The sequence below is a fragment of the Amaranthus tricolor genome, chromosome 12 (assembly GCF_026212465.1).
Source record: "Amaranthus tricolor cultivar Red isolate AtriRed21 chromosome 12, ASM2621246v1, whole genome shotgun sequence".
NCBI lineage: Eukaryota > Viridiplantae > Streptophyta > Magnoliopsida > Caryophyllales > Amaranthaceae > Amaranthus > Amaranthus tricolor.
In genome coordinates, this window is record NC_080058.1 from 976735 (window position 1) to 1222072 (window position 245338).

At 32.6% G+C, this 245338-nt stretch overlaps 23 protein-coding genes and 1 pseudogene across 34 annotated transcripts; 14 read left to right on the forward strand and 10 right to left on the reverse strand.

Annotated features, from left to right (window-relative positions):
• Positions 1-1162: 1162 nt before the first annotated feature.
• LOC130797028 (AP2-like ethylene-responsive transcription factor AIL1) lies at positions 1163-10066 on the forward strand. The gene is made up of 9 exons (XM_057659497.1): positions 1163-1633; positions 2190-2784; positions 3095-3177; positions 3613-3621; positions 3929-4017; positions 5535-5608; positions 5747-5797; positions 7690-7766; positions 8831-10066. Exons 1-9 carry the CDS (start codon positions 1405-1407, stop codon positions 9643-9645), a joined length of 2022 nt encoding a protein of 673 aa, XP_057515480.1. The 5' UTR covers positions 1163-1404; the 3' UTR covers positions 9646-10066.
• A 905-nt stretch (positions 10067-10971) lies between these two features.
• On the forward strand, positions 10972-15413 carry LOC130797030 (receptor-like protein kinase). The gene is made up of 2 exons (XM_057659498.1): positions 10972-14404; positions 15022-15413. The coding sequence occupies exons 1-2, from the start codon at positions 11428-11430 to the stop codon at positions 15351-15353; spliced, it is 3309 nt and encodes a 1102-aa protein (XP_057515481.1). The 5' UTR covers positions 10972-11427; the 3' UTR covers positions 15354-15413.
• A 942-nt stretch (positions 15414-16355) lies between these two features.
• Positions 16356-21902, forward strand: LOC130797031 (putative metallophosphoesterase At3g03305). The gene is made up of 4 exons (XM_057659499.1): positions 16356-16636; positions 18462-18703; positions 19459-20973; positions 21398-21902. The coding sequence occupies exons 1-4, from the start codon at positions 16381-16383 to the stop codon at positions 21512-21514; spliced, it is 2130 nt and encodes a 709-aa protein (XP_057515482.1). The 5' UTR covers positions 16356-16380; the 3' UTR covers positions 21515-21902.
• A 7313-nt stretch (positions 21903-29215) lies between these two features.
• On the forward strand, positions 29216-35146 carry LOC130797032 (uncharacterized). The gene is made up of 2 exons (XM_057659500.1): positions 29216-29808; positions 34147-35146. Exons 1-2 carry the CDS (start codon positions 29327-29329, stop codon positions 34409-34411), a joined length of 747 nt encoding a protein of 248 aa, XP_057515483.1. The 5' UTR covers positions 29216-29326; the 3' UTR covers positions 34412-35146.
• Positions 35147-43695: 8549 nt separating this feature from the next.
• On the forward strand, positions 43696-46675 carry LOC130797033 (protein RETICULATA-RELATED 3, chloroplastic-like). 2 transcript variants are annotated; one of them, XM_057659502.1, is made up of 2 exons: positions 43696-45172; positions 46052-46675. In XM_057659502.1, the coding sequence occupies exon 1, from the start codon at positions 43939-43941 to the stop codon at positions 45163-45165; it is 1227 nt and encodes a 408-aa protein (XP_057515485.1). In that variant the 5' UTR covers positions 43696-43938; the 3' UTR covers positions 45166-45172; positions 46052-46675. The 2 variants fall into 2 exon arrangements, with proteins under 2 accessions (XP_057515485.1, XP_057515486.1); XM_057659503.1 differs by having other exon boundaries at positions 46169-46675.
• Positions 46676-53162: 6487 nt separating this feature from the next.
• Positions 53163-66544, forward strand: LOC130797035 (probable E3 ubiquitin-protein ligase ARI8). Of its 2 annotated transcripts, none has more exons than XM_057659506.1 (16): positions 53163-53319; positions 53490-53687; positions 56663-56787; positions 56950-57055; positions 57232-57322; positions 59121-59293; positions 60026-60130; positions 60581-60669; positions 61693-61800; positions 61986-62076; positions 62167-62256; positions 64634-64681; positions 65056-65127; positions 65197-65296; positions 65375-65501; positions 65771-66544. In XM_057659506.1, the coding sequence occupies exons 2-16, from the start codon at positions 53520-53522 to the stop codon at positions 66036-66038; spliced, it is 1761 nt and encodes a 586-aa protein (XP_057515489.1). In that variant the 5' UTR covers positions 53163-53319; positions 53490-53519; the 3' UTR covers positions 66039-66544. The 2 variants fall into 2 exon arrangements, with proteins under 2 accessions (XP_057515489.1, XP_057515490.1); XM_057659507.1 differs by having other exon boundaries at positions 53167-53285.
• A 1237-nt stretch (positions 66545-67781) lies between these two features.
• LOC130797034 (gamma-tubulin complex component 2) lies at positions 67782-80091 on the reverse strand. 2 transcript variants are annotated; one of them, XM_057659505.1, is made up of 21 exons: positions 79761-80091; positions 79611-79669; positions 79415-79460; positions 77291-77425; positions 76856-76987; positions 75466-75549; positions 75257-75355; positions 75020-75111; positions 74400-74472; positions 74161-74313; positions 73959-74078; positions 73711-73764; positions 72361-72444; positions 72137-72211; positions 71916-72044; positions 69871-69996; positions 69673-69780; positions 69365-69427; positions 68556-68630; positions 68253-68425; positions 67782-68168 (listed from the first exon to the last, which is right to left on the reverse strand). In XM_057659505.1, the coding sequence occupies exons 1-21, from the start codon at positions 79842-79844 to the stop codon at positions 68042-68044; spliced, it is 2091 nt and encodes a 696-aa protein (XP_057515488.1). In that variant the 5' UTR covers positions 79845-80091; the 3' UTR covers positions 67782-68041. The 2 variants fall into 2 exon arrangements, with proteins under 2 accessions (XP_057515488.1, XP_057515487.1); XM_057659504.1 differs by having other exon boundaries at positions 79415-79463; positions 79761-80083.
• Positions 80092-85229: 5138 nt separating this feature from the next.
• Positions 85230-90645, forward strand: LOC130797036 (phosphoglycolate phosphatase 1A, chloroplastic-like). Of its 3 annotated transcripts, none has more exons than XM_057659509.1 (12): positions 85230-85685; positions 85765-85832; positions 86667-86759; positions 86830-86901; positions 87695-87766; positions 88403-88462; positions 88566-88618; positions 89410-89507; positions 89672-89771; positions 89975-90078; positions 90162-90272; positions 90453-90645. In XM_057659509.1, exons 1-11 carry the CDS (start codon positions 85409-85411, stop codon positions 90266-90268), a joined length of 1104 nt encoding a protein of 367 aa, XP_057515492.1. In that variant the 5' UTR covers positions 85230-85408; the 3' UTR covers positions 90269-90272; positions 90453-90645. The 3 variants fall into 3 exon arrangements, with proteins under 3 accessions (XP_057515492.1, XP_057515494.1, XP_057515491.1); XM_057659511.1 differs by having other exon boundaries at positions 90471-90645; XM_057659508.1 differs by having other exon boundaries at positions 90162-90645.
• A 3120-nt stretch (positions 90646-93765) lies between these two features.
• LOC130797037 (acyltransferase GLAUCE) lies at positions 93766-100918 on the forward strand. The gene is made up of 2 exons (XM_057659512.1): positions 93766-94272; positions 99639-100918. Exons 1-2 carry the CDS (start codon positions 93814-93816, stop codon positions 100557-100559), a joined length of 1380 nt encoding a protein of 459 aa, XP_057515495.1. The 5' UTR covers positions 93766-93813; the 3' UTR covers positions 100560-100918.
• A 2158-nt stretch (positions 100919-103076) lies between these two features.
• LOC130797038 (protein FLOWERING LOCUS T-like) lies at positions 103077-108888 on the reverse strand. Its single transcript, XM_057659513.1, has 4 exons — positions 108583-108888; positions 107588-107649; positions 105769-105809; positions 103077-103746 (listed from the first exon to the last, which is right to left on the reverse strand). The coding sequence occupies exons 1-4, from the start codon at positions 108781-108783 to the stop codon at positions 103523-103525; spliced, it is 528 nt and encodes a 175-aa protein (XP_057515496.1). The 5' UTR covers positions 108784-108888; the 3' UTR covers positions 103077-103522.
• Positions 108889-127706: 18818 nt separating this feature from the next.
• LOC130797127 (chromatin assembly factor 1 subunit FAS1-like) lies at positions 127707-131446 on the forward strand (annotated as a pseudogene).
• A 3807-nt stretch (positions 131447-135253) lies between these two features.
• Positions 135254-140085, forward strand: LOC130797039 (stearoyl-[acyl-carrier-protein] 9-desaturase, chloroplastic-like). Its single transcript, XM_057659514.1, has 3 exons — positions 135254-135686; positions 137686-138190; positions 139183-140085. Exons 1-3 carry the CDS (start codon positions 135553-135555, stop codon positions 139741-139743), a joined length of 1200 nt encoding a protein of 399 aa, XP_057515497.1. The 5' UTR covers positions 135254-135552; the 3' UTR covers positions 139744-140085.
• Positions 140086-141421: 1336 nt separating this feature from the next.
• LOC130797040 (uncharacterized) lies at positions 141422-142262 on the reverse strand. The gene has a single exon (XM_057659515.1). The coding sequence runs from the start codon at positions 142117-142119 to the stop codon at positions 141553-141555; it is 567 nt and encodes a 188-aa protein (XP_057515498.1). The 5' UTR covers positions 142120-142262; the 3' UTR covers positions 141422-141552.
• A 6628-nt stretch (positions 142263-148890) lies between these two features.
• Positions 148891-157402, forward strand: LOC130797041 (uncharacterized). Of its 2 annotated transcripts, none has more exons than XM_057659517.1 (14): positions 148891-149125; positions 149889-149999; positions 151844-152061; positions 152126-152343; positions 153229-153426; positions 153902-153994; positions 154157-154195; positions 154914-155003; positions 155092-155194; positions 155347-155427; positions 155543-155619; positions 155989-156069; positions 156529-156620; positions 156970-157402. In XM_057659517.1, exons 3-14 carry the CDS (start codon positions 152019-152021, stop codon positions 157091-157093), a joined length of 1239 nt encoding a protein of 412 aa, XP_057515500.1. In that variant the 5' UTR covers positions 148891-149125; positions 149889-149999; positions 151844-152018; the 3' UTR covers positions 157094-157402. The 2 variants fall into 2 exon arrangements, with proteins under 2 accessions (XP_057515500.1, XP_057515499.1); XM_057659516.1 differs by having other exon boundaries at positions 151927-152061.
• A 359-nt stretch (positions 157403-157761) lies between these two features.
• On the reverse strand, positions 157762-163774 carry LOC130797042 (V-type proton ATPase subunit H-like). Its single transcript, XM_057659518.1, has 12 exons — positions 163628-163774; positions 163434-163499; positions 162632-162757; positions 161877-161979; positions 161730-161802; positions 160986-161051; positions 160777-160894; positions 160146-160343; positions 159857-159982; positions 159096-159221; positions 158768-158947; positions 157762-158326 (listed from the first exon to the last, which is right to left on the reverse strand). Exons 2-12 carry the CDS (start codon positions 163467-163469, stop codon positions 158078-158080), a joined length of 1401 nt encoding a protein of 466 aa, XP_057515501.1. The 5' UTR covers positions 163470-163499; positions 163628-163774; the 3' UTR covers positions 157762-158077.
• Positions 163775-164590: 816 nt separating this feature from the next.
• LOC130797044 (pentatricopeptide repeat-containing protein At3g02650, mitochondrial) lies at positions 164591-166807 on the forward strand. The gene has a single exon (XM_057659519.1). It carries the CDS (start codon positions 164759-164761, stop codon positions 166487-166489), a length of 1731 nt encoding a protein of 576 aa, XP_057515502.1. The 5' UTR covers positions 164591-164758; the 3' UTR covers positions 166490-166807.
• A 5109-nt stretch (positions 166808-171916) lies between these two features.
• On the forward strand, positions 171917-177952 carry LOC130797046 (beta-glucosidase 42). The gene is made up of 13 exons (XM_057659523.1): positions 171917-172279; positions 172410-172476; positions 172603-172661; positions 173487-173562; positions 174297-174371; positions 174452-174539; positions 174685-174910; positions 175566-175681; positions 175771-175985; positions 176056-176090; positions 176451-176553; positions 176734-176842; positions 177584-177952. Exons 1-13 carry the CDS (start codon positions 172157-172159, stop codon positions 177777-177779), a joined length of 1488 nt encoding a protein of 495 aa, XP_057515506.1. The 5' UTR covers positions 171917-172156; the 3' UTR covers positions 177780-177952.
• Positions 177953-178951: 999 nt separating this feature from the next.
• LOC130797045 (sister chromatid cohesion 1 protein 4) lies at positions 178952-194782 on the reverse strand. Of its 2 annotated transcripts, none has more exons than XM_057659521.1 (15): positions 194110-194782; positions 189336-189597; positions 188898-188995; positions 188723-188772; positions 187274-187332; positions 186344-186449; positions 185303-186071; positions 184790-185203; positions 184473-184617; positions 183144-183280; positions 181365-182449; positions 180749-180782; positions 180182-180290; positions 179901-180030; positions 178952-179423 (listed from the first exon to the last, which is right to left on the reverse strand). In XM_057659521.1, exons 1-15 carry the CDS (start codon positions 194231-194233, stop codon positions 179325-179327), a joined length of 3621 nt encoding a protein of 1206 aa, XP_057515504.1. In that variant the 5' UTR covers positions 194234-194782; the 3' UTR covers positions 178952-179324. The 2 variants fall into 2 exon arrangements, with proteins under 2 accessions (XP_057515504.1, XP_057515503.1); XM_057659520.1 differs by having other exon boundaries at positions 185282-186071; positions 194110-194780.
• Positions 194783-199316: 4534 nt separating this feature from the next.
• LOC130797048 (50S ribosomal protein L16, chloroplastic-like) lies at positions 199317-203549 on the reverse strand. 4 transcript variants are annotated; one of them, XM_057659527.1, is made up of 3 exons: positions 203293-203549; positions 200887-201044; positions 199317-200432 (listed from the first exon to the last, which is right to left on the reverse strand). In XM_057659527.1, exon 3 carries the CDS (start codon positions 200411-200413, stop codon positions 199706-199708), a length of 708 nt encoding a protein of 235 aa, XP_057515510.1. In that variant the 5' UTR covers positions 200414-200432; positions 200887-201044; positions 203293-203549; the 3' UTR covers positions 199317-199705. The 4 variants fall into 4 exon arrangements, with proteins under 4 accessions (XP_057515510.1, XP_057515511.1, XP_057515509.1 ...); XM_057659528.1 differs by having other exon boundaries at positions 200928-201044; positions 203293-203505; XM_057659526.1 differs by lacking the exon at positions 200887-201044.
• Positions 203550-203653: 104 nt separating this feature from the next.
• On the reverse strand, positions 203654-208802 carry LOC130797047 (COMPASS-like H3K4 histone methylase component WDR5A). The gene is made up of 2 exons (XM_057659524.1): positions 208050-208802; positions 203654-204632 (listed from the first exon to the last, which is right to left on the reverse strand). Exons 1-2 carry the CDS (start codon positions 208704-208706, stop codon positions 204339-204341), a joined length of 951 nt encoding a protein of 316 aa, XP_057515507.1. The 5' UTR covers positions 208707-208802; the 3' UTR covers positions 203654-204338.
• A 1151-nt stretch (positions 208803-209953) lies between these two features.
• On the forward strand, positions 209954-215519 carry LOC130797051 (acetolactate synthase small subunit 2, chloroplastic-like). Its single transcript, XM_057659530.1, has 12 exons — positions 209954-210318; positions 211193-211406; positions 211775-211858; positions 212092-212160; positions 212504-212587; positions 212758-212907; positions 213033-213119; positions 213719-213823; positions 213911-214033; positions 214596-214748; positions 214954-215019; positions 215208-215519. Exons 1-12 carry the CDS (start codon positions 210110-210112, stop codon positions 215295-215297), a joined length of 1434 nt encoding a protein of 477 aa, XP_057515513.1. The 5' UTR covers positions 209954-210109; the 3' UTR covers positions 215298-215519.
• A 180-nt stretch (positions 215520-215699) lies between these two features.
• Positions 215700-218882, reverse strand: LOC130797050 (probably inactive leucine-rich repeat receptor-like protein kinase At5g48380). The gene is made up of 2 exons (XM_057659529.1): positions 217410-218882; positions 215700-216967 (listed from the first exon to the last, which is right to left on the reverse strand). Exons 1-2 carry the CDS (start codon positions 218247-218249, stop codon positions 215966-215968), a joined length of 1842 nt encoding a protein of 613 aa, XP_057515512.1. The 5' UTR covers positions 218250-218882; the 3' UTR covers positions 215700-215965.
• A 3712-nt stretch (positions 218883-222594) lies between these two features.
• LOC130797053 (polygalacturonase-like) lies at positions 222595-227406 on the reverse strand. Its single transcript, XM_057659531.1, has 4 exons — positions 226711-227406; positions 224489-224778; positions 223095-223323; positions 222595-222857 (listed from the first exon to the last, which is right to left on the reverse strand). Exons 1-4 carry the CDS (start codon positions 227197-227199, stop codon positions 222636-222638), a joined length of 1230 nt encoding a protein of 409 aa, XP_057515514.1. The 5' UTR covers positions 227200-227406; the 3' UTR covers positions 222595-222635.
• A 1601-nt stretch (positions 227407-229007) lies between these two features.
• LOC130797054 (type II inositol polyphosphate 5-phosphatase 15) lies at positions 229008-241923 on the reverse strand. 2 transcript variants are annotated; one of them, XM_057659533.1, is made up of 11 exons: positions 240978-241922; positions 237524-237776; positions 235997-236804; positions 234304-234428; positions 234105-234189; positions 233453-233615; positions 233310-233350; positions 232946-233213; positions 232039-232162; positions 231579-231939; positions 229011-230598 (listed from the first exon to the last, which is right to left on the reverse strand). In XM_057659533.1, the coding sequence occupies exons 1-11, from the start codon at positions 241753-241755 to the stop codon at positions 230242-230244; spliced, it is 3363 nt and encodes a 1120-aa protein (XP_057515516.1). In that variant the 5' UTR covers positions 241756-241922; the 3' UTR covers positions 229011-230241. The 2 variants fall into 2 exon arrangements, with proteins under 2 accessions (XP_057515515.1, XP_057515516.1); XM_057659532.1 differs by having other exon boundaries at positions 229008-230598; positions 233310-233615; positions 240978-241923.
• Positions 241924-245338: the final 3415 nt, after the last annotated feature.

Sequence of the window (245338 nt, forward strand, 5' to 3'; positions counted from 1 at the left end):
TTATACTTTTTCACTTTGTGAAAGAAAAAATTTTTACCAAAATTTTTTATAAATATATTATATATAAAATATATTAATGAAATGCCACTTTAAAATCAAAGATGATCGTAAAATAATCAAACCAAGATAAAAGATGCACAACCTTAAATTCATGACTAGATATGAACTTAAAAATTACAAGGATAAAATGAAATTCTTGAATTTATTAAGGTGAAAAGAAGTTTTAAAGAACATATTAAAAGTAGTATTTAATTTTAAAATCTGAATATTTAAAAATAAAAACATAATAGAGAGAATACTAGTATATATGGCTAAAATCACCACTTTTCTTTCTCATGTGAAATTTAATTTAATTTAATAAAATACTTTTATAACATGTATTTTATTTAGTTTCAATTTTATGATTAAGGGTCAAATTCGTATATTAAGATATAATTATAAGCTGACAGATTTAATTTCACTCACTCTTCTTCATTGTAGAGACCTTACATTCTGATAATCAATCTCAAGCCGGACGACTTATTAGCCGCATTCTCGGTTTCCTTGTACCCTGATCATAATATTATTATAAACGAATATTATAACAATTACTCCCTTTGTCCCTCTTAATTTGCACTTCTTTTTATTTTGGTTTATCCCACTCATTTTGCACTCTTTTTTTTTTTTTGCAATGACCTCACTTTTATTTTTTAAATCTCATCCACAATTTCTTTTTCTCTTTTCATCTTAACCAATTATTTCTATTATCCATTTAATTTTTGTCTTATTCTCCAACTTAATTTTACTTTTCATTAAATTTCAACCAAAATATTTTAGTTGCAATTTCAAAGGATGGAGGAAGTATAACAAATTGCGTTATAGATAAGTTCTCCATTATTAGTTACTCAATTAACCAATAGACAATATAGCAAGTGATATAAGCCTATAACCTACATGCTACAACAGTAGGGCTAATTTTTGGCTACTTCTACATCTTTTGTGTACACCTTATTTCATCTATACACTTCTTCACTTGTAACCAAATTGCAATATACCTTAATTATTTATTTGAATTCATTTATTTATTTATTTTATTTATTCTTCTATTAGTAAAGAGAGAGAAATAGATTATATAAATGCTAGAATTGCTTCGTAAGTAACAAATTTGTCTACATAATTTTGACCATTCCAATTCTTCTTCTTCCCCTATCTCCACCTTTTTTTTTCTTTCTCTTTTTCCTTCTTCAAAATGAGTTCTTCCTTGTTATTTTTCACTTCTTCATGCATGAATTAGTTTTCCCCTAACAATCATCACCCTCTTTTTTTCTTCTAAATCTAAACCCTAAAAAAATATTCATCATTGTTCTTTATTTTTTAAATATCTTTTTGGTTTTTTTTTTTTTTTTAAATTTTTAAAAAACATATATGGCTTCAATGAATTGGTTAGGGTTCTCCTTGTCTTCTCAAGAACTAACTTCTCAAGCTTCTAGTCATGGAAGTCATGAAGATCATCAACAATTTACAAGCACTAATGGAGAATGCTTTGATCTTGGTTCATCCAATGAAACTTTGGCTAATCCTTCTCTTAATCACATCCCTCTTCCTTTTGGTATCCTTGAAGCCTTTCATAGATCAAACAATAACCAATCTCAAGGTATTTTTTTTTCTGAATTTTTTATAGAAATTATTTTTTTTTCTATTTAAATTAAGACCTACTTAATATGGCTTAGAAAATGCTTGGTTAATTGTTTGATAACTGTTTTTTTGTTTATTATTCAAAACCCTTAACCAACTAAAAATTTAAATATTTAAAAGGATTTAAATGATGAATAAAACTTCATTCTATTTTAGATTTTTTTTGTCCTTATTTACTTTAATTTTTGTTGAAAATCTATATGAAATGGATAAAGTGAAACATGAAGTTTAAAATTTAATTTTTTAAAAAAATTATTGGTGAATAAAACTTCATTTTTTTTGTAGATTATAGATAAGATTTTTGTTATTTAATTAAATTTTGTAAGAATAAACCCAAAAGAAATAGGTAAAGTGAAACATGAAGTTTAAAATTTTTAATTTTTTTAAAAAAATTTGTCGGGGAATAAAACTTAATTTTTTTTTGCGGATTATAGATTATCGATTTTTTTTTTTGTATGAAAAAACCCAAAAGAAATGGATAAATTGACACATGAAGTATATGAATATTTTTGCAGATTGGAACATGAAGGGAAACTCAGAGATTAGTATGTTAATGGGAAATCAAGAAGTTGTTGAAGAGCCAAAACTAGAAAACTTTCTAGGGAATAGTCATTCTCTTAGAGAAAATCATCAACAACAAAATCAAAATAATGGAGATAATTACATTTTTAATGCTAATAATAATACAACAACATTTAATTTATGTAACCCTAACGATAATAATAATAATACTATTGATGATAACAATAATAATGGACTAAATGTTTCAATGATCAAAACATGGTTGAGATCAAACAATCCTTCTCAAACAAATATCATCAACGGCAGCGGTGGCGGTAGTGGTGGTAGGGATGGTGTTACCACCCTATCGAATGTGCAAACTTTGTCGCTTTCGATGGGTACGAGTGGTGGGACCCATCACTCTAACTCCCCCTTGTCGCTAAATGCGGCAAGCGGAATTAGTGGTGGTAGTGAAATGGAGGGTAAACAACAACAACAAAATGATACAACGGCCACCCTTGATGCTCAAAGTGGTGCACTAGAAAGTGTTCCAAGGAAATCTATTGATACTTTTGGACAAAGAACGTCCATTTACCGTGGTGTAACAAGGTATAAAATTCTTTTACATTAATTTTTATGTAAATTTTTTTATGTATTTTTTCATATGATATAATAATTTAGTTATATTTTTATATATATTTTGAATTTTCTTAAACTTTGTAACTTTGGGTATCCAATGTACTCGAAATTCGATCTTTTATTTTTTTGATAGATAGTACTTGAATTTAATATTTTTCTTATCAATTTCTCTTTAGGGCTTTGTATTTCTTTTTTCTCAATTTTTTAATAATAATTTATTTTATTTTTCCTTTTATATTGTTTATTTAATTATAATAATGTGTAATATACATAACTATAGACATAGGTGGACTGGGAGATATGAAGCTCATTTGTGGGATAATAGTTGTAGGAGAGAAGGACAAACTCGTAAGGGTAGGCAAGGTATGTAAACACAATATATACTTTGATATTTTCGTTCGATTTTAATTATACTACATTCTATTTCTTATAAGAAACATAATGGAAATCGACCAATGGACGTCTTAATAGTGGCGGCAAGATATCCATCGGTTAAAAAATCAACTTTTATTTTTAAAATTGTCGAAATACAATTTAAATAAAACGATTAGCAAGAATTAGGTGATCTTATCAGTTGCAGTATGTAACACTTTATTCAAATTAGTTCTAAAATTTGATTCTCTATGCCTTCTCCCCTCACCCCTACATGTTCTAAAAATATGATTTAGCAAGAGTACAATTAAGTATTTATTAACAAAATTAATGCAAGTGTTTAATTAAATGAAACTAACATGTTTTCTTTTTTGGTGTCTTACAATGGTCTTTGATGGTGGGCTATCTACAAAATGTTGTTTGCAGTTTATTTGGGTAAGTACTCTAATATTTATGGTGGACAACAAAAAGTTCCTTTTTGAGCTCTTTTATTTCTTAATTATAGTATTTGGATTCTCTTACAAATTCTTATTTATTAATACGAATAGAATCTAAGATCTTATCTTATAAAATAAAAATAAATTAATTTGTTGATTTTATTCCCTCATATGTTTATGTTTTCTGTTTTTAATGGGTTTGATTTGTTTTATATATTTTTTTAAATTCTTGAATCTTCATCATAATTTTTATAAGCAGAACACATTAATTTGATAGATGATATTGTGTGTATGTTTATGTTTAGGTGGTTATGACAAAGAAGAAAAAGCGGCTAGAGCTTATGATTTGGCTGCAATTAAATACTGGGGTTCTACCACTACTACCAACTTTCCTGTAAGTTTTTTATTATTGTCCTTATTTTAATTAAATTATTTTCCATTTTATTTAATTTTAACGATTATTTTGCTAGCCTATATCTATCACCTTTTGAAAAAAATTTAAAATTTTAACTAGGTTCTTTAAGAAATTTTTTGATGTAATGTCCTCTTAATTATCAGTATTATATCTAATGAATTATCATAATCTTTATTAGCGATAATTTCTATATTATTTTGTTTTGATTTATATAATCAGTTAGTTTATTGTCAAGATTAAGATTTTAATATTATCGTATGAACTTGTGAATAACTTATGACTAAGATGTGCATGTTGAAAAATACGATAGCATCAAAATTTTAATTTTGGAAATGGTATACGAAAGTGTCAGCTATTATCTACAACGATCTTAGTTTTACTAATTAAATTTATTTGTCTTTTTTTTAACAGTGAATTAATTATGTTGATGTTTATAACCTTAATTCTCTCGAGTCGGAGACTCTTTTAACCGCGCTCTCCTCTATGGGTATGAGTTGTCGCCGTCCTTTCCTCTTAAGACCATGTCTATAATTTTTCTATAAGCGGGATACACTGAGTAGGATGCTGATGATGAACCTTATTTAGGTAGTTATTTTAAAAATTTTCTAAAGGGATTGAAATTCTTGCATGAATGAAAGATAAGGATTAATGGGGGAGGGGATCAATTAAGGAAATCTATTGATCATCAAATAAATTATTTCTTAAATATATTTATTTATAATTATATCCCGAATTTAGTCGACATAATAATCTTGTTGCTAGATAAATACAATGAGCAAGTTATACTGAAAGGCCTGCATTTCCCTATTTAAAGTACACCATAACCATAATTAAGGACTTTTGTCTGTATTAATTTATCTTAATTAAGTTTTTGATTTAATCAGGAGACATGCTCCGGTACAAATGGTGAAAGTTTTGCACTAAAAAACACATTATTGTTAGTGGAAACTTGTCTTAGTGATCTTTTTATTGCATGTCTTGTCTAATTGAAAAGGTTAATTATTGATTCATAATCGAATTTTGTTTGGTTAAAGAGTATGAAGTTTAATTTTGTGGAAAAAGGTTTTGAATTTGATTCTAGTATTTTTGTTATTTTTTTGTTCTATTTTATACTCAAAAAAAAAATTAATTAAATCAACTATTGTTACTTATTAAACTTTTTTCATGAATTTGTCATAATAGTGACCTCTACATTGTACTATTGATAAGTTAGTACTATGTCAAATGAATTTGCTTTATTTTTCATTTTAAATAGAGATTATATGATAAAGTACTTTTAATAACTATAGTAAATAATTGGGTCTTATGATCACGTATTAGTTTTTTCAAGTAAAAATGTCTTGAATTTATTTTTTATATAGTTCTCTTAACTATCATATTTATAAAAAAAAAATAGTGAATTTATGTAACAAATTCATCAGAAAAAGTGTTTTAATTACTAATTATAATTATTATATTATTTACAAAACTTGAACTCTTATTCTTAAATTGTTTAGATTAGTGATTACACGAAGGAAATTGAGGATATGAAGCCTATGACACGACAAGAATATGTTGCATCTTTACGAAGGTAAATCTAATTTTATTAATTTATTTTTTTGTATAATTTTGAAAGACTTTTTGATGAGGTGAAAATAATAATAATAATAATAATAATAATAATAATAATAATAATAATAATAATAAATTCTTAATTTTCCTAATGCAGGAAAAGTAGTGGATTTTCTCGTGGTGCATCAATATACCGAGGAGTAACAAGGTACGAGTAATGAGGACTATATTTTATAATTTAGGGCAATTATTAACGAATCTAATTAATCGTGAATATTAATTTTTTTTCTTTAGCATATAATTTTTCCTATTATTTACAATATAAATTTTTATCAGCACTGGGTTATTCAGTCAAATTTTTGTAAAAGGATAAAACACAAAATTTCATATATCCATACATATTCAATTATATTGATTCTTCGAATTTTAACAATTTGTAGTTACAAGAAATCAGCAACTTCCCATCAAATACTATTTTAAGTTCTTTGTTTATGAGTTTTTAAATTAGCGTTTTTGAAACAACATACTCCAAATGCGTTTTTCCAACACCATTACTCCATCTTATTTTTCTTTTTAGTCATTTTATTTTCTTACTTTTTTACTTATTTAATTTTTTTAAAAATAATTTTGTACCTATGCTTACATTTTTGAAACTCTAAAATTATTGTTTCTCCTTTCTATTTTTGTCTATTCTATCAAATCATATTCGTTTTAGATAACACTAATTTGAATACATTCCACAAATTGCAATCTTTAGTTAGATATACGCCTCTGTTATACTCATTTACGGGCAATCTTTAATTAGATATACGCCTCTGTTACATTCATTTACGGTGTGGGAATTTTTTTTTATAAATGTGCTTAAATGAGTGGGAGGGAGTAGGGGAATAAGAGAATGCCACAGATGATACAAATCTTAATTATTATACTATTTCATAAAAAAAAATAAATTCAAGTTATAAAACATAATGACAAATCTTCAAGTCTTATTATTTTAACAAATCTAATGCTACAATAATGATTTATGATTTTGATTGTATTGTACTCTACTGTACAATACGTGTGGATGTGACATAATTTATTCACTTACCCACAAGTATGTTTTTATTTTGCCTTAATTTTTTATTTTTAAATTTTCCATTTAATTTTACTTCATTTCAATATTTATTATGTAAAAGTAGATCATAGAACTCTTTTATTAATTCTTTTCATGTATTATTTTTTTTCATCCATATAAGTTAATTATTTTTACTTATAAGTTTTATCTTTTATTTTAATATTTTACTCATTTTTACTTAGACAAAAAAACCTATTACAAAATAATTCTAAATGAATGAGACTAATAATTAAATTATTATAATATAAAAATATTTTTAATATCATTAAATCTATTTGACTAGATAGACCAAGTTAAAAGGGTGCAGTATCATGTGCCCATGTGAACTCTGCCTGCAATTGTTGCAGAATTTTTTAGGCTAATGTGCTTACTTTTAGTATCAAATATGCACATATAAATGTAATTATACCACAATAAAATAATTTTTATATTTGTCTTTTAGAATGTATTAATACAATTGAATATCACTAATTATATATAATAAAAAATTTAAAATTATTAATATTAATATTTTTTACATTAATACGAAAATAAAATTTAACTTTATTATATCTTTATTTATAGATTAAAATTAATATAAAATTAAAACAAGTATTGTCAATTAAAGGTTTCTTAAAAGCTATGCTTCTATAAAAAGTTTCTTTATCAGTTTTAAATGTCGTTCCCTTAAGGAATGGGAGATCCAGAAAAAATTAAGTGATGGTAATTCAAGTAAAATAATCTATTGGGTTTTGATCTCGGTCACCTATTTGCAATGCAATATACTAACTAATTTATCTAGGGTATATTTACATGTAAAGTTTTTTCTTTTTAAATTGAAGTGATGTCAACTGAACTCTGTATCATCACACTAGATATGCCAATGCCCAGAAGTAATAGTATTTTTATATAGATCAATAAAAATAGATAATTAGCTAATCTTAAGGTTTTGTATGTGCTCAATAAGAAATAAATTAAACATTTGTATAAATTGGACTAAATAGGCATCACCAGCATGGTCGTTGGCAAGCAAGGATAGGCAGAGTTGCAGGCAACAAAGACCTCTACCTTGGCACTTTCAGTAAGTTGCTACATACTATTTCTTCTATTTTATACCACTTATCTTTGATAAATATTTGTGATTTTTGCGCCTCAACTTTTTAAGCTTATTAATTCTACTTTTTATTTATTGATTTGGGATATTTCTTTTTTTACCAAAAATTAAGAGAGGTGGGGAATCACTTAAAAATGGATGGACAACTTACTTTTTTTCATAAAAGATATTGGTATTTATGTGTAGTTGTGTTGCTGTATTAAGGGCAAAAGGATAAAAAAAATAACAAAAATAGAAATGGAACATAATCAATGAAGTGACCCAACAAGAAAATATTCCTAAATCAATGAATTGGAGGGAGTTATATAAAAAATTTCATATTTGTATATGTTTTTTTTATAATTTTGTAAATTTCAATTTTTTAGTTGTTTTTCACTCTTTTTGTTTATTTAACTTACCTTTTTATTTGACGGACTATCCATATTTGTACTCCCTTCACAGGGAAAATTAGAGGAAAGCGGTCGATTTTACCCCAAATAGAAGAAACCCTGCATAAGAGGACATAAGTGGCAACGTTGTCTCGAGATAACACCTACTTGCAGAAAAAAACTAAGTCTACATAAAATAACATAAAAATAAAATATAAATAAAAGATAGAAGATAGATAAAATAAAGCCACAATAATTTGTGATTAGCCTAAACTCCTAAAAGTTTTCGACTCCTCACCTAACATACACTTCAACTCGTCTTGTATGAGAACATCTCACCATACAACTAACCTATATAATTAGTCCATATCTCTAAATGAACAATTTAAGATTGTAAATGATCATTAAGGTTATAAATGATTACTTTAAAACTATATAAAGTGACTACATTAAATATTTACGCAATCATTTTAAAATTATAAATAATCACTTTAAGATTTTAAGTGTAAATTCAATTGGGCCAATATAAATAATCTCATCATAAAACCGTTTCATTTGAGAATTTATGAAAACAATTTTAAAATGTTGATATTTAAAGTCTTGGCCCACATTCACCTAAAGTTATAACTCACCAAATGATTCCATGCCACCAATGATGAACAGGCACTCAGGAAGAAGCAGCAGAAGCATATGACATAGCAGCAATAAAATTCAGAGGATTAAATGCAGTAACTAACTTTGAGATTAACAGATATGATGTGAAAGCCATACTTGATAGTGCCACTCTTCCCATTGGAGGTGCTGCTAAAAGATTGAAAGATGTTGAAGATTTAACACCTTCTTCTGATAAACAAATCATTAGCCCAATTAATACTCATGATCATTCCCATCTTTCTTCTTATGGTAATGGGATTCCCAACTTTCATTCCTGGCCTGGAATTGCATTCCCACAACCCCAACAAGCAATCACAATGCAGAATTACCCTTATGCTAATTCCCATCAACAAAGGGTATGGTGTAAGCAAGAAGTACAGGATTGTAACGATCATGATTATCAGAATCATTTTAATCAGATTCAGATGAATAGTGGGACCCATAACTTTTTTCAGATGCATAATTTGATGGGTTTGGAGAATTCTTCTTCTAGTATGGAGCAGAGTTCTGGGTCTAATTCTGTTCTTTATGGGAATGGGAATGGGAATGATGGTATTGGTGGGTATGGATTCCCTCCTGGGAATGGGATGTCTACAGTTGTAGCTGAAGATGGGAATGGGAATGGGAATGAGAATTATTATTATTACTCACAAGGGAATGGTAGTGTAAGAGGAAATGTTGGGACTTATGATCAAGGATCAGCTTGTAACAACTGGGTCCCAACTGCTATACCTGCACTCGGCCCTAGAACCACCCATCTGGCTGCTGTTGGTGGTCATGAAGGAGGAGGAATCCCTACTTTTACTGTTTGGAATGACGCATAAATTCTGAATACTTGATCTCTCACTATAAGCAGCAATTTCAAAACCACAGAGAAGTATAACTTAATTCTAAAGTATGAAGTTTTTTTAGTATTAATTTGTAGTATTGTTTAACAGATTTTAACTTATTAGGAGGATGAAGTTAGGCATCTTTTTCATTTTATTTTATAATATTAGGTGATATTATATGAAAATTGCACAGGGATCTAGCCTGGAGTTCGGTAATAGCAATGGGTTTTGAGTGATCGGAATTCTCACTATTGCTATGATTTTGGGAACTTTAGGTTATTTTGATTCTCGGAAAGTTTTTGTTTTTTTGGCTGTGTTAGCTACACCAGTCTTTGTAATTTTGAATTTTTTAACATTATGATGATACAAAGAATGGAAGTTCTCCTTTTTGTATACATTTTGCTTTCAACTGTTCAATGGTATTCTTTATCTTTACTTCTTATGTTCATTCATTTTCCACGAAATTGAGATTTCATAGTTTTTTAGTTTCGAATTAACAAGTATGTCTTACGGTTTAACACTAATTTGCTAAGGTGATAAATTAATCACTTATGAGCACATTGTGAAGTGTAATGCAAGTTATAGCTCAATTCATTTACATAAGTTTTTCTTATTGGGTAAACTTAGCTTACCGTTCAAAATTAAAGTATTATAAAGTGAATGTAATATGGGAATGAATCGGATTCCAGAAGACAACACCCTTACCTTAGTTCGTAGGATCTGAACCACTATAAAAGTAGTCTAAGTAAATAACGGTGATTTGTAATATTAACAAATTATTTTTATGTGCAAAAATTTGATAGGGTGGGACTTATAGGATATTTCTGCCTACTATATTATTTGGATGGGGCACACCACAAAGTCAAACTCATTTTTTAATTTTCTGTAGTTTATGTTACACTGTTTTTATTAATAGAATTATTTATCAAATAATAATCAGGACCTGAGTAGACTCAAACCGTAAAAATAGATAATGGAGCTTAGAGAATTATAATCAGGTGTCCTAATCACATTATCTACCCTCCCCATTATGCTAAAACAACAAACAAGAAATAATATATGAAAGTCATTATGATAAAGGTGGATGGAATAAAATTCTACAATTTGGAAAATATTACTATGGAATTCTAAAATGGCATTGAAGTGTTAGGAATTTTAGCATTAACAAAAAGGAAAGTTCCTAGCAAGAACGAGATCACAATCACTAAAATAATAAGTTATATACTTGCATATAATGTTTGGTGTGTAATTCTCCTACATTAAATGTGTACGTATGCAAGCAATGCTCATTACCCAGAACTTGTGGGTCCGAGCCCATGAGTGCCCTGTAGGTGTGTCCACACAGATGAGCCCACACAGATGAGCCCACACATAATTATACGATGAATTGTCACGACCTAACAGAAACAGTAGATACCACAACAACATTATTGAATTCCAACATGGCATTGAAGTGTTAGGAATTTTAGCATTAACTAAAAGGAATGTTCCCAGCAAGAATGAGACACTAGATACAACAACTTTAAATAGCTCTCACGTCTGAGGAGTTTGTAAGTTAAATGTCGACAACTCAAAATAAATAAGAAGATAACAGATACAACTCTAAACAAATAAGAAGTACACGTAGTTTACCAAGTCATTTCAACCAAACCTACATAATGTTTCTTAGTACCTTTCCTAGTTTCCTCTAAGAAATTGGCTTTAATTCTTATATTTGAGGTAAATTTCCTTCCTTGATCATCCTTTCTCTTTGCAACTACTAAATTTTAAGCTTCCATGGAAAACCATAAAACCGCCATTATCTTCTTATTTATTTGTTTTACCTTTGTTCATTTTTGTACATTATCTGCCTTAAACTCTGAAGGGAAAGCTTTAATTTCACTTCTAAACAAATGGGTAGTTCCAAAATCTGTAAAATATAGCTGGAATTCTTCCCAACTTACCCCTTGTTCATGGAAAGGTGTGAAATGTAGTAAAACCCAGAAAATATTTTCCCTTAACTTGTCCAATCTTGGCATTTCTGGTCCTGTGGGACCAGAAATTGGCCAATTATCTAACTTACAGCATCTTGAACTTTCCTCAAACACACTTTCTGGCCCCATCCCTATTGAAATCAACCAATTGACTCTCCTAAAAGTTCTAGATTTTTCTGGAAACAATCTCACTGGTTCCATCCCTATTGAAATCACCCATTGTAGTCTTCTAGAAGTTCTAAATCTTTCTAAAAACAATCTCACTGGTGCAATCCCAGGAAACATGGGAAACTTCCAAAACCTGCAGGAACTTTACCTTTACAGTAATTCACTGATGGGTATGATTCCTGAGTCCTTGTTTCATATCCCAAAACTTGTGTTCTTTTGGGTTCATAACAATCAAATTACTGGTGAAATACCTTTTTCTATTGGGAATTGTTCTGCCCTTGAAGATGTTTATCTGAATAACAATCTACTTACTGGTGTATTGCCCTCGAGTGTCATTAATCTCGAAAATTTAACACGATTAGGAGTAAGTTCAAACAGTCTAGAAGGTGAAATTCCTTCTTTTGGTTATGTTGGTTGTAGGAATTTGAAGATATTAGACTTATCAGTAAACCGTTTTAGTGGTGTGATCCCACAAACCCTAAGCAATTGCACCCGTATGTCAAATTTCTCGGTCATGACTAACGAACTAGTTGGGACGATCCCATCTTCGTTTGGTCTGCTTACTGAATTGACAATGCTTATCCTATCTGAAAACTCATTGTCGGGAAAAATCCCCCCAGAGCTCGGAAATTGTAAAAACTTGAAAATGTTGCAGTTGAATGACAATAAACTCGAGGGTGAAATTCCAAGCGAACTTGGAATGTTAACGAGTTTGGTTGTCCTTCGGTTGCATAATAATGGTCTGATAGGTGAAGTTCCTCTTGGAATTTGGAAGATAAGGACCCTAGAGGATATTCTTATATATAATAACAAATTGTCTGGGGAGCTTCCTGTAGAATTAACCGAGCTGAAACACCTCAAGGATCTTACTTTAGCTGATAACCAATTCTCGGGGATCATACCATATCGGTTGGGGATGAATAGTAGCTTGGTTTTGATTGATTTCACTAACAATAAGTTTACAGGGGGAATTCCGCCCAATCTGTGCTTCGAAAAACAGCTGCAGCTGCTAGATATGGGAAGCAATATGCTCAGTGGAAGCATACCTCCAAAGCTCGGTGGCTGTTCTAGTTTGATAAGGCTTAGGCTCGAACAAAATAATCTAACCGGAGTGATTCCCGAGTTTGAACGAGATCATAGCCTGAATTTCGTTGACTTGAGTGGGAATAAGATTCATGGGAATGTGCCATCAAGCCTTGGTAATTGTCGCAATCTCACTTGGATCAACTTCACTAGCAATGAACTTTCGGGCGCTTTACCAAAAGAACTCGGAAAATTGACCGAACTTAGTTATGTTTTCATTGCTCACAACAAATTGGAGGGATCTTTGCCACATGAACTAGGGGATTGGCATAAGGTGCTTAAATTGGACCTATCTTTCAACTCTTTGAATGGTTCAATACCCACAAGTTTTAAAAACTTGACATCCTTGTCGATCTTAGATTTGGGTGAGAACTGTCTTACCGGAGAAATCCCATCACATTTCTCCGAACTTCAAATGCTCCAAGAACTTCATCTTGGTGGGAATAGACTAGAAGGATCGATTCCATTCTCGATCACTGCATCAAAGAATTTGATCCTATCCGCCTTGAATCTTAGTAACAATCGTCTAACAGCTCACTTGCCGCCTGATTTCAAAAATTTGGCCAGTTTACAGTGGATTGATGTATCTCACAACCGACTGACAGGGTCATTGGAAACTCTTGTTAATATGTCGGGTTTAGATTCCATTAATGTATCATATAATCTCTTCTCCGGGCCAATACCCCCATCGTTGTTGAAGCTCTTCGACAAATCAGCATCATCTTTTCTCGGTAATCCCGAGCTTTGTGTAGACTGCACTCACTTCGTTGGCTTCGTATGCGCAGGAAGCTCGCAAATCAAACACTGCAGTACTATGAAGCAGAATCACAAAGGACTGCACAAATATCAAATTGCAATGATCGTCCTTGGATCATCGATCTTTGTGTTTTTTGCAGCGTTTTCTCTGTTTTGTGTATATGCTAACCAGCGAAAACCCATAAAGGATGTCGAACCTTGGTGCGTGGAGAGTTCCAACACTTTGCACAAAATCATGGAGTCTACGGAGCATCTTGACGACCAGCACATCATCGGAAGAGGAGCACATGGAACTGTCTACAAGGCGGTGTTAGGCCCAGACGAAGTTTATGCTGTCAAGAAGCTTGTATTTGACGAGCAGAGGGGTGCAAGCAAGAGCATGACTAGAGAAATCGAGACACTCGGGCAGATCAAGCATAGGAACTTAGTGAAATTGAAGAATTTTTGGTGGACAAAAAACTATGGTCTAATAATGTATGAATACATGGAAAATGGTAGCCTCGGTGATGTTCTTCATAAGACAAGACCATTGTCGATAATAACATGGGATGTACGCCTCAAGATAGCTCTCGGAACAGCCCATGGATTAGCTTACCTTCACTTCGATTGCGATCCTCCTATTGTACACCGTGACATTAAGCCTGAGAACATACTCCTCGACTCTGAAATGGTGCCTCACATCTCGGATTTTGGCATTGCTAAACTTCTAGATCAAACTTCTATGTCAACACGGTCATCTGCAGTTCATGGGACTATAGGCTACATTGCACCAGGTAACAATATTTAGCACTAGATATGAGAAAGCTTGTGCTGCATTCACAATTCTAGCCCAAATGATTTTTATGTCAAAAGACGTGATAGAGTAAATAACATATATTAGGACTACAACTAGAGGTGTTTAAGGGGCGGATCATATTTTAACGGGTCATTAGCGGGTCGGAACATTAATGGGTCTTACAGTAAAGGGTTGGGGCGGGCCGGATCGGATCGGATAATTATAGGAATTGGTGGGAAAAAAAAAATTATCTTTTTTTTTTAAAATATTTTTATATGATTTTACTATTATATACAAAGGTGGGTCGTTAACGTGACATAAAGTAGAATAAAAAAAAATATTATATGAACCTTTAAAAAATTAGTCAAAGGGAGTCGGGTTCAAACTAGCTTTGGCCCGTCCCGTTCCGTTTAGATTTGACATGACCCGTCCTGCCCCGGTCCATTGAACACCTTTAACTACAACCAAAAGCTTAAACTAACGACTAATATCGCAATATATGTTGTATAATCTATTAAATATTAGCCTCTATATGTTTGTTTTTGTTAAAAAAATCTTCCCATCTGTGATGAAAATCAAAAACCATTAACATATTTCACTTATTTCATGAGACAGAAACAGCCTATGCAACAACATGGAGTAAGGAGTCAGATGTGTACGGCTACGGAGTATTTTTGCTCGAAATGTTAACCAGAAAGCGAGCAGTGGATGCATCATTTCCTGAGGGAATCGACTTAGTCGTATGGGTGAGATCGGTGTGGAATAGTACCGAAGAGATTGATCAGATGATTGATACTACACTCCTAGAAGAGTTACAGGATTCAAGGGTCATGGAGCAAGTTCATGATGTTATTTTTATAGCTTTGAAATGTACTGAAAAGGAACCAAGAAGAAGGCCAACTATGAGAGACGTTGTGAAGCTGTTAGATGATGCAAATCTGTACTAACAACAAAGGGTGTTGTTCTAGCCGTTCTTGGCTAAGCTGTCACGCCCCTCCAATTTTGTAATTTTTCTTCACATGTCTATATATATACATATATATATGTATATACGATTACATACGAGTTTTATATATATATATATATATATATATATATATATATATATATATATATATATATACACATATATATATATACATATATATATATATATATACATATATATAACTACAAACCCATGAAATTACACGAGTTGGTCTTGTATAAACTTATTGCACACTATGAGTAAAAGAGTGTAATTAAGGGGTCACTTGGATTGAGGACAAATATTTAAGAGGTAAATAATAGTTAAACTAGAAAAATAAAGTTATTTAGATAGATGATTAAAAGATTTTTGATTGTTAGAGAGGTGGAAGAATTAATTTGAAGGTAATAAAAAATGAGAAAATAGCAATTAGTTCCCTTATTTTGGGTATAAATTTACTTTAGGGAAGGATAAGGTAATTCTTTACCTCCAAATGAGGAAAATCAATCTTTTTTTAATCATCTTTTTTAATTTATTCTCATTGTATATCTCTCACAATTATTTCAATAACTTCATTTGCATTTTTAATTACCTTTGTTATATTAATTTGACATTTTTTCTCCCCTTATATATTTACTCTCGATCCAAGCGGTCTAAATGAAATTAGACTCGACAAAACCAGCTTTTGTCATCAAGATGAATAAAACAATGGCAATTGGCAAGTCACCTAATTCATTAGATTATATTGATCCAATTTCCAACCCATTTAATATACTCATTTGTCACATCATTTTGCTAATTTTTTTATTAATTATTGTGTTTATTTATTTTAATAAACAACAACTTAAATCGGTTTTACCTCATTTAGAACACAATGTCCCAACTTCCATTCTCGTTGCGCCTCCCCTTCTCTGCGTCTACTACTAGAAAAAATAAACGACGACTTTGGCAATCGGCAATATATTGGAAAATCATCAAGTGATCGGCCAGCTAAAAAAAGAGAAAAAATGGCAGAAATTAGGTTAAAAATCCTGTTAATATTGATGTTAATGGCGGTAAATGTTTGTGGGCAATGGAAAGCAAGTAGAAGCAGAGTTATAGAAGTAAAAGGAGGGGATGATACAGTAGTTTGGGTGGTTCAACTCTCTGATCTTCATTTCAGTGTTCATCATCCTGATAGAGCTCTTAATTTCAGAAATTTTGTGGGTCGTTTTCTTTCCATTATAAACCCTTCTCTTGTTCTCATTACTGGTGATCTTACAGGTTTTTCTTCTCTATTTTTCTCTTCAATTTCTTATTTTGATTTTTTTTTTTTTACCCTTTTGTTTGTTAGTTTGTTTGTTTTATGGAGAATCTTGATGTATCTATGTTGGGGTAAGGCAGTAGAATCACTAGAGACTATGATGTTAATAACCCAATGGCCACTTGTATTCACTATCAGATCGCAATCCATAATTATCTCTTACAGTATGCAACACAAACATAGCAGTAGGTCCCCATCTTAAAATAAAGAGATGATTTTAGAAGTGGGTTTTGGACTTTGGTTATTTGACTTTCTTTCTTCGGGGAAATATTTGATCTTTAGGGCCTGCCTGATTTAGAGTATTATAGAAAAAATAATAGCACAATTGCCACAATAAATAGTTAAGGGTATTTAAATAGGCCGGATTAGAAGTAATTATTTGAGTTCGTTAAATTTACCTCAAATATGGGGTAAGTAGCACCTTGTTCCACTCCAAAGTAATTATTTCAACAAACTACTCTTTCAGCACGTGCATTCCTTCATCTTTTTCTTTCTTTTCGTTTCAAATATTCTTTCTCTTTCCTCTCTCATGTTCACTCCAATCTACATAAAAATTATAACTTTAAAAATTTTGTGTATTATATATTTTTCTTATTGTAGATAAAAATCATCAATTTCATTTCATCTTTTTTAGTTTCTCTAATTTTTTTTTTGTTGAATATTTTTGGGATTTGACATTCGAATTTGAAATATTTTATGGGCATTATAAAGACTTTATATAAAAAAAACTTATTTTTGTATCTAAAGAAAATTATTTTGGATTTTAACAACTTTTTATGGTTTTTAGGTTAAAATTTTGAGAGCTTATAAGGATTACCTTCAAAATTAATGAAGAGAGAGGAAAGAGATAAATACCAATTTATCTTCAAACTTCATCTTTCCAAGAATGAAATTGAAAATGATTCTTTGTGAATATTCCCACTAGTTTACCGGTTAATATGCCAAACTGCATATCTTGTCACCCCGAAAAAAAGTTTATCACCCTTATTTTGTTTTCTGTACTATTTATGGCATAAAATTTACTCTTCAAATGAGTCGGTTCATTCCAAGTATGGAATATATTCTTCGTGTAGCTGGTTAGAATCAAACTCTAATTATAAAGGAAATATACTCTGACTCAACCGCTACGTTAACCCACAATTCTCAAATTTAGATTAATTTAGGAGTCAATTTTGGTTTGATTATGTTAAATGTTAGAGCATCCTTGTTAATAAGAGTTTTCTAAATTTTCAATAAATTAATGAGGGTATAATCAAATTGGTGATATCAAATTGTAAGATCGTATAATTTTAAAAATAAATTCAAATATGCTAAATTCTCTAGTTCTTAGTCATAATTATTCATTTCAAAAAGTAATATACTATTATGATATGTAAAAAAATTTTAAATTCATTTTAGAAGTTATAAATAATTCAAATATATAACTTTTTGTAATGATAAATAAATTCAAATAAATCTAGGGCTAGGTTTGAGGAGGATATGTACTGCATTCATATTTCTAATTTAAGGGCTCTTGTGTAAGGGACATGATAGAATGTATAAGATATGATAGTATTTCAACCATCAGCTTAAGCTTAGGTCCTTAGGTTGAATACTTGAGTTGGTTTTTGATGTAGAAATGAGAAAGTGTTAGTCATGTATTGTGAATATTAGGAATCCTTGTCATTGTATGTGCTCTTTATGATTAATCATCATTGTTGAGTATCATTACTTTGGGTTAGCATGAACATCTTTCAGGTAATTAACCTTAAGTTTCTATATTGTTTTTGGTTGATCTATAACTAGATGGGAAGAGCAAAGATCTATTAACAATGAAACAAAATGAGCAAGAGTGGATGGAATACCGGGATGTGATGGAAGATGTGATCAAGAAGAGTGGGTTGGATAAGAGCATATTTTATGATCTTAGAGGCAATCATGATAATTATGGTGTACCTTCTGTTGGTGGCACCTTTGATTTTTTTTCAAATTACAGTCTCAATGCCCAAGCAGGAAGAAATGGCCGTGTAAATAGTGTCACACTTCAGGTAAATTTCCTTGCTCTTACTTCGCGTAATATTGTTCATCAACTCTAGATGACGAAGATTAGAAAATAGTTTCATTTTCATCACTAAATGATAGTGTATATAAAATATCATTGGGTTACAACCATCAACATAAGTCGATTTAGTTTTTTGACATGATATCAGAATTCAACATGACATTCAAATCTCATTTGCTCCTCATTTCAACTAGAAAATTTAGCATCATGTATTGAGGACTAGTGTGGCCACCACACTTATAGCATGTAGGGCTCTCGTTTGAAGGGGCTAGGACTTAAACTATCAGCTTAAAGTTTTTATTGATTTTGTTCCTTGACTCTTAATGGAGTAAGAGAACGGTTAGTGATCAGCGATAGGTTATGCCTGATTTTATGTCTCATCCAAGTTTGCTGACAAAGTGACATTTGAACTCATTTGAAGACAAGGCTACTTCAGTTTGATATATGTATGACAATCTTGCTTGATGTAGTTTCCGCTTGGTACCATTGAGATTTGTTGTCTATTGTAGTTTCTTTGAAGGGTCGAGATTCTAGTCTTAGCCCTGTCTAAGCCATGGTCCGAGTCATTTGATAAAAATTCTATGATAATAATGAATTGTGTAACATATAATAAAGAAATGGTTGCCAAATTGGTTCAACACACACAGAAAGACGTGAGTGTCTCCCCTATCCTATACTAAAATTTAGGACATGCCCTTGGTTTCTTAACTAGCATATAGCTAATAGTGACATATCATGCAGACAGGAATCAGAAAGCATCTATTTGTTGGGTTCGATAGCACCATGGCTGTTGGCCTCAGAGGCCCGACCAATGTTTTTGGGCATCCAACCGACCAACTATTAGCCGATTTGGAATCTGAACTATCGAAATGGGATTCTGAGCCAAACAACAAAATGATAAAGATCTTATTTGGGCATTATCCTCTCTCGTTCTCCACAGCCTCCGAATCTGGAAGGACCTTGAAAGATGTTTTTCTCAAACATTCAGTCTATGCTTACCTATGTGGACATCTGCACGCAAAGTCATGGCGAAATCTAAAACGACACCATCGATCAGGCAATGATCTTCTTCAGCTAAATATGCAACAAACATCGTCTAAAAATATGTCGTATGGTTCATCCCGAATCCAGGAATTCTGGGAGTGGGAAATGGGTGACTGGATGAAGAACAGATTTATGCGGGTTTTGGCTATTGATAGAGGTCATGCTTCTTTTGTTGATATTAATTTGAATTCGGGTTTTCAGAAAACTATTATCTTGCTGACTTTTCCACTGGACTCGCGGTTCATACCATCACCTCCACTCAATGAATACGAGAATCAATCAATAAGAGCGTTAGTCTTTTCGACATCTTTAATCATCTCAGTCGTGGCTCGAGTATATGACTCGCACCTAGAAAAACTTCTAGTTTTGGAGCAACCAATGATAATGATCAAGGATGATTCCTCAAGAGGAGCTCTATATGCTACACCTTGTACTTTCGAAACATTTGTAAACCCATCTCCAGACAGATATTGGATGCAGATCGAAGCAATCGATGTGGAAGGCGGATCAACCTTTACCGAGTTGAGACCATTTTCAGTAAACGGTCTTTCAAAATCTCCGTCTTGGACATGGAAAGAGTTTATGGTCATGGGTTGCCAATGGCCTGATTTATACATCCCAATACTCTTCTCTATTCTCGGGTTTTTCCTCTTTATTCTTCTCCTACCCGCAACCTTACAAATATGTACCCACAAACAGTACACATTGCAAAATTTCTGCACAGATAAAACTGTGACAAATGGTGTCGGATGGGTCTTGATCGAGCTATACAAGCTGCGTTCCATTTGGCTTGGTTTTCTAGCATACTTGTTGTACCTTGTTCTATTCCCTTGGTTTTCGGGACAGATTTTTACTGCTGGTAGTGAAAGGGGTTATATGACTTACAAAGGATGGGTTGTTAAACTTCATGAGACAAGCGAAAAATCGGAGTTTTTTGGATATCCTGATATAATGTTGTTAGTCATTCCTCATCTGGTATATGTAGTTTCCCCTTCTATCTTGGTGGCTATAGGATTAGCTGCAGAATATGACAAGTATAGAGTACAATTTTTAACATTTTCAAGGAAAAAGGAGGATGATCTTCATGAGACTCTTGATTGTAAACAGAATAACAGTCAAGCTCATAGATGTTTCAAGTTTCTTATACTTTCTAGATGGATCAGGAAATTTCTTTTGGTAGTTTGTCTCATGATCTTCTACAAGCATTTTAAGGTAAGCTTTCATCAAACTGCTTATCATAAGCTTGAACTTTAGATTGAGATTGTTTCTTGACATGGTATCAGAACCAGCGTAAAAAGAAATCTCAACCAAAAACTTAAAAGCATCTGGTTGAGGCCCCATGTTATATTATATACTCTAGCAATAACAACAAAAGTGTTGGGGTCTTAACGTCAACGCCATTTACAACTTCAGATAAATACGTATACATGATTTAATGAGTTAGTTTACTCTAATAAATTGCAATTTAAATTTTTGGCTCCAATGATAATGATTTTTTTCTAGAAAAGTTGGGTTTTGAAAAAATCGATTTGCATCTCAACTTCACTTTAGCTCTATGCATTAAACTGAATCAGGGTGTGTTTGGCAAATGGATTTTTGATTAAGTTTTTGTTTGGCTTTTGCCTTGTGATTACAGAATTGCAGAATGGTGGTGAAAGCTTATGAAATGAATCCATTGTTACATTTCCCAGTTTATACTTTTGCAATTCCTCTGCTGCTCACATTTTCTGTCTGCAAAACCTGTAGATGCTAACAGTATCAGGGTCAGCAAGCCATTCAGTATTACCAAAAAAAATAGGCTGTCATGAAGTTCAACATTATATGATGTCGTTAAAGTATATATATATATAACAGACTTAAATAAAAGCTTAAACTGATGGTTAAAGCTCCACCTCTATGATATGTTAGGTTGATTCTTAGAATACATGTGTATATTTTATGTAAAGGGTTGTTTGGTTAATGATTTTTTATTTGACTTTTAGCTTGTTAGTTGATCACAAAGTCAAAAGATGTTTGGTATATGTATATGACTTTTAAGTAAAAATGAAAAAGCTAACTATATTGGCTTTTTTCATTGACTTTTGGCTTGTTAGTCTATATTTTTCTTAATAAATAGTCAACTGTTAATATTTTACCAAATATCATTTTAAACTGTTTGCTTCATAGCCAACAAAAGTAACCAACTCTTTTAGTAGGTCAAACAAGCAAACTAAAAAAGCTAACCCGAGTTTGTCGGATAACCAACAAAATATGTACCCAAAAAAGTATCATATATAAATATATTCATAGGAAGATCGAAGAAGTTTAAGCGTGAACGAAACTTATAGAAGAACCGTGAGAATCATATTACTTGTTGGAAAAAAATTTGTTTTTATTAAGAAAAAAATTTAGGAAAAAAAATAAACAAAACTAATTGATAAAAAAAGCATTTCTTTTTACCTAAAAAACGTGTTACTTTTGACAAAAAAAGTGTTACACTTAAAGACAAAAAATTTTATTCCCCAAAACAAAAAATTCTAAAGAAAAAAATGACAAGCGTGTCAAAAAAAAGTGTTACTATTTATAAAAAAATGTGTTAATATTTGGCAAATAAATGTTACTTTCCACACAATATTTTTTCAAAAGAAAATTTTAAAAAACGACAAATTAACCAAAAGAAGTGTTTTTTTACATATTGTTACTTTTTGACAAAAAAATATTACATTTGAGAGATTTTAATTTTTCTATTTATTGTTTATTGACTTCCATTTGATTTCCCTCCGAGAGTCTTGTTTAACTCACCTCTAAAAACAAGTAATCAGTAAAATTCAGTTCAAACACTAAAAATCAGTTTTAATCACTAAAAATCAATTACAATAAATAAAAAACAGTTTTAACAATTAGTAAAAATCAATTTAATTACTAAAAATTTGTTATAATTAATAAAAATCAATTGAATTAACAAAATGATTTGAATCAATACAAATCAAGATGGTAAGCCATTAAACATTTAGATTATCTTAATTATTACAAAATTAAAGTTACCTTAAATAAATAACAAAAGTTTACTTATTAAAGTCGAAAAAAACAGGATCATTAAAAATTCTACGTTCCTTATGTTACAATTGATTTGACAAATCATGAATGCATTGAGTTGTGTGTGTTTCTATCCTCATTATTTGTAAATGAGTTGTTTTTACTTGTATATCTTGCACTATATATATGTGCATCTTCTTGTAATACTTCGCAATACAATAAAATAGGAGATAGATACATATAAGTTTATCAATCCATTATACTACTTTTCTCTTTATATTCTCCCTACCTTTTAACACGTTATTAGCACTTCGCTTTCAAAAATCCAAGAAGGTAATATATTTTTTTTCAAAGCATTATAACACATTTTTTTTAGCCACAATATGGACCAACAATTAAACGATATCAATATTATTATTCAAAGTGTTACTAACACCGTTCTATACTTTATCCTTGAAGAAAATTGTATATCTGTTACTACCAACCCAGCTAGTAGTGGTTCAAACCAACTGCGAAAACATAATCCAAGTATAATACCCACGTAAATGGAAACCTAATGCCAAGTCCCAATAATGCAACTAATCAGCCACCACAACCACCTACTAATCAGCCACCACAACCTACTGAGAACCCACCAGTCCAACCTACTAATGATCCTACAGTCCCACAAGAAAGTAATAAAAGAAAAAATGATGAAAGCGAAAGAACTAATAGTAAACGTTTTCAGACTTTTAACCCATAAAATAATTTATTTTAATAATGTCGTTTAATCTTTATGTTTATTTTTACTACTTCAACCGCCTATATGCACTGGCTAGTATTATTTTGTAATGACCGCCTTTATGGACTGGCTAATATAGCATTGTTATCGCGTTTATAGACGATTTTATCAATATTTATCTGATCATATCGTCATATTATGTGCATATATTTATACATCAAACTTTTATATATTTATACGTATATAATCGCTTAATAAACTCATAAAATTTAATTTCACCTTTAAATAAAAAAAAAAATCAAAAAAATATCTAAAAGAAAAATAAACATTATATATATATACACATATCATTAATAAACAAATTTCAAAAAAAAATTAAGTTATTTGATTCCATTTTGTTTAACATTGTAAACTCAATAATAATAAGTTGTCTTTAGTTACCAATAACACAGATTATTAGCACACATGATTACATTATCTCTACATAACATAAAATCCTTCTTAATTGTAAAAATATCACCTTGGGATGAATGCCAGAGTGATCTGAAAATTATAAGTTAAGTAAATCGTTAAGGGTTAAATTCTGAACCAAAAAAAAAATTAACCCACAAATTCTTTTTTCATCTTCTTCTTCCTTCAATCATCTATGGCAAACAATGCATCCACAAACACCCACATCAATCCAATTGCCGACAATATAAGTAAAATACTAGAAGCATTCATTATCATTATGAGTTTAATTGTATTACTCGTAGCGCTAATGCTCTACCTTATTATCCAAAAATAAATTATAAATCTTGTATTTTTTTTTGCAATTTGTATTTTGTTTTATCATCTATTAATACTATCTACTTTATTTTTATTTATGATTATATTATGCTTATTATATCTAGATATTAAATCAGGGAGAGATAATACTAAAATGCTTTAATATCTTTAATAATACAAAAAATCATTAAATAACCTTCTTATTTTCTCAATTGTAGAAAATAATGGCTAATCTCAAAAAGAGAGAATTCAATGCCTTGGAATTAACAGGAAACAATTTTATACAATGGGCTTCAGATGTCAATTTATATCTAAAAGGAAAAAGTTTATTATATACAATAATTGAACTTAATCCTATTGACAAAGGAAAGGGTATTGAAAGAAATCCCATAAAAATTGAGGAAGATAAAGGAAAAAACTGCATCAATTTTGAAACATCATTTAACCGACAGTCTCAAACATGAATACACCGATTATAAGGACCCAAAATTACTTTGGGAAGAGCTAAATGAAAGATTTGGCCATAATAAAAGTGTACTTCTCCCAAAGGCCATCGATGAATGGCGAGAGTTAAGATTTCAAGATTTCAAATCAATGAGTGATTATAATTTAGCCCTTCATCTGATAAAATCAAAATTAGCCTATCGTGGCCGCAGACGTAGTCACATATATGAAAGAAATATATTTGTCCCCCGAAATGATAATTTTAAACAAGTCTAGAAACAAAAAAGCACATGTAATAGGTGTGGCATGACTGGACATTGGGGCGAACTTGTCGTACCATCAAATATTTAGTGGATTTATATCAAGCTTCCCAGAAAAACAAAGGAAAAAGGGGCAGAAGCAAATTTTGTAAATGAAGCAAGTACATCTAGGCCCACCTTAGATGTCTCCGATTTCTTTAATAAGGATGTGAACATCTACAAACTTGATCCTCAAGAAGAGGATAATTACATCTTTTGGATGTCTAGATGCATTTTCTGTTTCTCTAACTTGTTTTTCCCCTTCTTTTTTTTTGTTAATTTGATAAGTTGTAATTCTCTACTTACGTTTTTGTATTGAGTATTCTAGTTTTATATTAATAATATAATTTTTTTTTTCTTCTCTTGTCTTAGAAAAGGAAATGTCAATAAATGGATCAACATTTCATTGCGTCTTGAACAGTGGAGCAACACATACGATATAGAAAAATCGTGAATATTTTTCAAACTTAAAATTGCTTCAAGCAAATGTCAATACCATATTAGGAACAAAAAAAATAATTTAAGGCACTGGACTCAAGCAAATGTCAATACCATATTTGGAACAACAAAATTAATTTAAGGCACTGGAAAAGCATGCATCATACTTCCTATGGGGACAAAATTATTAATAAATGATGCACTATACTCGAGTAAATATCGAAGAAATCTTATCAGTTTCAAGGAAATACGCCAAAATGGTTACCATATGGAAACAAAACTATAAATGAGAAAGAATTCTTATGTCTTACAACAGAAAGTAATGGCACAAAATTTATCCTTGAAAGGATGCCAACATATTCATCGGGGATGTATCTCACTCATATATGCCCGATTGAAATAAATATGATAAGACTCGATAATAAAGAGCTATTCACTCTATGGCATGACCGCTTAGCTCTTATGCACCTCTTATTCTCTTGGAAAATTTATTACTAGACCATCAGTAAATAAGATTGTTACTGAATCTAGTATATTTCTTGAAAGAATTCAAGGAGATATATGTGGACCAATTAATCCACCATGTGGACCTTTTAGGTACTTCATGGTTTTAATAGACGCTTCCACAAGATGGTCACATGTAAGCCTTCTATCAAGTAGAAATAATGCCTTTGCAAAACTACTTGCACAAATCATCCAATTGAAAAATCATTTTCCTGATTATACAATAAAAAGTATTAGTTTGGACAATGCTGGCGAATTCACATCTCAAACTTTTAATGATTATTGCATGTCCATTGGAATTAAAGTGGAACACCCTGTACCACATGTTCACACACACAATGGTCTATTAAGAGATTGCAATTAATTCCAAGACCACTTCTAATGAAATCAAATTTACCATCATCGGCCTGGGGTTATGCAATATTACATACAGCATCATTGATTAGGCTAAGACCTACAGCTTATCATAAATATTTGCCAATACAATTAGTAGCTGGTCATGAACCAAATATTTCACATTTGAAAATCTTTGGATGCGCTGTATATGTGCCCATTGCTCCCTCTCAACGTACAAAAATGGGTTCACAAAGAAGAATGGGAATATATGTCGATTTTGAATTTCCATCAATCATTCGAAATCTTGAACCATTAACTGATGATCGATTTCAAGCTAGATTTTCTGATTGCCACTTTAATGAGACAATATTCTCATCTTTAGGGAGAGAGAATGTGGACTTACATAAAAGAAATATGAAACTTATTTGGAAAGTAACGCATTTAGAATATTTAGACCCAAAAATAAAATCATGTGAACAAGAAGTACAACGAATTGTTCATCTACAAAGTATAGCCAACCAATTACCTGATGCATTCACAGATACTAAGAAAGTTACAAAATCACATATACCAACAACAAATACTCCTGCTCGAATAGATTTTCCTGATGAAAAGGCAAAAAAATGATGAAATTGTTATGCAAAGAAAGCGTGGAAGGCCACTTGGTTCAAAAGATTTAAAACCAAGAAAATTGAGAAAACAATAAGGTGCACCAAATGATACTCAAAATGAAAGCGAGAATAAAGGAGAAAATCAAGATATCTCCGATAATGAAAATTATGAAAATTATGAACCTCAATAAATTATATTTTCTCCAAGAAAAAATGGAATCGAAAAAAGATCATTCCAAATGAATTGTTTGCTTATTCCATAGCTATTGATATAATAAATGATGAAAATGATCTTGAATCAATGTCGATAAATGAATGCAGAAAAAGACCTGACTGGCCAAGATGGAAAGAAGCAATTGAGGCAAAGTTAAAATCATTAGCAAAAAGAGAAGTTTTTGGGCAAATTTTTTAAACCCCAAAAGGCATAAAACCCGTAGGCTTCAAATGAGTATTTGTAAGAAAAAGAAATGAGAAAAATGAAATTGTCAGATACAAGGCAAGACTTGTAGCCCGAGATTTTTCTCAAATGCCAGGAATTGATTATGAAGAAACATATTCCCTAGTAGTTGATGCAACCACACTCAGATTTTAAGTAAGTTTAACAGTTTCTCAATGCCTACACATAAGATTGATGAATGTTGTAACTGTAAATTTATATGGGTCACTTGACACAGACATCTATATGAAGGTCCCTGAAGGACTAAACTTACCAATAAAGAATGTACCTAGAGAAATGTTTTCTATAAGATTAAAGAGATCATTGTATGGGTTAAAGCAATCTAGACGAATGTGGTATAATCGTTTGAGTGAATACCTTATGAAAGCAGGATTCAAAAATAACCAAATTAGTCCATGTGTATTTAGCAAACGATTTCAATCAGGTTTCGTAATAATTGCTGTGTAGCCTGTGTATGTAGATGACTTAAATCTGATTGGAACTCCAAAAGAAATTGAAATAACAGCTCAATATTTGATGAGCGAATTTGAGATGAAGGATTTAGGAAAAACTAAATTTTGCCTTGTACTACAAATTGAACATTTAAAAAGTGGAATATTTGTCCATCTGAGCAATTATACTGAGAAAGTTTTAAAATAATTTTACATGGACAAAGCTCATCCACTAAGTTCCCCAATGATGATACGATCACTAAACATAAAGGATGACCCATTCGTCCACAAGAAGAAAACGAAGAAATTTTAGGCCCTGAAGTGCCATACTTGAATGTCATTGGTGCGTTAATGTACTTAGAAAATAATACAAGACCTAATATAGCATTTTATGTAAATTTGTTAGCTCGGTATAGTAATGCACCAACAAAAAGACATTGGAATGGGATAAAACATCTATTTCGATACCTAAAGGGAACTATAGACCTTGGATTATTTTTTCAGTTAGGAAATGATGCCATACTTACTGGATATGCTGATGCAGAATATCTATCTGATCCACGTATGGCCAAGTCACAAACTGGATATGTATATACATATGTAGGAACCGCAATATCTTGGAAATCAACAAAACAAACTCTAACAGCTACATCCTCAAATCATGCAGAACTTATAGCTTTATATAAAGCCAATCGAGAGTGTGTATGGTTGAAATCCATGATTGGCCAAGTCCAAGAAGATTGTGGCTTAAACGATACAACTAGGGTACCAACTACAATTTATGAAGATAATGATGCATGTATCAACCAAGTCAGAGAAGGATACATCAGAGGAGATAGAACAAAACACTTGTCACTAAAATTATTCTTTGCACATGATCTGCAAAAGATAAAAAGATAAAAGTCCAAGAAATTCAATCATGTGAAAATCCCGCTGATTTATTCACAAAGTCACTCCCGTCAAGGTAATTCAAGTATTTGGTAGCAAGATTGGAATGTGTCGATTGAGAGACATATGTTAAGTTCAGGGGAAGAATTATGCTCACTGTATTTTTTTCTCCTTTGATCGGGTTTTTATCCCACTGGGTTTTTCTTGATAAAGATTTTTAATGAGACAGTTTTTTTTAGGACCATGAATGTTATAATAAAATTTCCACATATATGTAATGCATTCAAGGGGAAGTGTTGCAATTGATTTGACAACTCATGAATGCATTGAGTTGTGTGTGTTTGTATCCTCTTTAATAGTAACTCACTTATTTTTACTTGTATATCTTGCACTATATATATATATGCATCTTCTTGTAATACTTCGCAGTACAATGAAATAGGAGACAAATATATATAAATTTATCGATCTATTATATACTTTTCTCCTTATATTCTTCCTTACTTTTTAACACCTTATAAATTACAATTATAATAAGGAAAAAACTGTCATCAATCTTTTCTATCATTAAAACCACCCGTTAAACCTCTAAAAATTCTCGGTTTTCACATATTTCAGTCAAAACCCCCAAACTCGAGCGAGCTAATTCAGCCATGGACAAACCTTCCAGTTCAAGACCACCTTTACCAGCCACCGACTACGACCAAGACGAAGACGCGATTTTATCGAATTCAGAATTCTTGACTCGGGATGAAGTTCTAAAACGGCGAGTGCGTCGACTGAGACGACTCTCCAAGTTTTACCGAGATTGTTACTGGTTGTTAATGGAGGATGTGAGGATAAAACATCGGGAGTATGTCTGGAAGTATGGAAAGAGTCCTTGCATAGAAGAAAATGGTGATGTTATTGTTGTAAAGAGAGAGAATGGCGATATTGGTGATGAAGTTCTTGATAATAATGTTGACAATGGTGATAAGTTAGGGTTAGGGTCGGATGTAAATTTCAAGAGGTGTGCGTTTTCGGCGTGTTCAGCGAAAGCTATGGCGTTAACGAACTATTGTGTTGCTCATATTGTGATGGATACCAAACAAGTGCTCTACAAACGCTGCAAATCTCCGCAGACGGTTTTGAAGAGGTTTTTCTCTTTCTCTCATCTTATTTTTGTCTCTATTTATTTTATTATACTGATATTGATTGATTGTGTTGTGAATTGTTCTTTGCATTGCATTTATATTTATTTGGTGTTTTTCTTGAAAAGAAGCAGGTTCATGATCCTTGGTTTAACGATTTTTGTTAATGGTGTATATAATATATTTACTATGGTTGATTATAATTGGAAAATTTGAGGCTAGTAACAAAAAATGTACTTATTGATTTGCAAATTAATAATTAGGCCTATAAAGGCTAAAGCTTTAGTGGTTTATTAGTCATTTATCCACCGGAGAATCCGACTACCATGTTGGTCAAATGAAGAGGGAAAAAGATAATAGAAGTTGTCTCTTGACTTGCTCTCAATACCTTTGAAACACTCAATTCGCAGGAATCAACTCAACTACTAGTTTCATTTGTTATATGTTTCGTACACAATTTAATATTAATAGGACTTTAATCGAATGACATGGGCCTTGGCGTAGGCAGGCCTATATCTAGATTTGCCCTTGCATACATCTATAATGCTTGTTGTAGGAATTAATAATAATGTGGAGCTATTTGGAGATAAAACGAGTAGAAGTTGTGATTGAAGATGTAGGCAGTCCCGGATCTAGATTCACCTAGCATACAACTATAATGCTTGTAGGATTAATAATAGTGTAGTGTAGCTTTGTAGTAGAGCTATGTGTAGACGGAACGAGAAGAAGTTGTGGTTGAAGATGATGGAAGGGAGGAATACTTATTGTTTAAACTTTAAATTCCCTATTGTTACTGAGAAGAACTTTTGGAGATAGAGTTGATCATGTTAAAATATGAATATGAATATAGATCAGGGCTCTGAAGTCAAGATTGAAAGGAATTAGTTGTTACTGAGAAGAACTTTTGGCAGCTGGTGCTCATTGAAAAGAGTTGATAAAATATGAATATAGATCAGGGAATATGAAGTCAAGATTGAAAGGAATTAGTTGTTACTGAGAAGAACTTTTGGCAGCTGGTGCTCATTGAAAAGAGTTGATAAAATATGAAGTCAAGATTGAAAGGAATTAGTTGTTACTGAGAAGAACTTTTGGCAGCTGGTGCTCATTGAAAAGAGTTGATAAAATATGAATATATATCTCAGAATATCTAATTTTATATGAAGAGGGTCTATGAGTTTGATCATGTTAAAATATGAATATAGATCAGGGCTCTGAAGTCAAGATTGAAAGGAATTAGTTGTTACTGAGAAGAACTTTTGGCAGCTGGTGCTCATTGAAAAGAGTTGATAAACTCTTGTGTTAGGGAAACCAGAACCTGTTCAGTTGAAGTTTGGAGTGTTAAACCAGAGTTATGTGCAGCTAGCATACAAAGTTTTACATCATTACTTTACCGTTTTTGGAGATAGAGTGTGATCGTGTATTGTGTTGTACTTTGGATATCAATTGGATGTGTATGATGGCTAAGAGATATATGAATAAAAATGCACAGCTTTGGAAATCTTTATGGTATGTGGTCAGGTGGAAGTTTTGTCCAACTCAATTGAAAATCTGGATTGTTAGCTCTTGGGTTCTTAACATTGGCTGAATATGAATGCATTGGAAAAGTGTTTTGGATATCATTCCTTGATGGCGGAGAGTGAATCCATTGTCGTCACGACAAAGCTTGCTTGTTGCCCGAGTATTTTGCGTTATAGACATTTTAACTAGCACATATGATTGAGACATTTTAACTTGCTTGATGGCTGAGAGTAAATCCACCAATTGAGTGTTTTTTTCTCACTTCTCGACCTCACTCTCTGTCATACCACCTCTACCATCTTAAGAATTACCCACCATCTATCATCTCCAAGTAAAAGAGGATGGAGGGTCTTTGGAAGCAGGAGCCAATGAGAATACCAATGCATAGGATTGGATATTTACACACACGAGTTTGATATGATAGAATTGAGGGAGAAGTTATTGGGGAGTATGTTTTTATTAATGCGTGTTACATTTATTTACATTTGCAGTTAATATTTTAGAATGCTATGATTGGATATTTTAGTTTAGAAAGGGATGCACTTTGTATTTTCTTTGACTTGGTTATTGATGTTTACAATCTCATACAACTGCGGTTATTAAAATTTGCAACTACCAAGTTTTTGGTGCCGTCTAGATATTAATGACAATCGATGAGGTAGTCTAAAATGCAAAGGTTGGAGAAGACAGTTGATTCCAAAAAAGTACTCCCTATGTCCTATTAGATTTGTTACATTTATTATAGGAGTTGTCCGAACCAATTTGCTATAGTTCCTTGTATGGACATAGGCCCATAGTCTCTTTTTGGATATCAAATTCATTTCTCTTTATTTTTCATTCACACACTCCTTATACTCATTTATTTTTAATTTTTTAATCTTTTTTCCCATTTACTCCGAACAAAATTTTCAAATAAGGGAAAAATTGTTAAGTAGCAGAATTTTGAGAACGAAGAATGATTGATAGTTGAAGTTAAAGGAGGATTTTAGATAAGGAACTTGGTGTTATGTTGATTGATTAGAAGGATGATCTGTCTTTGAAATGATTGATACTCTTTGTGTTGCTAAAAGATTACCCATTCCTCTCAAATAGGGGCAATTGGTTTTTTTGTTGACTTTTTATTTTTGGCTTCTTGGTTGGTCAAACAACCAAAAAATAGTGTTTGGTAAATGATTTTTAACAACTAGCTTTTAAGCAAAAACCGAAAATCTACTCTCTGTAGCTTTTTTCATTGGTTTTTGGCTTTTACCCTATGTTTTCTCTAATAAACAATGCTAACAAATAATTTTTATTAAACATTTCCATAACAACTTGTTTAAATTAACCAACAGCTTCAACCATATGCCATTTGCCCGACAAGCCCAAAATTTTTTGACTTTGAATGTTTGTGCGGTTGTGCCCACCTTTTGTAGATAGCTAAGAGAAAAAAAGCATGCCAAGGAGGGGGTTGAGGCAATCTTTGAAGGACTCCTAAATAGCATTTGGAATAAAAAATTGAGTATTGCATGTAATAATTAAATGATTGACAATGGAATCTCGAGATGTTAGCTATTTTTGAAATGTTAGTGAATGAATTGGACTTTGGTGTGGAAAGAAGAAAAGATTGGAACTTCTGTTGCTCTTTGTGGACTTTGCCACATTGGCTGAGAAGCGGGATGATTGAGTTCTGAGTGTGTTGCTTATTATGATTCCCTCTTTTTTCCCTTCAAAAACTATTCTTTATTTTGTATGTCAACACTGTTTGGATAACGACATTCAATATGTTCAGTAAGCTTTTTATGGGGTTTTTATTGCGAGTTGACTTACCCTGTAGTTGAGGTGTCATGTGAATTTATGGCATGCAAGGGATTTAGAAATATACTGCATTAGCCTATGAAATATTTTACGACTTTTAAGATTCAGATTGAACGATTGAACCAGTTTCTTAGAAAACTTTGGTAAAATGAAAGTCGTATCATCCACAGGATCTCTTGTTATCTATTGAATCCTTTAGAAGGACTATAATTCTATAAGAGATGTAATCTTGTAATTAATGCTGGAAACTCTTATGCATTGTTTTGATTTTTAAAAAAACACGGTTCTGGGATTGCATTTGAGTTGTACTGGATGTGTGTTTGTGCATAGTTACTATACTTCCACTTTGTCCTCTCACGATCTGATTTTCGCACGTTATTCCTTGATGATTAACATATCTTTGCTAACTTAACATTTAATGAATCATATGTATTTGTTTTTAGTTCCTTCTACGTAGATATTAATTGTAAATAGTTTTTATACTTTTATGCCTACTTATGCACCAGCTCTTTTTGTTTGGCTCTTAAGGAAAACTAAGAGCTCTCTAAAGTGAAGAAAAGTTGTGAATTTAACTGGTCTCTAGAATACTTTCTATGATACTTGTTTATGATAACGATTGTTTGTTTACCTTGATGGGATTAAGTGTGAGGTTATAAGCTAGTATGTGAGTGCACCTTATTTTCATGATTTCAATTACTTGGACAAAAGACTGGTTTTAAGGGTGATCTCTACGGGGAAGGGTTGATTTCTATGTTTACTTCTATCGCCCTCTTACATTTGGAATTTTTTCGAAAATCACCACATTACAAATTCTTAATTCCAAAACTGTAAAATGTTTCAGATCATAAACTATTGTCTTTGATGGTAATATATGCTGCCTTTTGGGGAAGATAAAAAACGTGTGCGATTGACCAATACCACAATTGTTTGAAGGGCTTTACATCTGTTTTAAGGACCAAACTTCATTAAAGTTTCTACCAATTGGTATTTTCTAGTGACTGATCATTTAATTTAGCTGTTTTTTTTCACAGCTACCGAGCACCAGTTAATGGGCAATTCAGTCCGCCTCTTATGTGTAGCAGCACGGTATTGAAATCCGACTCTCCATATCTCTGCAATAAACATGCGGAAGACACTAGGAAGCATATCTCCGCATCTTTGAAGAAGAGCGGTGCTCCTGCTACCATATCTGCAAGGCTTGCTTCCAAGTTCCAATTCCACCTTGTGATAAAAGAGTATGTCAACCATATTCAATCTAAAAGAAGAGCCAATGCAAATGGTAATGACCGTGTTTGAATACCTCTACATTTTATTCTTATCGACGTTTATATATCTAACCGAGCAAGACTTACATCGTGATCAAGTAAATATGAGGCTTTCCACAGCACCCGAAAGAAACTTTGCTGGCTTTTCGTGAATCTACCGTGTTGATCTAATGTGTATGATTCTTTCCCCCCTTCTTTTTTATCTTCTGTGTTCCGTTGTGGAAAAATGACCTACTGGCCAGTGACTGAACCTGATAACAGTCGAAGTACTGACTAATGATCTGTCTAAAAAAAATGGTGATGTTTTTGAGTACATAAAATTGTTGTACAGGACAACGATTTTGCACGTTCTCAGCTAAGGCTGAATGTTTTTATTCTTCGTTTATAATAATTGTTTGATATTTTTCGATATCGTTCTTGACTCGTGAGTTACATATTCAACTTTACAGAAGATCAGGGATGGTTCTGGGCACGTGTAAGGTGTCTGACTTTATTAGACTTCTAAAGTATTTCTTTTTCTACTTGCTTTATAGACCTCTAAATTTAAAAATATAAAGGAAAAGAATAAACGGAGCCTTAAAAGTTACTATTTTTGCTCCGGCCCGGCGGAAGATATACAGTGAAGTTTGATGGTGAGAGATCGTAAATGTGCAACATAAAAAACTAACTAAACCAGTCCCCAGAAAATAATAGAAAAGGCACAGGCAAGAAAAGGTTTTGTTAAGCATATTTTTATATATAAGCTTATCGGAGGAAAAATTTTACAATGCACTTTTTATTATAATTCTTTTCCTAAAATTCACTTAAACTTAGTTTTAAAAATTTGTCTTACATAATTTTTTTTTTCAAAGTATTGTTATTATTTTGAGAATATTTGTGAAGTTTAGTTTGATAATTATTTTATGATTCCAAAAATATAAAATATTTTTATTATAAAGAACAAACATCAATTGTCTCATAGTCCTTCTAAGGTCACTGGTTACTTTGTTAATATTTTAGTGTTAAGTGGTTTTTTTATTATTGAATTCTGATTGTTCGTTAATAGATTTTGTTGGGTATTATCTATATTATTAACACTAAGTTATTGATCAAATAGTGAATAATGTTCATTTGTATTTATTTCTTGTTAAGGAAAACTACATACAAAAGTCGAACCTTTTTCATGATTTTCCTTTAATAATTCTAAATATTAATTAATCATGAATAATCTCAACTTTAGAAGGTATTTGTAAAGAATAAATTCGAGTAACTCGATACCTGCTATAGTAGGTAATTCACCAAAAAAAGTAAACTGAAAATTAATATAAAATTAGAAAAAATTTTAAAAGTTTACATAAAAACAAATCAAAATTTTCTTCAACATTTTATTTTAATTTATTTTTATTTTTAAAATAAAAATTGCTATATAGCAAGTCATCATATTATTAGATTTACGCTAAGAAAATACCCTTCAAAGTTAGAATTATTCATAGTTAATCAATAGATGGAACTGTGGATTTATGGTAGGAAAATCATGAAAAGATTGAATTATTTTAGGTAATTTTTTCCATGTCAATCATGTTAATTGAGCAAATTAGTACATTGTCTAATTGATACTCCATTTTAATACGTCATTAAATTGTCAATTCTAAAATAATGAGACACTCATTTAGAGTATAACTTAAAAGTACATAATTGTATTTTCACTTAAGTATCCTAAATTTTTCGCTTGTCTTAGAATTAACAATTAATTTTCATAATTAGCATGAAAAGTAATATTGGAAATGAAATTGATAATATAAAATAGTCTTTTTAGAAAAATTATAACAGTAATTTTCAAAAACACATTAGGAAAAGTGATTTTGTGAAAATCTCTTATTAACAACTTACATGACATAATATTGCAACAAACGACAATATGGGAATGAATGTATTTCGTGTTATTTTTTAATTCTTAAATCTGTCAATTATTGGACATATTTTTCTCTACTAAAGTAAGTATAGTGAGTTAGTGATCACTTGGAATTGAATATGTTTGTTTGCACTAGAACAACTATTTCTTTTGTGGAATATTTTCGTGGAAGTAAAGTTCTTATTAAAAAGTGATGTTTATCCATTAACTCTTATTATCATCATTATATCTAGTATATCCTACTCATAGAAAAATCATAAGTAGGGTTTGAGAAAGGAAGGACAGTAATAACTCATATCCATAAGGGAGAGTAAGATAAAAAAAAACATGAGCAGGGTCTTATCCTTCAACTGTAATAAGACTTATTCTCTCCGTTCCATTGAATTTGCATCATTTTCTATTTTGGTCATTCTCGACTTCCACTTAATTTGTATCATTTTTATTTTTAGACAATGGTCCGCCACTTTCTATTAATCTCATCTATACATTTTAACTTTCTTTTAATTTCATCCACAATTCATCCTATCTTTTTATTTATTACCACTTTTTTAAAACTTATCCACTTTTTCTCTTTGTGTAATTCAAAGAAAATAGATGAGTAATTCATAAGACTAATATTAATAGGAGAGCAAAATTTTAGCCAAATGATTGAGTTATTTAAATAAGGAAAAGAAAAGAAAACATAATATTTTCACTTGCAAAAAGCTCTCTTGATCCCTATATGAAAGCGCTGTAATCTTTTATCGTAAAGATTATTTTGTAGTCGGAGAATAAGTTAAATAATAAATGAATGTTAAAAATAAAATGTTCACATAATGAGAAATAATTGTGAATGTAATTAAAAAAAATTAAAGTGAGATTATTGTAAAAAAATAATACTAATAATATGAGATTGTCCAAAATTAAAAGGTGAAGTTTTCTCATAGGAAGGGAGTGTCGATAAAAAAAAATGAGTATATAATTTATATGAACTAGTGTAAAACCCATGCAATGCACGGTTTTTAGTATCGACATATATAAACATATCATCATCATCATCCTACTTGATGTATCCCGCTCATAGAAAAAAACTATGAATAGGGTCTGGGGAGGGAAGGACGGCGACAACTCATACCCATACAGGAGAACGCGGCTAAAGGAGTCCCTCGGCTCGAGAAAGATAAGGAGACGTAGTTACACGGAAAAGATAAATTAAATGCATATAAATAAAATAAATAAGTAGAACCAACTACAAAAAAGAAAACAAAAACTAATAATAAAGAAACGAGAGAAGCAAGATGACAAGAACACCGAAAGGTAAACTAAGAGAACATCAGAAGTCTAAAACATGTATATGGCACCTCCAACTACCCTTATCCCTAGTCAGGCCCTCAGAGAGGTTTAACTCATGTAAGTCAATTTTTATTTGTTCATCCCAAGTTTTCCTGGGTCTTCCTCGACTCCTTTTACCCTCTATTATAATGCTTTCTACCCTTCTCACAGGGGTGACGAAAGTCTTTCTCTGCACATGTCCAAAACACCTCAATCTATTTTCGCGCATTTTTCCAGAAATAAGGTTACCCCTAGTTTGTCCTAAACTCTTGATTCCTAATTCGATCCATCAATGTATGTCCACACATCCACCTCAACATACGCATTTCTGTAGCTTCCATCTTATGTTCAAAAATCTTCTTTAGAGGCCACATTCGGTCTCATATAGCAGAGCAGGTCTAATTACCGCCCGGTAAAATTTTCCTTTTAACTTCTTGGAAATTTCCAATCACATAGCACTATGATGGCTGCTCGCCACTTGAGCCAACCCGCTTGTATACAAAGATTTACATCTCCGTCAATCTCCCCATCCCTTTGGATGATCGATCCCAAATACTTGTACTTAGTCGTACTCTTAACAACTGCTTCATCAATGGACACCTCGGATTCACCTACCGGTGTTGTCCCACTAAAGTCACACTGCAAATACTCGGTCTTCGTACGACTAATGCGCAACGCTTTACCTTCTAAAGCTTCCCTCCACTCATCCAATTTATTACTAACCTCCTCTCCAGTTTTTGTTACCAGCACTATGTCGTCAGCAAATAGCATGCACCACGGTACCGTCTATACCAGGAGCGGCAATCTAGATATATAATTAACATTTAATATTAATGTTTAATACAAGAATATTGTGGAAGTCTCAAAATGCCGAACTGTTAAAAACTTTAAATCATAAAAACTAAAACTATTTAAAACAGAAGTAAATATTATATCTGATAAGAAATATTGTTTGCTAAAAATGAAAAAAAATACATCATCATCAAGTCATCAATAAAGATACAAAAAGCATCTAAGTTCTCGATAAATAGTAATTGCTGCGGTCTGGATCGGAGCCTAAACTAAATCCTGCAAAATGCTGCCATCCATGATACGGATGACAGCCGATTGAATAGATCAGCGCTTAATGCCGAGCATAACTTCCTATCCAGCTCAAAATACGAAAATTATACGCTACATTTACAAAATAATAATTTAAGTACAAACTTATAATTAATAAACATCACCGTATACTTTTACCATATTTTTTTCTGTTCCATACTTTTAAGTCATTAAGATACCATTCTCAATCCTGACAGAAGTACGTTACCCCCACTTATACAATTCGATAAATCTTAACACTTAAGTAAGTTCATTTGGTTAATACTCATAACCGTACCATGCATCATAGCATCAACTCTAATCAAGTTTATCACTGATCAACAAGCACATCAATATGAAACCTGATATATGTAAGGGTCTGGTTAGGTGAGGACCGTATTCCTAAACCTTAACTGTGGTGGGAGTCGTCACCCCTCTAATACAATTTATGCTCGAGCTCTACAGGATAGGTAGCTAACCTCCTGTCTTACACCGCATTTTACGTGCCGGCCAACACGGGCGTCGAGATTTTACATGCCGGTCCATGGTTCGACATTACCTTATTATCAGGGTCATTGAATCAATATTCATTCACACAAGTACATCACATTTTTATTACTACAATTTGACATTGACTTTGACTTTGATCAACTTAAATGATAACCTCTTTTATTTAATAAAATTCTAAATCATAACGTAAAATTAACCTTTATGTCTTTATACATTCATTATTAAGTTTTTACACATTAAATTTTATTTTTAACTTTATTTTTAATATAGTTCGCTAAATTCACACTAATAACTTAATATTCTATCAACAGTCTCCAAATTAATATTTTCCACAAGTAGCTACTAAAATCTATCTCTCTTTAAATAAGTTCCCAAAATCAACATTTTCAACTTTATAATAAATAAAACTTTATTCTCTTCAAAAAAAAATCAAATATTCTAATTAAGATTCAAGTTAAAATTGCATCATTTGAATAAGTTTTCAAAATTCTACAAGTTCACCAAAAATCAATATTTCAAGTTTAGAAAAATAAGTAAACTTATTAGGTTTGCAAAAATCAACGTTCTAGTTGTAAAACAAATAAAACTTATAATTTCACAAAAATCAATATTTCTAGTTTAAAAAACAAGTCAAACTTATAATTTTCACAAAATTCAATATTTCTAATTATAAAACAAGTAAAACTTGTAATTTCATAAAATCAATATATCACACATAGTTTGAGCGGCAAGTTTACTAAAAATACTTTTACATCATTTTACATAAATTTTGGTCAAATAGTTAGCAAATAAAATATTTTGTACTAAATAGTGATTAAAAGTTACTTTTATTATGAAATCTCATGTATTCAAGAAAAACACTTCAATATTTAATAAATTATAAAAATTTCTCAAAAATATCTTTTTGAATTGTTATCTTATTATTATTACAAAAATAGTTGTAATAATTTAAAATAGTAAATCAAACTCTTTTTTTTTTATTATATGATAGTGGTCGAATGGCCTGAGTGTTTTGAGCCCTTTTCACATAAAAAGAACGACTTAATTTAATTTATCATACTAAATCCTAGATTTAAATAATTAACATAACCACTTACAAAAATAAAAACTTTATGCAATAACATAGAAATTTACTATAACTTTAAGGATAAACTTAAATCTCAAAATAAATTATAATAACAATATTCTTAATATAATCATACTTAATATCACTAGAATATAATTTTGCACCTAACTTCCTAAATTTGTTGAAAGATTATTAAATTAACATACTAAAAATACTTTTAGCGTACACATACTTAATATAATCTTGATTATAATTTCGTTAAACTAACTTCCTACTAAAACATATCAACATATTTCATACTTTGCATATTATAAAGTAAATATAATGTAAAATTCCACAAAAAGAGTAGGGTAAGAAGTTATACCATACTAAACACCAAGGATTAGTACTAAGTACTAATTAGGAAAATAATAAGAAATAAGACCCTCCAAGATAGATAATAATGCTTCAAAGATAATTAATCCAAACTCCCAAAATAATAATACATTAAGTACCCAAAGTAATAACCCAATAATGCTCCATAATGATGATGATTTAGCTAAATATAGAGTGTTCTAAGCTCCATCTTCTTGAATTTCTTCAACTAATAATAAAGGTTTTATTAAGGTAGTAAGATTTAAATGAAGTGAAAATATAAGAAAAAATGTTAGAAAGTTTTAATGATGGTGGCATGGCTAAGGGGGATATTTATAATGGGTTTAGACAACTTTGTAGTTCATTAGATTATATGAAAAAGTATTTTAGGAGTATAGAAGAGAGTTAACTTGTGTAAGTGATTTAAAGTGTGTAAGTGAATGTGTAAGAGTTAGAGTGTGCAAGTCAATATGTATGAGTTCAGAGTGTAGAAGAAGATTAGCTTGTGTAAGGAAATGATAATAACTTGTGTAAGTGATGAACATCATGGGTTACTATAGAAAGGATTTTGGTTTATCAAATTTTTTTTCTAGTATGTACAAGTAAATATACTTTAAAATAATGGGTAAATTTGATAATAAAAATAAGTAGTTTACTTAGAAAATTTTGCTTAAACTATACTTAAAGTTAAAAATAAAAATACGACTCATTTTTATATATAAAATAATTAAATCAAAGTTATAAGGTTAAAATAATAAGCAGTAATGTTAGGTTAAGGAAGAAACTTAAAACGTAACGTTTTACAAAACCGTGAATATAATAATAAAATTTTTCTTTTCGTACTATAAAATAATAAAAATAATATTTTAGTACTTATAAAAAGATTTTAAACAAAATAATATTTTTTTTCAAGTTTAATATTTGAAAGAAATTACAAAATCGGAAAAGGTTTAGGAATTAAAGATGGTTTGAAATGGATAACCAAAGGATTAGAGATTTGAATTGAAAATTCGGAATAATTAATCGGAAGATTATGATTAAGAATTTTGAGTCTGTTACTCTATCTCCCAAATAAATTTAGAAATCTCTTCCATAATGACAGTAAAAATGAAAGGGCTTAAAGCCGATTCCTGCTGTAGTCCAACTTTAACCGAAAAAGGCTCTGTTATCCCCACCGGTGTTTGGATGTTAGTCGAAACTATGTCATACGTATCTCGTATAGCCTCAATGTACATTGAAGAAATACCTCTAGCCTTGAGGCTATCCCAAATGACACGTCGTGGTATGCTAGCATACGCTTTCTCCAAGTCAATGAACACCATATGTAGATCTTTCTTTCGCTCCCTAAATTTCTCCATCAGTCTCCTCAAAACATAAATTGTCTCAATGGTTGACCTTCCTGACATAAAACCGAATTAGTTCTCTCTAATCACCGTTTCCTGTCTAATTCTCCTCTCTATCACTCTTTCCCAAAATTTTATTGTGTGGCTTAGAAGTTTGATACCTCTATAGTTCCCGCATACTTGCGCATCGCTTTTGTTTTTAAAAAGAGGTATTAGCGTGTTATTCCTCCATTTTTCTGGCATCTTATGTGTCCTCAAAATAATATTAAAGAGGTTAGTCAACCAACGAATGCCCTCTTCTCCTAAAGCCCTCCACACATATGTTATTAAAAAATAAAACCAGAAATATTATGCAGTAGAAACGCTCAATTTTGACAGTTATATGTATAAATTAACTCTATAATTTTGAAAATTGTCAATAATATATTATGATGTATGTTATATTATCTAATTTACTTAATTTGACTATAAGTAAATCCTAGTCAAAAATACTTTAATGGTAAAGATATTAGTTAAAATCAAATGTCATGTAATTTTTCTGGAGAATAAGGCAATAAATGAGTTTTATTTGGTAAACTCTTTAATTGTGACATTTGAAATTTTTTTAAGCTTTTTAGTATGATGTATGATACATTATATTCTACCTATGGTTATTAAATTTTAGAATTTATCTATAATTAAATTATAGCAAATTATCTTTTATATTTTATGGTTAATTACTTTAAATTAGGGTTATAACTGATTATTTTAAGGTTCTAATTAGTCTTTTTAAGATTATAATGACTACTTTAAGCCTTAAGGTGATCATTAGTACTTTAAGATTGTAAATGGTTTTTAAGGTTATAATTTATAAGTGGTCACTTTTAAATTGTATTTGTATGTGGTCACCTCAAGGTTATAAAGTAATCATTTTAAATTTATAAATGTTCACTTTAATATTATAAGTGATTACTTTAAAAGTATAATTGATCAATTTAATGTTGTAAAGGGGTGCTTATTTAGAGGAAATTGGGTTGAGACTTAGATTAATAAAATAGCATATTTATTTATGGGAAATGAGCATTAACTTTCAAGTCTCAACTCTACCATTCCTACCATTTTATGTCCTAGGGATAGAAGAACATCATGGTCAGACTTGAATTTGTAAGAAATGACATTTTGCCATTGAAGAAATACAAGGGACAAAGATATAAGCAAGGGTAAATTCGCAATATTATAACTATTTTTAATTCATTTATTTTTCTTTCTCAAATTTTGCCATACAAAGACATAAGACATTTTTTCTTTAAGTATCATTCTTAATCTCATCTCAGGTCTCACATATAAATCTCACAATTCTCGTTCTCATTTACCAAACATCTCCTAAGTATAGATGGTGTCAATTTAATAGAAGTTATCTCACTGTAAAATCGTCTTGTATTAGAATTAGTATATAATCAAACAATTCAATTCAAGTATATTTATCATTTGATGTGTATATAGTATACCATGTCGATTATCAATGCACTCCCTTCGTTTTCATATATTCTTTTCAAATAGAATTTACGAATTTTAGTGTTAAACTTTGATCATGATTTCTCATTGATATATATTAAAAATCATATTTATATAAGATTTTGATAGATTCATCTCAATTTATATTTTCTTAATATCAACTTTTTAAAAACTCACAATTAAAATTATTTAATTTTTAAATTTAGATCGGGATATGTACAAACAAGAAAGTAGTTTTTTATTTGTTGGAGCATTCAATTATTCACCTAACACCTACCACCAAAATTTTTATTTATTACTCATTTTTTTTAACACAACCCATTATTAATATCAAATACCAAATATTCAAATTCATGATTCCTGTTATAAGTGTCCAAATTTCCTCTACATCTTTCACTACTATAGCATCTAATTCTTTATTTTTTTCTTATTTTACTTTTTATTAATCATATTTTTTTTGAAAGAATTTTATTAATCATATCTTAATAGTATATTCTCTTCAATACTTTATGCTTTTCCTAAAAAGAAATAAAACAATAAAAAAAAATTATTTGATTTTTATTAAAACATCTACTTATACACTTTTCGCTTCAAATTATCTCCCTCCTCACCTAAAACCTAATTTCGCCGCTAACTTTCCGCCATTGACAACCCTCTTCAAACCTTCATCAATGGCATCTTCAATGGCCATCCATATTCGTTATCCACATGCTAATCAACTTCGATTCCATCCTCTTTCACCCAATCGATTTACTATATCCAATTCAGTTTCTTTCCCTTCAATTCAAAATCTCGATTTGAAATTAAATTCCACTTTTAATCACAATCTTAAGCTTTGCTTCTCCTCCAATGGTGGTGGTGGCGCTGGATACATTGGTGGAAACAGTGGCGGGGGAGGAGGTAGCGATGGCGAAGATTCATCATCAAATTCCGATAAAAACGATGGGAATTCATCGTTGTGGGAGAATCTAGGGTTAATCGGAATATTTATCAAAGGATGGAAATCTAGGGTTTCAGCGGATCCACAATTTCCGTTCAAAGTGTTGATGGAAGAATTAGTTGGAGTTACATCATGTGTAATCGGTGATATGGCATCAAGACCTAATTTCGGATTAAACGAACTCGATTTTGTTTTCTCTACCTTAGTTGTTGGATCTATTCTCAATTTTGTTCTTATGTATCTTTTAGCGCCAACTGCATCCATGGCTTCCACTTCACTTCCTTCCATTTTTGCGGGTTGCCCGCAAGGCCATATGTTTGAACCCGGATCATTCGGGCTTATGGCTCGTTGTGGAACGTTTGTCTACAAAGGAGCATTATTTGCTGCTGTTGGACTTGCTGCTGGATTGGTTGGTACTGCTATCTCAAACGGGCTGATTAGCATGAGGAAGAAAATGGATCCGGGTTTTGAAACTCCCAATAAACCACCTCCGACATTGTTGAATGCTGTAACTTGGGCTACTCATATGGGTTTGAGTAGTAATTTAAGGTACCAAACTTTGAATGGGATTGAATATTTTCTTGCTAAAGCCACATCACCAATGGTGTTTAAGTCATCAGTGGTGGTATTAAGGTGTTTGAATAATGTTCTTGGTGGAATGACTTTTGTGATGTTGGCTCGATTTACGGGTTCTCAGAGTGTTGAACCCGAGAAGGCGGTGGAGACAGAGGCGGAGACGGAGGTGGTTGTTAGAATGGAGGATGAGAAGGAGAAGTTGGTTAATCAGTCGACTTGAAATGAAGGTTAGTGATGAATGATGATTATTGATCATTATTTTTATTTGTTGTTGGTTGAATCTTGGTAAGGTTGTTAATGATCATCCATTCATTTTTTTTAAATTACCAGAAATAATACATTTTTTTTTGCTTATTTTTGTATGATAATACCAATTTTTTATTAATCGTGAATAATACTAAATAGATTTTATGATAAAAAAAATTAATAATTTAGTAATAAATTAAAATTAGTATTATTCCAAGAAAAAACCACCTAAATCAATATTATTGCATGAAAATTAACAAAATTTTAATTTTTTTTATGAATTGTTTGCAATTAAGGATCCACAAATTCTTTATGAGATAATCTCACATTGAGACATACCTTGTATTTAGGTTCATACAATCAGTTTAATTAATATCTTTTTTTAAAAAAATTGGGAAATTTCACATGGTAACATTGAACACTTTTACGAAACTTGTGTGGTGGCACTTTTGTAAGAATGTTTCAAATTATAGCATTTTGTTTACATTGAATTAAACGTTTGAGGGCATAAAAAATTATTTAGGGCAAATTATAAAAAGCAACAATCAACGCTTAATAAGGCTAAAATCGTCAAAATGGTGAATTAGACTGAAATTGACAAGAATTTAACGGGAAATGCTACGGGATTTTGATAAGACATAAATCGGATGCTACCATGTGAAAAAATCTTACAAAATTGCTACCACTGCATTTCAGGAAAGTTCGATACTACCATGTGTAATTTCCATAAAAAAATTAATTATTGAGTAAAAAACTCTTTTATGTTGGGTCAACTCATATTAAGCCGTTTCACGATGAGACGATTTTAATAAAGAATTTGCCATAATAAAACTTTTAACTTATGAGCTTCTTGTTTTTAGGTTATTTTACTATTATTCATCATACCGTGAGACGATCTCATACAAGATATGCTAAGGATTTGGTTCTTAGTACGTGTATGATTATGAATTGAAGGGGAGTTTTGGTTGGTTTTGTAGGTAGATTGTGCGTTAGAATAAAATAAAACAAATGAATAATAACGTACCCTAGTGGCTTGTTGTGGTTGTGGGACTACCCTCGCTCTACGTGGAAGCTTTATGTTGACTCTACGAGGATGCTTTATGTAGTGGGTTATTACGAGGATGCTTTGTGTAGCGGGCTATTTTCGCAGCGGATTGTCCGTTACTCTCGTACGCTCGCTCTATGAGGATGCTTTTTTGTAAGGCCATCACTCTTTTTCTACGAGGATGCTTTGTGCAGCGGACTAACTTTTTATTGTACTAATGGCTAGTAGTACAATTTTAATGAAGTTTTGTCTTTATGTAGAGGACTTTTGATTAAAGTACCTACAAGGATGTTTACCCTTGTAATTTTCAATTTTGTTATGTTTGTGACACCATGGTGCTCAATTGCTCATCAAACTCCAATATTGGTAACTTTTAGTTGTATAGTTGGGGTAAAATAATTCATAATTGTTTTGGTTTATATAGGTCGATTTATCATTATTAGCGATCTCACGTTATTTTGTTTTGGTTTATATAGGCCGATGTTGTCACTAGGATAGTGAAAATTAATTACGGTGTGATTGTGTAGATTTGCAAACTTTATCCTTGAATTCAGTTCAAACTTAGGGTATATATATGTAAATTGAGTTTATGTTCTCATAATTTATTTAATTTGAAAACTGAAGTTTGAGTATAAGGATATTATCCGCTTTATTTATTACTTCCTCCGTTCTTTTAAGTTCTTTCACCTTACTATAACGGGTAGTTTCATAAGTTCTTTTATTTTAGAATACTTTTTATTTTTAAAAAGTTTTTATCCCATTTTTACCCTTTAAAACCCCTTTTCTTTTAATGTACTCCTTTTTTTATTTATAATTATTTTCTCTCTCATACTTTCAATACATTTATTACTTCACACTACTATTTAATTAAAATAATACTCACTACAACCAAAGATTCTCTTTTTCTTAATATGTATGAAAAACTCAAAGTGAAAAAACTTAAAAGAACGGTAATACTCTTGTGAACAATTTGAAGTGTCAACAATGCTATTCTGGTAATAAATCTTACACACGACACAAGACTGGCATTGGTGAAGTGAAAAAATGATGTCTTATATACAATATGAATATCAAGACTCAAACTTCAAGGACTTTGTTTATAAAAAATGCTCATAATAGTCTTAAAGTGAGTCTTGAATTTCAAGGACTTTATTTTTAAGTAAATTGTTAACATTGTACACATTAATGTCTTGTTTAAAATCTCCTTTCAAGACTAGAGATAAACATACATTAGTATTAATAAATAAAATCATTAGCACACTTTCAAAATTTTAACAATTTCTTTGTTTGAGAAATTGTTTTTTTTTTTTTTAATAAAAATCACTAATTCTTATTTGAGACCGTCTTTTGTAAAGACGGCTCTCAAAAGCCAAGCCCAAATCTAATTTATGTTAATTTAAAAAAAGAACTGACGTGCACGTGTGAAATAAAATGTGAAAAGTCGCATAATATATTTGGGGTTATAACATAATATATTTGAAGTTATAACAATATATATATATATATATATATATATATATATATATATATATATTTATTTATTTATTTGAGGTTATAAAGTTATAATAATATATATGGGATTATAACGATATATATTTGTGGAAATAACATTATGTGTTTGGGGTTCTAGTATTATATATTTGGATATATAATGAATTGTGTTTAAGGTTATAACATTATATAGTGGGTAGATAATGGTTTGTGTTTAGAATTATAACATTATATATTTTAGTATATAATGGTCTGTATTTGTGGTTATAGCATTATGTATTTGGGGGTTTTTAAATTATGTAGTTGGGTATATAATGGTTTGTTTTGAGGGTATTGTATTTTTATAACATCAAATATATTATATTACAACCCCAAATATATGTTATTATAACCCCATATATATTATATTATAATCTCAATATATATTGTTAGAATTCTAAATATATTATGTTACAACCCTAAATATATTATATTATAACCACAAATATATGTTGTTATAACCCCATATATATTATGCTATAACCTCAAATATATATATTTTGTTATAACTTTAAATATATTATGTTATAACCCCAAATAAATTATGTTATAACCCCAAATATATATGCAGGTATAACACCAAATATATAACCCAAAATAAATGTTGTTATAACCCCAAATATATTATGTGACTTTTCACATTCTACTTCACGCGCGTGTTAGTTTTTTTTAAAAAAAATTAACATAAATTAGATTTGAATTGGGTTTTTAAGAGCCGTCTTTATAAGAAATGGCTTCTCAAGAGAGCACCTAGATAAAAATAGATTGTTGTCAATCATCACATGTGGTCACCAATCACCATTAGTGGTCTATCCCAATAGCTCCAATTAAATAAACACATGCAATCTCTATCAAGTGGTCCAGCCCACTAAAATCAGTTATCTGGTCCAGTAAATAAACTGGGGCCCGTGACCCAGACTAGCAACTAATCATTTATTTAGCCACTGTGATAGTCTTAGTCATCAAATCAACTCAGTGTCTCGGTCAATATTAGGGCTCGAGTGGAGGAGGATAACAGACATGTCATACCCATGGCCTCTATAAAGATATAGGTCAAGAGACTTGCGGTCAATCATACTCCAAAATAAATAGATGCATACAACGAGAGAGAATGAGTGACATTAAACCCGCAAGTTTTCATCTTACAAAACAAGCTAGACCACTAGCACAAATAGAATAAATAACTAGATAAATAAATAGATTTAATATATGAGTAAATGAGTGAATATGGAAATAGGCAAAAAAAAAAAAGAACAACAAGAGTTACGTTAGAATAACGTATTTGTAGTCTAAGACACTTTTGTATCAGTAGTATCATGATGAGACAAATTATATAAAGAGCCAAATTTAATAGAAAAAACATTAAAAATTTAAAATGTCAATTTTAAACATATCAAATGATAGGTCAAACATTCAACAATTTTTGATGTGATTATTTTTACAATGAAAATAAATATTTTAATTAATTTAATTATGTTATTTAATTTAATTTAGAATTATCTTATAATAAAATCGTTTTAAATAATATTCATTTGTGTAGTTCAGTTACACATATACGTACCTTGTTTGGATATAAACTCTAAAACATTTATTTAACGGAGTATATGTGTAACCAAACTACACAAATACTTAAGGTTGGACCTATCATAATTTTACAACAATGCCCAGCAACTCAATTCATTTAAGTTCATCACCTCGTGTCAATTTTGTACAACAATCCAAGGTCCAAATTGTACGATAATGGTCTTTATAATTTAATCCAAGCATAATAACTAATAGTAATGACGATCAACGGCACCATCTAATTTTCTCATCATTATATATATATATATATATATATATATATATATATATATATATATATATATATATATATATATATATATATCAAAATATTGACGTTCATAATAAGAAAAAATAATAATCCAATTTTTAAAAGTTTAGAAAAATAAAATAATGAACAAAATATAATATAGTAGAATTATTATCATCAAAATTTTCATTTTCTGAGCCTTTTAATTGCATCTAAATTTGCTCGTCATTATTTAAATTAATAATTAACTATGAAGTGTTTTGACAAAGAAAAATTAAATATTCAATCTATAATTCTCTCACTAAATTAATATGGAATACCTTAAATTATTTATTCTATTGAGTTTAGAATAATTTGAGCCTAAAAAACTTTAATAAAAATAAGAATTAATCCATCAAAGAACTGAACAAAGTTTAAAAGAGTCCAACAAGGTGGAGTAAAATAATTGTTGACCGCATTTTTTTTTTTTAAGGAAAACGAATATTTTTGAAAATCATCTTATATAAATTGGTTAAGCAAGATAATTAATGTCTCTTAACAACCTATGCCCTTGTGACCTTGTGGCATAGGTTACATTTTTATATAACATTTATATTAAAATGTTCCAAAATAATACACATACTATTTATTTTGGGTACAAAAATAATAGTGTTAATAATGCCTTATTTTTCCTTGTAGTCTCATTTTCTTTTTCACATTTGCCATCATAATATTTTAATTCTTAATATCTTTAATTGTGTACAATTAAAATTATGAAAAATTAATATTAATTTGCATTGAGAAGAATGAAACAATATATCACTTGAATATATTTTAACACATAGATATAGATTAAGAATAAAATAAAAATTAGGAGTGATAAGTTAATAGTATCTTAAAACTAAATGAAATTACTAGGAAGAATAATAAGGAGTAATAATTTTTTCTTTAGCACGTCTTGTATGGGACCGTCTCACCGGGAGACGAGCCCATACAAACAGTCCATTAACAAAAAAAACATCAAAAACAATAAAATTTGAATTTTATATATAGCAGTTTTTTTTAAAGACGTTGAGCTGATGCAATTGAGACCATATAGAGAATTAGTATTGTATCTTTAACTCACAATTATTTTGAGACCAGGTATGGAGGCCCAACTATAATCACTAACCACTACTTAAGAAGTGGGCTAAAAAAACAAGAAAGACCAATAAGCAAAGGAAAGGAAAAAAAAAATACCGCAATTGGTTTGTCCGCTATGTAACTAGACAATACTTTTTCTTCAACCTTGAGCGATCAACACAATAACCCTTATCAATGGTGTGATAGAAATTTTGGGGTGGACGCAAAATTTGTAATTGGACATAAATATTTAATTACATCATAATTTGTATAATAATAATTTTTAATTTGGTGGGACACTTGTTTCGTACTCTTCACTTATATTTTTATATGAGCTCATGTTTTACTTATCAATCTCTCTATTTATGTGTATATATTTTGTGATTTGAGCTCATGGTTCAATCCTTTGTTTTCTTGACAACTTCTTGCTATATATGATGCGAGTGTCATAATACTCTATTTATACTTGCTATGGAACACTCTAGTATTTAGCTAAGATTTTATTTAGATATTTATTTTCTTACTTCACACCTTCCTTCCACTATATTTTAGTATATTGTAACTATTATCTATTATTTTATTCTACACATAACTAAGATTTTTCACATTATTTTTTTACACTCCCTGATGTGAAATCTTGTATAAAAAATTATTAGATGTTGTTGATGCACATGTCACCAACACTTGTCAATCTCGTAACTTGTCTTTGTTTCCATTGATGTTCTTGTCGTCGAGATACACTTGTCTTTTTATATCTTCTTGTTGTTGGTAGTTGGTACCCATGTTACCAAACATTTTCCTCAAATTTAGTTTTGGAACATTTCTTATACCCACTATTTTCCAATTGTTTCTCTAATTAGAGCTCATGTCACCGACTTTTTATATTCCTTTTATGTATCTTAATTTCTCAATCTTCTTTTTATTGTTCAATTTCTTCAAATTCTTTTGTTAATGCAATGCCATTAACATTCTCCATAATTTCTTCTTCTACATCTTTTAAATAATTTTTGCCATTTTTTCATGTTAATACCTATGTCATTAACCTTCCCCATTTTTCATATTTTTATTAGGTGCTCTTGTCATTAACATACTTAATTTCTTAAATTTTCCAATTTATCTTTTCATTTAGATATTTTTAATTAGTATTTTCTTTTAAACTATCAAATTCTTACCGCACTTTTGTTGTGGTTCTACGATCTTTCTTTGATTGCTTCATCGTACTTTATTTCCGACCTTCCGATCTTCATGCTCTGATACCATGATAGAAGTTTTTGGGGCGCACATGGAATTTGTAGTTGGACCCATATAAGTATTATATTACATTAACTAAATACTAATATTTAATTACATTGTAAATTGTACAATTATAATTTTTAATTTGGTGGGACACTTGTTCTGCATCTATACCCTCTTCACTTACGTTTTTATGTGAGCTTATGTCTCATTTATCAATCTCTCTATTTTTGTGTGTATATTTTGTGATTTGAGCTTTTGGCTAAATCATTTGTCTTTTTGACAACTTCTTGTTATATATGATGTGAGTGTCATAATACTCTATTAGAACTTGCTATGGAATGCTATAGTAGTTAGCTAGGAAGTAGGATTTTATCTAGATATTCATTTTCTTACTTCACACCTTCCTCTCACTATATTTTACTCGATTATATTTTAACTATTATCTATTACTTTATTCTACACATAACTAAGATTTTTCACATTATTATAAAGTATATATATTTCTTGCAAATATTTTAAACTAGCTTGATTTTCCATGCAAATACACATGATATTTTTATTCAATCTCTATTGTCTTATATCCCTTCGTTTTCATATATGTTTTTCTGAATTAGAATTATTACGGAAATTTCACGTGGTAATTCTGTGTTTTTGGCTTTTCCACAAATGTTTTTTGAATCAGCGTGGTGACGTTAAGCTTTCAATTTTTCCATGTAGTAGACAAAAACGTTAAGTTTTTGGTTAAATTAAGTATTTATCTCGACTAAATTTCAAAATATGTGGTTAATTGATCACGACGTAAATTTATCAAAAAACTTTCCTTTTGTCTACTACGTGAGAAAATTGGAAGGTGAAGCTCAACGTGTGGATTAAAAAAATGATTTGTCTACCATGTGGAAAAGCCGAAAATTCAAGTTATCACATGAAATTTCCCTTATGAATTTTAGTGTCAAACTTTAACTATGATTTCTAATCGTTATATATGAAAAACCATATTTATGTGAAATTTTGATTGATTCGTCTCAATATATATTTTCTAAATATTAACTTTTTAGAATTTTTAAAAACTAACGATTAAATTATTTAATTTTTAAGTAACAAATAAAAATAGAGGAATTATTATTTAATTCAATTACTATAGTTGAATTATACTCCTATTTGTAGAAAATAAGAGTTTTAGTGGGAATTTATTTGATAAGTAGTACACGTATTTGAATATAAATTTTATTTTAATTTTGTTTATTTCTTCATCTACAAAGCGGCAAAAATAAGCCAACCGTCTACTATGTGTCTCTCGTGATTCGTGATTCGTGATTCGTAGACGCCATTTCCTCCGGTTTTCCCTTTTTCCTTTCCCTGTGCTTCACAGGTCTCATTCAATTCTCCGATTTTCCTCCATTTCCGTAAGCTTTTTCTCCATTGTTTACTTTCACCAAACAACATCTATTTCTCTTTTTACTTTTCTAAATTTTTTGGATCCATTATCCGTATTCCGTACTATACAAATCGCAATTTTAGGGTTTTATTTTAATTAATCAATTTAGGGATTCTTGATAAGTTGTACTTTTTTTAGGTTTAGAGGTAAATTGTGACAAAAAGGGGAATGGATTCAGAAGATGACATGCATGATGCGAACGATTTGGAATCTTTAGACGATTTTTACAGCGGTGATACTGCTATTGATTCTGATGATGCTGTTGATGGTGATTACGAATTTATTGATAATGATTCTGATGATGATTATGATGATCACAGTTCTCATCGTAATCAGGTTAGGTTTCCTCATTTTGTTTGATTCTCTTATTTTGGACTATATAAATAATTCAAGTTTTGTTGAATTTGATGTGTTCTGAATGTTGTTGTGTTTAGTTGATGATTGTTTTAATTTTTGTTCTTTTATGTTGTATTTTGTGTATGTTTGACGTGAAATTGTTTTCACTTTTGATGTGAAAGTATTTAAGGACATGACTGGAATGGCGAGAACGTTTGGGTTTGTTCGGTTGGGTAGGTGGTGTTAGAGGGTTGAAGTTTGAAATTTTGTGATGTGAAGGTTGACGGAAATGAGTTCAATTTATTTCTTCTAGTAAGATTAAATGGTGGAGATTAAGAGGATAATGTTGAAGTTTTCACCGATGAAGTTGTTGAATAAGCATATTGGGAGATGAGTTCAGAATTCAGAGGCCGATGATACTTGGACAAATATGAAAGCTTGCATCTCTTGAATAGCTAAGGATATTTTAGGAGAATTAGGGATAGTTTTGTGGTAAAAAAGGATACAATATGGTACAAAAGGAAAAATATGCTATCTTGCATTTCCCAAAACAAACCTTGTAGTTTACGAGGCAAAATTGAAGGCTTATAAAGAGGTGTTTGATGAATAAATTAAAGGCTTATAGAAGGAGAATATATATATATATATATATATATATATATATATATATATATATATATATATATATAAAATTTAGGATGACAAAGAATATTTAATTTAGGTTAGAATATCAAGGATCGTTGGAGAGGGTATTTTTATTAGCAATTTGATGGAGAAAGAAAATGTTTTAGTGGAGACAACAATCACTCCCTTAGATGAAAATAACTAATTTTTGCAAAGAATAAAAAAATAAGAAGTGAATGATGGAGTATTATAGGTGTAGAAAAAAGAAACTTACACATGATTTTTATTGACTTGGAAAAAGCAAACGACAACATACTAAGGGAAATACTTTGGTGGGCAGTGATAAGGAAGGGTATTCTTAAGAAATACATTTGTATAATGCAAGATATGTATCGTGAAGTAAAGATAAAGGTCAAGACATGTGGAGGGGCAACAGAAGATTTTTTAATCACATTTGACCTTCATTAAGGCTCAACACTAAGCGATTATAGATGGGATAACTTGATCGATACAAGTAAATGTGCCTCGGTGCATGTTATTTTCCAATTACATTGTTTTTGTAGATGAGACTAGAGGTCTTGGTAGATGAGACAGAGATGGGGTAAATGTTAAAGTTAGAATGATGGTGACATGAGTTGAATAATTGAATTCATAAGGTTTCAAATTAAGTCGGAGCAAGACAAATTACATTGAGTTCAATGATGGGGTTTGTCGGTTGGGTGTGTAGCTGGGTGGTTGTGGGGTTTATGATGGCGTGGTTTGGTGACAGTTAAGTTGTGGTGGCTGAGGGAGAAAAATGGATGAAACCTGTGGTTTTAATGTAGATATGGCTGGAAGCCTCTGTTTCAAGGGGTATGGTTCATCTGTTCATGTTGCTGTGGACATTTTGATGCCCTTTTTTCCTTCAGTGGGCTGCATTTGTAGTGTTGGTTTTTGGAATGAAGAGTAATTTACAAATAGTATTGATGGAATTCTAATTTCGGACTTATTTATGGAATTTTTTTTAAGAGATGTCTTGGCGCAATCCTCTGGATTGTGGCTATTTTTACTTGGTTGTAATGTAGAGCGTGATTAGTGGAATTCAGAAAATTTCATTGATTAATTATAGTGCTGGACCCCCTAGTCCATTGCAATTAATGTAACGAACTCCATCTTCTGGGATTAAAAGTTTACATGAGATTGTTGATCTCCTTTACCATAGCTCCATGATTGAAGTAAACCAAATCTGAGACACGTCTATTTTTGAATCTTTTTAATCCTACTATACTACTATGATATGCAACAGAGGGCCAGGCTTCCACATGCGGTTTTATTTGCTTAATTATTGATTGGATAACAGGAATACAATCTCAACAAAAGAATGACTCATAACTGTGCAGTGTATCCTTTTTTTTTTTTTTTCCAGCCTACAAATAACTTGTGTATATTTATACCTACGAATTGCAATGAGATGTAAAAATAGTTTATTTTTCCTGCAGAAAACTTGGTTTGATCTAAGCTTTGTCATTTTTACCCCCTCCCATTCTTACATTGAATGCCTCCTCCTGTTCTTTTTGGTCACATCATATTCCTTTTCAGCGAGTTCTTAAATAACTGTACCTCTTCCTTATATTGTACATTTATTTGGTGCCAATAACGGTGCTTGCTTCTGCATGTTTGCTTTGTGCCACATTTTTTAGTCATCTACATTTCAATCTTGCCATCCCAATATTTTTACACTCCCTTTAATTGAATTGCTCCAAATCATTTTTCATGCTGCTTTTGAATTAAAAACAAAATGATCTCTCCCTAGTACACCAGTTCTTTTCCCTCCTTAGTACTATATTTTCTATTTTCCCAATTTTGATGTTCAAATTCCACTTAAAATTATTGTTTTCTCCTCATTAGGCTCAGTTTTATTGAACATCAATTGCTTCCTACTCATGGTGCAAAAATGTGATAAAGATCATGGTTGCGGTAACGGACATGGTGATGCGTATGCCGCAATGCCAATTATCGTCCTAAACAATGAATCATTGCTTGTAACGCTTAAAATGGAGTTTTTTTACACCTTATGATGCGAGCAATACCGATTTGGTAAACTTATAAACCTTTACGATACGGTTGATACGATACAGTGCACCCGTTTTTTTGCACTATGGTCCTACCCATAATAGTCATCTGAATCTGTGTTGTGAGAATAATATGGGATGGAGGGATTATCTTTAGCTTATCCTTTCTGACTTAAAAAGTAAAGTTATTTTTATAATCTTTCTCTGTTTGGTGACTCAAGGGTTACTGTTTATTGTCTTATCATCCCTAGAGCATTCCTTCATTTGGTCATTTTTCTAAACATATATAATTTTATATAGCCAAACTATACCATATTGAGTGAAGCTGATATACGTCGATGGCAAGAGGATGATATTATGAATATATCAACTGTGCTTTCAATTTCAAAGGTTGAAGCTAGTATTCTTTTACGCCACTATAATTGGTAAGTGTTGATATGGCTATTATAATTCTTTATTTTTATAATGTTTTCTTATGTGTCTCGATTCTAGATATCCTTTTGACCACACTATTTGGTTCAAATGAACCTCTTTTAGTGATGCATGTTTTGATGTCCTATCCAAATTTTCCTTGTGTGACTTTGTAGGAGTGTCAGTAAAGTACATGATGAATGGTTTGCTGATGAAGAGAAAGTCCGTAAAACAGTCGGTCTACTTGAAAGACCTGTTGCTGACTATCCAAATGCAAGAGAAGTATGTAATATTTACAATTTATTATTACTAAGATTCTTTGAACTTTGAAGTATTGGAAATTGGATATTTGGATGATGTATCATGGGGTTTGGTTAATTCTGGTTGACATGCATGTCTGCTAACATTACAAGCTGTTTTAAACTTAGTTGCTCATAACTTTGTTCTTAATGTAACAGTTGACTTGTGGAATTTGTTTCGAGAGCTTTCTAAAACCTATGATGAGTGCCGTTGCATGTGGCCACCCATTTTGTAACACGTGTTGGACAGGTTTGTTCTGATAGTTTTCCAATACCTATGATGAGTGCTGTTGCATGTGGCTACCCATTTTGTAACACATGTTGGACAGGTTTGTTCTGATACTGTTATTTGATCTGAACTATACTTAGATTCTCTGTCATCAGAGATTCAAACCCCCGTCAAAAGGGCACAAATTATAAGGAAAAGTAGATAGGGTTGAATGAACAATGCGTCATTTTTGTTGCGTACATTGTTCTAGTGTTAGTATTGATACCAATAGGTAAGAAATATATCCGTGATAACTAGGCACTGCTCTTTAGATTTGTACCAGTGGCATATGTGGTTATGATTATGTTTTAGTCTTTATAACAGATAAGGTTTTTTTGATTGTTATTTTAAAGTAATCAAGTCTTGTTCTACTCCTAGTCTCCCTTTGATTTTGCTACAATGTGGTATAGGTATTGTATTAGTTTTTCATATAATATTAGGCAAATCAAAAAGTGGATTAAAAATAAACTTGAGAATGAGATGAAGAAAGAGGATGAGTGTGTGGAAGGCATTAGGATAGATAATGTGGAACCACTTGCAAACATGGAAAATTATTGCAAATCCATGCGATTGCCCAAAATGGAAAGTGTAACAAAATCAAAGGGAAAAAGAGGGCATCATCCTTTGGTTCCATGTAATGTGGGTCCATCCTGCTAACTTCCTTTCATAATTGCGTTATATTCTTTGCTTTTGCACTAATTATTAAAAGGGCCTAAACCTACTTGGATACCTATTACAACAACACATTATCCCAATGCCATGAAAGTGGCTCGCACTTGGACCACTTAGGGTGGTTGGATAAGTAGCCTTGCTTTTGTGATATTTATGAGGTTTTTGGTTGATCATCCATTATTTGATCTGTATTGAAACACATGATTTGATTATTATTTATTTTAGTCCATTATAATTCATTATCAAAGATTTGCATCTTCATCTCCATTGGAAAAAAACATGCTCACATCTTATGCTCCAAAATATGTTTGATCTCCAAGTATATCAGGAACTTTCTTTGTAGATGGTATGGTGTCAATTGTTTCTTCAAATGAGCCTTTTCCTAAACTTCATCCCAAAGACCATTCTTGAGCCCGTAGGGCTCAGGGAGATAAAATGTATTTGGCTTCATAAAATTTACATATATTATGTTTCCCTATGGTATGGTTTATCTTTTACACTTTACAAGATGTAGTTTGCCGTTGTCCAACATTGTTATATTTCCTTTAGTCCTTGTTTGTAATATCCGTAATTTTCTACATCTTTTTATTACATTTTTCACTTTCATGAAAATACCATCTATGCATTATGTTACTCCATGAACATTCACACTTGATAAATCATCGACAAACTGCAACACAAATTAACTTTCAGTACTTGGAAATTGAGGAATTCAGTATTTGGAGAAGAGTTTTATGAAGATGAATTTATCCTAACAAATGTGCAAATTTGACGTGAAGGGAAAGTATTAATGATGGTTTTGGCATGGAATATGAAATTAATGGCCACAGTCTGCACTCTACAGCTTTTTTTTAAAAAAATTTTGGGCCCCTTTATTTGCCGGGCGCTCTGCAGTTACCCCTTAACTACAGCTCAGTGGGGTGTGACACTCTCATCTACGGCCTGTTGTAAAAACATCGATAACAAAACAAAGTTGCCCATTTCATTTTTATACATATCTGTTTTTGTTGCATCAAGCCATCTATTGTCGTGCTTTTACTTGTTATCTTTGTAGAACATTGAAAAATTATCGGTTTGCTTTATCTGTTTCCTATTTTTTCTTGGTTAGGTTACATAGGTACTTCTATCAATGATGGACCTGGATGCCTGATGTTGCGGTGTCCTGATCCATCATGTAATGCTGCTGTGGGCCAGGACATGATAAATTTGCTGGCTTCCGAAGATGACAAGGAAAAGTATGCACGGTACCTTCTTCGATCTTACGTTGAAGACAATAAGAAGGTATTCTTGAATAAATTTTAGTCTTGTTTGATTGTTGTGTTGTGTTGTTGACTTGCTTGTCTGTGTGCGTAGACTTGTCTCATTTTAAAATTTATGCCAAGATGTTCTATTTACTAAGAGAGCAAGATAGAGAGTTCATTGAGAACCCTGCATTTTATACACTTCTAAGATTACTTGAGCAACTATTTATGTGTTATCTGATCTGATATTCCTTTTGATAGTACCATCTTTTTGCGCTGTTTATATGCATGGAATGGGCTATGTTATGTTATAAGAGATTAACATGGGCTATGTTATGTTATGAGAGATTGACATTTTTGCAATGTTTTTATTATCCTAGGTAGCTACCATTCCTTTATTGAGCTTTTCAAAGACAAGCTTAGCTAAAACTTGAAATAGATCCATCCATGTAGTTTATGTGACTGTCATGTTGAAACCGTTTTTGAGATTTGCAATATGTTTCACAGCTCTATTAGAGCCTTTTTTCTCTTTACATGTTGCATTGTTTTTTTCGCTTTCTTTTTTTTTTTTTTCCTTCTTTTTTTTCTCTTTGTTGGGATCAAGGCTTTTGCATTGTTGTGGTGCATTTTTAATTTTTATTCATGTTTCATGTTTAGCTCATAAAATAACTCTTTATTGATGCTACATTGTTCTTATATCTAAATTTTCAACTGTAAGTATGTTGTAAAATATTTTATGCATGGTTTAATAATAATGCTGGGAATTTAACAGGCCAAATGGTGCCCTGCTCCTGGTTGCGACTATGCTGTTGATTTTGTTGTTGGTAGTGGATGTTATGATGTAACCTGCCGCTGTTCACATGGATTTTGTTGGAATGTAAGCTATCTTTCACCTTTTCTTATCAGTTGTGACGCCAACTTGACATTTACGGAATGACATTGTTTATGTGAATGAAACTGACTTCAGGAAGATACTTTACAAACATGTAGTTTCTTCTAACATTTATTTCTCTGATAATTTACTTGCATCACTGCTACAACTGGTTATATATATATATGTATATATATATATATATATATATATATATATATATATATATATATATATATATATATATATATAATGCTTCTCTAACTGATCATTGTTTATGTGGATGAAGCTGGCTTTGGAATATTGCTTTTTGATTATGTAGTTTCTTTCATCATTTGCTTCTCTAAACATCTATATCTTATGCTGCTCTTACTTATTATATGTATGTATGTATTTAACTATCTATGTATCATTTGTATTTATCTTGAATTTGAGTCTTTTCCCCCTGTTTTGCAGTGTACTGAAGAAGCTCACCGACCTGTTGATTGTGGCACAGTGTGCAAGTGGATTATGAAAAATAGTGCAGAGTCTGAAAACATGAATTGGTTAGCTTTCTTTTTTTTGGATTGTCTTTACTGGGGCTTAGACTGTAATATACAGTCTCCTCATCTTTCATGGTGTTGTCAATGCCCGATCATCCTAAAAGATAAAGCCATCTTTGAATAGTAGTACTTTTAGTTAAATGAAACTACTATTCTGTGTTTCTGTAATCCAGTTCATTTAGTTGCTCTCAGAACTTGTAAAATATATTCTTTAGTGATGCTGATAAATTTTTAGTCATTGTATTGAAAACCTTTTATTTAGCAAGTTTGTATTTTTGAATGATTTAGTAGCACTGATTCATTTCTGAGAAATTTTGGAGTTTGCCTTAGTTTGAAAAAGCGCACGTGAGCTGTTAGGCATGGACAGCCAATGGGCTGGGCACTTTGATAGGGTTTGGCAATGCAATTCCTTTGCGAGATTGTCTTAGTCTCTTAGAGAGCCTTTTGGTCTTAGCCTGAAAAGATGCCCATGTGTTTTATTTTATTTATTTTCAATAATTTTATCTTCTCTTCTTGTCCCCAAAGTGCCTTATGGTGCCTTGAGACTTTTAAAACCAAGATTTGCCTATGCATACTAATGCTTTGAGTTTTAAGGCTACCTGGATTGAGACTTGGATCTTCTCTTAAAGGTGTATATTAATTATCTTATTGCCTTGGAGAGGTCAATGAGGAGCTTGTTTCCTTTGGACATTAGATTATGCTGGGAAAAAGGCTAAAGAAGCTCTTGTTCATTGAGGAGACTCTGTGCAATGTGTGAATTCAGTGGCTGTTCTTTGTGCCTTTCTTGTACTGTCGTGATATAAAGGGTCAGCTACTTCCCGCGTTTATTCTGGCAAGTGGCAACTGTTTTCTTGGGTTGTAACTTCTATTGGGATTGTTATAAGATTTCAGATGCTATGAACTTATTATTGCCTTTTTTAAATGTAAAATGGTTTTATGCATAACTTATGTTTTCTTTTATTGGTATTGCTCTTCTGACTAAATTTAGCTTGTTTTAATTCTGGAGTGATGCTCTTTCTCTAATAGGATATTAGCCAACTCCAAGCCATGCCCCAAGTGCAAGCGGCCGATTGAGAAAAACCAAGGATGTATGCATATTACATGTACGCCTCCCTGTAAATTTGAATTTTGCTGGTAAGTTTATTCTTGGTCATATTGTGCATTCTATTTTTGCATTCATCATTGTTGAAAAGGCTGTGAATAGAGCTCCCTTTCTTTGCCTTGGAAGAAAAGAAGCTTCATCGCTTTCTGACAAAGAGTATGAAAATGTGTTAACTATCAAGTGCTCGTGATATAACATGCTTGTCTTTACAATGCAGGCTTTGTCTTGGTGCTTGGTCTGAGCATGGTGAGAGAACAGGGGGTTTCTATGCATGCAACCGCTATGAAACTGCCAAGCAAGAGGGAGTGGTAAAATAATATGGGTTACTTCTGTTTTGAGAACACTTATGTGCCATGCCTCTTACATTAATGGTATGCATTTTTTTTGTTCTGTCACAGTACGATGAATCAGAAAAACGTAGAGAGATGGCCAAAAATTCATTAGAGAGATATACCCATTATTATGAGCGTTGGGCAAGCAACCAAACCGTATGTACCCAATTATTGATGTTTTCTTACTTTCATTTCTTTGTGGTTAATTTGCTCAAAATCATGTTTGCTTGTATCACTACTTGGCTGATAATATATTTTTCTCCTATCCCTTATCTCATATATATTAATATATATATATATATATATATATATATATATATATATATATATATAGGCAAGGTTGCGCCCATCCGACCCCCAAACCCCACCCTAGGTTTGAGCCACTTAATGACATTGGGAAAATGTAATGTATTTGTATACAATTGTGTTTTTTTTCTTTTTCTTGGAAACAGTGACTTTTGGATACTAAATAAATTGTGTAGGGTTCTGTGATGCTGTTATTATTTTTCATTAATATTTATGTTATATGAAAGGGTATCTACAAGATACATTTAGCTAATAGGTTCCTAGAGCTTCTAGCTTGAGCCATTTGGATAGTGATGCAGATGCATAGACATTTGTCTTGGTGAAGTGAGGCACTCTCTTCAACTGTTAAAAATACTATCATTCATGTGGATAGTATTTATGCATAGTTAATTACAAAGCAAACTATAAAATGAATAAATTTGTCAAATAATGAATTACAAATATTGTATAGTAATGTAGAAAGGAGAGGAAAGGAAAGAGGAGGAATCAAAGGGGAAAAAGGGAGAAGTTGAAGCTCCATTTTTCCTCCAAACCTCTTTAACATTTTTCTTAATGGAACAAGACCTCCCATCAAGAATCTTTCACAGACAAGAAAGAGGGAAAACACATTAATTAGGATAGAGTCCTCTACAAGAACATTATTAGTTGTTATTTTATCACAAGTTTATTATGGGTAGTGGAGAGTTTGTTTGGGAATAGTTATTTCTTGGCTTGGCATTAGGAAAATACCGTTATAATTGTATATATTAATAGCGGGACAGAGTGAAGGAACTCATGCTTTGTATTGTCAATGCTGAGTGACACTTGGGAACTTTGAGTATGCTCGAAATACTCTTACTATCTTTTAATTTATACAATATTTTGTAGTGCTTTTTGTCATCATTCTGTGCAATGTATTTTTTGAACATTCGTTACCGTGGTACCATATTAGTTAGGCAGGAAAATTTTTAATTGGTACCTGAAGCTTTATCATGTCATATTTTGGTAGAATTAGGGCGTGGAGTATTATATAGGAGAAGTAGTCAGGGACAGTCTGGGTAGAAAAGCGTAAAATGTTTCAAAGCTTGGGGCAAATGAATAGTTATACATTTGCAAGTGAGAATCGTCAATAGAGACCAGTTATGAGTGCAACCATTTGTTAAATTTGGGGAGCTTAAGGTGCCGGTCTTTGCCAGTTGAGACGAGGATTAAGGCTTTACTCGAACTATTATAAATAGTTTTTTCGGGAAATGCTTGACTTGCATATAAAAGTAGCATTCACCCATGTTTTTGAAAGGTTAGAAGGAAATTAGAAGTAATAGCAGGAGCAGCAGCCATTAGCATATGAATTTGTTCCGGAAGAGATAGTTACAGTTTATCTAATTAGATAAATAACATAATAGTCATAAAAGTAAGGCAAGTTACATTAATTAGATATTAGAATAGAAAAAGTTAGAACCCTAGTAAAAGGTAGGAAACATATTGAGTTGTCTCTTTTTTTTTTTTTTTTTTTTTTTTTTTTTTTTTTTTTGCAAAGGGTTGGGGGGGTTGTAAAGACTCTTTTGAGCTGTGGAGAGTTGATACTAATAAGTTAATGCAAAGCTTTTACCTAAACATCACTCAAACTATTGTTTGCCAAACACCTAACCATGGTGAGGTTTACCTGTTTGATGTTCTTAATTTCTTGATGGTTTCTTTGCAAGTGTAGCGCTAAATTGCTAACTGAACCATCCACAGACTGAGATTTCACTCGGCTCCACCCAAGCAAGGCTTGGAAAGAAATCCTAGGAAACAAAATAGCCTCATATGCCCTCTTTCTCAAGAAAACACTAAAGGCTTGTGTTTTGGGTGATTCACGTTCATTGATTGATACACTTAATGTTTAGTGTTGGAGCAAGGAGTGGAAAATTGGTGTATCAGATAGGGTATTTATTCACCAAACAATAAATATGTTAAGGATCATAGAATTATTAATCTTAAGTTGTACCAGAAAACTTGTTAAGCTTATCAAATGTTTGCCAAAACCCTCTAATTTGTTGTACGAAAAAATTCCTCATCTTGAGAAACATCAATTATTGTATGTTTTCACTTTTATCAGTACGTGTCTTAAAAAAAAATTAGTCCAAAACCGCTGCCATACTTACTGACACTATCTTGAATACGGTGGTAGACAATATAATTTTAGTTTTGTCTCCTTGCTTTCTAATATTTTTGCTCGTCACTGAATTCTTCGATTTTTCTTGTGCAGTCTAGGCAAAAAGCACTTCAAGACCTTCAACAGATGCAAAGTGTGCATGTAAGTCTTCTCTTTTTAATTATGCTTGCTGGGTTTGTCATCTTTGAAAATGTAGTGATGGACAAGGGTTTTAATGACAATCATCAGCAAGGGATAATATTTGATGCTGTCCCTGACCGTATTATGTAGTGTTAGATTTTGTTGTTTCTTTCATAAAAAATGAGATATACTGGAAATAGTAATTAATACATACAGTAGAGCTGAGATCTCAGTGACTAATACTGTCTCTCTCTACTTTTGGGTCTACGGTCCCATTTTTGCTCATATGTACTTCAATATATTTTGATTGTGGATGAATAATCTTGCGAAGTTATTGATGCCATGAAAGGTATTGGATATCTCTACAAAATATTGATGAGTTTATGCTTGTGCAGCTGGAGAAACTGAGTGACATACAGTGTCAACCAGAGTCTCAACTTAAGTTTATCCTCGAAGCTTGGACACAGGTGGACTATCAACTTGTTGTCATTTTGTGAAAGTCTGAGCCTTTCTTATGGGTTTGGTTGTTCTTCCAGATTGTTGAATGTAGACGTGTCCTGAAGTGGACTTATGCATACGGATATTATTTGCCTGAGCATGAACATGCTAAGAGACAATTTTTCGAGTATTTACAGGGTATGCTATCTGTCATAGGACAGTACTGAATAATGATAATTTTTTATCTTCTGGCTGAGACTTCTTTTTGATCTGCAGGTGAGGCAGAGTCTGGTTTGGAGCGTCTTCATCAATGTGCAGAGAAGGAGCTTCAAGTGTACCTCAATGCTGATGGTCCATCCAAAGAATTCAATGAGTTCCGTACAAAGCTAGCTGGTCTTACAAGGTATTGCAATAACAGATTTGAGACCTAATTTGTATTTATGCACTTGGTTCCCTTATTTTCTCAGGTTATTTTCTTATTGCTTTGAGTAAGGTTTGAGTTTTGTCCTTGCTTTGCAGTCTTATACCATTTTACAATAAATGTTAAGTGTGTTTTGGCTTGAATTTATGCTTTCCATTGTGTGTCGTGTCTGCTAATATTCCAATTGCATATAATGATGTATGTGTTTTGACCTACTTGTTTCTTCATGAGTTTACATTAATTGTTGACAGCGTAACAAGAAATTATTTCGAGAACCTCGTGCGTGCCCTAGAAAATGGTCTATCAGATGTGGATGCACATGGCGCTAGCAGCCGTTCCACAAGCTCAAAGAACCTAGGTGGGAGCAAGAGCAGAAATGGAAGGGGCAGGGGCGCATCATCAAAACCCAGTAGTTCTAGTAGGAATGTAGATGATTCAAGCCACTGGTCATGTGAACATTGTACATTTGCCAATGTCAAATCTGCTACCATTTGTCAGATGTGTCATAATAGACGTTGAATTATGCCCTATACTGTCGGAGCTCACCTTGAGGAGAAATTGTTGATTCAAACTCTTCATCAATTGGTTAGGCATCAGATGGCAATAAATGATGCCCTAATGATTGTGGCTCACTTGTTCCCAACCGTCCATGCGTATGAGGTGGTGACCTGATTTCATACAGAAATTGCAAGGGTGATAAATTGTTGGAAGAGGAAGATGCCATGTTTGTATGTTTCAACGTTATAGTTTGAGCTGTGTATATAGTTCCATTTGTCGTGGCTGTGCTTGGATCCTAACCAGCTATAATTTAAACATTTACACTGTTAAACTGTTATTCTGTACGATGGCCCGAGCCTTTCAGCCTTGTTGTAATAGTGATTAAAAAGTGTTCTATAGTGCCTGAGCCTTTAAGCCAGGTTGAATAGTGAAAAGAAGTTGTAACTGTACTTTTTAACATCTGCTTGCTTTGGCTTTTCGGTGTCATTCTCAATAAAGCACTTCACAGTATCAACTATGTTATTTGATCGAGGATTGGCTTGATGATATGGAAAACCGGGCATTATATATCGCATTGATTAGTTCAGAATGTCATTTAAATTTTAATCGTAAAAGTATTTGTTTGGTTTGAAACGGAATGATTAACACGAAATGGATCTGAGTCCTAGTTTTTTGGATCTGTTGGATCTAAATTTGGATCTAATTGATAGAACTATCCGGTTCTACATCTAATAAAATCCAGATCCATGGATCTGAAAGATTAGTTTTATTTCTATAAGTAATGAAAAATTTATTGGTATAGGATTACAGTGGATCCGGATCCAGAGTAATTAAAATTTGTCACCGCTTAATTTATTAACTGTGGATCCAAATCCATTTTAACGAATCTGGGTAGTAATTTTTTGGATCCGTTGTTGGGTGTAAGTTTGAATCTCTAATAAATTGAAGGATCCAGTTCTACGTTTTAAAATATTTGGATCCGTGAATCTTAAAGACTAGTTTTATTTTTAATTAAAATTAATGAATATATTTATATTTATTTATAAAAATTGATGGTATAAGATTACTGGAAGCAGAAATTAAAATGAGAGTAACGCAATTGCATAATGCTGTTTGGATAAGCCTAAAGAAGCGGTTTAGTCGGATTAAAAATCTCAAATTACTCACTTTTGCTCATTGCCACAATAAAAGAAAATTTGAAATCTTTAAGTCAAAAAATCAAATAATTTAATTTTCAAACTTATTCCAAAAGTAAGCGTGAAATTTTCAAATCTGAAGTTTTGAGTTATTCGCAGTTACAAACTGCAAACATGTCAAAACAGATCAAATAGTTGTTCGCAGTTAATTGCGAACAGCATGCTCCACAAAAACAGGTCAAAATAGCTATTCGCAGTTACTAACTGCGAACAACTATTTTGTCTTTTTTGACCTGACCTCAGGTTTGGTAATTGAACGCTTACTTTTAGATTAAGTTTAAAAGTTAGATTATTTGGTTCATTTTTTTGATTTTTTAACTTAAAGATTTCAAATTTTCACAATAAAAGGACCACACACTCTACGTGTTGGACTCTCGGGGCTGTTTACTTTATTTATTTAGTAGAGTAAGTTTAGGAGTTAGGCTATGTAATTAACTTTTGAAACTAGGTTGATATTTCAAAGACTTTTATATTTTGATTATATTATTGGTGTATTTTAAATTTTAATTAGTTTTATGTTATTGTCATCAACTAATGTCTAAAACTCTACTGCAGTCACAATACGAAGTAAAAATTCAATCAATATACAAGATTTAGTGATTTACCTTGAGAAGTTCGGTAGAGTTTCCCAAACCCGAAATCCGGATCTGGGTCTTGAAAAATTGGACCGTGGATTCGGATCCGAATCCTCCCTTTAAATACGGATCTTAATACAAGTTCTCTTGTTCTTTTTTAATCAAACAAAACAATGACACACCAACACCAAGAACATGTGCAAGCTCGAATGCTTAAAACTCAATACTTGCTGATTTGCCTATGTACACAAACTTACTGTTCGTTTCCAACTCCAAGAATCCACTGTGCTAAATGAGTCAAATATGGTTCTGCTTGCGAATGACTGCTCAGAATTGGCCCAAGGCTTTGAAGTTCGGCATTGAATTCTTTCTCAAATTTCCTGCATCGAGTAATTTTCATGTGCAATGAGTAGAAGTCGAGAACAGACAGATCAAAGGCCGGAAGACGTTACTGATTGACTTACAAGACAGACTCTGTAACATTTGCATTTTCTGTGAATTTAAGTGCCTTGGATGAAGTTCTGAACTTTGATTCTTTACCCAACTCTGATGGTTCAGCAATTTCGATAGAAGAAGATACCAACCATTGAGTAGCTGCAGCGTACTGAAGACATATAAGCTTAAGTCTCTCCATTTTCTGCATTTGGCAAATTTATGAATGATCAGAATAAGCCCTAGATTTACTCGATAATAAGCTGTCATTGTTTTCGTAGATTCGGGTATTTCGAAGAAAAAAAATCAGAATATTAAGTCAGATAGAACTTTACCTTGAGAAGTTCGGGAAGAAGCAGCATACATTCTCTTAGACACTTCTCAAGAAATATATCATGATACTGGAGAACCTGTTCAACCAAATTATCCATTCCCAGTGTGAATTGCGATGAAATAAAACGTGCCTATTGACAGGAACCGCACCAATCAAGGCTTGGTTTAGTGGACTTTGGATAGGATGGTATCGCATAAGCTCGATATATCCCCCACTATTCACACTCTGAAGGAGGAGGATTGCTCTTTTTCCTATGTCCCCGGAAAAAGTTTCGAGGGGCCAAGCTGTTGAAAATAAGCTAGGTTTTACTTGCTATGGGTTGCAAACAGGTAATGCTGTTCAAATAATCTAACAAAACATGAGAATTCCCCCCACCCCAAACTCCATGAAAACAGAAACCCTGTGTAATATAAATCCCATATATAAAAATAATTTTTAATAAAACTTTTTAGACAATTGATTGTACAAAACATGATTTATGGCCTATGGGTTTTTAGATCATTTGGACCACTAGATACTCGGAATCACCTTCAGCATTCAATTATATGTTACTAGACTTTTCATCAAATATTGCATTTTTAGTCACTCGTATAAACATTTGTAAAGTGCATGGCTTCTAGGATGCACTATGTTTCGAGAATTCTTAAACTTGGGTTTTCGCATCCCTCCATTCAGAAATTTCAGCTGCCTATTTCTATACGATAGAATCACGGAACACAAGCTTAGCATAGTTTGTAACAAAAGAGAGAAATGGGATTGTGATGGCAGCAACCTTAATGAGCATCAAAGTTATCAATAATGAATTTCTACCTCATCTATACTCTTCGCTGATTGCAGCCTGTTGTTCATCACATGCCAATTGGGTTCAAGAACCTAAAGAAAAAAACACCTATATTAAACAGTGGAAAAATCCAACTACAATTTATGACCATCTTTCAGATGAAGTAGAAGATGAATCACAGGAACCAGGCTATCGATCATCAAAGAAACACATTTGCTTTAGTACTAGACGTGAGATACAGAATGATAAAAATATGACACAGAAGTCAGAAAACACCGTATGTTCCACAAAGCAACAGAAAATAACAAGTTACCAAGAATCAAGCATAGCATTTTACCTCAAATGTTAGGTAATGAAGAAGACTATTGATAAACTTAAGCATGCTTCTACAGAGAAGGGAAGAACGAGAGATAGCAGTTCCCTTTAAATTAGCAGTACGAACTCCCTGCAAAATGAAGTCATCTTACTAAAAAAAGACGCGAGCCAATTATCTAGCATAAAATTTGAAAGCATAGTCAAGATTTCAAAGACTTACTTGGTGCATTTGCCAGGCCCCACAAAGCTGGCGGCTGACATGTTTACAATGAAACAGAAAACGAAATATTAACTGATACTTGGTCAGGGCTTTTCTCGAGATAACAAGGGAGAGTGGCCATTGTACCTGAGCACATTATCAGAAAAAAATAGGACAGACTCAAGAATTGGTGAAAAGCTGAATGCCATTACATACAAATCAAACAGAAATCTAATAATAATGACTGGTTTTAAAGGTATCATGTGCATTCCAAGGAAACGACTACATCGGTGGGATTTTGAGGACACAAAACTAAGAAATAAACTTTGGTAGTCAAAAAAGTCGATACATTGTTGTTTAGAAGATGGAAAATCATTCTATGATTTTCTCTTCTTTACCTACTAGGGGGAAAAGGGGGTGAGGATGGTCAATTAGAAGGTGTTTGGTATAAAAAGTGGAATGAAATGGACAGAGGATGCATAAAAGGGTAGTGGTATTTTTAAGTATTAATATTATTGATCGTTGGGTATTAACTAGAAAGAGGGGTAAGGGTATGAGAATGGTGAGAGAGGAAATGAGGAGGATGAGTTTGCTTGTTTATTTGTTCCCTCCCATGGCATTGTTGTATCAAAGTAAAGCAGTCACTTTTAGGCTTTAGCAAAGTAAATATAACATTACACACAACCAAAACAAACATTAGGTAATGGATTTTTTTATTTGATTCCATTTCCAACCCTTCAAAGAAATCTATCAAACACCCACTAAGTGTATGGATGACCGAGACAAAATATTATCCATAGGAAATGAGTTGCAAACAGGAATGCATGAAGCTTTTTCACATCCTCATTCATGTACAAATTAAAAGATTGAATTGGTTGTTATTCAACCATAATTGTCCTAGTAAAAGACTAAAAGCTAGAATGTGTTCCTCTTTTTCTCATTGTTTTTTCCCAAGTTACCTCACCATAAAAGAAGCAATGAACTATAATTCTGTTGTCGTAAAACATGGGATTAGTGTTACCCAAATTCTCCTTGGAGAGGACTACACAATGTAGTTCTTAGAAACCAAAAACGCTTACAAGGGTAAAACTATGGTTGTTATGAGCAAGTTTGAAGCCTGAAAATTTTTGGTACCCTAAGAGGACAACCATGTGATAACGCAAACATGAACTGCACGAATTTCATGATGGAAAATTCAGATCAATTTTGGCTCAAACCTATAAATGGTTTACATGACTAAAATTAATCTGATTAGATATGGCTAATTGAAAACAGGTTTATATGTGTGCATTTTTTTTTTTCATTTACTCAAACACACGTGCAATTCACACACTCAAATGCAAGAAGAGAACACTAAATTACTCATATAAAGTATTTGTTATTAATCAAACGGGACAACTTATTCCAAAAGACTAGCCAATTAGGTGAGAAAACCCATTTGATGTGTAAACCTCTTCGTTGCTTACACAACCAATGCGGGACAAGCCCAATAACTTGCAATGGGCTCAAATCCATTATGACCTAGGATAACCATGGCAGTGAAATAGCCAAAAGATGCATATGACAAAGCAGAAAGAGGTAGTACTAAATGTAATATGAGAAAACGTAATTACAAGCTATTCAAGAGGGTTGTACTCTCCCAAAGAGTCGAAATTCAATTATAACAATTCTCTGTTACCCTTTTATTCCCCCATTAAGCTTACAGAACCACATGCCTCGCCCCAAAATGGACCAGACTGCCAAAACCCTGCCCATGGCTTGCCAATGGCCTTATCCTTGGCCTTTCACAGCTCATAGACTATAAATTGCATATGTAATTTGGTGTAATCTTACTATTTCAGGGCCAAGGCAATGGATATTGGATATTGGTCTAAAGATATTTAAAACTCTCAACTTTCAGGCAGAGTAATAACAGAATATGCTAGCACATAAGATCTATGGAACTATAGCTTCAACCAACAAATACATCAAGCATGTGGAACAAGCAAGAATCTCATACTTGTCTAGTTCACTAAGCAGAAGTATAATGAACAAAGAAGACTAGTCAAAACACACAAACTTATTACCTTGTAACTCAAGGAAAATGTCTCCAGGCCAGTAATGCTTCCTGGTTCCTCAAGATCATTATCAGATATAGCTTTGCTAATTTCAAGATCTTTGAGCATGCTCAACCTTTTAAGCAAAGTACATTTTTCCTGAAGTACAGAAGTACCATACCAAAATGTAATCAAATCAACTTATAGCATTTCTATGAAGTTATTCAAGCAATAGGTAAGTAAAAGCTTACAACACAACATGTCAAATCTTCATGACAAGGATCTGCTGCTGCTGCTGTGGATCGCAAAGCTAAGTCCAAAAGTGACTATATGACAAAAAGTACTTTCAGACGTATGTTTTTGTCTTAAAACACAACTCCGTAACATAAGGAAATAGAACAGAAAGGGCAAAGTACACAGCCAGGCAGTAGAAATGCAAAAGAAATATATGATAGAAAAGAAAAGTTCAAGCAACCTGCAGTTTCTCTACAGAGATTTCCTCCATTTTTTTGTTCAGCTCCTCTCGAGCTATATCCATAAAGTGTACAAGAAAATCGCCCTGCAAAGTTTTCATAATTCCACAGAGATAAAACGTTTTCAAACAGGGAGATAATTGTGACGACTTCAGAGCCAGCAAAGCAAATGATAGTATACCAGAGGCGTAAGGCTAAATGAGCTGTAAGGGGCATAACTGAATTTTGTTATAGGAAAAGGAAATCTTCTAGAAATGGAATCTTTTTGTAACCAACTTTTAGCAGCAAGCTTTTAGGCTTTGTTTAGCTATATATATCATGATGTAATAATTGGTTTGGGGCATCAAAAAATTAATACCAAATCATTCCTTTTCCTCTACTTCCCCATCCTTTTCTGTACTCTTCTTCTCTTTACTTTCTGCCTCTTCCCTTTTCTCCCTTCTGTATTACTCATTCTCACCTATATTTCTGTACTTCTGCTGCTGAATATCAGGGTTCACCACAATAATCCACCATAGAAAAATTTTAAACAAAGCAAAAAGGCAACACACATACTCAAGTTTTCCACCCTTGAAAAAATAAGGGCATTAATGTATAAATCAAAGGTATGCCACCAGGGTGTTCCTGGAATTCAAATGTAGGGCAAGGTAACATCTGATTTCTTAAGTGAAACCCCACTTGCCAACAAACCCATTCTCTCTCTCTCTCTCTCAACGGGAACAACGAAATGGGGATTGGGGTGCCATAAGTATCGGGTTTCTTTTGCCACCGATTCTTACCTATTTGATACAATTAAACAAATTGATTGATTGAAAAACCAATTAATCAGGGAACAGCTGGATAAAAGTTCCAACACTAGCAGTTAGCATAAATCACATCTCTGCGCCTCCCCAGCAAAACAATTGAATTGAATCCCTATTCTGTGGGGTTTGGCAGCTAAACTATTGATGTCAGAAGTTCAGTGAAAATAAGCAGTTGCGTATTGATTAGCAAGGTTATGCTTAGTCAGACGTCAGTCCTCAACATGAGATTCTTGAGTAAGATCCCTGAGTTTGACAGAGCATATGATGCATTGCCATCAACCTGACAAGTTACAACTATTTATAGGACCAGAACAGAAGATAATGATTTTAAAGACACCAAAAAGGACCATATGATTCATGATATAGAAGCATAACTGTCAACTGCCAAATAACAAAATAAAGAGCTTACTGGCAAAAGAACACAGAAACAGCAGCCAGCAGGATTGTTAAGAACTTTAGAGAGACGTACACATACTAAACTAAGAGTTAAATAAAACAACTTGCACCAACAGAATTTCATATCAAATGAGTAGGAAGATCTAAGAATACCTGGTCAAGTAGAAGATAGTGCTTTATCGATCGCAGTTTTCCCATCAGATCGTACTGCAAGCACAAAGGCAGACAGAATCATTGAGAAACTAGAAACTCCGACACAACACATTTACATCACTGCCACAACTTGGAAAGTTTTATATGAACTCATACAGACTCTCTTTCCCTCTCCCTCTCTCTCTCTCTCACACACACACACAACACAAACAAGAGGGGGATAAATAATTCAAGTGACTAAAATGCACCTTCTCTCTGATGAGATTCAACAGCTCACCGCTGGCAAAATCATATGCAGATTTTATACATTCAAGATAGTGATGGTTTGAACCAAAATTCCGCAATTTAGAATTTTCTGACACTCGAACCTACAAATCACATTACTTGTCAAAGGCAGTATTTTGTTATATCATACATCTTGAGTTAAACATACAAAGAAGAAAAAAGAACCTGAACATTATGGCCACATTCCCTCATGACATTCAGATATTTCCCTGTTGTCAAAATTGTCCCAGCAACATCAGAAAGGAAGCTAGGAATGCTACTTTTGAGGCTATACCGTTGTCGCCAATACTTTGCATCATAATCCATGGTGAGACTTTCCTGAAGCAAGGGGAGAGTAAATGACAAGAAAATGTGAAAAGCAATGCATTACTAACACTATCTGACCATCTCTGGGATAAGCATACCTTTTGCAGAGATTTGTTTTCTGCTATGAAGAATTCACCATAAGGATCATCGATCACACCTTCATAAACCCACCTAAAGGAAATCTTCCAGTGACGTAAGAGTTTGAGCTAGGATAACCAATTATATATCATAATACTTAGATTTCACATAGTGGTGGGACATTCAGTCACAAAAATCCGAGAAATAAGCTTCAAATATACTGTGTATAGTTATCAGGAATCCAAATAATCATGATGGCCAACGTGAACACTTAAAAGTCAATTTTTATTCTTAGCAAATCAATTCCTGAAAAGGGAGAAGTTGATCAGTACCAAATGTAAAAAATAGTGTCATAGCAATAGAGCAGACACGTAAAATTATGATGTTTCCCCAATCCTAAAGGTCAAGAGGCATGATTAGAATGCCCCTTCATCTGTACAGGTTGCAGAATGTGGAGACATAGTGTAAAAATATGGTTGCGGTCATGGTCACTGTAACTGTTGCAAAACGGATTTTGCAATCAATGTGGCCTATAATTCGGCTGTTATGAACTCAAAAACCTTTACGATACGATGATGTGGTCTTGTTTTTGCACCATGTGTGGAGATGCTTTTTAGCTTTTAACATGTGAAAGTCTCACCTTTCCAGAATCTCGAGATATGCTGAGCTTGTACATTGGGCCATCTTTTCTAGCAATGATCTTACCACATGATCACCAGCCATGGCTTTGGCCTGCAAACGGAAAACTGAATATGAACACAATCATAGTTTTATGATAGGTTAAAGGCAAAGTAAGATCAAAATCAGTCACATGTGGGAAAAAATAACACTACTCCATGATCGCTCTTAAAATTTGTTGTTGATCTTAAAGTCTAACCTGGCTTTGCAAAAGGTTGAGAACATCTACACCTGCATAATCATTTGATGAAGCTTTCTGGATCACAGATGACAAAGCCTTGATCGATCCCATCATTGGCTACAAGAACATAAACAGGATAGGAATTATAGTACCACAAATGCTACAAAGCTCCTTCATATTTAATCTTATAAAAGTTTCTCAAAGGTCCATTTTATAGAAAGTTCAACCTGACAATAAAACCACAATCCCTGCAATGAAAGCCTACCGAGGCGAAATTGATGCTCAAGTTGAGCCACCATGGCCTGATAATCCTGATCAACAATTCAAAAGTGGAAGGTAAACCTTTATGATCAAGAATTTTTTTTCACAGTAATTATATATCTTATCAAAGCCTGTAAAGTGTATTAAGGATAAGAATAAGAACAATCGAGTTTAGGACGAGAAAATCAAGGATCGATGGAGAGTATTTTGATGAAGAACAAGGATATGTGTAAGGGACACAACAACTCCCTTAGATGAAAATAGAGAATCTATGAGAAAAATACAAAAAAAATGAGGTGGATAGGGCTTTGAAGAAAATGAATAATGAAAGCGATTGGGCCAGATGGTATACCTATTGAGGTATGGAAATGCCTAAGGACGACAGGATTGACTTAGCTATTTGATCTACTGAACAAGATTTGGAGGACAAACAAGATGTCCAATGACTGAAAAAGTACTCTAGAGCCCATTTCTAAAAACAAAGGAAAAGTCCAAGATTGCTTCAACTATCAGTAACTAAAATACATAAGCCATACTATGAAGTTATGGGAAAGAGTGATAAAGATACGTATGAGGAGATATACATCCATATCACAGCTATAATTTGAATTTATGTCAGGGAGGTTTAGATTGGAGGCAATTCATCTTATGAGACATATGAGAGCTACTATAGGGCTAGAAAAAAAATATTTGCATATGGTTTTTATTAACTTAGAAAATGCATACGACAAGCTAGCAAGAGAAGTACTTTGGTGGACAATGACAAAGAAGGATATTCCCAAGATATACATTACTATAGAGCAAGATATGTGTCGAGAAGTAAAGATACAAGTTAGAACATGTGGAGGGACAGTGGAGGATTCTCCATTCACAATTGGCCTTCATCAAGGCCTGACCCTAAGCCCCTTTCTTTTTTCAGCCCTTAATGAGATAACTCGATCAATACATAAAGCATGCCTTGGTGCATGTTGTTAATGATGACATTGTTTTGGTATATGAGATAAGGAAAAGGGTAAGTGCTAAGTAAAACAAATGGGAGCACTAGAAATCCTAACTTACTAAGGGGTGTGGGGGAATCAAAATCAAGAGTGTTGTACTAAACTAAAGAGAGAGGCTAGAAAAAGGGGATAAAAGAATAAGTGAAACAAATACATAAAAAAAAAAGAATAAGGGGACAAGCAATTCTTCTCGCTTCTTAATTTACCAGAACTAAGCGGCCTCTCAAAAAGCATGTAGACAAAAAATCAAATGACACATTTTTTTCTTCTTTTTTATTGAGAGGTAGGGGTGGGGGTGTAATTGCATGTCAATTAAATCAGTAGAGAAAAGTTGAAGGCCCATAGATCATACACCTACCAGAAGAAGTGCTCTAAGTGCAGCTGCAAAGGCGTGATTAACCAGCCCCTTCTTGAACTGTGATCTTGACTCAACGAACTGATCAATTAATAGATAACTTTCGCACAATGGAAATATGCGCTTCGCCAACTCCTGCAACACTTACCGTTATCTTCGTAGGGCTCAATAATTAATATTCTAGAATTTCTTAAAGTCCAATCACAAATCAGGAAATGAAATTAATTTTCAGGTGAGAATGGCCTCTACTCAAAAACCTAAAGGAATTGGTTATATACTAATAAGGCATACAATTGGTAACAAAATCAAAGAGACATTGAAGCAACCAATGACATGCAATTTATCTAAGCTAACCAGCACAAAATGCAAATACATCACAAAAAACCACATTGCTCGACATAGAATTAGAAAAGTATTGGTAGGAAAAACAAAACTCACTTGGAGAGCCAAGTCCATAGATGCATCAACTTGGAAGGTAAATTCGCTGTCCTTGCCGCAGATTCTTCTAATAGAAGTGTAGCGCCCTTCAATTCCAACCATAGCAGAAAGAAGATCGTCGATAACAATGAGTTCCTACACCATACCAAGTAAAAGATAAAATCAAGAAAGCCCAAATAGTAATCATGCTTAATCAGGGTGAAAGGTAAGTACTAATGTCGCATTATTTTAGTTCCTACTTCGTACTAAAGTGTGTAACATCAAAAGCAGATCAATACCCTCCCCCACGTCAAAACAGATTTCATCATGTCAGTAATAGCAGTATAGCACAATATATTTATAGTAAAAAAAGTCTTTTCACTTTAAACTTCCCCAATTTAGTAGTCCATCAACCTTTTCATAGCGGTATCTTGGAAATTAATTAAGTTTTGAACCTTGTTGGAAGCAATCATGCAGACATTACAGTGGAATTACATGCAAAAGACTCCAATTAATCCTCCAAGTAAAGCTTTCAATGAAATATATATACTTTCTGCAATGTGAAATTATTGGGCAATTACCACATATAAAATATCTAATTATATAGATAATAAGTGTAATAATTTAGTAAATCCTAATTACTTGCTAGAGAATAATTAGGAGAATCGTTCTAACCAATTGAATAAATACATAATTATTATTCTAAAATATCACACCTAAAACTAAGACAAAAACATTTGGAGTATTTTATACTCTAAGATGGAGCATACTAGTCCGTCCCATTCATTTTGTATCATTTTAGATTACAATGTGAGAGTTTTTACTCCTAAGGGATGCAAAATGAGTGGGTCAGAGAAGTATTAATATATGTTCATGGATAACCTTCATTATGTAAACATAATCATCTACGTAATGGAAAGGGGTTATGGAACCTAAAGCGCATATTACATTTGATATAATTCATCAATTATTGATGAATGTTGTATCTTAGCACAAATAAATATAAGATGGGCTAAAAGGTTTTTCTCATTTTTTTTATGTAAACAATGTTTAACACTAACTGTGATGACTTAACAATAATTTTAATTAGGGAGTTCTGAAAATGTAAAAAAAATATTTCAGTAGGTTAGAGTATTCTCTTTAATGGTGAATGAGAAGTTGTAACACCCGAATTTCCTCCCGTCCTTTACAGTTTTGGTTTCGTACAAGGGGTCGATGGATCATTCCGCCGTGATATAGTTTTGATAGGCCGTTGATGCCTTTACCTTATTAGATTCTAAATAACCTTTATTTTTCTACAAAGGCGCACAGTTTTAGGACAGATGCTGCCGAGATTTCCACTAACATTTTATTATTATTTTATTTATTTTAATTTAATGTAACACCCGAATTTCCTCCCGTCGTTTTCGGTTTTGGTTTCGTACAAGGGGTCGAAAATTCAGGGGTGTTACAGAAGTGACAACACTTTTCACTTGTATCACTCATTAGAAACAAATTGTGATTTCCCTTCTTGTATTCCTCCTTAATATATCATCATAAATAGCCCCTTAGAGTGATGAAGAGTTCCATTTCTACCGTATTAGCTCTTATCATGGCCAGTGGACGGAATAAAAGAGCAATAACTAAGGCTCTTGCAGAAGTACCTAGAATTACACATCTATTGATCAAAGATATGATGATATTCTCAATTACAATTCGTTCTATTATATTGTTTGATATCCTAGAGATTATCTAAATTTCGGTAATAGCACCCAATATATTACTACACAATTAACCAAACAAGCTACTACCTTTCATTTAAGAATAACTTCCTAGTTCTTACCGCAAGCATATGACTACTAAAAGTGAATACTCTTACATCCATACTAAGATTCACTCCTTATAAAGACTTTTTCACTGGAGAAATCCTCTAAGACTTAACTCTTGTTTAACATCTTTGAAGAGCTTGTCTAGAAGTATATAAGGCTCAATGCTAAATCACTTAACCATAGGCGCGCACACTTTCGCGCAACTAAACTAAACTATTATCTATTCTTAGTAAATGTACAAATTCTCAAATTATTTTCAAAAACATTAGGCAGGTATTATCAATGTCTCTTTTCTAGAATAACAACGAATTTCAAGATAATTAATTTACTATAATACCTGAACAGACGCATGATAATATCCAATAACTTTCTCCACTTCTGAACTGCTTAAGATCCATACATTAGAAAGATTATATCAACTAATCAATTAAATTATACATATGAATCTTTAAAAGCAACCATAAATGTAAAAAAATACTCTAAACAATTCAATATATCAAATATCAAACTTAAAACTCCAAATTAAGTAGAACCTGAAGGAATCGATGGAGAAACCATTGATTTCTGAATTAAGAGATGAATCCTTAACCTCCTAGGGTTTCCGAACCAAAAAATAATAGTTATGGCACAAAATGACGAAAAGGAAATAAAAATGGGGCAAAATTATAGAAATTAGGGTAAACCTGATGAAATCGACCAGTTAAGAAAGGTCTTTCAAAATTCCACCGTAGTGTAGTTGGTGCAGTTGATGAAGGAATCGAGTCCATTTTAATGGATAATTTCTCTCTCCTCGAATTATTCTTCGCAGTTTCTCTCTGTAAAAAAGTACGACAAGAGTGAGCTCTGGCCAGTGAGACCGAGTGTTGAAGAAGAAGGTTTTTTGTTTTTTGATTTCGGAATAATCAAATTCTTGAACCCGCCATTTCTATTATTGAGTGTTGATGAAGACTTTTTTATACTTCAATTTAAGGAAAACCTTTACATCCAAAATTATTAGGGGGAAACTGCAAAAAATAAATTAACTATTGTTGGATTGGTTAAACACTAAAACTCACTGCTGAAAATATTACAAATAAAGTTGTGAGTTTCTTTAAAATAAACAATATATAAATTTATTTTCAGCGGATTAAGTAAATGTTAATTTATTATTGACAATTTCACCAAATTATTTTTATGTATCAATACGATTAAATTGATGGATTTTGGGTTAGCTTATATATTTTTAGGTTGGGTCATTTAGTGGTTGTGTTGCTTTCAATTTTTGCAAGTTTGTGTTAATTCAAAAGAGAGTAAATGTAAAATCTTGTTAGATCATCTTAAGCTATTGAATTTATTATATACTTTTATAATTTTTTATAAATGTCTTGATAAATATTAAGTCTATAACAAATATTTTGACAATCATACAAAAAGCATAAAAAACATCAAATAAAAATGAAATGAGTAATTATTAATAAAGAACTAGATATGTGACCTTAACCATTGAAATCTATATGTTGATAGTGCCTTTGATTCCTCCTCATTGGCCAAACCATAAACCCAAATTTAAAACCAAAAAGATATTTTGCGGGTTGCCTTGATAGAAAATTTGAAAAGGATAAGAGAATTAAGGTAACTTTTAACTTATTTCTAAAACTAAGCGTGAAAATCCTAAACTTATGATTTTGTACTGTTCTCAGTTATAGGTCAAAAAAGACAAAATAATTGTTCACAGTTACTAACTGCGAATAGCACTTTGACTTTTTTTTACCTATTCGCAGTTAGTAACTATGTGATGAAGGGTGCACGTTTCTTATCTTTCACAATACTTGTTGAATTCACCTTCTATCGGGTAAACGATTATTTTGTTCAAAGACGTGAACGTGCTAGTGCATGGTTACTTGGAGGACACATGTATACAGCGCATGCCACCAGGATTATCAATAGAAACACCGAGAAGGCAAATTTCCATGACATAATCGCCTTTGATTATAGAAGAGGTGTATTCGAAATTAAGACTGGGAGGGGAAATAGAGAATCATCCAATGGGGGTAAGATTCAATATGTGGACTTGAATCAAATGAAGTGCACATGTAACAAACTTGAGATATACCACCTACCTTGTTCAAATGTACTTGTTGTTTGCATCAAACAACACCTTTCATATGAGCGGTTTGTGGATCCGTGCTATACTTCTCAAAGTTATGCAAGTACATGTGAACATTACTTTATGCCAATGATCGATAAGGTCATGGCCTCAATACACGGGCTTTGAACTTAGACATGATCCCGATCAAATTCGTGGTTAAGGGGGGTCTAAGTCTAAGAGAATTGTCAACGAAATGGATGAGGGAAAAAAGAAACGAAATAATTGTCGTCGTTGTGGGAGTGAAGGTCACAACACTAGAACCTGTAACTCCAGGTAATATAGTATATATATTATACTAGTATGATACTCTATAACATATATAATAATGTTAAACTTACCACAAAAATGTATGATACATAATTACATAATAGTAATATTAACTAAAGTTACTGCGAACACAGTAGTAAAGGAGATGGATCCAGCAGCTCCAGGACCCTTAGACACTAGTGTGTTAACTATACAGCAAGAGCACAGGAGCACAACTCTTTGGGATGCCCAGGTTAAGTGTACGATAATAATGATTTGAATTTAAGTAATAATAACATACAAGTAACTAATTTATATGTCTATATTCATAGGTGTCCGATACAGACACGTCAGGCATTAGGCATCCAGATTCCGTTCCGTGGGTGATCGATGAAAGGATCATCCCGTACTTGGAGCTCACGAAGTTGTATGACTTTCACCTCGTTGCATACGACAGAGTTGACCATGCTATTATCACAGCATTGGTCGAGAGATGGCGTCAAGAGACACACACATTTCATCTTCCTCTAGGTGAGGCTACCATCACACTGCTTGGTGTAGCCTTACTGACACGGCTTCTCATCGAAGGACGTGCCGTGTCAACAGCCGGACGCCAGCTATCAAGCTGGCGTGACATGGTGCATCGCATATTGGGAGAGCGCCCTCCAGCGGAAGTCATTAAGGGGAGCGGTTTGCGCTGCACATGGTTGGTTCAGACCTTCTCGCATCTCCCCAAAGGTGCTGATGAAGGCACCATTTCCAGTAACGCCTCATATATTTATAAGAGTTGTCTTATTTGCCGATAAAAAAAGCAACCAAATACAGTTCCTGTACTTGACTTTACTTGATGACCCGTGGGAGCGCATCGCCGAGTATAGCTGGGGCTCCGCAGCCCTAGGATACTTGTACATGAGGCTATGTGGTGCTGCCCATAAGAACATCAAGGAGATTGCAGGACCACTAGTCATATTACAGGTAATAACAATAACATTTAATTCTAATCCACATTTGGTGAATTACATACTAATTACATTTACAATCTTCAGCTGTGGGTAGGGATGGTCATGGGGCGGCTCTGGCCAAACCCGGACCCGGACCCTTTTATTTTATTGGATCCAGACCCGGATCCGGACCCTAAGGGTCCAAAATTTTCAGACCCAGACCCGGACCCTACGGATCTGACAGGGTCTAGGGTCCTTAATGGGTCTTATACAAAGCCTCTTCGATTTGTTAAAATTGAACCTTTTTCGAGTCTTTTTGTATTTTTGTAAGCAACTTATTATCGTATTACAAACACTTGTTCGAGTCCATGAAATTCAAATACAAAATAATTACTAGAACGTAAAAACACTTGTCTAAATACATAATTAAAAATAAAATATCAAAGACTAAATGATATACATTATATTATAAATAAATTAAGAAATAAATTAAGAAATCAGAAATTTAGTCTTTAGTCTTTACTGCTTTAGGATTTAGGCAAAAACGGATTTTTAAATTTTCATTATATTATAAATAAATTAAGAAATCATAAATTTAAAATATAAAATTTAAAAGTTTAGGGTCCGGGTCGGAGTCTTCACCTTAGGACCCGGACCCGGACCCGTGAATTTTTTTAGATCCAGACCCGGATCCGATGGGTCTAAAAAATTAAGACCCAGACCCTTAAAAAAGGGTCGGGTCCGAGGCGGGTCCAACAGGGTCCTGGACCCATGACCATCCCTAACTGTGGGCGTGGGAGCATATTCTTATCGGCCAACCTTACAAAACCGTTGGTCGTGGTGATGCTGCTCTTTCGCAACAACCCCCACCAGATGTTGCATATGGTTCAAGGTGGAATTTTGCACGCCGGACGCGCAAGCACATCATTTACATTTTCATAACATATATTATAGTTTTTGTGGGGCCCGTACCCTGCGGAAGCCTACGCAGCTGTTCCCGAGCACTCGGGCATTCAATCAGGTGCGTGGAGGGCTTCTGTGCCACTCATATGCTTCGACATTGTCGAAGTACATCTACCAGAGCGCGTACTGTGCCAATATGGGTTGGTACAGGGCATTCTACCGCCTTGTGACTCTGAACCTGAACTGCACCTGATTTCGCGCAAGAATCAGGGTACGGTGAATTGGATGGAGATCAACTAGCGCCACATCGCTCATTGGGATCGTAGACTTGAGCTGCTGGCTCAAGGTGCGCCGATCGATGTTCATGGCGCACCTACTACACCGGACTACATGCCGTGATTCCTCTCCATCACTCGCCGATGGATGGCACCACGTGGCATCATCGCAGCATCACATTATACACCTGCTGCGCCTACAATGACTCAATTTGTAAGTCTTCATTTGCATTTAAATGATGAAGTTGCCGATTACATAATATAATATTACATTAACTAAATATTAATTGCAAGCACAAGATGCGGCAGTACAGCCACGAGGAGCCGGTGAGGGAGATTGCGCAAGGCATGCTCGTCGGCACGCAGTTCCAGCACTTCATACCGGAAGTCACTATAGAGTCGTCACCGGCTACCGCCGATACACACGTCTCATCTCCTTCTTATGACTATCATTTGGAGGAGATGGACCTTTCATACCCCGTAGACGTTGCGGAGACCTCACAGGCTGGGCCATCACAGTACTAGTCCCCTTCTCTGCCAGAGCGACACCCGAACGCCTTACTAACGTAGGAGGCGTAGGAGACCAACTCAGTTGGATAGGGTAGATGAGGGTCCTGAGCGTTAGCGTTTCGTTTTTGTGTATTTGGATTGACTATATATATATATATATATGTTTATCTAGTTGTATATTTCAAACATTTGTATATATTTAGTTGTATATATATGCTTATTTACTTTATCATAGCTTCCAAGCTTTGACTTACTAATGTTCGGAGTTTGGCGATGAATCATCCTGCCTGAAACATACATTGACTTGTAATTACTTATTATAATGTCTCTAATGCAAATACAACAAATAACAGCTCAATAATTAGAAAAAAGAAAATTAAGTAATGTAGCTGTTTGCAGTTAGGTCAAAAAAAGTCAAAGTGTTGTTCGCAGTTAGTAACTGCGAATAGCTATTTTGTCTTTTTTGACCTGTTCGCAGTTACTAACCGCGAACAGCCCCAAACCACAGGCTCGGGATTTTCACGCTTACTTTTGGAATTAAGTTGTAAGTTATTTTATTTGTTTCATTTTGTTGATTAATTCTCTTATCCTTTTCAAATTTTCGCCTTGATAACCTTCTTAAGTTGGACTAAGCTTTAGAGTTACACAAAAAGTATTGCATAAGACCGATTTTCCGTAATATATATGTCATATATGAGTTAAATAGTCCAACAAATACAAAGTAAAAAGAAAATCAAAATATTGCTTCTCATTTTGAGGCCATTTCACAAGAGTAGCTACAAAGTTTAAGATAATCACACTTATTACGATAAGCACGACTAGTCTTGTGTAATAGGCCGAATAAGGGTAGGGTCAGGCTCAAATGAAAATGGGCCAGATTGGATGGTGATCTAATAAATATAAAATGGGCTTACATAAGTCGTGTCCTATTGGTTAGCTCAAATCTAACCAAACCCATTAAAAACCCGTATATTTAAGAGTTGGATCCAAACTCCCAATAAACCTTCACCCTGTTGCACAGGTTTAAACACAACCAAATCAAACTAGTTTTAATCTCAAAATCCATCAACAATATAGTACTTCTACTAATTACTACATATTATATAATCACACATTTATACTATCTAAATCCCACGAGTAATAACTTAAAAGAGTGGACTACATGGATATGGTAGACCATACACATGAAGGATAAAAGAAGCCTATAGCCACACACACACACACACGACACATGAAAAACCCCATCACCTTATTACCAAATATACCAACCCACCCCGCCCTTTTCCAAACAAACATTAACGGCCACAAAACAAAATCAAACAGAGAGGATGCTTAGTGCTACCACCACTTCATCAGCTGTTTCTCTACCTTCAATTTCTCTCTCTAAAACCCTAATTTCTTCCAATTTCGTCACTAATTCCAGAAATCTTTCCTGCTTCTCTCGTCAGTTATTCCATTTGTTTAATTTTAGGTGCTACAGTAGCAGGAGAAGCAATAATAATCTTGCAATGACGTCGAAGTTTTCTCCTCGCGCTTCGGCTCAGAAATTGAGTGATCCTGATGAGTTGATTGACTCCGTTGAGACCTTCATTTTCGATTGCGATGGTTTGATGTTGATTTTTATTTCAATTTTTTTTTTGCTGATTAATCTGGATATTATTGAAGGCTATCTTCATGCTTGCAGGTGTTATTTGGAAAGGAGATAAACTTATTGATGGAGTACCGGAAACACTCGATATGCTGCGGGCTAAGGTTTGCATATTCTATTTATGGAAAAATTAGTTGATTTGCAAATTTGATGACAATATACATGAGTTGTGAAAACGTTAATTAGTTTCATGCTTGCTTATAGGGGGTGTTTGGCAGATGAGAATGGAAATTGTTAGACTTATACGAGACTTGAGATGAGACTTAGGATGGGACTTTAATTATTGATTTGAAAATTCTAGGTGTTAATGATATTGACTTAAAGTTTCAATAACATATTAACAGCTACTAGTATTTATTTGCAAATTGGATACACTGGGTTAAAGACTTAAAAGTAATGAGATTTTTAGACATGAGGGAGAATACACATGAGTAAAAGTTATAGGGTCATATGCAAAAATAGAAATGAGACAAAATTGTTGGAATTGACTAAATTGAAAAAGGGAGCAAATAGAGTGGGACAGAGGACTATAGACTTAAATACACACTAATTTTTACTATACCATTGTCACTCTCCATTCTACTAACTCACACTCCTTAATCTTTAATTCACTAACTCGCACTCTTTACTCCCACTCTACTAGCCCACTATCATATTAAGATTAGTGCATATTTTTTTAATATGCATTAAGTCCATACAATACTTTCTCTGCAAATTGAGAACAATATACATTAATAATACATTGCTAAAGCCAATCTGCCTAACAAAGTAACAACTTTATTATTTTCACTATTTGGGAATTTTGCTATCAGTTTGCAAATTGATATCTATGATTAAATATTGTATTTTTTACCATAATATGTGATATGTAGGAGGCCATTTTGTCCCCCCCCCCTTCTCTTTGTTAGCTCATTTCTATAGATTTCGTCTTTTTACAGGGAAAAAGGTTGGTTTTTGTGACCAATAACTCAACCAAGTCTAGGAAGCAATATGGAAAGAAATTTGAGTCTCTTGGGCTTAGTGTCAGTGAGGTTAGTTTCCAATATGTTGCATAGAATTGTCTGTGAACGTTTGTACTTATTCATTATACACTTCGTTCAGGAGGAAATTTTCGCATCATCTTTTGCTGCCGCTGCATATTTGCAATCAATTGACTTCCCTAAAGATAAGAAGGTATGCCTATGAGATTATTTTCAGATTTATCAATGGTGTTTTTCTGATTTTTGAGACTGGTATTGGCCCAAAAGAAGTGATGTGACCTAGGTGTTCTGTTTTCATTGGTTTAGCATTGAGAAGTTATAGTTACTATTAACTTTTAAGCCCAACTTGTGACGAACTTTTGAAATTTGTTTAGACTAGGATATGACCGAATATAATACTCACTCTGTCCGTTTGGGTTTTTCCCTTTCGTATCACGCGCGTTCACTTGGATCAACAAGGGGAAAGCTCAAAGGGATGCAAGGAGTGTAGTATTATTTAAGTAAACTGGGAGAGGATCTTCTGTTAAAACTTTGTATGTACCAGGTTCAAGGCTCTTGACGTTAACGGGGTGTTTGGTTATTGCCTTATTGGTAATAAATGTTAGTAATAAGAATTAGTTTTAGTTTTAGTTTTAGTATTAATTTTAAAAAAATGTTACATGTTATTCCCATAGCGATGAAACTTTCATCTTAAAACATGTGTTTTTCTTCATAGTTTTCCATTACCACCTAACATTATCTTTTCATGTGGTTACGGATGAGGATTAATTTTGTGAAAAAAAAAAAAAAAACTAGAGTAAGACAAGCAAGATCATAAACCTTGTCATGTAGTTTTACTTGCTAAATTACATTAGATTTCCATTACCATTTTCCCCATCTAATACCAACAATTAAATGAGTCATGAGCTTCATTAAGAACTTCATTCTTACCATTGATCACTTGTAGCTACTGTCTTGGCCAATTAGTGAACATTACTGCTTTGTAGGTCTACGTTATTGGTGAGGACGGCATTTTGAAAGAGCTTGAGCTAGCTGGATTTCAATATCTTGGTGGCCCGGTATGTTTTTTTTTATACCATGAACTTTGGAGTTTGTACATTGCATAACATACACAATAGCCTAAGCTATGTAAGAGCTTGACTTTTGATCTGATATGTTAGACTTCACACAGTAGAGGACATATTGAGTTACTAGAAACTACTGAAAGGTATTCATCTTTATATCAAGTACTAATATATGAGAAAGGACCAATCCAGTTAAGATTAGTTTGTGACTGTTGCTCAAGTGTGATCACCTGCCATCCGTCAAAGTTCACCTTGTACTAAGTCATCATCAAAGATATTAAATAACGTTAGATGCAAAATAATCAAAGCGATTGAATTTTTTTGTACATTTGTTCATGCAACAGATCCTCTATAGAGTGTCACGTTACCCTAGGTCAGAAATTCAGAATTTATGATTGGCCCACCAGTATCTTATTGAAGAAAAAATGACTTTGGATTTCCTGTGGTAGACAGACTACTTTTGTGTACCCTTTATCATCTCGATATATGGAACTTATTCATGCTAGGGCCTGTACAGAAACAATATAAGGTGTTATTTGCTCGACATGTACTCATTGCTCTTGCTTGCTCATTCATCTTTACCCTCATGGATGTTAGAATGATAGTTGTATCTGTACTTTCTTTGTGCAGGAAGATGGCGATAAGAAAATAGAATTGAAGCCTGGTTTCTTGATGGAGCACGATGAAAGTGTAAAGTCCCACTTCTAAACTTTCACTTGTATTTAGACATAAACATAATGAAATATATATAACTGTAGTCCAACTCGTACGTGCCCTCTTTTATGTAATGTAGGTTGGTGCAGTTGTGGTTGGATTTGACAGATACTTCAATTACTACAAAGTCCAGTAAGTTGCTTTTGGTTAATTGCTTAATAAGTAGAAAGTAGAACAAAGGAAACATATGGGTTGCATAGTTTTTCTTCCTGTGCTACTCGAAATGCTCAAATGCCACCTAGAATCTGGACAATTCTTTCTCGCTAATCTGATTGAATTATTCATCCGGGAATTTGATAATGATTTATACTTCCATTTAGAAAAGTTCCTAATCTGCACGACTGCATGCTTTGCCTAGGAACTGAATTAAAAACTTTATATATATACTCAAGCTGTCAAGTGATCTCTGATCAATGTTCTAACAAAAAATACATTTACTTTCTGTTCACCTGTATTTGCTATGTGAATGCGTGACATGATTGATTATGAGAAAATTTAGTATCATTTGCTGTAATAATCACCTCTAACTGGGTTATTCTTAAAAACTGGTTAATCTAAACTCTAAAGTCTTGACTCTGGTACCAAGATACTTAATGCTCCCAAGTTGAAATTTTTTGTTTTCATTCAAATAGTTGAATTTTTAAGCATAATGTCTTAAGCCAGTGTTGTCACAGTAATTTTGTGCATTGAATCTCAGTAGCTACAATGAGAGTTTTCGTACTGCCTTGCACAGTTGCACTATAGATAAGTCTGAACTCTGAAATTCAAAGTATAGTATGATCGTCTATGGCTCTTAATCCCAACCGATGCAAGTATGCAACAATAGTCAATAGTTTAACGATGCTAAATGCTAGCAAGTTCTACTGTTTCTACTATGTTCCAAAAAAAGTCCTGTTTAGTATATACTCTTTTTCTTGCCTCAGGTATGGAACTCTATGTATTCGTGAAAATCCTGGGTGTCTCTTCATTGCTACAAACCGTGATGCTGTAACTCATCTTACCGATGCTCAAGAATGGGCAGGTTTTTACCTTTCTCTAATTACTTGATTCTTTGTACACATTTGCATGCACTTTATTAGGACGACTATGAATCTATGGTGTTAAAATCAATGCTCCCCTTTATCCTATGCATTAATATTACTTACTGATGTTGAGATTCCTCGTTTTTACACTTCTTATACTCAGGTGGTGGTTCAATGGTTGGTGCTCTTTGGGGATCTACCAAGCAAGAGCCTCTTGTTGTAGGGAAACCTTCTACATTTATGATGGATTATCTAGCAAACAAGTATGGTGACCTAAATTGTTATTTGTTTTCATTACAGAATATTTGCCCCTAAAATGTTCATTGATGTAACTTTCTCGAATTCCTCAAGTGACATAGGCCTTATGTTTGAATATTTGATCCCTTATGTCAAGTTTATGGTACAACCATATCGTAAATCCATATGCTTCTCTTTATACTGATTGATTCAACCTTAAAATCGACAGGTTTGGCATTACTACGTCTCAAATATGCATGGTCGGGGATAGATTAGATACTGACATACTGTTTGGACAGAATGGTGGCTGCAAGACACTTCTTGTTCTATCAGGTAAAGCCTTGACTACTGATGTTATGCAAACTTGTAAATTTTTACATGCATAACATAATATGCCTCATTTTTTCGGATTAAAGGTGTAACTAGTTTTGATACGCTTCAAAGCCCCAACAACACAATCCAACCTGATTTCTACACCAATCAAATCTCGGACTTTCTTTTACTTAAAACCGCAACTGTTTAAGCAGGTAACCTTCTTCAGCTGAGTTCTTTCCGACAATTGAGCTAGCTCAATAAGCCAGTTGCTAAAATCCATAAATAGCATCATTTTGAAGCTTGAATAACTTGTTTTAATAAAGTGATAAAGGTTAAGATCAATGTACAAGACATACATTTGTGAAACATTGAATTATATGGTTACGTTCCAGCTGATTTTTCGAGCACAGGAACAAAGTTTTCCACTTTTCGGGGACAGTTGCTCAAATCTCATTAATAGAGAAAGCCATTCGATTGTTATCGTTTTCATCCCTTTCGCTTGTATGATACAAACTTGTGTATGTTGTATACAAAATCTCTTTATTTGACAAACCCAATTCGATTGCTGGTTCTTGGTTAGTAAAACAACAGAGAGGCTTGTTTTTGTTGCTCGAATTCGAGCAAGTGTATGTTTTTCTGCTGCTGGTTGTCACTCTTCCCATCTGACGTTAAGCAATGCCATGCTTGTCGCTTGATTTCTAGAGTATTAGCCCCCGGGTCCTGGTAAAATAGAACATAAAGGGCGCTCATATACAAATTGAAAAAACAGTCATTCATAAAAAGAGAATTTTTTATGTATTTTAATTATTTAGATGCCTACTTTACTTTTTTTTATGTTTCAATCATAATGTTTGTATAGTTGTATCTATTAAGACAATCAAGATTGTTTAACAACCGAACAAATTAATTTTCAAGTCGTAATCACGACAATGTATTGTTAGTTATATGAAAAAAAAAAAAACAAATATAACATATGGAATCATAGCTAGTTTTCTATTAAAATTAAGTCATTTTTATAAATTATATAAGTTTTACAAATAAAAGTTTGATATTATATTAAAATTCAATTTATAAAATTCTGAATTTGATGCCTTATTTCCATCTGAACATCTATCACAAAAATAAAACGGAAAATCTTCGATCACAATGCTACATCATGATTACTTTTTTTTCAAATTTCTTTTAGTAACATAAAATACTTCTAAATAATAATTTTTGTTTTTGATTCATCTAAATAATAATTTACATTAACTCTTATTTGGACTTTTTATATATTTAGGCATTTGAAATGATCAGTCCCCTATTTTTTATCCTAGTATCTATGAGTACTCAGTACTCTATAACTCTTTTCTTTATTTTGAACAGAGGATTACTTTATAGCTCTATTTTGCTTATAAATACGTTAGAAGTACCTAAAAAGTATTTAAAAGGACTATTATGAGACAATTTTGTATCATATTTAGATAATAATAAAAATAATAATAATAAATAATAATAATAATATTTATTATTATTATTAATATTACCAATAATTACAAGTTCTATGTCTACAATTCCAATTTTGTTGGAATCATAGCTTATACAAACACACCTCACCAACCCTATTTAAGAAATGAAAGACCAATTTCAGTCCTATGGGGATAGATTGGATAAGAGAAAATCTCGAATATAGATTTTGTCCTCGGCAATGACACGGTTGCGGTGTTATCGTTAATTGTCTCTTTAGTAACTAATAATCCCCTGTTTATTTCATTTGTTGTTCTTATAAGGAATTTTTTCATTTATATTATTAATTTTAGACAAAAATAATCTTACTCATCTTCATTTTTATATTTTATTAATCCTTATGACTCTCACATGTCATCCACTAACTTTATTTTAACACTTTTATATTTCTTATGGTCCCCACATGTTTTCCACTAACTTTATTAAAATATTTTTTTATTAGTTATGGTTCTCATATTTTTTCTATTAACTTTCTTTAATATTTTCTTAATATTTATGATTCTTATTTTTCCTTCAACAAATTTATTATTCAACAAAAAAATATTTCCACTATCTAAAAATTCTATTTTTCTTAATTCCCATGAACATTCCTTATGAGAATTTCATTAAGGAACGGAAGGAGTAGTATATTCTACATAAGATTGTATGTAAAACCCCAATTATTTCTGTCGGATCTTCAATACTCGAACATAGATTTATCGCTTCTACATTTTATTTTAACGATAAAAGTTTTGGTGATTAATTTATAAACCAGTCTAGTCTATATCACTTGGACATACATGAACTGTATTGAGTACAAGTTTTTGAGTTCGAGTAACATATAGCATGGTAAATGCTTATTGACCAGATCTTAAACTCTAACAAGTTATTTCGTGTTTTGATCGAATAGAAATAAATATAAATAACATAAGCATAATTTAACTTATTCTATTTTATTCGAATTAAAAATACATATACATTAATTTAATAAAGCAAACAAATAGATTCTTCTCTTGATCAACATTCATTACCTTATCTTTGCAATATAAATACATGCATCTACAATCACTCCTCCATATAGCTAGATAGATAGAATTCAAAATGATTGTTACAATTCTACATCATATATCCAAATACAACCACAAATGAAGGGTATGGGAATGGAGTCTTGATTCCCTAACCACCAAATTGAATAATAATAAGCATTCAACTTAAAGGGCAATGTACTTTGAAATTAAAGATGAACATCTTTTATGTTACATCACCAACTAATTTACACAACTACTATATTGCATACTTTACCATACATAATTGCACGGCCTACAAACAACATTATCACTTATTCTTCCGTGTTTTTGTCACAAGTATAATCTTTATAAATATAAAAAATAAAAAATATGTGATTTTTGTCATAAGTATAATCTTTATAAATATAAAAAATAGAAAATATGTGATTTATGAGAAGGTAGGAAAAATATGTGAATGCTGAGAATTAAATAAAGAAGAGTGTGAGTCATGATCAAAAATAAAATGTATCAAACCCCATAAGACGAACCAAAATGAAAACTTAGAAATTTATAGCGTGTATCCTTTCCCATGAGTACTTGGGTTCAATTCTTGCTAGTCCTTATTGTAACACCCCGGCCCAACGGACCACCGGTGACTACTCATGAAGACTGTAGACTAGCCCCACAAACCAACACAAGTCTTTCCAGCGCACTTTGGCCTCACTCGTGCGCACCCGGGAAAACTTCACAGGAGGTCACCCATCCTAAGATTGCTCCCCACCTAGTACGCTTAACTGTGGAGTTCTTAGCAAATGGGCTCCCTAGAAAAGCACCTTGTTGATATGAGTAGTCTATCAATCCTTTTTCAAGCTAAATCTGGGGTATTACACTTATCGTTTTTCCAGCCTACCCTGTAACGAAAAAAAAATTATAACTCGAAAAAAATGAAAAGTGATCTCAAATAAGAAAAGAGTTATTCTTGTGAAAGTCCGTCTCTCGGTAGCACGACCTCAAATAAGAAGCCTATATTTTCAAATATATATTAGATAAGACATAAGACGCGTTTCTTGGTGAGACCATCTCATATAATAATTTCTAAAAAAAAATGTGTAAGAAATTGATACATATCACGTTAATTTGCTTCTTAAATTTACATGACCTTCCAAGCTAACTTTACATCTATATATACTTGTGTATTACATATATTCATTCCACAACATAGCCAAATATAGAACAAGTAAAGAAAAACAAAAATTCTATCATGGGAACCCTTTACCAAGTTCCTCCACCTCTCCTACAAGACCTTAAGGTCACAATTCAAGATTCAAGTCTAATTTTTTCACCAAAAGAAAGTGAAGAGAAAACAATGTTTTTATCTAACATAGATCAAGTCCTAAACTTTGATGTTCAAACCCTACATTTTTTTAACCCGAACCCAAATTTTCCTCCAAAAATTGCCTTTGAAAAGGTTAAAATCGCGCTACAAAACTTGTGTGTATCTTATCATTTCTTATTTGGTAGGATTAAACTAAATTCAAAAAATGGTCGATTTGAGATTAATTGCAACAATGCTGGAATTGGGTTTGTAGTAGCTAGTAGTGAGCATAGAATGGATGAACTTGGAGATTTGGTTTACCCTAATCCATCATTTGAGCAACTTGTAACCAAGAAAATGGATGATACTTTGGAAGTTAATGGTCATCCTTTGTGTATTGTTCAAGTAAGCTCTTCATTATTTGCTACCAGTATATATGTCTGTGCAATATACGTGCTAGTTTATTTATTTATAAAAAATTAATTATATAATTTTTTTTAATGTATTGCTTTTAAATGACCGAAGAAATTAAAATTGACAATATGAATTTTTATAATTATGTTGTATATTTATTAATTATTATTATGAATATGTTATAGAAATAACAAAATATCCATGGATTCTTCCTAATACGGAATCAATTATTTTCAAGAAATATTTGTTAATTTCTTATATTAGGCGATCAAATTAACATAACTATTTCCTATCCCTAATTTTTTGCAATCATAATCTTCAATTTTTATTTTAGACATTTACAATAATATATATTTAGACATGTGGATTATTCTCTTGCCACACAAGTATTAATCACGAATTGTGTTTTGCCAAATGTATATATATACATTAATCATAAGTGCAACTTTTATCATTTATCAATATTTTCAATTTATAAAAGTATAATAATAATAATAATAATAATAATAATAATAATAATAATAATAATAATAATAATAATAATAATAAGCTTCAAAAATGCATGTGAGTATATTTAACTTCATTCTATATTTGATCTTAGACCCATATTTGTTTCAAGTAGCGGCCAAAAGTACAACGCATAAGGATCTACAATCTATGAGAAAAAACCCTTAAAATGGATGAAAAACCCTTTTTGTAAATGTACATACATTAATTATAAATTACATTTATCATTTTTTAATATTTTTAGTTTAATTTGTATATAGAAGGTCTTTTATTTATTATTTTACTTAGAGCTTTAAAAAAGTTAACAATACTAAATATTACTTTCATCCCTCTCATTTATTAGTAGTATTATTTTTCATTTTTGATTGTATTTTTTATTTTGTATTACTTTTTTTTTAACAATAGTTCACCTCTTAATTTTTTTTTAATTTCATTCTCACATTTTAACTCTACTTTAATTTCATATGCACAATTTTAACTCTACTTTAATTTCATAAATTTTCAGACCCTGCGGATCCCGTTTTGAATCTAGATCCAATGAAAAAATTAGGGTCTAGATTTGGGTCTTTCTGGACTCTACCCAGATTCAACCCACGTCCATCCCTACTTATGATTGGTCTCCTTTTTTGTGTTGATGGATAATTTGTTGTCATTAGTATATGACCACATTTTCTTTTTTGTAGTAAATACTTTACTATGTATATACTTACAAGAAAGATACATTAACGTGCTTAATAAATACTACTCTATTATTTAGCTTGAATAAGTGAAAACGGATTTTTGAGTCAAATGATGTTTTTTAGATTTGCAGATTTAGTAACATTCTTGGTAGGATTTGTAAGAAACATACTTTTTTGGTACAACATGGGCCATGTAAGGAAAAGCTAGAGATCAAGAATCTAGTAGCGTACGTACATATGTCAAACTGGGTTTAAAAGTTAGATTCTAAGTCAATATTGTATAATTAAATTTTTGCAATTATTAATGTACGTTATTTTAGTTGTTGATTTAAAGCTTAGAAAAACCAAAAAGTTGTCCCACTCTACAATTTTTATATAATCCAAATTCATTTTTTTAGAAAAAAAGTACTCATAATTTACATTTGCAGACTTACCATCAGATTTCCGACATAAAAATATAATAGTCTACTTTATATTTATACTCATTTAAATTAATTAATAAGTGTCATCATAACAATATACTATTATTTTAGATCATATTTTCAAATAATTTATTTTTCAATACCATAAAGTGATTTTATTTTTTCAAATATACATGGATTTTAAAAAATCCAAAGAGTCAAGTGAAATAAATTTCACTTAAGTACCTCCGCAAAAATATACACATTAATATTTCAAGTAAGTAAAATAAATTTCAATACTAAAAAAACATAGATTGGTAGAGTTGGTATAGTTCGGAACAAGTTGAACTAAGGAATAAATATAGTACAAATATATTCTTTAATGTACAGAGCAAAACATTCTTAGTAGTTAAATTAATAAGGGCCCTTTTCAATTAATGTTAAACTTTATCACCTCAAAATACATTAGTTATAGATAAATATAAAAATATAAATAAAAAGTATATATATTCAATGCAAATTACAAAAAAATGATGTAATTAATTTTTTTTTTCCACCAAATATTATGATTACAAATTTACAATGTATATTACAGAAATAATATAATTAGCATTTATTTTTTACCAAATATTTCTATTTTAATTCTTGTATCATATACAACGTACTATGAGAGTTGTATAGATCATTATCCATTAAAAAAATCTAAAGCTATATTTTTCTTTCTTAAACATGAATATGTCATGATTTTAAAGGCGTATTTATTATCAAAATTATTTCTTAAACTACTATATTCAACTCATCCTATAATTTTTTTAAGGAAAATGATATATACAACTCTTAGGACTGTATATAAGAAAGAATCTTGTATTTAATTTATGTAATTTAATATTATTTTTGCTTTGAAAATATAAACATTTAATTATACTTTATTATTTTATCATTTATTCTTTTTTGGAAAGTTAAAATTATTATATAAAATATTAATTATTTTTCAATTTGTAGATTAGATTTTCTTAAAAATTTAAAATTATTGATAATAAAGAGAATTTGTTAATTTTTATGTACAACCCTAAAAGCTGTAAATACCATTATCCTTTTTGAATAATGATTTATAACCTTTGCCACAAAAAAATAGGTTAAAAGTCATTAATTACATCATTTAAAAACTTTATTTAAATTTTTCCTTAAATTTTTTTTTTATTTACATTAAGTAGTATATATGGATAAATTATCACTATCTCCTACTTTACTGTCCTAGAGTTTATTTAAGACCTTGCTCTTAAATGAAGTTGCTTAAATGAGATAATTTATACTCTTAACCTATGCTTTGTGGCATAGATTATACAAACCATTTCAATGAATATACTGTCAATATTTTTACTTAAAGTGACAAGTGTACTTTTAGATAGAATAAATAAAATTAATACTCTTTTTGTTTATGACTAATTTAGTTTGCATTTAATTTTTATTCTTTAGTTTTCCACTAACTTTCCATTCTTTTCTCTTTTGGTATATAATAATATTTAAAACTCTCTTTTAATCTTATCTACAAATTCGTTTATTTATTTGATTTCATCCACTCAATTTATATTTTCATTTGATGAATCAATTATATAAATAAATTAATATTTATATTCCTCTTTTGAAAGAGATGCAAATTAATTGTGAGTGAGAGAGAATATAATTATATGACAGTAATTTGAAGAATATGATATTAGTGTTGGTACATTAAGCAATCATAAAAATGTTGCAGTGGATAGTACTACTACATTGAATATCAGTTTAAATGAATACAACTAACTTCACCAACATATAAACCAACTTATTTAATGGTCTACCTACCTTCCCATAAATAACATCACACATATATATATATATAATGAGAAGGGTTTTGAAAGTGAGAAGAATGGAAAGTATTTTACACCGTTGATTTTAATAACAAGAAAAACTCCAAGGTCATAATTTAGCCAAAAATACTTAATTGTAAAAGTCACTATGTTACACAGAAAAATAACTATGACATAAGTTTGAAGAATGTTCTTAATTTATAACATAGTATTATTTTTTGTATATATAGTGATTAACAAAATATCCTTTTCATCATTCTCATTTTAAAATCCTTCTTATTTGATCCTATACACACATATATACAGGGTCGAGTTCCAGTGCGAACTGTGCTTAAGTGTGAACCATGCGAACCTTGTTTTTTTTGGCAAAAAACGTATTACTATTTTTTTCCTTGATTTTTATGATTGAAAAGTAACACGTTTTTGCCAAAAAAAAACATTTTTCAAAAGTGTTACTTTTACATCAAAAAAGTGTTATTTATCAACCATAAAAATCAAGGAAAAAAATAGTAACACGTTTTTGCCAAAAAATAACAAAGTTCGCACGGTTTACACTTAATTAAGCACAATTCGCACTGGAGCTTTTTCATATACTCACTCCGTTTCTTTTTGTTCTTTCCGTTTACTTTATACACGGTTTTCAAAGCAAATTTTAAACCACAATATCTCTAAATACACATAATAAAAAATTATAAAAAATGCATAATAAAAAAATATACATTAAGACGAAATTTCACATGGATATATTTTATCTTCTAAATATGTGTCAAAAACATTAATCAATTTTTTTTCTCCTTAAGGTGGAATATTCCAAATGAGAAGAATATTAGAGAACGGCGGGAGTATATATATATATACAAAAAATTTAGAATAAGAAGGATAGTTTAGTCACTATATATACAAAAAAAGATATTTCTATTATGTTATAAATTAAGAACATTCTTCAAAGTCATGCCATAGTTTCTTTTCTGTGTAACATGGTGACTTTTACAATAATGTGTTTTTGCCTCAATCGTGATTTTAGATTTTTTTTTTATCTTATTGAAATTAAGTGTGTAAAATACTTTCTATCCTTCTCATTTTCAACACCTTTTTATTGGATCTCATATATATATATATATATATATATATATATTAAAGAAATGATGATCAAAGAAAAGTTTTTGAGGGAAGGAGTTTTGAGATGAAATAGTAGTACTGGACAGTAATTGAGGGGATTTGAAAATTTATTGATTTTTACCTGTCCCTGCCTGTATTTACTAATTTACAGTTGCCTTACAATATTTATTAGATTCATTAATTGTAAATTAAAAAATTTAAAATTTTGTTGATGGGACTATATATATTACATATTGTTAGTGACTTCATGATACTCTTAACAAATATACTGGCTTTGTCTATAATAACACTACTTAAATATTATGTTATTCCAGTGGAACAAATGAAATTTAGTATATTATGCGGCTTTCACTATCATGTGATTAAGACTTCAAATAAAAGATTTGGTAGACATAATAAATTTATGGTTGAAACCTTACACACATGACTGATTTTATACATAGCCATAATATTAATTTTCATATACATCATGTGAATTGCTGATCGTGATTTGTGACCAATAATTTCTGTTCAATCATTCTATTTTCTATAGTAAATCCAGGGTCACCCTTCTTTTTTAGTCACTTTCATTTTGTAGATAAAAAGCTACGTTACAACATTCACATGACTACTAAATAGGCTAGAAACTTGTAGAACTATTATTATACTTTACTTTTGAGATTGAGATTGAGATTGATATTGATAGAATATTTTATTTATAATATGTTATTATCAGTAACAATTTATAAAACATTATAATTCTATAATTTGACCATTAATTCATCTATGTGTGTCAAAATAAACTAATTTACTAATTATTGCAGATGACAGCATTTAAATGTGGTGGGTTTGCAATGGGTTTTTTGACCAACCATGCAATATTTGATGGATGTAGCTTCAAGTACTTTTTACAAAATCTAGCTGCATTAGCATGGGACAAACCCTTGCAAATTGTACCATGCAATGAACGTACGTTACTTATGGCTCGAGATCCGCCACGTGTCACATTTCCTCATCCGGAATTGCTTAAGCTTAAGATCCCAATAGGACAAGAAGGTGAAAGTGAACAAAATTGTAATGTCTTTGATGCCATCCCTCATGAGTTAGATTTTAAAATCTTTGGTCTTTCTGGAAAAGAAATTTCTAACCTTAAGGAAAAAGCTAAGATGGGACCCACAAACGGAAAAGGAAAAGTAACTGGATTTAACGTTGTGTCTGCTTTAGTTTGGAGATGTAAGGCATTGTCGTTTGAAGAAGAGGTGACAAATCTTACAGAAAGGTCATCAACCATGCTATTCGCTGTTGATATTAGGTCTAAGTTAAACCCTCCTTTACCACCATCATTCACCGGAAATGCAATATTAACTGCCTATGCCACGACTAATTGTAAGAAACTCGAGGAGGCTCCGCTCTCGGAGCTCGTAGACTTGGTGACAGAAGGATCAACGAGAATGAACGACGAGTATGCACGATCCGCCATCGATTGGGGTGAATTGTACAAAGGTTTTCCACATGGGGAATTCTTAATGTCTTCATGGTGGAGATTAGGGTTTGATCAGGCGGAGTATCCATGGGGAAAACCTAAATATTGTTGCCCATTGGTGCACCATAGGAAGGATATCATCTTGTTGTTTCCTGATATTGATAAATCAAATGATGGGGTGAACATTTTGGTTGCTCTTCCACATAAAGAGATGGCCAAATTCCAAGGTCTATTCAACAAGTTTCTATATTCTAGCCTTTAATCGAGTGACTGTCTTTTAGTATGACAGTTTTATATTAGCCTATTTGTATTAATTGGACTATTTAACTTAAGTATGAGGTGCGTTTTATGAAGAGACTGTCTTGTGATATATGATATGAACTATGTACTAGTATCGATTTGTATTGGGTTCTTACCAAAAGATTAGTTTTAGGGTTTCCACATAAGGGTATGTACGAGAAGCTAGCTAAATTGAAGGTTATTAACTTATTGTGGTTAGGATATTGCTACAATAATTAAGTTGAACTTGATTGTTGTACTAATGTCAATATGGTATTAATATGTTATTTTAGTGTGTTAATCATGTGTTAATTCTAATCTAATTAATTTGTTATTTATAAAGTAGGAATAGTGAAAATGAATAATTGAGGCGTGTAATTTTTTTTATATCAGGTAAAACGAAATTACAACATACAATATTTTTAAAACAAGTCCTTTTAACATGATAAAATGTATTCTCAAAAAAACTAAGTGATACTTATTTCAAATGAAACAGAATATCAAACCTGATTCTCAAATAAACTTATACCTTAATCCTATCCTACCTAACAACATTCAATGCTCCATATTGTTACATTGTAGAGTATTTTATCTTTACATAGAAACATCTACCAAAAGGATACTTTATTAACTACTACATCCCTTTTAATTTGCCCACATTTTATTTTAGTCTGTCCTAATAAATTTGTCCAATTTTTATTTTTGAATATGATCTCATCACTTTTACTCTCTATATTCTCGCTTTTTTTTTTCCAAATATTTTACTATTTTAACTCAACATATCTAATTTCTTAATTTTTATTTTAGAATCAATAGGGCAAAATGGCTGGTATAGTTGCTACTAATACTTTCTCAACAATGACAACTCAAAAGAGACTTTCAACTAGCCATTGTTGCATTAGATTTAATACAATAAATATTGTGAATTTATGGGTCGTTAATGGTCCTCTAAAATCTACTTGTACTTCAAAAAGTCAAAGGAAATAAGGGAAAGAAATCAACTTCATACATATTTATTAGGTATTCTAATAAATAGGTAGTCTTATGATATTAAGGATATTGAAGGTTAGTTAGTATTCATACTTAAACTTATTTTCAGAACCGTAGTAAGGTTATTAATTATCTTTGGACAACTGGCTTAGAAGGGAGAATCTAGGCTATGGCCATACCGCCATAGTAATTTAATTTGCAGCTAGTCTCTTGAGAGACCATCTCTTTGAGAGACGTATCTCAAATCTAATTCATTAAAGAGTACTGCTTACTTACCGTATTTTTAATGTCTATTTACATTATGGTTAATGCTTACTTACCGTATTCTTAATGCCTACTTTCAATATCTTAAATATCTGCTTAAATCATTTTTAATGCATACTTACAATATTTCAAAAAATATATAATACACCGGCCTAATTAAAAATGGCCTCTCACAAGAATTTGTATTTAATTTGAGCCAAAGGACTAACCGCACTTAACGAAAGTAAATAAGTGTAGGTAGACTATAAATTGTAGTGATTATAAATGGCCTACTCAAGTGAACCTATTTTTGTGAGAGAGATCTTCTCTCGATCACAAAATAAGATGTTTATATGCTAAAAATTTATATTAATTGAGCTATTTAATATATATATTGATGCGTTTCACTGTGAGACTACGTCATACAATAATTTTCAAACTCAAGTGAGAGCCGAAATAAACTAAAAAAATAAGCGTTTATAACAAAAAATAAAATCCCTAAAATAAGCTTCGGAAAATTTTAATTCTCAAAATAAGTGTCTTCTTAACTGCGAACAAGAGAAAAAAAATTTCATTGTTCGCTGTTACTAACAACAAACAAACTATTTATTATTTATTTTGTCCCTTTAAACGTTATGACGTTGTCTTTTTTTTTCGCTGTTACTAACAACAAACAAAATGATTTCTTTTTCTTATTCGCTGTTATGAATAACGAACAAATTCTGACCTTAAAATTGAATACGAAAAGGCTTATAATGAAAATTAAAAATTTTCATGCTTATTTTGTTTAAAAAGCTTAATTTTTTAGTTTATTCGTGAGCGCCAGCTGCACCCCGTTGGGCTTCTTAATCAGTATACTCAGAACAGGATTTTGGTTCTATTTGAATAACTTGGGCCCAGCTTAAAATTTAATGAGAATTACTGGGCTACTTAAAATACATCATATTTACTCAAGCCCAATAACCCAAAACAAATCCATAGCTTATTCTTCTAAGAATATCTTTTTAAAGCTACTCTTGTTGAGATGACCACAAGTGTATATTCTTATAATATGTATGTGATGAACTATTTAACTCATATATGAGATATGTCTCTCGGTAAGACCCTCTCATAGAACAATTTGTTATTTTCTAATTAGGGGTATTTGGTTAAGATTAAAATATAATTTTAAATTTATTATCCAATAGTAAAAGCACAAACGAAATCTTAATAATGAAATGGAAGAAGTAAAAGATCACTTATTAAAATTCAAATTTAAAAGCAGACATTCATGTATTTCGCTAAAAAATAATAGTTTATTAAAAACGATCCCAATATTATAGTACAATTATAAGAAGAAATAAGTAATACATATTAAGTATTACCACTACCATATATAAAACCTCAAATATAAATATGATAGAACAGATAACCAACCTTCGAGCTTCAACCATCGTGTTAAACTTTTAAATCGATTTTATATTCTATTGAAATCACTTTCTTTAAACTAAAACTTACTTGAATAATATATAAATATTATGTCGGAAGAATTTCCTTCAATAACATTCTGTCTTTTTAAGTTAATAATTATTCAAAGTGATATGTTGTGAGAAAAATGTCATTTTTAATAGCAAAGTGAAAGAGTATTAGTTAGCTTATTATTATTATTATTATTATTATTATTATTATTATTATAGTTATAGATTATTTAAGGGAAAAAAATGGAAAATAAATCTAAAGCCTTCTTCCACCAGAACCTCCTTCCCTTTGGCAATTGTAATAAACAGCAGCAACAGGCAAGCCAAGATTGTAAAGTTCAGCAAAATCTCTAGTGTTAAAGTTTTGACGCCAACCAGGTGCATAAACAGTTTGTCTTCCCAATTGCCGGAATAATACAAATATGAACCGGTGAATCCCCAATGATGGCCTTGGACTCTCATAGCAAACTATCTCTTGGCCTAAATATATACAAATTACATTATCAGAGGCCCCGAATTCAGAATACTAGTATAGAATAGGCAAAACACTCGATCACCCAAAAAATGTGCGTGCGATAAGATGAACCAACTCGATTATCATTTTTAATTTCTGTGTTATGTGTGTTGAACATCACAATTAAAATTTGCTCGTAAACTTCACTGACCTTATTGGTAAATAGTGATTATTTCATACAAATTATTGTGTCTTTTTTATCATTATAAATCAACATTCTATCTTTGTATCTTTCAATACTGTTCTAAAATCATATATTATAATCTTATCACAATTAAAAGAAAAATTACTTTTGTTATAATTATTAGACCAAAATAGCGACACAAACTTTATCAAATTTCTTAACATAGTTATCAATGAATAGTGATTCATACAAATCAAATTCAAATTCAAATTAAAGATTCACAAATCCACATACTACCTAGTTTTCCAATTAGAAGTAACAAAAAGACACAATGAAAAGCATATCAATCTAGCAAGAAGATTGTAGGCAACTCATTTGACACTATGGAGAGGGAGCCAATAACATGCTAGGACCATTAAAAAAACAAAAGCAAAAGCTATTGTCTTTAGTGCATGACATATTCATTCAAGTACAATGATTTGCTTATTTGTAAAGGGTAAAGGTAATTAAAAAGGGATTTTCTAAGCATAAAAGGATGCTCAATGAATTAGAGGTGTTGGTCTCATATCATCACATCTCAAGATGGACAAATTTTAACCATCTTTTCATTTGTGTGGTCATTTTTATACAACAAATAAGAAGCTCAAATCATTTTACGGGCGAAATTTTACTGATAAGTTAAAGAAAATTAAAATTATTATTTAAAAAAAAATAGAAAGTTAAGGTTTGAATTCTTAACCTGTAATTCAAAAACTATATAATTAGCTTTAAAATTAATTATACAACATTTGCCTTTTGTATATAATAACCTAAAAATTTGTCAATTCTTTCAAAAAAAAAAAAAAATTGTCAATGGGGTGGGCTCTTTTAGGGCTTAAAGGTATGGCATATCTCTATAACTTTTCACCTCTATTTTGAGAAAATTTTAAATTTATAAGACAATTTATCAAAAAAATGAACAAAATAGTATAAGTTTCAACTTTATTGCAAAAATAAGCGTGAAAATCTCAAACCTGAGGTTTGGAGCCTGTTCGTAGTTAGTAACTGTGAACAAGTCAAAAAAGACAAAATAGCTATTTGACCTGTTTTTGTGGAGCATGTTGTTCGCAGTTAGGTCAAAACAGGTCAAATAGCTGTTCGCAGTTAGTAACTGCGAACAACTATTTTGTCTTTTTTGACCTGTTCTAACTGCGAACAGCCCCAAACCTCAGGTTTGAAAATTTCACACTTACTTTTGGAATAAAGTTAAAACTTATACTATTTTGTTATTTTTTTGATAAATTGTCTAATACATTTCAAATTTTCCTGTCTTAAATCTTCTAAAGGGATGACAAGAGTTCAAGAACCTACACTGTCACGGTTGGATTCTATCCTATTTTAAGGATTGAAATCTAGATTCGAATTATATTTCGGATCGAGTAGAAAATTTAAGAATTTAAGTTTTAAACTCCTAAATTTCTTATAAATTTTTTGAAGTGTGGACTCGACCTAGACCATGTAATCCCCATCCCTAGTCTCATATCTTGCCTATATTGCAACGTTTTACATTCCTAACTTTCTTTCTCCTCAACTATTTTCTTAAGGTGATAATTATAGTTATAAGATAGTTTATATAGTTATAATCATGAATCTTTTGTGAACTAAAAATTAAATGTTGCTTTTTGACATATTGATTTATGTACCATAAAAAAAGTAAGTTGAGCAAAAAGATAGGCCCATTTGTAACCAGATATATATATATTTCTGAATTATTGTGCCTAAAATAATATCAGTCGACTTTAATCATTTAACATTAAGAATTTAACATTTTAATTGTTGTATTTAATGCTTAAAATGTGATTAGTTATTGAGAAAAAAAACATACCAAAGGTGGCACCAGTGGTCCCAGGAATATCTGTCACCAACCTTAAACAACAAATATTAGCATCTAATTAGACAATAAACAATAAATGGTTGCTTAATAAGGAAAAGCAAAAGGGCAAATGCCTAAAGTCAACAGGTTTCACAATATATTAGATAAATGAACTTAATATTACCAAGTGATCCAACTAAGGAAAATTTTGATCATGTAAAAGTGTTCCAACGCATTAATAGAGTTGAATCCGAATATTATTGTAACACTCCAACACCTCTAATCGCCGTGATTATTTATAGAGACTGTAGACTGGTTCCACAAATCAATACAAGTCTTTTCAGCACATTTTGACCTCACTTGTACGCACCTAGGAAAACTTCTCAGGAGGTCACCCATCCTAAGATTGTTTCCCACCAAACATGCTTAACTGTGGAGTTCTTAGCAAATAGGCTCTCACGAAGAGAAGATGCACCTTGTTATGAGTAATCTATAAATCTTTTTGTAAACTAAACCTAAGGTATCACACTCATCCCCACTTAGGAATACAACGTCCTCATTGGACCGTAGTTTCAAGATCTTTTCCCCCGCTAGGTGCACTGAACACACAATCAATCACGGTCGTAGGGTTGCTCTGATACCATTTGTAACACCCCGGCCCAACGGACCGCCGATGACTATTCGTGGAGATTGTACACTAGCCCCACAAACCAACACAAATCTCCCCAACGCACTTTGGCCTCACTCGTGTGCCCCTAGAAAAACTTTCCAAGAGGTCGTCCATCTTAAAATTGTTCCCCACCAAGCACGCTTAACTGTGGAGTTTTTAGCAAATGGGCTCCCATGAAAAGAATATGCACCTTGTTGTTATGCATAGTCTATCAGTCTTTTTTCAAGCTAAATCTAGAGTATCACAATTAATGTTGGGTTGATCAAACAGTCACTTATATATTTGTAGTTGTTTATTATTCTTCTGTATCATATGTTATGATATTCAATATTTATAGAGTATTTAATCATATTACCCAATTACCTGGTCTATAGCCTAAGAAGTTTGGGCCTAAATTTCCATAGCCCTGATTTGTGTCTAAAGGAATAATTATTAAACTTCATTAATTAACCTTTTCTTTATCACCTTTACCGCTAGCTCGTTTGTTTGTTGGTACTAGATAATGTTAATGAGAATGATTTGCAGAAAAGTTTTTATTAAATGTATCATGTCATTCCCATGGTAATGAAAATTAATCATAAGAAAATATTTTTTCAATATTTTTTCTTATTACCTAATACAAAATCTTCAAATAATTTTGTGAAGAAAACGAGATGATTTAAGAAGAACTTCATGAACACTATGTTAAACTTGTCAAAAGATTTTTCTAACAAAATTATACTGAGTTTCTATTATTATTCCCGTCATTTAATACCAACTATCAATTCAACTCTTAAAATACAAATATTACATAGTAAGTGGAGGATATAATTAGGTGAAAATATCCAAGGAATATTATGTCAATCCAATGATGAGAAAACAGAATAACAGAAGTTATTGTTTGGAAATACTAAGCTGAAGACTAGCACAATTAATTACTAGTATATTCTAATTTTTGTAAAGAAACAACCATTTTATATATAGAAAGGAAAACTCATAGAATTTGTGTTAATTGTTATTATATCCTTAATAACCAAAGTATAATATTATTAGTTAAGTGAATGAGGGATTGAGTCACAAATTCTTAAATGATCAAACGGTCTTATAGTGAAACGGTGTCATACAAAATAAATTATAAAGCATAATAGAAAAAATAAAAGTAGTTTATGGTTGCAGATATACCAGTGCAAGTACTCCCTAAGGTGTGGATTACTTGGGCTAGGAGCATCAGGATCCACCATAGCCTACAAAAATTTTCAAAAAAGTTATATTTTCATTACAAATAAACAGGAAGAAAGTATTGCTCATGTTAAGATACTTCAATTTTTTTGAGATTTTTATTTTTTTGTTGAGATTTTTATTTTTAGCTAATATTTTTAGTTAAATTTTTTATCTGCAATACTTTGACTTTTATATTATATATAGTGAGTGTTGAATTCACCTTTTATTGTGGATTATCTTTATCAAAAGCGTTTGTGGCTCAATGGATAAAACATCTGCATGTGGAGCAGAAGGTTCGGAGTCCGACCCTTACTGGCCGCAGGGACTGCGTGCATCTCTGCTCACTCCCTTATTGGGGGAACGAGTATGATGTGTCCGCATCTTTCAGGAAAAAGAAAACCCCCCACCCGGACTCTGCCTTGTGCGGGATACTGAGAGTGTCTTTTACCTTTACCTTTTTTATTAAAGATTTTGTTGGATTCGCTAGATATATAATTTCAATAAATTAATTTTTTATTATTGTATATACTTATTTATGACTAGGAATATTAGAAGTTTAAAAACCGCATTGGCATGCGTTTTTTAAGAAGGGTTGAAAGGAGAGCCTTCTTGAACATTTTCGGAACCATTAACAAAAATTTATAACGTGTCCTACGACTACGAATATATAACCAACTTGCTCCCTCTTCAAGCTAAGAAATCACAGAGATTAATAAGTCATATAACCATGATCATTACAATTAGAAAAACATAGAAATTCCAACGAGATTAGAAAACAATAAATTACAAATTTGCACTGAATGATCACTCATTATGCTCACCCTACTGACACCCTTATATCTGCAAATATAAAGAACGGTAAATATATATATATATATATATATATATATATATATATATATATATATATATATATATATATATGTATATATGTATATATATAATTAAGAACTTACCAAAGTAAAAAAAGTCCTAAGATCATCACCACCAACCTCAACTCTTGGTTGATTAACAACTTGAGAAGGCCTAAATTCACAGCCATTGTTAACATCTCTATTATTATAACTTACCCTAAATGCCACACTTCTATTAAAATTTTCAAGAACATCCCCAATTACTCTTCCCACTACCAATGGATCTCTTTGAACCCTAGGCATGATCCAATATTTTTTTTTCTTTTTTTTTTGGGAGGTTTATGATAAATAAAAAGAAATTTTAGATAGACTTTTTTCGTAAAAGTCTGGAAGATTTAATAAGAATTTGTTGAAAATAAGTCATTCCAATGAGCAGTTTATATAGACACCAACAGCATCTGATCATGTAGTCATGTTTCATCAGCAGCAAATAATAATCTTATGTTTTCAGCAAATTTGAATACTTGTTATTATTCTTGTTTATTGCTAACAAAATAGTGAATGGGGCCCACAAAAGGACCAGTCAGATTCTTTCTCAACTCAAAAATTCATAACGATTGGTTATAAGGGTTGTACATGAAGAAGGAGGATGTATTTTTTTGGTTGACCCTACAAGTAAAGAGAATGAGAATTAAGTAATCGTTTATGTAGTTACCAGAAATTAAACTTTATTAATTGTTTATCTAGTCATTAACCCAATGTTTCGTATATAAGTTAGGGTCCATCTAGAAGGAGGAGGGTAGTAGTGCCGTTCCTAACTATTTTGGGCTCAAGGCGAAACATAACAAAGGACCTTGAATAAGTAAAGTTTCGATTTTTTTTTTCTCCAACTATGCATCATATAATGTTTTTTGCCATCACATAAATGTCAAACAAATATATAAATTTAAGATCATATAATGATAAGGTACTTAAGTACAAACTAAATTTTAATAATAAGGATTAACTCAAGTTGGGTCCTTTTATAAGCTGGGCCCTGGACGGTTGCACCTCAAAATTACCCTCAAGAACGGCCCTGGACTGGAGGGTAGCAGACAAATCATACTAATGTCCCCTCTGAAGAGTGGGCAAAGAGAAATGTGCGCACTCAATTTATGCCAAAAAGATAGATTCCCGTAAAGATAAGGGTCACTGAATGAATGACATACAATGCGCCTAGAAAAACACTGAATGAATGACATACAATGCGCCTAGAAAAACAAATGCAGCTTAGAACACATTAAAACTATAACTGAGTCACAATAGCAAAAATAAAAAAGAAACAAAAAAATGAATAATTCTAAAAAACAAAAAAAAAAAAAAAAAAAAAACAAAAACTATCATATATCTAAAATACGGATGCAACACCTCCGGCTATCTAACATAATTACGAATAAATATTTTATTTAATTTCTTTTTGTCTACTTCACTTCTGAATAGTTTTATGGCTTAAGAAGGAATAATATTCATCCATTTTATTGACTATAGACACATATGCTAACAGATGCAACAGAACCATGCAGTCTAATAAGGCTCTGAGCCTCTATTCAAACAGATGCAAAGTACCATGCAGTCTGAACCTCTATTTAACAAATAAAAAACTTACACATAAAATTTAACTAATTTTCATGAACTGTACCTCCGGTGATGAACTCTTTTTGGCCACACTCGCTCTTTTTTAATGGTATGAGCTGATATTTTTTTTTCTTTTCAGACTCTGATCATAATTTTCTATAGGCGGGATACACTGAGTATGATGATAATGATTTCATAAACTGTACATTTTTTGGTACAGTATATTTTTAACCGGGGACTTTTTTGACTGCGCTCTCCATTATGGGTATGAACTGCCACTATCCTTCCCTCTTCAAACCCTGTCTATATTTTTTCTGTAAACGGGATACACCGGATAAGATGATGATGATATTTTTAACGAAATATTTCACCTCATTTCAAATTCGTAATATGAGTTTTTGATATTATGTGAAAGAATAACTCAACTTTTGGTAAAAAAACCAACTCATCAACTAAAAGAACTCAGCCCCACAATATATTATTTACTTTGTTAGACATTTGTTATTAGGATAAGACTTTGTATACTTGATTTAATTTTAGTTTAAGTAACATTAGTGTAATGGAAAATTGAGTGCTATAGTAATTATTAATACACTCATTTATTCTTTGACAGTATTTATTAATTACTCTTAAATTGTATTTTACTTTCAATTAATTTTAATTGTATTTATATCATTTTTTTATAATTTTAAACACAACTAGCACAATTAGCAACATTTAAAATTAAAATACTGCATCGATAAATGTGCAAAATCAAATAAAATATTTTATTGTTAAAATAAGAGGAAGTATATTATAGATGAAACATTCTAAAATGGCCTTAAATAAAACATACCTTTCTAGTCTGAATCCTTCTTTACATTTAAATACCTTTATATTTTAAAGGAGAAAAACATTTGTTGAAAACAACATACTTTCTATATATCTTAAATCGTTTGTATGTATCACAAAAAACCAAAAGGTTTAAGGTAAAGATATCCTATCTTGATTAGCATAAAAAAATGAAGTTTTTTTGTTTACTCTTAGCTTGTTATTATAGCAATAAATGAGTGATTGGCACGAAATCCTTAGGAAATGGGAAATGGGTTAAGCCCTATTGTCAAAGTCAAATAACTATTGCATTTGGATGTTAAATTAAAAAAGGGAAACATTTGTGGTACATACAATTATGGTTGTTTTACTCTATTAAGAAATTTCATCCATCATAAATTTGAAGATTCGCCCGTATAAATCAAATATATAAAAAAATTTTGAATCGTATAATACAAACTCAAACAGATCGAGAAAATAGTTTAAAGGTATAATATGAGAATATTTTACATCCTACATTAAGAATCTCCAACTTTTGCCTAAATTCATGCTACGCTAAAGTTGTTTAATTTGAACTCGACTGATTTAAATTTGTATAACATCCAATTCAATTTCATAGTAAATTTACTTGAAATTAAATTAATTTGACATATCATACTTAAAAATTGTTCAAACATTTAAGTATCTTCAATTTTCATTTTCATTTTCCACTATTTCTATCGTTGTTTTTTTACTATGCTATATCCTCTCCAAAATATGTTATAATAATTTACTTTTACACACTTTTACACTATTAATTATTGTAATACTCTAATTCTTTATCACATATCCTCATACTACCGATGACACTTTATATTTCACTTAAAAACAAGAGACATATGAGATTCAAACTCTTGATTTTTTAGCATGTTGACTCTAATATTATGTTAATAAATTTAATTAACTAAAAATTTAAGGTAATATTCATCTGTCCCATTGAAATTACAACATTTCGTAAATCTATGTGAAAAATTTTAAGTGTGAAATTTGATGTTGCAATTCTAATGTAACAAATGGAGTAGTTCTAATCCATGATACTTCATTTGTTCCATTATACTTGTTACATTTGATTTTTTACGTAATTTAATTTATTATTTTAATCATTTATATATTAATTATGCTTAACTAAAAATTATAAAAAAAAATAACCTTAAACGATAAATAGTATTAATAACTATAATGTAGCGTGCATTTTAATGTCAGCAATCTCAAGAAACAATGTCTAACAATCTCAGGAAACAGTTGTACACATATGAAGTACAGTACTAGTAGTAGACTAGTAGCTGACCAATGTAGTTTACTCGTTAGTAATTCATAATCAATAATCGTATGTAAATCATATAAAAATTATAATAATAAAATAAACAAAATCAAATTAAAATAATAAAATTCTCACCTTATTAAATTATATTAAATAAGAGTAATTTATTAATAAATAAGAGTAATTTATTAATTTTACAAATAACCATTATTTACTAATAGCGTTATTTACTAATAGTTTCTCGTTTACTCATTCAGCATATTTCTGAAATTCTGATAAGGAACCTCACATCAGAATATAACATTTGGTAACAGCACATTACTTCATGCAAACATCTTAACGGTCGGTCAAACCATTACTTGATTGGAGCTCATTTATAGTATTTTTAATATTATTTTAATCCGTTTTACTTATTTTATAATATTTTAATTTTACATAATGATTTACCATCTTTTTAATATGATTTATAGTTTATTTTAACAAATTTTTTTAATTTCATCTACATAATTTATTTTAGTCTTTATTTATTATCAGTTTTTTTTTTTTTTTGAAAAAAACACATCATTGAATAGTTTCACCGTACTACTAATTCAAATACTAGTAATTAACTTGTATGGTTTTTATCGTGTGGATATGTACTCATAAGCATACAAAATGAGTCTCTGTGCTGTCTAATGTCTTGTCCAATCGTTATACTGTTTGTTCATGAATTTGTTATCCTTCCTCGTATAATACTTGCTGCAAGTATATGTTGGAGAGATATCAATAAAAAGCAAAAGGGAAATTTTACATCATAAGTTTGAGTTTTTGACATTTTTACAAATATTTTTTCAAACTGCGTGTTGATCTTGAGTTTTCAAGTTTTCCATGTGGTAATAAAATGTTAAATTTTTAGTTAAATTAAGTATTTATTTAGACTGCATTTTGAAATACATAGTCAATTAGGGTGATCACGAAGTTTTTTTTTTGAAGTTGGGTGAAAATAGCGTGAAGTTAATAAAAAAAACTCCTCTTTTGTTTACCACAAGGAAAAGTTGAAAGGTCAAAGTCACTATATGGTTAAAAAACATGTTTATCTACCATGTGAAAAAACTAAAAGCTCACAGTTAACATATGGAATTTCCCAAAGAAAAAAGTAATGTTTTATGAGAATGTGACATTAATGAGATGAAAAAAAATCCCCTAATACGAAAGTCTTTTAAGTTAGAATAATAAATACAGTAACTATCCTTTTCATACATAGTACAAAATATCCCAATTTTTTGGTTTAATTTTGCCCATCTTCATCAAGAAGTTTTAAAGAAGATTCATTCCTAGGAAATACTCCTATAAAGTTTAATTTGTTTAGTTAAAAGAAAGTAGAAATCCCACGGCAAGTCCACTTACCTCATGCATGCAAATACAACAAATTAAACAACTCTACTCATGGACGTAATTATCACTAATAATCATCATCTTATCTTAACAAGTGTTAGTAATAGTGTTGGTAATCTTATTCTTACCTTGCAACAATAGAGATATTATTCTGTTTAAACACTTTAATTATATAATTTCAACCATAACAAATATAATATAGAGTATCGCATATTATTTTAGTTGAAGCATTTATTACTTTTTTTGTAGGATTTGGATTTGTTTTTCGTGATCTTTCCTATTCTCTTAGCTTAATCTGAATTTTTTTTAGAAAAAAACAATATAAAAAATAGAGTATATTTTATTTTTTTGAAAAATTTCTTGTTTGGTGTTTGATTGATGCACTCCATTAAAAATGTTTTTGGAAATGACACAAGGAAGAATATGATTTTCCTTTGATTTTTAGAGAAAACATGTTTAATGGTTACCAATAAGTAAACGTAGCCTGATCTTTAAAATCCTAAAGAATAAATGTAACATGCATTTATTGCAAAATTGGGTTAAAGTTTACTATTTTTGTTTCATTAAAAATTATACTATTTAATTTAAATATACGATCTTTTAGTATTTTGATGCAACTTTAAAAACACTAATAAAGTATTTTTGGGAGCAATGGAATTTACGGCCTGTTTGGTTAGTGGTATTAAATGGTGGTAATGAGAATGATTTATAGTGTAAAATTTCATCAAAAGTTTCATATCATTTCCATGTCAATGAAACTTTAATCACAAAAAAACTTTTTTGTTTGCAACTTTCCATTACCACCTAATACCACCTCTTTCGTTGGTAATGCATTGGAATAATTTTTATGAAGAAAATGAGATAATTAAGTTGGACAAGCATGGCCATCAAGGATAGCCAAGACATTTTTCAACCAAAATTACACTAGTTTTTCATTCCCATTACCACCGTTTATTACCACTTACCAAACGGACCGTTAGTGTTCTAGATAAGCAATTGTAATCAGAAAATATATCTTGGTTTATCCTCATATTTTGTAATCTATTCGCCTATACTATAAAGGATGTAACAAAGGATTTTTGAATATGGACACCTTATCCGTAAAGTTGATAAGAAATGACATGAAAATTAGCTATCATATACTAAACCACTAATATATCTGTTTCCTAGCATTTGCTATAAGGACATAATTTGACAAATTAAGAAAATTGATAAAAATGAATAAAAAAGTGTGATTTATAAAAAGTGGATTAAAGAAATGCGCGAATTAAATGAAAATATAAAAAATAAATGTGTGGATGAGAATTAAAGTAATAGAGTAGGTCGTTACAAAAATAAAAATGTGACAAATTTTATAAAACGAATCAAAATAAAGAATGTAACAAAATTTGTGTAATGAAGGAGTACTACAAAACAAAAAGGTACATAGAAGTATTAGTATGTGAATCATTTAGAATGGCCTGTATAGTTCCAGGTGGATTCTAGATTAGTCAATAATATCAACTAAGCAACATTAAACTTATGTATTAAATCATATGTCTAGAGATTCTAATATATCTACTAATTAAATGCATAGAAATTTTGCTATGTGACAACATTAATCTGGATTTAAACCTCATAAAGGATATTTTTAAAAGTATTATCGATGTTATTTGATTTTGGTCAAGATCTAATCAGTATAGTCTTGATGTCTTTACTCTTTACCAAGAGTCCAAAGCAGCTGAAGAACAAGCTAAGATGATAGGTGGAGACATTGATAGCAAAAGGCCAAGCTACATTCTTTTGTAATCCAAAAGTAATGTTCCACATACTTTAACTTTTTTAAAAAATTATATTTGTCGTTGATAATATACTCTATTAAATCTTATAATTGCATTTGGGGCTTGTTAATTCCATATTCCATTTTATTTAAATAAATATTCTAATACACTTATGAATTGTTTATTATAATTAAAATTATTAATTTTTTGATCTAATATAATCATCATTTTAAGCATAATCATTTTAAGCATAATTCATAAGGTTTTACTTATGATGGAGCTTTATCAGGTGATTTTGACTCAGTTATTTCACCATCAATTTTCTCATTACCCATAATCCCTTGATAAAAAAATATCTGAATTTGAGCAAGACGTGCTGTTGATTCAACCAATCCCTCAACCATAATTGTTAATATGTTAAATGATTAAATTAGAACAAACATAAGTATAAGACATGCTGTTAAAAATTTATCAATCAAACTAATAATAAATTTTCATTATCATTCTTACCATTAAATACTGATTCCTAAATTGATACTCATAGCCTAAAATTCTAGGCCACTAAGTTTTCTTTTAGGCAAGAAGAAAAAACAAGTGAAGTATCATGTGCCAAGAACAATTGGCAAAAAAAGGTTAGAAACATTTGAACCTCAAAATTTGCATCCTTCATATTTAGGTACTTGTGGCTGAAAATTACTTGTTTGTTTGGGTAGCAAAAGGAAAATTCTTGGCTAAAATCAAATCGTATAACAAAAAGAAAAGGGTAGTTAGAAAATGGCAAAATTGCTTTGAATAATTTAATTTTTGTTTGATTTTCTTACAATAATCTCAAGTATTGATTAATCATGAATAATCCCATGTATTGGTACTTAATCAAAAAATTATTTAATTTTTTGATCTAATATAATCATCATTTTAAGCATAATTCATAAGGTTTTACTTATGATGGAGCTTTGTCAGGTGATTTTGACTCTATTGTTTCACCATTAATTTTCTCATTACCTATAATCCCCTGATCAAAAACTACCTGAATTTGAGCAAGACGTGCTGTTAATTCAACCAATCCCTCAACCATCATTGTTAATATGTTAAATAATTAAATTAAAACAAGCATAACTATAAAACATGTTGTTAAAAGATTTATCAATCAAACTAATAATAAATTTTCATTATCATTCTTACTATTAAATACTGATTCCTAAACTGATCCTCAGTCCAAAATTCTAGGCCACTAAGTTTTCTTTTAGGCAAGAAGAAAAAACAAGTGAAGTATCATGTGCCAAGAACAATTGGCAAAAGAAGGTTAGAAACATTTGAACCTCAAAATTTGCATCCTTCATGTTTAGGTACCTGTGGCTGAAAATTACTTGTATGTTTGGGTAGCAAAAGGAAAATTCTTGGCTAAAATCAAATCGTATAACAAAAAGAAAAGTGTAGTTAGAAAATGGCAAAATTACCCAGAATAATTCAATTTTTGTCTAATTTTCTTACAATAATCTCAAATATTGATTAATCATGAATAATCCCATATACTGATACATGTATCCAATGACATATTATGTTTACCTGTTACCGGTTATTGAAGTATATATATATATTTTTTTACTTTATTAGATACCATTTACACTCCTCTCACCTAACTCTTCATCTCCCTCCTGCTTTCATAACTTCACACCTGAGTATTATATGCCCAGAAACAGAAGCAATTTTGTTTCTTCCTCATACCATTCCATTGAAGATTAAAGCTTTAAATTTGAAGAAGCAAGTCAAGTTTATTGAAGTTCTTTGTTTGCCCAATTCTGATTTTTTACACATTCTGATTTCAAAGAGTAGCATTCTGATTTTGTGTTTTTAGTAGCATTCTGTGCGCAACATACACTGATTTGGCCATTTGGGTGTACTAATTTGTATAGCATACAGTAGCATTCTGATTTCATAAACATTTTGATTTTGTGTACATCAGTAGCGCCATTCTATACACAACATACACTATTTGTATAACAAATAGTAGCATCGTTCTGATTTCATGAACATTTAGATTTATGTGCACTAATTTTTATAGCTGATTTGTCCATATATACAGTAGCATATTTGACGACTCCATATTTGTATATACTCGGTTGAAAAACATTTTGAGGTATTATGATTTTTCATATTGAATTGCGTTATAAATTAATAGTGTTTTAATGTTATAATGAAGAAGAAGAAGGTAAATGAGAGTAAGAACGGTTTGTTTACTGATTTTAATGGAGGAAATATCATGGGAAGAAGATATAAAAAGGAAGAAGAATTGCAAACTAAAGGTCAAGAAGTGACCTGCTGTAACCACTTGCGACAATGCCACCGGAAACAATTACCAATATATGGGATTGTTTATGATTAATCAACACTTGTGATTATTATAGAGAAATTAGACAAAGATCAGATTATTTTGGGTAATTTTTCCTTAAAAAATCGGAAAATGGAAAATGAAATATCTTTAAGGAATGTTATTTTCACAAGTCATATGGCATTGAAAAAATAAAAATGACAAGCAATATCTCATGCTTTTCTTTTGACAAGAAGATTCTATGCTTAGCCTGGATCCACATTCCACTACACTTCTTCAAAGGGTGACTTAAACAAATATTTTTTATTCGAGAGGAAAAAATCTTTGAGATAAACAGATTAAATTCAGAGCATGACATTTAAGCTTGATGTGTCGTTTATTTAAGGATGCAGTACCAATTTGTGCATGAAAACGTGTTGATTGTTGAGACTATATTCTTCAAGTCAAAATATCTTAGCATGGTGCACCAAGAATATAATTTCTATTTACACTCTAAAAGACAAACAACTTAGATAACATAATTTCATTTTGTATCTGTTTGGAAAATAATTATTAGTTAAAGTTATTGTCTGAAATTATAGATTAATATGATCAGTTAATATTGAGATATTTGGTAAAATTTATTTGTTTGTTTGTTGTTGGTTGTTTATTAGAAGTAAAGTAAGTCAAAAGTCGATGATAATACCTAATTTGAGTAGGTTTTTTATTTTTTTTTATTTTGGTTTATTTTGATTTAGAAATTGGTTTTCAACTTGATTAAAAGCTATTTTAATACCTTTTTTTTACTATTTAACCAATTAAAAAACTAAAAGTCAAAAGTTAACCAAAAAACAAAGAAAAAAACACTTGTAAAACACAGCTCATCTAACTATAACTTTTACCTTTTCAGCAATATTAATCCCTACTCTAATACCGAACGATGCATAATGACCCTTTGACGCCCGAATCTCAAAGGCTAGGTTCTAGTCAGCCATCCTCATTTATGCAACAAGCTAACTAGAACGAGGAAATCCACACGTAATGACTTTAACCTATACAATACATATGCATTAATTAATACGAGTAGGCAAACTTGAGAGTCCCCTCATGGATGTCCCTCCGATCAAACGTACTCTCTCATACACAATTAATGAAAGCTTTTATAAGAATACAATGAAAAATATCATACATATTGCATATAGATTTATGTAAGGGACCATTCCCTACTATTTAAGAGTGTGTCATAAATCATAATCCACTCAAAATAGGCGAAGATCGTTAATATAATAAAAGGGTCACCAATACCGTTAATAAGTTGACTCATAAAGAAAATTAGTGACTCCACCACAATCAATTGATCTAGATTTATATGTGTCTTAAGAGATCGACTCAATCAAAAGCATAAATTGATAACATTACCTTTAAGCTATATGCAACATATGCTTTTCTCATGCATAACACTAAATATTCTACTTGAATATTAAGGGATAAATGATATTCGAACCTGCAACCTTTCATCACAGCAATTGACTTCTTACTATGTCAATGTCCCGGTGAACAGCAGTCGTAACTATAATGGTCTTACGGTAGTGAAATTCCTTGTCGGGTAAGCTCTGATCCACACAAAAAGCTTAACTTTCCTCTCTTTGAATTATTCGATGTGAAATCACATGCGTTTTTTTTTCAACACCCTAAAATATTGCAACAATATGAAATAGCACTATTATTAAGAAAAAAATTGATTCCATTAAATTGTGTAGATATGATTAAAAGTGAGAGAAAATGAAAAAAAACGTAAATATCTAAAAATAGTGCGAATACTACTTAAAATAAAAATATTTATAAGGTTCGAAATAGTCAAAAATAAAAATCATGACAATCTCTATTATATGTGAAAGTACATTTTTTTTAGGCCAAAAGAATAAGAAACCGCCTTACATGATCTTTAAGTCAATCCGCAAAACAAATCTAATTCTAAAATCTAAACATATGAGAATAATGGAATAAAGTTCTTTTAATGTATTTTCACAAAAAAAAAAATAAAAATTTCTTTTAATGTAACTCCTTATTATCTCTTCACTTCATCTATGGAATCTCATTCCAAAGGTCATATATCCGTAGTTAGCATACATTAGGTGTCAACCTTTAGTTTATTAGCTACGTCAATACTTCCTCCGTTCCGTTTTAGTGGCTACATTTGCATGAGCACGCGAATTAAGAAAAATGATTGACCTACACTGTAGTCTGTAGCTGATTGTTTACTTTATAGAGTATAGTATTTTATTATTGTTAATTGAAAAAGAAAAAAAAAATAGGTTATTAGGTTACTTTATAGAGTATAGTATAGTATTTTATTATAGAGTATAAAGTATAAAGTAGCTGAGTAGGATAAAAATAGGGGTAGGTAGAATTTTAAATAATTGTTTTATTACTAAAAACGAAAATATAACAAGTAATATGAAATTGCCAAAAATAAAAAATATAGCGGGTATTATGGAACGGAGGAAGTATTTGATAAGCAAACACTTCCTCTCTATAGAGTATATTCATTTGTTTTACTCAATTTGTCTTTATTCTTTTAAGTATATCTTGTTGTATATGTCTCATTTCTATTATAGAACATGATCGCTGTATTTAAACTCCATGTTATCTCTTCTTTTTTTTTCTAAATATGGTAACTATTTTTACCCATTTTACTCAATTGCTTAATATGTATGCCAAAAACAATTAAGACAAAATGGCTAAAACGGAGAATTATGTTCTATTACGCTACTTAACAATAAATCAACCACATACACAAAACTAGTTAACAAACATTTGATTCTGATATGACTACTTTTACATCAAAATTTGTATCAAATTTCACTATTATTTTAAAAGTAATTTAAGTTAGTATTTTGGAATGACTACTCATATCTGATTTTATAATTGAAATCCATAATTTGAAATGAATATTTGTTCCCAAACACTAAGGAGAAATACCGAAACTTAATATTTTTAAAATTAGATTTTTCTAAATAAAAACACAAATTCTAAAATAAGACAGTTCATAGTGAGACAATTTTTATTGGGCAAGCTTAGTGTATACTTATTGTCTTAAAATGTTCATTGATAATCATAAGTGATTACAATCTTAAAGTGACCAATTAAAGAATTTGGTTAATTATATGAGCTCATCTTATAGTGATAAAGTGATCAATTAAAGAATTTGATTAATTATATGAGCTCATCTTATAGTGATACAATCTCATTTTACAAGACTTGATGTATTAAAAATGAGACAAAAAATGAGACAAAAAATGAAAAGGGAGGTTAGTGAATGTGGCTAGAATTCAACTCATCTCGTATAAAATCGTCGAGATAGACCTATATATTAACTTATTTCTTTAACTAATTACATTAAGGAGGTGCTTGGTATGTGGGAATGGGAAATTGGGGATTAAAAGGTGGGATTGAGATTGAATATTATTTGTTGAGAATTGTTAAAATATAATCTAAATCCGTGATTGGTATATATGTGAGAATGTAAATGGTAATAAATTATTAATTTATTATTTTACCCTTTTTAAATATAATAACATAGATAGATTTTTTTTATTAAATATGAGTTATTATTAACCCTAATGATATTATTTTCTTGGGAATTCAGGACGTCAAATTTCATTTCCAATCTCACCTTAATTCCCAACCATTAAACAAACATCAGCCAGTGTCAAAGATGTCTCTCAGGCCGGCTATTAAACCTTAATTAAAATAAAAAATGATAATGTGCTAATCAAATTAAAAATAGTCTCCTAAAAAGTCTTAAATAGTCTGTGTGTGACAAGAGTTTGTGAACAAACATAGAAAATATCGTTATGGGTGTCGATTTAGGTTTTACGGTTGCAGTTGCGCAAGAATTCATCGAGTAATAATTTGAATGCGTTCATTGCGGTGTTGTTGGAGGAGAAGAGTTGTTCTTACTCGAAGGTGGTGGGAGAAGTTTATGAGAAAGTGAAGGAAAGAGAAAATATCGTTACGACTGCTAATGTGAAGAATGGTGTGCTCTTTGCTGGACAGAGAGTTGCTTATGGAGTTCCGATTGCTGATGCCGATGTTCTGAAGGATGAGACTGGATCTTGCCTTGGTGTTGGGAGGTGATAATTTCTTCAATTTTGTCTTTTAATATTAAACTAATGATTATTCCATCACTTGAGTGTTATATTGTGTATAGGATTGTTGGTTTGTACTCCATTTGGTTTGCTATGGATTGGACTGGACAAACTTAAAATAAAACTCCCTCCATCTCAATTCTCAAGCATAAGCTTCTGCCTAAATTTTGAGAAAATGTAAATTGATAGAAATTAGAGTTTGAACCTTTTATGAGGCTCAAGTAAATGTGAACTAAAAATAAATAATTAATTAAATAGGGAAATAGGACACTGTGAACTGATTCGATAAAATAAAACGCCTGTTGAGATGAAAGCAGTAGCATGTAATGATCTGGAAATCTACAATTAGACCATGAATAGCTAGAATGTTAAAGAGTGTAGACGAGTGCTAAGAAGCTTTTGTTGGTTGTTGATTTTATATTGCGAGAAACTCCATCTGAGTTTAAGCTCTAAAGAGTGAGTTTGTATGAGATATTTTTTTTTATTGTAATTGTTGAGTTCACACCAAGAAATACAAATCTTTGTTCCTGGGGAGGGAACCTTAAGATACCATTACCATATGCGTATTATAATAGAATAGGTTGACTTGTATTTCATAATGATGGGTATTTATACAAAGTACATGATAAAGGATACAAATGTCATTTACCAACTAAAGAATGAAATGTTTACAAATATTTATTTACTCTATTACACCCCCACAGTCGAAACGGGAGGTTGACAAACGCTGAGACTGGCTCGGAAATCATCAAATAGTATTTAAGAAGTCCCTTGGTGAAGATATCGGCAATCTGAAATTGGGAAGGAACATGGAGAACACGAACTTCACCCTTTTGCACCTTTTCTCGAACAAAATGTATGTCCATTTCAATATGTTTGGTGTGTTGGTGATGAACAGGGTTGCTAGAGAGGTAGACAGCACTAACGTTATCACAATAAACCAAAGTGGCTTTCGTGATAGGGCAATGTAGCTCAAGAAGGAGATTACGAAGCCAACAAGTCTCAGATACAACATTAGCAAGACCACGATATTCAGCCTTAGCACTGGATTTAGATAAGGTAGGTTGCCGTTTGGATGACCAAGAAATAAGAGAAGAGAGGAAATAGAAGAGCGGTACAATTGAAGACCAAAGTGCAAAGTACCTTCGAAATACCGTAAGATGCGATGAAGAGCAGACATATGTTCGATTCTGGGATCATGCATGAATAGAGAAATTTGTTGAACATCATAGGAGATGTCAGGATGAGTGAAAGTGAGATATTGAAGAGCCCCGAGGCCCCCGACTAAGCATCGATATAAAGTGGGATTATCATAAGGATCACCTGATGTGGCGCTGAGCTTGCTAGTAGTAGCAACAGGAGTAGGTGCAGGCTTGCAATCAGTCATACCAGCACGATCAAGAATGTCAAAAGCATATTTAGTTTGAGATAGAAAAAGACCGTTGTTGTTAGGTGTAACAGCAGTACCTAAAAAATAACTGAGAGAGCCAAGGACTTTCATTGCAAATTCAGAACTCAGCTTATCCATAATTGAGAGACGAAGAGCATTAGAAGAGGCGGTGAGAACAATGTCATCCACATACAACAACAAGTAAGCAATATCAGAGCCATGACTGTAAATGAAGAGAGAACTATCGAAAATGCTATTTTTGAACCCAATGGTGGTCACATAGTCGGAAAATCGTTGATACCAGGGCCGAGGAGCCTGCTTAAGCCCATAAAGAGATTTACGAAGACGACAGACATAATCAGGATGTGTAGTACTACGAAAACCCAGTGGTTGATGCATGTAGACTATTTCATTTAAGTGACCATGTAAAAAAGCATTTTTGACGTCAAGTTGATGAATAGACCAAGATATAGCAAGAGCAATACTTAAAACAACTCGAATAGAGGCAGGTTTGACAACCAGGCTAAAAGTCTCATCACAGTCAATACCATCTCGTTGGGATTTTCCATCCCCAACTAAGCGAGCCATATACCTCTCAAAAGAACCATCAGAGTGAGTTTTATGCCAAAAAATCCATAGAGAGCGAATATTGACATTAGTGGGACGAGGAACAAGATCTCAAGTATGATTTTCAATCAAAGCATCAAATTCTTCCTGCATGGCATGTTTCCAGTTCGGGTCACAAAGGGCACTAATGGGGTCCTTAGGAATCGGGGAAGGAGATGAGTGGATGACAGGAAAAGCCTGAAAGGAATATTTGGGATTAGGCTTGTAAATACCCCGTTGACTACGAGTAGTCATGCCATGAGGAGGAGAGGTGGGACGGAGAGGAGGAGGGCGATATAGCACTGGGCTGCGATGTAAAGTGATGGGAGAGGCATGCCTATTGAGAGAGTGAGGCTTGGTAGAGAGAGACGAATGTTGTAGAGAAGAGGAAGAAAGATGTGGGGCAGAAGATACCAGGCGTTGGCCCTGAGGTGCGAGAACACTCGTTGAGGAAGAAGGAGAGACCAAAGGAGCGCGAATGAGGTCCTGAGCCTGGGAAGAGGAATTATAAGAACCAGGCTAGGAAATCAAGTGATGAAGAAGGGATGGAGGTAAGTCACACTCTAAAAACTCACGAGTCTTGGGAAGGAGTGTATGATTTGGAGAATGGAAATGTGGATTCATCAAAAATAACATGACGAGATATGATGATTTTATGAGATGAGAGGTCATAACACTTATACCCACGGTGAGATGAAGAATACCCCCAAGAAAACACAAGGTGTGGAACGAGATTGAAGTTTATTGATTTTAGAAGAGGAGATTAATGGAAAACATAAACATCCAAAAACACGAAGGTGTAAGTAGAGAGGAGCTTTTTGAAAAAGAATGTGAGTTGGAGTTAAATTGCCAAGCAGTTTGGATGGCAAAATATTGATTAGATATGTGACAGTATATAAAGCATGTGGCCAAAAAGAGGGAGGAAGAGAGGCATGGCAAAGCATAGTTCTTATATATTATTGATCATGCAGATTTTACGTTCGGATTTCCCATTTTGTGATGAAGTGACGGGGCAAGAAAACCGAAAAACAATGCCATGTTTAAAACAAAATTGATAGAGTGACTTATCATCTTATTCACCCCCATGATCATATTGAATAGATTTTATATTTGTTTGAAATTGAGTGCGAACATAAGCAAGGAAATTAACAAGTATATTACTAACTTCCGATTTTTCAGTGAGAGGAAATGTTCACAAATAATTAGTATAGTGATCCAAAAACAGAACATAATATTTAAAGTCAAACAGACTAGTAACAAGAGAAGTCCAAATATCAATATGAATAATATCAAAAGGTTGATGACAATGAGATAAAGATGATATAAATGGCAATTTAATGTGTTTGCCTAAAAGACATGAATGACACACAAAATGAGGAGCTTTATTACAATCAATCGAGTTACAAGATTTCAAAGTCTGTAAAGTACTATTTTCCGGATGACCTAAACGGGAATGCCACTCACTAGTAGATAAACTAGATAACACCAATTGATTTGAAGAATCACTAGTAGATAAACCAGATAAGACCAATTGATTTGAAGAAGAGATAGCTCCAGTGGTAGAATGGAAAGGATAGAGATCGTTCGCGCTATTACATCTCAGAATGGTGCAGAATGGTGCTCCCCGTGCCCAATCCTTCACAGAAAACCTCAAAAGGGTCAAATTCAACAGAAATAAAATTGTCATAAGTGAATTGCGAACAAAAATGAGATTTTTAACAAGTTTGGGGACATGTAAGACATTTCTAAGATGAAGAGGAGAATGAGTATTAGGAATTCGGAACTGCCTATGACTATGAACAGGAATTAAATTACCATTGCCTACAAGAATGATATTATGAGATAAATGCTTTGAAGGAAAATAATTTGAGAGTATACTTGCCGAATTAGTCATATGAGATGTAGCTCCCGTGTCCATGTAAAATTGCTCATCCAAGGGGGCCAAGGAAAGAGCATTCATTGCTTGATCAATGTCAGTTGGAACATAACCATAAGAAGGAGCACGGGCACCCATATAGAAGTTTTTGGCTTGAATTGGAAGTGGGCCAAGCAAGCCGGCCTGAGAAGAGGGAGGAGGCTGATTAGTCCAGGGACTGATAGATGTACTTGGATGAGGGCAATGAGGCATAACCCATTGAAGAGTCCAGAAAGCCCGAGGAGGATAGGCCAAGTTTTGTGGCTGAGAAGAGGATCGAGAATAATTGGTCCCGAATGCATGAGTATGCCCAGAATGACTTGTAGCAGGAGATGAGTTGCCAAAGGAATTAGTCTGCCTATTCTTGTTGCCACCACGACAGCCATTTCGACGGCCATGGTTGCTGGAGTTGGACGAGGCACGGTGGGCTGGAGGTGATGACTTGGTAGAAGAATTTTCTGAGGATAGTAAGGCCGTATCAAAGACCGAGACGTCCTTGCTACGAGTATGCTCTTCTGATTTGATCATGGAGCGAATAGTATCAAAATCAGGGAGTGGATTCATATGTTGAATCGTAGACCGAAATGAACGGTAATCTTCGGTAAGCCAATGTAAAACTTGAAGAGAAAGACGGCAATCGAAAACCGGTGACCCAAGATTACGAAGACAATCGGCAAGGGTCTTGATTTCAGAACAATATATTTTGACCGATGAGAAACAAGATAATGAACAAAATTAAATTGAGATTCAAGGGTTAAAATACGATTTGTTTTTTTGTTCTGAAATCGATTAACCAATCTATTCCATGTATCAAGGGCTTTATCCGTAGGGTCAAGAATTGATTTAGTGAGTTCAACAGAGATAGTACCATAGATCCATGTGCGCACAAGATCATCAAGACGGTGCCTAGTTGCATCTTTGGTGGGAGGATTTTTGTCATCGGGAACAATATATTCAAGAACGAGATGAACACGGCAATGGAGTTGAAAAAGAGAAGACCAAGTATGGTATAGATGACCATCTTCATTAAGAGTGATTGGAATGCAATTCTTGATATTGGTGACTAAAGTGGCGGGGTGAATGGGATCTTTGGTAGCCATGAGAGTGCACAGAAGACAGAGGAGAAGAAAGCAAAAAGGCTGCCAGGAAAGGAAAAAATTAACTTGAAAAATCTGATACCATATTATAATAGAATAGGTTGACTTTTATTTCATAATGATGGGTATTTATTCAAAGTACATGATAAACATGATAAAGGATACAAACGTCATTTACCAACTAAAGAATGAAATGTTTTTACAAATATTTATTTACTCTATTAATGCGTTCTTGCTTAGTTTGTGCGTGCTCTTGTTTGGCTTTGTTTTTCTCTTGTTTTCTCATCCTCGTCTCTTCCTTTGAGTGTCCAATTTTACAACACCAATAAATCATATGAAAGTGCAAAATTTAAAAAGGACACTCCTTATGCATTCCTAATTTCATAGTCAAAACCCTTAATGGAATTTCGACTTACTCCTACATGTACCTTCAAATCCCCTCCGATATGTAACTTCTCGGTCATTAGTATATTTTGTACCATACCATCTTGATCTTCCCAAACATTTCTTTATTTTCTTTTACCTCAATTCTTACTTGCAGTGCATAGGCCATAGGCACTTGTGACATTTAAAATATATTTTTTTATACAATCTTCACTTTTATAATCCTATTGTTCTTCATGTAATACCTCTACATCCTTAGTTATTCGTTCTTTCGTGATAACACCAACGGCAATTCGGTATCTATCCTTTCCAAACACCACAATTTTAATCTAGTCCATTTTAATTGTAAATCAAATAACTAAAACATTTGGCTCTACTGTGATTGAAAAAGTTTACTATTCTTGTATATTGTTTCTAAATTTTAGTTGAAGATTTGTTTGGACCACTTCCTCAATAGTGAGAGGTTTAATTTGTGTTTTTTAAGTGAGAAGAATTCTGTATCTTCTAGGATTAGGAAATGAGGTATGATTTGTGCTATTTGGAGGATATGGATTTTGGAGTTACTGATATGGTACAATTTTGAAACTTTGAAAAAATCGGCATCAATTCTATCTTTGAATAGGGAACATTATGCTCTTTGGGTTTTCTACTGACTTAACGTCTTGATAGAAGTTCTTATTATTGTTGATATTTGTTGTGATATGTTATGTTTCTATAGGTGTATTGGAATTTACTAATTCCATTTTTGGTTCAGCTAGCTGAAGCTACATAATATGTGATGGACATCTTTCAACCCTTTGGAGCTTTTTGCTCCGATTAACTTATTCATTTTGTTCTGATGCGGACAAGGGACCTTAATATATAGCCAAGTTCTGCGTGGAGTTGTAAAAACCTGTCTTACTTGTCGCAAAAAGATTAATGAGAGAATCTCTGCCATTTTATGTGAGTTTTCTGTAGTTTCTTTTTCTATCATCAAAAGCTTTCTCTTCTTTTATGATGCATTTTGGATAGAAAACTTGTTTGTGTTACTATTTGTAACTATGTACTGTCTTGCCAAATCTCTTATACTGCCACATGTTTTTCTAGTGTTAGAGATGACTTGTTGAAATGCTTCAAGTATAAAGTAATATAACATTTGGGATGTTACTATTGGTTAGTGAAATATGCTGGTTTTCAATTTGAATACATTCGATTCCCTCTTAATAGTTAAGGGTGTGTCAGTGCTTTTTTTTTCTTTTGTGTGTGTTCTTGGCGATCAGCTACTTGCATTAATGGATTGTTTTTTTGTTACTTTTTTTGGTTGTAGAATGAGTCAATATAATTGAACATTGTGCTTTGTGCCTTCTCATTTTTTAACGAGTAGCATTAAGCAATTTTCTTCTCCTTTATCTGCGCTTATAATTTGTTCATTTTTATCATAAACTCTCTTCTTGGAGGTAAGTTTTTCCCTCTACTAGAAGCAAAAAATGTTAAACCTTTCTGTCTATTGATGATTCCTTTCATTATTCCTACAGTATGAATTGAGTGCCCCAAGATTACTCATTTTTTTGGCTTACAATCAAGCTGATTTTTTTGGAGACCTGGGAAAAGGTTTCAGGATCAAATTTATGGAATACTCAAATGTTTGATGAAACAATAATTTGATATGCATTAGATAATTTATTAGCTTCTGGACGGATATCTCATGCTATCACTTTTCTGTTTTAGTTATTAAACAATCCTGAATGGCGAATGCTCAACTTTTTTAAAATGAACTTATTTACTATGAAAATCAATGGTTCCAGATGTGATATCTTCACTTCAAAACCCCAGTGATCTTCCAACCTGGAAAGTTGATAAGACAAAAGCTGCTGAAAAGCTTAATAAAGTCTTTGCAGAAACAGATATGTGGTTGCTTGTGAAAAATTTGAATCAAAAAAATAATTCTGAAGTGTAAGTAGATTTATATTGGTTGTCTGGATCTCTGGAATTTAGAATTTTCCCTTTCTAAACAACTTTGTTCTGTTTCAGAGCCGAAAAAGATGCTAAGAAGACAGCAGCAATTCTTATAAAGGAGTTAGAGAAAAATAAGCGTAAAATGGAGGAGAAAAAAAGGATGGGTCGGGAGCTTTAGAAGGAAAAGTTGCAGACTGTACGTGATGTTTTAGTTTATTGTCATAGTACTTATATTGGAAACTCTCTTTCTTAATGTGAAAGGGCAGCTTAAATTAAGATTGTAAAAGTTATATCAATCATTTGTTTTTCCAAAGTTATTGATTTGCAGCTAACAAAGAAAAATAGATGTGCAACCAAGTATTGATTCACATGAGTGCAAGTCGTTTCTACATATTGTAGACAGGAACAAGATGCATATACCTTCAATTTGTGAGATAATGCCGGCTCATTGCATGGGCATCAAATTACTTGTCTGTTATGAGGGTCGTCAGAAGATTGCTAATCAGTTTTTTTGAGGGGGAGAGGGGGGGTTGTATGGCAGCGGTAAAGTTGATTATTGGCTTACTGGTAGCTCTAGACTCTCATTATAATTATTTAGCATCAATTACCCTGATGCAGGAGAAGGAGAAGAAGCGCATGCAACAAGAGGCTGAGCGAGATGAAAAGTTCGAGAAAAAGAAGAATTGGACTGAGAAAGCAACTTAAGAGGAAACAAGATGATAATGAACAGACAAAAGGAGAAGGTGGAAGCTGAACTTAAAAAGCAACTTTCCATCTAAAAGCAAGATCCAAAAGCAAGCTTCAATTATGGAACGCTTCGTTAGAAAACCAAGACAACTCCAATTTCCCAGACCTAGACTGATCATTTCAATCATTAAAATCTGCGACTTGTAACCAGGCAGCAAGTGAAGTTGTCCTTGATGCGATCTATCTTCAAATGGATTCTGCTCTGCAACATCTGGAAGAGATGGATGTGGATGAAATTCTCAGTTATGGTCTAACTTTATCCTTGTGATTGTACCTTTTTATTTTCTGCTGGGTAGTTCGTATTCATACATGATGATTAATTATTGAGCCTTTTCCTTTGCAGGTCTCATATGAATTCTTGGCACTGTTTAGGCAATTCTATTCGGTCAAATTACAAGCAGCACTGGGGTTTATGTTGTAAATCAAAGGCAGATCTAATTAATGACCTAAAGCTCACTTCTAATTAAGGGAGATGTTTGTGATGATATGTGGACAGATGGAATTGTAGGTGGATGGGGGCAAGGGTCTACTGGTGGCAAACCTTGCCATGCCAATACAAGTGCTTCACCTGATACTAACAAACACGTGTGAAGCAAACAGCTTTTGCAGTTTGAAAAAAACTGTAGCCCCCCCTTTTTATGGTATTTGGCCAAGAAACGGTTAGTGGTAGAAATTGAATGTTGAGCGTCTTCTGCAGGTATTAGACATTTTCACCTGGTTGATTATGTAGACATATCTGATTAACTCAAAACGTGATATGTCCTGTTGAAACAAGGATTTGAGGGGTTGGGAAGAAAATACTACAAAACTTTATTTTACAATTTGTTGGGCAAAGGTTTTGACAAAAGATTATGCGCTAAAGTATTAATGTATATTACTGTTTATCACTGTTAAGTGTTAACATGTGAGAATGGTACGTAATGTTTAAATTTTTATGTGCCGCTCATTGGCACCGATTTATTTTTTGGTTAACCTTGCCCCCTAATTGAAAAGTTACTTTAAATGTTTGTCTGTATCTACCTGCCTCTGTTTCCATTTAATGATTCAATTGCTTGTAATCCTACCCATAGGGAAGTTGTATATATCTAGTATGAGAATTATGTATGCTTTTGACTTCATTTGTTTTGACTTGAAATTTACAATAACCTTCAAGCTGTTTGGAAATCAAATCTCTTCCCTGAAAAGAAGAAAAAGAAGTCTATCTGTATTTGACTATTGCTTGCTAATAATAATCTGTTCTTTCTGTATAAACATTTCTTATTTCATACTTTCTTTGATGTTAAGACTAATGCTCCTACCTTAATAATTACTGATTTGGATAATGATATTGATAGTGATATAGAGTGGGAGGAGGTATTGTGCAGTTTCCCTCCTAATAAAACATTTTAGTTTATAGTGACCGTTTATATGTGTGTTGTCTGTTGATTTTGCCGTGACAGGAAGATCCTGGTGAAAGCCTTTCGGATTCTGAGAAGGAAGAAGAAAATTTGGATGGACCATTGAAAGTAGATGATGAGGAGGAAGAGAGTGAGGATGGCTTCTTTGTACCCAGATAGCTATCTCTTAGAAAACGAGGTAAATAGTCCTCACTCCGCAATTTTTATTTCTTTTGTCCTGAAAAAGGTGAACCCTCCCGCCCCTTCTATCATGATAAGGGCATTCTTGAATTGGGTGTATTGCATTTGGAGGGGGTGTTTAAAGTCAAACTAATCAAGATAAAAGGTTGCAAAGACAAAAAGATGTTGTGGTTATTGTAAATAGAAGAGAATGATGGATATGGGCATTCTTGGTTAAGCTGGGCATATCAGCGGGTACACAATACACATCCTTTTTTAAAAATAGAATCACTGAAGAGTTTGCAATCATAGTCTAACTCAAAAGGAACTAATAGCAGTGCAGCTAAAATTCACATTTTCATCTTTTAAATTGCATCTTTAGAAGATATCTAACGGTATCTTTCTCTTTTTTTTGAATACTGTACTAGAGAACCTAGCCTAAAATCTTTGGTCAGTATTTTTTCTGATAAAAGAACATCCAAATGAAAATTGCATTTATAAAATCATTGTCTTTCGCCAGGTAATACTCGCTGGCTGCTTAAATTATAGCCGTTGAGCCACCCTATCACATTTTCTGCCGCACCCGCACATCATTGTTCTTTGATGTTGCATCCACCTTGACGATAATGTCATTCTTTTCTGATGTTGCATCCACCTTGACGATAAGGAAGGCTTTAGTATTATGTAGATAGGTTCGGATAATCCTTCCCTGGCTCGGAAGTACATTAGTTAAGCCGTTTCTTTCTTTTTTTCCCGAGAAAATCACAGCATGTATCTCAAAAGTTTCAATTCATTTTTATAGTTTTACACACCAAATCCAATACACCTAGTATATTAAATTTGAAGCTAAAAGAGGAATGTCATTCTTCGATTATCTAGCAGTTAAAGTTATTCGATTCCTAACTCCTTTCAATTTTACTGAATTAGTGTCTTCTCATTATGCAGAAAAGAATGTCGGGAGAATTCAAAGCATCGCAATATTTTTCTCGAAAAGATGTATGCCTCCTGCTGAAAATATTGTCAAATCTTGCCAGTCCTCTTTTAAATTGTAATTTCAGTCGGTCTCTCTCAAGCCCAACCCATTAAACCTTAATGTCTACTTATTATATCATTAATGCCTATTACATTAACTTAATGTCTATTTACAATATACTTAATGCCCACCGAAAAAGTATATATAATGCTTACTTACAGTATACTTAATGCTTACTGAGAAAATTAGCCTAGTCTATTTATCATATCCTTCATGTCTACTTAAAATATCTTTAATACCTACTTACAATATGCTTAATGCCCACCGAGTAAGTACTTAAGTACCTGCAATATTCTAATTGTCTACTTATAATATTCTTAATGCTTACCGAAAAATTTACTGTATATTTTTCTTTTTGTGTCAGCCTAATTTGAGATGGTCTCTTATAGAGACCGTCTCTCGTAAGAATTTGTGTATAATTTTTCTTGTTTGAGTGTTGCTGATACAATTTTTGACCCTTGGGGCTTGTAACCAATGTTCCTTTATAGGTGTATATTGCATAACATGTTTCATTGTATTGCTTACAGCTTTCACCTTACAACTCCGATGGATAATTGTATGTTTTAAAAACTAACATGTTTTATACCCATTTTTCATCATTAAAACTCATATTCTGTGATGTTATATACATATAACGTGTTTTAGAGGCATAATATTAGTGGGTTTTTTTTTCTGATTTTTTTTTTCATTTTTCATTATTCAAAACTAATTACAAAAAAATGAGAGATTATGAATTTGTCTTCTTAATTCCTATAGAACATATTTAGGGCTCTAATAAGCTTACAAAATATTTAAGATGATTCTGAATTGCCTACTACCATGCTATGTATTGGTTTCCCACCTTCATTCTCGTTACTTATAATTACTCACTCAATTTAAATTCAACAAGTGTAGTATTTACTTTTGTACAAATTTTCAGAAAATAAAAATCAGTAAATAAACTTTAAATTGGGGAATAATGTGAGACATAGATAAAATTAAATCATAAATAGCTCTCGAGATAGAGAAATGAAACACCTATACTAAAATTGTCATAATAGATTTAGGACAATTATACTAGAATGAAGAGAGTATGAGTTATATATATATATATATATATATATATATATATATATATATATATATATATATATATATATATATATAAAATAAAAATAAAAATAAAAAGTATGAGTTATGAAGAGAGTATGAGCATTTATTAAGGTTAATAGCAAATGTCTAAGCTAAGATTTTTCACAATTATGAACAGTTCTATTTTACATAAAATTTTTAAGATGGAAAGAATATGTTTACTGTCTCTTTGATTTTGCTCGATCTAATATTTTAGTCCGTCTTAATAAATTCCTTTATTATTATATTAAGGCATGATATTATTTATAATGTCACATTAAAACCTATAATTTAATTCTCTTTCATGCTAATATATTAAAATCTATAATAATTAATAATAATCCTAAAGTACAAGACCATACTCACGTATCCAATTTTCTTAATTCGTGTTTTTAATTTTAATGTTGTATCTCTTTAATTAAAAATTGACTAGTTGATAATAAAAGGGTATTAAATGTCAAATAGTTTCGGCTTTATAGTAACTTTACTGTGGGTAGTAAATTTAACATGAAAACTTAAATCAATGGATGGTTTTATTTCCTCACTTTGTACGGGAAACAAAAAAAATTGCCATTTGGAAAAAAGAGTTTGATCCCTTTTGTAAACACAAATCTGTGGACCGTGGGTGGTTTTTGCCTATTTGTCAACTATGGTTGTGGAATTGTTTTGTTGGTAAATCAACGTGATGGATTATTGTTGTCATTAAGGTTTCACAACTTTTTGTATGGTCTCACTAAGCCTCATACATTGGTTATGTAAGCCATCTAATATATTGAATTCATCTCGTCAAGAAGTAGTCTCTTACAAGAAATATGTGATCAGTACTGATCAATTTCTTATCGATCCTATCTTTCCGGACCTCGGCCTAACTTATTATCAATAATAATGGTATGAGATTTGAGACTTATTAAAAAATTTGATTTCAATAATGCACTAGAGGAAAAGCTTTGGTGTAATGATTAGATAATATTATATAACTGAAATATCACGAGTTTGAATCCTAAAAATAAAGATGTAGAGTAAATTTTGCTTTTGTCACACTATTTTAATGGGATCTTTTTCCAAACCCTTCATATGGGGAGGAATTTAATTAAAAGTGTCATGAATTTCATAATATAAAACAAATATATAACCATTGAGATCAAATAAACATCACACTAAATTTATAAAATCACTATCACTATAAGTGACATATTTTTCACCTCATTGGTATTTAAAACAAAATTTCACAATCAATTGGCAATATCTTATATATAATGAGGTGTTTGGTAAACAAATAATTTGATAGCTGATAGCTAATGAAAGTGGCTAATTAGACCAATTGATTTTATTAATTGGGCTGATCAACTGATTTTGAATCTTTCGCTGTATGCAATTTGCTTAGAAATAACTTATTCATAACAACAAGTAATTTCCACCAACTATTTAGCAAATATTAACATTGGATGACTTGACCATCAAACTCCCTATTTGTATCAAAATAAACTAAAATTGTTCAATTAACTATTTTGCCAAACACCGATAACTATAGATGACATATTCGTTTTCTTTTCCTACTCGAGCTACTTTTGAGAGAAACCGTTTTTCGATAAGACGACCTCAAAATAAAAAATTCATATGATAATAATTTTACTAGCAACCTATATATAAAGAGCGTTTTAAGGTCATATTAATTTGTTTCAAATTACATCTATTTTCAAGCGAAATGCTGCTATATAACTACACTTTAAAGATTACATTTGACAGTTTTGCGTATTCATCGACACATCATTGTTTAAAACAACTTTTGAAAACGGCCGGCACTCGTGAGAGTTTGCTGACTTGTGAATTCCAACCCTTTCCCCTTTTATATAACACTAAGTACTAACCTCTTTTTCCTCCAAATTCCAACCATTTTGGTACTATTTCACTATTTTCCCTTCCTCGTTGAGATCGTCCATCTTCGTCTCTCTCGTGTGACTAATACAAAGAAAAACAAAAAAATGGCATTGAAAATCCAAAACCCATTAACATTTCAATCATCAAACTCATTTTTTTCATTCACAATTACTCGATCTCATCAACTCAGATCTCCAAATCGTGTTTCCATGGCTTCCACCACTGGAATCACTTCAAAGTTAGTTCCTTTTTCCCTCTTTTTTAATTACCATTTATTTATTTTCTTTAATTTAAGCTTTTTTCATGTGGGTAATTAATTTAATCTTATTCAATTTATTTACTCCTATATGGGTTGTGCATTTTATTGATAGTTATCATGATTTTGCTTGTATTCTTTGTTATTTTAATTTTTTTAAATTACCCTTTATTTATTTTCTTGTTTTCCTCATGTAATTTGAGCTATTTTCAATTGGGTATTTGATCATATTCAATTTATTTTCTCCTATATGGTTGTGCATTTTATTGACAGTTATCATGATGTTTGTGATCTTTGTCATTTTATTTTCTTAATTCCGATTTGATCATGATTCCATTTGCCCTCTTCAATTTAGTGCATGTAAAAATTGATTTTTTTTTTGGTGGGTTTTTGACTTATGATCTGTTTTTGTGTTTGTTAAATATTTGAGTTTAAATTTCTCATTTTTTGTTCTTTTATAGCTTGATCTTTAGTTTATTTTGCATGTGGGTATATGAATAACCCAACAATGTTTGTTTTGGTATAGTGGTAGAATGGAAGGTGAAAATTTATTTCTTTATTCTCTGTATGTGTTAAATTTTTAATATTGTTTGTTCTTAATTGCTCAACTTGGTTTTTGAAATCAATTTCTTCAATATTCTTGCCAAATTGAACTCTTTAGAACTTTAGTTCTTCTTGTTTTGCTTAATCTTATTTCATTTTAATGCTCAAATTTTGCATATTAATGGGAAAATTGTTTCAATTGATGATTTAAAAGTTGGTTAGAATGAGTTAAATTAATGCAAATGGATTTTCCTTTAATCTAGCCTAAGCCAGTTCATTTGATTAAAAACCTATTAATATTGAATTGTGTCGTATATAACTTAGAAAAATGATATTCAATAGTGTTCGGTCCACCTTATACACCGTCCTTAATCATAACATTGCTAATTTTAATTTATTAATACTTGTAATTTGTCATGTACATGCTGAAAATGTGAAGGAGTTTTTTGCATTACATTGACCGACCATGTTTGTTGCTGTTTGTTGACAAATTTGTTATTGCTTCTTTTATTGATGTGTGATATAAAAATCATGGGGTGGAAATCAGTTTTGTATTTATTTATCATGAAAATTCTTGTAGTGGTATTTGATAAGATAGCAATATTTCTCTTTGAAGCATTTGAGAGTAAATTATTACTTTCTTTGTCCCACCAAATTTCCCCTTCTTTCTATTTTAGTCAGTCTTACTCAACTTACTAAATTTCTAATTTTGGCTATGCCGTACTCTCTTTCTTTAATTCTACCTTCATCATACATTTTTATCTCGCCGATAAAATATCACTTTATCTATTTTTCTTAATTTCCATAGAATTGCCTTTGGACAAAGCAAAATTTGTGGAACACAGGGAGAAGTAGTTTTATGGACATCTTTTTATGTATTTTTTGCATTTCTGCTAGCTGTCCCCTGCTGATTATTGAACTTTCAACTGTCTTTGCATTTAATTTTGTTCAATTATTTCCTGATTCTGAATAGTTCTATAAAGTATATTGTCTCAGACCCTGTATTAACTGTGAAGAAAATAACATTATAATTTTACTCCCTTTTTTTCAAAAAAAAAGCCGCAAATGGGGCGAAAAATAAGAAAAGTGAGTAAAAATGGTAAAAAAAAAAATGAGGATTGGTCTCCCTCTTGAACACTTAGTAGCTTTGCTCTCACTCGACGTACTGGAGAATGTTTAATACTGATCGGTCGCAATTTCGTAAGGTCTTTGCAAGTGTTTTTTTTGAGTATGAGCGCCGCTAGGCACTAGGAAATGCACAAGTCTTCTTGATTATTATGAATCGACGTACTAGCGAGCAGCGACTTTCTGTAATGTAAGAACATTATTTAAACCATTTACCAATCCACTCTTTTGGTTTAACCCAGAAATCTCGGTGCAAATCGATTATTTTTAGCGAAGTATTTAGTGTGAAATAATGCATTAATTGTTGATACAGGGATGTTCCAAATGGTAAAAAGCCGTACATGCCTCCCAGAGAAGTTCATGTGCAGAAGACTCACTCAATGCCACTCCAAAAGATCGAGATGTTCCAATCATTAGAAAAATGGGCCGAGGAAAACCTTCTCGTGCTTTTAAAGCCAGTCGAGAAGTGTTGGCAACCGCAAGATTTTCTCCCGGACCCTGCATCCGAAGGATTCGAGGAGCAAGTCAAGGAGCTGAGGGAACGAACTAAAGAACTCCCTGATGACTATTTTGTCGTTTTGGTTGGAGATATGATTACAGAAGAAGCCCTTCCGACTTACCAGACCATGCTTAACACATTGGATGGAGTTCGGGATGAGACTGGTGCGAGTTTGTCTCCGTGGGCTATATGGACGCGGGCATGGACTGCGGAAGAGAACCGACATGGTGATCTGTTGAACAAGTATCTTTACCTCTCGGGAAGAGTCGACATGAGGCAAATAGAGAAGACTATTCAGTACCTGATTGGATCAGGAATGGTGAGATTCACATTGCTATTAGTTATCACTTAAATTTCGTTCATACTCCCTCCTATTCAGCTTATCAGCTTATCAGCTTATGTGTCCCATTTCCTTTTATGGTCAAGTCACCTTAATTATCCCATTTCTATTTTTGGTATGGGTTTTTGACTTTTATGCCCTTAGTAGCTTTATTCTATTTTCAATTATACTCTCTATTACCCATACTAATTTTCCTCCCTTACATTAAAAAACCCATAATACCACTCTCTTTCCTACCTTTAGGGTCCCACTTTTGACTCTCTTTAAAATCCGTGAAAAGTCAAATGGGACTCCTAAGGTGAATAAGGTGAATAGGAGGGAGTATTATTTTCCCCTTACCCGTGTTCCTTTGTTTACTTGCTTTTGTTTGACTGTTGCCAATTTTCGAAGCATTATTAAAAACAATTATGGTTAGGAGCTTGACTTATTATTAAATAAAAAGACTAGGGGAGCCAAGATTTTAACCCCCAAACCTTGGTTCAAAACCGTACTCTTAACCACTAAACCATCTTTTCATTGTAAAATTATACAATATTTTGCCTTGTATAATGACACAAAAGATTTCAGAGCGCCGAGCCCCTTTGGGTCTCAATAAAGGTCCGCCATTGTCCTCGGGTGTATAGGAATATTGGAATATTGAAATTGACTCGGGTTCTCAAAGGTTTAGTCGAATGTCTTTTACTTGGGATTTGATCATTTCACTTACAAAAAGGTTTTTTAAATCAAAGTAAAGAGCTATTGAGAAGTATAAATGAAAAAAAGAACGGAGAGTATTGATGTGTGCTAAAGGCCATTTAGTTTTTGGGTCGAAAAATCTTACGAATACTGCGTTCTCTAAACCGTTGCATCTTCTTTGAGCCCCTTGGATATCTCTCGCCTCCTCCACGACCACGATTTTTGCACTTCTTTTTGCCTTCTATTAAATTTACTTTTTTTTGCTTTTTCGGTTTCATCATTCTGTCGTTTTACAGGACCCAAAAACTGAGAACAACCCTTATCTCGGTTTCATCTACACTTCATTTCAAGAGCGAGCGACCTTTATCTCTCACGGTAATACTGCAAGGTTAGCCAAGGACTACGGTGATATTAAACTAGCCCAGGTGTGTGGTATTATCGCTGCAGATGAAAAGCGGCATGAAACAGCATACACAAAAATAGTTGAAAAACTCTTCGAGCTGGATCCAGATGGAACGATCTTGGCTCTAGCCGATATGATGAGAAAGAAAGTGTCAATGCCTGCTCACTTAATGTACGATGGCATAGATGACAACCTTTTCGACAATTACTCATCAGTTGCTCAACGCATCGGAGTCTACACTGCTAGGGACTACGCGGACATCCTGGAATTTCTAGTTCAGCGGTGGAATGTAGAAAAATTGACGGGTCTTTCAGGTGAGGGACATAAAGCTCAAGATTTTGTATGTGGGTTAGCTCCGAGGATTAGGAAACTCGAGGAGAGAGCTCAAGCTCGGGCTAAACAAGCATCCCTTGCTCCGTTCAGCTGGATTTTCGGCAAAAAGTTGACCGTCTAGAAGTAATGACGGTAAATGGAAACGCAACTACATGCATCTGCTGCCTTAGTTTTGTGTTTGAAGATGATGCTGGTTGACAAGAAGTTAAGTCATTGTAGATACTTTTGTTTGAATGCTTAAGCTATTTAAGAATAGAGAAGGCTGTAATTTTTTAGTAAGCTTACTTTTGGTTCCCCTAAAGTCTAAAATATGTTGTATGAGTAAAAACTAAAAACTGATCCCATTATGTATGTTGGATCTGCAGCCTTAGTTTAGTCTCTGAACTTTCAAGACATTAAAGAAAGCCTCTTTGTTAAAATGTTTCTTTTGCCTTTGTTATCCAAGTGAAATATTAACTTCTAAGTCTTGCTACTAGTCTTGTTTTGCTATTTGTTTAAACTTGCTGGTTTTTCTCGAGTAGGAATTGTAATGGTCGCAACATTCTTTGGTAAAGGTATGGTATGTCGTCTTTCATCCCCACAAAGCCCCATGATCATGAAGGTATGGTATGTCGTTCCTACTAAGCTTGCGAGCGAATTTTAAAAACCAATTACAAAGAAGGTAAACGTTTGTGGTCGGACTATTTTGGGCCTAGTTTTTGCTTTTTTACAAAGAAGTGTTCTCGACCATGTAACGCTCGAATGAGCAACGTCATGGCTCGAACGAGCGCATCAAATGAGCACTAGAGGTTTTCTTTCCCTTTAGCTCTAGTACCATAGAAACCCTTGGACAAACCCTAGGACTGTACTAATGACATAATGGCTCTCATGAACCTTAGAATTATCTCTCTCTCTTCAAGCGTTCAATACTCGATCAAAGCATGCATCACCAAGGCATACATATGTGGTAAACCTCGTACATTAATGCGTCTTTTGTTATATTATTTTCCGTGTTTAATTTCTCAATATTCATCAATAGTTTCCTATATTCATTAAAAACGTCCTACTTTCGAGGCATCGACTTTGGACTTATTTTCATGTTCACTCAATTCCCCCATGTGATTTAATTTACAAATGAAGCTTATAGCTTTTGAAGAAAAACTTGTTTGAACAAATTCAATTATGTCATGTTTCGAAATTTGGATTTAACTTAAATTTATTGTTTGGCAAATCAAAAAATTTAAAATTTAAAATTGGATATTGTTTTTAGGGAAATTCTACGTGATAGCATCCAGTTTTCATGAAATGCCAGTAGTAGCACTTTTTTAAGAAAATTCCATATGGTAACATCCAGTTTATGCACAAACTAATTGCTGTAGCATTTTCCATTAAGTTGATGAATTTAAACATTAAATTGGTGAATTAGTTAAAACTGTGAATTAAACAAAACTGGATGCTACCACGTGGAAAAAACTTACAAAATAATGAATTAAACGAAATTTAACAAAAATTTAACGGAAAATGCTACGGCAATTAGTTTGTGCATTTAACTGAATGCTACCATGTGGGAATTTTCTTAAAAAAGTAGTTAAAGTTGAGAATAACTACCCAAATTTTGTCATTCTCAAATCATTTATGATTTCATAATTAAAATTTATAATAAGAATTGAAATACTTATTTCCAAATACTACATTATTGAAATTACAATAGCTATTTTAGTAAAATAGCATATCGGAATACACTATAGATGAAAATTTAATGAATAACATAGATGATTATATTGCTCATACAATAGCAAAAAGAATTCTTAGTAAAGTAATACCAAAACCAAAACCAAAACCACATTGAAATTACATAAAACTCAAAGAATCAAAGAATACCCAAAAGTCCAAAACCCATCACATCATTATCCAAATTTCAAATTCATGATGAAAATTGAAATTTCTAGTTCTAAACATTTAAACCAGCAGAAGGGTAAGGCAAATACCCCATTTCTTCCTCAGAACTTCCAACTTTAGCAGTATTCCTCTTAATTCCGCCATTAACATCACCTTCAACAACAGCATAGTACTTCAAAAAGAAAGCAACAGTAAGAACAACCCATTCCAAACAGAACATAACCACACACAACACACCAGCCAATTTCAAGATCATAACCCCACTATGCTCTTCAACATATGATTTTAGACTAATTAAGAAATCATCACTCCTAGTGAAGATTAAAACCGAGATCGAACCCTGAAAAATGGCGGTAAGAACTGTGGCGGCCATATGAGCACCGTACCAACGGTGGGCCCCTGTACTGGCTGCGTGTGCTCCGGCTAAGGCGCCCAGGATTGTGAGAAGATGGAGGAAGATGAAGAGGAAGCCGCAAAGAGATGGGATGAGGCGGAGCGAAAGGGTTAGGAAGATGCAGCTTGATGCTGCTCCTAAGAGCATGTAATTGCTGTAAAGGAAGAGTTTTTTGGTTTTGTAATGGGGTTCTGAGCTTGATGGGGATACAATTTTGAGACCCATTTGAAAATTTTTTGATTGATTTTGATGGTTTAGTAGAAGATTTAGGGTTTTGAGAGGTGGGTTTTTGTTGATTTGGGGAGATTTTGTTCAAGATGTCTTGAATTGAACTAGTGTGAGAGAAGTGAGGGGGAATGGTGTTGGTGGGAATTGAGGGGAAAATATAAGGGGAAAGTGCAACGGACATATTTGAAAGGTTCGTGAAATTTGACCGTTGGTGGGGCATTGTATGATGGAAGACATTAAAGACATAAGAGGTGCAACGGCTAGTGTGCTTTTTATTTTGGGTGATTGCTTATATTGTATTTGTAGGATTAGTGATGAATGATGATGTCAATGTTGAGCTACATATTGATATGGGGGACATGCATTAAAATGACAAAGTGTTGTTGATTAAAAGTTTAAGCTAATTTTTTATGTTTAAGATATGCAGTGTATTATATTACGTCTTTATACATAAGAGTCATTTGTGCTAGAATTGTAAATGCGTCATGCTCATATATAGTGCTAAAAATTCACTTTGAAATAATAATTGATGACTGAGATTCAAACGCTTGATTTTTTGTCAAAGTCAAAAGAGCAGCTCAACTTAAAATTTAAGTTAATACTTGAAGTCTCAATATATATTATGTACTCTATGTAAATGCAATTTATGGGTTTATAGTAAGTCAAAGTAAGACTAAATGGTTGGAATGTAGAAGATCATATGGAGATTGTTAGTTGTAAGTTAGATTCGAAGAAGTCATCCAATGTGTATTTCAATTTTCGACTACATTGACCCAACTCTTCACAAAAACAAAATTTTGATCAACTGCTAACAAAATCACCGTATTACACTTCCCTACAAATACAATTTCAATCACCCAAATAAAATTTGATGAAATATCAGAGTGATGATAAACAAAAATTTGATATAACAAAATCAAACTACTCAACTCTAAACGAATTTTAAAAATAGTATCTTCTTTCTAATCTATCACATTTTAGTATTTAGACGGTAAAAGTTAAGGCGAATTTAATTTATTTTTTCATGTATTGCACCAAGAACTCTATGATAAGTGTGTAACAGGAGCGACAATCTCGATACATAATTAACATTTAATAATAATGTTTAATATAAAAATATTGTGAAAGTCTTAAAATGTCGAACTGTTAAATACTTTAAACTATAAAGCTGAAATTCTTTAAAACAAAAGTAAAATATTACATCTAATAAGAAATATTGTTTGGACAAAATAAAAAAAATACATCATCATCAATACAAAAATATTGCGGAAGTCTCAAAATGCGGAACTGTTAAAAACTTTAAATCATAAAACTGAAATTATTTAAAACAAAAGTAAAATATTACATCTAATAAGAAAATATTGTTTGCTCAAAATAAACAAAAATACATCATCATCAGGTCATCAATAAAGATACAAAAAGCAGCTAAGTTCTCGATAAATAGTAATTGTTGCGGCCTGGATCGAAACCTGAACTAAATCTTGCAAAATGCTCGGTCAACGGTTAACGTCGAGCATAACTTCCGATCCAGCTCAAAATACAGAAATTATACGCTACATTTACAAAATAATAATTTAAGTACGAACTTATAATTAATTGACACCACTGTAAACTTTAACCATATTCGTTTTCTGTTTCTTACTTTTGTGTCATTCAATCAATATTTATTCACACAAGTACATCACATTTTTATTACTACAATTTGATATTGACTTTGACTTTGATCAACTCAGATGATAACCTCTTTTATTTAATAAAATTCTTAATCATAACGTAAAATTAATCTTTATGTCTTTATACATTCACTATTAAATTTTTACACATTAAATTTTATTTATAACTTTATTTTTAATAGTTCGCTAAATTCACACTAATAACTTAATATTTTATTAATAGTCTCTAAAATAATATTTTCCACAAGTAGTTACTAAAATCTATTTTTCTTTAAATAAGTTCCCAAAATCAACATTTTTGACTTTACAATAAATAAAACTTTTATTCTCTTAAAAAAATCAAATATTCTAATTAAAATTCAAGTTAAAATTGCATCATTTGGATAAGTTTTCGAAATTCTACAAGTTCACCAAAAATCAATATTTCAAATTTAGAAAAATAAGTAAACTTGTTAGGTTTGCAAAAAATCAACATTCTAGTTATAAAACAAATAAAACTTATAATTTCACAAAAGTCAATATTTCTAGTTTTAAAACAAGTTAAACTTACAATTTTAACAAAAGTCAATATTTCTAATTGTAAAATAAGTAAAACTTGTAATCTCACAAAGTCAATATTTCACACATAGTGTAACACCTCGATATTTTTCCGATATATTAAATGATTTACTAGTAATATTATTATTATTATTTTTTTTTGAAGAATATATTATTTATTAAATTATATTAAATTATTTATTTTGTTAGTAGGTTAAATCATGAGATTTCAACTTTTAAGGCAATAAAAACCATTTTAAGTCCAAATCTTTTTCCTAATCTATCTTTAATTTCAAAAAAAAAAAAAATTAAAAAGAGGGAATTTGATAGGGTGGCCGGCCATAGGGAAGATTTGGGGAAGATTGTAACTTCCATTTTGGCAAATGAATGGTTAAGGCAATTATCATCAATAAAATCCCATAATCCCTTAATTAATTTCTTGCTTTACATCCTTCATTTTAAAACCTTGCAAGTAAAGAAACACTCCCAAAAACTCCCTAATTCTCACGCCTAAATCCTCCAATTTGGTTCATCAATTTTGGTGTTGTTCTTGAGCAATTGTGAGTAATTCTTAACCTAGTTTTATTTTTAAGTTTTAATTTAAATTTCTATGATTTTTATGTGTGTGTTATTTTATAGTTTATGATTATTTAAAATTCATGTGTGAAAGTATGATGTTTTTCTATCTAAATTAATGTATGGTTTTTAGGGTTTAGATATGTTTACATGTGTGTGAAGAATTGATTGATGAATGATTGAAAATATATATATATATATATATATATATACATAAAAAAAAAAAAAGAATGGTTGCTCATATAAAAAAAATGTATGTGGTGTTAGGAATTTATTTATTTATTTTTATTGATTACTAGAAGGGATTTATAATGTTGGTAGAGAAAAAAAAAATATACATGTAAATTTGTGTTGTGTATGTGTGTATACAATTGTGTAAAAAGAATTATATTGAAAAAAAATATATATATAATAATAATTCATTAAAATTTATTTTTATGTAAATTTTGTTGTTTAGATTTAATAGGACATAAAGCATTGATATTTATATTTTTTGTGATAAAAAAAAATGATGGAATGACAAAATCCCGTAGGTTTTGAAAATGGTGAAAAAAAAATGTGTTTTTGGAGCATTTTTGGCTTTGAAATTAAGTTAAAAATACTTATACTATGTTATAAATTATGAAAATTGGTACCCGGGGGTTTTGACGCCTTCCGGACGCAACGGTGAAGTCGGATTTTCAGTTTGACAGTTTTAAGTTGAGTTTCTGGACAGATTGTATAGGCTGTCCGGTTTTGTGTATATACCATGTTATAGTATGTGATGGATGTTCATGTTGTGTGTAGTGTTCTAGGTATGGATGTGATTGTATATGTGTATTATGGATGATTTGAGGAAAATGTGTATGTGTGCTTATTTCCCGAATACGATTGAACCTTGTAGGAAGTCAATTCGTGACCGGGAATTGATTAAGACGCTTGTGAGTTGGTTATCTTGCTTAAGGTATGTACACGCAGCGTGGTTCGCATTAGTCCGATGTATCATATAATAAGGGTATACAAAAGTAAAGCATGGATATATAGTATTGATAATGTTATCTTTCGAATCAATAATTTTTGTACATTGTTTTGATAAGCAGAGGTAGTATGACCTCACTAACTTTAAAGTGGACGTAGTATGACGTCAATTAGTGGAAAAGAATTACTCGCGGTATATGAGGGCATTATGAGCCACCGCGGGGGTATGCATACTTAACCATAGGCACCGAAGTAAGGCGAGTGTCTATGATAGAGACTTGCTTAGGGGTTAGCTCCCCCTAATGTATTGTCTCACTTATGGAGTTTGGAGTGTACCGGCAGTTTGGAGTGTACAGCAGTATAAATAATAATTTACTAAGAAACGTTTGAATTGTTCATAGATGATCAATATCTTATATATTATACTTTGCTTATAAAAACTATTATTTAAATCTGAAAAGGATATAAAAACGACAGAGATAGACCAATTTTTTCAAAGTAATAAGTAAAAATTTAGATCATTTGGACAAAGTTTTTGTTTTTTTGTTAGCACATATTGACTCTTTTCCCATAATATTGCTTAAAAAAAATTAATTCCCACTTTGCATTATGTGGGAAAGTATTTCCCACATACCGTCCACGTGGAAATTTTTTTTTTTTTTTTTTTTTTCAGACCAAACCGCCACCTGAGATGGCGGTTTGCCTTAAGCAGTAAACCGCCACATGAAGTGGCGGTTTGGTCAAGGCAAACCGCCATCTCATGTGGCGGTTTGGTCCTTTTTTTTTTTTTTTTTTCCATGCGCAACCTGCATTAAACTAGTTTAATACCTTCTATTCAATAATAATCAATTACGAACCAACTTGATTTGAAAAAATTAATTATGAAAATAATGCGAAGATATATTACAATCATGGAAAGTCATACAAGAAGTTCAAATCATATAAGAATATACAAAGTTTGTTACACTATAACCCCCGGCCCCTTTTGTTTTGCGCACCGGTGGATGAGTAACCAATTGGGCAGTGGAGCCCTCCCATGCAGCCATGCTCCTGTGTGTTGCCTAAAGCGTAAGCACTGATGGATCAATTGGGCCCGGCATCGCCATGATCGCTGTTACATACATAAGTGTTATAAAAATCATATAAATATTAGGTGAATCAACATGATATTACAATATATTAAAAAAAACATACTTTGTTGACCTTCGAGGGCATGTTTTCTTATTATGACCACTAAATCCACAAAAGCTATACGTGTTACGAGGACGCGTCAATGGTGCATCCATTTCGTTCCGTATACTAGTTGATCGCGGACGACCCTTTCCACGCTTCGTTGAGGGATCTGGAACAACTGTAGGACCGTTCCAAGGATCGCAGGTGAACATGTCTAGAACAGGCATGAAAGTCTTCTTATATATCGATACGTATTTTGTAGTGCGAAACGAAGTGTCCACAAAAGCATCATACGATATGTTACGAGCTCGACATACTGCAAGAACATGTGAGCAAGGTAACTTGAAGATGGTTGGTTTCTGACAGAAGCATGATGTTGCTGTGAGGTCAACCATGTAGGATTTTCCACCTTTTCCTGCTATCCTGTTGCCACAACCAGTGGTGACCTCAAATATCCCACGCACTGTGTCATATATCCTAACATCATGAAAGCGTGCTTTTTCAGCATTGAATTCAATCGTATCAGTTGGTTTCTTGGCATACACATGTCCATTGTCTAAACTCTTGCCCTATCCTAAAGTCTCCATTTTCATTCATGGAGTTGTCATCGTTCCAGGTCATCCATGCATCAATCAATCTTTGATCAATCTCATCAATTCTAAGCCAGTCTTGAGATGGAGCACCATCTCTAATCGCTGCATCTAGAGCTTCTCTTTTTTCATCATCCTCCTCTGAATCAGAATCAATATGCTCATCCTCCTGATCTAAAGAATCAACCTCGTTCGCATTACGCTTACCCAAGTGACTCGATCACAACCAATTACATCACATATTTTGCTATGAAACACCTCAAAATTAGTATTCTGACGATGGATAAACATCACTGTATTTAATCCTCCATTATACACAACATCAGATCCAGTATAACTAACTTCCCCACCCCAATACACTATAACGGGATAATGATCCATATTATGCAAACACAAACATGTTTTTCATGTGATTTCAATTTAAATATAAAGCTAAAAATACCATTAATATATACTAAAACCATTAAACTAACCCAACAAAGTAATAAACTTTCATTGAAGCATTTCATCAAACACTTTATATTCATACAAACCAAATCATAAAATTTAACTACACATGTGTAAAACGTCAGCTTAGATCATGAAAACAAGAGAATGTAACAAACAATCAACACATTTATAACTTCAATTGAAAACAATAATGAACAAAAAAACAATTTGCATATTGAAAAAAAATTAGGGTTTTACTTATACCTTAAATGAGGATGAAAATGAACTAGTACACAAGGAGAAGATGGGAATGTAGTTGATTAGTTTAGTTGAATGAGAGGAATTGTAAATTTGAAGTAAATGAGAGTGAAGAAATTTTTTTTTTAAGCTAAAACCGGCAGCAGGCAGCAAGATGCAAAGAGGAATATGAAATGCAGTGAACAACTCGAAGCTGCTGTGTTGTACTGCTACAAAACCGCCACTTCAAGTGGCGGTTTACCCAATATATTATTATTTTTTTAAAAAAAATTAAAAATTTACAAACCGTCATTTTATCTAGCGGTTTACTTCAGATCCCTAAACAAAACCGCCATTTTATGTAGCGGTTATATTAAAAAAAGAAAAATTTCTCACACCTATCCTACGTGGATGGTAATGTGGGAAATAGTTTTCCATTTCAAACAAAGTGGGAATTAGTTTATTAATTTGCAATATTCTGGGAAATAGCTCGCACATATTAATGAATATTTATTTTTTGTATATTTATTGAATTTTATTTAATCCAATTGGAAATTAGATCCCCATGACAAATTATAAGAGAAATCATGAAAGAAAAATCGAGAAGGTAAATAGGAAAAAAAAAAGGTATTCTAAGAAGCCACCAAACATCGCGATAGTCCCTAATTTTTGATTCTTGCCATTATCACTGTTTGTTTGGCTATTAATTTTGATGTTCAGACTTCATCTCATCAACCGCCGCCAAAGTGATCGACCCTTTTCCCTCCGCCATTACTTCGGCCAGCGCCGCCTCTTTTCACGCCGTCGCTAAATATATCTTACAGTTTAAAGGTGCCATTTTCAAGTTTCTTTAGCTAACTTAAACAACTTAATTTGACCAATTCTACATTTCTTCATTTGTTATTATTAATTATTTGTGGGTTTTTTTTGCTTTTATGTTTGTTGATGCATGTAGTATAGTATGTAGAGTGATGATTTGAGAAATGGGTTGGAATGGGTTTTATTTTTATTATTAATCTGTTCAAAGATTGGTGCTGTGTTTTGTTTGGAGCTATGCTTGGTACTAAATATTCAATTAAACCTATGTTTTCTGAGTAAAACCCTAGAAATGGTCAATTTTGGGTTATGTGATATTACTTTCTTTGTATGGAGATAATAGTTACATGTACTGTTATGGAATGGTGGGCAAGAGGTAATCAACTTTTGGGGAATAATGATGATTTATGTTTTGATTACCGAATAAAACCCTACAAGATTACAAGTTTTGAAGTTTGAACTATGGAAATGATCGTTTTGGCGACTACTATGAAATTTCTTCTTGTGGAAACATGTTATGTTCGTGGAAGGTTGAGGCAAATTTATAATTGTTTATTTCCAAATAGTGGGAGTTTTTTCCTTTTCGATTCGAGCATATGATCGAATTTGAAGTGGTTGGTTGAATTTTGTGCAAAGGGTTTTGCTGTTTGGACTTCCATGTTCGTGGTTCAATAACTTGAAAATTGTGACATTTGTTTGAAACATGTGGGTTTTTGTTGTGGAAGTTCATACTTCAAACTTTTTTGGATTAGTTCTAAATGTCTTTGTTTGTTATCAGGGAAGACGGGAACAATGGATCAGAATTTGCCTGATAATGCGGAGGTGGGGTGGTATATTTTGGATGCTAACCAGCAGCAAATTGGGCCATATACAATCGCAGAATTGAGAGGTGAGTTTTACCTTACTAAGTATGTACATCAGCGTTGCTAAGTTGTTGGTTTCAAGTTCTGTCATGTTGATGCTTGAGATGCATTTAAGTGCTATGTTTTTGCTTATCTTATTGTAATTAGGATCAAAATATGATTCTTGTGTAGTTGGTCTTGTTCGGGATCAACATGTGTGATCATTGGAGCTGTGCTTACACTTATGATTGAAACTATTATTATGTTTGTGCTACAAAGCACTTTATCATGACAGAAGCTATGAACTTTTTGAACTGGTGATGGCTGTTTTGATTATGAATTTTATCTTAAAATAGAGAGAAGTTAATTGGTGATGGTTGTTTTGATTATAAATGGGATAAGGATGATTCTTTTGACCATGAGTAGGTAAAAAAATGAAAATTGAAATTTGGTTGTTGCTTTGACCACCATTGGCAATTCTCTAATGTAGGAATGGGATGGTTATTTTTTCAGTAACTCTGCCCTAATTCGAGAATTTGGAGCCTCACATTGAAACTACATCTTTTTTCGATTTATGTAAGGCATACAAGGTTTAGATGACGGTGCAAATCCATCTTTTTTAGGAGTTGAGTATTACATATAGTAATCTAATTGAAAAGCTTAGATTTGCAGTTCACTGTATTGTTTGGATATATAGGACTACTGGTCATCCCTATAGCATGTTCAATGCCTTGGTAATGGACTTAGGAGATTAAAGATATCTGATTGCTCACATCAAGGAGTGATAAATGAGATAGTTACTGGTTGTCATTATTACAGATGACAATATCTTTTGTAGTGAAACTGTACGAATATTCATATCTGTCCAAGCTTAAAATGCTGTTTGGAAGTCAAAGGCAGAGGAAAGGAGCTTTTTATTGCAGATTTGGTGGATGCTATGAGTTTCAAGTCTTTTTAGAGCATTTTAGGTGAAGTTGGTAGCTCTCACATGTCCCATGGCTATGAGGGAGTTGGGAGATAGAAGGAACAGATCACGTGCTTTTTACAAGTGAAGCTACGCCCTTAAATCTATAAATTGCATGGGTACATTATGTGAACTGTAAAGTGTGGAGTCCAGAGAGGTTAATGGGGTTAGCTATTGTTTTCCTAGGCGCCTAATACAGACACTACTACACATGAGCTTTAAAAGTTTGAGGTGCTGAGATTTCCACTGATATTGTTTTTGTGCTTATAATTTATTTTTGCACCGTTATCACCCAACCACAGAATCTGACTGGCACAGGGACATGTGTGGAAATCTTGCAATGAAATATCCTTTTTGGCAACAGTTTGTAGTCAGGGAAGTTGTGTTTGAAGCCAGTTTGTGACTGGCAGAATCTGAATGTCTTACCTATTGACATGGCCACTGGCCGACAAGTGTCTTTTTGATTATAACATTGATTGATTTTGTGAACCACTTGATTCTAGACTTTTGAATTGGTAGAATTAAGCCTTCTGCAGTTTGTTCTTCCATCACATCACATCTCATCACATCACATATTACCTATATATACTACCCTATCTTCTTCGACAGGCAAGAGAGTCATCAGTGGTGTCTCCCCTCCTCTTTTTTTTTTTTTTTTTTTTTTTTTTTTTCTGTTTTTGAAAGGTCAGGGCGGGGGCGGGGGGTGAGCGACTTGGTATGCTTCTAAGGGAAACTTTCTCTTTTAACACTCTTATTTGTTTCGTATGCTTCTAAGGGAGACTTTCATTTGAGCAAAATTAATGCCACTAGAGGCCCTTTATCTTTAATTCAGACATTTCTTCTTTCTTTATTTTGGATGTATTTTTGGTTGGATTAGTGACCATTTTCTGAACTTCACTTTTCCTTTTCTCTTTCTTTAAATTACAGTTCTGTGTGTTACCAAAGAGCACAGTTAAGTGATCTGTATCATGTTGAACCAACTACTTAGCTTGTTTGCTTCGCCTGAGCAGAGCATTTTCTAAACGGATACCTGACAGAGAGTACCTTTGTATGGGCTCAAGGAAGATCTGAGTGGCTGCCACTTTCGTCAGTTCCTGAGTTAATGACTGGAGTCCACTATAATGCAACCGAACTTTCAGCTTCAGGTCAGAAATATTTTGCATTGTGATTTAGGAGAAATGGATCTTACATATTATGATTTCCTTGCAGTACCTGCCAGCAATGATGATGAGTTCGAAAAATGGCAAAAGGAAGTAATAGAAGCAGAGGTCGAAGCTGAGAAGCTCAAACATGTTTCTGCTTCTGGTGAATTTGATGGAGTTGATCAAGAGAGACCCTCAACTCCACCTGAAGGAGAGGAAGAATTTACTGATGATGATGGAACTGTTTACAAGTGGGATCGCAATATTAGAGCATGGGTGCCTCAGGTTAGTGCTCTGTTGCCTATCTCTCTTAGGTCAGTTTAAGTCTTTATTCTAATTCTGTAAGATTATTTCATCCTAGAAAGGTACTTCATGCATCTCATAGTTATCTTATTGTCTTTGTTACAAAGATTAGGATAAGAAGGAATTGTGTAGAGGGTACACAGTGCAAAGGTGTGGTTTTGGTCGCGATTGCAGCAACTAATAGTCATATTGATTGCTGGTGCCGCCAAATATTGGTTGAAACCATGAGATTTCCCTTTAAAAGGTTTTTTTAGTGCTTTAAGGCAAACCTTTACAACTTGACCAATACAGCCTTGTTTTTGCGCTATGAGAGGTTAGGAAAAATTAAGTTAAATATGAATAAAAATATTTGAAAGTTATGTATGACTGCAAGCAAATGGAATTGTGTGGGTTAAGGGGTTCATGTAATGAGAGACTAGAGAGAGAGAGAAAGAGAGGAAGTAGTAAGATTAAGATGGGACCCACATTACACTGCGGGTGAGTGGGATATTTTTTCGCCAAAATACTTCTATGTAACAGGTCGATAATTATGGGGTTCAACTTGCAACTTGCTTTAATCGCTGTCAAATAATTTACTTTTCGTGTTAGGTTTGCAAGAGTCACTTTGTTTGATGCTTTGCAATTTGCATACTTTTTAGTCTGGTCAGGAGAATGTTCGGGAGATATGGCTCTCTTGTTACGTACTTCATGGACTTGTTCACTTCATCATGCTTGATCATATTTAGGTTTTTGTTGCAATTCTAATCTCTACTAATGGTTGTTGGCTTGTTACGATGATATGTGCATTTCTAGATGCAAGTAGTTGTAAGATTTAGTTAACATACATTGACTATATGAAATAATACGTAATTCCTATTGTCCTTATAGGAGGATCAAGCAAATGAAAAGGATGGATATGGATTGGAGGAGATGACATTCATCGAAGAAGAGGAGGTTTTCCCTACGTTAAGTGTGGATGACACTCTTGAAAATAAGCAAGAGAATAGCATTATTGAACAACTAGAAGAGAAGGATACAAAACCAAGTGCTAAGAGAAAAGAGCCAGAAGCAAAAACTGAGAAAAAGGTTGATGCATCTGCTTATTGCTACTATCCTTTTGCTGACATAGCTTGCTATTGTTTTTCATTACTGTGTTTTTCATTTAGCTTTTATGTCTATCATGTTTTCCGTAACTGCTATTGTTTTGGTGCATGTGCAACCTATATACATTGTTGTATTTACTGGATAGAGGCGGAGGATGAAGAGGACGTTCTGTTGAGGCGGGGTGTGGGATTGATTGTGGTGGGATGGTGTTGTTAGTTATTCACTTTTCACTCCTTGTGCACAGTGGCTATCTAAACATACAACTATTCTAATTGAGGAAGATTCCCATTCCTTGCAGAAACTTATGCTTCGTTGAAGGGCTGACCTTATGCCTGTAGTTTTTCATCTGTATCTAATGTTATGCTTTCAAGTTTGATTTTGGAGTATATAGTAGAAGTCTAGCTGATGAATGGATCTATACTGAAGTTCATCCTCGTTTGTTTCAACTATTTAACAGGAAGCGAATAAACCACCGGAAAGTTGGTTTGAGTTAAAACATAACACACACGTCTATGTGACTGGATTACCAGATGATATTACGGTTGAAGAAGTAAGTCTTGCTTAGTTCTTTAGAAGAATTTGATCATTAACACCTTAATTCTTCGGTACATGGATACCAATAATTTATTTTTATGCTAGCCAAAGCATGATTTTAGTTGTGCTTATATAGTTATATTGTGACTGAGAATATTTAGTTTGGCATCTTCTGCAGGTTGTGGAGGTTTTCTCCAAGTGTGGCATAATAAAGGAGGTACTGGAACAATTTTTGTGTTCTGTCTTTTTGTATTATAGTACAGATTACCCATCTTATTAAAGACAACTTTTGTCTACTATGTTGCCTAACACCATGTTTAAGTTAAAGATTCAAATTAATTTAGGGTAGGAATGTACTTATGATTTTCCTTGTTGAAGTTTGTTTCTGTTATATTAATTTACATAGATCATATAGATATATGCATAAATAATAGGTATGGTTGGGTTTGACCCGCCTTTTTCTTTTTGTGGGTCAAGTCATTCATGTTAAAGTCAATTTTTTTGGTCGGGTTATTGGTCAATTAATGGCAGCTCAAAATTTAACAGGTCTACCTTAATATAGCATGCACTACTATTTTTATACGGACAACCTATATGCATCACTCATGTTATTTGTATAAGTAGGGATTGGTTTGAGCATGTTTCATATACTTTTTCATACTGGAACTAATATCTTGCTTTAATAAATAGGCCTTTCTGCTTCTGCATCATTAGAATATTTTTCTGTGTGGCTTGCTATTTGCTGTTTTTCTGTATCTGAATGTGTTTGAAATAATGTTTGCTGAATAGGGAGAAGACTCATTTGCTCCTCGTGTCTGGCTTTGTGGTTTTGATTTTGCTATGGAAATTAGGAGTGTGATGTATTATGTATATTCTTCTTGAAAAATCCTTTGTGTCTATTATTTAACCTCATTCTCTTCTATATATGTCTACAGGATCCTGAGAGTAAAAGGCCCCGTGTGAAATTATATTTTGACAAGGAGACAGGTAGAAAGAAGGGGGATGCACTAGTCACTTACTTGAAGGTATTTGTTTCCTTTTGTTGAGATGTCAAAATCGTGTGCTCTAGAAGTTATAAAAATTCTAAAAACACCTTTTTTCCACATATATTAGGAACCATCTGTAGAATTGGCAATGCAAATATTAGACGGGACACCATTCCGGCCTGGAGGGAAGATACCTATGTCTGTAACACAAGCAAAGTTTCAGCAGAAAGGTATCTGTGAGCGTAATCACCCATTTATTTCTGAAATTCAGTTTTTTGATTTCTTTCTTTAAAAAATGTGATGTCTTCATGGCTACTCCTAGTATGTTAGCTTGACTGCTTGAGGCCTATGTGTTGATGTGTTTTTATGCTCTTTTTTTCAGGGGAGAAGTTTATTCCCAAACAAGCAGATAAAAGGAAGAAACAAAAACTAAAGAAGGTTGAAGACAAGATGCTCGGCTGGGGTATTTTTTTACTGCATTATTAGTTTCTTTTCTGCGTAGGACCTGCTGCTTCTAAGTTCGATTTGTGTAACCTATATGACTTCAACTTTGTTATTTATCTCTCTGTACTGACTAGGTGGTCGTGATGATTCTAAACTTATGATCCCAGCTACAGTTGTCCTCAGTAACATGTTTGCACCAGCAGAAATGAGAGTAAGTCTAAACTGAATGTATTTATATACTACATTTCCTTTCAGTTATCTTATAAACTTGTCTGAAGTTATAGTGTCAAAATAAGTACAGGATTTTTTACTTAGCTTTTTGGGAACTATTTTAGCCATATATTTGCCTCATCCCTCTCCCGCACCAGCAACCACACACACACTCCACTGATGATAGAAACATTCAAGGGAATCGGGAAGTTTGCATGAGTGGGTGTGATTGATTTGTAAAATAAAAAACAATTTTCTACATGCTTCCCCCATCTTCCTTGAACATTTTAAGGGGTACTCACTGGCCTCTGCATAGTATTTTGTGCTTAGCAACCTTGTTTTATTGATGATATTGTTACAATTTGCACAGGAAGATCCAACTTTGCGTGATGAATTGGAGGCAGATGTTCGCGAGGAATGTGTAAAGCTTGGTCCAGTGGATTCTGTCAAGGTAGGTTTTCTTTATGAACTTATGAAGGGCCGAGAATCTTTATTTGTATCACTTTAAGAAAAGTGGGATTCTACTTTCAGCTAATACAATATTTCAACATGAGCTAATTATCTTGTGAATGTTATGGAAGTTTGAAGAAGTAAGAACATCTGAAATTGAAGGCTTTACTTGCTTTTATTGGTGTATTTTTGAATTCTTTGGAATTCCACTCTTTTTCTCTCCTAGTTTGATTTCATTTCTTCTTTCAACTACCGCCCTAAAAGAGAAGGGAGTTCATTTCAATGAGAAAACATAAAAGGACTGAGTTGTTTATTTGGATAATAAAGAAAAAAAATCATCCTTCTGGATATCTCAGTCGGGTATTATTTTTTTGATTGTTAACGTAAATCCTCCTCCTGCTTCATTGTTTGTTGAGTTTTTCTTTTGGTTTTTTTTTTCTTGACTTGCTTTCACTGGCAGGTCTGTGAGAACAACCCACATGGTGTTGTGCTGGTAAGGTACAAGGACAGAACAGATGCTAGAAAATGTATAGGGAAGATGGATGGGAGATGGTATGTTCAAAAATTCCTTGTTATTGAATGTAATAGTATATTCATCTATAAAATAAGGACACTGTTGTGCTTGGCATGAGCTTAGCTGACCAATCCTAAACTCTAGTTCTTTTGTGTATACATTGTTTTGAGGAGTTATTCGGGTCATGGGGTCAATTTCAGATCAGATGTTTCGGGTTGGTTCGAAATCGGTCTTGTGTACACATTAGTTTTTACATAATTGTAAATCCATTCTAAAGTCGGGTCAATATTGGGTCATTTGGGTCTATTTTCAACACCTCTAGTGCTAAGAGCTTAAGCGAATCACAATCATGTAACCGTACTATACAATTTTTTTACTTCTATGAAGGTTTGGTGGGAGGCAAATACATGCTGTCGAGGATGATGGTTCTGTCAATCATGCTCAGCTCCGGGACTTCAGTGCTGAGGAAGAACGATTAGAGAAGTTTGCTGCTGAACTTGAAGCTGAATGACCCAGTTTCGCTGATGCTAATTTGGAGGAGCTGAATCGGAGTTATGAAATAGAGGCCACCGTTTTTTACGAGTTATGTCCCTATTCCATCTCCTTTGCTAGTTAAGAAAGTGAGATTGTAGCCACTGAAAATGATCTGTAGTATTTTGTTAATGAGGCAGAGTTAGAGATGTACATACGGGTTGAAACTGAATTTCTTTGTACTCCGTTCTATAAAACTATTTTTTGGTACTCGTTATATAAACATGTAATTTTTGTCATTTCTGTTTCTACAAGGATAAAGTTGTGCAAATTTAAGCGATTTAACTCTCCAAAGTTGTTCGGCTCTGAGAGTATACTCATTCAAAAATATGGGGCATACTTTTTCAAAATAATTTCAAATATGATTTCTGACTTTTCGCTTATAATAAATCCAAGTTGGGTTTATTACAAGAGAAAAATCAATAGTTGGAGTTATTTTGAAAAAATACACCTTATACTTGGGATTTATATGAAATAATCAATATGAAATTATTTAAAGCGAATGGATAATAATTAAAAATATTAATGTCTATTTTTTCTCAAATAAATTGCATAAGTGAATAGTTAGAAGTTCGAAAAAGTGGTTGAATAAATGTGAACATTGACTATTACACAGTAAGTTAAAGAATTTGATCACTCATCTACCAAGAATATAATTGTGCAAAGTATAAATTAAGGTTATTCTTTTGTTCAGGCTGAACATGAGAATTATGAAACAATACATACAGCCTACAAAACGGTGAAATGAGCAAAGCCTTGCCGGAAAAGGAAATAAATACCCATCGGATGGATCTCATTTGTTTGTCGATGCCATATCGTGAGCCTCGATGACTTGACATGCATATGGTTTATTATGGATATTAAACAATCAATCATTTAAACGTCTCATAAATATCTAATCATAGAATGACTCCGCCTAACCTAAGCTTGGAGGAATTTGCATAATTTCTTCAAGAAATACATTTCAAGCTTGCAAAAAGCTGGCATACTTGGCTCCTAAGAAGAGCCTCTGGATGCAAAGTAGAGCGTTCTTCGTAACCTCGGCGTTTTCATGATTCATTAACTTCATCACCCGCTCCTTAGCCTTGAGATCATTCACTATTATTCTTCCGGATGGATGATACTGAATAAATTGCGAGAGATCAAAGCAAGTAACGGCTAGTGATCTTGGGTCGTTAGACGTGTCCAAAATAGTGATGAGGACTCTCAAGATCTGCATACATGGACATGGGGGTATGTTACAACCATGCATCATAAAGCAATCATGGCATACACTAAACCAACAACAATGAGAAATTACGTTAGAAAGGAGTTCAGTGTCACGTGATTCGCTAATCTCCATGCAAATGACAAATCGTAAAAAACCGAACTACTGCCGGTTCGGTTTTGGGCTATTTTTGGGCATTTTGAGCGAATCAAAAATTTAAAAAAGAGAATCAGCTAGTGACTTATGTCACACTGGAAAGGACAACACTTAAAATGGTTCATGATCCAACGTGACTAGCACATAGGCCCAGCCCCTGAGATATCTGGTACAGAACCACTATTATGGGCTGCAAAACCAAGAGGCTGCAGCACGCAGTCGGGCATAAGCCACTGGCATACCTTAAACACTTGTTCGAAGTGCGTGACAGCAAAGGAAAGGAAAATTTACCTGAAAATCATTTTCTTCGAAGTTGTTGATATTATCCCGCCAGAAGAAAGCATCTTTGTGAACTGGGGACCAGTCAAGATGACCGAGAAGTACTTCTTGTTTATACTTTTCAAACGAACTCATTTGTTTTACATTATCCTTCAGCCCTTCATCTAGTTGATTCAAAGCCTCTACGAGGTCCTGCAATTGAATAAAGGACAAAAGACGACATTTAAACATAGAAGACAGTCTAGTTGATGAAGATTTTCAGACAAAAGCAGCTATATGCATTTAGTGGAAGCCATTTGTTCGTCAATTGTGTCGATGTTAAGAACGGACAAATTCTCACCTCATCTCCCCAGGCATGTGCTTTCAAGTTTTGGACTATCTGAGGCATTCCGAGGTCCACCATCTGAACGCCAAATGTCCCTTTTGGAAGAAGATTCTTGAAAGTCATTACAATAACCCTAACAACCTACCAGAAATACAAACACACATTTCAATCAAATATGAATAGAATAAATGTACAAGTGTTTCATGAATGCATCCCACAACAACAATGCCACAACCTTAATCCCAAAAATGAATGCATCCCAAACCATTGACGGCGCGCTCGGTTAATGCCTTAACAGTACTAATTGGCGGTAAATGATTTGTGGCGTAAATTTTCATGATTTGTGGTAATGAAAGTTTGACCATAAAAAAGTTTTTTTTTTGTACACAATTTTCCATTACCACCTAATACCACATGTTCAAATGGTAATGCATTGGAATCCTAATACCACATGTTCAAATGGTAATGCATTGGAATGAATTTTGTGAAGAGAATGAGATTGTTGAAGGAGAATAAGCATGGCAATTAAATTTGTCAAGAGATATACCTACCAAAATTACGTCAACTTTCCATTACCATTCCAATCATTTAGTGTCGATTACCAAACGGGCCGTAAATTTAAATGGGCCGTCAGCCGTTAAAGATCATGAGATTAAGATACAAAATTTCATTAAACAAAAATTGGCATATAATTGTACGTAATAAATCCTCCATATAGATCATCCAATTATGAAGAACGATTCAGAATTCAAATTATACAAGCACTACAAATTTACCTTTTCCTTTGTAGAACTCTTGACAACCTCTGTCAGTCGGGGAACACATCTGGAAGTAGCCAAATATTCAATTGCAGGTTCGTAATATGACAATAACCAGATACAGAGACACGTCTCGTAAAGGAGCTGTTGAATATAAAAGAAAAAACCCATGTAAGAGGTTAAAAGGATTACAAGCATGCACCGATACTAACAAAAATTGTCATCAGCTAATGAAATTATAGCGGGAGAACATGATTTGCTGATAAAAAAGAGTAGTTATTTCAGAAAAGAATAAAGAGAATATTACCTGCATAGATTGTTGCTGATTAGATTGTGAAGATGCTATTGGAGTGGTTTGATTGGATACTGGATTAATCAATGGAATTAGCAGCTTCACTCCATCTGCTTGAACAAATGACGATCTGACCAAAGGTTCTTTCAATAAGGTAGCAAGGCAATTTACAGCAGTAGGAATGCCGCGACTGGGATGAGAAGGACTCCTTAGCTGCGTAAAATTCATACCCCAAGTGATAAGTAATTACTATGTATCAAGATATATCCATCTTGTATCAAGTACTAAATAGGACTAAAGCACGAGCATTATCTCAATATGATGAACCAACCTTAAAAGCGACAAACACAGACATATCACGACCACAATCGAAAGAAGCAGAGAGGAGGGAAGGATCAATAAAATTTACAACATATACCATTAAGAACACAAAAAATGAACTCATCATCATCATATCCAGTATATTCCGCTCATAAAAGCTTATGATTAGGGTCTGAGAGGATTTAATGACGGAAGACCATACACTCTACCCTTATCAAAGAGATAAGGATGTTGTGGTGATTGAGACCCTCGGCAAGATAAAATATCAGTGTCTAAATGAAATAAATATGCATGCAAGATAAAATATAACTTTTGATGTACTCACTTGTGCACAAAGCCAATCTACCAAACCTTTCAAGACATCATCTATGGTGGTGAATTTGCTTTTGGAATCTGAGGCCTCACCATTCACAGCTCCACCATACTGGTTTTTGGGTCTAGCACTAGAATGACCAAATATGATTTATTAAAGCTATAAAAGTGTGTCCGGAAAGTCATGAAACAAATCATTTGTAGAAGATAATATCTCAATACCTTACGATTCGTGCAAGTATCTTGCAACTCTTCTCTTGTATGAACCAGTTGCCTTTCCAGAGCAATCTGAATAAATCCATAGGAAGAATGTTACACTAGCAGATTTTAGAATGAAAAGAGCTTACAATAGACTTTGATAAGTGGAGATAGCCTCCTTATCGTTGAAGAAGTAAGACTAAGAGCCTCGTTTGAGTAAATGTAACTAAATCTAGCGCATCCCTCTCCCCAACCTAGGTCCAAGTTCACCTAAATAGCATGTGGTCATTGAATTTCTTTGTATGATGTGAAAAAATTTTAATAGGAAAAACAACAATCCGGTACAGCCCTTAGTCCATTCAATGGAGGAGGTCCAAATGTAAGTGAACTCTTACATCTGTCCTGCTTAAGCTATTCTTATGCTATCCTTTCCGGACTTGGCAAGAAGATTACCCAAGGTTCTAAGGAGTGTCAAAAGTGCTCAAATGTCAACAAGGTAAATGTCAGAAATATATTGCCGACCATTTGAATGCTTTTTTTTGCCTCCAAAACTCTAAAAGGTAGTAATTAAAAGTTCAAACACAATGACATTATATGCTCAACAGAGAAACTCAAATTAAGTTTTGTATAACAATCAACTCATATAAAAGCATCCCCTCAAAGTGATTGAAAGTCTATTGGGCTAAAAGGAAGGATGTTACGAGTCCTATTTATCTTTACACTATAAAAACTCAATAAACAAAGGATCTAACAAGTTTTCAGACTTGCCTTAAAAATGGTTCATAGATATCTTCATTTGCAAGCGAATTATCATGAAAGAGTCTAGCTCTTTTGGGGTTTGCTGAAGAAGAGAAGGCAGAAAATTAGCTTACAACAAATATACAAAAACAGATTGCTTGAAGTATCGGCAGTTACCAGTGAGCATTTCATCGATCAAAGAAAGGACATATTCCACCGTCTCTTCTTTAAAGATATCACGTAAAATGTTGACAAATACTCGAACATAGGATGGACCATCCTGTTAAATGTTAAGACAAGTCAACATAATCCGAAAGTGCAGAAGAAATTTGCAAAGTAACGGAAAAGTGAAGATGTACAATTGACAAAGAAATCTTGCACACAAAATAACTGATAGGAGGCAATTTTGTAAAAGAAAAGATCGTACTAGTGACACAGATTCAGCTAAGAAAAGATGTATCAACAATCTCATAAGCAAAGTATTCTAAAGCAAGACACAAGAAGATAAGTAACAAAGAACACAACAAATAACTAGAACATCCTCAGAAAAGAAGACTATATAAATTTAGTCACATTGGTTTATGTAGTCGACCCCAATTATTTGGGAATAAGGCATTGTTATTGTTGTTGTTGCTACATGAAAACGCTTGAGACCCATCTTGTCTATAGCTAAGAAACACATTGTAGTTAAATGATTAGCCTTAAAACGATGGCAACTACATGCTTTGAGAAAAGAAAGTTGATTAGGGTTTTAGTTAACTGATGCAATCATCCAATTGAATTTACAAAGTTCATGAAACAAATTAAGTCATGACATATCCCACCAAATCAAGAATAGACATCATAGCATTGGACGCAATAAATAGTAAACCCTCAAAACATTGAAAAAATGAAAAGGTGTGAATGAAGCAAGAAAAAAAAAAAAACTTTACATCATCCAATAAAGATGCTCTTTGGCTCTCTGGTCTTTTGTCATAACGTCTCAAGAGTTGAAGAGCTTTCCCCGAGATCAACTTAGTTGTCATGTATGTCTCCCATGGAATGTCTCTTTCAAGAACCTTGAAAAGGAGAAGAAAAAATAGTCAATGAAATGAAACAAAAAAATAATAAGTTCACATTAGTGCAACATAATTTGCCGGTTAATTCACTTTTTCAATTCGTAATTCACTCAAAATGACCCTAAAATAGCCCAAAACCGACCGTAATTCACTTTTATTGATTCGCAATTCGTATAGAGATTAGTGAATCACGTGAGAGTGGTTCACACTAAGCTAATTGATCAAATCTTCCTTTGTAGGGAAGGGGGATAAATCACCAAATCCAATAGCTCCAGGATAACTAAATCAAACCCAAACAAGTTGTCAGAAACCAATAAAAACAAAGACAATCTGAAAAATCAAGGGTAAATTTCTACATTTTGTAACACAAACATATAATGTTGATTCAGACAAAAACAATGACAATCTACTTAATCATTGAGAAATTTCTACATTTAATCCCAAAATAAATAAAATCAAATTGAACTCAGAACAAGTAGGCTAACCAAAAAATTACAAACCCATGACTTATAAGAAAGCTACAATCTTGATGAGCAACAAAATTCAATCATAAGGATAAAAACATGCCCAATTATAAATTACTAAAGAGAAACAAAAAAAACTAAGTAATCAAACAAAGTCAACGAATCAATTATACAAAAAGCCATAAAAGGGGTGATTTCAAAGAAAGAAAAACCTGTTCAGTGGTGAGTTCGGCTTGATCCATGGTCATTGATTGGTAGGGATTAAACCCAATTCAGAGCTTGCAAAATCCAACAATTTGAAATGGAAAATAAACAGAATTACAAAAAAAAAAAAAGAAAAAGAAAAGATTAAGCAATGTATAAGAGAGTATTGAGAAGATGAAAGATTGGGGATTAGATCGCTTACCAAAGAGAAGAGACAGGGGATATGGAGGAAACTGGAAAGAGGGAACTTGTGTTTTGTTGTGCCTTCGTGGCGATTCTTCTATGATTGATTTTTTATTTCTTGTTTTTACTTCTTTTTTTAATTAATTGTTTTGGGTTAAAAAAAATTTCTTATAGGCAAGAGATACAACATTATACAAGAATGAATTGAATATTGATTTTTCATGTGGGTGTTGAAAATTAAATTTTTATAAAAGTTAATACCTTAAATTATTAGTGGTATTGATTTTGATAGATCTAATCCAACATAACTAATTTGTTAGATTTTTAATTGATTTGAATCCATTTTTCTAAATTATGATTATTCATTTAATCGTACGTTAAATTTTCAAGTTAAAATCAATTGGTTTTTAGTAATTTTTATAATTTAGATCAATGCATGACTTAAAAAATTATTGTTGACTTAATAGAATAATGCATTATGTAAAAAATTATATATATTTTTGGGATTTAAAGAAAATGTCTATCATAGAAACATACTTTGGCAATCCTATGAATTGAGGCTTGCTAGTTTGTATACATCTCATAAAGTTTTAACCATGTTTAGGTATTTTTCATTAATTTATTTTATCTCTCAAAGAGATTATTAAAAAGATATTTAAAAACAAATCATCAATTGTGAATTTTTACACATCAATTAAATAATACTTTATTAATTATAAACTTTTACATATCAACTAATTAATATTGAAAGATAATATATAAAAGTGTCTTTTAATCTATATTAAACAAAGATTTTCTAATTTTAACATTAGAGATTTTAATTTCAAAAGAATTTTCAAGCTTTAACCATTTGACTAGAATCGAACATTTCCTAAAACAACTAAAATCGAACATGGTAAACTCGATCTAAAATAACTAAAATTTTTTTTTATAAATATCATTTTCATAGCACTCCACTTCCGAATGTACACAACTTTGTCTTACTCAATGTGAAAAAGAAAAACTTTCATTACCCAAGTTTCGTTTACCCCCAAAGGTAAAATCATCAGCACGTTGCGATCCTCAATAACTCTGGACTCCCTCGAAACCCTACTTCAACCGTCTTGTTTAGCCCTCATACAACCAAATTGAAAATCTTTGAAGAACAAATATGTGGAGATCCATTGCAGCAAGATCTTCCTTTACCAGAAGTTTTATTCGAAAGTTTTGTTCTTTCCAAAACCCATCTTCTCAGGTAATCAATAAACCCTTTAGTTCACATTATTTATCATTGCAAAACCCCAGGAAATTTCATCATCAAAATTACAGGTTTTTCTCTCAATTCTCATCTATAAGCGAATTTGAAACTGAGAACCATGATGCCATTTCTTCTGAGGAAGTGGAAGCGGAAACTAGTGAGGTTTTTAGTGATACCCATGATGATAATTCTTCCTTAGAGCCTGAAAATGAAGATAATGATGAAACCCAGATGAGTCATTTGAATTTAAATGATCAAGAATTAGAAGGGATTGATGATGAGAAATTTGAAAACGTGAGAAACCTGATTCAAAGTAGTGTAGATGGGTCATTAGAGTCTAGTCTTAATGATTTAGATTTGAGATTGACGGAGGAGTTTGTGATGAAACTGCTTAAAACTCCATTTGTTAATGGGGATACTTTGAATAGGTTTTTCAAATGGGTTTTGAGTAGAAATGATTTTCAAGTTACTACCTTAGTTTTAAGTGAATTTGTATGTGCTATATGTAATGATCCTGGACTTAAAAGGAATGATCTTTATGCTTTGTGGGATATTATAAAAGAATTTGGTGAGAAAGAGAGTGGATTTCTTAATGCCAATATACTCAATCAATTGATTTCGGCGTTGTCGAAAATGGGGAAGGGAAAGGCTGCATTGGAGGTGTTTGAGAAGTTTGAGGAATTTGGGTGTGTCCCAAATGTGGATACTTATTATGTTACTATTGAAGCACTTTGTAAGAGATCCTTCTTTGATTGGGCTACACCTGTTTGCCAGAAAATGGTTGATTCTGGGATGATTCCTGATAGTGATAAGGTTGGTGAGATCATATCTTACTATTGCAAAGATTATAGGGCTCAAGACGCTTTTGTTGTTTATCTTGCTGCCAAAAAGAAAAATATACATCCTCCTCAGAAAGCTGTAAATTTTTTGATAAGTTGTTTATCTAAGGTGGATGAAACTGTGTATGTAGCACAAGAAATGCTGCTTGATTTTTCTGATGAAGTTCGTAAGCATTCGATCAACCCGTTTACATGGGTCGTTCGTGGTTTGTGTAGGATAAAGGACATTGAGGTTGCTAAGAAGTTGTTTGCTGAGATGATAGAGAAAGGTCCTCTTCCTGGGAATGCAGTCTTTAACATTATTATCAATGCGCTCTCGAAAAACGGAGATTTGGAAGATGCCAAGGATATGGTGAATGTAATGAAGGGTAGGGGACTTAAACCTGATGTGTATACTTATAGTGTCATAATCAGTGGTTATGCAAAGGGTGGTATGATGGAAGAAGCTTGCAAAGTATTGGCAATGGCTAAAATGGAACACTCAAAGCTTTGCCCTGCTACATTCCACTCGCTCATTCGAGGGTATTGCAACCTTGGAGACTTTGACAAGGCATTGAATCTTATGACCCAGATGAAGGACTATGGAGTTGAACCAAATGTAGATGAGTATAATAAGTTAATTCAATCACTTTGTTTGAAGTCTTTGGATTGGAAAACAGCAGAAAGGCTACTAAAAGAAATGAAAAGTAAAGGCTTGCATCTTCCTGGTATAACCCGAGGTCTTATTAGTGCGGTTAAAGAGTTGGAGCAAGAAGTAAAAGAGCAAGAGGCAATTGGGTTGGAAGAAGCGCTTTCTAAAGCATAGTAGACATTCATGAAGTGACGGAAGCTGTGGTTGTTTCTTTTTTTGTGGTAATCTTTCTATTCGTTTGTTCCCATGTAGTGATCAAATTTTGGAAATTCTAGTATAATTCTGAATGTCATCAATCTTAGCTTTGTTGATTGAATAGCATAAAAATGTTATTTTACATTTCATTTGGTTGATTGTGCAACATCTTTTGGGGTTGCTGGATTTGTTAGGAACTTAGCTTATGCACTTATGTGTAAAATGTTGACATAAAAACATCTATAAGAAACATTTCTATTGCCATTGAGCAGAATATTGAGTGTACTTTTAGTGTAATATCCCCTTGATCTTAGCTTTGCTTTTTCTCTGGAATTGAAGAAGCAAATAATGTTTAAAGTCGTCTAATGACTTCTCAATCGAGTGGACACGTGTGCTTGAACCCTTGGAAGTATTTTTGTTTTCTTTGCTCTTGATGGTTTCTTGTTCTTTTCCCCCTTCTTGTCATTTTTGGTGCTTCACATTGCTTTATTACCTCTTCTCTTGTGCCAAACTTTGAGATGTTCGCATGAATCATGAGTACTTTCTCGAATGAGTATATTCAATTGTTGACTTCAGTTTGGCGTGTTATTTTTGAAATTCTTGCTTCATCGTAGAGCAAGTCGGCCATGTTGCCTTTTTATTTTATTTTATATTTCATATATTAATAGTATTGTTGAAGAAATTGGGGGAAAGGTATAAACCATTTTCGGAGAAAAAAAGACGAAGTGAAACAGTGAATTATGAGTTTCCTAACTTGTGTGATGTAACCTTAGAAGAGGAACAATGAATTATGAGTTAGCATAGTGGTCGAAGACCTTCTCTTCCAACCTTATGACAAGTGTTCGATTCTCACCACTCTTTCTTGTGCGTAGGGGATTCTCCAGCCTTACCCATAATTTAAAAAAGTTGGAAAGAACAATAACTTCACCTTATTTCTTCATGCCATTGGCCAAAAAATATTTAGTGAAGTGAAAAACGGGAGAAAAGGGGATTGATAGTTGAAGCAAATCTGGATGAAACTAGTCAACTTATGGGAACAGCTGGTAGGACTAGGAGTTTTACTTCCACTAGTAATTCGAGAGGCAATATCGTATTGGGTTGGTTCACTTCAGTCATCAATGGCAAGTCTGCTAGACTGTTATGTGGAAAGAGGGGCTAGGAAATCAAGAGAATTAAGGCTGAAGGTGTTTATTTTCAGATATTTGGCCTATATTTTTCTATAACTATTAACTATATAGTTGTGGAAATACCGGAATTGTATTTGATGGTGGGCCGCACTCTCTTTTATGGGAATGAGTTAACGTCTTTCTTCCCTTTTTAGACCCTGATCATAGTTCATATGAGCGGATACACTGTGTAAGACGATGATGTTGATAACCTGTTAGTCATTAGGAAAAAATGCGCTCTTGCTTTGAAGAAACTTTGAGGATTTGGATTAAAGAGACTTTGTTTAGAAGGTAGTACCAAGAATACCAACATTGTTCAGAGATTTTTTATGGCACATAATTCTGATAGAGCTGTTAAAAGAGTCTCTAGGACAAGCAGGAGGGAATAGACAATGGAATAATCATCATAGTTTTTTGCGGGCAGCCTTTTGGGATTCTGCTAGACTTTTCGGTCGGGTGATTCTATGGCTCTTGAAAAAGGTCTTGACTACTAGATTTTGGCATCGAGATATTATTTGTGTAGATGGATATCGAGATTTCATTATCGTTTTAAAGAATAATGGTAACTTTGACAATGCGTTCACATAGTCAAGCATGTCACTTGATCACGAAGCCAACTTGGAAAGTAGTTCTTGTACATTGCTATAGGGAAACCAATGGGCTAGCTTGTTGACTTGCAAACTAGGAGTAGCACGTACAACAACAATGTCAAAGCTTTGATACCAAAAGATTGAGGTCAGCTACATGAACAAACAAATTGATCATTTCTAGTGGTTGTTCATATGAATTTCGTCCATTCATTTCGATTTTCTATTGTCTCGACCTGTAAATTTAGGCACATCCCATGATCATGAACCAAAATTTAAAGAATGGTGAGCGGTATATTGGTGACTACTAGTAGCTCAATATAATCTAGTACCCCCCGCGTCCCTTGAATTCGCACCATATGCCTCGAGTAGCTCTCGTGTATTTGAGTCATAAAGTGCAAACTCAGAGATAACAGGAGTACATTCCATGATCATGAACCAAATATCAAGAGTACTACATGCTAACAAAAAATTTTCTCGAAGGCTCACCTCCGGATTTTACTAAATCCTACGAGATGTGATCGCCGTTTGTAGGAATTACCTAGGTTTTGTTTTCCTGCTTTTGATGAAGGGAGATTATGCAAGATTTCATCGCAAGTGTAAGTCATAATGTATCATATGAGTAGCTCTTCAAAAGCGATTTCCTTAGACTAAATGCCTTGGAAAATAGCAGGAATGTCTGCTGAAGCATATCAAGCAGATTGAAGCCGAGAATTTCGATCCATACCAATACCGAGTATGCATTTGTCGCTCATTTGTAGAGGTCTGCTGGTCTTCGCAAGCGGAATTGTTTATACTCTGTGTTTATGCTGTTGGAAGTGGCCACGCTTCATGATTGTGCTTCATCGAGAAGATCTTACGAATAATTTTGGTATATCGAGATTAAAGTAGGAAGAGAGTAATATGTCCATGAATTCTTCCTTGTGCATTCACAGGAGATAACGCCTTATATAGAAAGCTGAGATTTGATCTAATTATTCGTGCCACACTTGTGATATGAAGTACAAGGGACCCAACAAAAGAAAAGGATGTCTATTGCTTGTTCTATTCTTCATGATGTTGTCTTCTTTCTTTAACGAGCAATTTTATATGTTCATACGATATGAAATTATTTCTAATTATAATTCATCTTTATTTTTAAATTAAAAATATTACCTAAAATAATTCAATCTTTTATTGATTTTTCTATGATAATTTTAACTTTTGATTAATCATGAATAATTTTTAAGTTTAGAGTTGGTTATCCAAGTTCATTGTGACCAAAATGGTTATTGATTTTTGCATGTTAATTACTAAAAAAAAGAAAAACAAAATAGAAAATCAAAAATATTAGAAATTAAAAAGTTATAATGAAAAACTAAACTCACTTGGTTTCTCTTTTCATTTTTTTTTTTAACTTTTTCAACACTTTTATAATTTAATTTTGTATTTATTTTTTTACCTAAAATTACTTGTTGTATATAAGAGTTTACTTTGGTGTTTTCTTAGCAAACACCCCTTAAAGTTGGAATTATTTATATTTAATCAAAAGTTGAGATTATTGTAAGAAAACTAGTAAAAAGTTAAATTATTTTGGATAATTTTAGATTCTCACCACATATATGCTTTATTAGCTAATTTCTGATAATTTTTTTTTTACTAAGGTTTGTTTTCATTTATTTTTACTAAATTTATTTTTCAATAAAAATAATATTTTCACTATTACTTCCCATACAAAAAAGATTATGATTTTCTTAATTTCCTTAAAAATTCAATATGAGAAAGTCAAATTAGATAGAGAGAGTACAATTGATTAAACAACTTAAAAGAATAGGTTGCGTTTAGTTTTTGTATGAAACAAAGGAATAAATACTAACGGCTTGTTTGGTAATGCATACTAAATGGTGAAAATATTAATAAAAAAATTAGTGTAATCTAATAGGAATATCTCTTGAGAAATTTAATGATCATACTTATTCTTCTTCAACAATATCATTTCTTCACAAATTCATTCCAATGCATTACCATTTAAACATGTGATATTAGATGGTAATAGAAAATTTTGAAAAAAGCTTTTTTATAATCAAATTTTCATTACCATAAAAATGACATGATACAAATCATAAAAATCTACACCATTAATCATTCTCATTACCACCAATTAGTATCGTTAACCAAACAAGTCATAAGAGTTTCATTTGATTATTTTATATGAAAACTTTTCTAGTCATATGAGTTAAAGTATATAGGACGAGGGAGTGTGTGATCCTGCTTGATGGAGACAACGAAAACCAAGCATGTTTGGTGTTGTAGTTTGCGGTAGCTAACCTTGAACCGCAAACAATCACATATTCGCACATCTAAATCCTGAGACATAATTAAGTCAAAAGTGCTTAACAATCTACCTCTTAAGAAATTAACATATAAATGTTTAACTATTGACTATTGATTTTTTAGTTGGCTATATTAACCGACTGAAAATGTTAACTGTTTTTGTTGGTTTTCAAGCCAGCTGAAAAATCAGATATTTATAAAGATTTTTAGTAAATTTACGTATTATTGTTAATTGTTTAATAGAGAAAAAGTGAGTCAATAAAAAAAAAAATTCAAACTCCATTCGCATAGTCAAATAATCAATGTGGGAGTGTTGTTGCAACCAATGAATGGTTTACATATCATAATTGCCCACCAAATTTTACTTGCTCCAATGCGTCAATGTGTAGAATAATGAAGTATATCATGAGATTCCTAACTAATGCTATAATTTAAAAAATTCTACATTCAAACTTTAGAACTATATTTTTGACCCCTTAGTTGGAATTGAGTATTAATACATTTCAATTTGAAATACCAATATGTATACAAAAATTAAATTAAATTATCAAGAAATTCATATATACAAGTAATATACTTCTAAAAACAAAAAAAATTGTAACCTGTAATACCTCTATCTAAGAGCATCCATATTGATGATCTTTTTAGAGGTTACATGACTAAATTATCGCAAAACTCCTATTAATAGTGACTAAAAATTAGGTGAGTCATGGAAAACGTTGGACAATTGGATTAGTATGACCTCTTCAAGTAACTGGTCATCTCTCCTTTTTCCAAACTATGTGCCATGTATCACAATATAATTGGGTGGCGTAAAAAAATAAATGTTTCTTAAAAACTATTTTCTGATCAAAAATAAATTTTTAAAAATTTAAAAAAATATATCAACGGTTTTATTTTTTCGAGATCTATAAAATGAGATCAATTTTGATATTTTTTGAATTATTTTCAAAAATCATAATTTTTTTTGCTAATTTCCTACCTTTCTTTTGATATAAAATCTCATAAAAATCCTTCAAATATTAAAAAAAGGATTCAAATAATATAATTTTTTTAACAAATGAATTTAATTTTTTTAAAAATAAATTTATCTTGTTCATGAAGATATAGTTGTTAAGAAAATAAATAAAAGAGGTAGATAAATAAGAGAGAAAAAATATGGTGAGATAGATAAAATTAAAAAGCAAGAGAGATAACATGATGACCTATTAAAAAAGATCATTGTTAATAAGATTAGATTAAAAGATGAACTTTTAAAAGAGAGAAAAATTATAAAATTGTAAGATAATTTTTATTTTTATTTTTTATTTTTTTATTTTTTAGGTAATAATGATGCTCTAAACTATTAGTTGCTCAATCCTTCTGTGTTTTAGTTAATTGCAATGTCTTCTGAGTTGGTATACAGTATTTTAATTTATCTTAATCTTATATTAGTGTACAGCTTTATTAATTGCAATGTCTTCTGTGATCTCTCCATTGCTTAACTTTAATAATCTCTCAATCATAAATCTCTTTGACAAATCTAAACCATATCAATCTCTTGCCATTTTTCTCTTAATTTTCAAAAGATTTGAGTTATAATGACAAAGAAACCAATACCCAGTGTTATCAATGGAAATGAGTCATCTTTGATTCTTGAAGAAGTAGCCAGAACTGATTTCCCCTCTGATTTTGTCTTTGGTGTTGCGACTTCTGCTTATCAGGTTTTCTTCCGTCATCTATAAGAGGATGAAAATCAAATACTACCAATATTAATTTGTATTTGGGATCAAATTAAGGAAATTGTTACCAAATTTGAAGAACCCTAATTTCTGATTTTGCTGTTGAATGTAGGTTGAAGGAGCTGCAAATGAGGGCAATAGGGGTCCTAGTATTTGGGATGCTTTTACACATACTGAAGGCAAGTATTATGTTTTTTCATATTTTGATTGTATATTTATATGTATTTAATTTGATGGGTATGTTTTGTTTTTATGATTAAGACAAGATTGATTTGATTAAATGTGTATTTGTTGATGGGCTTTAGGGAAAATTGTTGATGGTAGTAATGGTGATGTAGCAGTTGATCAATATCATCGTTACAAGGTTGGTTGTAATTGCTTTTAATTTATTTCATGAATCTTAAGAAGTTCTTTTTTTTTTTTTTTTTTTTTTTTTGGTTCCTAAGATCATGATCTTATCAACTTAGAAAAAAAATTTCATATTTGCATTTTGATCTGCTGAAATTATATTCGATTAGCAAACTTGAGCTTTGATTTGTAAATATTGGTCTTGATTAATTGAAGGTAGAAAGACATCATGTTGAATGCCAAAAGAACCAAGTCAACCAAAAGTTTAAGTTAATAGTTGAAGCTCAATATGTTATATAGTCCATTAGGCCCCTCACTCAAAGTCCTTTGGGCTACTTGGCACTAAGTGAATGAAATTCAAACCCGTGACCTACACTTTTGATATCATGTCAACTATGTTACTCGGACTCTTCATTTTGCTTCACGTAACTGTGTCCGATTCGTGGTCCTTGGACATTGGTATGGCACTTAGACACTTCATTTTAAGCGTAAAATTGAATATTTAGACGTATCCGATACTTGGACGCGTTCAGTACCCGAGTCCAAGTAACATTGATGTCAAGGAACCAACTTTACCAAAAGTTTAAGCTAATAGTTGAATCCCTAAGATATGGAGTATTATGGTACCCTATTATGAAAACCATTTGATCACCTATGACAAAAGAACTAGCTTGTAAAATAAACAAAATGTTTTGATCTATAAAAACTTGTGATTAGTAAAAATCTTTTTTGATTAGTAATAAACCTATGTAAGAGTTGTCTACTAAAATAACTAAAGGAAACATTAGATTGGGGCTTAAATGGTTATATTGACCTTATTGCTTGACTGATTTGGTAATAGGAAGATGTGGAACTCATATCTACGTTGGGTTTTGATGCATATCGGTTCTCAATATCGTGGTCTCGTATATTCCCTGGTAACATCCTAACATCCATTTTGCTTGTGTCTTTTAAACCTTTTATATGTTCTATATCTATACTATGTACTCCCTCGATCCAATTGGGATTTTTGGACAAAGTTGTCACAAATAGTAATGGTTTAGTGATATGGAGAATGTGGAACATCGAACTTTCTATCGGAATCGGTACAACAATGTGATGAATACTGATCTATCTTAAAAATGCCATGTTACAGGTTTGAATTTTAATACAGATAATAGAATTTAATGTGATGGAATTACATTCACTTCTATAAATATAATACAATTATACTCAACGTTATATATATATATATATATATATATATATATATATATATATATATATATATATATATATATATATATATATATATCTTGTGTATCTTATATAAATTTTTACAGTATATTCTTTTCCCCTAGTATTTTGCTTGTGCATCACCTCAAGTAAAAGCTAGTATCTTTGAAGATGTGTTCATTCGGGTCATGGGGTCAATTTCGAGACGGTTTAAAATCGAGTCTTGTGTCTACATTGGTTTTTACATTATTGTAAATTCATTTTGAAGTTGGGAACGGTTCCAAGGTCGGGTACATATCGGGTCATCAGGTCTGTTTTGAACACCTCTATCTTTGATCATGAGGAGTTAAAAACAAAGTAACAATTAATCTTGACAGAGGGAATACTTAGTATTATGATTGCATTCATATGAATAGTATTTTTTTTGTGCTTCCAGATGGTCTTGGGACTAAGGTTAATGATGAAGGAATTCGTTACTACAACAATCTTATTAATGCTCTTCTTGAGAAAGGTATGAATTCATGTGATACCGCTAAATAGTGCTTAACATCACTGTGAGCAATAATGTTCATTGTAGGTACCTCTTTGTAGGTATACAACCTTATGCTACTTTGTATCATTGGGACCTTCCTTTACATCTCCAAGAGTCAATCGGAGGATGGTTGAGCAAGGAAATAGTGTGAGTACTTATCATGATCCTTTTAGTGCTGTTGTAAAAATTAAGCCGCAGGACGGAAAGTTCACGCTTTAGAATAATAGCCACAGAAGAAAATAAACACACAATAGAGCTGCCTAACATGGTTTCAACAACTGGCTAAATCCAGAAATTACTTTACAATATACGCGGATACTTGCTTTGCAAATTTCGGGGATAGAGTGAAGCACTGGGTAACGTTCAACGAGCCTCTTCAAACTGCTGTAAATGGACATTGTATAGGCATATTTGCACCTGGTAGAAGTGAAAATGCATCGACCGAGACGTATTTGGCAGCACATCATCAAATACTGGCTCATGCATATGCTGCTTCAGTTTATAGAAAGAAGTACAAGGTATTAATTTTTCCTTCATTGATTTGATACAACGATAATTTAATGACTTGAATTTGAACGAGTGGAGACTGTTTTTTCTATGGCAGTTAGAAAGATACTTGTCACAATATAGATTTGCAATTATAAGTTTATAATACTGTATGTTTCCAGCTTTTCTTCTTGATATCGGTAATTATTTACTCCTACCGTTCCACGCATCAAATAGTTGAGTACATGAGTCAATGCTGTATTCACGGTATCTCAATTGTCTGGTTGTAGACCCTACTATAACTCTTTATTTCTTCTTTTATGATTAATAAGAAAGATTTTCTGATTTTGTTATCTCGTAAGAGTGACATGAAATGATCCTCTTACATACTCCCTCTGTCTTATTGAGTTTGCAGCATTTTCCATTTTGGTCAGTCCCACTTAATTTGCATCATTTCTATTCATACATTTTAAAGCTTTTTTAATTTCATCCATACAATTCATTCTCTCTTCATTTATTACCACTTTCTTAAAATTATCCTCTTTCCCTTTGATGCAAATCTAATGGGTCAAATATATCAGAACATTGTCTCAACTCTCAACCAAGGTTTAAGTTTGCCAGCACCCTCACCTTACTGATAGGAATGCCTTTTGTTTACGTTCTTTAAATGCGTTGTGGTCTTTCTAGGAAGTTCAAGGTGGACAACTTGGTTTGGTGATAGATTGTGAATGGGCTGAGGCCGCATCAGAAAGTGTTGAAGACATAAATGCGGCTGCAAGACGTCTTGATTTCCATCTAGGATGGTATGCTATCTCTTGTATCATGTCAATGTAGTTGAACTTGGAGTTGATCTTCAGTTGATCAGATAATTTAATTTCCTGTCGTGGTGTAGGTATTGGGATCCAATATATTTTGGAGACTATCCCCAAACAATGCGAGAAAGACTTGGAGAGAGGCTTCCTAGATTCTCTCAGGAGGAGAGAGATCTACTTCACTATTCTGTAGACTTCATTGGACTAAATCACTACACTACTAGGTACATAGCACACTCGACTGAGAATCCTGGAGGACATGATTATTATGCTGCACAGCAGATGGAGAGAATCGGTAATACGCTAAATCTTATATCAACCCTTTTCGTGATATTTTTTTCTAATTTTTCTTGTTCCGTTGATAGCTGAATGGGAAGATGGCGAAATAATTGGTGAGAAGGTAACTTTTGCAGCTCATCCTTAATTCTTCCTCCTATTCACCCTAATACTCTAATAGTCTCATTTGACTTTTGACACTCTTCATCATTCACTCTTAACTTGTATTTTATTCTTAATCTACAAGTTATAACATAGTCAAGTGAGATCTTTTTTGATTCGTTTCAATGCAAAGATCATTAATATCAAATTTTTACAATTTTTAATTATATACAATTAGAGATATTAATGATAAAATTATTGTGTTGACGAATGTTTCCAGTCAAATGGGACTATTAGGGTCAATAGAAGGGACTGGAGTACACGATTCGTATGTGCCTTGTTATTATCTTTGTTGATTTTCTGTACATATTTGAAATGGCAGGCGGCATCATCATGGCTTTATGTGGTTCCTTGGGGTTTAAGGAAAGTTCTTTTACACATAACAAAGAAGTACAACAATACTCCTATTTATATCACTGAAAATGGTAAATTCCTCTGTAATGCTTTTATTAGCCGATCTAAAACCTTGCTTCCCCCGCCCCTACTGACAACAAACAAAAAACAAAATATGATGGAGAAGGAACAGATGGATTCGAAAAAAATGAAATTTGACATGGATATTGAAAGAAATGAAATTTGACGAGCTATTTATATGATGTTGATAGGCATGGATGATGAAGACAATCCCTTGGCTGAGCTTCATGAGATGCTAGATGACAGATTGAGGGTCAAATACTTCAAGGGATATGTTGCTGCCGTTGCACAAGCGATCAAGTAAGAGTTTTTATTGCCAATCAATAGATTCTTTTATAACGAACATTAGTTACTTAATCGTCTATATTAATGGAAATTGGCAATCACTCAAACGTTTACGAGTTATAACCAAATTCGTTTTACTCAAATTGGAGTAATGTGTCATATTCACCAAGCAAAGAAATTAATAATGAAATTGGCTTTTCTTGATGAGCGATTGGTTGATATACTAATAATAAGCATATCTTGAGAGAAGAACATTACTAAGCGTGGATCATTTATTGTAAGAGGTGGCAAGTAGTTCATGGGACTTGGATTGTTTAAATTCGAGGTGAGGATTCATGGAATTTAGCTTGGATAATGGCATTTATGATTAAAAAACAATACTTTTTATTAGAGGTGTTCAAAATAGACCCGATGACCTGAAATTTACTCGACCTTATAACCGAACCTGCTTTGACCAGACTTCAAAAATGGTTTACAATTATGCAAAAGATAATATTGAGACAAAACCCGATTTCAAACCGACCCGAAATCAACCCGATGACCCAAATGAACACCTCTGCTTTTTATCTTTAATTCTTGATGAAACCCATTCGAGTGGTTCAAAACCAGGTTATTTTTGCGTCAAAGGTGAGGTATAATGGTTTGCTGAGTTAATTTGCTATGTCTATATAATTTGGTTATCATCTTCTTGTAGCTTAGTTAAAGCTCTTGGTCCACATTATCTTTTTTACATCATGAATACAAAATGATGAACAGGGAAGGGGCCAATGTAAAAGGATATTTCGCGTGGTCTTTGCTGGACAACTTTGAATGGGCTGAAGGTTACACCAAGCGGTTTGGGATAGTTTACGTAGACTACAAGAATGGTCTTTCTCGGCATCCCAAATCCTCTGCATATTGGTGGATGCGATTTTTAAAGGGCAACAAAGGCAAAGATAGTAAAGAAGAATGATTCTAACAGGATCTTTCCGATGTTGAGAATCACCAAGATATGCATCAAAGACTTGGTATCTGTTCGATTATAGTAATGAATAATTTCTTGTAGACTTCATTGATTGTACTTTATCTTTGAACATGAACTTCTCCATAAATGAATTTTCGAGGTTAATTTTGATCTCGGTGATAGACCATATAGCCCCAACTCTTGTGTGGATGTAGATGATCTTGGAGGCTTTCGGTCATTGGCACGGAACCATCCTACCTTATTAGCTGGTGAACTTACCTGTCGTGCTCTCATTAGTGACAGCGCTTTCGGACCTTGTCCGGAATTGTTTGTTGTCTGAGATTTACGATCCGTTTGGTAGTCGATACTGAATAGTAATAATAGTAAGAAATTAAAAATCATGAGTTAGCCTAGTTGTTGAAGACTTTTCCTTAAACATCATGGATTAATTTTCTTCCCATTACCTATAAGAATTTTCTAGTCTACTTCCGAATCAAAAATAGTAATGAATTAAGTAAATTTCGAAAGATATTATGTCTCAACCTTCATTTTGATCATCCTTTTTCAATTCATCTTCTATCTCTACTTGAAAATGTTGTAGAAGCAATCCCTTCATTTTAGACTTACATTCTTTTTATTTAAAAGATAAATAGACATTTCGCTCTTAGAGGAAAAAAATAACTTAAAAAGGCATGATATGGATTGCTGCTAATATATTCTTGCAAAAATTGATGCGACTTTTCTTTTAAATTAAAATTAAAATTTACTCCTGTCTATCAAACATGATGTGTAACATGTTAGGTTTTAGAGGTATTACTCACATCATACTTCTATTAGGCTATAGACATAGCAAAATTATTTATCAAAATTGATTAATTTCATCTATTAATTCGATTTGAACCTAATACGAAATAATTCACACAATCCATTTAATTAAAAGATTTAAAATTTTGAAATTGGTTAACACATACAACTTATACTTAATTCATTGAATATTTTCTTATTTTTTACAGTAAATGTAAAATAAGTAACTCATCAATTAAAAGTTAAAAACTAAAACCTAAGAAATAAGATGTAGAGAATATTAAAGTTTCTAAAATGAAAACAAAAATTCTTGAGTTAATTCAGGATTGTAAATTTTAACTCAGTTAATTTAACAAATTAAATTCAAATCAAGAGTCTTCCACTTGTTTATAAGTAAAAATTGAAAAACCCAGAGATCAAGTAAAAGTGTAATAAAAAGATAATATGGTGCATTTAAAAAAACAGCTTGAAGAATATAGTAATATATACAAATATTAATACTGGATCAACATTACAAGACATTCCGATCCCTACCCATGATACATCTATATTTTCAGCCCCCATGTTGACCTAACCTACTTATAAACCAAAAAAAAAAAAAAGGAAAAAGGCATATAACTTGCGTGAAAGAATACATTAAGAAGAACGCCATGAATCCATGGACCATGATCCCACAATCTAAGCTAGAGTCATCTAACTAGGCTACATAGCTATTCACCAATCTGCCATCCAGTGTTTTTATGTGTAGGATTAGACGCTCGAGTTCAAGAGCTTTCCCCGAGGTTTTATTTGAACATCACCAAAAGAGCTCTCCTGTTCCGCTTGAATGTAATCCTTAGTCTTCAGCACCTGTCAAACACAAAGTTCAATTTTTTTATCAATGAACAGAACATCATTTATGTAGGCACCAAGAGCTAAGGTGACATTACACAGCCAAAACGTTTATGGGTATAGTCCGTTACAGACAGAACTTCGACTTAACAGTATAATTCCTACTAAAAAGGTCAATTTCCCCATCAACCGAGGTAATATCCTTAAATTGTAGTTATGGTTCCAATATACTATTTTCATAAAAAGGTATAGGGAGGACAATGATCTGATATTAAAGTCCTCCTTTTTTGAATTTGCAAGATCAACCAGGCCCTTTTCCCAGATCAATTCAGTGAAATAGCATTGTTCGAGCTAAAAACTTCGCATGAAGCCTGAAAAGATTGGATTCATAATAATATTTGAAAAGGAAAAAGACAATTATTCTGAAATGATGCTTCAGATAATGACATACAAAGTATATTTATTCTAATTAGGTAAGTATGATATTTCACGTACCAATGTCTCAAAAAACATTCTTGATGCTTCTTTACGAGTTTTCCCAATCAATAGGTTTTCCAAGGAAACAACCTTCTTCGCTTGGTCAGATTCCTTTTCAAACATGAGTTGGAGATAGTTGGCAACAGCTCTGCAAGACGGAAAATATCAGAATTGATCACTCATCAAAAACTTCGACTCAAGCTGTTGAGGATCTGAATTAATTTGAACTTTTAATAGAGATCAACCTAAATGAACCATTATTAACACCTCCGCAGATAAAAGGAAAAAGAACCACAAACCTGGTACGTGAAGACCAGCCACTATTGTCCAGAATGCGTCTCTCTTCAGTATCGAGCACATCGCTTTCATAATCTTCAATAGCATCATCATCATCGACATTCAAAAAATCTGGACAATAAGCAAATCGGATCAGTATCTTAAGCCATAAGCTCTATATAAGAGGTTGAGACAAGGATTATATTTGCAAAAGATCTATACTGAAGTCAGTGACACTGCCAATTATTGATCAGAAGAAAGCCAAAAGAAAACACGAGGCACCAATTAAAACACCTGCATAACCGTAGTGTCTCTCAAGAAACCCGAACCCAAGCAGACCCTCGATTCAATTTGACAAAATACTATGGTTTTAACAGGGATAAAAATTTTAGAAAACTATTTGAATTTGCAAAATGCACCCAGAAACAGAATAAAAAAAACCAAGAGGAAAATGAAAAAAACAATACATCCTTTATCGTTCAATAATTGCAACATTTCTCCCTGGATTGCAAAAACTATTTGAGAGAAATACAGCTACTACTAATGACAAAAAATACACTAGAACAATAAAATACAAGAGAAAAACAAACCTGTATCGTGCTCGATAGCATCTACCCCAAATTCCTGAATTACAAAAGCAACAGAAAGATACATTAAGCACCTTGGTATTAGTAAATTAAACAAGGAACCTAATCTTAAACCTTTAAACATTGTTCAAGCATTTTTATTGGATCCTGTCACCCTTTGTGCAAGTAGCACCTTGGCACTTAAAAACAAATGGAAAAGTTTCAAGTAATTCGACTAAACAGAAAAAGATCATAGCTTCCATGAGCTAAAACACCAACTTGCCAATGAATTTTCCATTTTTCTTAAACTGCAACAACTTTCATTTGTACCTTTAACTCAGCATTCCATAATGAACATACACAAAAAGCAGAAAGGAACTTATATGGCAGGCAGTTCAAAAGTTAATGCAGCTTCAAGAAAATATAACTTTAAAGAGTGCAAAAGGAAAAAATGATATGAGCTTTCTCTAGAAACAATAATATGGCTAATGAGACAACATAGCTTTCATACACCCCATCTACCCTGAGAACAACCCTTCATAAAGAATACCATGATATTTACACAGCCAGATATAAATTTACCATAAGACATTATTTCACAAATTTCAAATCAAGGATATAAATTTTAAAATACACTTACAGTATTGTTTCTGATGTCATTAAACTCAGGAAGAATGGAGGTGGATTCCATCCCAATCTTTGCATCATCATCGCAAAACGGAAGACCCTCGCCCTCATTTAATGTGGTCTTCTGAGAACTTAATGTTTCTACCGATGAATCTAACCTTATATACTCACCAATATTGTCTGATGTTAGGCGGCACTCGTCATCTCTAAGGCCTATATCATGGGTTCTATCATTATTTGCAATTCCAAGCTTAACATCACGACAATCATCAACCTGATCCAACGTAGGGCCAGCCCTCTCATCAAGAGCAACAGACTCCGAGATCCTGAAATCGTGGACAGGTGAAGAAAACGAATCCTGCCCTGTAACTAGGTTTATATCAAGGCTGTCATGTTTCTCTGATATATATTCACGTCTTTCATCTATGATAGCTTTCTCAGAAACACCATTGTCTATCTCAAACTCTCGTACACATGATCCAGAAACATCTTCCACAGTATGTAATTGACCGGACACATCAACGTGCATGGCCGTCACAACATCAGTAGATGTTTCAACAGACAGTGTATCAACTTTATTATATTCTGATGAGTTTACTTCAGAAACACTATCAGGACAAGATACTCGATCAGCCCCAGAAGCAACTGATGGAATAGCATCACCACAAACTGGAGTTCTCATAGAATCAAATTCTAAACCAGCCATTTCTCGGTCAAAATTTAACATCTCTTTCATGATCTCATTATCACCTGCCTGCATCTCCTTCAGCAGATTACTACCATCCATAAGTAGTGCTGATTCTCGTTCACTTGGAGTCTCCAACAAACTCCCACCACTCCCTTGCAAAACCTCATCTCCCGCAGTAGAGGATACAAGAGTTCCTATAGCATCATTTTTGTCATTGAGATTTGGCCTTATAGAAATGTCAGCAGTTAGGGGCTCAACGGCCCCCACAGCTTCTGGTTCCTCAACAAGTGAGGGTGGCCTCATTGACATGTCAGCCTCACTTGTTTCCTTGTTCCTATCATCTCTTAAAATTCTGATTCCACTCAGATCAAATTCATCATCATCCAATAATCTAAAGGCCGAACACATTCCTGGAGATGGAGGGATAAGAATTAGGTGCAAATGCAATTATGCCATAGGGTCATAGCCCACTATAGGCAAAAGCTACACAGCCAAGGAATATCAATAGACTTGAAAATTTATCTCAGCGCAGTACAGACTGAACCATACCCCGACACAAAATAACTAATTGACAAGCACATCAAACCAGTTTTGTAAAACCTACAAGCAAGTAGCAACACGAGGATAGTAATAGTTTTAAAATATAACATAAATAAAAGTGAACTTAAGTAGCATCTTAAGAAGGGCATCCATATGCCCATTATACAAACCAACCAATCCAGTGTCATAATGCAAACTGTCAAATACAGGCACAGAATGAAGGTAAATTCATTGAAGAAAAGTGACATATTTTGGCTGGAGTCAGATAGTATCACTTCTCAACCAATTATGAAAGAAATATGATGTAGATCACTTCCTGCATTTGGTCAGAGACTTCCTTACGTGTTTTTTTCTTAACAAAATGACTTCAAAGATGTACCACTACTCCAAAAAAAATTGCAGCAACTGCTATGGACCTTGAAGGAAAATGAAATTATATACTTGTGTAAACTAACTCTTGAAAAACGAGTGCAGTGAATTCATCGTTCCATAGCAAAATATGTCTGTCCCAATTAACAGTATTTTTAGAGAAGCGGAACAAATAAATACTTCCACATCATATACCTGTAAATACAGGTTCACTGAAAAGTTCATCCTCCAAAAATTGCTTCTGAAGCACCCAAACTTCAAGGTGTGTACAAGGAGCTTTCTTCCGAACACGACGTATGTCTTCAGTATTTGTTAGCTGTTGCCTGATCGTGCTGAGCAAATAGAAAACATAGTTCAGAAACTTTAAAAAACAGAAGATATCAACAAATAAAAACGCAAAAATATAATAGTCCATAAAAACCCCTAGAAGACATTTCTTAAGTGTAAATAAACATATCACTATCACCAGAATAGTCCTACGAATAGGTCAATACATATTGCAACACAAATTTCAAAAAATAACACCCTGAAAAGGCTTTATTTTTGTTCGTCTAAAGCCATCAACCTTCTTCACTAAATCAAACAGGCCCCTCTATGTGAACTACTAGCAAGTAATAAGGTGTGACGTACTGGCTCCAGAGCAGTATTATCATTTATGAATCGATAACTGCATTTGCCAGATATCACCTAAAAATCACTCATTTTGTTAATTACAATCCATAATATGCGTTCCTGATTTTTCAATCAAACAGGCTCCCCTATGTTAGGCACCAATCTGCCTGATTATGTTCAAATCTAGTCATCAATTGCAGCAAATAATTTACAAAATCATCAAGAACTTGATAGTATTGAACAAAATTTCACAGGATCTGCTCTCAGATGACGGCTTCACCAGCCAAACAAACATATTAGTGTTGGTGCTAATTCGTTTGTCATCCCCAAATTTTAACCATGCAACAGTTCTTGAAAAGGCTGACTTATATAAAATGAGCTGGAAAATTGAAAAGGTGAACCAAGTTTCAAACTTCATTGTTCTCAAGGTAATACGGGCTCAAAGATCTATTACAAAAGTTCAAAAGCAGTTAAGCTAATTTCCATCTATTGCAACAATTCACCCAGAATTCTTTAAGCTGCCCAAGGTTTTCCAACCTAATCAAAGTTGTTACGGAGTGAGATGTTTTTTCAGGTATAAAAAGACATAAATTTTCGTTTTGGATCATAATGGGCTCATTAAATCAAGTGTACTTTTTATCCATGTGAAGTTGCTGATGATGTATACTACCAAAGATAAAACCTCTTTGTTATCACTAACAAGAATAAGGTTGCATATATCCAACCCCCAAGCCTCTCCATAGGTGGGAGTAATTTAATGACATTAGGGTAGTGGAATGTTGTTATAGCTATGATATAGGTAATTACAACTTACAATGCAAAGCTCTTCAACTAGATTGGTAGCAGAAGCATCTCAAACACAGAATAGATACAGAAAAGGGGAGCAAGATCAGTCTAAAATGCAAAACTTACTCGCCATGTAGTACAGTAGAATCATCAACGAGCACCTTACGCTTGTGAGAAACTGAACGAGTGGCAGTCCTCTGGCGCTTTGTGCGTACCGTATCAGGAGCAGGTGGAGTAGGCTTCAATTTTAATCCCGTAGACTTTATTCCAACTGTTCAATGATCATACAAATTTGGATATAGCAAATAGTAAGCACAGACAAACCAGAAGACAAAAGGCACAAACCTAAGGACCTACAGTGAGCCAAAAAATCACTAATTTGGCCATAATCAGGTAAAAGCTAATCATCAAAAGATAGAAAAAAAAAGAAACCAGTTAGATACCCAATATAGAGGATAACAAGTCATTATCATCAGGAATAGATTCCACAGTTCCTTTGGACTGAGCTCCACCATAGGATTCAATTGAATTAAAGCTCTGTACTGTCAAAGTACTCTCAGTAAAACTTCGTTTCCTCCCAGATACGAGGTTTTCATCAGTAGCATCGTCATTCTTTGTAAAGACTTGTTCACCAGGAGTAGATTCAGCAAGAAAGTTGTGAGAAGGACCAGCTGGCAAATTTGGCATAGACAGCAACATTTCAGGAGGTGGAAAATCAGAAAGTTTTAAGCTAGTTTCCTTTTCTGAATGATTTTCTTCTGCAGTTAGGTTGTCTAACTGTCCTTCAAAGTTTCTGCCAGCACCACAAGTAACTTCATGAGCTGCCTGGTCTTCCATTGACATTGGTTCCACTTCATCTGTATAAAATGTTTTAACGGGAAAAATCAGCTTATAGCATTCCCTAGTAAGTAACTTAAACATTAAAACAAACCAACCTTTAAAAGTTGTAGAAATACCAGTAACATTAGTTGCACCTTCCCTTCCGAAGGTCGCATATGAACTCCCATCATCTTGAGCTGGGAAATTTGAGGAATTGAACAAATTATCCGCTCCATCACAATAAGGGACTTTGGAGTCGCACACACGAAGCACGGGAGTAGCAAAGTCTGATGACTTCTCAACATTGAACTCAAATGTCTCAGCATCTTCCAAATTTAGACCTGGTTGAAATGAATTCTTACGTTCAGAATCATGAGTCGCAGCTTCAAAATTGCCTAGCATAGCAGGGCCATCTAGTTTATTGTTTTCCTCTCTGATATTAAGGAGTGGATGGTGCATGCCATTAAGATCAGTTTTGTTGAAGCCAGCGTAGTTAGCACAGTCATGAACATCAATTATTTGTTCATTATCTAGAGGACTCGAGTTTGGAATAGCAGCTCCCACATTGTTGGTTGCCACCAAACCCTCATTTAAAACATCGGGTTTAGCAAACCCAGATGAATTGAAATCCAGAGACTCAGTTCCAAGAGTCCCATCATTGTCATTGTCCTTCCCATCCACATAATGAAAGTTTCCGTTAGAGCGAAAACCAGCATCACCCAAATCAGAGGGAGTGATAGGACCTGAAGCAGTTCCAAACACTTCTTTTCCAGCCAGTTCAGAAGGGATATTGTCCTCGTCCATATGATTATCCATGTGATCATCAATATGATCATCACTGACCAGTATTTCCTCCTTAGAGTTCGGCAAGTTTGGCTCTTCTGTTAGTCCTGGAGTAGAAGGTGCCTGCAAACTCAACAATATGAATGTTAAAAAAGTAAAATATTAATTAAAATAATTTACACCTTGTATTTAGCTAATAGTTTTCTTTTTAGTGGGCCTCTAACTTTACTTTTTGATTTTTTCTCTTCTCCCTCAAGAATTTCCTCTTTTTATTGTTTTAGTGTAACCATGGCACCACCATGCCCCATTATGGGTATGCCTATGCTGATGGGGCTCTACTCATCAAAAGGAAAAAGTACGAGTATAAAAGCAGAATAGATAAATGATGTTCCAACCTGGATACTAAAGTAATTTACGGTTGCAGGGGGATCAGAAACATCCTCACCCAGCTCATTGCCTTTGGACGGCGCAGGTTCTTTGGTAGATGTCTCAGGACCAACACTAAGATAAAAGAAAACTAAATAATTATGAAAGCAGAAGAGAAGTGGAACAACCTAATCAACATAACTGAAATATACTCCAATTGATTATTCTTTTGAACCCTTGATTAAATAAAAAACCAAATTTTCAAAACATTTTATACCCCAAAATACATGAATAAGTAATCAGAGAACGACCAATCAAACAGATTCTACCAAAGACATACAAGATAACTCATTTTTAAAAAGAACAAAAAAATAGCAAACGTTCCATAGTTCTCTTTGATAACAAACTGGTGACTTGGGATTGGCATATATAAATATCACTGAGGCTTATTCCGGCCCCCTCTCTTCCTCTTGTGGGGAAGGGCATGCAGCATAAATTTGAATTAATATAACAGTAGATACAAGATTGTCAAGGGAACAGAAATGAACCTGAAGTAGTTCAAATATATTTAAATAACCTCCAGTATGTCACAACTGACCAAAGAGAAATGAAGTCAAGACGCATATTTGTATTCACATCTCAACATGCATCGATATTATACATTTTTACATGCTCGTATCGGGAACACTTAATTATAATTTCAGAATTTCTTTTAACATGAACTAAGATTAAAGGAAGTATTATAGTTTCATGCCAAAAATTTGGCCAAGGATATGATGCAATTGGTAGATTTCCTAAAAGGAATGCATCACACACTTTAAAGGAAAAGGAAAGAGTTTTTTCAGCACAATTTAAAAAAAAAAAAAGCAACTATGAAAGGACAAAGCACCACAAACATTGAAATAATAATGATAAATCAACAAACAAACAGACAACTTAACGCTCATAGATTCTCTTACTCTGTGCTAACAAGAACACCACTTATTCCTGCATCATCTTCCTTGTCCATTAAAAGTTCCTACATGTACAAAGACAATATTGTTAACGAGAGAAGACAAAATAAGTCAAGCGAGACAAATTGATTATAACCCTCAAATTAATTCCAAAGGATTTTATATTTATTTTGAAGCTTAGTTCATCAGTCAACACTCTATAAGGTAATCTCTGATTGAATTTCAAAATAATTTGACCTTTTCCCTTCTCGCTACGGATTCCCCACACTCCTGCATAATCCTCCAAACATGCCTCAGAAGTGCATCCTTATATTTCACTCTACAACCACATACAAGGTTAGGAAGCTAATCATTGCCATCCAAACTAATGCCAAAGCCATGAACCCATCCAGATGGGTTGTAACCATGAATCTGTAATCCATCTCTTGTGATTATCCACAAAGATGATCTCACTCCATTCCGTTTGATCCAACACTCATTCCTCCAGATGATTCATTTTCTATTGTCAGTTTTTTACTGCCTCAATGCAACTCGTAATGGCCGCTCTCAAACTCTTTTCAAAACTCCACATTCCTCACTCACCCACCTCTTGGACAACACATCTTGCAGTTGATGACGAACATGCACAAACCAACACATCTTACTTGATCTTATCCACAATATGTACGTACGCTACAACCATACTCCAAATATCTTCATGCAAAATCATCTCAGTCAAGCAACTTCTCCTTGCTAATCTTTTCACAAGCAACATTTCTAAAAATAAGCACCTAAATTTCAAACATATAGAGTAGACAGTAGCACTAGTCTAATAGTTAACCAACAAATTAACTTTTTTAAGAGCAAACGTGCTCTACAGTTACACCAATCCCTCGTGACTGTTACGTTGGCATACCTCGAAGCCATACACAAGTGTTACAGCTGTTACATAAGACTGAAATAAATTAGTATGCAGCTCAAATGTAATCCCCCCTTTTCTCATCTACCTGTATTTGCTTGATTGTTTCACCTCTTCCTCAGCCCTTCCCTCTCACCAAGTTTGTAAGAGGGCAGAATCTCCTATAATTACCACAAAGAACAAATCACCGGTAGCTTCTAACTTTTAAGAGATACAATAGTCAAGCCAACTACTAAGATTAGCAAAGACTTCTTTTTGAAAAGGAGGGCAGCAAGTGTTTTAAATATCAAAAAGAAGCATACATTGAGAAATCCTCCAATCAAAAGATTCAAAAATAGGTCTAGGCAAATCCGCAAGTGTAAAAAATGATACAATTCTACCAATATAACCAATCAGAACTTTAGTTTGGAAATAGGGTAAGTATAACAGCTATAATCAAGGGAAGACAAAATTTATTTCAACATCGAGTTATTGACAAAAGTAGATTTTCACATAACCTTTCCATAATCAGACTTAGTCACATTTGTCAAACATTATCATTCAGAGAATCTAATTACCTCATCAAGATCTAAACCGATCTGAGATGCATCACCATCACCGAAACGCTCTGAAATAAAGCTAAAATAAATGAATAAAGATGAAATGAACATAAATGTAAATAACTACAAAGTCGCACCTCCAAAAAGAATCTGAAGGCGTTCTAGAAATTCAAACCAAGAAAAAGCAACTGACCATCAGGACCAAATTGTGATGTTGGAAAAGACACACTATCCATGGTATCTTGTAGAGTAATTTGCTCTCTCGTGCTAACATGCTGATCCACAAAATTGCTGCAAAATATAAGCAGTTGTCAAACCATGGCAAAAGTTGACCAATCTGAAATTGCAACCCCTGTATTTTACCCCATGTTTTATTTTGTTTGTCCACTTTGAAATCTTTCCTTTTCAGTCACATACTTCTCTCCACTTTAACTATACTTTTCCACACATTGGTCAAGGCTTCCCAGGTATATTACCAATAATTTTCACTCTCCATGATATTATCTACCATGAGACCCAAACAATCATCTTCTCATCACCACCTTTGAAAATTATTGCTACAATAACATGAAAAACAAAACGAAACTGGAACAATCTTGGTTCAAGAAACAAGTTCATGATGGAAACCTACCCTTGAAATGCTTCATTGTCTGGAAGCTCAAAATCGTCAAGATCAAATGTCTCTGGCAAAGTAATTGAATGGTAGGGTGCCTTGGACTGCTCAGGAGGTAAATCAACTGCAGTAGAGCGAAAGGCTTGCTTGACTTTAAGCAAAGCCTCACTACAATCGTCGAAGAGATAATTAACTTTTTTCGAATATATTCTAACAACACCTAGCAGCAAATGGCTAGACAAGCGGAGTGCGATTGGAACATCTGGGGAAAGAATTGAATCTGTAACCACCAAAAAAGGACTAAATTACAATCCCAAAAAGGACAAGGGGCGAGAGCAAAGGATAATACTGCAATAAAAGATTGATTATATATTATCTGCCACATCAACTGGAGTTCTAATTTTTTAAAACAAGATCCTCCAAATGCTTTTAAAATTAAATATGCAACATGTGCGCATCAACCATACATGTTCTAGATGTTCAAGAAGCATAAAGGGGAAAACCTTCATAAAAAGGAATGTTTTCTCGACATTTATAATAGACTAATAGTCCATACATTCATGAATTAAAGCATCTAAGGCTGTAATGCATACATTAAATATCCGAAAGCCAGAAAAAAATCCAGTTCGAAAATTATAGAGAAAAGGAAAAATAAAATCATTGCATTGAAGAATGCACTATTCAATGTTCATTGCGTCAAGGGACCCTAGGTTTAGAGCCATCTAGCAAGGCCACCAAAGAACAAGCCTCTGAGAAAGCGTGAATGACTATAAATACTGCCACTTTAACACTGCCAAAAATACCAAAGATAAAAAAACAGCCACAAAAGGGTTATATTGTCAAGATGAGTAAAACATTTACAGATCAAATCTTAACCTCCAAGATTTTCCATTTTAAGCAAAAGCTACCAAAATTATAACCATCAAAGCTCATAAATAATGATTACACCTACATCAAAGCCCTAATTTTCCAGATAAACGGACAAAAGAATTTACAAAGGGCAATCAGTAGAAACGATAAGGTGCTCTCCCAACTAAACATTCATATTTTCTTCAAAATGTCCTATTCATAATATAAAAAAATCTGAAAAGTCTAAATCCAACAAAGGAATCAAAAGATAAAAAGTCATCAACAATATTAAATTTAATGAATCGTTATGAATAAATACAAGCAACAGAATTATGAATTACAAGGAGTCACCAATACACCATCTTGTAAAACGCGTTATCTCATAACAGCAAACTGAAAACTCGTTTTTGCACTGTATCGCAATGTAAAGGCCGCATTTTTGCACTGTAATCTTATTCCTCATGCAATAAGACATAAATATATGGATCAATTTTTGAAGATCTCTTTAACCATTGTCAATTCAGTACCAATTCACCATTGCTTGTGCCAAAATGCATTTGGATAATTGCTCCTTATAGGAGAATCTCATGATTCTGAGCTTACTCAATTGCAATCTTCGAAGATTATGAGCTTGGATATGTGCTCCTTATTAGAAAACATCATGGCTCCTCTTACATATCATATTACTTATGAATATGGTTTCAAAAAAGCAATTCTCATGTTTGACGCACAACCTAACTCGAAGCACAAACGCCCAAGAGGCGAGCTAGGGAAAACAAATTAGAACAAAAATAAGGGGCACCAGAGAAGAAAATGTGAGACAAGTCAAAAGTAAGTTTTTTCAAATAAAAATTTCCTAAGGCTATGAGATGTTCTATCCTATTTAATCTATAAAAGCTACTGACAACTACATGTATTAAGTCATGTATGCCACGCTTAATCCAAAAGGTGCGCCTCGAACGGAGGTTCTAGAAAAATCGTACTTATTAGTCTAGGCACAGTGATATAAAAAAGGTGTTCGCATTTTGTGCTTTTTTGCACCTTGCACTCTTCCACACTTTTTGAGCTTCTGGTTGATTATAGAGAATAAAAGGAAGAAGGATTTGCTCTTGTTTACGAAGAGAGAATGAAAAAGGGAATGATTTTCTTTTTATACCAAGAGAGAAAAAGAAAAAGGGGACAAAATAAGGATTTACTTGAGTTTTAACACTTTGTGAACTTTTCTTCCAAGGCCTCCACACGACTAGGTGCCATCTTTTCCTTTTTCTCTTTTTCTTTCTTCTTTCTTATAAATTTTTCATATTTTTTCTATTCTTCTTTTAGATTCTTCATCTTTTCCCTTCTATTCATATGGCTTCCTCGATTTTCAGTCTTCTAGTTTTTTTCTTTTAATTTTCTTTTCTTCAAACATTACTTGTGATTTTTTTTCTTCTAATTTACCACACTATTTCTTTTTTCAATTTTTCCTCCTCTTCAAGCTATGTGTCTTTTACCTTCTAGATTTTCCTATTGTTCTCTTATAAGTTTGTCTTTTTTCTATCTTTTTTTGTTTTGTAACAATTAGACATATAAAATTAAAATGTAGATAAGGTAACCCTCTTGTGCTACTATTTGAAATATATTCTAGAATTGTATTATTAGCTTTTGAGCCAAAAGGAGCTGTAGGAGACCAAGACCCTTTTACGCCTTGCGCCTTCTAAAACTAAGATGGCTTGGTTAGAAATCATGTTATACTAATAACACCTTATATGACTGAATATGGAACAGCTGGGTGGTTGATCACACCTTATATACTACTAGTAAAGTAAGATCAAAAGCTCAGATTATCCCCTTCAACTAATTCACTACCTTGTCGAAAGTGTACTCAATTACCTTCACTTAAAATCTAAGTGCTAAAAAAAACATCTTTAACAATTTAATCACTCATTAAGGTAAAGTACGTTATCATTTAATTTATTTTATTTTAATATTGGGGAGCAAATAAAACTAATAATGTAACCAACTTCACCAAGAAATCTACCAAACTTTCTTGTGCTCACCAAACCCACTCTACATGCTCTCAAAGCTATCAACGTTACTTGCTCATCTTTTATTGTTGAGCATTGAAAAATTCAACAAATATTTATAATTCTTCCTCGTACATTTATAATGTATCTTCCTCATTTCTAATTAGTAAAGATACTTTTAATTAAACTTTTAATTTTGGAAGAATTAAAATTAAATGGCTTCACCTAAACAAGGTTTCAAGGGCTGATACATGCAATATTACTCTTATAAATGCAAAGTTTGTTTATGATTTATCATTAACACTAAACATCATCTACAACTTCACATTAAATAAAAGTAGTGCATGGTTTAATGATTTCTTTTACTAGAGTCCATAATCCAAAACCAAATAGGAGTAACTAAAAATCTTCCGTTCCAAGATAAAATAAGTAATATTTTTTAAAATATACTTCTATGTTCTTCAGCTTACACCAATCTAGTTGCTAAGATATAGTAATACAAAAATAATGACATGAGAGGACATTTTATACAATTTGGTGTGATAACCTATGAGTTGTCATTACTTGTAAAGCATTTTTATTACAAGGTGAAAATGCACATAGCAACGAAGTAAGACATCTCTTTATTCTATTTTTATGTACATTTTTTGTTCTTATTAAAGAAAATACATTAGGCACAAATACAAAAAATAGAAATAAAATCAGTGATCATACTCCTTTAAATCCTAATCGAAGTGATCAATATTCAACGGATCAATATTTAACTTCTAGAATTATAAAGGCAATTGCATCATTCTTACATGATAATTAACCTTAAACATAGGCCGTCGTCATGCAAAACTAGCAAAAACATTCTAGGATGAAATTAAGTCGGAAAAATATGTTGGATCCTTTAATATAATTACCTACTAAATTATAACGAACATTAAAAAAGAAATTAGTAGCCTTATATCAAAATTATCCTCATAAACCTTGCAATTCTTACATCTAAGGATATCAAGCTCCACCAGACACGGCAACATCATAACAGGTTTTCAGTTTTCAATGGTCTTTGTTAGCGCAACTAATATCACTATACCAGACACCAGTATTTAACAACCTTTCATCATTGCTAGATTGAACTTTGACGTCCAAGTTCATAAGTTTTCTAGCCGAACACTAACACAACCTTTTTCCCATAACATCCATCAGATAGCATTGCTCTAAATCATGAGACCTCTCTAAACCAACTACCCTAACCAAAAACATTTTCTCAACCTTCACAGATTTTAAAAGAGACAGTATTTTAAGATCATCTAAACAAAACATACATCCTAATACCACCCATTTCATTAGTTTCTCTTCACTGACATAATGATTAAGCATACAACCCATGTCTGCAAGGTGATTTACGAAATTGATAGCCCAAAAAATTGATTTCCTTCTCTTCCCATTCCATCCACCACAACGTTATGTACTCTCATACAAGTACCAATTGTTTGAAAGATCTACCCAAGGGCATCATAAAAATTGGGAGCCACACATATTATAACGACATAGCACAACTTCATCAAAAAGGCTACGCCAAGTGGGTCCGTCCCCAGTCACCCCTTCCTTCTCTTCTACCTAATTATGAATCTAAATACAAAGCCCCGCAAGTTTTTTGGAGAATAACATCAGTAACCAATAATCTACCCTAAATTATGTTCCAAAAATAAACACAGGGACGGGGGACCCAACTCTATTTACTTTCAGAAATAAAAGATCACTAGTTGATTTAATTGCTGGCAAGTTTTCACTGATAATAATTAATACTTTTTCTATCGAGTACCACGAAACCAATAGACTATCGTATAACTGCTAAAAACAGCAATCTATCTTTAATGTAACCAAAATTCTCAGCAAAACATAAACCATTAAATAGGGGGAAAAATACAAAAAAAAAAGGAGTAACTAACCAACAGAAACTCCAATATCAGTATCAGCAACTTGATTCTTTCGAAGTTTCCGCTCCAGATGAGCTGCAATCCATATAGTACCCAAAGGTCCTTTCTTTGCCAATATAAACTGCGAATAAAACATTTTTCTTCTTCTCCGACTTCAAGATGACTAAAATTTATCAAACATCCAAAACCATCAAGAAACCATTAACTCTCTTATAAAATACCCTTAATTCCAGCTACTTTGAGCCAAAATAGTAATACCAATAAATTCAACCAACCTAAGTCACCAAAACCCTAACTTCATGAACTCAAAAATAACCGAAAACCTTCACTTTAACCATGCAAATTACTCGAAGCAAAGAATCCGCATAAATCGCCGAACGACTTTACTCAGTTTATAATTCCACTAAATAAGATCAAATTCGATCGATTTCATCACCTTCTAGCAAAAGCAACACTATTGCATAAGCCCTAATTCAAACATCAAACCCTAATTTCAGCTAAAAGAAGAAAATTTAATGTACAAAGAGTGAAATTGAGTTGAATACAGTGAGAATTTAAAGCAAATGAAAATCAAGATCGAAAAGGGAGGGAGAATTTCGCAACGTATAAACAGGAGAGAGAAAGTAAATTTAAGAGACAGAAAATGGAGAGAGAAATGAAAAATACAACTAAGAAAATGAAGAGAGAGAAATTAATTTAGCTGCAAAAAAATAGAAGTAATATATGATTTTTTTTATCTTTGTTAATGACCGTCAATTTAGTTTGCGTAAGTGGATTGATGTTGTGATGAACGGTTGAGATTTAATAAGTTATAGATGGATTCTAAATACTTTATTTTCATTAGGCGCCATGTATAATTTTTTTTGAGTGTTTGAATATTTTCAAACTAATTATTATTGAATTTAATAATAGCTTGAATTTAGTATATTTATAAGACTTAGTTTGATTTTTGTTTAGTTTCATTAAATATCAATATATTTAATTTAATGACTGTTTAAATGACTAAACCTGAATTTTAATGCATTTAAGCTAAAAAAAATTAAGATATAAGTTAGTTGATATACTGTATAAACTAAATATAATTATTTGTACAGAGTAGGAGTAGCAAGTACTTTCTCTTTACCACAAAATTTGTCACAAACTCATACTTTCCTTTTCCGACCATTAAAATTTAATGTCTATTTACATTAGTCTTGATGTTTATTTACCGTATCTTTAATACCTATTTATAATATCTTAAATGTCTACTTGCATTATTTTTAATGTCTACTTACAATTAGAGCTATTCAAATGTGACCCAACCTGAAAATCCAAAGCGAAACCGAAAGTTAACTGACCCGAAAATATGTTTCTTTTTTTGGTTTATCGAACCGACATTATCCGAACCGAAGTTGCACCCGAACTGCGACCGATTTTTATAACCGACATATAACCATTAACCGAGATTACCCGATACTAATAATGAACGACCCGAATCATGCTCAAAACCGAACTTGATCTGGCTACAATCGACTTAACCCGAACGAATTTTTAATCGAAATACTGTAAATCTGAACCAATTTTTGATATAGAGGTATGATTGATTCATATTCAATCATCTTATTAGATAATCTAATAAAGTAATAGAAATTTTAATAAATTAAATTTTATACATACACGGTTTCATATATTTAGAGTTAATTATCAATGGTCAATGTTTATTTAACTATTTTTAATCAAATTAGATGAAAAATGATAAAACTTTAATTTTAGTTAACAGTCAAACAAGTAAAAGTAACAACGTAATAATCACTAATTGATTTGCATTCTAACTATTTTGCCTTAACTAAGGAGAATCTTATCATCAATTAAAAAATGTCTAACAACTTAATCTGATATTGACTCGATCTATAGTAATTAGTAATTTGTAGCCGAATTCTACTGAAAAATAATACTCGAACCCGATCTGTACCCGATAAAACCGAACCAATTATTAACCGATGACAGTTCGAGATCGATTGACTACTCGACACGAACTTCAACTGACACCGAACCAATGCTAACCCGATAGCTCAAATAACTGATCTTCAACTGAACTGTGACTAACCGGCCTGACTCGAGTGTGACCCGCCGTAACACGCATCCAAAAAATAACCGATCCGAAATACAACTGAACCGAATGACACCCGTCCGAAACCGACTCGATCACCCGAATGAACACCTCTACTTACAATATTTCAAAAGATATACATTAGATCGTCCCAATTAAAAATTGTGTTTCAAAGAGACCGTCTCTCATAAAAAATCTATCTTAATTTGATCTATCATATTTGTTTTAATTCTATTTTGGGTTGTGACCAACACATCTTTAATTTTCATCATGTCATACACATCTAACTTAACTCGTTTGTTTTATCCAAACATTGTCCCACTTGTTTTTTTTAATAAAAAAACAATTTACTTATTCCCTTTTCTTAAATTTTCTTCTAATTGTCGTTGGGGTAATTTTCATGGACACAAAAAGTATTTTAAGATTAAAATATCAAGCTCAACTACTAAAACCACATATTTTGTCAAGCAATAGTCGATAGGAGTATTTAATTTTTAATAAGTAATTGCATGCCAATACATCGAAACTACATGTTTGAAATAATATGATCTTGTGTTAAATAAACTATATTTTCATCAAGTGTAAAGTATTGTATCCTCTCCTTCATTATTGGATAATTTTAAATGTTTATACTTTATATTGATGTAAGCCATTTTAAATTGATTTAATTGGTTTTGCTTTTTTCCCATTTAAGTACTTTCTCAATTTCATATATTTGTTATATTTGACTTTTTACGCAATTTAATGTATTATTTTGATCATTTATATATTGAACTATATACATCTAATCTAAAAATTATAAAAAATTAATGTTATAAGAGTGTGCGATTAGACGATTCAAACAAACTTTCATTTGCTTGTATTTTTTCTTACACATTAGCTGCAATATATAAAATAAGCTTGAACATCATCATCATCATCATCATCATCATCATCCTACCCAGTGTCTCATGCTCATAGAAAACTAAGGATAGGGTCTGGGGAGGGAAAGAGTGGCAACTCATACCCATAAAGGAGAGGGCGGCCAAAGGAGTTTCCCGACTCGAGTAAGATAAAGAGACGTAGATACACGTGGAAGATAACTAAAAGGCCTGTAAAAAAAGAAGAAGAACTCACTACAAAAGAAAACAAAGAACTAAAAGAAAGGGAATGAGAAAAGCAAGAGGTTAAGGATACAGAAGGTACACTAAGAGGGCATCAGTAATCTAAGACATGGATATGGCGTCTCCAACTACTTCTATCCCTAGTCAGGTCCGCAGAGAGGTTTAACTCCTGCAAGTCAACTCTTATTTGCTCATCCCAAGTTCTCATGGGTCTTCCTCGACTCCTCTTACCCTCTACTAAATGCTTTCTACCCTCCTCATAGGGGCGTCGAAAGTCTTTCTCTGCACATGTCCAAACCACCTCAATCTATTTTCGCGCATTTTTCCAGATATAGGGGCTACCCCTAGTTTGTCTCTAAACTCTTGGTTCCTAATTCGATTCATTAAAGTGTTCCCACACATCCACCTTAGCATACGCATCTCTGTAACTTCCATCTTATGTTCGAAAATCTTCTTTACAGGCCGACATTCGGTCCCACAAAGCAGAGCGAGTTTGATTGCGGCTCGGTAGAATTTTCCTTTTAACTTGCTTGGGAATTTCCTATCACATAGCACTGTGGTGGCTGCTCGCCACTTGAGGCAACCCGCCTGTATACGATGATTTACATCCCCGTCAATCTCTTCATCCCTTTGAATGATCGATCCCAAATATTTGTACTTGGTTTTGCTTTTAACAACTGTTTTATCTATGGACACCTCTGGTTCACCTACCAGTGGTGACCCGCTAAAGTCACAGCGCAAATACTCGGTCTTCGTACGACTAATGCACAACTCTTTACCTTCTAGAGCTTCTCTCCACTCATCCAATTCATTGCTAACCTTCTCTCTAATCTCTACTACCAGCACTATGTCGTTAGCGAAAATCATGCACCATGGTACCGTCTCCCAAATAGATTTAGAAATCTCTTCCATTATGACAGAAAAAATGAAAGGGCTTAGTGTCGATCCTTGATGTAGTCCCACTTTAACCGGAAAAGACTCCATTATCCCCACCGGTGTTTGAATGTTAGTCGAAACTATGTCATACATATCCCATATAGCCTCAATGTACATTGAGGAAATACCTCTGGCCTTGAGGCTATCCCAGATGACACGTCGTGGTATGCTATCATATGCTTTCTCCAAGTCAATGAACACCATATGCAGATCTTTCTTTCGCTCCCTATATTTCTCCATCAGTCTCCTCAAAATATGAATTGCCTTAATGGTTGACCTTCCTGGCATAAAATCGATTGGTTCTCTCTAATCACCGTTTCCTGTCTAATTCTCCCCTCTATCACTCTTTCCCACAATTTCATTGTATGGCTTAGGAGTTTGATACTTCTATAGTTGCCGTATACTTGCGCATCGCCTTTATTTTTAAACAGAGGTACTAGTAATCACAAATAAGCTTGAACGAATATCATTAATAACCATCATGTAACAAGTATTTCCAAACGGAAAAAGTATAAGCTATTAAGCTAATACTATAAGAATAGAAATCACAAATGGTGCTTGTTGTTAAAAACGTATATTCAACATGTCTTTATTATTGAGATAATTTATTTTTAAAAATTTTTATTGACATTTATTAAGTTGTCGTCTTATAAAACTGCTATGTATTCATTGAAAAAGTTTCTAAAATGTTGTGTATATTAAACTAAAAATACAAATAATTAACATTAGATAAATATTAATTACAGTGACTAACAAGTTATTTTGTTATAAATCTGCAACTTAATAGTATCCTTTTCAATATCCATTAAATAATTATGTTATAATTTATGGTGAGGACTGAACGAACCAATGAAAAAAAAGAGGATAAAACATTCAATTCGAATATAATAAACAAGCAAATGAAGCAATAACATCAATGTTTAACGAAGTTTGCTAATTGCTATATTCTCTCTTAGGTTTAATGTGTTAGATTTTTTGTATTTAAGAGATACTTTGATGCTCAATTATGAAGAGATTATAATGGGGATTGCAAAAGAGCATGGAAGAGAATAAAGAAGAGAAAGAATACATAGTAAGGAAGCAATGCAATCTAAGGGGAAACAGGACTAATTGATAAACATCCAAACTACTGAAGCTATTAGTCTAGCATTAATCTGAGAACAGAAATAAAAGATATAATGTCAAATACAAGTTACAACTAAAGAGTCTTTAGCATTGGCATGCTAAAGTTCTTTCCTGGAATGCCAAACAATTACAGCTAAACCGACCAAAAGTTATACTATCAATACCCTGAACGCACCGTCATTGGGCACGTCGCAAACATATGTATCCGTCTCGACTGCTTAGAGTTAGAGAAACTGAGGAAAGATAGCAGTTCAACTTATCATAGTACTTTCCATCAAAGTCATTGATGGTGAAAATTGCAAATATAGAAAGAAATCTTGTTCAAAAATGAGGAAGATGAAATACACTACTTTCTTTATGCTGAAGACTTGACAAATCTGGTCCTTATAGGAAATTTGGATGCTGCAACTGTGATTGCTTTGCGTGCTACGCTTTCTGGTACTCCGTTTATTTCATAAATCATTCGGCCAGCTCTAACACCCGCTACCCAAAATGCTATATTTCCTTTTCCTCGACCCATACGTGTTTCCGCTGGTCTTAGTGAAATTGGTTTGTGTGGGAAGATGCGCATGAACAGTTTCCCACCACGCATGTTTCTTTTGATTGCTAGCTGTCCCGCAACAATTTGTTTGGATGTAATCCATGCTGGTTCGAGTGCCTGAAGAGCATATTTACCGAAAGAAAGCTCATTATCTGATACTCCCTTCAATTCTCCTCTATTTCTGCGTTGTTTATTGAACCTCTTCCTTACATTTGCATATACCCCTGATGTTGAATTATAACGTACAGATTCTGTCAGCCGAGATACACTGAGGCGTGGCAGAGCAATAACTGATCCTAAAGCTGGACTGCAGCCCAAATTTCTCCACGAAAAGCCTGTTGAAGAAGAAAGACAACTGATTTTGCTCAAAGAATGACTAGGTGGAGTCATGTTGTATGAATCAGAAGTAGTCGATGGCTGGCCATGCTTAACAGCTGTTAAGCTACGAAAAGGGAGCCTGGCCTGTTTCACTGCATTCACTAGGGGACTCTTTTTGATGTGTGACAGTGCTCTTGTAGCCATCACAAACTTCTGGCTCTTGCTGCAAATAAGTGTAGCCAAGCATGTGAATTTCTCATCAATATCATGCATTAATGAAAGTAAAAACAATTAAACAATTTCAATCCACAAGCCCACGAACATTCATTAGTAACACCCAAAAAGAACTTCAATCATATAACATTTGTCAGAGCACATTGAGATTAGTAATCCCAGCGCAAAAACTAGAAAAGAAAAAGAATCCACACAGAATTCATTAACTACGGCAGAAATGAGAGATTGCCAGGTAGGTAAAAGGTCAGCAATGTCCTTCGTTGATTGCCAGGTAAAAAGAAGATATCCATCAAAGCTTTGATGTATAAAGTTTTTGAAATAAGTTTGAAAGTTGAATCACTATCTCGCAAAGTTTCCAAAAGATAGCATAGAAAACTGCTCAATTAGCAAAGAACAATGAGATCTTTCACAACACAACTAATAAACTATAAAATTACACATACAAGGAATAAATGACAATAATTCATTGACCATGATGCTTGACCTCTACCCCTTTATGGTTAATGTCTGATGACCATCAGCACAACTCTATTTTTTGATCTATACAACTCCTCTGGCCTCTCTGTCTCTGGAATTGTTCCGGGTAGGTTGAGCAAACATTCTCCACAAAGCATGCAAACACCAACAAACATAACATCATTATTCTACTTCAAATGTTGTTAAACACTGGAAGCCTGCAGCAGATCCAGGAACCTATACTAGGTACGTCATCAATCAAAACGAAAAATCATTCCAATCATCTAAAGCAAATACTTTCATGATGTTCACATCAAACATATACCTAACAAAAACATGCATCAATTTTTTGTTTCAAATCAAAGCTCTTTGATTTGAGTAAACCTATCATACACAATACATGTCGTCCTCAAACAATGAAGAAGCACAAAAGCATACTTAACAATAAATCTATAAATTTCCTCCAGGAAAACACACTTTTTGCTCATCAGAATTCCAGCACGTCAGCATGTGTACGCACATCAGAATTCCAGCACGTGTACGCAAATCAAAATTCCAGCAGTGTATATCATAATATCACATCAAATTTTGTAATTATGCTTCAGTCAACAGGATACTAAAGCAGAAAATCATGAATTAGGGCACAGATACAATGAGAAGTGCCGGCATGAAATACAAATTCTGAAGAAATATAAGCAAATAACAACGGAGGGGATGAGAAAAACTTCAAAGACAACTCCAAAACTGGGAAGTTAGAAATAGAGACGATGTGAGAGTGGTCTAGGCGTCTGGTGAAGTTAAGTCTAGTGGAGGAGATCAAGAGAACTACTGAATGGTAACCTGGGAACAAGAACGTTGACCTAGGTAAGCTGCTACAGAACTAGTTTCTATTCCTACGAGTTTGTTGTGCCATTGATATTCAAGCATTAAAAAAAACAGAATGATGCAAGAACTAGGAAAAATAGGCAACCATATGTTCCGTAATGTATTCAAAATAGCCTAAACTCTAATAAAAATGAAGAAGAGCCTCGAGGTGGAAAAGGCTTTGTTGATTGGTTTTACCAGTTAATTGTTCGTGTATGTTAATATTGATCGGCAAATCGATAAGTGTTAAATCCCAAGGTAACACTAGAACAGTATCATACTCATATGAATGAAGATTACATTGAATTTCCATTGACACCAATATCATCGACCCTTAAACTAACCAAATGTGATTACACATCCAAAGAAACTTTCCAAATAACCAATCCACGTTGAACCCATAAGTTGCTAATAAAAAATCATCAAATCGACAATATAAATAAAAATTACATTCATTAACGTTTTAATTACGACAATTGTCCACGCCGGGTTTTCATATTCTGAAAACGATCATAATATTATCATTTGAACTTTTATTCCAATAAATTCAAACATCATCAAATTACTAATCAATTAAAATTCCAATAAATCAAAAAATTAAACCCTAATCAATTTGAAAATGTAATCGCCAAAAACCCTAACTTAATCAACAAAGGTTTGATTGGGCAATTGCAGAATCAACAAACAATGCTTAACATAAGCCAAAGCAATCGAACAGGTTTAAACTGGCTATTTCTATCCTAAACTATTTGATTGTTTGAACTTCATTCCAATCAATCAGAAATCCAACGACTCAAAAAAAAACCCTAAATCAATTTGAAAATGTATTAGCCAATAAATTTTAAATTAATTTACAAAGGTTAATGGGCAATTGTAGAAACAACAAACAATGTTTAACATAAGCCAAAGCAATCAAACATATAAAAAAATTGAACAAATATAGATTCATTTGGGAAAGACGAACAAAAAAAAAACTTTGCAAGCAGCGGCAGTTAGCAGACTCACTGGCGTCCCGCGTCTGCAGTGTCCGTCAGACAGTGACTGCTGGTGCAGTATGGCTGGGTGGGAGGTGGCTATTGCAAATGGTAAATTTGGAAATGAATCTTGGTAAATGGCGGAAGAACCGAACAAGACAAAAGTATAAAGTAAAGATTTAGTCATTTAGATGGGGATACTTGTTTTAAAAACCCTAAAAATTCCATCTTTTTAAAATGCGCATAGTATGAACTCGGGTAATTCCTGTCAGAGAGTGAAGCTCCGGCTTATTAGGAGTAAACCAAATACAAAAGCAACTCAAACCCTAATTCTATATTCAAAACTATCAACCATTAACAAAATTAACCCAATCATTTCATCAAGCAAGCTAGCAATTACATACTACTAATTCACAAAATCATATCAATCAATTTAGCAAAACCCTTTCTTGTAAGTAAATCAAACAAATTACCTCATTTCAACAACTTCAAAATATAAATCAGAATTGCATCATAAATAAATTTAGGGGATTAAAATCAGATGAAGATAATTACCAATAGAAAAATGGCGCGACAATTACTTCGTTCTTATGGTTGTGAATCTAGAGATAGAGACGGATTGCTGAAAAGAAATAGATTTGAGGTTTACTCTGCGTCGACCTAGGGCTCGGGAAAGCCGAGAAGCAGTCCTAGAAGGGAAGACACAAAAATGATTCAGCCAGAAACAATTTCTGTGGTTTGTTTATTTTTTCTATGGAAAATGATTCAGTCAGAAACAATAGAATCCTTTATTTTATTAATATAATTTATTAATTATATTTTATTACTTTCTAATTTCAAGATAAGATTCTCTTAAAAATTTAAAATTATTAATAATAAATAAATTTTGTTAATTATTATGTACAGCCCTAAGAACTATAAATATCATAACCCTTTTTTAATTAAAGAACAATAATTGAGATTATTAATAGCTAATCTAAAACAATCTTTATTACAATAAAGTTATTGCGTATATAATTTGTTTTGATAAATTTTAATATGTAATGGTGCATAGTAGCTATTAGTTGTAAATTACATGTTGTGTTATGATTCATCTGTGAATATTATCATTTGATCTAATAGGGATTGTGTACTAAAGCCTGTAGGGATGCTATAATTGACTTTTTAATGTACGAGTTTTTGGTCAATTGAGGAAGATCCATTGCTTACACGTGAACTTAAAAACATTTTCGCAAAACAAAGCTACAAAATAGACTTAGGAAGACTATCTCATAAACCGCAAGCATGAATATCTACATAGATTAGATACCATTGTTTAGACATGAAATAGTACATGAGATTAATTAACTAAATCTAAGCAGTAAGCACTAAGCTACAAGGTACATAGAATCACACTCGAATAGTTAAGGGTTCATATCTCATCTCAACGGAAGCACTTGCACCTAGTGGTTCGGTAAGTATCTCAGACTCTGATTAGGCGGGGCTGCTACCCTCAAACGGGATCAAGCCCTGACAACTATGTTACTTCACGAGAAATGAAGAAAAATATCGAATGATAGAAGCCTAAATGATGAAAAGTGCCTTCGGCTATAAAAAAAGCATTAGTCTTTGCGTTGTGTCCATATCTTCACCGTTTTGTCATTACCAAGAGCACCAGATGCAATCATATTCTCAGTAGGGTGGCAAGCTACGGATATGACAGTGTCGGTATGACCTTCAAGTTTTTGGACAATCTTTCTTGACTGAAGTTCCCACATGTAGACACAATTATCCTCCGAACCACTAACGATGTACTTTCCATTCGATATAGAGAATCCTGCTGAAATGCAGTACTTTGAATTTGTATGTCCAGTGTATGTCTTTAAAAACTTACCATTCTGAAAATTCCACAATCTCTGCAAAAGCATTATTGGGTAATCAGATCATAAAAATTAGAATTGGAAGAGACACAAGTAGAGTAAAAGATTATGAATTCAATCAGCAAAAAGTAGCATATCCACAGAAAGATAAAATGATATAGTGTTGCTATTTAAGTACATCAACCTTGTGCTTTTTATGTATGCTTACTTTAGTACATTAAACTGGATAGAATTGATCACTACTAAGGTTTAAGAGGCATTTGTAACAGATAGTCAAGATAAAGAAGCATCAACTATGGCATGACAACAATGATAGGAAAATGCTTGGTAGTTACAATGCCCACTGGACAAGAAAAATGGGCATATACGAACTGGATAACATAATTTGATAATAAACAACAAAACAAGGATGGATGGAGAATATCAGGAATTGAGGATGTTTCTTGTTATACTGAGAAGAGCATATAACTTAAGCAGTAACACAAACCAAGACACACAATAAGTCGGACAAATGTAAGCAACCATGTAAAACAAATAACCAACTGTGAAGCCAAAAATGTTTCAAAAGGAAACAGAAAGGAATGCAACCTTATTAGGAATTAGAAAAACTAAAACAAACAAAGTTAATTCTATGGGAATTTCACAAGTAAAACTCAGGATGTAATAAAAGACCCAAAATCACAGATTTCAATATTGGAACAGCAGCAGAATGCAACCTTATTGGGAAAACTTAAAAATTAACTTGCTATATCCAAAAACTGACCTAGAACAGCAAACTCCAAAATAAAAAAACACTGAATAAAACGGCAAATAAGTTCAAAGTGGTCAAGGAATTGGGACAAACACCAAGATATCCGCAAATCTAAATCAAGGTAGTAACAATAGCAAAGACAATTTAAGATAAAAGGTATTCCTCAGCTGTTCAGATAAAATTGCAAAACTTGAACTGAAACAATCAATTAAAGAACATGTATAAGCTAAAATTATCTCATTGTTAGTATACTATTAATAAGGATAAGGTTGCATACATCCGACCTTAAACCGCATCCTAGGTGGGAGTCACATAATGGTATTGGGGTAACAGAATGTAATTGTGCATAAGCTACGACCATCTCAATCTTAAGCTCCACAGTTCACACAGAACAATGTCCAAAAATAAGGCCAAATATTGTCAAACACACAAAGTGTTTGGTCAAGCATCAGTAGATGCATAGATGAGAAAGGCAATAAAACCACTCTCAAATACAAGAACAATAATATCGAAAAGAAATCAGAGGTACTACCATACTACTGGATAGGCAATGAAGTAGTGTAGATGTCAAAGTAGATTAGGAGATGGGTTGAAGGTACCACCTTAAATCACAAAGATGACACAACATAGTCTTGGTGCGTATATTGGTTGTTTGAAGTATTGGTAGAAAAATGTGCAATGACCTAGCATTTTGGATACTTGGTTTATGAAAGGGCAATTTAAGTAATCGTTTGCTTAGGGAGACTTGGGGAATAAGTTAGTAATTTTGAACATGGCGATGATGTCATTAGTGATAAAAGGAAGAAATTAAACAGTAAATTTGGGAATGCAATATTAAAAGGATAAAAGTAAAATTATACTATTAATTGGATGATAAAAGAAAGATTACAAAATAACAAAAAATAAAAAATCAGGCACTTCAAGAAACTTGAGATCTCCTAATTGAGTATAAACTCACCCACTAAATGCTTAACAAATTTCATGATTCTTACGACTCTCTAATTACCTCTATTTATAATAAAACTACTAACTTACTCCCCAAGTCTCCCCAATCAAACGATTACCTAAATTGCCCTTTTGCAAACCAAGTATCCAAAATGCCAGGTCATTGCAAAATGTTTTGAAACATAGCTATGGTAGTGGAAATTACTTACGTATGGAAAACTCAAAATAAACAGAAGAAAGGCCAGGAGAAGTGGCATCTAGGTAGGCTTTAATTGAAGGAATTAAAAGGAGGGAAGGAAGAGAAAGAGAATGAGGACGAGGACGATAGTTGTTAAAGCCTTAGGGTTCGTACCTCATTCAATGAGAGCTTTCTCTCTCTACCATGTCTTTCTCTCTAGAGAGGGCTACTAACTTGTTCCTCTTGTTCACATGATTTGTCCTATTACGTCCTCAAAAGCTAAATAAAAAAAATTTCATGATTTAGCTATTATAGCAGCCAAATTTGTGACTTTCACTTCTATGTAATCAATGCCAATTAGCCACCCACCCACTTCCCTAAAATCTACAATCATCATTTAATTAATGGAGGGCTGAGGATAGCATAAATTAAAATGTGCCCCTAATAAAGTGAAACTAAACAGTTTTCTATCATGCCAAATGTTCATCATTTAATGAAAATTACTATCCTGTTGACTTGGTAGGAATTAAGAACAGCTCAGCTATTGATTCCTATAATTCAACAAAGTCCACTTTCCAAAAGATGCAATTACCAACCTTGCCTTCGGCTTGTTCCCCAAACTGAACTCAATCAACTAGAACATGATACGAGAACATAAAATGATAAAACACCCCTACCCATCAACAATGCAAAAAGGGGGAAAAAAACTCCAGTTAAGTTGTAGTCACGCACAATTTTGAGTTGTCCAAATAAATTTGTAACCTTTCATTCCTTAAAATAGAGGTACTGATTTACGTTTGGGTCTCTGCGATGTGCTGCTCAAATGAGGTGATAAGGAGAGGGTAAAAATGAAACCACTACTATAGTCTATAAGGAGTATTTGGCTGAAATCACATCTAATCCTTAGTCATGACTCATGAGCCATTAGAATACATGATCACAACTACAAAGACCCTTTAGCTGAAATCACATCTAATCAATAGTCATGCAGAAAAGGGATATATGTCCACTACCATTAGCCATTAGGGACCTGTAGCTAAAATTATATCATATCCTTACTCACGAGACATTTGTATAAATAGGCAATTGATCTTTTACTGAAGAAAAACAACTTTCCCACGAAAGTAAGCTTCTCAAGATGGCCAATTTGTATCATTGATCACACATCATAATCCAATTCAACACACAACAAGCTTGTTTTAACTATCCTTACATTAAACACATCTCAATCCACCCCAATGTAACACATCCTACCCATAAAGCACACAACACATCCTAAATGTCCAAGATAGCAACCATAAAACCACAACAATGATAAAGCCTTAATACCAAAATAGGAGTTGAGCTACATAAACCGTTTGAGTAAAACTCTGGACGCCAATTTTTAACTACAAACCAATTCAATATGAATAATACAATTCCAAATAATAAAAACAACAAACGCCTTAATCCTAGAAAGATTTTGCGCTACATAAACCAAAAATTCAACTCCTGCAATCATCACAAATATTCTCCTCTCCAATTAATTCCCATGAACTACCATACACATTAAATTAAATACAACAAAAAGAGCTCTTACCAGTGTATTATCCAATGTGCCAACAAGAATAAACTTCCCATTGGGCGAAAACTTAACAAAAGAAACCGGCGGATTCTCATCATCAATCAAAGTCTTCAAACAATGACCAGTGCTAGTATCCCAAACCCTACACAACCCATCATAACTACTCGAAACAATCATGGAACCTTCTCGATTAATATCAACAGCAGTAACAGGATCCGAATGAGCCGGCAAAACCTTCAAACACTTCCCACTCTTAACATCCCAAACCCTAACAGTCTCATCAAAAGAACCCGAAACAATCATATTCGATTGGGGATTAAAATTGAGACAAAAAACATAATTAGTATGACCTAATAGGGTTTTGATATTCTGACCGGTGGATACATCCCATAATTTGACGGATTTATCATCGGAAGCGGTAGCGAGAAGGCGAGAATCAGAGGAGAATGCGATATCGGAGATTCCTTGTTCATGGCCGGAGAATTGTTGATGGGAGGAGAAAGGGGAATCGGAAGAAGTGGAAGAGAAGGAGAAAGTTGCGGCTATTTTGTCGGCGGAGGCGGTGGCGAGAAGGCGGCCGTCGGATGAGAATTTGATGGAGGATATTGCGCGTTTGTGGAAGTTTAGGGTTTGAGTGAGATTGTATGGTGTGAATGATTGAGGTGGATCCATTGTTGTTGAAAATATTGATTAAGAGTGAAAGAATTGGGGTTTTTAAGGAAGAAGGGTTTTTGGAAGGAGAAAAAAAGGGGGGAAATACTAAGCAAAGGGTTTTAGGAAAAAGAAAAAAAAGGGAATAGTAAGTATTAGTGAGGGGTTTAAAACATAATTGATGATCTGGTATAAGTATTTTACATTGAAATTGAATTCGATTTTCACCGAACTATAAAATGAATTCAAATTCACGTAAAAATTGATATATATATATAATTTATTTTTTAGCTGATCTAAAACAACTTATCTGAAATCAACATGATGATCAGAATGACTCAACATAATAAAGTATTTTTTTATTCGGATAAAGAATCACTAAAATAAACAGAAACAGTAAATAAAATTAATTTTTATTGTAGATTTATAATTAGTGGGTTAGGATTTGGGATGAGCATTTTAGGATTAAGTTAAATCTATAATATAATCTTAAGATCTAGATTCTTGAAAATTGAACTTGAATTTATTCTCTAGAATATCATCACAAGTGAATTTTAAGGACTAAATACAAGTCCTTAAATTTTCTATTAAATTTAAATCTAAACTAAAATCTAAACTCGAGCTGTTATATTTTAAGAATTGGTTCAATGGGGTAGTGTCTTGACTCTTGCCCATCTAACCATTCCTAAAATATTGTTCACGAAAAAATGGCCACAAAAGTAGAACATAGCAACTTTTTTTTTTTTTTTTTTTTCCTTAAAGGAAATGGTATAAAGTAGAAACACATTTTCTTTGTCTTCTTATGAACTTTATGCGTATATTTGCACAATTGTCTACTGGGACCACTTTAAGCAATTTAAAATGCAATGATTATTATTAAAAGGAAGTATTTATTGGTCAATATGGGTCTTAAGTTGCAGGCTTCTGGGTAGTTATAGATTTTTTCCTCTTTGAAGACCCTTTTCTTGTTGAGAGACTCTTTAACTGCACTTTTCTCTATGAGTATGTGAGTTATCGTCTTTCTTCATTCTCCAAACTCTAATCATAGCTTTTCAATAAGTAGGATACACTAAATATGATGATGATAAAGTATTTGAAATTATTGAAAAAAGTATTGGTTGATATTAGTAACACACTATTTAAATGTTCCAACTTCCACCACAATTGAATCACCAAAAAGCATCAAGATGACATTAATCAGTGTAAATATATTATCTTTTTGGAATAATAATTAAGCAACAAACAAAAGGCATAAATTTAATTAATAGACTAGCAAGTGTGTTTTGCATTTCAACTTTTTAATGAAAAATTATAACGGTGTTGTCTATTTATAATAAAATAAATAATGCACTACTCATATAGTCATATTCATCCTCACTACCATCTCCATTCCCCCCATTTCATTTCTTTCTCATCTCTCTCCAATGGCGGCCATTTCCTTTAACATCAGTGGCGGAAAGATTGGAACTTTATGTCCAAAACCTAAATATGGTTGTGGGTTTTTGAGTAGATGGGATTTTGGAGCTCATACAGCTGTATCTACAAAACCCATGTCAAAAATTTTAAGCTTGAAAGCAGTTGAAGTTTCTACCCATGCTACAGAAAATGCAGTTTCTGTTTCATCTACTTCTAGGTAATGTACTTATTTAATATTACCATTTTTTCATTGAATCTAAACTTTTTTCTTCATGTGGAATTGTGGATATAGGAGTATGCTTGGAAAGAAATAGAAGGGTTTTTGCTTGTTTATTAGTGTTTGTTAAAAAAATTGTATTGTATGGTTGCACACGTTTGTAATTATTTGTGTGCTTTGGTTCCTATTATAAAATGCTTGCAATTAGGCAACCTGATTACCTGTTATATTATGGAAATGGAACATTAGTTTCTTGAAGTCATGGATGATTTTGAACTTCTTTATGAAAATGGTGTTTAAAGAAGTAGGATATTAGTCTGATGACTGTTCCTTTACATGCTATTGCTTGATAGACAAAATTTGAACATGTATACTTTCTACGATATGAGAAATCAATACTGAATCCTTTAACATTTCATTCCCTGTGAACTTCTCGCCTTCGCTTCACCTTTATGCTTGGTTTCACTGCATATCTTTTGAATACAAAATCATTTTTGAAGAAATCATATGTGGTTATGTTATTGCGCTTTATTTTTATGGAGCAAAGTTTCGTTGTTATTTGATTTTCAGTTTATAGTAAAACGACTCATTAAATTATGTGCAGTTTTTATTTATGTAAAGTTGTAAATGATGTTTTCTATCAAGCGTCAATCGGAAATAACTTATGTGCACTAACAAGGGTAATGTTGTTGTGTACATCCATCCCCAAATCCCAAACCCCAACCTAGTTGGAAGCCACTGAATGGCACTAGGGTAAAGGGTATGTTGTTGTATATATATGTGGTTATCTTATTGTATCTTGTTATCTATTCTTAGGTAATGAAACAGATTCAAAATCTAATGACATTTCATATATTTCATTTTGTGTATACAGAGTGATGCGTCACACAATTTCTGTCTTTGTCGGGGATGAAAGTGGGATAATCAATAGGATTGCAGGTGTTATTTCAAGAAGAGGATACAATATCGAGTCTCTGGCTGTTGGTTTAAACAAGGATAAGGCTCTTTTTACTATAGTAGTGTGTGGGACTGACAAGGTGTTACGCCAAGTCGTGGAACAGCTTAACAAGCTTGTTAGTGTCTTGAAGGTAGTTAATTTCCTTTGTTCATCCTTTTATTGGTAAATGGTGATAGTGATACCCTCATAACATAAATCCTCAAATAATGAGACTATGACATAGTGTTTGGTTCAGTACTGTACGCATGGTGTTCGATAAAGTTACTTCACGAGGTCTTATAAACCCATTTTCCAAACTAGATTATACAAACAAAACATATCCTGAATTTGTTTTTTACTAAAATCAAAAAAAAAAAAAATTGTTTTAGTATGAAGCCTTACGTATCAAGCAATATAATGGATCATCCTATATGCATATGTTTTTACAATGTATATGTTATGTTAGATTGTCTATTTGTCCTTAATAAAATCCGTAGACGATTACTGCATTGCTTGTAGGTTGAAGATCTATCGAGAGAGCCGCAAGTGGAACGTGAACTGATGCTTTTAAAGCTTAATTCTGATGCAAATTCCCATGCAGAGGTAGTTCCACAAATTCAATTCATAATCTATGAAGGCTATATTTTCCACGCCTATCTATTAACAATGCCAGATCCTTAATTTCAAAAGTTCACGAGTGTTAGATAACTCAAATAAGGAGTACATCGTGTTCTGTTATTGAATCTCATATAAGTTGTATTGTTCTTTATGAAAATTAGTGTATTTGCGAGAAATCTAACACCGATTAACTTATATTTTCAATTTTTGATCTTCAGCTAATGTGGCTAGTGGACATCTTCAGGGCAAAAATTGTGGATATCTCAGAAAGCTTGGTCACTGTTGAGGTAAGTGGTGTATTTGTTTGACTTCTTGCGTATCTCTTCTAAGTTTGCTGAATTAAGTCCGATTTGTTGACTTTGTTTCCATTATAAATTCAAGACATTTACTTTCCAGAAGTTGGTTTATCTCCAACCACCCGAGATCTGATCAAGTGTCACATGATTCATTAATCTACTTGAGAATCGAAAAAAGCAAATTATGGTCGGTTTTGGGCTATTTTTGGACAAGTTTGAGCGAATTGCGAATTCAAAAAACGAATTAGCTAGCGAATTATGTTACATTCTGACCGTTTCCCCTTGGTCGATGTAAAATCTTTTTCTTTGTGGCATTTTCTTTGGTGCTGTGCAGGTGACTGGAGATCCTGGAAAGTTGGCTGCTGTCCTAAGAAATTTTAGCAAGTTTGGAATCAAAGAACTTGCAAGGACCGGAAAGGTTAGTCTTTTAGACATTTGCTGTAAATTCAGCGTAGAATTTGGAAAGGCGCAAAGAGTACATGTCAAAGTATTGATGTCAAAGCCAACCAACTATTGTGCATTTCTGGTGAGATCAATGTGAAACAAGTTTAGTTAACTACTTGTTTTGTTTTATACTTAATATGATAGATTGCTCTAAGGCGAGAAAAGATGGGTCAGACAGCTCCTTTTTGGAGATTCTCTGCTGCTTCTTATCCAGATCTTGAAGAAAAGGCTGTTGATGCTCTTGCCAGGCCTACGAAACGGAGCATCAATGGTGATTCTGGCTCATCTTCAAGTGTAAGTGAAATTTTCTGTACCTTGTAATTGACATATATGAATTTGTATTCAAAATTTGGGTTCTAAATCTTTGTATTTGGAGTTTGAGCTTAAATTTGGGTTTTTTTTTTTTTTTTTCTTTGAAGGGTGATGTTTATCCGGTGGAACCTTATGATGTCTCGATGGTAAATCAAGTACTTGATGCTCACTGGGGCGTACTTTATGACGGTGATGTAAGTGCTCTATCACTACCTGAATTTTTTTTCACTAGGTTGTCCAACGGTCCATGTGATGTCATGTTCAAATCTCTTGGGCCAGTGTTTCCTAATATAGTTCCAAATTAGTTGTCTAAATTCACGATTCACCCAAAATGGCCTAAATTTATTCGTTTTAATTTACAATTGTCCAAGTCATGTCAAACATGTATTAAGGTCTGCTCTATGTTACTTGGAATCGGGTACTAAGTTGGATACTGGTAAATGTCCAAGTGTCATATACATCTAGATATTCAATTTTACGCCTAAAATGAAGTGTCTAAGTGTCATACCAATGTCCGAGCATCAAGGATCGGACACGGGACGTGAAGCAAAATGAAGAGTCCGAGTAACATAAGGTCCGCTTTGTCGAAATCTTCAGCGGTTCTGCCTCATCTGGATTTTGGAGGGTTAGGTTTCATGTTTTTGGGTTTTCAGATGTTCATCTTTCTGTTATTCATGTTTAATTTGAAGGATGAAAGGTAGTTCAACTTTTCAGTTTTTTGAGCTGTACAGTACTACAAATTGGTTTTAGTCTGCTCCGCTAGTATCCTGATTTGCTTCGTTCTTTATGCCAGTCGAGTGGTCTCCGGTCACATACTCTGTCCATGCTGGTAAATAATGCTCCCGGAGTTCTTAACACTGTTACAGGAGTAATTGCTCGTAGGGGTTATAACATTCAGGTCAGTATGGACTCTGTCTATAGCAAGAAAGTATATAAAGCCGTTTGGGTTATGTAATGACAATCGTCCCCTTTTCATCCTCTTCAGAGTCTTGCTGTGGGCCCTGCCGAAAAGGAGGGTCTTTCTCGTATCACAACTGTCATTCCTGGAAATGACGAGTCGATTGGAAAATTGGTTCAGCAATTTAACAAGTTAGTAGACCTTCATGAGGTGAGCAACTATTTATGTACAAAAACTGAATAGTTGTAATAAGTGGTATAGACTACATAATAATAACTTTATGGTTGTAAGATGCAAACTATCCTTATCACTCTAATATGTGCTAAGAGGCTCAAAACCGAAGTGGACGAGAAAATTGTGACATTAAAAGTACACACAATTTTAGCTCCGCGTTTATGACAAACTACTTGATTGATTCTTGTTATTCCGAAAGCCCAGTTCAATCTCCTTTGTAATATGTTGACGTTCGCTAAGTTACCTATTTTCTTTTTAATACGTAAGCCGTGAAGTTTGAGGTGCTATCTTAGTCCAACGACACGTCATGCTGCTTGGTTATAAGTACTATGAATGAAAGCAGGGGGAACTCAGGGTCGGGGCCTGCCTAGGCCATGACCCGAGTCATTTGATTAAAAATGCTATTTATACTGAATTGTGTAATGTACAACACAGAAAAATAGTAGTCGGGTTGGTTCGACACGCATGCAATAATTTCCTGGATTCTCCCTTGAATAAAAGATATGGGAATCTAACTTCGGAACGGTTACTGCTGCAGATTCAGGACCTTACGCACCAGCCATTTTCAGAGCGAGAGCTTATGTTGATCAAAATAGCTGCAAATACTACAGCTAGGAGAGATGTCCTTGATATTGCTAATATTTTCCGTGCAAAAGCTGTGGATGTTTCGGATCACACGATAACATTACAGGTACTAAGCCGTAGGCACACACATTTTTTGCCATGTTCCTTGTTTTTCCAAATATTTCCGACTTGATCTTTTCTAGCTCGCCATTATGTTGGGATTAAGGCTTTGGCTTATTGTGTTATTTTTGCGTTTTTTTCAACTTCCTTATATTGGGATTACGGCTTTGGCGTTGTTGCATTTTTGTTGACCGTTGTTGTGTCTTTTCCAGCTTACGGGTGATTTAAACAAAATGGTTGCGCTACAAAGATTATTGGAGCCTTATGGCATTTGTGAGGTATGCGCCTATCTATAGTTGTTTCTTCTATATAATCAGATTTTATTTATTTATTTTTGGTTCGAAATCTGTTGATTGTTAGTTATTTTGCTTTTGAATGCGAATGGATTATCTTGTCTGTAGATTAAGAACAATCCTGCCAAGAATACCTATTGGGCTTACCTTAACTAATTACATCTGTCTTGAAGGTGGCACGGACAGGAAGAGTAGCACTGAGTAGAGAGTCTGGGGTCGATTCTACATCTTTACGTGGATACGCTCTTCCATTGTACGAATAAAAAATCTCCGGCTATGTCTTTCCGTCATTATTGTGTCCAATTTCCTTCAGCACGTCTGCGCTACATTTACATAGCGATCCATCACCCGTCAACCAGAGTGAAGGAAAACAGTAATTCTGATCTTTGCTTTGAACATGCTATTTCGTATAATAGGAATAATTTTGTAATGGTTATATTTGCTCAACACCCAGTAGTAATATTATTACCTCGAGTTCGAATATCTGAAACATAATTTTTCTCTTAAATGCGTAGAGAACATTAGCACGGTCTTGGCCGGATAACACGCATTATTCAAGAAGGAATTAGGACCGTAAACAGTTCCAAATACTAGTGCTCTCGTGCTGGGAAAACAAAAGCTTTTACTCGACTTTTTATCTTTCATAGTAGTATTTTGCAATATTTTCCGAAATCAGTTTTTCTTTTAATTAATTTTGCGAGTTCAACAAACTCGCCATCACAATTCACACCGAGCAATATTTGATGCATCGATCTTATAATCAAACGAGGATATACAATGAGGTGTAGGATAAACACAGAAAACTATAATTTTATTACGAAAAATTCTACTCTAAGCCTTTATATTGATCAATTACACATTAAACCTACTATAGAGGATGATCTATAAGTTTGTATATCACACAGAATCTGAAAGCTCATTCACAAATTTCTCATTCCCGAGCGACAATGAGCTCGGAAGGAAAACCAGCATCCGAGGAATCTGTAGGAATCAGTATATCATCATCGGCTGTGAAGTTGTAGTTTTGACCAATGGCTCTCAATAGTTGATACACTTCGAACATTGACGGCCTTTCCTTGTCGTTTAAGTTAACACAGTTATAAGCTACTTTAAGGAACTGTGTTAGTTCGTTATCAACACTCTTGTCTCGGAGAGACTTATCAATGGCAGAACGGAGATTGTTTTTTTCTGATAGTAGATGTATCCATTCTACCAAATTACCCTTGAAGGTTTCAGGAGCATTCGACACGTGAGTTGGTTTTTCACCCGTGACTAGTTCCAAAAGGACAGTGCCGAAACTATAGACATCTCCCTTTGGAGTTGCAACAAGTTTTCTCGGGTATTCGGGAGCTACATACCCGAGATCACCAAATTCTCCGTTAACGAAAGTACTCATGTGGGTGTCTATCGGGTTCATGAGTCTTGCTAGACCAAAGTCGGAGAGCTTGGGATTGAAATCCTCGTCCAACAAAATACATTTCGAGCTTATGTTTCTATGGAGGATTCTAGGGTTGCAATTATGGTGCATCCAAGCCAATCCCTTAGCTGCGCCGATAGCAATTTTAAGCCTCAAAGGCCAATTCAAGCTCTTAGCCTCCAGATCTGAAGGATGAAGCCAATCATAGAGGTTTCCGTTTGCCATATATTTGTAGACCAAGAACCTCTCTTTCTTTGCCGTGCAGAAGCCCAAAAGCGGTACCAAGTTTTGGTGCCTCACAGTACCGAGAGTATTCATCTCCGACAAAAATTCTTTCTCCGTCTGCTGTGAATCTTGCAATCTTTTAACTGTAAGGTGCGTCCCATCAGGCATCACCGCCTTGTACATTGTTCCCATTCTTCCAGAACCGATCATATTGTTGTTGCTGAAGCTATTAGTCGCTTTCATGAGGTCATCCAAACTCATTTTCAAGACTGTCTTCTCAAACATAGAAACCTGAATATCAAGAAAAACGTTCTACATTAAGCACGCGTAAAAAGAATGGAAAATCGGTAACAAACTACGCCTGTCTCACACTACAAGTCGCATACATAAGTATAGTATTGTCGGATTTCAGCAAAGAGTTATTATAATCGGACAAACAGAAGAGCTCACCCAAAAGACTAGCCTATTAGGTGAGAGCCTATTTGCCTGTAAACCCCACTTGCATACACAACCGATGTGGGACAAGTCCATACCCTGCAACGGACAATCGACCCCCATAAGGCCAACTTCGTTGGGTCACGGGGTGACACAACACAGAGCCAACAACCAATAACGAACAACCATTTGCCAAATACCACTAACATAACTACAATACAATTACAATGGGGGTTCGGGTAATGTAACAGCGAATTATGGTCGGAGGGAGAACTTAAACCAAGGTAGTGAATTTTACCTTGACAGCTTTGGTTCCCTTCATACTCTTTGCCCATCTATTCCCTTCAGGATCTTCAACCTTCTTTCTGATAATTTTCATTTTCGAAATGAAGAAGAAAGCAGCAACCATCAAGAGAATTGTTAAAGTTAGACCACCAGCTACTCCCCCAGCAATATAAGCCAATTGGGACTTGCTTTGAGCAGTACACCGATCCAACGGATCCCCACAAAGTCCTGGATTATTCGCATAGCTCCCCTTCGATATATTAAGTTTCACAAAATTCGGAACTTGCCCCGTCAAATTGTTATTAGCAACATTAAAGCTCTTAATCCGACCAAGATTGCCAAGTTGCAGCGGAATTTGGCCAGAAAAATGGTTATTCCCAAGGTCAATATCATTCAAGTAACTACAGTTTGCAAGACTCTCAGGTATAGCACCAGTGAAATCGTTGTCTGAAAGATCGAGATTAACCACAAAACTGATATATTTGGCAATATTCGTAGGAAGCGAACCGTTCAAATTGTTACCCGAAAGATCCAACCCAGTTAAACTAGTACAATTCTCAACTCCTAAAGGGAACTGACCCTTTAAACCCATACTACCCAACTTAATATTAAGAACCCTACTCTCGTCTGGGTGCCAACATTCTATGCCACTGAATCTACAAATTGCACCCTTAGAATGATTCTTAAAATTCCATGTTGCATTCAAATAACCATTAGGATCAATAAGTGAATCAAAAACGCTTTTTAAACAGAATATATCAGTTTCAGTCCCATAAATTCCATAACTACTCAGTAATATCAACGAACACAATACACATACTACAGAAATAGATACCTTACTATTGGAGGACATTTGGACTTTAATTTTACACTTAAAATTGGATAAACCCAGATACAGAATTTTGTATGAACCAAAAAAAACTAGAGATTATTATATATTTTTATTAACCCACAAAATATAAATAATTTTACATATCTATTCATCTTAAAATTGGATATACCCAATTTAGCTAAAACTTCCCAGTATAGAAACAATCAAGGAAAGAACTTAAACCCTTGAAATAGACAAAATTCTAGAATCAAAAATTAAAATAAAAACTTGAAATTTTGTGAAAACCCAATAAACCCTATTCAATTCATGCTATGAATAATTGAAATTAAGCAGGAATTGAGACATACCCAGAAGTAAGGATTGCAACTTTGGAGGTTAAGGAGTATGAGACACACCTTAATATTGAAGGAAGATTGAAAATTTGGGGATTAAAGAATACCAGAATACCTAAATTTGGAAAAACCCAATTTTCAGTGGAATTTAATTAGAGTAGTTTGAATAAGAACTACTCCTCTCCATAAGTCAAGATAGAAGACAAGAGATGCCATTTTCAAATGACACCCACAAGAAGGAAAGTTTAAAGTAAGGAAATTTAAGTCTATAAACTTTGACAATTCAAAGGTTAGAAAAGTGAAAAAACTGTAAAAATTAATGTAACCCAAAAAGTGGGCAAAGGAAATTGTTGGGAAAATATATGGTTTTTTTTTTTTTTTTGGAAGGAGTACAAGAAATTACACTCTCATAGCAAGGAAAAAAGGAAAAATAAAATGAAAAAATTCTTAATTTTCTTTTTCTAATACAAAATTAGTTTTTTAAAAAAAATGACTACCAACCATTGGATGGACTTCGTAAAAGAATTAAAAAGAATCAAACTAATATTTATATTTAGAGAAAATGACACTTATTCTAACAGCCCGTTTAGTAATCGATACTAAATGATGGGAATTATAATAAAAAGTCAATATAAACTTAATAAGAATATCTCTTAATAAATTTAACAAATAAAAAAAAAATTATGGTTTAAACGGTTGTTATACGGCAAGGAAAATTTCTACGCAAAAGAGGAGTGGAGGACCCACCATAACGTGTTTAGTTGACTGCGTTTACTTGGGTTGTCCAATTTAGAGTATCTTACACCATGGTCCAATTTTTCTTGTTTGTCCTTTTTTTATCTTCTTATTTACACTTAATTATAGACCTCACCTATTGACTCCTCTTCAGCCTATTTTGGGATGAATAAGGAATCCTCTTTTTTACGTTAGATAGCTTTTGACAACATAAAATTCATTTGAAAATAGAGAATTTAATTTTGATATTCAAATTCAAAAATTGTACATGACATTTATATACTTAAAATTTGCAAATTTTGATACTTGACCAATTTTACATTGTTATTGGAATCTATATGAAATTGACCTAATTTCACATTCCTAAATTCAAGATTTGTCAAACATGATATTTGGGCCAATTCAACATTTGGAAATGAATTCCAAGTTATCAAACATATCATTATTGATTTTGATATTAAATGTTAGAGAGTAATATTACCGAATTTGATTTAGTTAAAAAAAAAAAACGATCTGATAAAGGTTAATTAATTATAACCATGTCTTACTTTGATCATTTTACGTCACAAAGCTCATTCTCATCCGATAGGATGGTCATGAAAATTTTTGAAGAAAACCATACGTATGAAAATGAGAGTTTTATTACTAAAAAAATAACATGATAAATTTTATAAAATTTAATGCTAATATTTATTCTTATTAATTATACTACTATTTTACACTTTTAACATTATTACTTCGTTAGAATGTATACAACATTTTATTACTTAAATGTCGCTAATGACTCTCATTAGTAGTGACTAGTGATGGATTTAGGACAAAATGAAATGCTATTAATAATCAATAATATAAAATGTGCTTAACTAACACATATATTAATATTTCTAGGTATATGATTGTATAAATAAGTTGAATGCTAGCAGTTGACATTATTAACAGGGCATAGATTCACCCTTGCTCGAAAGGGTAAAATTTAAGAGATGGAATATACATATACGGTTTCCCTTGCTTTCTAAAAGAATGTTTGACTAGTGACTATTGACCGTTGACTTTTATTTCTTGGTTCATGTGAACTAACTAAAAATTTTGATGGTTTTCGTTGGCCATGGGATAATTGACTATGACACACCAATCTTGAACTAGAACTATTACATATTGATACAGGATTAATTACAGTTCAACAAATGTACAATTATACATGGTGAACCTCTCTCGTTTCCCTTTAGGAAATGAGGTTGACTAAATAGAGTGTTTGGCAAATGACTTTTTAGTTGATTTTTGACTTTTGACTTATTAGTTAGTCAAAAAGTCAAAAAAACGTGTTTTTAAATGACTTTTCAGTCAGCTGAAAAATTGACTTTTAAGTAAAAATGAAAAAGCTAGCTTTGTTAGCCTTTTATATTGGCTTATTAGCCCACTTTTTCTCCAACAAAACAACCAATATATAATTTTACAAAGATCTTTCTAAACAGTTGTCTTATCCGACTAACTTAAAAGTTAAAAAAAAATATAACACTTTCAGTTGGTCAAACAAATCAACTAAAAACCAAATACATACAACAATCAATTGCCCAACACCCCATAATCATCGGGACAAAGGTTCGATAACTCAAAAGAACCCAAAATTGTGCATTATTTGTGACAAAAATACTCCTACTTAAGTCGTCCTAAAACTTTGACATATCTTCTTGCAGCATCAGAATAATGTGCTCTCAAAGCTATATTGATTATTGAATCAATCACTTTACTAACACTTCTCTTTCCCACCGAGATTGCTACAATTAACCTTCTAATGTAGAAGCTTTTAGGGTCATGTGTTGCAATTTCAGTGGGACAAACGAGTAACCAAACATGCCTCGAGAAACAAGCTCTCGAGACTGAATCAATCACGGGAGACACAGACAACTGCCATGATAACTATGCTGAGACACCATCCCACAAACAGCTATTCTACCATGAACTCTCATGTTAACGAGTATTGCATCGAGCATGGGTCCAACGACATTCTCAAAGTATATGTCGATTCCTTCAGGAAAATATATGCTTAAAAGGTGTACATGAGATCGTGATGTGATCATTCAAGATGCATAGCCTCTAATAATGCCTAGTCTAACTAACCGATTTATGCGTCTATTATTTTCTTAACAAACCTATATCTTGCACAAAATGTAAAGTGCTAAGGGTAGCACCTTTGCACCAATAAGCAAGATTGAGATTCAAAGTTTTACTTATATAACGAGTTCACCCTGTTGGTGAATGGTACTCCCTCGTCTATTCCATTTGCTACATTTACAACAAAAGCATTCACGTTAAAGATGCAAATGTAGCAAATTCAATAAGAAATAGGAGTAACGAGTAATGTCAAACCTAGCACCGACATAGTCTCAAGTAACTCAGTTGTTCTTTTTCAAATTGCAATACTACATCAAGCTCAGAAGTTCTATGTTACTCTCATCCTCATGCCTGATATAAGCATGAATTTGTACGAGTTTCGAAATAAAAATAATCTAAGTTACTAATGCGAGGGCATTTAATTTTGGGCTTAATTAACATAAATTCCATTCAAAATTACGGACTACTCTTAAATATTTGTAGATTTATATGTAAAATTTCAGATATGAATCTTAACCTGTTTTTAAAAAATCTATAAATAAAAATGGTTGAAAATTTAACTGTTACAAAATTCAATAATAATGTTATTTTACAAGGATATCACTGATATAAAAAATGTCAAAATTTATTTATAGTCAGTTAAAATTAGAATCTTGAGCTACTCAATTCTCAAACACAAACTTTTAACAAGAGGTGGACAAGATGTTCACCGTTGTCTTTTTAATACACAAAAAGCAGGCGGAATAATATTTTAAATATTTAAATTTGGAAATGATATTTCAACGATCAGAGTGGCGCAGCGGAAGCGTGGTGGGCCCATAACCCACAGGTCCCAGGATCGAAACCTGGCTCTGATATTAGAGAAAGCTTCCTGCCATCATTTTTGCAATTTCTACTAATGTTCATAATAATAATAATAATACATCTATATTAGTTGCGGTTTTAATGTGAATTCTGGTGATTGAGCTTAATCATTAGCATTGGGGTTCAGGTAATTAATTTTTTCTTTTTTTTGGTTTCTCGTATCAGATCTCATTTCAGGTAACATTGCTCTATTTATTAATTAATTTGTATTTAAAGGTCACAATCATGAACTATTTTCCATAGTTCATTTCTAAATCAAAACAAAAGAAATATATACAAATTTTTTATTAACATTTCATTAATAGTTTACAAATATACACACAATTAAATCATTGAAAGAACAAATTGGAAGAAAAGTGCAGTTTTATATCAAGCAAGTAGTGGGTGAAATCAAGCCATAGACATTGCCAAATGCATTTTGACAATATGATTCAGCTTCTCCATCAATATATTTGAGATTTACATTTTGGAGTTTAATTTCTTTGCATGGATTTGTGGCACTACAATCAAATGTCATTGCTACTTTGCTTAATGAAGTTCCTCTTATATTTTGATACTTCACATCTTTGATTTCTATTCCCGAATCCTGAAAAATAGAATAATAATTTAAATAAAATTAATTTGAAATTTAAATAAACATTATTTTCTTATACTACTAAGAACGAAAAAAATTAATGAAAAGAAAAAATATTATATGTTAGCTTCATTATTTTTGACTAAACTACTAATATACGCGATTAAAAATCAGCGATATAGTAAAATATTTCCTAATATCGAAATTTTGTATTCAAGTGAAAAATAATGCAAGTATATATATACGTACCTGACCGGGACAATTTTTATTATGAGGGCAATAATTTTGATTAATGATAATAGGATTCCAAACATAGCGCATAAGAATATCTTGAAATACAACACCTTGAACAAAGCCATTACTCGGCCTTCCCCATGACTTGATTCTAACTCCAGTTGTTGAGTAAGAAATTACTGCTGTTTTTACTGTTACATTTTGTACCCCTTCTTCATCCTCATCTTTTGCTAGGCTTCCAATACTAAATTTTAATTACATTAATTAAGTTTCTAATTAAATCTATAATTTCATACAATTAAATATTTTGCATATTCATGAAATAATAAATAAGGTTCTACTTATATACATTTAAATTTAGACATTCATGAAATTACAAGTTTATTATTATTTACATACATTTGATGACACATGCATGTGGTTAATTGACAGTTAATAAACTCATTTTTTTCATATTTGCCTCCATTTAATTTTAAAAGGACATAATATTTACAATTTTAAGGGTTGCATTTAAAACTAACAAATTTTCTTTGTTATTGATAATTTTAACTTTTTTAAGAAATTTAATATGGAAATCGAGAACAATTAATATTTGGAAAAATTACTGTGAATAATACTATCTTTCATTAATTTTTCTACAATAATATTAACTTTTGATTAACCATGAATAATATCACCTTAAGAAGTTTTTTCTAGAATAATACTTACTCTAGTTTATTAACTAATTTACCAATTTTTTTTGTCATATAATCTCCTATAGTTTGATTTTTAGCATGTTAAGGATAATATTCTTAGGAAACACTTTCTAAATTAGTATTATTTATTTGTTAATCAAAAGTTGATATTGCTGTAAAAAAATAAGCAAAAATTTATATTATCTTTGATATTTTTTCCTTAATATTTTAGGTGATTATTTTAACTTTCTATGTGAGAATAAAAGGTAAATATAACAAAGTATATTATACAATCTTATATTTTTTCTAAAGCAAGTACAACATTTCTATAACTATTAGGATGGCCGATAGCTCATGCTGAATTGGCATTTTACACTTAAAGTCCAAAAGATTTTCATAAGAGTAGAATCGGTAGTTTACAATATGTTGTATAATTTTAAGCATCAATTTAAATTTTTTACTTGAAATGATTTTTTAACAATTGCACCAACAATGACAAATGGCCTACGGGCCCCAAAAATATTTAGATTATTTAAAAGTTAAATATTGTTTTATTTGCGTGGTTTGAATATGTGATTTATCTTTTATTTATTTTTTTATAATAATTTTGATCCCCTTTAAAGCTCTAACTTACACTTAAAATCTACTACATACTTTATATAAACTAACTATTGAATCAACATATTACAACATAAAGAGTAGTAAACTAGTAATATAAAGGAATTGCTACATCACCTAATTCCGTGACTAGGGCCACAAGCGATACGTTCGATCCACAAGTTTTTAGTTCCAGGTCCAATAGAGACACAATCATCTCCGGTTTTAATATTGGTGTTGAGAATGGTAACGTCCGATGAGAATTGTACGTGAATACCATCGGTGTTAGGACTATTTCCGGTAGCTCTAATTTTTACTGCTTGAACTTGAACATTTTTGCAGTTATTGATCACAATATGGTACAATTGGCTATTAAGGGAACTAATGCCTTTGGTCACTATGTTGTTGGAGTTGGTAAATGTCAATGTCTGCAATATAACACCACAATAGCAATATCAATAATCAAAATCCAATGTGATATGAGGTTATAGTTTTAAATTTCATTCGTCTTTTACTTCAAATGGAATATATAACATTAGATATGTAGAAGGTATGTATTATTGCACGACACTTTTAACTCAAATAACTCTCGTATGAAGGATCATGATCAACTTTTAGGGTGCATGGCTGGCTAAGGGAAGGAAAGACTAAGGGAAGGGCAGCGAAAATCAAACCTAGGTTTCTCCCACGAAAAGTGGTATATGCTCCAACCGAGACAAAGTTCAATTCTCATTATAACCATCAACTTATGAGCCAGTGTGATAAGGGGTTATAGTTTTAAGGATATTTTGATTTTAAAGGTACGAAGTTTAGCTCATTTGCTTTTAAAGGTTTGTACTTTCGTTTATTTTTTAAAGGTTCGAACTTTAGGGTGCCCCCGCTTTTAAAGGTTCCTCCGGTTTTGGTAACCTAGAATATCAGGTTATCTTCTTCTTTCTTTTGTTTTCTTCATCTGATTTTTCTACTCATCCAAGTCTTCTTCATCCCTCAACAATGACATCTTCACCATAAGGATGATATTTTCTTGTTTGATGATCTTAAAAACAACCCAATAAATAACAAATTATAAATTTTTAAAACGAATTCTTCAAAAACATGAAATTGCAACAACACCCACAAAACAGGATGAATAAACAATCAGTAACAGTAGCAAGCAACAACAATTCTGAGAAATAGACCTTTTGAAGCTCAAGATTATTCAAAATCAAATAATAGGAGCTGAAATTGAGCAAACCTGGGGAAAAGATGGGAGAACTTAAGAAAAACTTAGAAAGTAAAGAACCTTGAATGGACAATAAAATCAGTAAAAACCCCATTCTAAAACAGCAATCTTCAAAATCTTAAAGTTATAAAAGAGAGGAAAGGAAAGGAAAGAAAGATAATGAATAGACCAAGGTAAAAAAAAAAAAAAAAAAAAAACTCTATAAAAGAGCAATCTTCAAAATTAACAAATACCCAATTGTAGAAAGATGACAAACAATATCCAATTGAAGAAAGATGTCAAACTATTAATATTTCGAAAAATAAAAATGGTGAAAAAAATAGAAATGGTGAAGAAATAGAGTTTAGGGATAGAAAAATGGTGAAGAAAAAAGGAAGGGATCACCAGTACAAGATGGAAGAAGAAAGAAGGGAAAAAAAGGATGAAAAATACCATTTCAATCGGTAAAAGGTAAATCGAACCTTTAAAAGCAGAGACACCCCAAAGTTCGAGCCTTTAAAACATAAACGAAAGTTCAAACCTTTAAAAGCAAATGAGCTAAAGTTCGTACCTTTAAAATCAAATTTTCCTAGTTAAATCTCATCCACCTTTCATTTCAAATGGAATATGTAGCGTCAGGAATGAGGAAGCTGATATGTATAGCATCCACGCGTTTAGCTCAAATGGCTAGTTGGCTACCATATGAAGGATCATGATTAACTTTTGAAGGGTACATGGTTGTCTGAGGGAAGAAAGTAAGGAAATGGCAGCAAAAATCAAACCTAAATTCTCCTATGAAAAGTGATAGATGCTCTAACTGAGATAAAGTTCGATTCTCACTACAACTATCAACTTAATCTTTTAGCGAGTTAGTGTCTATCACTTAATACAAATAAGATTTATGATACACATAACCTTAATGGATACTTAATAAGGGAGTATTATTTTTATAATCTAAAAGAGTTTTAAATCAAATTATATCAAATTACGCATCAGTTATATGATGTACTTGATGTTATTTGACATTTTCTTTTTTAGTTTTCTTATACACAAGAATGAAAATAAAGATATTATTTTCGATGATCGATTCGTGAATATTAAACGTAATTTGCAATATTACATACATCAAACTTGCGTATGATTTAAATTAAGTACGTACCGTTGCACCTAGAGGACATTTATCACCATTTATACCCTTCTTACAATCCCACAAGGACGTTCCTTTGGCATCAAAGGTACCATGACCATAAATTGTAAGACCACTAACCCTATAAAACCCTACCCATCTTTGGACTTCACCAAGCAAATGATAATCAATTGGGGCTACAATTGTTCCATCGATAATAAACGTTATATCATTGCTCATACAATTATAACCTTCAAAGTTTATTGGATGAAGCAAATATCTTCCCTTAGGAACAATTATCGACGTCGATCCATTTGTGTTGCATGCAGCTTCCCATGCACTAAGGAAAGCTTTGCTTGTATCGGTTTTTCCTCTTGGGTTTGCACCAAATTTTAGTACGTTATAGACGACCTTTGTACTAGCATCAATAGAAGATAAAGATGAAGATGACGATGTTGGTAGGTTTAATAGTACCATAGAAACCAAAAATAGGAAAAATATGTGTATGTTGATCTCGATCATTTTGCTAATCACACAAAATTTTACCTTTAAAAGTCAAGCTTTTGTTTAAAAATTGCTTAGACTTTTGAAATTGACTTGAATAGTCGATGATTTGACAACTTTAGTTAGAAGTAAGGAAGAATATTATGAAAAATGCACCGGTTGAAGAATAAAGATTGATTTGAGAAGCGAAATAAATTGAACTTGATTAATCAAAATTAATCTGGTCTTAAAATGACATGAATAGTCGATGATTTGACAGGTTCAATTACAAAGACGAGGAAGAATATTATGGAATGATAGGAAAATATACGTTTCATGTCTCAAGGTGTGTGTATATATATATGTATAGTTTGAGGAAAAGTGGAGTATAAGTTGGTAAGAAGTCACACAACCATTAAGTTAGGGGTTTTGAAAAGATGGTAAACGTACACTAGTAAGGGAAATATGATTTTGTCAATCAACAAAAGCTGCGCTAATCAAAGTTATTAAAGATGTGTTAATATAAATATATAGTATTTTTGTTGATTACAGAGTAGGTCGAGGAAAAGGAGTAAGATAATTAAATTCGACATCATAATTAGAAAAATGTTATTTACTCTCTAACTGACTGAGAAAAGACCGATCATCGATTATGTGAGTATTAAGTTGGGATTTGGTTAATTAAGTGGATTTGTAGGGGAGGTGAACATACATCATGGTTACTAAATAATTAGTATATGCGTTGAATAAAAGTTAAGTATCTTTATCTTGAATACTAGACAATTTAATTAAAAAAGATAAATTGTTGATTTGTTGACAACTAATTATGAGGAAAATTAAGAAATAATTTGAAGCATTGCAAAAGAAACTCAAGATGAGCTTTACTTTCTAGAAGACCAAATTATAAATAGAAAATTAACAACATTTTGATGAAAATTTATAAATTGTAATTTTTTCGGTATAAGCATTAAATTAATTACTGATTTGTATCTATTTAAATTTATTAGCACTTATACATGCTTATCTTAATCACTTAATGAGCTACTCCGGTGAAAGATAATTTTTCATTAAGATGACTACAAGTAAGGAATTTATATTCTCATAATATGTATAAAATGTGTTATTTAACTCGTTTATAAAGTGTTTCTCCTGATGAGAACATCTCATACAACAATTTATGTATCTTAATTTATTAGATTTTATAAGAAGTTATTAGCTTTAAAATAAGTATAATATGTGAGAAAAATTCTTCTCATTAAAACCTATTGCTAACTTCTCCTTCTTTATCTAATTTTTTTAGAATTCCATCTGTAACTTTTTTTACTCTTATTATTTTGAATTTAGAATAGGTTAAAAAAAAAGACATTGAAAATTAAATTGATAATCTTTTCTAAAAATAATACTTACGCTCCAAGTAGAACTCTTTATCATAAAATTACAAGTTGAAGCAATTTAGAAAGTCCAAATTATCATTCTAATATTCCTTGAGATTTTAATGAATAAATTAAGCTATACATACAAGATTAAATATTTCGAAATTGGGACAAGCATTACATAGCCTTTTATATTTCAAAGCAAAACATAAATGAAAGCATCAACATATAACTTAGAAAGCAACTCTAGTAAAACTGTATAACAGGTTCATATTAGGAGTTTGAATTCAAAAAATGAGTTTAATATTTAATAAATTAATTTTAAAATCTAAAATAACGTGTTAAATATTAAATAACTAAAAGTGAGTATATCTTTGATACGAAGATGATGTTTTAATTAATTTAATTGAAATATTTAGCCTAATTTAAAACTATATTACAATGAAATCATATCAATTAGAATTTGTGTAATAACTTGACAAGGTATACTAGAATTTCGCTTTCAACTTTCTACTCCAAGTATGAAATCATCCTATTACTTTAGCAGCTCCATTTCCGTACATGGAATAGCCCTTAACTTTCGGATGATTCCTCTCATTGTTACTCAAACCACTACATTAACAAGCAAGGGTATTTTTGTCTTTCCATGTTTTAATAAAACTTATGGCTGGAGAAAATTAAATGAACTACTTTTATAAGATACCGTCTCTCCGTAAAACAACCTCAAACAATAAGCTCATATTCTTATAATATATGTTAAATGGATTATTTAATCCAAGCACAAATACGGCCTTTGATGAGACCATCTTATATAACAATTTGTAAAATTGTATATGCAAAAAAATTAAAGTGAGTTACAACCTACTCATATAGGCAACTATAAGCCCCTTTTGATATAGATTTTTTAAATTGTAATAAAATGAGTTAAGAAAGTTCATTAGTTATTATTTAGTTCAAAAACTTTTTAACTAATTTCATTTCTTTGGATTAATGATTATCCTTGTTTTGATTCCCTCCAATCTTTAAAAGTAAAAAAAAGAAAAATTAACTTCAACTAAAAAAAAATACAGACTTGAGCTTTTATGTACATTAAATTAAATTTATTATTCTCCGAAATCTCAATTTATGCAATATAAAAACACACAAAGTTCAACATCATGCGTTTTCCTACGATTTTCCTTTTTAGCATATATGCACCATTTTCCTTTCCTTTTCTCTTACATAATTAATGAACAAAATCACTAAAAACCAAAATATCATTCTCACAAAATCAGAAAACTTCAAAAAAAAAAAAAAAAAAAAAAAAGTCAACTACAATACAATAGGTGTTTATTATAGTTCAACTGACATAAAATTCAAAACTCTTGGAAACACATTTTAGCTTCTTTTATGCTTTCTTTATGTGTTTAGACATTAGACATTAAACTCTACATACCTTCTGTACACATGAAATGAAGTCAGGCTTCGATTCTTCAGCAAACAGCACACTTCTTAAATAGATGTAATGCAAATCAGCACCATATAGATGTTCTATTTACAAACGACAATCTGCCTTCGCCAAAAACTCTGCAACCCGGCTAGTTAGGGACAGTAACAAAATCTACGGTCTCAGTCTTCTAATTCCAACGAAGACCAAGATTTCGATGGTGTAGATACATTTATAGTGGTGAAGGAGTTTAGGAACATAACAAAAGTTGTTTGAACAGTTTCAAGGAGATTGAAGCTTACGTAATTTGTCAAAAACGTCGAGTGAAGTGTTGAGATTTTGGATGTTGGACCTGTGCAGGAGATTTGACTGGACTCTCCCCTCATTCTCCTGTTTTAATATGGAGTTTTTATCTTTAGTTAAGCAGCAGTGACGGACACGTATACGATGGGTACCAATCTTAGTACAACAACTTCCATGATATGTTACAAGCATGATGACTTCCTTGTCCCTCGCATCCTCACACCAGCTATTCTGAGGAACACCATCAACAAACTGCACTAGGGTTTCGAACTCCTCGTGATGAACTTCGATCTCCAATGTACGATCTGGTTCAACAACACCCTTTGCAGGGGTTACCTGCGGAAAGATACAAGTTTTATTTGAGATAGACTCTAATTATAGTATGTGTAAGTGATCTGGTAAAAAAATCTCAACCCTCTAATAGGTCCCAAGTACAGGATACATTATACAAATTGATGGTTCTTTGTTAGTTATAGAAGAAAAATGAAGACTCTAAAAAACAAATGACCCTCCCCCAAATGATAGTAAAAATATATCAAGAAAAAAGGGAAAATATGATGAAAACAAGAAAACCCTGACAGAATCCTCTAGTTTCATGAAACGAGCAAACTATCCTTCCAAGACCCTCCAACAGATGTGACACTGGGGACTTAGAACGCAGAAGGGCCAACCTTTTTTCCTAAAGTGAATGCCTCTCCCCCAAACAGTTTCTCTTCTCATCAGATCTAATCCTCTAAAAACTTCCCTCACGTGAAAAAGTATCCTATTCAAAAGGAACAATTGAACGTTCTACCTTAAATTAAACAAAATACATAATGACTCGAATGCGACTTTGATGGATCATGTGTACTCTCCCTTTTAGGAATTTAAAAAGGGCCACATTTAACTTTTGGAGTTAAGAGTCTCAAGTTTTACCTTAATTCCAATATAGACCATCAATATATCTTACAATTGATACTCCAGAATATATACTTAATAGGATAAAGCTAGTGAAGTAGTGGTGATGTGTCAGTTTTGACTGTCAAAAATCTGGACTACTTGATAACAGAGTCCAACCTATCCATCAACGAATAATTTAACAAACTCCACCCCAATAAATAAAACACCATCTGCACATGTCAGCACTTTCAACTACGCAAATAACAGTGTACTGATATCATTAGTATAAGTGCTTCAGAGAATAGAAACCTACTTAGTATACACAGAATACCTATCCTGGAGTCAATCATATCGGTAGAAACTGTCATTGTTCCATTGTCTGTTTACAAGTCAAAATGGATTAAACTGATTAACTATAACATGATTTGATGAAATACCTGAAGCCATCGTGGGAAACCAAAAGCACCTCTTGGACTGTGATTAGATGCTACTCCATCTGTGTCGATGGTGGACTCACCAAGACATATAATTGTAAACATAGCTTTATCAAAAGGGCTTTTGTTTGTAATTCTCAGAAGTGATTTGCCATCATCTTGAAGAATTATGTTGTTTGTACTGACAATAGTTTCTGGTACTCTACATAGTTTCTGAAGCAGAGAACGGACTTCTGGGTTTGATTCAATAATTTCACAGTACTCTTGTCTCCTTACTGACTCATCAACACGAGCAATATCTATATTAAATTTGCAGCGGACAGGCTTGTGATCGCTGTCAGTTACATCCATGCAAGCCTCATACCTAATGATGATACTTTGTCAAGATATTAAAGAAACCTAAAGTATGAAAATAACCAAACCACCAAAAAGTGTGCACAAAAACGTAACTCAAGAAACATACTCTGATATTGAGCAGACAACTGGACAATCAAGACTACACTCTGAACTTGAAGAAGTGCGACTATCACGATATAATACCCTGTCACACCAAGCAGGAATACGCTTCTTTTCACCAGCGTCATAACCTATAGAAGAACAAAGCCTTCACATCAAAAGAAGCATAGGAGTGAATAAAGGAAATTTCACAAATTTGCTCCGCAAATATAAAGAAGCATCAAGCAAGCCTCGACTCCTCATAGAGAGAAACAGTAATCAGCAGAGCAGACGATGATACAAAAAAAAACAACATAATGAAAATTTATGAAAGGTTAGCTTCTTGGGGAAAAGGAAAATAAGCAAATGTTCATAGACAATAGAGCTTAAAGACTCACAGTTTGGTAACTTTTCATTGCCAATTATATATCTGACTACACTGTATTCTTCTTAATGGACTACTGTATTATATACTCATTCACTTTGATAAGACTTACAAATACTGGTCAAATTAAGAGAACGCAAAGATAAATTCTAGATAGCATCAGTTAAGTTTGATACATTTTACTTACAAACAAAAACAACTTGCATAGTTGGCATATATAATGCTGTAATCTACCTAACATATAGAAGAAGCAAGCTAGAAGTCATGTGAAAGTTGATCAGTGAAAGTTTGATTGGTAACTTTACACATGCAGAAGAAATCTTGCATTTAGGGAACATAAAACAGCTTTTATTGTACTTTTCCTAGTTTCTGCAGCGGAGACTTGATAACTATTTCTCTATGACTGTGCCTAAATTTTAGAAACAATTGCCTCCATTGGCACATGTACTCCGATCCTACGCTCTTTATTTTCCCCCCATATTTGATATATGCCAGGAGATAAGTCAAAAGAGAAGGGCCTGGCCTAAGAACAAGTTTTAATAAACAATACCAGCTAAACCAGGTTGATGTCTTTCAAACTTGTATGTTGGAGGAAACCTAACAACAGCTTCACGCATTCCTTGGAACACTCTCCCAGCCTCCATCTCTGCTCGAAGTTGATCCCGCTCTCTGAGCCACTCAAAACATCTTTGTGAAATAAAATCTCTGGCTTCATCATAAGATATACCATCCAGACGATAATTAAAGTCTCCAAGAAAGATGACCAAGTCTGCTTCTGATAACTCAGGTATTACATCAACTGAGCGAAAGCTCATACCCTGTAAGACGCACCCATAGTTGTGAGAACATTATAACTCTGCATGCTCATACGTACTTAGAAAACTAGGCATGCATAATGAAATATGGAGGATTACATTAGCTCCACGCAGAATTTGGGCACCAGATGAGACGCCAACTGCAAGACAAACGGCCAATGGCCAGCCATAACGATAAACAAAGTATGATAAATATATGAAGCAGGCAACCGAGCAAGATAATAGGAGATATGGCTTAATACCGGAAGCACCATTGAAACTGGAAGACCGACTGAAGACCATTGATCGGTACACATGATCAAAGTCAGCATTCCTACGGTTGACGGCTTCCAAATGTGCAGCAAAGTGACAGTTAACAAAACACACAATTCGACCATATACTCTCATCCGTAAGCCAACAGCCCCCTGTAACAAGCATCTGAAGCCAGGTCAGATGTCAGGAATGACATGTAGCGACATTATGTTGATCAATGTACAAGGGCTTACTAGATCATAACGTAGAATTTAGAAAACAATCTTAGAAACTCAGAAAATAATTGACATTTAACCTATTTAAGAGGCAAGCAAAGTTGAGCTACTGCTATTGATGTCAGGAGAAAAAATCTGTAAATTTTTTAGTTAAACCAAAAATCAATTAACCATTTACGTAGATGGACAAAGCAAGTAACTTTGTTCCAATATTAAAGAAACAAATAAGTCCATACAACATAACCAGATTACAGAAAACAAATCAGGCTTGATTATTAATGAAATAAGATCAATGTTAAACTGGGTTAAAAAAATCAAGCAGTGCTCTGCTACTCCAATGAGAATCCAACAAATTATAAAAGAGGTCAACAAATGAACTTAAAAACAGAATCATATATACAAGCTGCTGCGATAATGAAGATATACCTTATTACCAATTGCACGTCCAAAGCCACAAGGTACAGCGGCAGCATCAACATCCCCAACATGAGCTTCAAGGCTCTTTCTCACCCTGGAAACAAGGCATCTTTGTGATCAACAGAAACACAGAACTGAGAAGCCAACAGCCCAACACACATCAAAATGCGATGTTTAAGATATTCAGCATAGCTAAAATAGTACTCACCAAACAGCAATGAGTAAACCAGCCAGCTGTCTTGAACCAACACGCTCAAAAGTGGAACCTTCATCCAAGATATTCCCAATAGTGTCAAGCCACCACTGCCCAACAGCACTACCTTCCAATCCAACCTACCAAAGGGAATATTGTTCAGAAGGTAACCTTGTCTGCGCTAAAAATTAATGTTCACCAATCGCCAGTTCAAGAAAACTCAAATTAACAAGAGGAACAATGATGTTAAAGACCGTTTATCACCATTTATGACCTATCCTATTTCTTCTTGATTTTAAGACCCCATCACCAAAAACATGTTCAAATTAGTAGTGAATGATACATTAAAACAGATGGTGAGACAGAAAGTGAATATGCACATAGGATACGAATTAGATGTAACTATGAAACCTTCCTACAATGCAGCGCTCGCCAAGAAGTGATCAACTTTAGCTAACATACACAACTTGATACCAACTTTACATGTAAGAGTTTTGAAAATAAAGGACGGTGACATGCTAACTTCTTGTAATTCATGCACATATTTCACATACTCATCAATAGGCATGAATTAGATGTCTATCACATTTTGACTAAATTGCTACTATCAACCCCTTCAATAATAACTAAACAAGGAATGAAGTACCTTTCACCTAGCACTCTGTCTCAAGGCTCAACTCCTTCTCTACCAGGCAAGACATTCCATGAAAGAGAAGCGGGAGCATAGTGTAAAAAAGGCTGCATCGCATTGCGTTGGCCGCATTGTCAAGGTTTTCAAAAAAAATGAACCAATATTTACCGCGTTGTAAAGGTGTAAAGAATCGCGTTTGGGCCGCATCATGGAATATTTTATAGTTTCGACCGATATTTAGGTATTACGATAACCGCATCACTATTCCGTTACCGCATTTTTACACTATGGACGGGAGATACATTAATAACACCTATTGCTAGTGCTACTTAATTAACTTGCAAAATTCTACACAAGCAACACAAAGTTTCTAAAGATGCAATGAAATACAGCCAAACCAGAAAATTCAGGGAAATTAAAACAAACCCCTCTATCCGAATTTAGTTGATACACATAACACATGGATTCAACTTATATTAAAATTTTAAGAGTTAGGTTTATGTTTGAATGGTGTAATTGCATAAAACTGTTAGTTATTTAGTTAAATGAATGGTGTGAGTGAATGCATTAAGGTATGGCTGGAATTTGGAAGGAGTAAATTAGCTTAAATTTTGAGGGTCGATTAGTAAAAACTGATCGTGAAAGGAAATGCTGCAACTAAAAAGAAAGAAACCAAAAAGAATATGTGGCAACTAAATTGGGACAAAAGGATTATAGAAGTATCACTTATTCACAGCAAATTGTTAGATTGACATTGAATTAGTAGGTTTGGGAACCGACTAACTACAACAAACTACTAAAGACAAAATTGGCTTGCGCACCATCTACCAAATTCCTCAATATAATACAACATGTAAGCATATAGACTATGTCTCATGAACACGACATTGGCTGTCAAAACACATGCACATAACTCAAATTTATAGGTTGCGTAAAATTTAAAATAGCTATGACAGCTAACACATGGATTCATGAAGTATTCGTGTCGCACATAAAAACTGTCTTCAATTGGTGGAACAAACAGAGATGAGCCAAACTATCATGAGCTTAAGGCAATAGATTTGTGCAAGAGCTTACAGTTTCTTTAGCAGCAGACATTGCAAGAACACCAGCACCCATTTCTAATTCTTGCAAGCCAACAACAACAATATCAGTATCTGATGAAGCACAGCCAAGCCAAGATATAAGAGAGTCATAAGATGCCCTTCCTTGAGCAACATTCCAAGTGCCAGTCAAAACCTTTAAATTCTCCAGCCTCGTGTAAAGAAATTCTTTCCCACTTAACTCTGCACGAATCAGGTTGTCAATGTGCCCTGGAGATGTTATATTCCATCCTCTTATACCACCATGACCTGCTAAAGTATAAATATAAGCACCACCAACAGCCATTTTGATCACAGGACTACTATGAGCCACCCAAGTCCCAAGCAGGTTCCCTTCAAGATCCACCACCTGCACAATGCCACTTGAATAACCAACCCATATTCTAGAACCGTAAGTAGCAAGAGACTGAACAACAGAATGATGAAAATGGAGCTCTAGGTGACGATTCCCATTATCATCCCACTGCACAAGATGACCACTACTGCACCCAACCCAAACCATTCCATCTATTGTTGCAACCATTGCTTCAGTTCGTCTATCATCTCCCATAGCCCCCTTGACTGCAGCTCGACGAACCGCGTCAGCAGCGCCAAGAATAGCATTACGTGAGCGTTGAAAGAAACCAAAAGAAGCTTGAGCTTTTTCCTTCTTTAAAGCAGCTACATACCTCATCTTCATTTCATCTTCTGCTGTCAAATCCTGCAATGATGAGATGTCCAACCAGCTCTCAGTCTGGCCATCGGTATTGAAGACTTTCAACAATTCTCGCGTTCGGGCATCCCTGTTCAAGTTTTAGAAAAAAGCTGAAACAAATTATTTCAGCACAACACATATGATAAAAGCAGTAAAAGTTCATTATATGTTTTGCTTACAATTGAACAAAGAATCAACATCAAAGATGATAAAACAGAGCTTTGAACAGGTTTTTAATGGACAAGAACTTACTATTGCATCATATTAAAATAAACACATACTAACTTTGCAATTTGAATACAGGAAAAGTCAATATAACTTGTATCGGGACAATAATACTTGCATTAGTAACATTGACCAAACTTCATATCTCTAGCCTTTCAAATGATTGCAAATACAGACACAGATCATTTCTATTCAGATATCCAATAAACACAATTTAGCAACCTATCACCTAATTATGGTTCAGTTATGTCATTTAAATATTAACTTCCCCTCAAGTAACCATACGATTATATCAAATAATTGACACTCTCATATCGAAAACAAATGATTGACACCCTGATATGGTATTGGGATAGATTTCAGACGCATCACATTCCATTAAAGACACTGAAAATGCAAACAAGAATAAATTATAAATGAAAAGAATAATTCAAAACATGCCCACACTTATAAACACACCCATATTTAACACTTGTACAAAGATTCAAGTAACATAAGAGGTCAAGCAATGACAACCCAAGTCCAAGATTAGAAAGGGAGAGTCTTCACATCAAATGTAGAGTCTCAAAGGGGACGACATACCATAACGCAAATGAAAGAACACCAGCACTCCAGACCTTTGCTGTAGAATGATTTGATACCAAACACTTCACGTCTGACAAAAACATGTAGCATACACCATTTATAGTTACTTGACTCTTAAGGTCAACATAGGATCTCTCAATTACCAAGGAAGCAATATGTCTTTCCTCGGATTTTAGGGAAAGGGACTTCACGATAGCTTCCCATGGCCAAATCCTAATAATGCCATTCTCAGAACCAGACCAAAGATCACCTAAGTACAGGAAAATATCCGCCAATAATACAGAAGGATGTGTTAGTACAGTGCAAGAGTAAAGACGAGCACAATGCTTAATTCATATGAGAACAAGGATTCTTTTTCTTGCCTGCATAGAATGCAAATGCTAAGTGACCAAGTCCCATATAAATCATTAACTAATCAATCAATAAAAATCATGTTTTTTTCATTTGACTAACTGGCAGTGGCACATAAGAATATACACAAATTTACCAAAAAAATTATCATTGACCTTAGCAACCCCTATTCGGCTGTTCCCTTGTGTTTCATAATATTGTATTATGATGGTCATAAACGATATAATCAATTAGTTTGCTCTCGATTCTAGTTTGACAGTGGTGATCGATTTGGTGAATCCCAATTCAAAGTTAACAAGCCCACTACAGACAACCCTACTTTGTTCCAGAGTCATCTTCGACAAGTTTCCTCGTCAATATTAATGAATGATGAGTTGATGATGGATCAACACTAGCTAAAACTTGAATTAGCAAATATCATTTAAACACTTGCATAGATACAGAATGTTTGTCAGAAATAACCACCAAAAATATGGAAAATAACTCAAATGAACCAGGAGCAACCTGAGCACTTTTGACATGATCTTAGTCTGACTACGGCCAAAAACCATTATATTTGATAATCAATATTGGTCGCTGGCATAATCACACTTGACTCTTGAGAAAGCAATTCATCATACAATACTGCATCCTCATGTAGTCTGAACTATAAAGTTGTTGGAGCCATTTGGTGATTAACAAAATATTACTAAATCATCTTGTAGAAAGATACAGATTGACTGCCAATTTCGGTAATTGCAAGAATTGGAAAACTAAGAAAGCTTTGTTATTGTTAGAGTTGGAAGCAAGGTGTGCATAAGAAAAGGTGGATACATGAAACGTTTGCCAATCATCTTAGGCTCAACTCAGTTTTCCTAGCATCTTCATTTTACACTAAGGTGACCCATGAAACATGGAGTTTTGGAGTTCAATAAATAAGAGTCCAAATTAAATTATGCAAAGAAATAAGTAACCAACACTGCAACACTATCCTGGTTTGGCTGTAACCTGTCCACAATACCTGTTAAATTCCAATAGCATTTTACTCACTTTTAAGTATCACTAGCACTCATTCATGAACCCAGGCCCGACTAATACCAGGAGAGGGCGGAGTGATGGTAGTATGGCACAGAGCCTCGCAGACTTCATGGCCCCAACATTTAGTTCAAGTTACTTATTTACTCAACTCCAAACTTAGGTCATTGGCAAATTGCTCCATCTTGATAATCTGAGGTTCCATATTCAAAACCTGAAAATACGCACCTAATGTGCTTATAATATGAGAATTCATTTTTATTTATTTTTTTATTGCTTACATAGTGATTCTTTCCTAATATAAAAGTTATTTTTTACTTCTAATATTTTCTTTTCAATGCTAACTATGTTCCATTTCCTCTGTCCAACTCTTTTCTCTCTTTCTTTATTTGATTCCTGTATCATTCAAAGGCCACAGAGGTGTAACAATCAAATTACTATTCTAACATGACAATTAAAATATCCTTGACCATCTCTATCAAAATGAAATCTAAGATGATAATCATGTTTTTTTGTACCTAATCTTGCGCATGATTTAATTAATTATTACTATGAAATTTATTTTACATTTCATTAGATTGATAAGATATGTTACATTTTTAAAAAATTGTACATTGTGCTGGCAAAAAGTATGACTTAAGTTGTAATTAAGCAAAAAAAAAAAAAAAAAGTTAATTTTTTTCTCTTGAAAGAACTTTTTATTTTTATTAGGGTTACAAATATATTTGAGAACACCTTGAGCTTTGAACAATATCTTAGTTGTATAGAGGTTGATTTTTGGTTTTCGCTCCAGGCTACATGAACCTAAAGAAGATTGAGTATCATCACCAAAGAAAACAACCTAAACGCCAAGAATATAAAAAGTTTATAACGTGTTATATCAAAGGTAAACGAAAACAAACTCTTTGTCATCACAAAAGTAACATAGTGTACATCTGCTCCCAAAACATGCCTAGAAGCCAGTGAGAGCCACTTAATCACATCAACATAATATTTTGTTCATTCTCGGTAGGTCCAAAAATCCATATTTTTTATTTTGTATTTGATGGGCTATTGTGAAATCAGAAATAACTCATTACATTATGTGAATTTTTTTATGTAAAATGGCAAATGATGTGTTGCCAATGGAAACATCTTTGTTACACAATAGGTAAGTTGCAATGTTGCTTACATCCAACTCCAAACCCTACCTAAGGGGCCCTAAATGGGAATTAATTATGGCATTAGGTTATGAAACGTAATCCAAGAAACTTTCGAGCATTACTAACTGAAATTTTAAGGGGAAAACTCCATCAAATTCCAAACAAGACCAAATCTCTATTTCAATCGATGAATCATTGGCAAATATCATCCTAGCCTTATATTGAAAGACCTCCTAACATTCATAATTTACCTTTATTTCCATATCCTAATCTCCAATCTCTCTTTGCTCCATCAATTCAGATTATTTTGATTGCAAAATTTGAAACTCAAACAAAATCAATTTGCACTCACAAAGATCCATAAAAGATCTCAGACATAAAACACCAGCTATTTTGTTAGTTAACACAAGGTCGATTTTCACAAAATTAATTCCCCCACGGATTTCCATTGAAATTCTAGTCGTATTTAACAAGCAGCATCGCAGCATCCAAATTCAGCTTCCCGCTATTTCTTACTCGCTCACCATAAAAGAAATTCATGGTCAAACAAATTCAATTTGAAGCTATCAAGTCAGAAATAAGTTCCCTCAGGTTCAAAAAAATTCAGTTTAAGTCGAATAACTTTAAAAAAGTCTCCAACCAATGCTCTAAAAACTCCACAATTACACATAATAATATTCTCTAAACCTTCCACCAATCTCAAAGTTTAACAAACTCAACGACAAATTTATCAACAAAAACAAAATTACACTGCCTCAGTGCCACTATAGAAGCTAACTGAAGGTCAATTAGACATTATATTATGTTATATTCATTCATTCACACATACATTTACATAGCTTCCAACAAATTAAACCAATCCACACCATCATTCATAATCAACCAAAACAAAACATAAAAATAAACCATTACAAATGATGCAAAAACCAAATTAAGATTCTCACCATATGAAGTAATAACCATAGAAAGAACCGGCCCTCTATGAGCTTGCCAAGACAAACACTCCTTAAAACCATTCTTCTTCCCATCCTCCATTCTCCAACACGTTATTTTCCCATCTTTGTGCCCACTCCACACCACTCTCCCTCCTTCATCCCCAACCATACAAACCACTTCCGCCGCCACTTCGACCGACTCACAAAACTTCGAAGTCATCTCATCCCCCGCCCTCACCTCACCTCTACACACATCACCCTCATCATCACCATCATGAGAAGAAAAAATTTCCGACAACTCCCAACACCTCAAAGAATTCTCTCCACCACTCCATAACTGCTTATCAGTACACATAATCGTCCTCAATTTCCGCCCTACTTGAGTCTCTCTCCTCGGATGCGGTCTAACCTCAACACTCGGAGGCCGGTCCGGTCGAACCGCCGACCTTACCGGTAACCTAAAAATTCCTGTTCCTCCACCAGAACCAATAAACTCCGGTAACGGAGAATTACCACTGCCATTATTAGAATTATTACTATTAACTTTCGAAAGTTTGCGATCAAGAAACTGAATCATGTAATCGATCTTTTTACCAGCAGATTTGACAACGCCATTTGAGGTAGTGGTTGAATTAGAGTTTTGGAGAGAAACAGATGAAGTAGTAGGAGAAAAATCTTCATCGGAAGAGGAAGAAGAACCAAATCTGTCGAAGATTTTGGGAGCACGAGGATATGAAGAAGTTGAAGGTAGAAAATCGTTGTCATCTTCTCCGAAGTGATCCTCCATTGTTGCAAGAGGAAGGTTGCAGATGAAGGAAGAGAGAGAAAGTAGTGAGAGAAGGAACTATGATAAAAGGTAGGTGTTTGGGACAACTGTGGTATGACTGGAAATGTGACTGAATAATGATGGAAAATGGAGATGAAGACGTGGTGGACTCTAACTACAAATTTAGGCTTTGGATTTTTTTTCTTTAATTAAGGCATTGTTATGAATTTATAAATTATTGATATTTTTTGGACTCTAATTATAAGTGTCCTATTTGCTTTTTGGACACTATTTATCTCTAACTCTTAATTTGTATTGTATTATTAATTTATAACTTAAAATATAGTCAAGTGGGATTTTATTTGATTCGTCTCAATGCAAGGATTATTTATATCAAACTTTTTATAATTATTAATTATGCACAAGTAAAGATATTAAAAATTGAATAAGTGCATTGAATAGAGTGCATAAAGCAAATAAGACACTTGTGGACTGTGGTGAATAGGAGGAAGTATATGGGATTGAGATATGGTGAGTATGAAGTTGATTGTTTTTTAATATTTATGTGATTTTTTAACAATTTATAAGTGATTCTTCTAAGAATTTAACACATAGAAAATATTAAAAATATTACTGTTATTAGCGATTTAACACGTAGAAATATATTAAAATAGATATAATGTAAGTCATATTAGCAATTTTTTTATCTAGACTATACTTCATGCTTGAAAAGATAGGAAAAGAATGTGGTAGCAGAGACGGAGACGAATGGGACTAGAGGATGGGTGGCAAGGTTGCACAACAGTGAACTTGAGGTAGTGGTGGCGGTACCATGGTCAATTGCAGTGTTTTGAGGTCATTGATTCTGTTGTGCAACAACGAAAGTATTATGAAGAAATTCATTGGGGCTCAACCTCTCAAACGTGCTTTGATTATTTTAATTTTTATCTAACCCACCTAAAATACATTTAAATCAATTGTTACTGTGTTAAAGGTGACCCTTATAATAATTAATCAAGATTTGCCACAAATCATGTTAATGGACTCATGAAAGTGATGGTGGTGGCTCTTACATGGAAAGAGGAAATTCGAGGTTTAAAAAATATTTTAGATTTGAACTCTCGCCTTTTTTAGACTATACTTTAGTTTTAAAAAGAGCATTGCGAATGGCGTTTTAAAGTGTTCTTTAACAAGGATAAAATTGATTTTAAGTATAAATATGTTATAAACATCTAATTTTATAAGTATAAAGTATTATTTATATTACCTAATTTAATATAAATTTTTTTTTTATTATTTCCTAATCTACTCTTTTAAAAATATTATTATTCTTTAAACGAAATTAGAATCTCGATCCAAAGCTATTATTATTGAAACTATTTTTTTTTTTTGATGATAAGTGCCTCACGTAGTACGTAATTATGATTCACTTAATAATGAATGCATGAAGAATCAAAAAAACACTTTATTAAGGATGAACATCAGAAGAGTATATTGGTGGAGTTTCTAGACAGTTTTTATTAATATTTAATATTGAATTAAATCAAAGAAAAACCAGAAGTATCCACCAATTAAATACTTTATATTCAAAACTATATGATTTTGGATTGAGTCAAAACTCAAAAGTATTACTTTTAATATTTTAAGGGCATCGGTACCCCTTTTCATTTTATGGTCACCCTTATATTAATAAAATGACGAAAATATCCCTGAACTTAAAATAACAATGATCATAATAATAATATTAATAATAATAACAATACTTAAAAATAATAAAAATAAATAATAATAATAATAATAATAATCATTATTATTATTATTATTATTATTATTATTATTATTATTACTATAATAAAAATAATAATAATGATAATAAAAATAAAAATAATATTTTAAAAATAATAAAAATAATAATAATAATATTTAAAAAATAATAAATAAATAAATAAATAATTAAAGGGGTGAGTCGCACAAAACCCGCGACTCACCCCTTTAAATTTTTTTTAAAATTTTTTTAAAATATTATTATTATTATTATTATTATTATTATTGTTATTATTTTTTAAAAAATATTATTTTTATTTTTATTATTATCATTATTATTATTATTAAAATAGGGGTGACGATAAAATGAATCTGGTGGTTGAAAATATTTATTGTCATTACTAATTGAATGAATAACGAAATCGTTATCTCTAATCATTAATTTAATAATATGAGAAGTAATTAATAATTAAAAATCAATAATTTTGTGTTGCGGATTACATTTTGAGTGTTTTCTATTGTTATTATTCATCGTCAAATTTGTTATTTTTATTAAAGATATTAAGTGTTATTAATATTGTAAAACAGAGGAAAATTTTATTATACCTTGATCTTTTGCGTTCAAACACGCGAGTATAAGAAAATAAAAACTATTCGGAAAAATTAGAAACCAACGAATTGTCAAGGCCTTTGATAATTAGTTGACCAATATTTGTGATTCTTTTGCTTGTTAAGAATTCATAATATCTCTAAATCAAATCTTTTATATATTATTATTGAATATGACATGAAGTTATAATCAAATATTTCGATTATAGAGTACTAAATAGAATTCAATATATTTTGATTTACTTCAAAACTTCACATTAACTCTTAAACTTCTATATTTCAGTTTGATATTTTTATTTATAGTTTTCCTAAATAATTTTTCTATTTATATCATAAATTTTAGGCATAATTAAACATATACATCATAAATCTAATATTTTATAAATACTCATCGCCCCCATATATTTTCCACTAAATACATTTTAACATTTTTATATTGCTTATAGTCCCAATAAATTTTGTCTAAATATTTTTTAAAATAATGGTGGTTCCTATATTTTTTTACTAACTTTATTTAATATTTTTAATGTTTATGATTCTTAATTTTCTCCATTAAATAACTTTACTATTCAATAAAATAATATATTTATAATTTAAAAGATTTTATTATTTTTATTTTTATGAACATTTCTTATGAAACATCAATAAAAAAAAAATTTATGGGAGTATAATTTAATTCAATTACGTACTCTAACTCTTCCTAGTAAACCCCACTTCTATATAATTCTTTAATACTTCTAGGATACTTTTATATGTAGTAGTTTTAGGCTTTAGCATAGCTCACATGCTAAGTGCTTGATATAGTCGATAAGGAGAAGCATTAAGCACCATGTTTGTTTGTGAATACGACGTGTAAAGTTAGTTTAAACAAACTCTATGCTATAAATTATCCAATTTTATAATTAAATTTAATTTGAAAATTCAATTTAAATAATAATTTACAATTATATAAAAAATAATATGAACATAATACTCGATGTTAAATCGACCCGAAACACCTAATCCAAAATCAATTCGGTAACTTGAATGAATACCTTTAATAATATATGTGTTTTTATTACTTGATCTCGACCTTGGTACCAAAATAATAGTAATAAAAGTATTATAAATTTTTAATACATGTGTCGTTCTAATGATAATGTATCAATAAATGGTTTTTTGCTTACAAATTTTTTTTACTACCAAATTTTACATTTTTAAATGTTAATACATTAGAATAAATTTTAGGAAG

What these genes read in the sequence shown, in the direction of transcription:
- LOC130797051 (XM_057659530.1), top strand. Translation starts at nt 210,110, where the DNA reads ATGGCGGCCATTTCCTTTAACATCAGTGGCGGAAAGATTGGAACTTTA. An exon ending in AGCTTGTTAGTGTCTTGAAG is followed by an intron (nt 211,407 to 211,774) that starts GTAGTTAATTTC and finishes CATTGCTTGTAG; the next exon opens with GTTGAAGATCTATCGAGAGA. An exon ending in GTAGGGGTTATAACATTCAG is followed by an intron (nt 213,824 to 213,910) that starts GTCAGTATGGAC and finishes CATCCTCTTCAG; the next exon opens with AGTCTTGCTGTGGGCCCTGC.
- LOC130797033 (XM_057659502.1), top strand. Translation starts at nt 43,939, where the DNA reads ATGCTTTTCCTAAAAAGAAATAAAACAATAAAAAAAAATTATTTGATT.
- LOC130797050 (XM_057659529.1), bottom strand. Translation starts at nt 218,249, where the DNA reads ATGTCCTCCAATAGTAAGGTATCTATTTCTGTAGTATGTGTATTGTGT. An exon ending in AGGGAACCAAAGCTGTCAAG is followed by an intron (nt 216,968 to 217,409) that starts GTAAAATTCACT and finishes CTTGATATTCAG; the next exon opens with GTTTCTATGTTTGAGAAGAC.
- LOC130797030 (XM_057659498.1), top strand. Translation starts at nt 11,428, where the DNA reads ATGGAAAACCATAAAACCGCCATTATCTTCTTATTTATTTGTTTTACC. An exon ending in TATAGGCTACATTGCACCAG is followed by an intron (nt 14,405 to 15,021) that starts GTAACAATATTT and finishes TTCATGAGACAG; the next exon opens with AAACAGCCTATGCAACAACA.
- LOC130797036 (XM_057659508.1), top strand. Translation starts at nt 85,409, where the DNA reads ATGCTTAGTGCTACCACCACTTCATCAGCTGTTTCTCTACCTTCAATT. An exon ending in CTTCATTTTCGATTGCGATG is followed by an intron (nt 85,686 to 85,764) that starts GTTTGATGTTGA and finishes TCATGCTTGCAG; the next exon opens with GTGTTATTTGGAAAGGAGAT. An exon ending in ACTTCCCTAAAGATAAGAAG is followed by an intron (nt 86,902 to 87,694) that starts GTATGCCTATGA and finishes ACTGCTTTGTAG; the next exon opens with GTCTACGTTATTGGTGAGGA.
- LOC130797038 (XM_057659513.1), bottom strand. Translation starts at nt 108,783, where the DNA reads ATGCCTAGGGTTCAAAGAGATCCATTGGTAGTGGGAAGAGTAATTGGG. An exon ending in TTAGGACTTTTTTTACTTTG is followed by an intron (nt 107,650 to 108,582) that starts GTAAGTTCTTAA and finishes AAATTTTTGTAG; the next exon opens with GCTATGGTGGATCCTGATGC. An exon ending in CTTAGGGAGTACTTGCACTG is followed by an intron (nt 105,810 to 107,587) that starts GTATATCTGCAA and finishes TTGTTGTTTAAG; the next exon opens with GTTGGTGACAGATATTCCTG.
- LOC130797041 (XM_057659516.1), top strand. Translation starts at nt 149,903, where the DNA reads ATGGATCAGAATTTGCCTGATAATGCGGAGGTGGGGTGGTATATTTTG. An exon ending in AGTGTGGCATAATAAAGGAG is followed by an intron (nt 154,196 to 154,913) that starts GTACTGGAACAA and finishes ATATGTCTACAG; the next exon opens with GATCCTGAGAGTAAAAGGCC. An exon ending in GGGAAGATGGATGGGAGATG is followed by an intron (nt 156,621 to 156,969) that starts GTATGTTCAAAA and finishes ACTTCTATGAAG; the next exon opens with GTTTGGTGGGAGGCAAATAC.
- LOC130797039 (XM_057659514.1), top strand. Translation starts at nt 135,553, where the DNA reads ATGGCATTGAAAATCCAAAACCCATTAACATTTCAATCATCAAACTCA. An exon ending in ACCACTGGAATCACTTCAAA is followed by an intron (nt 135,687 to 137,685) that starts GTTAGTTCCTTT and finishes TTGTTGATACAG; the next exon opens with GGATGTTCCAAATGGTAAAA. An exon ending in ACCTGATTGGATCAGGAATG is followed by an intron (nt 138,191 to 139,182) that starts GTGAGATTCACA and finishes GTCGTTTTACAG; the next exon opens with GACCCAAAAACTGAGAACAA.
- LOC130797046 (XM_057659523.1), top strand. Translation starts at nt 172,157, where the DNA reads ATGACAAAGAAACCAATACCCAGTGTTATCAATGGAAATGAGTCATCT. An exon ending in TTTATAGAAAGAAGTACAAG is followed by an intron (nt 174,911 to 175,565) that starts GTATTAATTTTT and finishes TGGTCTTTCTAG; the next exon opens with GAAGTTCAAGGTGGACAACT. An exon ending in GCGAAATAATTGGTGAGAAG is followed by an intron (nt 176,091 to 176,450) that starts GTAACTTTTGCA and finishes TTGAAATGGCAG; the next exon opens with GCGGCATCATCATGGCTTTA.
- LOC130797044 (XM_057659519.1), top strand. Translation starts at nt 164,759, where the DNA reads ATGTGGAGATCCATTGCAGCAAGATCTTCCTTTACCAGAAGTTTTATT.
- LOC130797040 (XM_057659515.1), bottom strand. Translation starts at nt 142,119, where the DNA reads ATGGGTCTCAAAATTGTATCCCCATCAAGCTCAGAACCCCATTACAAA.
- LOC130797032 (XM_057659500.1), top strand. Translation starts at nt 29,327, where the DNA reads ATGGACAAACCTTCCAGTTCAAGACCACCTTTACCAGCCACCGACTAC. An exon ending in CCGCAGACGGTTTTGAAGAG is followed by an intron (nt 29,809 to 34,146) that starts GTTTTTCTCTTT and finishes TTTTTTTCACAG; the next exon opens with CTACCGAGCACCAGTTAATG.
- LOC130797028 (XM_057659497.1), top strand. Translation starts at nt 1,405, where the DNA reads ATGGCTTCAATGAATTGGTTAGGGTTCTCCTTGTCTTCTCAAGAACTA. An exon ending in AAACAATAACCAATCTCAAG is followed by an intron (nt 1,634 to 2,189) that starts GTATTTTTTTTT and finishes ATATTTTTGCAG; the next exon opens with ATTGGAACATGAAGGGAAAC. An exon ending in ATTTACCGTGGTGTAACAAG is followed by an intron (nt 2,785 to 3,094) that starts GTATAAAATTCT and finishes ACATAACTATAG; the next exon opens with ACATAGGTGGACTGGGAGAT.
- LOC130797053 (XM_057659531.1), bottom strand. Translation starts at nt 227,199, where the DNA reads ATGATCGAGATCAACATACACATATTTTTCCTATTTTTGGTTTCTATG. An exon ending in GGCCCTAGTCACGGAATTAG is followed by an intron (nt 223,324 to 224,488) that starts GTGATGTAGCAA and finishes ATTAAAATTTAG; the next exon opens with TATTGGAAGCCTAGCAAAAG. An exon ending in ATAAAAATTGTCCCGGTCAG is followed by an intron (nt 222,858 to 223,094) that starts GTACGTATATAT and finishes TCTATTTTTCAG; the next exon opens with GATTCGGGAATAGAAATCAA.
- LOC130797054 (XM_057659532.1), bottom strand. Translation starts at nt 241,755, where the DNA reads ATGGAGGATCACTTCGGAGAAGATGACAACGATTTTCTACCTTCAACT. An exon ending in GACGTGCAATTGGTAATAAG is followed by an intron (nt 233,616 to 234,104) that starts GTATATCTTCAT and finishes TGCTTGTTACAG; the next exon opens with GGGGCTGTTGGCTTACGGAT. An exon ending in GTTGTCTGCTCAATATCAGA is followed by an intron (nt 231,940 to 232,038) that starts GTATGTTTCTTG and finishes TATCATCATTAG; the next exon opens with GTATGAGGCTTGCATGGATG.
- LOC130797031 (XM_057659499.1), top strand. Translation starts at nt 16,381, where the DNA reads ATGGCAGAAATTAGGTTAAAAATCCTGTTAATATTGATGTTAATGGCG. An exon ending in CATTACTGGTGATCTTACAG is followed by an intron (nt 16,637 to 18,461) that starts GTTTTTCTTCTC and finishes ATCTATAACTAG; the next exon opens with ATGGGAAGAGCAAAGATCTA. An exon ending in TCTTCTACAAGCATTTTAAG is followed by an intron (nt 20,974 to 21,397) that starts GTAAGCTTTCAT and finishes TTGTGATTACAG; the next exon opens with AATTGCAGAATGGTGGTGAA.
- LOC130797048 (XM_057659525.1), bottom strand. Translation starts at nt 200,482, where the DNA reads ATGCATGATATTGATGAGAAATTCACATGCTTGGCTACACTTATTTGC.
- LOC130797047 (XM_057659524.1), bottom strand. Translation starts at nt 208,706, where the DNA reads ATGGATCCACCTCAATCATTCACACCATACAATCTCACTCAAACCCTA. An exon ending in GCACATTGGATAATACACTG is followed by an intron (nt 204,633 to 208,049) that starts GTAAGAGCTCTT and finishes ATGCTTTTGCAG; the next exon opens with AGATTGTGGAATTTTCAGAA.
- LOC130797045 (XM_057659520.1), bottom strand. Translation starts at nt 194,233, where the DNA reads ATGTTTTATTCGCAGTTTATATTGGCAAAGAAAGGACCTTTGGGTACT. An exon ending in TCTACTGTACTACATGGCGA is followed by an intron (nt 183,281 to 184,472) that starts GTAAGTTTTGCA and finishes CTATTTGCTCAG; the next exon opens with CACGATCAGGCAACAGCTAA. An exon ending in GAATGTTTTTTGAGACATTG is followed by an intron (nt 179,424 to 179,900) that starts GTACGTGAAATA and finishes TGTGTTTGACAG; the next exon opens with GTGCTGAAGACTAAGGATTA.
- LOC130797034 (XM_057659504.1), bottom strand. Translation starts at nt 79,844, where the DNA reads ATGGACTCGATTCCTTCATCAACTGCACCAACTACACTACGGTGGAAT. An exon ending in GATTGTGGTTTTATTGTCAG is followed by an intron (nt 75,356 to 75,465) that starts GTTGAACTTTCT and finishes ATGTTCTTGTAG; the next exon opens with CCAATGATGGGATCGATCAA. An exon ending in TTCATTACCTAACATTTGAG is followed by an intron (nt 69,428 to 69,672) that starts GTAAAATGCTAT and finishes TTTTTTCTTTAG; the next exon opens with GTTCTTGAACCCAATTGGCA.
- LOC130797037 (XM_057659512.1), top strand. Translation starts at nt 93,814, where the DNA reads ATGGGAACCCTTTACCAAGTTCCTCCACCTCTCCTACAAGACCTTAAG. An exon ending in ATCCTTTGTGTATTGTTCAA is followed by an intron (nt 94,273 to 99,638) that starts GTAAGCTCTTCA and finishes TAATTATTGCAG; the next exon opens with ATGACAGCATTTAAATGTGG.
- LOC130797042 (XM_057659518.1), bottom strand. Translation starts at nt 163,469, where the DNA reads ATGACCATGGATCAAGCCGAACTCACCACTGAACAG. An exon ending in GATCGATGAAATGCTCACTG is followed by an intron (nt 161,803 to 161,876) that starts GTAACTGCCGAT and finishes TCTCTTCTTCAG; the next exon opens with CAAACCCCAAAAGAGCTAGA. An exon ending in TCGAAGAAAATGATTTTCAG is followed by an intron (nt 158,327 to 158,767) that starts GTAAATTTTCCT and finishes CCATGTATGCAG; the next exon opens with ATCTTGAGAGTCCTCATCAC.
- LOC130797035 (XM_057659506.1), top strand. Translation starts at nt 53,520, where the DNA reads ATGGATTCAGAAGATGACATGCATGATGCGAACGATTTGGAATCTTTA. An exon ending in ACGTTGAAGACAATAAGAAG is followed by an intron (nt 59,294 to 60,025) that starts GTATTCTTGAAT and finishes GGAATTTAACAG; the next exon opens with GCCAAATGGTGCCCTGCTCC. An exon ending in CACATGGATTTTGTTGGAAT is followed by an intron (nt 60,131 to 60,580) that starts GTAAGCTATCTT and finishes CCTGTTTTGCAG; the next exon opens with TGTACTGAAGAAGCTCACCG.